General features: G+C 32.6%; 6 protein-coding genes and 2 long non-coding RNA genes across 14 annotated transcripts; 2 read left to right on the top strand and 6 right to left on the bottom strand.

Moving 5' to 3' along the window:
* Nucleotides 1-1468: 1468 nt before the first annotated feature.
* LOC145319289 (uncharacterized) lies at nucleotides 1469-24929 on the bottom strand. Of its 6 annotated transcripts, none has more exons than XM_080161336.1 (13): nucleotides 24838-24929; nucleotides 23889-23934; nucleotides 23453-23521; nucleotides 23089-23166; nucleotides 21519-21641; nucleotides 20804-21002; nucleotides 17505-17623; nucleotides 16608-16703; nucleotides 10156-10208; nucleotides 9542-9573; nucleotides 7402-7489; nucleotides 6861-7078; nucleotides 1469-1608 (listed from the first exon to the last, which is right to left on the bottom strand). In XM_080161336.1, the coding sequence occupies exons 1-12, from the start codon at nucleotides 24917-24919 to the stop codon at nucleotides 6969-6971; spliced, it is 1095 nt and encodes a 364-aa protein (XP_080017462.1). In that variant the 5' UTR covers nucleotides 24920-24929; the 3' UTR covers nucleotides 1469-1608; nucleotides 6861-6968. The 6 variants fall into 6 exon arrangements, with proteins under 6 accessions (XP_080017462.1, XP_080017460.1, XP_080017457.1 ...); XM_080161334.1 differs by lacking the exon at nucleotides 1469-1608 and adding an exon at nucleotides 2897-3053 and having other exon boundaries at nucleotides 6844-7078; XM_080161331.1 differs by lacking the exon at nucleotides 1469-1608 and adding an exon at nucleotides 5939-6125 and having other exon boundaries at nucleotides 6768-7078.
* Nucleotides 24930-30975: 6046 nt separating this feature from the next.
* On the top strand, nucleotides 30976-47964 carry LOC145319286 (neuropeptide F receptor-like). Its single transcript, XM_080161329.1, has 12 exons — nucleotides 30976-31062; nucleotides 31370-31494; nucleotides 35658-35788; nucleotides 37668-37764; nucleotides 38094-38129; nucleotides 40602-40707; nucleotides 41411-41484; nucleotides 42008-42079; nucleotides 44247-44273; nucleotides 44965-45090; nucleotides 47182-47295; nucleotides 47614-47964. The coding sequence occupies exons 1-12, from the start codon at nucleotides 30982-30984 to the stop codon at nucleotides 47714-47716; spliced, it is 1092 nt and encodes a 363-aa protein (XP_080017455.1). The 5' UTR covers nucleotides 30976-30981; the 3' UTR covers nucleotides 47717-47964.
* Nucleotides 47965-50029: 2065 nt separating this feature from the next.
* LOC145319287 (uncharacterized) lies at nucleotides 50030-78195 on the bottom strand. The gene is made up of 7 exons (XM_080161330.1): nucleotides 78123-78195; nucleotides 75562-75609; nucleotides 73584-73659; nucleotides 72453-72505; nucleotides 71255-71321; nucleotides 50675-50769; nucleotides 50030-50183 (listed from the first exon to the last, which is right to left on the bottom strand). The coding sequence occupies exons 5-7, from the start codon at nucleotides 71319-71321 to the stop codon at nucleotides 50079-50081; spliced, it is 267 nt and encodes an 88-aa protein (XP_080017456.1). The 5' UTR covers nucleotides 72453-72505; nucleotides 73584-73659; nucleotides 75562-75609; nucleotides 78123-78195; the 3' UTR covers nucleotides 50030-50078.
* On the top strand, nucleotides 55023-58910 carry LOC145319288 (uncharacterized). The gene is made up of 3 exons (XR_013879801.1): nucleotides 55023-55105; nucleotides 56449-56529; nucleotides 58774-58910. It is a non-coding gene; the product is annotated as an uncharacterized LOC145319288 (long non-coding RNA).
* Nucleotides 64295-65737, bottom strand: LOC145319275 (uncharacterized). Its single transcript, XR_013879800.1, has 2 exons — nucleotides 65664-65737; nucleotides 64295-64460 (listed from the first exon to the last, which is right to left on the bottom strand). It is a non-coding gene; the product is annotated as an uncharacterized LOC145319275 (long non-coding RNA).
* A 1606-nt stretch (nucleotides 78196-79801) lies between the features above and the next one.
* LOC145319285 (uncharacterized) lies at nucleotides 79802-90623 on the bottom strand. The gene is made up of 10 exons (XM_080161327.1): nucleotides 90520-90623; nucleotides 90055-90093; nucleotides 89695-89744; nucleotides 86142-86198; nucleotides 85564-85594; nucleotides 85102-85130; nucleotides 84841-84929; nucleotides 84256-84311; nucleotides 82931-82971; nucleotides 79802-80115 (listed from the first exon to the last, which is right to left on the bottom strand). Exons 1-10 carry the CDS (start codon nucleotides 90606-90608, stop codon nucleotides 79817-79819), a joined length of 780 nt encoding a protein of 259 aa, XP_080017453.1. The 5' UTR covers nucleotides 90609-90623; the 3' UTR covers nucleotides 79802-79816.
* Nucleotides 90624-106412: 15789 nt separating this feature from the next.
* LOC145319284 (A disintegrin and metalloproteinase with thrombospondin motifs like) lies at nucleotides 106413-147355 on the bottom strand. Its single transcript, XM_080161326.1, has 28 exons — nucleotides 147290-147355; nucleotides 146215-146321; nucleotides 138517-138595; nucleotides 137187-137273; nucleotides 130875-130918; nucleotides 129155-129184; nucleotides 127693-127738; nucleotides 126383-126509; nucleotides 125883-125930; nucleotides 125121-125170; nucleotides 124053-124116; nucleotides 122066-122115; nucleotides 121678-121723; nucleotides 120927-120984; nucleotides 120694-120780; nucleotides 119849-119922; nucleotides 119100-119220; nucleotides 118716-118802; nucleotides 118223-118301; nucleotides 117748-117814; nucleotides 117175-117244; nucleotides 115437-115486; nucleotides 114522-114612; nucleotides 113204-113289; nucleotides 112655-112729; nucleotides 111351-111405; nucleotides 110209-110264; nucleotides 106413-108636 (listed from the first exon to the last, which is right to left on the bottom strand). Exons 1-27 carry the CDS (start codon nucleotides 147350-147352, stop codon nucleotides 110255-110257), a joined length of 1851 nt encoding a protein of 616 aa, XP_080017452.1. The 5' UTR covers nucleotides 147353-147355; the 3' UTR covers nucleotides 106413-108636; nucleotides 110209-110254.
* Nucleotides 147356-187420: 40065 nt separating this feature from the next.
* LOC145320310 (uncharacterized) lies at nucleotides 187421-190762 on the bottom strand. 2 transcript variants are annotated; one of them, XM_080162724.1, is made up of 4 exons: nucleotides 189913-190762; nucleotides 189379-189463; nucleotides 188362-188501; nucleotides 187421-188031 (listed from the first exon to the last, which is right to left on the bottom strand). In XM_080162724.1, the coding sequence occupies exons 1-4, from the start codon at nucleotides 189981-189983 to the stop codon at nucleotides 187842-187844; spliced, it is 486 nt and encodes a 161-aa protein (XP_080018850.1). In that variant the 5' UTR covers nucleotides 189984-190762; the 3' UTR covers nucleotides 187421-187841. The 2 variants fall into 2 exon arrangements, with proteins under 2 accessions (XP_080018850.1, XP_080018851.1); XM_080162725.1 differs by having other exon boundaries at nucleotides 188371-188501; nucleotides 189913-190619.
* Nucleotides 190763-243793: the final 53031 nt, after the last annotated feature.

Below are 243793 nucleotides of genomic sequence, written 5' to 3'. Positions count from 1 at the left end.
ATTCATAATTATAGTGTTATAATCAATAATAAGATAATTTGGAGCATGCGGCTTAAAAAATTATTTCACCCAAACTTGTTACTTGTGGGGGATAAATACATTTCATGGGGTTGGTGTAATTAGCAATTGTTTTTCTTTTTTTAAAATTTCAACTGGAACAAAAACGGTTGGACGCACAAAAAAATTTACTTCACATGAAATGTAGCCAATTTAATTTGCAAATGAAAAATATTTAAGAGTTATATTGATTGGATGACTCCTTCCCCTCAAAAATGGTCGTTTAACCTCATGAACGGCAAAATCGCCAAAAATCGCGATTTCGGCAACGAATAACGGCCACACAGTCCGCCAGGGGTGAATGATACATTAGTAAAAAAATGTCCGCCTCAAAAAGTTAAACATTAATGAAGAAGTGTCCTAAGTCGCTAAATTGGCTCCATCATTCCCTAAAGAGGCAAAAAATCGTGCCTTTGGCGGCACATATCAGCCAAATGATTCACCCGTGGCAGATAATGCGTAAGTAAAGAAAAGTCTGCCCCAAAAAGTTGTACAAACTTGCTTTTGTGTGTCAACCCCAAAAAACAACTCCCTGCATGAGATTTGGCCAAACAATAGAAAATTGCTACTTTTTACGGTTGATAACTATCAAATCCGGCTTTTAATCAGCCACCTGTTAAAAGCTTTCTGGCCAGCCGTAAGGCCTTAATGATATATCCCTGGAACCGCCAGGGTATGTAGAATTTTGGCTCAGAAAAACATTTAGACCCTCTCATTGCAATTTTGTTGGATATAGCGTGTCTTAAAGACCATAGTCAACCTAAATTCTAACGTATGTATAAATCCGTCAAATTTTTTGGATTTACCAACATTTTTCAAATTGACATAAGTTTGTCAATTTTCAACCTTTTTTCACATTTTAAGTTGCTAAAATTATCTTCATTACCTAAGGTTTTTGGTTTTTGAAAAATTATTAATGAAAAATGTAATTTAAAGCATATTTTTTTAAATTTTAGATGAAATTTTGATTTTTAAAATTTTTTTGGGGGCCGGAAATGGCCGGAAACCGGTCAAAAGACCGGATTTTAACCATTTTTTCAACTGTAGGGGTCATATCCAGTGTTGAGGAATTCAGATCAGACCTTAAAGCAAAAATCATCATTGGGGCGTACCCAGGAGGGGGCTTGATTTACAGATACCCCCTAAAAACCGGAAAAAAAGTTTTTTTTATAAAAATCCCGGCCGGTTTTGGCCGGATCCAGCTCAAATTTTGCATGGAGTCATCCTTTGGTATTCCCCACAGTTGATACTTGATCTGGCAAGATCCCAGAAAAGTGTGGTATATCTAGGGGGGGGGGGGGGGGGGGTATGTTAGGATAGAAACATAAGTTAAATTATGTATACCATAATACAGCTAATATTTTATTACAACGAGGTTTTGTTAGAAAATTTCAATTATTTAAAAAACATCCACAAGAACAAAACTTTTATTTGAATAACATAAGCTATAGCATCAAGTTAATAATGGAAAACAATAAAACATCTATAATACAATATAATAACAAATATAAATATTTATGAATTAAACTGTTATTGTCAAGAAATCTTATTCTAGAATTAAAAATACAAATGATGGAAAAAATTATACACATGGCTATGGTGAAGGGGGGTTGCATGATCTATAACACAAGCCCGGAATCTAAGTGTATATAGCTTATTTAGAAACATCCTGCAATGCTAAAAATTGCTTCCTATAAACAAGTATTTGACAAGAATAAGGTATAGCCAACAAGCAAACAAATCTAAAATAATAATTCTTAATCTAATTAATAATAATTCAAAAATGTGTTGTCCCCCAACGACAGCCGAAAACCACGTATAGATTTCTTGTTTTTTTCCCCGAATTAATTTCGTTGTCGGTATAAGCGGACATTTTCATCTTTTATTAACATAAAAAATTAAGTAAAAATTGACACAAAACTACGGCCAAAATTGCTTGGAAGTCCTGTGTTAATTTCAACTGATCTTTCTAATACATTTGTGTAGCTGGGAAGCTAAAGCTAAATATTAAGCTTTCTTGGATGTTTCTTTAGTGCTAAACACTAATCTTATCTCTTCATGGATTCGTTTTTCTTTTTATAGGGTGATAGTTGCCTTGGATGGATCATCATTATATCGGATTAACAAGGTCTACTACAAGTACACAACTCAAAATTACTAAAGCACATGAAGCCCAAAGCACGTACACATAAATGCGCGAAAAATATGAATCTTAATCCAATTTTAAGTAGCTGTGCATGATTGTCACTTGGCTGATCCAGATTATTTGTACGGCAATTGTAAATAAATGTGATCTTAGGTTATGTTTATCCTGCCATTTTGATACTAGAAGCCCAGAATATTAATTTCTCGTATTCATTCGAATCCGGTGGACAGGAACCGGTTATCATCCATACGAAAAAACTATGTCTAGCATCGTATTATATCCAGTTTTCTACGAATATAGAAATGTACAATCATAAGATTAAAACCAGTTTTTTTAGCCGGTGCCTCCGGCACCTCGGGGCTAAAAAAACTAGATTTAATCTTATAATTGTACATTCTATATCCGCGGAAAGCCGTTTATAATACGATACGAGAAATAACTATTCTCGCATCGTATTCTAAACATCTTTCCGCGGATAAAATGTACATTTAAAATATTATAAACAGTTTTTTATCCCGTGCCTTCGGCATCTCGTTGAAAATCGTATTCGTAGAAAACTGGTTATAATACGATGCTAGACATAGTTTATGGATGAGAACCGGTTCTAATCCAATGGATTATTATCGGTTTCGAATGAATATTATTTTCCTTCGTATTACTTGTTAACAGAAAGATTTAAATATTATACACATCTATAGTAACAATATGTATTTTACATTTTTTCCATCATATAAAAAAATCATAATTTTGTGTTATTTAATTTAATTGTTTGGAATACATGATAATCTCTATAATAATTATTAATTAACTCACGTTTTATTTGATTTCAAAACATTTCTGATTTCATAATCTAAGAGAATAGTACTAAGGTTTCGTTAAAAACCTTAATATTAACTTATTAAGATTATTAAGAACCTTTCTGGAAAAAATCCAACCGGACCCGGTAGTCCAATAAAATAAATTTGATGATTTAAGATATTTTGATTAATTAATCGTCAAGTTTTAGGTTAGGTTAAGTTTAGTGTACTTAGAAATGAAAATGTTTCATTAAAGTGAATAGTCGATCACAGACCCCCCCCCCCTTGATTTTGAAATTAAGGGGGTAGAGGGGGTAGATTTACCGTTTGTTTGCATATTACTTAAGGTCAGGTTAATAAAATATAATTTATGGTCACCCTCAAAAGTGATGTATAGGAAAAAAACATTTTAATTTCATGAAAAAAACAAGATGGGTGGATGAACTTGCGACTAAAGAGGCCTTAAAATAGTTTTAATTTATACATTTTTATTGAAAATATTTTAGTAACCTAACCAAATAGATCAGTGTTAATTAATTAAATTTCCGCTTGAATAAAACCGGTTCACATCTCTACTGAAAAGACATGCATTAGAGCACGAAGAATGATTACACACTTTTTTCAGTGTAGTACGTTCCTTTGTTTATAATCTTTTTAAAAAAAGGTGGTCCATCATTAAGAGAAACCTTTAAATGTCAGAAAAAACATAGTATTATTCCATTTATACACGAAATATATACTGATAAAGGTTAACACAAAAATTAATAACCTTTTTGTTTGGTAATATGTAGTATATATACGATTTACGGATCATGGAAGGAAAACAAAGTAGCGGGTTACGTCGTATTTTCAAGCCCCTGCGATAAGAACCCTGCGGGACCAAATCCTATCCCTGCGAGACAATCATTAACATTACCTAACCTCGTCTAAAATAACCTATCAAAAGCTAGTGTGAAAATACGATGAAATCAGCTACATCGTTTTCTTTCCATGATCCAGATTTACATTTCAAATTAAAAAAAAGAAAATCTATAAAGTAGGGGAACGGGAAGACTTAAATAAAGATGGTTTTAAAGATATTTCACTACCTATGTACTTTTGAATCTTTTAATTACATTTTTAAACAAAAAGGTTAAAATTTTTTGTTTCAATTTACTTAGAGTAATTTAAAATTAAAATTGTTTGTTTCAAAGAGGGGGGGGGGGGGATATTTATCACAATATTAACCTACATCATGTAACTTAAACTTTAAGAAAATCATTCAGTAGATTTTAAAATTTATTTCTAAAAAAAATTTAATTTTGCAACGCAGAAAAGTTTTAATATCAAATTATTTTTAGCTTTTTAAAATTAATCTTTGGGATAAGACAGTGAACGATAGTAATTTGTTTCAACTATATATGACAAGTTAAATATCCCTAGAAAAACTATAATAAATAAAAATGTTCAGATTTTCCTTGTTTTCCCATTTTTCCCTCCAAAAATGCCGCAAAATCAAGGCATAAATCCTCAATATTTTTGTTAATAGGACGTTTTTGGTCGATTAGTATAGTGAAAGGTGCTTAGAAAATGTTAAGATTTGATAATCAGATGAAAAATTTTTACATTCACACTCCCTTTAAATAATTTTTAGTTTTTATGGATCTTTGGGATAAATAGAGGACTATAATTGATAAACTAAATTTTGTAGAATATTAGTTGAAATGTATTAACACTACTAGTTTGGAACCAACAAATCAAAATTTGATAAAGATATCCATAGTCTTTGAACTGACGAATGAGATAACTTTTAACTTTTGGGTACCATACAATTTAAAGTCCAATGTTTCCTCCTTGATTTAAACACATGTGTAAAATTGACAAGTATAATGAGAATTATTCCTCCCAGCCCCCTCTTCATACAGGGTGCGCCACATAAATCCGGACTTTTTTAAAACGACCATAGCGCCAAAACTACTTGACCAATCAGAACGTTTGACCCCACTATAAAAAGCTTTGGTAAAGACCTTTTTGCCTATGAAAATCTTTGGACGATGTAGGACGTGTACGCCGAGCTGGCCGCGCATATGTTCAACAAGGCAGATTCAAATTGCGCAGATAGTTTACCGTGGATTTATGACTTGGGCCTACTAAATCTGACCTCAGCCCATCTGTAGGTGAGATGGACTAATGAAACTTGCTGGAGATACTATCAGATACCTAGTGAAAACACTAGAAAAGACTAGAGCTCTCTATCTCAACAGACTTGGCTGAAGCACTCCGACAAAGTGGATCGTGGTAGATTTTAAGATGTCAAAAACGTCAAAATCTTTAAAATTTCTCGATTCTTGATTTCAGGGGCCCATATGGAACCTTGAAACTCGTTTTAGACTATGTATTGCGCTGGTAACCCAATCTTAATCTTCGTGCCATTTTTAAAAGGTATAAAACGTTGTTCTAGCCTAACTGTGGCCCAAATGAGAGCCGCCGTGTCAAAGGGTAGCTTTAAAGATGGGTTAATTTGGATCCTGCGGTTACTCACGTCCTTAAGGAGATGTGGCCTCCCAGCAGCCTCGATCTTAATCCAATGGACTTTTGGGCCTGGAGCGCCATTAAAGCATGAACCAATAGACGCGCCCATACCAAAAAGACCTCTCTCATTGCTCCTATCATGGAGAACTTCGCCTGCTTGAACAGGGATATGGTGACCAGGGTCGGCGGGCGGTTCAGGGGGTTGGGTAGAGGCGGTGATTGAGGCTGGCAGCGATTTTATTAAATAATCTAATAGTCATATACCTAGGTTGCTTCCCAGTTTTTAAAATTCAATAGATTTTTTAAAATTGACGATTTTATGTTTATTTGTTTAAAAATAAGAAAAAGTGCGGATTTATGTGGTGCACCCTGTATATTAAAGTACATAGACAATACTCTTTTATTATATCTTAAATTAAAAAATACATTAAAAGATTAACACCGTTTAATTAATTTTCCCAAATAAAATTAATAAACTTTTTATAAATTAAAATTGTGATTTTAATCCTTTATAAAAAATGATGATAAAAAGTACAAAAAAAATATTTGAAAAACTTTGGGTTTATGACAAATAGGACAAACAGCCATTACAGATTATAGTATTCAGATCTAATCTACAGTGTGTTTTTTTATGAGAACTTTTTTGAAAGCAATTTTACCCCACCTATTGTTATCAGAATTTAATGATTAACGGCTTTTTTTCTTCGTTTTCTATAACTATTTTTAGAACATCAAAAAAATATTTCAGTTTTTTTTATAAAAAGTACAGTTAAATCAAAAATTCAAAACTTAGGTGTCAACATCTAAAAAAGGTTTTAGCACATTTTTCTTAAGCTCAACTCTTCTACCCTTTGCAAGAAAAAAATTGGATTTTCAGTAGTCCACTTTGGGGGGCCCGTACTCCCTCCCTGGTTGAGATATGGCCTTCAAACTTTAATATGTTCTAGTACATGTCCCCAAAAGTATCTGTATCAATTTTTAACTCTGTATCTCAACTTTGAAGCGTTTTGCAGCCATTCTTGCAAAGGGTAGAAGATTTGAGCATGAGAAAAATGCGCTAAAACCATTTTTAGATGTTGACACCTAGGTTTTGATTTTTTATTTTACTCTACTTTTTTAATAAAAACTGAAATATTTTTTTGATGTTCTATAAATGGTTATAAAAAACGAAGAAAATAAGCCATTAATCATTAAATTCTGATAACTATAAGTGGGGTAAAATTGCTTTCAAAAAAGTTCTCATAAAAAAAACACACTGTAGATTTCTATGGTTTATAGATTGTTGTTCTCATATCCGTAAAGGAAAAAAAACTTATATTCTATTCAATATACCTATATTTCTTATTTACGTTTCCGTGGGCATTTTCTTTAAAATATTTGATTAAAAACTGTAAAATGGCTTTTAATTAAGTACTAAATTCAATGAATTAATTTTTTGATTTTTTTATATTTCTGTTTTAAAATCTTGAATCTTGAAGTTCACTCATAACCTTTCTATAATCGTCAGCTTTATAAGAATCAGAGAGGTCACTTGCTTCCCTGGAGTGGATAATCCTGTTCTTAGCACCTGGAACAATAAATATAGTACATATAAATACATACTCTCTAAATAACCCAATAGACATAGAGTGAAGGATCCGGCAATACTAGAAAGTATACAGATTTTGTTAGGAAAGGGTAGCTTTTTTCCATTTATTTGCAGAATGTGTTAGCTATAAATAGTTGCATTTCTTAGAATAATGCTTATCTTGAGAAAATTATATAGTGTACAAATTTTTTCCGCTTATGATATCTTGGGAAGGAACTACTAGGGTTCGTCTGTGGGAATTCCAATAAAAGTTTAACGGATTATGCTACCAGATAGGCCATCTACATCTTGTATATCTATACCTGGAGGTGGCTTGGTGGCCAGGTATGTTGGACCTGAGCCACCCAGACGGTCGCTAGACCCGCTCAGGAATGGTTGTCTGCTGTTATTCTGAAAATATTAAATAACAATTTTAGGCGCTATCATATATCCCATTGAGCACTAAGAACCCCTCACCCCCCAATCTTTATTATTATTGAAATGTTCATATGTCTGTCTGAAACGTTTTGGGGGAAACGTGATTTTTTTCGGCTCCTTTTGAAGATAGACGCCTGAAATTATTAGGGATTAAATAAGTTCTCATTCTTTATTAAGTTTTATTAAGATATGTCAATTAATTGGAGTGCTATATCGATTCCTAGATTTTTAAAGTTTTCATGGTTTCAACTCTAATTCAATATAGACTGCTAAAATTTTCAGGGATTAAATATGTTAAAATTCTGAATACTTCTGTAAAGTTTCATTGAGATTTGCTTATTGATTGGAGTACTAGATCGATTCCTAGTTTTGAGTGTTCAAGGTTTTATTCAACTCTTAGTCCAGATAGACGGCTGAAATTTTCAGGGATTCAATAAGTTCACATTTTACATATTTTCACAAAGTTTCTTTAAGATTTCCTTATTTGTTGTGTTGCTAGATCTATTCCTAGATTTTCACATAAATTATAAATCATAAAAGGTTTCGTGATTTATTTTATTTTAATGTCTAATTTGTATTACACTGCTCTATAGTTCATTTTTTCCGTATGTCAATTCATAATTTTTAAACTTCGCTACTTATGGATGTTGTCATCCTTGTTTTAAAATAAATTGAAAATAAGGGGTGAGGTTTTTTTCAATACTTTTTATATTGGGTACTGGCTAGGACCCCAAACAGATGTTCGACATTAGAAGAAAAACAAGGATGACAACATCCATAAGTAGCGAAGCACAAAAAGTCGTGGATGGGAATGTACAAGAAGATTTAAAGTGTATTTTTTAAAATCAAGAATAGATTTATAAACCTTGTTTTATTTTGTATGATGACGACATAAAAGATGCTCATAACAATGGGAAAAATCAATTCGATACTGATATTCCAAAAAAGTTTGAAAATTGGACCAAAAATACCAAAGATATGGGAAAATATGTAAACATATAAAAATAGCCCAAAACCTGCTAAAAGAGTGTCGACTGACTGCCTTGTTTATTTTCTTAAAACGACAGAAAATTTAATTTTGATGTCTATAACTAAAAAAATTTTGAAAATCGGACCATAAACACCAAAGATATGGAGAAAAATGTGAAAAATATAAAAATAGCCTAAAACCTGCAAAAAGGCAGTAGGACCGTCATGGTTGTTTTATTTAATCGACGGGAAATTTAATTTTGATATCTATAACTGAAAAAAAATTGAAAATCGGACCATAAACACCAAAGATATGGAGAAAAATTAGAAAAATATAAAATAGCCTAAAACCTGCTAAAAAGGGGTCCGACTGGCATCCATGTTTTATACTTAATTATGCTCCATATTAATGGGAATGTTGACAACAAATTTCAGCCTTCTATCTTAAACAGGAGCCGAGAAAATCACGTTTCCCCTATTCTGTCTCAGACAGTCGGACGGACATTTCGAATTATAGAGTAGCTTATAGAGTAGAATTGTATTTTTATTTTACATTAACTTTTTTTTTTACATAATTTTCATTTTACATATTAAGACACTATTAAGAAAAAAAAGTTTATAAGAACAAACGTAAAATAAAATGTGTGTGGATTTTGGGGGGGGGGGGGTGTTTGGGCAATGACATAAATTTTTAACATAATCTTTAATCCAAAGTCCAATATTTAAACCACTGTGATCGCGGTAAACGATTTAGATTTAGCAATATCAGTGAAGGATATAAAGGGATAAGACAATTGATATTCATCCCCCGAAGTATGATAAAGCAAACAAAACCTTCTGTAGGTTAAAACTATAGTCAATTTTGACACCAACCAATAAAAACAAAAAAACTTCAAAGCTTATGAATAAGATAGTGTCCCATCTCTCTTTAGATAAAGTGCAGTATGAGGCTTCTGATTTTTCACATACTACATGTTAAGTAATTAAACCCCATTAGGTGCTTATGTTATGTTAGGGTTAATAATCAATGGCCTACACCATGCATAACAAATTAACCTGTGGCGATTCTCTTCTAAGCTCATAGGCATCTGAAATAATTAAGGAGTTAATAACATGCATCTAAAAAATTATGTATAATAAATATATTTAAATACTACAACTAAAACTAAACAATAATAAACCAGATATTTTAACTATCCTTATGACATAAAGTAGTAAGGCTTTTTTCGTCTGGAAAGCTTCTTAAAGGGGGTGGGGGGGGGGGGGGCGAAAGTGACACTTTTTGAAACCAAAACTGAAAGTCAAAGGAACTCAACTAAAAAAAGAGTTACAGGTCTGACATTTTGCATGGCAGTTGCTTTGTAGGGGTACAATATGGAACTGTGAAGAAACGGCGGTGCAACCGCCGAAAACCGCCGAGAAAAGGCAAAAAAATTTCGGCGGGAAACGGCGGTTTTCGGCGGTTGCGCCGCCGTTTCTTCACAGTTCCATATTGTACCCCTATAAAGCAACTGCCATGCAAAATCTCAGACCTGTAACTCTTTTTTTAGTTGAGTTTCTTTGTTGACTTTTAGTTTTGGTTTCAAAAAGTGTCACTTTCGCCCCCCATGCATAATAAGACATTCTTTTAATTCTTAAAAAGCCTCGCTTGCAAATATTTTAATTCTTACCCATGCTCATGATTTGCTTGGTAGGATAGTTGGCCTGCATGGTTGGATAATCCCTAAAACAAAAAAAATCATCATTCACCTTTTTAGGGGGCAGGTGGGTAAAAAACAGTTTTGTTTTCATTGTATTATTCGTGGAAAATTGTCTGTATTACGATGCTATACATGGATGATGACCAGAATTAATCCAACGGATATTAATCGGTTTGAATGTAATACTGGAAGTGAAATTCTCCATATATTTGATAAAATTTCTCAGACGCAATACATTCACGCAACTTCCCCTTTGTTGTGGTAGAATGGTGATTAATATGTGGTTTAGATTCCAATTAGTCATGTGTCGTACATAATATCAGTACAATCTTTATTCAAAACTTGCTTATACTTATTTCCAGTATGGCCTCGAGACCATCTATATCCTCGGCCATACTGAAAAAAACATGTATAGCATCGCAATACAGACAATTTAGCATGACAATGAAAATAAAAAAATCAATACCAGTTTTGTTAGCTCAGGCCTTCGGCCCCTCGTTTTAACAAAACTGGTTTTATATATGATGCGAGAAATAACTATTATTTATCCCTGAAATGCTATAAGGATATTTTTCTTCTGACTTGTATGTTGTATAAAATATTATTTGGTTTTATAATGAAGAAAATATTGTGTTACACAATTGTAAACAGAAAGGGGAGGCACTCTCACTCATAGTACCTTGTTGATCACTGAAAACACACAATTTTGAAATAAATTTAAAAAAGGGGGGTGGGGGTTTTCTTTAGTTTTTTTTATTACTTTAGATAATGTGGGTTAGGTAACATTGTGTAATGAGTAGTTCCGGAGGGCTAGGGCACCGCATGTACAGGCCAAGCAGGGTTAAAGACCCCCCCCCCCCTCCCGCAAGTATTAGGAAAAATAATCCTTTTTTAAAAATAAGATGGGGGGGGGGGCTTGTCATTGCTCAACATGCGCTTAACGTGAAAGCGCCGACAAGGGAATATGATATTCTTTTTTTGTAACAAATAATAAGGTTACTATCATATTACTTCAATACTATGCACAATGGGCCGTTTTTGTATTAAATGAATTTTTTGGAGCGAAGCTACTCTATATTTTACTATGCCTGTATATCCGTCCGTAAATAAGACAGTCTTTTAGAAATTTTTTTTTTGAAGATTCCTTGTACCAAAGAGCAACCGGTATGTAAATTACTTTGTCCATTGGCCTATCAGTCATGTTTCAAAATGTGATTATTAGAAAATATAAAAAAAATGCGTAAGAAAGGTTTCGTTATTTTTTCTCCAATACATATATTCTTGATTTTAATAGATCTCCTCGTCCTTTTACAAGTCCATGATTTTTTTGTGCTATGCTACTTATAGATGTTGTCATCCTTGTTAAAATTTTATTCGATGCATCCATATTCACTTAAGGTATAAGATATTAGACGAGATATTGATATACATATATACATTCCCAATAATGATTAACACATACAGATATAAATTATTGGTTGAAAAGTTTGGACATATCTAATTTTGAACAAACTAAATGAAGTTTAATGAAAGTACCCAAAGCTTGTCAGGAAACGATTATGATATGGTTAAAACTTCTATGTACCAGTGTATTTTTTAGTATACTGTGTTTTTCCTCCCTGATTTTTAATAAATCAAATTTAAAGTTCCTAGCTGGGGCACATCAACGCAAGGATTTTTGTTCTATTAATGTCTCAGTGTGCAATAGTTACATTGTGAAACTAACAAACAATTAAAAAAATAATATTTTTTTATATTATTTAACAGCTTTTATTCTTCAAATTTGAAGGTAAACTTTAATACATTTAGGGTTTGTATGTCTTTCCGTAGCTCAGCAAAACTAATAGCCCTTGATACTTGTATTTGATATTAAATGGTGACATAAAAAAATCATATTCAAGATATTTTATTTTAATTATCGAGGATTAGGCAAGATGTTTTAATCTTAGTAATTCTATGAAATCTTGCGATTAAATATCTTGAAGCTATTTTTTACCCAAAACTAATCGAATGCTACTTGCTACTATAATGTTCGTTTGCTCTTATATCTGATTTCCTATGCCATAAAAAAACCATTAATTTTGGTAAATTACATCTTTTTAAAAGCGAGGCTTTTCTATAATTAGGGTCGGTTCGTCCGTACGTCTGTCCGTCCGTCCGTAGCGGATAGCTATTTTTGTTAATTTAGCATGTTAGAATTGTCCTATCGATTTCAAACTTTGCATGATGATTCCTATAGGAGTACGAGTTAGAAAGCGAAGCAACTCTATAATCATTACCAGAAAGTCCGTACGTCTACTTTAAACATGTTGCTTTTTAAACAACAATTATTTATGAGATAAAATTATCCGATTGGTCTAAGTTTTGGAATACTGATTCCTAAGACAACAAAGAAGTACATTGTTATAAGCGAAGCATCTCTATAATCATGTCTTAAAAATGTAAGTATGTCCTCAAACAATATCCTGTATTCAAGCAGTCTTTCAACATATCTACTTACAATTTGTTTCGTACGACTTTTATACATAAATATTTTGATTATTGAGTTCTGACACTCTACTCAAGTGTTAATGTTCATTTGTCCTACCGTTTCAGAGCTTCGCTTTTATGGATGTTGTCATCCTTGTTTATTCTTTACTTGCAGTCAATAAAGTTTCTATCTATATTTGTCAGTCTATATACAAAATAATCAAAAAGGTCGAAATCTTTAATGGCTATAAGCAGGTTTCGTGCTATTTTATGAGAATAGAAAAAAATATCTACCATCCAAACATGTAAAGTTACACAATACATATATATTTATACGTTATAAAATTCTGTCGTGTATGAAATAGGAAAATGCAAAAGATTTTCCATTAAGTTTCAAAATCCAATAATTTACTTATTTTAAAATCGAAGTTTTTCTATTCTTAGGGCATCTCCGTACGTCCGTTCGTAACGGATAGCTCTTATAATTAATTTAAGCATGTTAGAATTGTCCTTCCGAATTTAAACTTGGCATGATGATTCCTGTAACAGGGATGATTTATAAAGTCAAAACACTCTGTACTCGCTATCAGAAAGTCCGTAGGTCTATTTAAACATTTTAGTTTTTAACTTTTATTTGCCGTTGATATAGGAATGTTAAAATTGTCTCCTCGATTTCAAACATGACACGATTGTTTGTTTGTCCTGACCGTCTGATTTGATTTCTTCGCATATGTATCTTTATTTTGATTTTCTTTAAACATTTAAAAACTTTATTTAATTTCAAATTAAAAACTAAATTTAATCTGTTTTAAATCTGATTATAATTTTAATTTAGTTGTACAGCATTTTTTTCTGCAGAATAAAAGGAATGGCGTTAAACCTTTTTATTGAACTTTTATCTGGATTTACTGAAACCTCAACGAGAAGCGACTTTATGTTAGTCTATGTTTATGTATAATAAATGACACCCATAATTTCATTTAGGAAATGCTTTTGATAATAGTAGAAACATTAACAATTTTACAGTTTATATTTTTCAATATTTTTCCTAAATGTTAAAAAAGGAGGAAAAATCTTTAAATGTAACTAATGTTTTTGAAATATTAAGAAAAAATTTCATCAAGCTCAAAAACTATTATAAAAAAAACCTCCAATGAAAATATCCAATATTGTTATTCCTAATCTATTTAGTGATCCATATGAAAATGAATTTTCTATCATGTCCTATCTTTACGTTTGAATATGATATTTTGAAGAAATTTGAATCCAGTGTCTTAGCTTGCAAGTGTTATACATTTGCAAAACTATAGGGATAGGTGAAAGCGATATTTTTCTATAATTGATTTCGGGCTGTTCGTCCGTACATCTGTAGTTAATTTATTTAATTTCTTATCTTTTCAAAATTTGCAGACTTTATTTCAGTAACATACAATTCAAACATCATAATCATTACCAAAATGTCCATATGTACTTTTAAAAATGTCATTTATCAAACAATTAACCAATTAATTTGATTTTTAATAGGTGATTTAAGATTACTATGAAGATTAGCCAATATGTTATGTGTGAGGCATCTCTAAAATTTGGTATTAAAAGTAATTCCTAAATAGAATTTTTATGCAGACTTTTCAATTAAATAATGAATATTAAAAAGCGCTGAATCTCTATAATTTTTTTGTTCGTTTGTCGAAGTGTCTGGATTGTTAACCTTCACTTTATGTAGGTTTTTAAAAGCGAAGCTTTTCTATAATTAGGGTCGGTCCGTCCGTCCGTAACGGATAACTTTTTTCGTTAATTTAGGTATGTCCTATCGATTTCAAACTTTGCATGATGATTCCTGTAGTAGCTAGGTACGATTAGGAAAGCAACTCTATAATCGTTACCAGAATGTCCGTACGTCCATTTTAAACATGTTAATTTTGAACTTTTTACCAATTTATTTACATGATATAATAACCTGATTGACCAGATTTTTGGAGTACTGATTCCAATTACAATAAAGTACAATACTATAACCGATGCATCTCGATAATAAAGTCCTAAAATATCAGTTTGTCCTTAATCAGTATTCTGTATTTAAGAAGTTTTACAAAAAATTTACATGTAATTTTGTCAAAACTTTATTTATATATTGTATATTTAGTTCTGACACTCTAATGTTCTTCTGTCATACCGTTTCAGAGCTTCGTTTTTATGGATGTTGTCATCCTTGTTATAATAAGAATAATAAGAAATATGAAGCATGGAGAATTTTTCCAGATAATGAAATAATTGGATCTTACAAAATCCATATGTCTCCACTTTACAGAAATATGATACTAAGAAATAACATGTAGAGTAGGTTTTAAAAAGCGAAGCTTTTCTATAATTAGGGTCGGTCCGTACGTCCGTCCGTATATTATTGTTACAGAAATCACCTTGCTTTGATATTGATAGGATATTTCTAACATGCCTAAATAAATGATAATGTTAAGCCCTAAAGAAGTTGTATCAACTTTTTTTTTTATAGCTAGCCGGTTCTTTTAGTAAGTAGTAGATGTAAAATTTTTCATAGAATTCAGATATGCAATCGGTTTTTTTGTAGACCTCTTATTTTTTAAGTAATTTAAGTTTTTAAAAAAAATAATTAAGTCGGTTTTAAGGTACTAAAACGCAACAAAATAAAAGAAGAAAATGGTCAGTAAGAACAAAAATAGTAAGATCTTTAATTTGACACCTTACTTTTAAAATTCTGTTGAGTAATTATTGAAAAAATCTATTTTTTTAACCTCGGTATAATAAAAACTTTAGACCTAAATATTTTCTCAAACAGACATAAAAAACATGGGTTCATATATACCATTAGAATCAGAAAAATATTACGAATCCATTGTAAGCAAAATTGAAAAAAATTAAAAAATTAAAAAATTACAGAAATGGCCAATTATTTTTTTTGTTCAGACAACACTATTGTCTTACCTTTTTTACCCCCTCTTTACCCCCTTCCCATTTTTATACTCAATTGAAGAATTAAGACGTTGCCTGTACAACATGATATGATATTTTCATATAATTCCTTTTATTGTAGTTTATATACTATATTGTAAACTTTTTTTTTCAATTTTGCTTACAATGGATTCGTAATATTTTTCTGATTCTAATGGTATATATGAACCCATATTTTTTTATTTGTGAAATAATAAAATTAAGTTCAAAGTTTTTATTCTCGTGGGTTTAAAAAAATCGATTTTTTCAATAATTACCTGACAGAATTGAAAAAGTAAGGTGTCAAATTAAAGATCTTACTATTTTTGTTCATAATGACCATTTTCTTTCTTTTTTTTGTTGCATTTTAGTACCTTAAAATCGACTTAATTTTTTTTTTTTTAAACTTAAATTACTTAAAAAATAAGAGGTCTACAAAAAAACCGATTGCATATCTGAATTCTATGAAAAATTTTACATCTACTACTTACTAAAAGAACCGGCTAGCTATAAAAAAAATAGTTGATACACCTTCTTTAGAATAACTTCGCTTTCAAAATATGCCATTCTATCTATAAAATCCAGGATATTGAGGGATAAGACAGTGGACGATAAATTTATATAGCTCCCCAATTATATCACCCTTTCTAAAGATCAAAACTATGGGTTGAAAAGTTTTGACACTCCAAGTTTAGAACCAATTGATGAAAATTGAACTAAAGTACCAAATGTTCTTAAACCAACGAATAAAATAACTGTTATAAAACCTTGGGTACAATGTCCCTTCCCTCCCTGATAGAATGGTACCTGGGTGTAGGAGTGCCTTGGTCAGGAAAATATGCATGCGGGGCAAACATTCGTGACATCTGTAGTTTCATACCTGGTTGTAGTTTCATACCTGGGTGTAGTTTCATACCTGGGTGTAGGAGTGCCTTGGTCAGGAAAATATGCATGCTGTGCAAACATTCGCGACATCTGCAGTTTCATACCTGGGTGTAGGAGTGCCTTGGTCAGGAAAATATGCATGCTGTGCAAACATTCGCGACATCTGCAGTTTCATACGCAAACTATTGTCTACCCATTTCCTTAAAAAAAATTATTAAGGTTTCCCTCAAATATCTTAATCGAACACAGAACGATTGAAAAATTGAATATAAGTAAGAGGGGGGGGGGCGGGGGGACACCGTATTTTCAATTTATTTTACAAATTATTGGGGGGGGGGGGGGTCAATGCTTGATAGGCACTTTTGGGGAAAGACCAAAGTAATTAATATAACAATACATTTTTATAAGCCTAAAAATTACGCATTGGGAGTTATCCCTTTTTAATTATATTTCTAAATACGCATTAATATTGAGAAAACATTTCTATTTTTAATGATATAAATAATTTAAGCCTAAAAATTACGCATTGGGAGTTATCCCTTTTTAATTATATTTCTAAATACGCATTAATATTGAGAAAACATTTTCTTTTTTTGAATGGTATAAATAATCTTTGTTTTTAAATTTTAATTCCGTATCTCAAAACATATTTTTAATAATCAATCAACAATCAAATAATTTAATAATAATTTATCAGAAATCTATTCAGGGTTGTATATTACAAAAGGGACTGTGTACAAATGAGAGCAAGTAATCCTAGAACCTTCCACCATGAACTCAAGCTGTTTTGGTCAAAAATTTTATCAGAAAAACCATAATTACTCTAAATTAGTCTAGATCAAGGTTTAAAATATATCATATCAAAAAATTCTATAAAGATAAAAACTATTGTATTAATAAATCCCCCCCCCCCTATTGTAATATAATATATCACACGATACTTTTATTGTTAATAAAAATTACATAAAACAAAAAGTTAATAATTGAAATATATTATTTACCTTTTATGTGACCTTAGACAAATAGCGGACGAGGAAGTGAGTAAGCTAGCCACCAGTGTTAAACAAATTCCAGCCCAGCACAGGATATAACTCCATCCTGTTTCTACGGTGCTACTCTCCTGTAATTAGAAATGTATTTACAATGAAATACTGTGTCTCACTTTTAAACTTTTAGATGAAATTATAGTTGCCTCGTGTAGTATGATATGAAAAATTTAGACAACCTAACATAAAAAGTTATTATCTAGTATATATAAACTAACAAAAACTAGAAGAGCTTGGTCTCTAGGGGCGTTCTAAAACATTTATGTTATAAATTGGGTCAGTGAAGGAAGCTTGTACTTATAGAGATGCCAGCATCTAAAAAATTACGGTAATATTTATCAGTGGCGTGCGAAGCACTTTGTCTAGGGGGGGGCATTTTGAAGATTTTGTAAAATTTTGCCCCCCCCTAAATCAAAGTGCCCCGGGGGGGCACTTTGCTTTAGGGGGGGGCATTTTGATTATATATACTAATTTTAAATAAGGGCGTTTTAAGGGGTGGGATTATTTGATTATGGGCCTCCTAGTCCTTATCCCTTCTTCCCCATCCCTATTTCCCATTTATATCCCCCACTTCTTCCCCCCCCCCATCTCTTCTCTCCCATCCCTTCTCCCCACCCTGCAATGACCAAAGGGAAGGGAGTTAGAAAGCATCTTCGAAAAAATAGTACAGAAGATAAATTAACCTTTCCCCCTCCACCACAAAACATTTTTAATGGGTGGAAGGGGATGTTATAAAATCTCAGCAGGAAGGATGAATAACCCCATTAAAAAAAATTGGGGGGGGGGGTGATAAAAACACTCATTTTGGAAATAATTTACCAAAAATTAACCTAATATGAAAAAATGATATAAAATATTTCTTTATTGTATGACAACAAGGATGACAACATCTTTAAGAAGCAAAGCACAAAAAATCATTAATAAGAATACAGACAAGTAGATTTAAAGAGCATCTGTTGAAATAATAGAAAAAGTCACAAATCCCTTTTCCTGTATGTTGTGTAATGACAGTCAAAGTAAATTACATACTGGATGCTCGAAACAGCGAGAAATTTTATTTTTTTTATATTATAATCCAAAAAAAAATTTATCGTACCATAAAAACCAAAGATATAATGAACTATCTAAAAAATTACTTGTCCTTTCATTGTGATAAAAAGCAGAAACCATTTGGAAGGGCGCAAAGCGCAAATTATTTTTTTCAAATATGCAGGGAGGGAGGGGTTTTTGGGCTATTTATTACACTAGTCCCCAATATTTCATAGTAGAAACCATTTGGAAGGGCGCGAAGCGCAAATTTTTTTCTTCAAATATGCAGGTAGGGAGGGGTTTTTGGGCTATTTATTACACTAGTCCCCAATATTTCATAGCAGAAACCATTTGGAAGGGCGCGAAGAGCAAATTTTTTCTTCAAATATGCAGGGAGGGAGGGGTTTTTGGGCTATTTATTACACTAGTCCCCAATATTTCATAGCAGAAACCATTTGAAAGGGCGCGAAGCGCAAATTTTTTTCTTTAAATATGCAGGGAGGGAGGGGTTTTTGGGCTATTTATTACACTAGTCCCCAATATTTCATATAAAATTTTCTTATTCGTTGGCTCAACAACTTTGGGGACTTTAATGGAATTTTAATTGGTTGGTTAATTAAGTCCAGTTTCCATACATTTCATCCACTAATTGTAATCTATATAAGGGGTAATTTTGTGTATCATCATTGGGGATGTACAAAATTTCTTTGGTAAAAAGTTTATATTATACAAAAAAAATACTTCCTATAACCTGGTTTGTTATGTTCAGTGAAAAAAGATTTTAACCTAATTTCTACACTAACTTAACTAACACTGACTGTCTGTTTGGCGCGAAGCGCAAAAATTTTTTTTGGAAGTATTTCTTGATCTTTTTTTTTGAAACTGGGATAGTTTTGCTTTTTGTAGGGTAGGGGGCAAAAAGGGGCATTTTTGTTGACCAGGGGGGGGCAAAATGGGGCATTTTTTAACATTTAGGGGGGGGCAGGGGGGGGCGTTTTGGTCGCTAGGGGGGGGGGCGATTGCCCCAAATGCCCCCTTCGGTTCGCACGCCACTGATATTTATGTACATCCTTGGATTGATAATAAATGTCTTCTATACAGTTCACGACATGAACCTATGAAGACTGTAAAGGAGATCCTTTGCTACACAAGCATGAACACATTCTCTTACTTTTACATTGTTTATTATTGTGTAAATTAAAACTATGTTTCTGTTCTAATAAAATATATACATACTAGTTTCCTCCCATTATTAAAAATAGAGATAACCCAGGAACATACTGAATGCAACAGCCAGTAGACGAATAGTGAAGGTACATGAATTTTACAGATTTGGGCATGTAAGGGCATAATTTTTTCCTTTTGATCGTATTATGAGTCAGCTATAAACTGTTGCATATCTTTCGATAAAGCTTTTTTGTATAACTTATTTCGTCAAAAAATGTCTTCCTTCATATAAAATGTGAAGCTTATAACAAACCACATAATAAGCTAGGTATGAGTAGTTGAATTTCTGAGAATAAAGTTAGCTATCAAAAACTATATCGTCAAAAGATTTCGTCGCCCGTACATTATATTCAACCTCCTTCAAATGACAAAAAATGTATCCTATTATATAAAGTAGTAAGCTTTATTTGTCTGTAGCGAAGGACCTCAACAACCGCTTAACTGATAAGGTTCTCCTTTAAAGTAAAGCTTCTTATAGGTCTATTTTTGGAGAGGGTACCAAAAGCCTCAAAGAGAATTCGCCCTCGAAAAAAAACCCAACATTCCAATTTAAAAAAAAACAAACTATAATTGAAATTAGAAGGGATCGACTTCCCCCCAGCCTTAAGAGGTCCTAGAGGCCTCTAGGGGCGTATCTGCTTTTTTAAATATAAGAGGATTAAATCTCATGGAATTTATTAATTTTTCTTGATTTCGATACCACATTGATCTAGAGCAATACAAATTAAAATTGAATAAATGAAGATCATGTGTACAAAATGTGTTTATATTATTTTTTTATTCTAATAACATTATTTTATCTCATTACAAAAAAGTAATAAAAGGAATTATTACTAATTTTGTTTAGTATTTTCATTATTAAATCAATATTAAATATCTAACAATTAACTTCCAAAATGTTCTCATTCAATCTATAAAGTACCTAACTTTTAATACTATTTAGAATTATCGTTTTAAATCTTTTTTGGACATTTTTGTCAAAATTGAATGAATCATACCTGAAGCCAAATTGGCCAATCCAGGGGGAAACCTTCATCGTGAACCTTCTCCATTTCATAAAACAGCGCGGCATGCCAGGTGGCCATTGCACACGCGCCAATCAGTGCGCTCAGCAGTTGAAAAGCAGCTGTTGTGATAAGCTTGTTGGCTGACTGCTGCCAGCACCCGCACAGGCCCACTATGCCCACAAGACACATACTAAAACAAGATTTGCAGAACATAATTAAGCTAAAAATTAGATTACAGGGACAGTATAAAATAATTTGATGCTATGATTTCTTATCAATCTACTTTTACCTTCTAACTAAATTATATTTTTTGGTGCACTTAAGAACACATTCAAAGAGTAGCACCGAACCTTTAAACTGTAAGACCCCAACGAATTATATTCAATGAAGACATAGTTCCACAAAACGAACCCTGTTTGTACTTGTTAAAATATTACGTCAATCTAAACTAAAATATTTATTAAAAAAGACACTATCTATTAAATTCCTTTCATTTAAATAGAAATTGCTGAATCGTTCCTGAATGTAACTTATTCTAATTATTATATAAAAATAACTATAAGTTCTCATTTTGTGTGTTCAGCGCCAGTTTTTGAGCCAAAGCATCTCGTATCATAAATATCAAGCAACTTATTGAACAACTGTTAAAAGCTTAAACCAATTACTTTCCACAGGCAAAAGTTGAGTAGGTTAATTATATTTTTACCTGAACAAATACACAACCAGAAGTATGGGGGTCGTCCTGAGAAGCTGAATCTGGACATGGGCAGGATCTGATATGTTCGCAGGACGAAATCTTCCCTTCATAAGGTCACTCAAATAATAATCTCTGAAACAAAATTTTTAATTTTCTATTATAAAAAGTAGTAAGTTTTTTTTGTCTGAATCATAATATTTCTGGTGGAATTCTTATTTTTAGGAAATCTTTACATAGGTCCCATAGTTATTTTCGAATATTTTATTTGTAGAATTAGGGATTTGGGTGGTGTTAGGCTATTTTTCTGGATTAAGTAAGGATAAATTTATCTATGGACTTGGTATTTTAATGAAAATAATTAACCAATTAACCAATTACTTTCGGGTTAAAGTAATTTTTATTAGAAACCAAAACCAATATAAACAATAACAATTTCAAGCTATTATAAAAAATGGCCCTTCAATACCTTATTGATTGAAAACTGTATAAATTCTAAAATATTTATAAATATGATCATGTTCTTTGACGTTGAAAAGAAAACTACGCGGCTTTATATTTTTATTCACAGACAGTTATAAACAATAGATAAAAAGATTATACTGTAATTTTATTTCTAAATAAAATATATTTAATTCTAGGGGCTACGCACCTAGAAGCCATAAAGGGACACATGCGGTGAAGATGGGTGGGAGTCGACCCCCAATATTTTCAATTTTAATTTTAAGAAGAAAAAGTTAAAACTATTTTGGGGTAGTTTTTTTTCTAGGGACTATTTTGTAAAGCTACATTGTAAAGGTTAACATTTTCGGTTCAGCTGTTAGCGAGATTTTTCGGTACAGAGAGACATCCTAAAGAATTCTTATATTAACTTTCTTTAGAAGAAGAAAAAAATATACTGCCCACTGACATAAAATTCATAACATACATATTTTTTATGAAATACAAGTAAAGCTGTGAATTCTATTTATATTTTCTTCATATGAAGTTGAGTTAACCATATCAGGGGGTGTTGTTGAGTCTAGACCCGTGTCAAAGGGGATATAGGGGGAGGGGGGGGGGCCGTAAGGCTGTAAGACTCTTAAATTGCTGGGGGGGGGGGGGGCAACTTAAAGTGTCCAAACTTCTCAACAATACTTGCCGTTCTCTTAGAAATATTTTTTTTCCAATTTTGAAAATATTTATACCCTCCCCCCCCCCTCCCCCCCCCCCCTACGACAGAACAACTATTTTAGGGTCTGGGTAGGTTAAGTCTTAGGCTAAGGAGCCGAGAGCTGCGGCTAGGCAGGCAAGGGGGCCGAGCTCTGCGGCTAGGAAGGCTAGGGGGCCGAACGCTGCGGCTAGGCAGGCAATGTTACCGAGCGCCGCGGCCAGAGTTCATAGTTCTGTCGGGGGGAGGGGGGTTTGTATAAAAATTTTCAAAATTTTAAAAAAATATTTCTAAGAGGATATTACCCAATACTTCTTATAAATAGAGGGATAATTTTGAGTATTATCTATGGGGATGTATATTTTACCGTCTTTTGTCTTACCCCTGAATATTCCTAGTATAAAGTAGCTTTGCTACTCATAAAACTTGTACCTTGACATACACCAATCCTCTAGAACACTGAGGTAAAGTTCACTTTCTGGCGGGCGGTCTGTTTCTGGAAAACAGGTCCTGGTAATAAAAACAAGTTTACCTTCATTTATTCATAAATTTTTAACTTACCTAATAAAGAAATGTTGTGATGGAAAGTTTTTTATTCGAAAATAAACTAATTATGTATAAAAACGACAATAAATACTTTGCTAAGGTCAAATTATAAGCAAACATTTAGAGGGTCGTAAGAAGACTTAAGAAATTAAATAAGGCAACTAAATGAAACTAAACCAACTAAAAGGCGAAAATTTGATACCAAAAATATATAAAAAGAAACCAATTAGTTATGGTATAAAAAAATTACCTAAATAGGCCTCTATGCCTGGGAAAGTACATGTAACCAGTCATATTTTGAGCATTGTGTTCATATACACTGAAAAAATATAAATTACAGAAATATCAATAGTAGGGAGGTCATGCAGAGTCTTGCTTGCACAGAGGGGTGTATTTCATGGAAGGGAAAGGTCTTATAAATTTAAATTCTAAGAAAGTTGTTGATTCTTGAAATCCTCCTACACCTCCCCCTTCTGCACGTATAAGGTGCCAAGTTTTGTTTGAGTTTAGAATAGTTGTATGCATTATTAAAAAAATCTATACTTCTACCACAGTCGTTGGTTTTTGTCAGAAATGTATGAAACTAAATATTTATTTAAAGTTTGAATAAACATACACAATGAGAGATGGTAATTAAAAACTTAATGTCATCCATTCATAATTTACTAACCCTAAAATGATATTACCTTGTTCTATTAACTGTAGCAACTGTCCAATGATCTGTTGTGCTTCCTAAAATAAATAAAATATATTTTAAAAGAATCTTATGTACGTAAGGATATATTGAAGCCCTCAAAAAGCCCTTATAAAAGAGCTCGCCAGCCGGCCGCAACTTTTAGTTCGCCAGGCTACTTCTGAATTCTTAAAGGCAGCTGCGGCGGTACAAAATTTAACTAACAGCTGCGATTTAAAAATATTGCTTGATTGTGCAATAAAGCCGACTGATATGAGCGGCTGCGCCCCTAGTATCTGGGTGCTATTTGTTTCATTGAGTAAAGAGACGAAAAAATGGTCCAAAACCCAGGGGCGTCCAAGCTTTTTTTTTGGGAGAGGTAAAAATTTTTAGGGGGGGGGGGGTAATTCGTTTTTGGGGGGCCGAAAATTTTTTGTTAGATTTTTTATTTTAGGGGGGGGGGTAAATACCCCCTCATAAATGGTTGGGGATGCCTAAAGCACCCCCAGGGTAGGGGTAAATTTTAAATGGGGGGAGGGGTTAAAATGAAAAAAAAACTTGGGGGTGCCTAGTCCTACGGCACCCCCAAATTCGTTTGGGGAGGGTAATCCCCACTTTACCCCCCCCCCCCTTGGAAGTCTATGCCAAAACCATCCTATACCTAATTCTAAAAACAAAGTAGCCCAAAACAATTCCATGACCTATGTGAGGCTTTTATAAAATCTTATTTTTTGTGCATTGAAGAAAAAAGGCTATAAATAACTGATTTTTTTGTGTGTAGTAATTTCATAACCTTTTTATAATATCACAATCCTGGATTGGTCATCCAGGTTAAGCGAAAAATTATAAAAAATGGTTAAATTAATAAAAATGTACATAATTTTATATATGATTTTTTTAGCTTTACAGGAAGAAATGGGTTTAACTAAACAAAAGACGACATATTCATATTATTATTTTACCTATGGCTACCAAAGCAATAGCTGACATAGTAGCTACAGCACCAAAGCAAAGAACAACAATGGAACAACATTCTATACCCATATTTTATCTGAAAATTTATTATAATAAATTCACAATGTATGCAGTTAACATCTTTATTTATGTCTAATCAGTCACCTTTATTATGGAAATAGACAAAATTAATGAGGAGGAATCAATAACAGTGTGTTTGTATTTCAATTTTGGTCAGGTTCTGATAAGTGTTATAAGATTCCTCATACGATTAGGTAAAAAACTTGTCAATACGACTCTTATAGAAAATCACGGCATATTAAACATAGAGCTATATTTTACAATATAACAAAATATAGTCCGAGTAATCAATAAAATTTAAAAGAATACATGCAGCCATAATTAAAAGGCAATATATTATAAAAATATTCACTTTAAATCACTAAATTTTCATTGCATCATAAACAGATTTTATAAAAATCTTCCAAATCTAGTAGCGGTCAGATTATACAGTAAAAATTTACTAAATTCACAATTTACTATATGTAGCTTGACAACAAACGAACAGACAGACAAACGTACAGCTACATCACAACACAATCACATACAAAATTCAAATGAATGCGCCACTACTAAACAAACCTCAGCTGTGTGTCGCGCTGGTTTTTATAAATATTCCCGCATTTTTATCTTTTTTTTTATATAAAAATTAAACTATAAAATCAATTTCCCTATTGTGTCGATCCAATTGAACATAGCATATTCTAATTTTGCCTAATATTTGTAAAAGATAATTTGCTGTTTTTGCTTTATCTATATTAAGTGCTTTATTCAAATTATTGCTGCGCTTTAATGATCATATTTGTTCTTGTTTGGTTTGTAGCTGTGAATTTATCTTTTTAATGATATATTTTAACAATTTGACTACTTTGCAGAATTAGTTACTATTTTTAAATGTTATGGTTGAGATAGATTTATCACTGTTAAAAGTTGTATATAAAAGTATTAAAAATATAAAGAAATTAATCTAAAAAGTATTTCATGTAGTTCAATCAAAATTAAAGAAATAAATTTTTTCATTATAATTTAATCATTTAAGTTATAAAAAGTTAATTAAAAACGGGATAAATCTTTTTAAAAACTCATAATCGGTCATTTAACAAAGAATAGATAGGCCGGCGTTTTTTTTTAATATGTGGTCTGTAAAAAGGGGATGGGGCAAGTAGTTGAAAAGAAAAAGAGTTGTAATCAAAAGGGGTAACCGATAACTACTTTATGAAAAGGGGAAAGGTTAAAGGATTATAAATGCAGCTACACTAGGGTCAACCTAATACCTTTTATTAAGCCCCACCCCTCCTTTTCCCCTTCCAAATTCTATATCATGAAGTGTCAATACAATACTTATCTTATCTTTAAGTAGCGTAAAAAAAAGGAAAGTCTATATAATTTCAAATTTAGATCAATTTATTTTGTCAATAAATTATTAAATTTTGATAAGATAGATGAATAGTTGAAAAGTGGTTTTCCTCAAAGTGCATAGTTATTTTCAATAATTATATAATAAGAAGACTTCTTATAAAATACGGCGTACTTGTTACCAATAATAACACCGAAATTAATACAAACAACTTCAACACAATTAGGGCGGCACTGGATACCCTATCTGCAATTAATCGCCGTTTTAGTGAACCTGGCCTTATTGATAGGCATCTGCAGATCTTTGAAGACAACCTATATAAGTAATGTGTATTACTATTATAAGTTTTTTTTTGTGAAAACACCAAATTTTTCTAACAGTGTTTTATTATACCTTTCCCCAAATATTCATTTATTGCCTGCATTTAGCAACAGATTATATTATATTCACTATTCTATTTGTAAATCCAATTTGTTCTATAATAGCAATTCATTCAATCTAGATTAGTTAATTGCTTTGAAATTAAATTAAGATTGAAATTGATGAATAATAAGGATGACAGCATTCATAAGTAGCGAAATACAAAAAATAATGGATAGACAAACGGACAAAGTGAGTTATAGATGAGATGTTCAGGAATAGAAATTTTTAAAGTAAGAACATAGAAGGTGTGGGAGAGGAGTTATACAATCACTTTGTGTAAAAATATTACTTTTATATAAGGATAGAGATAGAGAATAGTTATTTATCACACCGAATTATTGACAGCTTTAAGCGGATATTTAAAACTTATAAATTTAAAAACAGCTGGTAATATCCTCTTTTGAATTTTGAAAATTTTTATACAGACAGAACTATGAACTCTGGCCTCGTCGCTCGGCACCCTTGCCCGCCTAGCCGCAGCGCTCGGCTCCCTAGCCTGCCTAGCCGCAGCGCTCGGCCCCCTAGCCTGCCTAGCCGCAGTGCTCTGCCCCCTAGCCTGCCTAGCCGCAGCGCTCGGCTCCCTAACCTAAAACCTAACCTAACCTAATAATAGTGGTTAGTTGGGGGGGGGGGGGGGGTAACAAATTTTCAAAATTCAAAAAATTCAAAAGAGGAGAACGCCAACCAGTTTTGTTAGCCCCGAGGGGATGAAGGCCCAGGCTAACAAAACTAAATTAAATTTTATGATTTTTATCTTGATATTTATGAATAATTGTCTGTAATACGATACTATACATGATTTTTTACTAAAGCTGACAGCTGCACCCATAAATACAGCTACTAAAGCTTTTAAGGGCTTATCAGAGTAGCTATTATGCAAATATATTATGTCTTAGAAGACTTACTCGTTAACCATTTAACTGATATGGTTAACATTTACAGTGAAGCTCCTCATAGGTTAAGGGAAGGGCTATAACAACTTAAGACATCGCCCTAAAAAAAATGCAAAACCCTCCATTTTTCACTTTTTCTTCTAATAACTTTAAAAGGTCGACTTTTCCTTCCATTAAGTGCCCCTAGAGGCCTTTTATAACCGCCATTGTATTGCATAAGATGCATGCATATGTTATTCATTCTATGATAGATCTTTTTTGTATGAACATCTACGTATCTTTGACCGTTTTCGGTCTGGTATAAGTTTTAACACCGGTATTACTTCGACAAAGTTTCTGTAGTCCGCTAGATCTTATAAGAGGTGGCTTTTTCGCCCACCATTCTCTCATTAAAAATAAATCTTTTCCCCTACCCCCTCTCTTTCTCACTCTCTCTCTGTTTCTCCCTAATACTATCTCCTAATGTAAAATTTCTCTCCCTTTTTCTCTTCTTTCACCTAATGTTCCTCTGCTACCGAAATGAAAAAAAATGGTTCAATTAGTTGCATCTGTACGGTGTTAGTGTATTGTCATTTATAGCATACTAGCGGCTTCGCCCTTAGAGGCCTCTAGGGTCACTTGTGGAGGGGGGGGGGGGTAGTTGATTCCTAAACCCATTTTTTAAATATTTTTTTTGGTGCAGGTGATTTTTTTCTAGGGACGATTTCTCTTGGGAGGCTGGTGGTACCCTCCCCCAAAATAGTTATAAACCTTCAAGGGACCTATGAGAAGCTACCCTGTTCAGGAAAACCCTGAGATCCTTTAATACAAACAAACAAACAGACATACAGAGAGATATCGTTCTACTTTGTATTATAGATGTATTATTCACAAATCTTCTGATTTAGCCAACCTTTTTTAAAGTATTAGTATATATTTGTGTCTGTCTGTGTGTATGTACCAAAGGATCTTGCTAACAGCTAGTTTCAATATAGTTCTTCTATTCAGTGATGATTCAGTTCCAGGGAAATTTTATAACTATTTTGGGGGAGGGTACCTGGCTCCACCCTCCCAAGAAAAAAAACTCCTAGCAAAAAATCTTTTTTTTTACTTTTTCTTTTAAAAACCTTGGATCTCTCAACCAAAGAGTTAAATTTGATTAATTTCATATAATAAGCTTTATATTTGTTCTGTTTTAGGAATATAATACAGGAATATAGGCCAACCCCTCACTTATTTCATTATGCCCAAATATCTAGTTACGGGGAGTCACCTAAACTACCTCCACACCACCAGCCTTAGAGCAAAGCCAAATGAGACAAAAAATGTAAAGGCTAGTTTTGGAAAAAGCTAAGCACAGTTAATATCACTGAAATTTTAAAATGAAAGCCTAAAACAATCCCAGGAATATTTAAAGCTTCCCTAAAAAGGAGACCTTATTATGTACAGTGTTGCCAATATCTTAAAGGAAAAACAAAAAAATAATTTTAATGCATACAATACTAAAATAAATAAAATTTGAATGAAAATTCTACCCTGTGGATTCCTTGGACCACATAACATACCTCCGATCCCCCTTATATATAAACATCTTTACAAAAGCTATTTTGTGGTCCAATTTAAGTTGAAGGTAAATTACCAGTAACATGTGTGCATAGCGTGATAAGAATTTAAGTAATGTTATTATCCTTTGTATTATATTATTATATGTTCAAACTATTCTATAACTAACTTATTTTTTAGCAAGAGGTTAGCTTGTAGGAGGTTTTTCTTCACGTACAAAAAATAGCCTAAAACCTAGCTAAAACAATATTTTTGAAAAGATATTTTCCTAGATCTCAGGATGAAGGGCTAGACCTTACCCTATGAATATCCTAAAACTCAGGGATCTAAAGGGATAAGACAAAAAACAATAATGTACATCCCTGATGTGATGTTCAACAAAATTACCATTTACAATTATCATTTGAAAAGTTTGGACACTTCTTATTGTTTGGAACCAACCAATTATAATTCAATAAAAGTACCAAAATCAATCTGCATCATGCAATTTGACTTGAACTTCTTAACCTTTATTTTTTGTTTTGGAGGCATTTTTTGCGTGAAAAGCACAAACTAATCGGTTGAAGAATTTGCAAGATATTAAGAAACTAATGAACATATGTAAGGACAGTCAGACGGACATCACTTGTGTAATAGATATTTGCCAAAAATAATTATAACTATCCTAGTTTTTCTTTCATGTTATAACTTTTAATTGAAAAAGATAATATCATTTATTTATAGGATGTATTTGTCCTACAGAAAGATAAATGGATAAATGTCTTGGTACGTTACTTCTCTATATTTTCGGTAAGTAAGTAAGTCCATGGAGCTTTGTTTTCATTTAATCTCTTAAGAACTTTTTAGCTCTAGTGTGCACAATGCGTATGAAGGTGCTTTGACTTTTGTGTCGGAACCTAAATTGGGACATAATGCATTTCATTGCCCTAGGTTAAGTAACTTTATTTCACTTTTCAATGAAATCTAAAATGCAGCGGTTTTTGAGAAAATTAGATTTGAAAATTTCAAGTTCAATTTTTATCCGCTAGGACTTACTGCATAATCATGACAAGGAAAGAAAATATTATTTGTTTAAAATTTTGAACAACTTTGCTTTTATAAAGTTCTTCATAAAACCACTCCTGAAGTGAGTTGATTCATGGCCATTTTTATCAGTTGCTTTGTTAAGGTCACGGAAATTCAGTCTTAAATAAATCATATATAGAGAGGTTTTATGAAAAACTTCATAATAGCATTTTAAATAAATATTCTTTGCTTTTCTTGTCATGATTCTGCGGCAACTTCTAGCGGATGAAAATTGAACTAAAAATTTTCAAATCTAATTTTCTCAAAAACCGCTGCATTTTAGATTTTATTGAAAAGTGAAATGAAGTTACCTAACCTAAAGTAATGAAATGCACTATGTCCCAATTTTGGTTCTGACACAAAAGTCAAAGCATCTTCGAACGCACTGTGTGTACCTTTAGATTTTTTCATAGCTTTAATTTAATACATATTCATTAATTTCAGTACAATTATCTAAAATATTATTTTATGAAAAATACCCAAAACGTTAATTTATATAATTCTCTTTATTAAATATATGTTCTAATTAAAACTTTTTAAAGCAAAAAGTTTACTTAAAATAATCTAATTAAATCATATTCAGTTATTGTCATAGGAAAAAATCAACCTCAATCTTTAAAAAAATGTACGAGGGAGGTGGGGGGTCATTACTCAGTTGGCTCTTTGAGGTAAAGAACCAAAAATTATAGCTGCCGATAACAGGTAGACATATAGCTTTAGCTAATGTTAATACTCTACGGCCAATTGAATCTTAACTAAAAAGCAGTCATCTAAATTAAATAGCAGCCGACTCATATGTTACATTTCAGAGAATGCCTGACAATGTAACAAAAATTCTCGACAAGCTGGCAAGTATTGCAGCTAACCAGGCCTTGGAAGACTATCAATTAAAGGTAGGAACAACATATTATGAAAGCTATAGAGCAGCTATGTTATTTAAGTTAATAATATTTTATAATCCAAATGCTCTGTTATGCATATATTGATATACATTTTTAAAATTACTAGAGGCTGCGGTCCTATGCACTTTTAATTCTTAAAAGAAAGAAAAAATAGAAAAAAGGGGGGGCATTATTTTTGCTTGGGGTTATTTATCTTCCCTCCCCAATATTAGTTTCCATATTCTGTGAGAATGTTGACCGTAAATGAGAACACAAGACAGACAATCACAATCCTGTTACCTTTATCAAATCTATTTAGGAGTTAACGTCAAGCCTGTCATTGGCTCTGCCTAGTGGGCTAGCCCTCTTCCTTGCCCTCATGTACATGTTGACCGCTATAGTCGGCCTAGTCGGTAACTGTATGGTCATCGTTGCAGTTGTCAGGTAATTTGAATCTGCTTTGAGGATAATGTGAGGATACTAGCGGTTACGTCATCAAGGGCCTCCCTTGGGGAAGGAGTCAGTCCAATATCCCATTTTAAATTTAGTTTTAAATAAACAGATTTTTTTGGAGGGGGGAAGGGGATCTAGGGGCGATTACTAATTGGGGGGGGGGGGGGGGGTGATTGCTACCTCTCCCAAATAACACTCAAGGATGCAGATGGCAACTGACAATAAAAAAGTTTAGTATCCACACATTCTTGTGTCATATACTTACATACAGGACTAAAAAATAGAAAAGCTTCATTCAAAATTTTAATCCCAAATACCAGTTAGTTCAAAACTATATAAATATTTTTTTAGATATATTTCAATATATTATTAATTTAGCAGACAACCTGAAAACCATATAAAATATCAGAGAAAAACTAAAAAAGTGTCCTTTTTAAAATATAAGACATAAAAGAACCTAGTAAAAGTGTCTGACTCAGATTATGACATAAAAAAAATAACCAATGAGAGGCCAGAATACACTTTAATTGACCAATGGTAAAATTTATAGTGGCCTCTCATTGGTTAATTTTTTTGACGTCATAATCTTAGTCAGACACTTTTACTACGTTCGACATAAAAGGTTGAATATTTTCTACTTTGCGTGATAAAAATGAAATAAAATTGCGTATGAATATCAAAGTAGGATAGAAACCTTTTCAGATTCAACTTAGATGTCAGATCAGAAGTTATAATTCTCTAAAACGTTGCTTGTCTTTCGAACGTTCAAAGATTTTTTGGGGGAAATATTGATTTCTATGATGATAAGGCGTAACCAACTAAAATGTGTAGATATTTTGTATTACCTAATTAAAAGCGTTTTCTTCCTTTCTATGTTTTCTATATATCACAATGTTTTTTGTTTTGTTTTCATGACTTTTTAGAATTTGACATTAAATATCTATTAATCTAAGGATATACATATAAATATATCATAATTGGATGTATTTTGACATTTGTATAAAAATGAGAATCTGTTTTGGCCAGCCATGGATTTACTATTGAATGTGAAATTTGCCAGTGAATGATAGTTGCAATATTTTTGCCAATTACAGAGATAAAATTGAATTTCCCATTAGTGCCCGAACAGAATTCTTGTTCTTTTAAATAAAAAGTCTAATGAACAATTAATATTTCAAAGTAAAATTAGACTTACAGTTTTTGTATAAGTATTAAGTAATAAAATATATTAGTTTTGCTAACTTTAGAGTGAAGTTGGTAATTTATCTTTTTTTTTTCTCCAAAATTTATTAATATTTAATGGTCAATTATTTTTCTGTTAGAAAATTTTGTCATGAAACAATTTTCACTAAATATGATATAATAAGTAAGAGTAAATAAATCAAAATTTTAATATTATAATTATACTGTTTTAAAAAATTTAATTGAAATTTAGTATTCTGCAATTTTTTTTCAGAATGATGGGACATTTAACTGTAAATTACAAATCTTTTTTTTTTCAATCTTATTCATTAGCTTAAAAACTTGGGCATAGCACTTTTAGTGAATTTTGATTGGTTGTTTCCAAACTAGTAATGTTAAACCAATGATTTTTATCCACAGAGGGAAATTTAGTTTATCATCATTGGAAATTTACATCAATTTATCGTCCATTGCCTGATTTTCGGAAACCTAAATATAAGACTCAGAAAAATGTGTGAAAAATGAATTAATTATTAACTATAGTCTAACCATAACTAAACTAGTTTTGACAACCTCAAATTTAAAACATTAAAAGGATATACTTGAAATACTTGAAAGAAAACTAAACTGTCAAACACATTCTGCTATACATTAAAAGATTTCAAGGATAAATGTGTTTTTCACCAAATTGTTCTCCTTGATTTTTCTACTTTTAAAACATTCAAATACAAGTTTAAGTTTTTTTTTATATTTCTTTTTATTAAAAATCATGTTTTATATGCCTTAGTTCTTTTTTTTATAATGTTTAGGTTAGATAGGTGGGATGGGGTTGATATTTGATCCTTTTTTAGTTCAAAACTAATTCTTTATGTTAGCAAAGAATTTTTCACATTTACTAATTAATCACATTAAACTAAAAATGGAACATGAATTGAAAGACCTTTTTAGAATAAAATAATTTAAAATTACAAATTGTTATTACGACTATCCCTTTGACTGCTTTTAAACGTAATACCAGAGAGAAAAAAATCAGGAATCTAAAGGAATAAGACATAGGACAATGGATGCATTTATATAAATCCACAATTATGTTAAACTAAATTACCCCTCCTGTATATTAAAATTATTGACAAAGGCATTTGGACACTCCACTTAGGTAATCAATCAATTAAAATTAAAAAGTGTACTCAAAGTTTTCAAACAAACAAAAAGAAAACTTAATCAAAATCGAGGGGAGAATGGGCAATTAATTCAATTTAAGAGTTTTTGCTGAAAGGCCATGAAATCCAGATTTACCCAGAAAATTTGAAGAAAATTGCAAAGGGTGTGTTAATCATATTTAAAAAAATACAAAATAAGAAAAAAGTTCTAAGAAAAAAAGCATTCTTTTAAAAATTTAATTTTCTGTACATCAGGCTGACGTAACCATTCTGTAATTGATTTCTAGAAAAATCTCCCTGGAACTCGTTCACCCCATATTCCTAGATTTTAAAATGCCACTATATACAAGAATTAAATTTAAGGGTTCTTAGATTGTTTATTACACAAATATCACAATAAAGTTTTTATCTATGCAATGATATTTTTTGAAGAAAAAAAAATTGCTAATCATAACAATTTTTCTGTCTGCTATATTCAAAACTAACTCAGCGAGTTAGCGGCAATGATACGCTAGTACCCAAAGTCAGTCAGAACATGCTCAATTCTTGCACATTCCCTTTAAGCCATTACCCAAAGTCCGAGACTCCTAAAAATTGAATATTCTATCCATTGTCCCCTCCCTTACTCCCTGGTAATTAACAGTCCAATGTACCCTCCCTTCCTGCAAAATTATAGAATAATATGTCAAAACCATTAATGACAAACAGATAATTACATGTGATACCTATTGTAACAGATAATTATTTTTATTCACTAAATTTATTAATAATCTTTTTGAGTAGCAAATCTACTCTATAGTTTCACCAAATGTCCATTAGTTTGTCTGTCAGCTGGGTTTAATTGGAAAAGTTGTTTCATCAGAGCAATTAGCTATAACTCACTGTAAAGCAGAACAATATCAGCAGAACTCTTGCTACTTTTTTCGTAAGGATATAGAAGATTTGCTAATTGTGGATGTTATAGTTCTTGTTATATTCATGAATGAGATTACTCCTTCTACGTAATATGTATTCTAACTTGGATGACAACATTCATAAATAGCAAAGCACAGCAAATCATAGATGGAAAGACGGACAAAGAGACTGAGAAAGCAGATGTCAACTATTCACAATTAAAGGATAAATTTATTGGAAAAATCACGCAACTTTCAGGTCTATCTTATTTGTGTTAATATTTATGCTTTTGTTGCATGACTGACAGACCGACGGATTAGGTAAATCATAAAATAGATGATCATAAACGGAATCATCACAAAAAAATTATTTTGAATTGCGGTACGGACTGACGGACAGAAAGACATACTAACAAAGTGAATTATCGAGTAGCTTTGTTGCAAAAAAACCCTGAAATTCTAAAAAAGCTATTATTGAATGGTTTTTGTTCTATAATTTTGTTACAGAAACAATTATTAAAAATTGCGGGAAATTTTTAGTAGTGTAACTTTTTTATTGCTAGGGTTATGTCCGATTGTCTGTCACTACTTAGTAGTTTAAGTAGATTTGCTACGCTTTCCTTGATTATGAAGTACAATGATCTATAATCATTCCTACGCACTCACTCATATTCACTATCATTTGCTTAGGTTTTAATCTTATAGTTGTACATTTTATATTCGCAGAAAGCTGTTTATAATACAATGCGAGAAATAACTATTAACAATGTATTAAATTTTAAAACTTTTATTTCTTTATAAATTTAATTAGCATTTGACAGTCATTATTAACAAAAAAGTAATTGCTTAAGAGAAGTATAAAAAAATAGTATATAAAGTGAAAAAATACCGATTTGAATTAAGACAAAAATGTTTTCAGAACCCCATCGCTGCGAACAGAAAGTAACGCGTACATTGCGGTTCTGGCGATATCCGACTGTCTGTTGGTCAGTCTGGCTTCACCAGCAACCTTGCTGCAGATCTCAACTTCTAGCTGGATACTGGGAAGAGGTACTGTATTTAGTTAGATAGAAAGGCAGACAAAGAAAGACAGACATATAAAAAGAAAGATATACAGTCGGATAGACAGCTGATAGACAATTAGATAGATAGTTATGTAGATTGACAGTGAGATAAGAAATGATATAGACAGTGAGATAGAAAGTCATGTTGACAATTAGATAGACAGTCAGATAGACAGTCAGATAGACAGTCAGATAGACAGTCAGATAGACAGTCAGATAGACAGTCAGATAGACAGTCAGATAGACAGTCAGATAGACAGTCATATAGACAGTCAGATAGACAGTCAGATAGACAGTCAGATAGACAGTCAGATAGACAGTCAGATAGACAGTCAGATAGACAGTCAGATAGACAGTCAGATAGACAGTCAGATAGACAGTCAGATAGACAGTCAGATAGACAGTCAGATAGACAGTCAGATAGACAGTCAGATAGACAGTCAGATAGACAGTCAGATAGACAGTCAGATAGACAGTCAGATAGACAGTCAGATAGACAGTCATATAGACAGTCAGATAGACAGTCAGATAGACAGTCAGAAAGACTTCTTTTAGACTATTAGATAAACAAAGATTGACATATGGAGTTAGGTAACCTCCCGCAAGTTCCTTTATTTCAAAATTGAATTTTATATGTATAAAAAAAAATGTTATAAATCATTTAAATATACGTTTTCATTTTAAAGATATAACATTCCTTAAGTAATACATTTTTATAACAAACTGCGCACAAATTTTACAATGCTTCTCATATTTATGTTAATTAAAATCATAATTATTAAATATCAAATTAACCTTGTACTAATTTTTATGAGCGAAGCTAATTTGTATGTCTATTCATTCATCTATTCCTAACAGAGAGATCACATTGCAAAGTTTAATAAGTAAGAATCGCCATACAAATTTAAAATTCATGAATAACTTTGCCTATGTAATCAAAGCTAAAAAATCTAAAAACTTTATATGTTAGAATAATCTTTAATTACTTAAAAGCTTCGCGTTTATTGGATGTTGTCATCCATTGCAATGTAATTATCATATTTTGCTGGCTAAATTTTAAGAAAGTAAAATTAATTAGTAAAATATGAGCAAATGGACCCATTTCTTAAATTCCTGAATAAAAGAGGATATCGCTGACATATTATTGATATAATATCTACCATAATATTGTGTATAATGTTGATGTAATAGTTTTTTTTTATCGAATCGTATTATAAACAGCTTTCCGTGGATATACAATGTACAACTATGAGATTAAAATCAGTTTTCTTTAGGCCTGAGATGCCGAAGGCACGGGCTAAAAAAAACTAGTTTTAATCCTATGATTGTACATTTTTATATTCGTTAAAACTGGATATAATACGATGCCAGATATATTTTTTTCGTATGGATGAGGACCGGTTCCAATCCGCTGGATATTATTTGGTTTTGAGATTAGTTATTTCTCGCATAGTATTAAGAACAGCTTTCCGCAGATATAAAAATGTACAATTATAAGCACCTTTGGGCTAAAAAACTGGTTTTAATCCTATGATTGTACATTTTTATATTCATAGAAAACTGGATATAATACGATGCCAGATATAATTTCTAATCCACTGGATGTTAATTGGTTTTGAATGAATATGAGAATAGTTATTTCTCGCATCGTATTATAAACAGCTTTGCGCGGATATAAGCGCGTACAATTATAAGCACCTTGGGGCTAAAAAACTGGTTTTGTTCTTATGATCGTACATTTTTATATTCGTTGAAAACTGGATATAATACGATGCTAGACATAGTTTTTTTTTCGTATGGATTAGAATCGGTTTCGAATGAATACGAGGAAAACTATTACAAATCTTTTAGAAAACTTATCCTAGGTGTGTTCGGACGGTTGATGTGTGTTATGACTGGATTTTCTCCAATCTTTCTCACCTTTATGTCAACCTTTCTTATCATCTGTATTTCGTTGGATAGGTAAGCTTCATTTATGTAGTAACTAGTCTCTAGGGACACTTGAGAGAAATGGGGGGTGGTGGGCACCATTCCCTTTCAATTTTATTTTTTAAAAGAGAGTAAAAAATATAATAAGACCTATATAAAGCTTCACTGTAAATCATAGGCAGATAGACATCCTGTTACTTTTATATCATGACAACTAGTGGCTTCGACCAAATGGGTGTGAGGGTAACCTTTCTGTTAAGAAGGCCCAATATAAATTCTAATTAAGCTGATTCAACCCAAAAATTTTTTATCTCAGTTTTTTCATTGTTATTTTAAACTTACTTGTATTATTTTCTATGTAGGCATCGCATCATTGTGCACAGTTCCAACAAAGCCAGGTAGTTATTTTAGTTTTAACATGACGTACAAAGTACAAACAACTATTGAAGAAATACTTTGCTCTAGATTATCTATAATACAAAGTAGCTTGATGTCTGTCCGTCCGTCCGTCTGAAGCTTAAGATCTCGGTAACCATTGAACCGATTGGATTCTACTCTTCAGATAATATATCTACTGGTCCTGTGGTGGTTTTAGGCTATTTTCTTGGGGGATGGAACACCTCCAACACCTCCAAAAACAAAAAAATCCACCCCATTTTTTTAGCTAGGTTATTTAAACTCCACTGTTTTTTTTTGAAGCAGGTAATTAAAAAATTGGTGCTGCAATACTACCACCACAGTTTTTATAATTACCTTTTTGGGCAAAGCCCACAGAGGCTAGGGGCGAAGCCGCTAGTATTTAATAAAGTAGTATAGTTTCTTGTATATTTCTGTAGCTTTAGATTTTGATAACTATTAAACTGATTGCGTTCTCACTTTAATTGAAACTTCAAATACGCAGGATGGTTTTAAGCTAATTGGGATTGTTTTAGGCTATCTCTCGGCTTACTCTATCCGTTTGAAATAGAGTTTTTGGAAGTTAGGGGTGCATCTGGTACTAAAGATAGATAATACAATGAAAAGAAATTTTTCGCATATTTATTTATTGGTAGGAAACTAAGATAGAGAGACAAGGACAATTATGTATATTCAAAAGTAGCGCAGCAAGAATAACATTAAGTTTTTAGGCTGTTTTTTTTTAAATAAAAAAGTCGTTGCCCTAACATATCACTTCGAATATTCCTATTAACTAGGGACGCAGTCGCTAGTGTACAAATAAAGTTTAAAAAAAAGACATAATAACAAATTTAAGGTGCCTTCCTTATATAGCAGCTGAGTAAATCTAAATGAAAAGCAAACGTAAACTAGGAGTAGCATCGCCACTTTCCAAACTGTTGATTCATATTGGTAAACGGAATTGATATACGATGCAAATTAAGAACTAATTTGGAGAAAAATGCTGAATAAAGAAGAAACCTATTAATTGTAAAGTTCGTCACAGTATACATTTGATTCCTTAATTGACAATTTTATTGTGCATATTAGTAGCGAAGCTACTCTATTATACACCTTGTATGTACGTTAGTTCGGAACGCTTTTGGATAAATTGTGGATAGACAGCTGATTTTTTTAAAAAAAGATCATCATTAAATTTATTTTTCCCTTCCGGTCGTGCTACAATGTTACGTTACAATGTTCCTGGTAACGATTATCTCCTAAAATAGTTGAACTCTAAAGACTGTTAGCGGCCTAACGACTAATCGACATGTTATGCCTGTACATCGTTATAAGCATCATAAGAAGGTCAATAGATAATCATGAATAGTTAAGTTTCATTGATGCACAGAAAAAGCTTATCTACAAAAAAAACACGCGTAGATTAAGTCTTTTCGAACATTTATATTCGCTGCGAGATAACTGTACACAACTGAGAAATGGCTATTTCAAACTATTTGTAAGCCTCTGTTTGTCGGTTAAAATTTTGTTCATGATCGTTACCAGGAACATTTAACCATGAACTGAACTAGATCCAACTTCAATATTTTTAATAAAATTTACGTAGGCTAGGAACTTTTAGGGATCATCTCCGTTCTTATAATTAGTTTATAAAGATAATTAGTTTATCTAAAAAAATGAAAGGACAATAAATTCTTAACCGGTGAAAATTTGCACATGTTATATGTTACTAAATGTTCCTATTTTTTTTGTAGAGTTTCATCATTTCTGCATATAATCAAATCTGCAAAGAGTTTATACCCTCAGCAAAAAATATAAGATAAATAAATTAAAGGATTTTGTTTCATTATTAAAATAGAATGGGGAAGTGTATGCTGTAGTAATAATTTGCGATCCTCTAGATTTATAATATCATGCATTTAGCAGAATTGATGGCACATCAGTTTTGTATGGGAAAGAAACAAATGTTTTGCCTCTCATTGCAAATTTAGTTTAACATTGTAAGCAAATATTAAGTAAAGGTGAAGTTTACATAAAGCATAGAAACTGTACTTTTTAAAATTAGATACTTACATATTGTACATTTTTTTGTTACTTGGAAAGAGTATGATATAATATTTATAAAAACACAGACTAAAGCAGTGTCGTACACAGGTTTTTTAAAACTTTCTGAAATGGATTGATGATATGGTGCGCGAAGCCCCAATTTTTTAAAACATACTACTTCTAATTCTAAAGGGGTTGGGGGACGGTTTACTATTTTGACTTGACCTTGGATGTTTCAATATAGTATAGTTTTTAGTTTTAGGCCGATATAGACAATTTTCAAGAACCAGGGGGGGGGGGGGGGGGGGTGCAATCCACAATTTACCCCTTCCCCCAACAACTTCCTTCTACAGCCAACTGAACTAAATGTGATCTACATGAACCTTTTCTTGTTGCCAACACAATTCATTAAAAGATCTATTTTTTAGTAAGAGCTTGCGAACTAAGCTGGCCGTTGTGTGTTGTGCTGCCATGGCCGGCCTCTGTGCTCTACCCATGACATTCACCATGAAGGTGGTCACTCATGATATACCAGTAAGTTTTTATTATAAATACTCAGAGATATAAAGGGATAAGACAATGGTCGATAAAGTGATGTACATCCCCAATGATGATTCACAAAATTAATCTCTCTGTATATTACAAATAGTGGTTTAAAATTTTAACATTAAACTGAACCAACCAATAAAAATTCATTTAAAGTCCTTAAAGGTTTTACGACGACGAATAAGAAAACATTGTTATAAAACATTGAGGACTAGTGTATAAACAGCCCAATGTCCCCTTTCTCTCTGATACTTACTATATAACAAGGATGACAACATCCATAAAAACGAATCTATTAAATCATACAGTATACTTTTCATTTTCAGGACTTTATTAATGTGATTCTTTAATTGCAACATTTTGGCAACTGTTGCAGGAATCATCATGCTAGGGTTGAAATCGACAGGACAATTTTAAAATACCGAAAATCTATCAAGTTACAGACGGCTTTGATATTAAATTTCAAATGGCTGCGATGTTTGGTTTATCGTATTTAAGACAGTAATCTATGCTGCATTTAAAAATAATTTTCTAATTCAAACATATGTATTGCCTTTTTGTAATATTGTACATACGGGAATAGATTATTCTACAACAAATATTTGGAATATCCATTACAGCATGATCAATATTTTGAAAATACGATTAAAAATATCTTTCTTCTCTATCTAAAATAAAATATCTTTTTAAGTTTGGAGGTCAAGTACTTGAGCGAAACTATTGTGGCGAACATTGGGATATTCCACATGGAAGATTGTGTTATAGGTAATTTTTATTTAAAAAAAATAAAGAAATTTTTATTTTATTTTACTAAAAGCTTATAGAAAAGAAATTCGTCACATAGGCATACCTATTACCTATAGCAAAAATACATAGGTTGAGGTTACATTGGAGTGTAAATCATGCTAATCCCTAAAGATTTAATTACAGGCTCAAAACTTTGTGTACTTGTGTATATAAAGTTTTCTTTGTTTATTAAGTGGATGAAAAATTTGAACTGAAAAAGCACAAAAAAAATCTTTTTCCTATCCCCCAAATACTTTGAGACAGTTATTATCACTTTATCGCCCCCCATGGTCGTATTTTGATGTATATCATTTTATGATTATCCGATGTCCTATCACTTCAGATCACTGCAAAATTTTTTTTAATTATCTAAGAAGGTTAGATTAATTTATATGCAATTCTGACAACTTTTTGTATATTTTCTCTTTCGTAGTTTTAAAAATTGAGTAAAAAATAACTGGTACATTGCATTCAATATAAAAATATTTTTATTCTGTTTCAGTATTGTTATTTTTGGTGTACAGTTAGTTCTACCATCCCTCATCATTTCCTTAGCTCATTGTTCAATTAACAGGTTCCATATTTTATTTCAAAAATATTTATCTTATAAGAGCAGATACTCTATAGTTAGAGTTATTCCGTATTTAATTGCGTCTGAGACAATTTACATGTTCTTAGCTTACTGTCAGATTTTAAACATATCCTTATCTTTTAAGGAAGTGGGGTGGGAGGGGAGGATAAAATTCAATACATTTTCAAATCAAATAGACCCTTTTACCCCCCCACCTTGAACGTCCCAGTACATTAGCATGGGAATATCTATAAAGTAGCTGCGTTACCCCCTAATTTCCCCCTCTAAAATTAAGACTTATTGTAAATGTAATATGAATATATGTGTCTCTTTTATAATGCATATAAAAGTCAAAATAATCGAGAATTATGACAGTACTTTTATAGTATTCTCAGATCAAGTCGGACATACAAAGATACATAGGCGTCCAAGGGGGGGGGTAATGGGCCATTTGGCACCCCCAAAATTTTGTGAACAATACCCCCCCCAAAAAAAAATTACCCCTACCTTGGGGGTGCCGTAGGCACCCCCAACGATTTTGGGGGGGGTATTTACCCCCCCTAACCATTTTGGGGGGGGTAATTACCCCCCCCAAAATAAATGTTCTTTAAAAAAAATTTTTTGGGGGGGGTATTTACCCACCCCAAATTGAATGTTCTTAAAAAAAAAATTTTACTGTCCAACCAGTTAAAACAGTTCTTAACCATGATAACAAAAAATTTAATAGTTTGATCATGTTTTATTTGCTTGGGCCTTTATAAGGGCTAAAACCATCCCGGGGATCTATGATGTAATTGTAAAGCACTAAAGATTCCATAAAATAGATACCTAACTAAATTAAATATTTCATTAAATAATGAAAAAGAATTTCTATAGGCGATTTCTTTTGGGAGGATGTCAGGGTGTCTCAAAACTAGTTATAAAACTTACCAGGACCTATAAGACGCTTCACTTTAAAGTAAAATCATATTGGTTCATTGGTTAGTGAGTTAATTATTGTATTTTTATGTTCTAAAGAATGAGATACTACTATACATTTGAATAGTAGTGGCGCCCTTAGCATCTAAGAACTCGTGTTTTCTAAAGGGTAAAAAGGGAGGAGAAAAATAGCCTAAAACCACTCAAAGGATTGACCTATAATAGTGTGGAACCATCATGGGATCTATGTGAAGCTTTCCTAAAAAGGAGAACTCAGTATTAAAAGTAATGAAATCTGAAGCTATAGTCAAATAAACCTTACTTACTACTTTATGTTATAAGATAGTACTTATTAACTTAATAGATTAGGTAGGTGCTTTTTTTACATAATTAAATTACCCCCCCCAAAAATTTTACCCCCGGGGTAAATTAGTTTGGGGGGGGGTAATTACCCCCCCCAACAGATTTGGGGGGAGTATTTACCCCCCCCAACAGACTTTAGGGGGGGTAATTACCCCCCCCAATCAAATTTTACCCCCGGGGTAAAAATTTTGGGGGGGGTAAAAAAAAATTTCGGCGCGCTTCGCGCGCCATTTTACCCCCCCCAAACACGAATTACCCCCCCCCCTAAAATTTTTTACCCCCCCCAAAAAAAAAAGCTTGGACGCCCCTGCAAAGATAGGCAATTTATTCGGCCACTTTAATGAGTGAATTCGACAAAACGGCTAGCCGCAGCGCCTTCTATAGAATTGGTTTAAGACGGCCTACAAATATTTAAAAATAGTAAAGATATTATACTGTACATTGATCGCGCAGCGAATGCAAACTTGCTAGAAAGTCTAATTTTACGCGTGTTATCTATAACTGCGCGCTTGCTGTGCTTGGCTATTCCATAACTAATGTAGGCCTTGTTTTATTGGCTCTTATGAAGGGCCAAATGCAAACTGTGCGACCAGCCGTTTGGCCGTTGCTGGCTGTAAAGTTGCCGAATTAATACTTTCTTTGTATTTCTGACTTGATTTCTTTAATATTCTCTGAATTGTGTATATTTAAATGTAATTAAGTTAAAAACAAGATTTAAAATTTACAAAAGTAGCGCATCTTTGACAAATATGTTTGAACGGCATATTTCATTTAAAGTTTTTAAAAGTGTTTATGGTTTAATGCTATATTCATTTTATGTAACTTTATACAACTGAATTACGTAAATAAAATAAAAATATGATTCATAATATTTCTTTATTTATTTCAGAAGGCTAAAAACTGCTAATATTCAAAGGTAAGATTTATTTATATTATTTTAGTAGTGAAGCTACTCTGTACGTAGTCGTTTCTGCTGGTTCTGATTTTCTGAAAACACAATTTACCTATTAATGTTTTTACTTTGTTCTTGCAAATAACAAACATGAGTAGTACATTTATGCAATAATTCTAATTTAGGTAAATTGTTTTTTTTTTCATTCTAGTATTCTATGCAACTTCGCATTATTTGTTTTTCTCTTCTCCCAAAAAAACCCAACTTTTTTGCACTCTCAGCATTTTTGCATGTGGCATCCAATTTATTAGGTGAATTTCATAAATATCTTCAATTTGTTTTTTTTTTATGAATTTCATTCGTTGGTTTTCAAGTGTCTATTAAAGTATCTGGAACTACTGAACCTAACTCGTAGATTGATGGAAACTTCGTATTTGTCTTTAAAAGGTTTAAGTCTAAGGGGTTTGTACAACCTAACCTATTTTTTCTACTTTAATTTACATATATTAATTATTTCTTTACACAAAGCGCGGCTGAACACTAATAACTCAACCCCTCTCCTTAAAAAATTTAAAATAAGAGGGGGGGGGGGGGGGGATAGTTTTTTCCCTATTTATAACCCCCAAGGAATGCTCTAAACATGCCATGCCTAAGCCATGCGGAGCCATACCCAGTATAACCTATCATCAAATCATAAAAAACTTATATTTATTAGATCAAAGTTGCGATTGTACAAGACTCAGAGGTTGTTGATAACTGTGATAATTGTCTTCACTCTGTCCTGGTTACCTTTGAATATCATTAATATTCTCTTGGACCTTCGGCTGGATCATCTTTTTGGGTAAGCGCTTTTAATACATACATATTATTTCTACCTTTTTATCTTAAAAGCAAGGATGAAAACATTTACAATAGCGCAGTTCAGCATATCAGACAGACAGAAATATGCAAAAACTTTTTATAAAAAAGCCCATAAATTATGTTAAAAATTTACATGCTTTCTGATAATGATTTTTACATTGGTGCGCTTTCTTAATTATACATAACTTTCAAAAAATCATAATGGGAAGTTTGAAATCGATCGGAAAAAAGTAACATGTCTAATTGACAAAAAGAGCTACCAGGTACGGACAATTAGACTGACCCTAAATGTAGAAAATATTCTCATTTAAAAGTTTTATTCTCCTTGGTTAGGTGTGGATTTGTAAGACTATAATGAGCCCTTAATGGCAAGCAATCTAACAAAAATCTTTTAAACAACTTATATTTTAACTGCGTATTTATTGTAAGTTAGTCTTCAGAAGAACGTTTAATGACAAATTTATATGTTATTTCAGTATTTTCTTTCATAAAACTTGTTTAAACATTTCAAAACTTTTATTTATGATAATATTATTATAAAAAATGCATCCTGTTAAAAATATTATCTCCGAGTTATGAAAGTTGAATATTTTCTTTCTTTACTTAATCTGTTATTTATTTGAAAAGTACAAAATCAAATATGCTTGTATAAGATGATAGTACCAAATACATTGTTGTTGTAATAAAAAAATATCAAAATTTTTGGTTTTTCTAGCAACCAAAATTTAAAAGCGAAGCTTTTCTACAGGGTGTTTCAAGAGAAATGCGTTTTTAAAAAACTTAATTAGGCATAGAAAATCAAACAATTATATAAAATGCTTTATATATTTGGGACATTTATGTTTCAAATATTTAAAAATGTTATTTTCTACAAATTATGCCTTAAAAACCGGTTTTTCCAAAGGCCTTATTTTTGAAGATTTACAGAATTAAAGGTTGTGGAAAAATGCCCTCATTTACAAATTCAAATTGCGCGGCTTGTATTAATAGTAGAAAAATGTTATGCATACCGTCAGAATTTTCAAAATCTCTAGTATTTGGATATATAAGAACCTTTTCTGTGCTATGTTTAGTTTAGGAGATACGTGGTAAAATGTTCCAACTTACAAACTTTTCACACATTTTTCAATGTAGCTCCTAAACTACAAATAGCACAAAAATGGCACTTATATTTCCAAAAACTAGAGTTTATGACAATTCTAACGTTAAGCATAACGTTATTCTGTTATTAATTCAAGCCGCGCAATTTAAATTTTAAAAATGTGCACATTTTTTCCACAACCTTTAAATTCATAAATCTTCAAAATTAGGGTCTTTGAAAACCGGTTTTTAAGGCATAATTTTTCAAAAAATATTTTTTAAATATTTGTAACATAAATGTCCCAAAATAGGTTTTCCAAATATATAATGTATTTTGTATAATCGTTTCATTTTCTATGCCTAATTAAGTTTTTAAAAAACGCATTTCTCTTAAAACACCCTGTACATTTAGATACGGAACGCAGGTTCGTAGCGTCTAGCTCTGTTCGTTAAGCATGCTAGAAAAGTCAAATTTATTAGTTTAATTTTGTGGCGATTTTGACTATTTTACGTTATTTAACATGGTGATTTGTTACACGATTTGCAGTTTTTTTTTAAGTAAAGAGTATGCTAGTATGTACTTATCCTTGGTAAATTAATTTCTAACGAATTCTAGTGCTGTTACTCTATATATAGTCAATGTTCGTTCGTCCAGTCTGAATTGGCAAGCTTTGTTTTTTTATAGATGTTGTCATCCTCCATGTTGTTTACTGTATTTATTGCAATAATATTCTTAAACATTAGATATTTACTTTAGTTTATTTTGAACAGAATGTACAATATTTTTGAACTTTATAGTCATTATATTAAATAAAACATCAGATAAAAATCAAACAATCGTAATTTTCTGTTCATAGTCCTAGAAATTGCTTAATTTATTATAGGAATAATTTAGCTATTACATACAGACAAAATATATGTAATATATGTTTCATCAGATGCAGAATGGTGTTTCGTTTTGTTCCATTTAAAAAGGTCGTCTATATTTTAGATTGGACATGCAGCACACATCAGGAAGAGTGGTGTTTGCTTTGTTCCATCTTATTGGAATGTCGTCCTCTGTTTCTAATCCCATCATCTATGGATACTTCAACAAAGGTTTCAGGTAAGATCTATCAATTTTTTTATTACACTGGGCATATTGGACTACCTCATTGTTGTAACAAAGAAATTTGTAGTTTCCCTGAAAATGCTTAGTCGAGCACAGAGCCTCGCATCCACCCTATTTTGAAATATATTTAAGTAAAAGGGGTTTAGATTTTATTGATTTTTTTATTAATTTTAGTCATGTTAGGTTATAATGGGTACTGAGTACAGCCGAAGGGTTAGTGCTCGACTTTGAGGGAAAGCACCGACAATCTTCAGCCTTGAGGATGTATCCTGACTGGCAATTAAAAAAACTTAATTTTTTTTATATTTTCAGGAAAGTTTTTCGCAGATATGTAACTGGTTCACGTACTCCTACAGCAAATATAAACTCCAATACAAACAAAGGAGTTGCATGCCTAGTGGAAACTAAGTTTTAATAATTTTTTTGAGAAAAACTGTAAATATGAAATTCATTCTGTATTCTAAAATGTTCAAAGTTTTAAAAAGTTTCTGTAAATAATATTTTATTTATTCGTGCCATCAATCTACCTCATATTTTTTTATTATATTATGGCTTCGAATATTAATGAACCTAGTAATAGTGTCTAACTTTTTATCTTTGTGACGTAACAAAAATCGAAGGATGAGAGGGGAGGTGGGAAAGGAAACCCCTAAAAAAGGAGATGGATTTTTGTTACGTCACAAAGATAAAAAGTTAGACACTATTACTTGGTTCATATTAATCAGTTTCGAAGCCATAATGAGAAAGCTTTAACGTGTTATATTTTTCTATGAAAATGGTAGATTTTGGCGGATAAATTACTTTTACTTTTGCTGAAAGGCTCATTAATATTATTGAATATTTTAAATTACTTTTGTTATAAAGTAGCTTCTGCAAAAATGATGCTTCGAATAATACTTTTATTGTGCCCTAAGAATGTATGAAACTGTCCCAAATCGAATAATTGTGAAAAGTTTACAAAAAATAAATTTTATTTTCATTCATGGCCAACAACGTGATAGGAAAGTAAAAATATACAAGGATGGACAATTCCATTTGTAGCAGGCAAAATTTACAAAACATTATTGAGAGATTTCTAATTTATATTTCATTTTTCCTTTTCAATGAACTTAACCCCCCCCCCCCCATAAATGATTATAATTTTGAAAGTTTTGAAATTCTTTTAGGCTATGTTATCTTATGTACAGCAAAACGTCCATATAAGGATAAATGTTGACATAATGAATGACAAAATAACTTATACAGTAGCTACTTAAAAAAACACTGTACCTGTTTTTGTCAAAAAAATGTAATAAAAATGTAATTTTTTTTCACAAAAATACAATTCTGAATAGAATTTCATATCTTTAAATTAAATTGTCAGAATTTATTCAGTCCTATTTTTATGATAAACACCGCGCTGGGTTAAAAAATATATGTAAGGAATAGTTTCACGAAGTGCATTTAACGAGAAATAGATAATAAATTCTTTTTAACCCCAGATACGAGTTTTTAATTCAAAAGATGAAGATACAAGGTCTTCCCCCCACCCACTCATTCCCCTTACCCCCACCCCCCTTCGGTTGTTGACAAAGGATTGCCAAACTAACCCACGCGGTAGGGGCGTGATTTAAATATATATAGTACACATTTATCTAAACTTAATTTAGGTGGTTACATATTATTACAACGTAGTTATAAGACTTGGGTAGCAATAAAATGAGACGTTGGGTATCCCTCTAACTGAACCGATTTTTGATTAGTCAACGGATCTAAATTTGTCTCAGCCAGGATATAATTAAAAGCCTAAATCAGCCAATGGTTAGCTGAGTACAATAGTTTTAAACTAAAAAAATTAAAAATAAAGAGCTGAATGAGTGATTGCGTTTTTCTCTTTTTATCGACAGACGCACTTGGATATATTATTTTCATAATGAATGATATGTATTTCGCATTTTAATGTCAGTTTATGTGTAAATTTGGTAAGCTACATTATTGAGTAGCGTTGTTAAGTTTGGATGGAAGAATTTTGTAATGAAAGCAAAAGTGGGGTAGAGGATAAGGGATGGGGTAGAAACCAGTTACAATAAATCCAAGAACTCTTGTCAGTGGATCAAATTCGACCCCCCCCCCCTTCTCCCTTGAAATGACAGGGAAAGGGAGAAGGGAGGTGGTGGTAAGGGGAATGAATGATTAGGCGGGGCGAAGACCTTGTATTCTTCATTTTTTGAATTAAAAACCCGTCTCAGGGGGTCAAAAAAACCTCCTGAACTCTTTGAAAGAGGGGGGAGGGGAGTGTGGACAGAAAAAAAATTTAGTTTACCCTTTCCTCTCTTGGACCGTCCCTGCAATTTTGCAATGTGCTTAATTATTTAAAATAAAAAAAAAGACTAATTACAAAGTTTCATACATTAGAGAAATTATATTATTATTTTTCAAAAGTACTTAGATTGTGAAATTCATAATTATAAATACATTTCTTGCAACTATTCTTAATAAGTTGTGTAAATTTTAAGATGTACAAATCTTAAATTGTGATAAAATTAATTGTAATGTTTTAAACAATGTTGTTTTAAATGTTAAATATTTTAATGTTAAACATTGTATTTTAAATATATGAATAATGAAAAATTAGTTTTTTTATTGTTGTTGTGTGGCTATTCTTTAAAATAATTGTTTGTTAACTATTAGATTTTGATACAATTTGCTTTGAAAACTAAAATTCTTTTTGTAAGATACACCTGTAAAGTTTTTCGGTGCTATGTATTCTTTATTCTTTATTTATTTAAGAATTGATTTTAATCGTATTTACAATCAAGAAATTTGGTTAATGATTCTGGATAATCAGTGAAATATCCGTCAATATTCTGGTTGTACAGCTCATCTAACTCCTCATACGGGTCCTGGATTATCAATTTTAATCAATTTGTCAAGAATTGGGAAAGATAGGAAAGCAAAAGTATTTATCTGACATCAAGGACCCCCCTCCCCCTTTCTTTTTAAAGAAGCGATGCATCCCTACAATTTATTTGATCCAAAAACAAAACAAATAAAAATTTAATTAAATTTTTTAAATAGACTTTTTATGTATAATTATCTGATTATTTCCCTTCCAGGACGACTGACAATGTAAACTATATTGAAAAATTTGGCCTGTAAAAAAATGTTAGTTTGATAAAGTAGCATTGGGTTGAGATGGATCAATAGCTTTTCAACCAAGGACATCCAAGCTTTCATTTTTTTGTTGAGGAGGGGAGGTACAAAATATTAACTGGGAGAGAGAAATGAAGAATTACCCCAAAAAACTGTTACCCCGGGGGTAAAATTTACATGGGGACAGACAGACCTAAGTCTTCTTTGTCTTATAGATATATGCTCAGCTATTTTTATATACCTGATTATACGTAACATGAAGGTCGTCGTTCCTTATGGTGTACACATGAACCTGGTACCCGTAGGAATGTAACAGATCAACTAAACCAGAAGGCTCTAAAACAGTGAATGTTATATCCATGAGTATCTAAGCGATAACATTTTAACTGTTGTTATGAATAATTGCACATTGGGGTGTAAATTATGCTTGTACTATGTACACACCATTTACGAAACAATTTAGAACATATTGACTAAATTATTTTCTTTTACTTTATAATATTAGATTCTACAAACTTTAAATACCGAAAGTTTGACATTAACATTTATTTTTATTTTAAAGAAATGACTAAAAAACCTACTTAGGACCTATGTTGGACCTGAAATGGTGTGCTCAATCGATTCAGTTTTTAACGATAACCTAACGGAAATAAAAAATTTCACTACTTTATTTGAGTACTAGTGGCTTCGCCCCTAGCCTCTAGGGGCTTTGCCCCAAGAGGTATAATTACATCTTCTATTACTTACCCAGCAGAACGAAACACAAATTTTCGCACCTACCCAGCAGGAAAACATTTTGCAAAATTTTCGCAAAATTCGTAAAATTCGTAAATTTCGTAAATTTCGTAAAATTCGTAAATTTCGTAAAATTCGTAAAATTCGTAAAATTCGTAAAAATTCGTAAAATTTGTAAAAAAAAAAAAATAAAAAAAAAATGGGGGGGGGGATTTTTTTGTTTTTGGGGGGGTTGGGGGTGTCCCACCCCCCAAGAAAATAGCTTAAAACCACCGCAGGACCAATAGGTATATACCCTGAAGAGAAGAATCCAATTGGTTCAGTGGTTACCGAGATCTTAAGCTTCAGACAGACGGACAGACGGACGGACAGACATCAAGCTACTTTGTATTATAGATTTATATTATTTTAATTCCTTATTTTTTCTCTCTCATTCCTTTCATTATATGTTTAACGGAACTAATTAAATCTGTTATTCCTTCAAAGAAAATATTTTACTTATTTTCTTCATAATAACAAGTAAAATTATAGCCATAGATAAATAATGGTAAACTGACAAACGTCCTACTGTGACAAACCTCCTAAACGTCAAACGTCCTAATGCGATATCTCTTAGGTAAAACCTCCAAATTTTTTTTTAAAAACTCAATCTTCCAAATTTGTTTTTAAAAAGATCTAAAATAAGAGGTTTATATGTTTTTTTTTTAATTAAAAAAAATTAAAGGTCTATTTTTGTAATGCACGGTTGTATCGGATCGAAACCATTCCGTTTGATAGCCAACACAGACTTTGAGAAAACTGTCGGACAGATTTTTAAAAGAAGGTGTATCAACTTTTTCACTTTTTATTTAAGATAGCTAGCCGGTTCTTTTAGTAAGTAGTAGATGTAAAATTTTTCATAGAATTCAGATATGCAATCGTTTTTTTTGTAGACCTCTTATTTTTTAAGTAATTTAAGTTTTTTTAAAAAATAATTAAGTCGGTTTTAAGGTACTAAAACGCAACAAAATAAAAGAAGAAAATGGCCAGTATGAACAAAAATAGTAAGATCTTTAATTTGACACCTTACTTTTAAAATTATGTTGAGTAATTATTGAAAAAATCAATTTTTTTAACCTCGGTTTAATCAAAACTTTGAAGTAAAATATAATCTCCCACAGGCATAAAAAATATGGGTTCATATATAACTTTAGAATCAGAAAAATATTATGAATCCATTGTAAGCTAAATTGAAAAAGTTTTATAAAACTATAATAAAAAATATAAGTTTATTTTAAGAATCATAATTTTCGGCTTTAAAGGGTTGAACAACTTGAAAACTTGAAACTTGAAATAAACCTAAATAAATATACATACAATGTAACAGATATTTTTTAAACACAAGAAACAATAAAGCATTTTTAACTGCATTGTTTTGAAGTTTATAAACAGATTGAAGCATATTTGTTCATAATTTTTTGTTTTTTACATGTTATGTAAGTATCACTATTTTCATTGTAGTATCTATTGTATATATTCTATGAACATTATCCTTTTTTTTTGTCAATTCTATTGGTTGAGGTTTTGAGGTTAAGCTTCCCGATTAGTCAATTTTTGAGACTTGTGATTGGCTAGTTTAATAGTTACAATTAAGTGTTACCTGTAAAAAATAATATGTTAGGCCATTTTTATTATTTTTATTTTTTTACTTTTTTCAATTTTGCTTACAATGAATTCGTAATATTTTTCTGATTCTAAAGGTATATATGAACCCATATTTTTTATGCCTGTGGGAGATTATATTTTACTTCAAAGTTTTGATCAAACCAAAGTTAAAAAAATTGATTTCTTCAATAATTACTCAACAGAATTTTAAAAGTAAGGTGTCAAATTAAAGATCTTACTATTTTTGTTCATACTGGCCATTTTCTCCTTTTATTTTGTTGCGTTTTAGTACCTTAAAACCGACTTAATTATTTTTTTTAAAAATTTAAATTACTTAAAAAATAAGAGGTCTACAAAAAAAACGATTGCATATTAGGGTGGGTCGATTTTGGAATTTCACATTAGTAGACATTTGCAAGGGTTTCTGGGCCAATATAAAACCCTGTAATCTTGAAAGAGGTTTTTTAATCCAAAAACAACGGGCGCGCGGGGGGTATAAAATTTGCCCGCCCCCTTATAAAACCAAAAATTGAAATTCCTTCAAACACAGGCATGTTGCATATCAAAATGACCGCATTGAAATGCTGATTACAGATCTGAAATTTGTTTTGAAAAATATTGATTCAGTCTGAAATGATTTTCAAATAACCTACTAAAATGAACAATTTTGACAAAATCAGCTGTTTTTAGGTACTTAATGAGATCTTATTCAAACTAGGAGCAATATTTTTCAAAACGGTTTTCAGATTCGTAATCAGTACGGTCATTTTGATATGCAACATGCCTGTGTTTGAAGGAATTTAAATTTTTGGTTTTATAAGGGGGTGGGTACTATTTATACCCCCCGCGCGCCGTCAGCCATAAGAGCCAAGTCACTTTTGAAACTTGAATGGGGCTTATCATACATATATATGACTTCCACAACTTATGATAACAGTAAAATCTAAAAAAAGGGTGAAATGGGCCCACCCTATTGCATATCTGAATTCTATAAAAATTTTTACATCTACTACTTACCTAAAGAGCCGGCTAGCTATCTTAAATAAAAAGTGAAAAAGTTGATACGCCTTCTTTAGCCTATAGTTAAAGTTATTTAAAAACTAAATTTCAGTTAAAAAATAATTTCCCTGTGTTTTATCGCCATTTTGAATTTTATATTGTTAAATATTTTTACAATTAGAGGATTTTGTCCTTAAAATTGGAAGATTTTTTAATTTCATAATTTTAAAACTTTTTAGGACGTTTTACTAAAGAGATGTCGCTTTAGGACGTTTGTCCCTTTAGGAGGTTTGTCGCATTAGGATGTTTGTCGCATTATGAGGGTTAGGACGTGTGTCGCAGTAGGAGGTTTGTCGGTGTACCTCAATAATTTGTGGTTTTTTTAAATCAACATTAAAGGGACTGTGAACGAGAATTTTTCTCATCTTAATATAAAATCTTAACATAATCTCATTCATAATATCTCACAGATAGAGCAAAACGCGCTTTTGTTTGCTTAAAAAACGGCTTTTTCCGCCGATTTTTATAAGGTACGGGGAAAGGAAGAAATTTTCCGTATTATATAAAATGTGCATTAAATTGCTTTTTTCTCTCATTATAGCTAAAATTAAACTTTTTCACATAGTTCTTGACTTTTCCTAACCGTTAAGCTATCTGTAGATGTAAATTATTCATTAAAATATGAACCAGGCACAGAGAAATTGATGAAATAAGTCATGTTCTTTTTGGAAATTCAAATCAGCCATTAAAATTACATAACAAAATTGACACCACAATTCTACTGTGACACATATATTAACTCTTTTCTAGGTTCGGAATAGGTTAGTCTAGTATTTACACTCTTCCCTTTTTTCATTACTTCCCCTCCATTATTTTGAAGCAGAAAATATAAACAGCTGATTGGAAAATTACATAAATTTAAATAAACATCACGTTTGTTTATGAAAGATTTTCAATGTAGGCAAAACTAGTAATATAGTAGAACGTTCAACGTACATAGTTATTATATTAATTGCGCCGTGATTTTTACGTCTATGCCATTCCCGAGGTTTTAATTGGCACAAATTTAGGCATTCAAATTTACTTAATATCATGTGGGGTAAAATTTTATGCATATCCAACTGGTTTTTATCCAGATGAATTTCAGTTGGACGTGGTTTTTATATTGTTAGTACACTAATGCTACCAGCGCCGACGATGGGTTACATAATACATATTACATAATTTTCAGACAAAATGCAGAAATTACTCGGATATGTTGACTATTTCAGCTTCTTCGCTAGTTAAGCTTTAAGTAAGGAATAGTTTTTTCTTTCATCGTATTATAAACCGCTTTCCGCGGATATAGAATGTACAATTATAATATTAAAACCAGTTTTTTTGCCCCGAGGTGCCGAAGGCACCGACTAAAAAATTGTTTTAATCTTATGGTTGTACATTTTTATATTCGTAGAAAGCTGGATATAATTGATGCTAGACATAGTTTTCTCGTATGGATGAGAACCGGTTCCTATCCGCCGGATTCGAATAAATATGAGAAATAATATTATTTTGTTAACTGCTCTAGGGATGGCGGCCGCGGGGGAGGGGGGGGGGGGGGGGTAAAGCAACCATCTTGTAATCAATGTGTAAATGGCACTTAGAATTCGAATTTCGATCTGAAATTTTGCATGAGTAGTCCTTGTTAGGTCTATTTTCCCTAAATTGAACAAAAAGTTGGAAAAGTAACAACTGACGGCTGGCAGCTTAGCCGTTTAGCAATTTTTGGCTATTTTCAAGGCAAATTTATCACGAAACCTATCTCCATATAATACTCTTTGCCGCTCCAAAACGTTTTCAAACGGTTAGGGCCGGTAGTTGCTGGTACTTGAAATCTAAAAATAGTTGTTTTGTATCATTTCACATGATTTAACGTAAAAATATGTTTCAAAAAGTTGATTCCTATGTAATTTATGACAGATTTGCCCCAAAAATAGCCAAAAAACGGCTGAACGGCAGGGCCGTTAGCCGTTACTTTTTCAACTTTTTGTTCAATTTAAGGAAAATTACCTACCAAGGATTACTCATGCAGAATTTCAGATAGAAATTCGAATTCTATGTGCCATTTATACATTGATTACGAGATGGCTGCATAACCCCCCCCCCCTTAAATAACACTAAAAGATAGGGCATTTGACGAGTTCTTAATACTTATTTTTTTTTAATCATGGAAAGAAAATGAAGTTTCGGGTTTCGTCGTATATTCATAGTAGCCGTCCTCTTATTTCTAGCCCCAGCGGGGCATATTTTCTAACCCTGTGGGACAATCATTATCACATATTTAACCTAACCTAAAATAACCTTTCAAAAGCTATTGTGAAAATACGATGAAACTTCGTTTTCTTTCCATGATCCATTTTTTGAGGGGGGGAAGAGATTACCTCCTTTCCTATCCCCTATTTCAGCAACTTTAATGATGGGGGCGTTCTCCTCCCCCCCCCCCCCACCCTTACCTCACGTGATTGATTAATTTAAGAAATACTTTTGTTTTAAAAAAAAACTCTTTAAGGGCTGGGGAGGGGGGGGGATAGGGACTCATTAGGGAGTAAGTAAAGAAATTCATCCTTTAACCATCAATTAAATTTTCTAAATATTTAGAACTGTGAATAGAAGGTGCCAGGCAAGAATTATAATTGTTTCCCCGAAATTTGCTTCATGGCAGCTTCGTAACTCTTACAGGTAATTTTGTTTTAACAGAGAGAATTAAATAGGGATGATCTTCGAGTAACACATTTTATTGGCTGGTAAGAAAATTGAAAATTAGTTAGGTTATATGCTGTTTAAACTGACATTATCTAACTATAAGTTTGGCTCAAAATGTTTTTTATCTTACTCAAAATGGAGATTTTAATCAGTTCTGTTGTTAGTAAAAGGAAGATCGAAAAAATTGTTGTCTGTGTGTTCAGCAAAGAATCTTGCTAACCAATGAACCAATATGGTTCTTCTTTATAGTGGAGCTTTTGTATCAAAGTTCCATTGAAGGTAAATAACTATTTTGAGAGAGGGCACTTCCACCCTTACAAGTGAAACATAATAAACGACCTCACCCAACCTAAATATTTTTATGAAAAAAAGTATGGCTTCGAAACCAAATAATCTCCACTAGATTAGAAATTATGTATAGCAACGTATTATTATAGACAATTTTCCACAAATATTACAATAAAAATCATAAGATTACTTTTAGTATTATTAACTCAACAAAACTAACTAAGTTTTTATTTTAATATCGACGGAAAACTATATATAATACGATGCAGTAAATAAATATTCTTTTTTAAATTTTGGACTTCTCCTTTCCTTCCTCAAATGCACTTAGAGGCCTCTAGATGAAAAAAATATTCAAATCAATAATTTTTTTTGTTTAAATGCTGATTTCTTGGGACTTCCCCTTATCCTAATCAAATAATTGTTTTTGCATTTTATTTTTTACTAGCGGCTTTGCCCCTAGCCTATAGGGGCTTTGCCCCAAGAGGTATAATTACATCTTTTATTACCTAGAGAGCCCCCACTCCACCACTATTTTAAATAATTAAAAGAAAAAATTGGTGGGGGGATTTTTTGTTTTGGGGGGTTAGGGGTGTCCCACTTCCTAAGAAAATAGCCTAAAACCACCCCAGGACCAGTAGGTATATTCCCTGAAGAGTAGAATCCGATCGATTAAGTAGTTATGGAGATCTTAAGGGACAGACAGACAGACGGACGGACAGACATCATTCTACTTTGTATTATAGATATTGAGTTCTAAACTTTTATTAGACTTTTACACGACCATGGCTCAACAAGCAGCGCATCCGCCCGTCGTACGGAAGGTGATAGGTTCGAATCTCTGCCCGACACCGCGACATGACAAGATGCTAAAAATGTTTCCTACTGCTACTATGTCAGATGCACAACATTAATAGTTAGAGTAGGGGGATTGCCTTGGCCCAAAAACAGCAAAGCCTATTACCATGCACAGTTAGGTTGTGCAATCAAAGGGTTTTGTCTGATGTATGTTACTAAACCTAATATCCTTGGGTGTTAGTATTAGGGTTGGGCCGGATATCCGGCCATTTTCAATATCCGGCCAGATACCGGATATTGAAACTATCCGGCCGGATATCCGGCTCTATAATTTTTTATACTTTACACCAAAAATCTCTGCTTTTTAAAATCTTAAATGGCTATAATGTTCTTATTATTGAAGCTAGAAGAACATTTTTTCTGAATAAGTTTAACTTTATGTAAATTTATATAAGATTTCTGAAGAAATTTTTTTTACTACTTTAATATCTGGTAATTTGGCCGGTTATCCGGCCGAATATCCGGTAATTTGGCGGGATAACCGGATATTTGCCGGATATCCGGCCGGTTACCGGATATCCGGCATTTGAAATCAGCCAAATATCCGGTATCCGGCCAAAAAAGTATCCGGCCCAACCCTAGTTAGTATTGCATCCCATTAACGGAGATGATACTCTGGATTCTCTAAATGATCACTTATACATCGAAGGATAATCCCGCCCTTACGAAGTAAGTAGTAGACATATAAGTAGCTTCACTAGAGGGGTGGATAATTATTTCTAAGGGCGATTTCTCTAAGGATGGTTGTAGTAAAAAAGTTATCTAAGCAAGATTCTTCAGTACATAGACACAGACATACAGCCTGTTACTTTTTTAATGGAATTTACATAAACATGACAAAAATATTTTCTTTGAATCAAAACTATCGGCAGTTAACCATTTTTTTTTTTGGGGGGGGGGGGTTTGGGGGGAGGCGATTTTTGGCGGGAGTGGCGGTCACCGATATTCTTAAAAGTAACTTTGTCCCTACAGAAGCTTTAATCCGAAATTAGCTCACTCAAGCTATAAGGGTTCTCGAGTAAAATATAAACTACAGATACAAAAATGTTCTTTATTAATTTTTATTTTATTTTTCAGGTGTTAAAGAAATTCGTCGAGAATGCAAGAAAACCTGAATATCAAATAAACAAAGATTTCTTGATCTGTTTGTATTTTTAAAAATGTGAATGTATTAACTAGTTCTAGTTAAATTTTAAATATAAACATTCTCAAAGGATAGACTTTTTTAATAGCGAAGCTTTTCTATAATTAGGGTTGGTCCGCACGTCCATCCCGAACGGATAACTTTTTTGTTAATTTAGACATGTTAGAATTCCTATCGATTTCAAACTTTGCATTGTGATTCCTGTAGTAGTCAGGTACGATTTTGAAAGCGTAGCAACTCTATAATTATTATCAGAATGTCTGTAGGTCTATTTTAAACATGTTGATTTTTTTACTTATTTAATAACAATTTTTTATCTGTTTTAATTATCCGATTGATCTGATTTTTTTTGTATAGTGATTCCTGGTATAACAAAGTACAATATTATAAGCTAAGCAACTCTATAATCAAGTCGTAAAAATGTAAGTATGTCCACAAACATTATCCTGTATCAAGCAGTTATTCAACAAATTTACTTACAATTTTACATTTCTATTCTGAATATCCAGTTCTGACACTATACAGGTGTTAATTTCCATTTGTCCTACCGTTTCAGTGCTTCGCTTTTATGGATGTTGTCATCCTTGTTTTCATAATATTTACTAGTACAAGGGTTAGCTTTTTAGTAGCGATGCTACTATAAACTATAATAAAAAAATATGTCAGAGGAAAATTAAAAATGGAGATTAAAATTTGGCTAGAATTGTTTTTCTCAGCTTCTATTAAATATCAGGGACAGATAGAAATGTGTTTTGGTTAGTTGTTAAAAGCGAAGCTTTTTCTTTTTTAGGGTCAGTTCGCCCGTCCGTCTGTAATGGTTAGCTCGTTAATTTAAACAGGTTATAATTGTCCTATCGATTTCAAACTTTGCAGGATGATTCTTAAAACAGTCAGATAAAACTTTGAAAGCACATCAACTCTAATCGTTGCCAGAAAAAACCGTAGGTCCATTTGAAACGTGCTGATTTTTTACTTTTTTGATAACAAATTTTTCAAAGTTAAAATTATATAATTTTAAAATACTGATTTCTATTACAACAAAGTACAATGATAAAAGCGAATCATAACAATTACTTACATTTTAGTTATACTTATGCATGAATATAATGCTTATTCAGTTCTGACACTGTTATTGTGTTATTGATGGTCTGTTCTACATTTCAGAGCTTCACCTTATAGATTTTATCATCCTTGTTTATATATTAACCTAGAGGTCATTTTAGGGTGCAAGGTTGCTTTATATTGATACTAGCGGCTACGCCCCTAAAAGCTTCTAGGGGCACTTAAGGTAAAAGGGGGAAAAGTCGACCTCATCCCATTTAAAATTTAAGTTTCAAAAGAGTAAAAAAATATTTTTATTTTGGGGGGGGGGGTAGGAAAAACTTCCGAAGAATAGTTTAAAACCTTCCCAGGACCTATAAGAAGCTTCACTGTAAAGGAGAACAATATCGGTTCAGCGGTTAGCAAGATCCTTCGGGACAGACAAAAAACGCTTACTACTTTATATAAAAGGATTAAACTTGTTTAGACCTTAAGTTTTAGAATATTTTCCAAGCTTTTATAATAAATAAGAGCTCATTTCGTTAATTTTAACATGATAGAATTACTCTATTAATTTCAAATTATGAGTCCTAAAATAGTAAGGTACGATTTAAAAAGCGTAGCAACTCGAAATTCGTCACCTGAATGTATGTACGTCCATTAAAACATATTAATTATTAACCTTTTTTGACAAAACTTATGTATGTCACAAGAAGGTATAATGTTATAAGCGAAGCATCTCTATAAATAAGTCCTAAAAATGTAAGTATGTCCTTTACTTAAGCAATTTTTAAACAATTTTTTGGTGGCGGCGGAAAACACCAGTAGATGGCAGAAGCGGTACTGCCGCCATTTTCTATTCAAATATTTTTTACTGACTATACTAACCTAAAAACTCAAAAGATTTTGTTTCTATATCTTTAAAAGCACAGGAGAAGCACTGAATTTAAGATATTCCTTGATAACAGAGAATTTGAAAAAAATAACATGGTCTCATATGTTTCCAAATTGCCTAATTCGGCGAGAAATGCAATAACAAATTTTTTAACGACGGCAGAAGATGGCAGTGAACGGCATTTTTTTAAGTTAGATACCAAAACTTGGGGTAATTGGAGACACAACCAAAAAGATTTTACCCAATTATCTCTAAAACTAAGGGAGTAGCACCCAAAATAAAATTGCTGGTATGTTGTGGCACGAGTCACTAATTCTACCCCCCCTCCCTCAACTTAAAATTTTGATTAGACATTAATTATTTATATTCTGTTCTGACACTCTGTTAATGTTAATCCTACCAATTCAGAGCTTGGCTTTTATGGATGTTGTCATCCTTGTTTCATTTCAAACGGGCGCTAGTTTTCATAAAAACTAGGTAGTCATTTTAGTTACTTTTTTTTACCTTTTTGAAGCATTTTGTGGTTACGTGTCGGGTTATTATTAGTATTTGATTTTATTTGTAGCGAAGCTACTCTATAATTCTCTGTTAGTCAGTCCATATTGCTATGGGGTATTTGTGTTCATCTTGGCTGCTACTGGAGATAGACAGGTGACATTTTCAGTAAAGATTCCAATGGCACAAGTTTTGTCATGCTCATAAAGATGTTATTACATTTTTTATTTTTTTACTTTGCTACTTATAGATGGTGTCATCCTTATTTTCAACATCTAATAATTTCGAAGTTAGATATGTTAAATCTTATCTAACAAATTAAACTCGATGGATTTATAGAATGTATGGATCAAGAAATTCTTTTCTAAAATATACTTTATTAATAGATATAAATAAATTGATGTATATTATTAATAGTCGCTTCGCCCCTAGCCTCTAGGGGGCTTTGCCCCAAGAGATTTGATCAAACCAATTTTACGTAATTTAGATTTTAAAAATTAAATCTAAAAATAAAATTTTCTTTGTGGGGGGGGAGGGAAGTCGACCTTACTATTTTAATTTTAGTTTTAAAAAGAAATTTTTTTTTATTTTGGGGGGAGGGGTATTTTTAACTTTTTGGGGGGGTTGGGGGTGTCCCACCTCCCAAGAAAATAGTTTTAAACCTTACCAGGACCTATAAGACGTTACCCTGTAAAGGAGAACCCGATCGGTTCAGCGGTTAGCGAGTTCCTTCGCTACAAACAGACAAACGAACAAACAGACAGACTTCGTTCTACTTTGTATTATACAGTTAGGGAGTTGAATCCATTTTTATAGAAGCAGAAATATAATCTATGATTATGGTTTGGACCCTCTAAAACTGTAATCTACCCTTCCACTTTCCCCTCTCTTGGTAAAGATATCTTCAACGCCGATACAATTTTTGAAATATAAGATTCCACTTTTGTCTCTCTTGTTGAAGATATCTTCACCAAGAGAGGCAAAAGTGGAATCTTAAATTTCAAAAATCGTATCGGCGTTGAGGATATCTTTACCAAGAGAGGGGAAAGTAGAATCTTACATTTCAAAAATCGTATCGGCGTTGAAGATATCTTCACCAAGAGAAGGGAAAGTAGAATCTTACATTTCAAAAATCGTATCGACGTTGAAGATATCTTCACCAAGAGAGGGGAAAGTGGAAAGGTAGATTACAGTTTTAGAGGGTCCAAACCATAATCATAGATTATATTTCTGCTTCTATAAAAATGGATTCAACTCCCTAACTGTTATAGACTACTTTGTATTATAGTTATCTATAATACAAAGTAGAACGATGTCTGTCTGTTTGTCTGTTTGTTTGTAGCGAAGGATCTCGCTAACCGCTGAACCGATCGGGTTCTCCTTAACAGGGTAGATTCTCATGGTTCCCGGGAAGGTTTATAACTATTTTGGGGGAGGGTACCACCACCCTCCCAAGAGAAATGACAAAAAAATCGAAAATTTTTGTTAAATACGGGAGACTTCAACGTAAAATAAAGAGGTATCGTACTAAAGAATTATCATAGCAAACAAAAACATTTAAAGTGCCACTAGAGGCCTCTAGGGGCGTAGCCGCTAGTCTATAATACAAAGTCTGTCTGTTTGTTTGTAGCGAAGGATCTTGCTAACTGCTGAACCAATCGGGTTCTCCTTTACAGGGTAGCTTCTCATAGGACCCGGGAATGGGGGGTGGGACACTCCCAACCCCACCAAAAAAAAATTTCTTTTTAAAACTAAAACTAAAATAGTGGGGTCGACCACCCCCCCCCCCCCCCCCCCCCCGACAAAGAATTTTTTTATTAAATTTTTCTTTTAAATCTAAAATACAAAAAAATTGGTTTGATCAAACGTCTTGGGGCAAAGCCCCTAGAGGCTAGGAATGAAGCCGCTAGTACATACATATATAACAGTTTTACAAAAAATAAAATGCAAACAAGGTCCATAATTACAGCTGTCTTTCATAATATTTAAAGGAGTCATTCCATGATATTCTAGGTAAAATTAAAAGAAAGATATAATCCATGGAAATTTTATGAAATTATATCTTTTCATAAAGTGTATTTAACAAATATTTAGATTGGAAATATTTCTATTGTTTCTAGACTTTAATAAATTTTATTATCGAAATATTTACTAGAAAGAGGACTGTACTTATATACCTGTACAAATACATTGCAAGAAGCAAACAAAGTGATGTTAGTTAAATGAATGAAAAAAAAATGTGGACTGGACTAATGTTTTATGAAAATAATATAAACGAATATAAATACAAAAACATCACAAAATATAGGCTTGTATTAGTAACTGTAGTTTCAAATTATTTTTAAAAACGAAACTCTTCTACAATAATGGTAAGTCCGATTGTTTATTTAGGCATGTTAAAATAGTCATAAAATTGTCATAATAATATCTGTTTATGACCTCAAGGGGTCTTGGTGTCGCTTCGGTTTCTATACCTCTCATGCACCTTTAATACTCTGCGTCATAACTGAGGTGTGAAGGCTAGTAAAACCTAACTGTGCATGGTAATGAGTTGCGCCTGTTTTGGGCCAAGGCATTCCCCCTACTCTAACTATTTATTTCGCGCACCTGACATAGCAGCAGTAGGAACCATTTTTAACGTCTTTAACTATGAAGGGATGTTAAGCTGAGAATATAACCTTTTACCTCTCTGACGATGAGTGTATGTGTTAAGTATTGCGCCACGGTCACGGGTAATTAAATATCTGTTACTGTTAGGTATGTTTTAGAATGCGTAGCAACTCTATAATCATCACCAGCAGCTTTATAGGTCTATTAGCTTTTATGATTGTTGTCATGCTTTTTTCATAAATGTAACTAAATGTATATATTAAAAAGAAGCTTTAAAATTACTGCCTCTTGTTCGTGAAAAGTCCACTTTTAGTCATATATGTGGATTTAATGACAACAGAAAAAAAAACTTTCCAATAGCGGAGGCGTGCAATCGTATTTGATACCAAGAATGTAAGCTGAATAAGTTTGTGTTTCAGAAGTAACACTAATAACTTCCCCCTCGAGTTGTCATCATTGAACAGAAAAAAGTACTAATATAAAATTGAGATTGTTATAATTGAACCATTGAACATGTTTCTTATTAACTGATTTTGAATCATCAGCTTCAGTTTGTCTAGATATCACTGTCCACGTCGTCTAAACAAAAAAATATTATTTTATTAGATAAATGTTTGAAGACAATGTAAATGTAAAGTTTGGGCTGATTTAATTTTGAAGGCCAACATGTATTTAATTCAAAAGTTTATCTACTCCTTAATTATTCTTTTTTAAAGCGAAGCTTTTCTATAATTAGGGTCGGTCAGTCCGTCCGTCCATCTGTCAGTCAGTCAGTCTGTCCGGAACGGATAGCTTTTTTCGTTAATTTAGGCATGTTAGAATTTTCTATTAATTTCAAACTTTGCATGATGATTCCTGTAGTAGATAGGTACGATTTAGTAAGCGTAGCAACTCTATAGTCGTTACCAGAATGTCCGTACGTCCATTTAAACATGTTGATTTTTTACTTTTTCATAAAATTTTTTTTATGTAATAAAATCATCCGATTGATCTGATTTTTGGATTACTGATTCCTATTACAATAAGGTACAATATTTTGATATCTATAATCAAGTCTTAAAAATGTCAGTATGTCCTTAAATAAACAGAATTCTGTACTTAAAAAGTTATGTGACATATTTTAGTATAATTTTGTCAAAACTTATATATTAAAATTTGTGTATATTCAGTTCTTACACTCTACAAGAGATAATGTTTGTCTGCCATACCGTTTCATAGCTTCGCTTTTATGGATGTTGTCATCCTTGTTTCAATAAAATCACAGGCTTGCAAAACGGGGTTGTTTCCCACCTGGCAAAATTAAGTGGTGTGGATACACCCCACGAAATGTAAAAAAATTGCGCAATTCGCAATTTTTCAATTCAAGGACACTTTTGAGGATTTTTGAGTGGGTGGATGGACATATTGGGGGGGGGGGCCTGGGCCACCCCCTTGACACTAAAAATACACCAGTTTGTTGTCTGTTATACAGCCTCATCAATTTATGTATGAGACGGAGTCAAATTTTCAATTGCGCTTCACGAACCCCTTGGTAAAACCCTGTGCACGCCAATAATTAAAAGGTGATGTTAATTCATTTTAAACATGATCCTTTTATAATAAACTAACATGATGATTGTTTGTTTGTCTGCGCCAAAGGAGCTCGCTAACCGCTGAACCGATCAGTTTCTCCTTAACAGGGTAGCCTCTTATAGGTTCCGGGAAGGTTTATAAGTATTTTTGGGGAGAGTACCACTAGCGGACGTGCTTTTACTTTCAGCTAAATCTGTATCAAATATTTACCTTTCACAAATTGAAGAAATACGGAGGTGGTTCAACTTAGATGTTATCATATTTTTAATTTCTGAAAATTTAATAAATAAAATTAAACAAATTATAGCACATTTGATAGGCAAAAGTAAGGGGCATACCTTTAATAATAAAAAGGTGAAACCAAATATCACGAATAGATAAGTATGATTTACGACAAATATTGTGTAAATAGGTGTAAAATTATCAAAATGATTAATGTGTACAGTACATATTTACATTTTAAGACTTAATTTCAGAGATGATTCGCTTATACCCTTATGTCTAATTATCCAAGAAATCAAAATTCAAAGTGAAAAGAATAAATATATTATCCTTACATGAAATTAGTAGGATGTCTTATCTGTTTGACTAAGGATCTCGTTAACCTCTAAACCGATATGGTTATACTTTACAATGTAGCTTTGATCTTATATATCCTGGTAAGGTTTATAACTAATGGTACGTTAGGAGGTTACAAACACCCTCTGAAGATAAACTGCCCTGAGGAAAATTATTATTTCTTTTGAAAATCAAAATTATAGATTGGGGGAAGGTTGATTTCCCCATCCCACCTCATGTGCCTATCGAGGCTCCAGGGGCGTAGCTGCTAGTCTGTAATGTAAAGTATTAAGTTTATTTTGGTTTAAGCAAAAGTTATTGCTGGTCTGTGTGGGTTATGCTTTATTTCGCCTATGCAGACTAGGCACACAGCTATAAGTACGTACAACATAATCTCATCATAAAACATAAAAAATCATCATAATTTAAGTGGACTTAACTTAATTCAAGGAATGATCATATTAGAAATGCTACGCTTAATCAATTAAAAATATGAAACAAACTCGGAAATATATGAAAATATTTTTTTCCAATCTTAGATTTGACTGATACAAAATAATAACAAAAAACAGCTGTTGTAAATTCTTCCTTAGAGGAAGATGGACAAAATATTAGTCGTAATTTTTAACCCATACCCAAATGAGTATTTGTAAAAAACATATATAATTATTAATTTTTTTCAAACTATTTTGCGATAAATATAATTACAACATTATAAGACTATCAAAAAAGACTTTTTTTGTTTTAAACTATGATAAGTAACTAAAATGAAAAACGGAAAAAAATACCCAGGAGTCATTTGTCCAATCATTAAATTCATGTAAGGAACGAGATGGCAGTGCTATCCTAAACCAGACATTATACAGATAATTTCCATTTTAAAATACTTCATTTTTTGACAATTACACAGTAACACAATAGTAAAATAAAAATTCAATATAACCTAACTAATTAGACACTGTTAGGAAAACTTTTAAACTATATTTTACATCCAAAATGTTATTGAAAATAGATTTAAACAGTAAAAATGTAGTCTCAGCTGCTCAAAAAAATTTTCTTCCCTTCCCCAACAAGGTTTTTCCGGGTTTAAAAAGTCAATATTTTCTTATACAAGGAACTTTCAGATAATTTTTTTATCTAATGTTGTTTCAAAAACACTCTTCTATACATATATTAACAGAAAATTTCTGGTTCACACTCCCTTTAAAAAAGAAAGATATAGGGAATTAAAAAAATTTTGTGGTTATTATGCAAAAACGGCAATTTTTATTGGGGGGGGGGGGGAGAGGGGGTTATAGTTCTCCTTTATTATGAAGCTTCTCTTAGAAGCAGAGATTTTGAAATTATTTGGAGAAAGACACCTCCAACCTCCCATCGACTCTGAAAATCATCCCCCACACCCAATTTTAGCCCTTTTTTTCCAAAACTAAAATGGAATTGAAGGATTGACTTGCTCCTACCTGTCCTTCATCAAGTGCCATTAGTAGCCTCTAGGGGCGTACCTGCTGGTTCTAAATATTGTATGTTGATATAATGCCAGCCACGAATGTTTATCTATCATAACTACAGTCAAATAGATAATTACAAATCGATAGCACAGTGTTTACATGATATTGAATTATATTTATAACTACTTACCCTAACTGTATAAAGTTGCGCAACTTACTTATTAATACAACACAATTTAATATTCAATAAACAAGAATTTCTTAAGAACAGAGGCGTGCGGAAGATGTCTACCACCGTACACCCCCCCCCCCCTTGACATGGGTTCAAACCCCTCTGATACACCCCTCTGCAACGGCCAAGGGGCTTTAAGGAAACAAGAATTAAGTTTAAGCTGGATTTTTGAAAAATTTGCTCGTTTTGCTCAATTTATTAGGCAAAGAATACTTTGACTTCGTGAATAAAATCTAGCGTGTATATTCTACCTCCTAACTTAAAAATAACACCTCTCCTATTGTCTGTATTACATCCCTCTAAATTTTGGTTTTAGGGGAGTGTAAAAATCCACCCCCCAACTCACCCTCAAACCATAATTTTTAGATTAACTATTTCTTCAAGGAAGGAACAGGGCATTAGACCTTCTCTCCTTTAATGGCTTAAAATATATAGGACAAATTTCGAAACATTCAGAGGAAACTTTTCCTAAAAGAATTTTAATCGGGGTTCGACGGCCGCATCTTCAGCCTCATGGATGTTGCTGAATACAGATTTGCACGATTGTTGCCAAGGTTGCAGGTTGATTTAAAATTCAGTAGCTGCAGCTAATTGGTTGGTTTAGAAAGCTGCGCGACTGCTTTGAAAGGCTTTTATAAGGCACGCAGCTTATGGCGATTGTGGCTCCGGCTGCCATTGAGGGGAAGGGGGTTACACCCCTTTAGATCTATGATTTATTGATCTCAAAAAAAGAAATAATGAGTGTCAACCAATGTTCCATAAAACATATTTTTAAACTTAAATAATTGTTCAAAAACTTTTTTGACATTTTTAAATGGAAAACAGGTAAATTTCCTCAATTTACTTTTTACTTTCCAATAAATCTTAAATTACTTCTAGTATCTAATTTTGTAGAAGGTCATATTTTCTAGAATTTTCTACTAGTTATTTGGGTTTGTTCTTTTAATTATGTATAAAAGTTACGATATAAAAATGTTTTCTACAGAGTCATATATCATAATTACTTCAGCTTTTGAGTTCTTTTTTTTTCAGGGAAGTTTTATATCAGCCATGGTCAGGTTTTTTTCTGAAATAGTAAGCTGTAAAATACGCTGGTCTTTGTGTATAAGATCATTACCATTATCTCGTAAGGTCGGGATTCTCCTTCGATTTAAGTGATCATCTAGAGAATCCACAGCATCATCCACGTGTAATGGGATGGGATACTCTAACACCTAAGGATATTTGGTACATCCATCAGACAACCAACCCTTTGATTGCACGACCTTTGTCTGAGAAGTTCTAACTGTGTATGGTAATGAGTTGCGCCTGTTTATATGGCAAGACATTCTCCCTACTCTTACTATTTATGTCGCGCACGTGACATAGTAGCAGTAGGAATTATATTTAACGTCTTTAGTTATGACGTGGTGTCGACCCGGGATCGAACCTATCACCTTCCCAGCGACGAGCTGATGCGCTACATGCTTGTCCACGATTGCGGGTTGTATAATAAGAGATATAAGTTTTCCGGAATTTTAATGTAGGGAGTAGATTTGAAATCTGCATCAAATTTTAAGGATTTTTTATAAAATTCGTTTTTTGTATAATTCTTTATCTAAAAGCGGAAATACATTTTAAGTTAATAAATTTTGACCAATAGGATAGTTGGATTTTAAACTACCTGCGCTCTAATTGGTTGAATGATGTACGACATCCAATCAGAGCGCAGATTTTTTAAATCCACCAATTATGGATGCCAAAATTAATTAACTTAATTTGCATTTCCGCTTTTAGATAAAGAATTATACAAAAAATGAATTTTATAAAAAATCCTTAAAATTTAATGCTAATTTCAAATCTACTCCCTACATTAAAATTCCGGAAAACTTATATCTCTTATAATGTATAAGATGAAATGTTGAAATATAAAAATTATATAATTTAAAATGTGACAGGTTTGATGATATTTAATGAACTGTCTTCTTTTGTTTATGTCCCTATCTTTGTTTAATTGAAATAACACGTCAAAATTACTATTTCTTAGATAGAAAGAGAAAAAATTCAGGGAACCAAGGGGATAAGGCAATGGATGATAAAATGATGTATATCACCAATGAAGACACATAAAATTATCCCTGCTATAATTTACAATTAGTGGTTGCAACGTTTGGACACTCAACTCAATGATCCAACCAATAAAAATTCAATAAAGGTCCTTTAAGTTGTTAAGCCAACGAATAAGAAAACGTTAATATAAAATTAGGGGCTAGTATAATAAACAGCTTAATGTTTCCTCCCTGCCAGGAAAAAAATAATTTTGTTGCTCATTCAACTCCGCACTTTGTATCACAATAACAAACACAAGTTCGCTTTTTTGTTATGCATTCGATCATTTCATCATTGCCTTTTTAGTTTTTATTAGAACATAGGCCACAAACAATGGTTCTCAAATCTTTCTTGTATTGGGCACCATTTGAGGCATTTTCTTATCTTTCATTTCGATCATGTATTTGTTCAAAACTTTGTCAAATAAAGGGTGAGGGAAAAAAATGCGTACCTTTTTAAAATTTAAATTGTGCCGCTTGTGTTAATAGTAGAAAAACGTTATGCATACCGTTAGAACCAGTATGAAGTCTATTTTCTGAATATATAAAAACAATTCCTGTGCTACGCTTAGTTTATGAGCTACGTGGTAAAATATCCCAACTGACTTAAAACTTGACTTGCAAGTCCAGTATTAAGTCAGTTGGGACATTCTACCACGTAGCTCTTAGACTATACGTAGCACATGAAACGTTTGTATATTTCCAGAAAATAGACTTCATACCGGTTCTAACGGTATGCATAACGTTTTTCTACTATTAACATAAGCCGCACAATTTGAATTTTAAAAAGGTACGTATTTTTTTGTATACTTTAATCATTAATGATTTACTCGCAAGTCAGGTTCTAAGCCAGTTAGGACATTTTAAACCGTAGCTCCTAAACTATGCGTAGCACAGAATTCGTTTTTAAATTTCCATAATATAGAGTTCATAGCGGTTCTAACGGTATGCATAACATTTTTCTACTATTAACACAAGCCGCGCAAATTTAAAAAGGTACGCATTTTATTTTGCTCACCCTTTATAAACATATCTTTTCGGTATGAGATGCACTTATAGTGTCTTAAAAAGCCAAAGTTATAATCAGTTTTGAAATTTCTTCCTATTTCATGGAAAATTGATGAAAATTTAGAAAAAAATTTGCAAATTAAGGTACTTGAATACAATGCCATAAAATGAACAAAAATAATATTTTATTTATTTTGATTATGTTGAATTTACTAATTTTAAAGAAATTATGCATTGATATAAAAAGATATGCTTTATTAGCATTTTGAATTAGAGTTATATGATCGAATAAATATCAAATCAACGTTTTAATCATAATAGCAAACTACAACAACATATATCTGGCTCATTTTGATCACATTTACAATCATACTTCTTATAAAATAGCTTTATTGCCCTTTGCAAAAAGGTACCCCCAATGGCGGATGTGATAATTTACGGAATTGAGGGTACACTCTATTATTTTACCTCCTATATGTGTTTCATTGTAACTTGTAAAGAGAAGATTTTTCCATACTCCAATACCATAGAACATCTAGGAGATAGAAAGATAGATTTTTAAATAGATACAAAATATATATTAATAAATGGTTTGTAAAATCGATGTGATGATTTAAAAAATTAGATCCTTATAGAACAGTAACAGGATGTCTGTCCGTCTGTATGTATCTGTACCTAATTTATCACTTGACCGATATGGTTCTCCTCTACAGCGAAGCTTCTTAGAGGTAAAGGAAAGCTTTAACACTTTTTTTGTGGGAGGTCCTCTACCCTCTTTTTTACTTTTTATAACTTGAATTGAAACTTCCCTCAGGTGCTCCTAGAGGCATCTAGGGGGCGTAGCCGCTATCTTTACATTTTGATAGATAGATAGATACGCGTATAGCAAAAAGATTTTTCATGAAATCCAATTTATAAAAAAATTTCAATTAATTTAAAAGCTTCCAACCAATAAAAACATGTAGTACATTAACAAATGGAAAAAAAGATACAGGTTTAGGACAATAAAGGATAAATTTTTTTCGTCGTAGTTTATTGGGTGTAATAAAGGGTTGTAAATTTTCAACTTTTGTAATAAGTCCAAGGATTTCCACTTTTTATAGTAGTACAGGCTGCAGCTACTCTATGATTAGGGTATATCTGTACTTCCGTCCGTCTGTCAAAGTATTTTAATATTGTAGGTTCAACGCAATGACAAGCATATTGCGTCTGTAACGGCTAGCTCTCATCGGAAATTTAGGAAATTAATTATCCTTTCAATATTCAAACTGGGCATGATGATTCCTGTAACAAAGATTTAGAAAGTGTAAAAACCAGAAAATCCGTAGGTAAATTTAAAGCATGTTGATTTTAACAAATTTTTGAAAACATACATATAATTGTCCAATTTTTTGAATAATGATTCCTAGGACAACAAGGTACAATGTTACGAGCAAAGAATCTATATAATTAAGTCCTAAAAATAAAGGCATGTTTCTAAACAGTAAGATGTATTTAAGCAATTTTGCAACAAATTTATATACAATCTTTATATTCTGCTTCTTTATGGTCTGACAGAATGTTCGTTTGTCCTATTGTCTGATTTTATAGAGCATCGCTTTTTTTATGCTGTCATCCTTGATAGGCTAGACAATTTTATAATACTGCGCTAATATTAAAATATTACCTGAGAAAAACATTCCAATTTCTCCAACTTGGACTCTTCCCAAATCAAATATACTTGAAAATAAAATCAAATATATACTATTATCTAATATTATCAGCGATTTCAAGGGATGGGATACTGGGAGATAAATTAAAGTTATGCTGTTCAATTCAATTATCAGGGGAAATGTTACTTTGTGTAAACCAATTAGGAATCAATCAGTTACAGAAAGGGGGAAGAAAAAAGATTACATCTTAAATTTTAAAAAAAGATACTAAAATTATCTCGCAAACTATATAAAGCTTGCAAGAACTACATCATGTTAGTTGTTAGAGGGAGATCTTTAGAAAAAATACTTTTATATAATAGGATATTATTATATAGAGGCATTTTAGAGAAAGGTAAGTAGAAGAATCAACCCTCCACTTTACAGTATAATTTTAGAAACATGTAGCTTTATTTTATAAACCATCACAGTTGGCGAGAAACTTGGCGGTACAAACAGACAGACACATCCTGTTACTTTTTATATACAGATAGTAGGATATGTATATGTGTGTCTTGGTACTTTGTTACCTTTATGTGTGTGTGACGTCCTGTGGCTTTATTCCTGCAAAACCTTATCCCAAGATGCCCAGAGGACGACATTTTGCTGGTTATGTGTTGAAAATATATGCGGCATTCCCTAGGGGCGCTGCGCGTTGTAAATACAAGCGACCCTTTTGTTTGTTTTGGTAGCACGGTTTGATGTGAGAAAATGAAAAATAATGTTTTGTATGATTGTATGGTCTGCCGTTGCTAAATTTCACATCCATGTTTTTATGATAATTTGATCTATGAACCATTTATTTATATTCTGTTTTAATATGTTTATTTTGAATGTTAAGATATTTTTTAAAAATACTTATAATACTTTGTTTAATATGAATCACGAAACCTCGTATATTAATATGCACAAAATCCAAAATTAAAATTATTAATTTTTATATTTTGTTTTGGGCCATTCGTTTTTATAGTATAGTTCAGTAAACTTACTATTTGTAAACTGCTTTGTTTCTCCATGGGGAGTAGATGTTGTTTTGCTTTGTAGCAAAAGATCTCGGAAACAGTTTTGGTTTTTACTGTCTTCCTCGACAATGTGTAAATAATTACCTAGTTTATACTCTGAAATTCTGAAAAGCTTGAGGAGGGAGGCTGGGTCAAAACTTTGGAGCAACACGTCATCAACCTAGACAAAACAATTATGACCATAAGAAGCGCAGCAACCACAAGCTTACAACAGATTTTTTAATCAAAAAAAAATTTATATTGCAGTTATGCAGAAAGATAAAGATAAGCTAACTGAAATTTCTTACTCTGAGTTTTATCTAAATATATTTTATCATATACCACTGTTTTTTTTATCTACGTTTTTTATCACCTTTTTATTTTTTACAGCTATGGTACTCTATAGGTGTCTGTCTGTCCTTCTGTCTATAATGAATGGGTGGCCCTACAATAAATGTATTAGCTGTTTTCAAAGACTCGATACAAAACCGGTCTCCGCTATGTGGACAGATATATAGTTCATTCCCCTTCTTTTACTTTTCTCTAACAACCCTACTTTGGGGGCGTATTTATATATGTTGATACGTCATATGTCATTGGACCAGAAAATAATTTTTCCTGTTTTTCTTTCTTATTCTCTCTTTCTATCTTAACCTATAATTTCTATGTCTTATTTCTTTTACTCTCAAAACTCTTCAAATAGCTTCAATTCTATTAGAAGTAATCGCCCTTGTATCATCCTCTTAGAAAGAAATTTGCACCTTATTTTATTAATAAAATGTGTGTCTAATTCTACGAAATGTATTGAAATGTAAATACTCAGTAGACTATAAAAGTTTTAAAGATTTTTAATCAATATAATAGATTTGAAATCTGCATAAAATTTTAAGGATTTTTTATAAAATTAGTTTTTTTATATAATTCTTTATTTAAAGGCGCAAATACAAATTAAGTTAAATAATTTTGAGATCTGTGATTGTTGGATTGAAAACTATCTGCGCTCTGATTGGAGAAGCTTAAGTGACGTACATCATTCAACCAATTAGAGCGTAGGTAGTTTCCAATCCAGCTATCCTATTGGTCAAAATTTATTAACTTAAATCGTATTTGCGCCTTTAAATAAAGAATTATATAAAAAACGAATTTTATAAAAAATCCTTAAAATTTTATGCAGATTTCAAATCTATTATATTGATTAAAATCTTTAAAACTTTTATAGTCTAATACTCAGATCTCAAACAATCAAACGATTTTTTCTAATTCTATGAAATGTATTGAAATGTAAATACTCAGATCCCAAACGCTCAAACGATTTTAAACTTCTTAAATTTTGAGTTCTGTACAATTAAATTTCATTAAATTTGTCTGTTGAAATAATCAAATAGCGCATTTTTGCACGCCACATCTTTCTTGAAGTGTAAATGGAAAACAAAAAATGTCTTCCCAGTAAGAAGAAAACAAAAGTTTTAGCCATTTATATCAAGATTAAATCCTGAAATTTTCAAAATTTTCTAACGAGGGTTTTTTGAGAAAATTACATTTGAAAATTTTAAGTTCAATTTTCATCCTCTAGGAGTTACCGCATAATCATGACAAGAAAAGCAAAGATTATTTATTTAAAATTTTGAACAAGTTTGCTTTTATAAAGTCTTTCATAAAACTACTCCTGAAGGGAGTTAATAATGGCCATTTTTATCAGTTGCTTTGCTATAGTCACGGAAATTCAGCCTTATATAAATCATATAGAGAACGGTTTTATGAAAGACTTCATAAAAGCAAAGTATTTTAGTATTTAGAAATATTTAATAGAACTTTTGGATCATGGAAAGAGAACGAAGTAGCGGGTTTCGCCTAATTTTGACAGTAGCTTTCGATATGTAATTTTAGGTTAGGTTAGGTAAATGTTGATTTCCCCGCAGGATCAGAAAATTGAACTCGTAGCATTAAAGCCCCCGGCAAGGCTACTTCGTTTACTTTCCATGATTACGATTTTTTTTTTCTATCTAAAATCATGTGTTTTGTTTAAGCCCTTGCAAGAAATTGATTTGAATCGGTTTAAACCAGCAGAGAAAAAAACCTTCACCTGTATATTTTTATCTTCTAATGCCTGCACCAAGATCTCCTCAACTGTCTAAACATAAACAAACAAACAAGAATGGCAACATCTATAAGTAGCGAAGCACAATAAATCATAATATAAACAATCAGACAAAGCAAGGTTTAGAAGATATGTTTTATAGATAGATAGATAGATAGATAGATAGATAGATAGATAGATAGATAGATAGATAGATAGATAGGTAGATAGATAGATAGATAGATAGATAGATAGATAGATAGATAGATAGATAGATAGATAGATAGATAGATAGATAGATAGATAGATAGATAGATAGATAGATAGATAGATAGATAGATAGATAGATAGATAGATAGATAGATAGATAGATAGATAGATAGATAGATAGATAGATAGATATATAGATAGATAGATAGATAGATAGATAGATAGATAGATAGATAGATAGATAGATAGATAGATAGATAGATAGATAGATAGATAGATAGATAGATAGATAGATAGATAGATAGATAGATAGATAGATAGATAGATAGATAGATAGATAGATAGATAGATAGATGGATAGATAGATAGATAGATAGATAGATAGATAGATAGATAGATAGATAGAAAGATAGATAGATAGATAGATAGATAGATAGATAGATAGATAGATAGATAGATAGATAGATAGATAGATAGATAGATAGATAGATAGATAGATAGATAGATAGATAGATAGAGAGAGAGAGAGAGAGATAGAGATAGATAGAGAGAGAGAGAGAGAGACAGAGAGATAGAGAGAAGAGACAGAGAGAGAGACAGAGAGAGACAGAGAGACAGACAGAGAGAGAGAGAGAGAGAGAGAGAGAGAGAGAGAGAGACAGAGAGACAGAGAGACAGAGAGACAGAGAGACAGAGAGACAGAGAGACAGAGAGAGACAGAGAGAGAAAAAAATAAAGATAAAAGAACAAGGACAAATAATAGAAAATCAGGAAAACTTAACGCACGTCGGACAGACCGACGGACCATGTGAGTTGTATATATTCTCGTTGCTCTTGCATAACAATGGACACAGACTGACAAAATTGAATTATAGAGTAGCTTTGCTTACTATAATTGACGACGCAATGCTCTTTAAAATAGGGTATCTTCACACAAAAAATCTGATAAGGTTAATTTAAATATTATTAATGATTTACGATCGGACGGAGTAACAGATAAACCAAATGATGATGTAGCTTCGCTATTAATAAATTTTACATAGAAGAAAATAAATTGAAATCTTATTTTTAGGATAGGGTATTCATTCGAAACCGATTTATATCAGGTGGATTAGAACCGGTTCTCATTCATACGAAAAAACTATATATCAAGCATCGTATTATATCCAGTTTTCCTCGGCATTTCGGCGCTAAAAAAAGTGGTTTTAATCTGTATTGTACATCTTTTTTATCCGCGGAAAGCTGTTCATAATACGATGCGAGAAATAACTATTATGTCAATATAAATCACAGAAAAAAATATTTTTATTTTGATCTGCCAATCAATGTGTAGATATTTTTAGATTTCTATTCAATTTTACTTTATTACGTCTTTTTGAGTACTTTAGCGTATTTTTATTTTTTAATAAGCATTTTTATGTATATTTTGTTTCGTTTTATTAAAAGGCCAAAGGACACTTACTTTTTTGGATTTGTTACATTCTTTTACGATATGACTTAGCCTACGGTTATTTCTTAAACATACGTACGTAGCGAATGCGCCTCTATATGAGCTATGTAATTGGCGAGATATTTGTTAGATTAATAACGAGAATAAGGTGTAAACTCTGTGGTGTACAATCCTTAAAATAAAGTAGCAGGATGTTTGTTTTTTCTGTACCGAAGGATCTTGCTAACCGCCGAACCGATATGGTTCTCCTTTACAGTGTACCTTCTCTGGGAAGGTTTATAGCTATTTTGAGGAAGGGCACCAGAGCCAAGAGAAATCACAAAAAACAAAAAAAAACATAATTAACCCCATTTAACGGCAAAAAATATAATAGATTGAAAGGAAAACATGTCTGCAGAAGCCTCTAGAAACACTGAATCAAACGCGTTGTTGAAATTTAAAGTGTTTGAAATTGTTCTAAAATGTATAAAACAAATGATTTTTACAACTAAATATTAGTTAAACATAATGAAGAATTATTTTAGAGGTTATTTTCGAGTCACTTTATCACCTTGCATATATTCTCAGTCTACTGAGTATCTGTCACCCAATCATTTACTTCGTGTACTGGTTCGTACCGGGGAGGGAGGGGACATTGGGTGTGTATTACACTCAAAGTTTTAGAATAACGTTTCTCATTCGTTGGCTTAACAACTTTGGGGACCTTTATTGAATTTTGGTTGGTTAGCTCACTTAGTTGATGTGTCGATGTGTCTAAACGTTTCAGCCACTAATTGTGATCTACAGAAGGAGAAATTGTGTGTTATCACCATTGGGGATGTATATCATTTTATCGGCCATTGTCTCATGCTCATCTCTTTAGATTCCTGGGTTTGTACTCAGTTGAATTATTGAAAAACTACCTTACCTGAGAATAGTTATTTCTGTAACTTCCACAAAATAAATACTCTAACGTCAAAATTAAAAAAAAAATTTTTTTAGGACAGAAATATTAATAAAATTTTCACTATGAAAATGTTTTATTGCGTAAATAAACTTATTAAAGACCCTTTTTATAAGTAATGATAATGTTCTTTTTTACTCAAAATTTATTATCATTTGTATTTTTGCATTGGGCTGGATGAATGTTTAATTTTCATGAAATAAGGCCTTGAATAAATTTTAATAAAGAAGTTGTATCAACTTTTTTGCTTTTTATTTAAGATAGCTAGCCGGTTCTTTCAGTAAGTAGTAGATGTAAAATTTTTCATAGAATTCAGATATGCAATCGGTTTTTTTGTAGACCTCTTAATTTAAGTTTTTTAAAAAAATAATTAAGTCGGTTTTAAGGTACTAAAACGCAACAAAATAAAAGAAGAAAATAGCCAGTATGAACAAAAATAGTAAGATCTTTAATTTGACACCTTACTTTTAAAATTCTGTTGAGTAATTGTTGAAAAAATCTATTTTTTTAACCTCGGTTTAATCAAAACATTAAACCTAAATATTTTCTCATACAGACATAAAAAATATGGGTTCATATATACCATTAGAATGAGAAAAATAATATGAATCCATTCTAAGCGAAATTGAAAAAGTTTAAAAAAATTATAATAAAAAATTGAAAAAATAAAAAGTTTATTTTAAGAATTGTAACTACTAAACTAGCCAATCACAAATCGCAAAAATTTACGAATCGGGAAGCTTAATCTATAAAATTAACCTATAGAATTGCCAGAAAAAAAGGAGAACGTTCTTACAATATATACAATAGATACTACAATAAATATAGTGATATTAAAGAACATGTAAAGAATGAAAAATTATGAACAAATATGCATCAGTCTGTTTATAAACTTCAAAACAATGCAGTTAAAAATACATTATTGTTTCTTGTGTTTAAAAATATCTGCTACATTGCATTGTCTTTTGTTTAGGTTTTGTTCAGGTTTGGTTCAAGCTAACCCTTTAAAGCCGAAAATTATGATTCTTAAAATAAACTTATTTTTTTTATAATAGTTTTATAAAACTTTTTCAATTTTGCTTAGAATAGATTCGTAATATTTTTCTGATTCTAAAGGTATATATGAACCCATGTTTTTTATGTCTGTTTGAGAAAATATTTAGGTCTAAAGTTTTTATTAAACCGAGGTTAAAAAAATAGATTTTTTCAATAATTACTCAACAGAATTTTAAAAGTAAGGTGTCAAATTAAAGATCTTACTATTTTTGTTCATACTGGCCATTTTCTTCTTTTATTTTGTTGCGTTTTAGTACCTTAAAACCGACTTAATTATTTTTTTAAAAAACTTAAATTAAGAGGTCTACAAAAAAACCGATTGCATATCTGAATTCTATGAAAAATTTTACATCTACTACTTACTGAAAGAACCGGCTAGCTATCTTAAATAAAAAGCAAAAAAGTTGATACAACTTCTTTTCAATTAATATAAAAAATGTAAAAAAAATATAAGCCTGATTTAAAAAAAGTAATAATTATCAGTTGAAAGGGTGCGTGATTTTTATTATAGAAAATTGTGAATTTAACAACAATTCAACATAAAAGTAACAGAATGTCTCTCTGTGTATCTGTCTGTAGCTTAAGATCTTACATACCACCCTTTAGTTAAGTTTCTTTTTCGGGTATGTTAATAAGTAAGGGGAGGGAACCTCAACCCTCCAAAGAATGATCGTTCCTGAAATAAAAATCCCCCACTCAGAAAATATTTTTCTTTTTCTTTTTAAAAATAGAATTAAAAGTGTAAGTAGACAACCCCCCCCCCACACCTTACCCCTCGAGGCCTCAAGGGGCGTAGTAGCTATTAGTGATATATTTTTGCATTTATTTTTCCTTTTTGCCAGCATGTTATAATGAGCGGGATGCTTTAGTTCAATATACATCTTCACACTCTCGTTCACAGCTAAAACAGAATTTTCAGCATTTTCTACGAGTAATAAAATAAAATTGATAATATTAATAACAGTTTTGTTAGTCTGGGTGTCCTTCGGCTCCGCGGGGCCAACAAAACTGGAATTAACCTTGAAATTTTAAATTTTACGATCCTCGGAAATTTGTCTAATATCAAATTAAAGAATCCTCCGATTTTAAAAATTGTATGACGATTCCTGTAATGGTTAGGAATAATTAAAGATTAATTCAGCGAAATTCTCATACTTTATGAATATTCATTTTTATCCTATTATATAAAGTAGTAAGATATTGTTTGTCTGAAGCTTAGGATATCGACAACTACTAAACTTTTTGGCTTCTCTTTTTCAGGAAAGCTTCACCAAAGTCATGGAATGGTTTAAAGCTATCTCTTTTTTTAAAGTATTGGCTATTTTCTGCCGATCTAATGATCTTCGATTAGATGCTAAGGGAGCAGCCACTAATATTTTATATTTGATTTGTTAAGCTTCGCTTTGTTTGTAGTTATCATCCTTGTCAATGTGCATTGCTAAAAATAGAATAGACAACAACAAGAGTGATTATTCACATATCAAGATATACAACAGTAATTTACAGTTCAAATTCCCCTTCTTTGGCTATTCAAGATCTATTAAAGAAGCTGTCTTAACTTTATTGCTTTTTATTTAGAATAGCTAGCCGGTGCTTTTAGTACGTAGTAGATGTAAAATTTTTCCTAGAATTAAGATATGCAATCGTTTTTTTTGCAGACCTCTTATTTTTGAAGTAATTTAAGAAAATTGCCAGTATGAACAAAAATAGTAAGATCTTTAATTTGACACCTTACTTTTAAAGTTCTGTTGAGTAATTATTGAAATAATCTATTTTTTTAACCTTGGTTTAATAAAAACTTTAAACTTAAATATTTTCTCACACATACATAAAAATATGGGTTCATATATACCTTTAGAATCAGAAAAATATTACGAATCCATTCTAAGCAAAATTGAAAAAAGTAAAAACTTTAAAAAATAAAAATGGCCTAAAATATTATATTTTTACAGGCAACACTTAATTGTAACTATTAAACTAGCCAATCAAAAATCTCAAAAATTGACAAATCAAGAAGCTTCAACTCAAAACTTAACCAATAGAATTGACAAAAAAAAGGATAATGTTCATACAATATATAAATAGATACTACAATAAAAATAGTGATACTTACATAACATGTAAAGAATGAAAAATTATGAACAAATATGCTTCAATCTGTTTATAAACTTCAAAACAATGCAGTTAAAAATGCATTATTGTTTCATGTGTTTAAAAAATATCTGTTACAGTGTATGTACATTTGTTTAGGTTTTGTTCAGGTTTTGTTCAAGTCAACCCTTTAAACCCGAAAATTATGATTCTTAAAATAAACTTATTTTTTTTTTATAATTTTATAAAACTTTTTAAATTTTGCTTAGAATGGATTCGTAATATTTTTCTCATTCTAAGTCATATATAAACACATATTTTTATGCCTGTGAGAAAAAATATTTAGGTTTTACGTTTTGATTAAAACAAGGTTAAAAAAATAGATTTTTTCAATAATTACTCAACAGAATTTAAAAAGTAAGGTGTCAAATTAAAGATCTTACTATTTTTGTTCATACTGGCAATTTTCTTCTTTTATTTTGTTGCATTTTCGTACCTTAAAACCGACTTAATTATTTTTTTAAAAAACTTAAATTACTTAAAAAATAAGAGGTCTACAAAAAAAACCGATTGCATTCTATGGAAAATTTTACATCTACTACGTACTAAACGCACCGGCTAGCTATTCTAAATAAAAAGCAATAAAGTTAAGATAGCTTCTTTAGGATATAATAGCCTCATGCAGTGAACATGTTCCCGCAGGGAGCAAATACTTGTTTGGTTAAAATAAAACGTAGACAGAGAAATAAAGTTGCGGAATACATAAGAAAGAGCAGACAAACTTAATCAAGAAATCAAGATCTAATCAACCTACTTTAGAACATACTATTAGTTGCGCCTTTAGCATCTATGGTGTACAGAATAATAGCCTAAAACTAAAACCAAGATATAAATTTAGCAGGGATCTAAAGGGATAAAACAATGACAAATAAATCGATGTACATCTCCAATGATGATAACTTGAACTTTGTGAAGATTTCTAAAATGAAGAACTTAAAATCCGCAAATTAAATTAAAAGGTAACCTAACTACATAGAAGCTGTATTGAAAAATTAAACCAAATTAATAACAAGGATGACAACATCAAGAAAAAACGAAGCTCTGTAACGTAAGGATAACCGAACATTAACACTTGAAGAATGTCAGAACTGAATAATAATGCATAAGTCTAAACAAAATTGTAGGTAAATTTGCTCAAAATTTCTTAAATACATGATTCTGTTTAAGGACATACTTAAATTTTTAGGACTTGATTACAGGGACGCTTTACATTTAACATTGTACCTTGTTGTTACATGAATTAGTATTCCAAAAATTAGATGAATAGGATGATTATAATATACAAAAATTTGCTGTCAAAAAGTAAAAAAATAGCATATTTCAAATAGACGTACAGACTTTCTAGTAGTGAATATAGGTTTGCTTCGCTTCTTAAAGCATACCTTGTTGTTACAGGAATCGCCATACAAAGTTTGAAATTAATAATACAATTCTAACCTGTTTAAACAAACGAAAAGCGACTTAAGTACGGAACCCTAATTACAGGAAAGCTTTGCTTTCAATTTTTGATATCCTCTAAAATAAAGGTAGTTAGATTCTAAGCTTTTAGTTTAAAATTTTCCTACCTATTTCAATGAATTCTTCTAAAGTAACCATTGGATACAATCTAGAATAAAAATCAAAACCTTAAACTTACAAAAGATGTTGAATTTTACAATTTATGTAAAATTTTTTACCAGTATAGCGTCGAAACCGTTAAATCCGGTGGATTAGAAATCATAAAAAATCATATTTTGTATTGTACTAGCGGCTTCGCCCCTAGCCTCTAGGGGCTTTGCCCCAAGAGATGACAACAAAAAAAATAAAAAAAAAAAATAAGAAGAACTAAAGAAATTTTCTACAAAAGAAATTTTCTACAAAAGAAATCTTCTACAAAAGAATTCTTCTACAAAAGAATTCTTCACAAAAGAATATTTCTACAAAAGAATTCTACAAAAAAAAAAAAAAAAAAAAAAAAAAAAAAAAAAAATGGGGGGGGATTTTTTTTGTTTTTGGGGGGGTTGGGGGTGTCCCACCCCCCAAGAAAATAGCTTAAAACCACCACAGGACCAATAGGTATATACCCTGAAGAGTAGAATCCGATCGGTTCAGTGGTTACCAAGATCTTAAGGGACGGACGGACAGACAGACGGACAGACGGTCAGACGGACAGACGGACAGACGGACAGACGGACAGACATCGTTCTAATTTGTATTATAGATTATATCCAGGTTTCTACGGACATAAAATGTACAATCATAAGATTAAAACCAGTTTTTTTCTTATAATTGTACATTTTTATATACACTATATAAGGCTTATATTATAAATTATAAACCTTCCCAGAACCTATCAAAAGCTTCACTTTAAAGGAGAACCACATTGGTTCAGTGGTTAGCGAGATCCCTCACTACAGAAAAAAACTTACTGCTTAATAAAATATAATTGTCCTTGGTATAAATAATGTTTGTTTATCTCAAGAGAATTTCTCTGTATTCTCCCCAAGGCACTTCTACTTAAATTTTGGTGCTTTAACACAAAGTGCCAGTTGAGCACTGTTTCCCCACTCCACCCTCTTATTTGAATTAAAATGAAAGTTTTTTTCCCCATACTTAGTACATGCGGGGTTACCCCCTACCCAATATATCCTTACCTGACCTTAAATTAAAAACATTGAAAAACTACCTACCTCCATTTATTTCAATTTAAGGGGGGATAGGGGCGTTATTAGTGGCCAACAAAATACTTTAAGTGAAAGCGCCAACTTAAACATAAATTTTAAATTTAATAAAATTTCTCCTGCAGGTCATAGAAAACATTTTTGCGGTATACATCCGCTGGATTAGAACCGGTTATGTCAGACAGTCAAACATCCTTTTATATAAGATTAAGGATGAACAAAATTATTACCCATCGTAAGCTTTGCTTCTACCCTCGCGGGGTTGATAAAGCCTCAACATTTCTATCTAAAATAAAAATATTAGATGGTTTAATTTTGATCAAGTAATATCTTGTAATATACAGAATATTTAAGTTAAGGCGTTGAAACCTAACAAAGAAAATCGTCTAAACCCACCCAAAACTTTAATTTGGAAAGGGAATTTCGGTTGGGGAAATTTTTTTTCTAGTGGCGATTTTTCTTTGGAGGGCGGTGATACCCTCCGACAAAATAATTATGAACCTTCCCTGGATCTATGAGAAAATACTTTGCAGAGGAGAACCATATCGGTTTAATGGTTAAAAAGATCCTTTGGTACAGAAAAACATAAAAACAGACACATGCACACTGTAAAACATTCTGTTAGTTTTGTATAAGGAGAGATGAAAAATGAAAGTATCATACAGTATTAAATAAATCTTTTGTAAAAGTTTAAGCAATCTTTTAGTAAATTTGAAAATCATTAGATCAAATAAAAGTACCCAGAACATACTTTGGCGGTCAGTCAGACTTATTCCTTTTATATAGCAGCCGTGCACCTCTGGTGATTATGTTACCTCGTCAAATTCAAAGTCCCAAATGCTCCAATCCTCCTCAAAACCTTCTTCATCAAAATTTAGCTTTGCCGAAGTTCTGTTTTCAAATTCTAAACAATTTTAATCACGTAGCTACTCATTCGGTATTTATGCCTGTCTGTCTTTCTGTCTCCTAATTCTTTTGTCAATAATGCTACGGTGCCTGAATTGAGCAATTTAAACATTAGTTTAAAAAAAGAAACTTTTTAGGGTGATGACAGATTAGAGTAGATTTGCTATTACCTATAAAATCTTCTATATCTGTTGTTCCACTGAAATATAATAACGTATTAATTTTATTTTTTCTTAATATAAGTTTTAAAGATAAATTTTGAATTATTATAATATCCTATTATAAAAAGTAATAAGGTTTTTTTTGTCTGTAGCTTAAGATTTCAATGTCTAATAAACTTGGAGTCCATTATTTTTGGGAAGCTTTACACAGGTTTATAGATGGTTTTAGGGTATTTTAATTTTAGATGTATGTCAAAAGATGTTTTTAGACTATTTTTCTGTATTTCCCACACCTTCCAATACAGAGCACCTAGATGCTAGTATTTATTTAAAGTAAAAAGCACATAAATTTGAACGGTTCATTATCATTTTAAAAGAACTAGAATTTAATTAATCTTAAAGACGAAATGAATATCTTAGTTGCTGAATAGTTGCGCTACACTTAGATATTATTATGAAATTCATATTTACCTTAGAAAATAATCATGATTACAAATCGCAACTAAAAAAATAATGTAATTTTATAAGTTTTTACATAGTAAATTTCTTTTATTTTCATATAATATCTCGCTTTACTTCCAATTTTAGAGAGGCTTCAAATAGGTTTTTTTTTTAAATTCAAGTCTTTGGTAACAGAATAATTTTTTAAAATTGTTTCTTAAATACAGATTATCAAATGATTGCGAGTAGCTGAGGGTTGATTCTAAAAAAGAATGCAGAGCATCATCCACTTGTAAAGGGATGCAATACTCAAACACCTTAGGATATTAGGTTAAGTATCCTCCAACAGACAACCAAGCCTTTGATTGCATGACCTTTGTTTGAGAAGTCCTAATCAGGCATGGTAATAATTTTACCTGTTTTAGGGACAAGGCATTCTCCCCTTCTAACTATTTATGACGCGCACCTGACATAGCAGCAGTAGTCACGATTTTAACGTCTTTAGTTATGATGCAGCGTCGGGCCCTGATTCAAACCTATTACCTCCCCAATGATGAGCGGATGCGCTACGGGTTAGTGCACGGTCGCTTATATAAATACGATGATACCTTGATCTTTGGTAAATTGCAGATCACACTCGATATAATTTGCTCCAGCTTCTACAGCTAAAAAAACACAATCATTTATAGGATATACACACGGTTTTGTCAAGGGGGGGGGGGGTTCTAATACGAACAATAAAAGGGGCCCGGGAGGGGGTAAATTTATTGTCCAGCCCCCTACACAATCAACTTACTCAGAAGTCAAACAAGCGTCCTACGAATTGTTAATTTTTTCACACCCCTCTTAATACTAATGGGGTTGCAACTTGCTTTACTTGACATCCCCCTTTGACATATTTGACACTTCAAAGACTAAATTAAATTTAGAATACTGGTTTTACTTAGAATCCACAATCTTCAAACAAACACGAATTGATAAAAGCAAAGTTTTTCCTTATTTAGAGTTAGTCCGTTCGTTCGTTTATTGGATAGCTCTCATAGTTAATTTAGCCATGTTAGAATCATTCGATCGCTTTCAAACTTTTCATTATAATTTCAGTAATGTCTATATAAAATTTATATAAAAATAGGTCTGTATGTTTATTTTAAACAAAACATTTCTATCTTATGATATATTTAAATTTTTTGCCATCTTGATTCCTATAACGATAAGACACATTATTGCAAGCAATGAAACTCTAGTCTTAAAATGTCTACATTAAGCATCCTTCGTGCTAGGATGAATTAATTTAGAATTTCTGTTTCGGTTTCTGACTAATAAATGCGTTGTTCTTTTTGTTTGTTAATGTCTGTTTGTTTGTTTTGTTGAGATTTGCTTTTATGGATGTTGTCATCCTTCTTTTATACATTCTGAATCTGACAGAAAGGCTAAATACTAAAAATAGAAAGTCTAGATTAACAATGTTTAAAATAAATTGAATGAATAGGAACAATCCCACTACATAATTGTTGAGTATTTGCACACATTTTGATATGAAGGAGTTATCTTTGAATTTCATTGATATAATAATTAAGTTGAATTTCTAACTAAATATCTTCAATGGCTAGAAATTGCTTTATCACATTTAATGAAAGAATGTTGCTATTATCATATTCAAAATAAATGCTGTAATAAGCTTTAAAATATTTAAACACTAGTCTCTCATTGGACACAAAATGACGTCCAATAAGAAAAAGGAATAAAAATATTGGAAAGAAAATTATTTTATTTCAAAATTAATTCTTGGCATTTTGGAATAAAAATATAGGGGAAAGAAAATTATTTATTTCAAATTTATTTCTGGTCTTGAAATAATATTCATTATTTTATTTTAATTCAAGTGACAACCAATAAGAAATAGGCATGCTGTTTTAAAAGTTTGGAATAAAAATTATTATTTTTTGTCAATTCCTTTTTTCAGAGTATAAAATGAGAATAAATTTTCCAACATCATTATTGATTTCTAATTTAACATTTCATTCAGTGGGTAATATTAATTTCAACATTTTTTGTCATTCAAAATTAAGTGTCACAAAAATAATAATATTTAACATAAAAAAGAAATTTTTAAAATAATTTTGTTTTCTTTATTTGTTGAAGATTTAAGCCCAAGCTTTTTCTGAGGGGGGAGACCCCCCTCAACCCCCCCCTCTCCTGAGGGGGGAAACCCCCCTCGACCCCCCCCCTGACGCTCTCTTCTTTAAAACTTTCATTATTTCTGTAATTTATTTTAACTATCTTATAAATTTCAAAACATGAGATAAAAAGGAAATGATTTGCTGTACATTATTAAAAAATTAAAAAATTGTAAAAAAAAATTCCAACATGATTTTTAATTTTAAATACAAGAATATTTTTTCCTATATGATATGTTACATTTAAATACAGGAATAATTTTGTACTGTGGAATTGAAGAAATAAATGCTGTACATTAGAGTGGCTTGATTTTCAATGATTTTCTAATTTTAAATGTGCTACATACACTTTCTGTCTGAACATCATATAAGAGACCAAAAAATGAAAAGAAAATATTTTGGATAATGGGGAGGCTCACTGATGCATGTAAACTTTTAGAAAGACACTTGTGGGGAGAATTTTTTTTTTTTTGGGGGGGGTAGGGGCAATTATTTTTCTTTCAAAGTATAGCTTTATGCACCTTCCCAATTTTGTCTTGAAGAGTAGAATAAGAATAAAAAATCTGTTTTTAAAACTATTGATCCTAGCAAGAAAAATCCATAAATAAATTTAAAAACCAAGAGATTTTACATTTAATTTAAGATTTTTCATGCTTGGATGAATATTTTTTAAAACCAATTTGATATTCTTATATTAATCAACAAGACAAATTCAAAAAGATACATAAAGCAATACTTTGAAAGAAAAAAAGTTGCACCTCCAGAATAAACTTCTAAAATTTTTAATGCATGGAAACACCTTCCCCCCATTTCCCCTCAAGGACAAAATCAATTTTTTATATTTAGGTTTCTTATATGACATTTAAACTGTAGATGTTGATTACAAATTCAATGTCCAAAATTGATCCACTCTACTGTACATTGTTATAATTTAATATTTGATGTGGGTATAAACATTAGACATAGATGGTCAATCTGACCCCATTTTTTTCTTAAAAAGAAACCTTTGTTCACTTTTTGTTGTATAAGAAATACAGCCCTATAGGCAACATTATTTGCAACTAAATTTTGCAATGATATAATTTTTAGAAAGCTAACTTTATTATAAGAAATTAAATTATTTATAACTAACTTATTATATGTTGTGTCATACGCTTCACATTATATGATGGAAGAAATATTTTCTTCAAATATTTCACCCAAGGAAAGCTTTAACCTAAGATATTCAACAATTTATAGCCGATACATAATGTAAACAAAATTCCCTTGTGCTGTCTCTAGGTTATCTCTATTGTATAAATGAACGTACAAAAGAGGAGGAGAGAAAGAAGGAAATAGACAGAAAAGTGAGGGAGGGGGGAGGGGGAAGAAATATAGAGAAAAATAGACAGAGATATTTATTGTTCACCCTTAGATGATGTAAATTTTTTGATAGACTTTTTTGAATTTAAGAAAAAGATAGAGAATGAGACAAAACCAAGTATCATATTTTATTAATATTGCTTATACAAGAAAGGTCATTCAAAATTATTTCACCAATATTAAGGTCAAGTGACAAAAATTTAAATTTCCACCTACTTCGCCCCCAGAGGGGGCAATAGTAGAAGGAAAATTCAAATTTTGATCACATGACCAAAATTGTTGAAATAATTTTAATATCCTTTCTAGCATTCACAATATTACGAAAATATGATAAATAACTATTAAAGTATTGTGGATTATTGTGTCTAATTGAACGTCTAGTGTAATCCTATTATATAAAGTAGTAAGCTTTTTTTGTCTGTAGTGAAGGAACTCGCTAAGTGCTGAATCGTTATGGTTCTCCTTTACATTAAAGCTTCCTATAGGTCCTAAGATGGTTTTAAACTTTTATGAATAAGACTGGGGTTATTGTTTTAGGCTATTTTTCTGCCCTTCCTTAAGCCTGCGAATATAGAACCCCTATATAGGCCAGGAACAGCCGCTAGTATATCTATATAATGACCTGCTCTGTAACCAATAGCGGAGTGCTCTGGGAATAGACCTGAATATCCCCTGAAGAAAAAAACAGTTAGGAAAGATTCAGATAATTTAGTAATTATTAAATAAATAAATAATGATTTCAATTGAAGATTGTTTTAACTTATAAATAGCAGTAATGCAACTAGAGGCCTCTAAAATAACTTTACAGATGAGTTAGAGGTTAAACTTAGGCTCATTAATTTAGATTTTTCATTAATTGATTAATATTAAAATAACTTTTAAAAAATTTTTCTGTTTAGTGCTGTATTATTTTTCCTCGCCGAAATGTTGGTTTAGCTGCGGCTAATTTTGCTTATTTTGAAATAAAGAAATGGTTACACACCTGTGCGCAATGTTTATTGGTCGTGCCATCTGAATATCCCTAAAATTAAGTGTTTTTTTTTGTAGAGAAGTTATTGTCTGTCTGTCCGTCCGTCTGACAGATATTGTCTTGACTGCATTTATATCTATAAGCATTCCTTAACTACTATAGTCTGTCTAATTGTCTGTAGTGCTCTGACAGACATTATCATAATAGAGTATATTTAAGATTTTCTCGGCTGCTATCACAGAAAGCTGCCTTATTTAAAAAATGTTCTCCTGAACAATGTGCATATATTCTTCACCCGACTAGTCTGTTTTGCTACAGAGATACTTAACTGTTACGAAAGTTATACTTAAGTGTTATTTTGCTATGTTGATAGAATGTCTCTAACAAGCCTAAATTAATCATAAAATCTATCCGATACTGACGTACTGACGAACGGCTTGAACCTAAATATTGAAAATATTCACTCTAAAAAATTACTTAGTTACAGGTGTCCCGTGAACAGTAACATTGTTTATGATTATGAATAATGCCAGACAAATCTGGATATGGAAACTTCGCAGTAACATATTTACTAAATTAGTTCTGAAAATATCCAGTTTTTAAAAATACTCTGACTACTTTGCTGGCTTAAAAACTTTTATCAAATCTTATTTGTTTGATTGCGAACTATTAGTGTCTGATTTTATCAACTAATACTTTGCTTTGTTTAGAATCATCAGGTATATTTATCAATTATGTCCCTTTTCTTATCCATTAAGATCCCTAAAAAATATTTCTGTCAAACTTTACAGCTGCTGGTATCATTTCAGCATATGACGTGGACAAAAATATCACTGAGCGGTGTGAAACCATTATGGGATGAAAAATGGGGAAGGCTTTCCGATTTCCTTTTAAGTGGGTGTTTACACCCCTCTACACCTCCCTACCGAACGCCACTGATTAAAAAAACTGTGCTACCTATGAAATAAATATTCTTGGGTTCCTCAAGGTTTCTTAGTAAAACCTGCGTTTTATTTTACATACTGTTACATAAATGTATGTTTATTAGTATATTTGGTATAATCCCACCATATTTGAGTGAACCTCGCCTACCAACCCTTTCCCATTACTTTCACCATAATTTATATATGTTTTACAAAGTTCTGTCCAGAGTCACAACACTACTTAACCCAACCTTAACTAAAGAAAAAAATACATTGAAGTCATTTTTTTTAAACCTAAAATTTTCCATTTTCTGATTTTGCCGCTAAAAGGAACCAATAATGATTCAAATCACCATTGTATAATTGGACGCCATGCTAGTGGAAAATTATAATCTCAGAAATTCAATAATTTTCTATTGCAGAAGGTTCATATCAAATAGACAGGATACTCCAGCTGTCTGGCTATTAGGAATAATTTGATTAGTTAATTTATCAGTTGGACATTCACTTCCGCATATATATCACATTATTCATTTCTACACGGAGCACTGTAAAGATTATCGTAAATATTATTGAATGTTTTCATCGGAGGATGTTCTTATCAATGTTTTCAGTTGGAAACATTATCAGGATAACAGATCATTTGAATAATAATTAACTAAACTAGAATATTTTAATAATAGATTCGTAGTTTTTTAAAAATTTTGTTTGAAGATCTCAAAAAATGTTGAAATTTAAAAGATTATCAGGATATCAAAACATTTGAAAAGAACTGACTTAACTCGAAGTTTTAAAAATTAAATTGGAAGTTTTTTTTTAACATTAAAATCTCAAAACATAGAAAACCTAATCTTCATGGTAATTTCTAAATCTTTCTAGATCTTCTAAAAATGTTAATGTTTCAACTATTTTGTAGTGGGCACATAACCTCAATCTTCAGAGCTGCATATTATTACACTAAGAAGATAAAGTATAGAATTGAAAACCTCAAATCATTATTGGAAAATTGAAGAAAAGTCGCACATGCGCAATAAAAAAATTATAACCAACTTGAATTGTACGATTGTCTTGTTTGGACAAAACTGAAATAGTACTTTTTTAGAAAGAACATATATCTAATTTGCCAATATCATAATTTTTGACCAAATATATAAAATTTAATACATTGTTAATGGTCGAATGCCAGTCGGTATGGCATTCAGTGAATTATAAAAAAAGGCATTAATTTTAATAATATATCTGAATAATTTCTGAAATCAGGCAATTTTACTAAAAGCCATATTGACTTTTGGGAATTTCAAAAGTTCCAATTTTATTTCAGCCTAGCCAGGCAGGTCGTCTACCTGGATTCTAATCTATACTTTATCTTCTTTGATTATTACAACAACACAAGCTTTGTTTTTATCTTACACTCAAAACTAGGGAGAGAGCAGACATTGGGATGTTTATTAAATTGGTCCACAAATTTTAATATTTTCTTATTTGTTGGCTTAAAGCTTTGAGGACTTAATTGATTGGTTTGTTCTTTAAATTGTGTGTCCGAACGTTTCAACCACCAATTGTAATCTACAGAAGGGATAATTTTGTGAAAATACATAATGGATGTCCATGAATTTATCAACAATTGTCTCATCCCTTTAGATTCCTGATAAAAAAAACTATAGAAGGGAAGCTCCACAAATGAGACAGACAGACCAACGAACATTTACGATAGATAAATACATTTATTTAAAAGTTTGAATTAAAGTGAAATAACTGCAATTTGATTTTTGAAGCACTGAAAAATGTCATGTTTGAGGTTATAAAAATACGTCAATTATCCATATATTTTTTAGGGGTTTCCTTTCCCACTTCTCCTCACATCCCTCTGTCGAAGACATATCTTTATGACGTCACACATGACACTTTCCAGCACTTCTAATTTTTTAAATTCAGGATTCTTAATGAATGTACCATGGACCAAAAGTCTAATGGACTATTTTTAAACTATTAGGTCTTTTTGCGAATAAGTAACACAATTTGCAAATATGATAATATGCGAAAATGATTGCACAGATATTTCTTATTATATTATACATATGCGTAATACAAATAATATAAAAATAATAGGATAAGAATTTTTGCTTTCACAAATAATTACAATAAAATATTTTGTAGTCCAGCTTTTCTGATTGATTTTAAAAAGAAATATTTCAGTACGAATACAAATAATGCTTCAAAAAAACTATAACAATTTTTGGATTTTTTTTATAATATAAATACAGTAAAATATTCCACATTGATAAAATATTAAATATGATATTTTGTTTGAGTTTGATAGTTTAAAAAGAAAAATTCGCTTCATCTGGAATAAACTATTTTTAGGTTTAAAGTAAGTAATATCTAACCCTTGATCGTGACCCAACATGATGCGCATCCTCTCGTCGTCGGGGAGGTGATAGGTTGGAATCTCTTGTCGACATCACGTCAAAACTATAGACGTTAAAATTTGTTCCTATTGCTGCTATGTCAGGTGCGCTACATCAATAGTAAGAGTAGGGGGAATGCCTTAGCCCAACAGGCACAACTCATTACCATGCACAGTTATGACTTCTCAGAAAAAGGTCGTGCAATAAAAGGGTTGGTTGTAAGGTAAGGTAAGTAATATTATCTTTGTATTGTAAAATGAAATTAAGAAATTTAGAAGCGTTCTACGAATCTACATTTCATTAACAAAATCTTAAAAAAGTACATCCTTGTTAAGAAACCTGTATTCAAGCATTTTGCTTGATCTTAAGCTACAGAAACGGACATCCACTTTTATAAAAAGATAGGATATATATATATATATATATACATATATTTTATATAAAATTTAGATACGAACTTTAAAATAAATGAAGCATTCAATTACATATTCTTTTAAACTTAACGAATATTTTATCCAAGAATCAAGTAAAATATAGATTAGCATTGCTCCCCTTTATTTTTATCACTTCTGTAATTAGATAAGAACTGACTCAAACTGACTTTTAAATTTGTTGTAGGCCCATTGTTTATTAGAAGCACAGTTACTCTAGAGTTATAGTATGTTAGTACGTTCGTCCATCTGTCTCTATATACATCACTATTTTGTTCTCTAAATGGACATTAAAAAAATTCTTTTTTTATCTAACTTTTACCCAACCAATTATACAATGTTACCATAGTTCATGGGTTCAAATTCCTACCGTAACTGCACCAAAAATAAAGACATTGAAAAGGTCGTACAATCAATAGGTTGTCAGAAAGTTATTGATACATATACAACACTTTAGAAGAATGGTTATTATGATTCCTTTTTTCTGTCACTTTATTCTTGACTTTTAAAATTAATGCTGTGCTACTTATGGATACAATTGTACTTTTTCTGAAACAAAGCATTTCTGTAATTAGGGTAGGTCAGTCAGTCAGTCAACTTTACGATAAGATGTGATTCTCTCGTCTGCTATTCAAGATAGATACCCAGTATTTATTTCCAGTGAAGATTTCAATATTCTGTGTGCATTAAGTAATTACATTGTTTTGTACGTCTGTAAATAGTTCATGCATTAAAGAACTTTTTTTGCAAATACTCTTTATTTTTTATGACAGCTGAACATCTCCTTTATCACTCATAATGTTTGTCTGTTGTCATCCTTGTTACCCAATATTTAGCCAAGCAGAACGTGACAAGTAATTATCAATCAAAACAAGTACAAATATTTTGACAAGTAGCTCAACCATAAAAACTAATAATAGTCAGATAAAGAGAGGGGAAAATGAGTTGTTTAATATACTAGTATCCAAAGTTTATGATAACATTTTCTTTTTTGTTGAATCAACAACTTCTGGGACTTTGGTGAATTTTGATTGGTTGGTTAATTAGCTTAAGTGTTCAAATGTTTCAAGAACTAACAAAAAAACAGAAGTGGTAACTCTGTCTATCATCATTAGTAATTTACATCAATTTCAAGCCATTGTCTTATCCATTTTGTTCCCTGAATAATAGTTTACATAGAAAAGGACATAAATGTCTTTAAGGAAATTAATTTTTTTTTATCATTATTATACATAGACTTATGGCATACCTTATCTATAGAAACCTTATCTATAGATACCTTATCTATAGATACCTTATCAAATTCAAAGCAATCCATGTTTAAATTATTATATATAAGTCATTATACAATAGAAAAATATTAGCTTACTCGGACGGAAAGACGTTCGGACTAACCGTAGATATAGAGTAGCTACGTTATTAAAATGCAGTATGGCATTTGATTTGACTGCAGGCTACTTATGCGAATAATTTTATTTTTTAGTTTTATCGATTTCAACAAAATTGTAATCCCAAGAGTTAAATATAAGAGTTAAATATTATTCATCTTTTTCATAATTGGTAATATTTTGTTGGCAGCTAGTTTCTTTAAGAGATGAAAAACACTCTCTGGCAATTGCTGCTTAAAAAAACAAGTATTATGTGGGTTTATCAGATGAAACTAACATTAGGATATTTATATTTTCATTGTTTTATAGTTTCTGTTTTTTAGCCTGAAATTTAGCTTCATGCTTATGATAAGCATTAGATAAATAAAACCTGAGTTCTAAAGGGATAAGACAATGTATGATAAATTCATGTATACATCCCCAATAATGATAAACAAATTAACCCCTTCTTTATATTACAACTAGTGGTTAAAACGTTTTGACACTCAACATTATTAACCAACCAATCAAAATTCAATAAAAATCCCAATAGTTGCTAAGCCAACCAATATATTATTATAAAACTTTGGGGACTATAGTAATATAAACCCCAATGTCCCCTCCCTCCCTGAATAAGACGTTATTTGATTTAAAGATACTTGACCTTACATTTTAAATCAATGCTAAATGACAAAATTTCTGAATATTTGGTCTTGAAATGATATTTTATCTGCTTAATCAAACAAATCCTAAAGTGATAAATTGTGGTATGCGGCAGCTCTGGACCATGCAGAAACCAAGACATTATAGTGATGCTACGCACCTAGTTAAATCCTGTTATTCTACAATTATGAAGCCACCTGAAAAGATGTCAGATAACGGTACTGATTTTATCCCTCAGTTGTCCTGCAAATGGAGGGAGGGGTGTTAACCCTCCCTCTCCCATCTTAAGCACCGGGACCTTCCCCTTCAACCACCAAGTTATCAGCACCACCTCAACCCTGAGGATAAAGGATCTAAACCTGCCCCCACACAGACTGTTGTTGTCACAAGTAATCATCAAACCTTCCCTCTTTAGTACCCAGACCTACCACTCAACCCCTCTATGCTTATCTACCTATTGTGCTGCTCCATGGGCTATCCTGCCTGCCCCAGACAGGGATAGCCATCTACCTAACCATTGCAATTATCTATGTTTTACTGTATGATTTATCTTTAACCATCCTTATTCCTAATCCATATGTATTTATATTATGGTTAACTGTATTCTTAATCCCCCCCACCCTTTCCAGGGATGGGGAATCATGATTGCCCAAACTGACTATTGTATATGTATTATAATGCTTTTATGTTATGATCATTTATTCCTATCCATGTAGTTATTGTTTGTTGTATATAACTTTAGTATCCTTCACACCTTCAATAAAGTGACAACTGAAATAGATGTTGATTCTTGTCTAGTGAATGCTAGAGAAGCATAGCTTCTCTATAGTAAGGTGTCCACGTCTGTTCACACTGCCGTAGTCTTTATTCGAACTCTGGTGTCTGCCATTTACCCTAGGCGGATACCACAACTTTGGTGACAGCTGTGTGAGATTACGGCGAACCACAAGTGTAGAGCAGACGCGTATCTGAGGCTAAGGTACTCCCAGCAGTGAATCTGGCAAAACTGACGCAAGCAACCTGAATTACCCACCCTGGACAGCAAAGTTTAACTCTGCATCCGGCAGTTGTGGAAGCGAGACAGCGAAATTTGACGAATAACCGCGAGCAGCGCTGATATCTAACGGAGAATTGAGCGCCAAAAGGGCTGAAACAGGCCTGCGGACCGGCTGAAACAAGCCAAATAAGTGTAAACGGCTGGAAATAGGCCAATTTTACTGCAAGAGATAGCAGGATCCGAACCAGTGGCGCTAGCAGGACGGGACATTCCCTGCCACCATCAGCTGGATTTGGATAAGCGGCGCTAGCAGGACGGGACATTCCCTGCCGCCGATAGGCTGAAACACGCCACATAGCTGCAAGCGGCGCTAGCAGGACGGGACATTCCCTGCCGCCGATAGGCTGAAACACGCCACATAGCTGCAAGCTGCGAGCCAACATACGAGTGTAGTGCACCAGAACAGAGAAAAACTACGTCAACTCCAAGTATCCTGAGAAGCTACAACGCAGCCACCCATCTAGAAAAACAGATATTATGTTACATTGCAGGGATTACCACCCTGATGTGATGGCCAAACAATAGATTTATGAGCAAAGCTTGGCAAACAAATTGTTGTGTTGTGATAAATCTAAGAATAGAACAGGCTTGGATTATTGTGTATTGTGATAACAGCTAAAAATAGAACAGAGTTGGTAAACAAATCTGTTATGCAATTGTGATAAGGACAAAAATAGAATCTAGATGTAATATAATAAAGATCCTGATATACAATCAAAACATCTCAAGCCCACAGCACAATAACAATACACCCCTTATTCCAAGGGAAAGGGAGAAGCCCCTCTCCATTGAAGGCAAATACAATCAGGGTGATATAATAGATAAACCTAGGATTAAGAAGAAAAGGCACTATTATACCAGCACCCAGTTACCTCCCTCCCTCACAGGGGAAACGGACGGAGTTACCCCCGTCCCCTCACGCGCTTCCCCCTTCCTACCCACACAAGACTCAGTCCGTCTGTAGTGTGGGGCTAGCGATCGGACACACAGAGCATCATTCACGGGTAGCGCAACAGAGTGCGGAAAATATCATAAATCCAACGGACGAAGCAGACCAATGAGAGAGCGAGTTGAGGGGTGAGAGCGCGTTTTCCCCGTGTGCGCGGATTTGACGGTGCGGACGCGCGTTGCAAGGACAGGAGATTTCACACACACACACACACACACACACACCCACACAGGAGAAGGGCCATTCTATAGCATACCTCAGAGATATTTTTTTAGGAGAAAAAAACTTGTAAGCTCCTCCCTCCCTGTCTACAGTGTGATAAGGAAAACTAAACCAGTTCCTTAAACCTGCTCAGACCCTCAACATCTTCCTAGCCTGCCAACCCTACTTCAAAGCTGAATGGTTAGTGAAACAAATATATGTATATATAAATACCCAAGTGATAAATGAGGTTGTTTTTTTTGTATCATGGGTACAAGTAAGTGAATACTAACCTCACCAAACAACACTGGAAACTGATATGGTAACTGAACAAAAGTACGCCCACCCTGTGGACATAGCCTGACTTGCTGCCCCACACTGGGCAGTGGTGGTGTGTACCTGGACCATCGACCTTCATAGTTGTGAACTATATACAGAGGAAGCGTGATTTTTTTGAAGCAAGGAGGAAAAGCTAGCTAGCTCTGGGGATATTCCTATACACGTATATATATATATATGGGCGTGTAGCCATGTATATATATAGGTAACCTACCTATCCATATATCCACTAGCGGATACGCTCCTAGAGACATCTGTGATACCTAACATATTCCCTGTTACCTTTAAGCTAAGATCCGCTGGTTACCACAGAAATCAAGAGCTATACTGGAAAGGAGAACAACTCAGGCTCAACAGTTAAACAAGACGCTGGCACCAACAAACCAACCCCCTACTACTTATCATGGGGGCGCGCCAGCCACAGAAACTCTTGAGCCAGGAGGACCGAGCCTACGGCTACATGGACTACCACCCTAATTACACAGCTATAGTATTTATACTAGGGGTGAGCCGGCTCGAACCTCCTTGCGGTGCGGCTACTCTACTCTGCTCCTATATCTACAAGATACTGCTTCTGTTATTACTTTGGCCTACTGTGTTGAGTACAGTGAACATCAAACACATGCCAGGTCACAGACCCCTGGTCCCTGAGATGCCCTTGTCTGGAAGGGCGACTGAATGTCCGCTGCACAGCTCCTGTTCAGTTGGTGCTCAACGTCCGAGAAATAGCAATACTGGACTGGGGGTTGCTGAACCTGTAGGTGTCCTCCTGGGGGTGTTGAACGATGCAACTGAGCCTAATGAGAAGGTGACAAGCTTCAGAGACTTAGTGGCCAGCCCCAAGATGGACACTACTCCCAGAACTGAGATTTCAAAGGGGCCCAGCCCTAGGGCCAGTACCACCTGTTTCTGGGGTGGAAAGGTCCTCCCTGGCACTGGCCTCACCAATCTGGAGGATGGGGAGCTGTCCCAGGGGAATAGGCTCTTCACCCAGATGCCCGACGCGTACCTGGGGGTGGGGGAGCCGCCACCCAAGCCTCCCTGGGAGCCCCCAGGCATGGAACGACTGGGGACCGGCCTAAGGATGGGGACTGGTGACCTGCTGCAGTGGAAGACTTTACCCAGCACGGAGGGAGCAGGGTTGACCAGCAGCAGTGAGGCTGTTCCCCCACACTCCAAGACCAGATGCCGCTACTCTGTTGAACCACTGCACATGTCCCAGCCAAGTTCCCCCATGCTGCTGAAGATGGAGGCCCACCAGGATGCAGAGCTCCAACTAGGAAAGTCAATAAGAAGGCCACCCCTTGCCAAGACCAGAACCACCGCAGGGGCTCCCCACCAGCAGCTGACGGAGCCTGGCAGGGACGCAATACTAGCTGGCAACTCTGGCCCAACTCAGGTGGCTACCAACAGTCTGCTGACAGTCCGGAATACAGTTCAGGCTACCATCAGTATGGCATCTTCTGGGCCTTGCTGGTCCACCTGTGGGTACCTGTCCACACACTGGCCACAGGTACCCCCCAGAGATCATAGCCCCCTTTCCGACTGGCACCATCAACAGCCTTTGCTACCAACCACCTGGCATACCCAGAGGCAGGATCCCTCGTGTGGAGAAGCACCTGCAGAAGCTAAGGCCGAGGCTGGCCTCGCCACCCAGGGGAGGAGAGCCGCTGTTGGATGGAAGGAACCTGTGTGTATGGGGAGGAGGCTGAATGTAACCAAGGAGCCACCACAAGCAGCCCAGCACCGCCTGACCCCTAGTAGGGGAGACCCTGTTTGTCAGCTGGTGCCCCAACTGGAGGAGGAGAGACCTGGCAGGTTGATACACCCTGGGGAAGCCGGCCTGATGGGACCCAGCTGGACGAAGGGGCGCTGCCGCTTCAACGGCCACACAGCCGCCAAGTGTAGAACCGGTTGGGACCGGGCAATGAAGAAACACCAGGCCGCCCAACAACCTGCAGGCAACCAGTCTGCCACCCAGGTCCACCTGGAGGGAGATGCCCAGCCGTCACCCCAACTAGCTGCCGCCGCTGGGGCCGCGGCTACCCAGGAGTCTGTGTCTCAGATTGGGACCATGGTGGCCAGGATCAACGTGCTGGGAGGAGCGGCTGAACCCAACCGGGTTGGCCTGGACCTCCGCCGCAACCACAGGGGACCGGTGTCCGTAACCCCTGTCACCCCCAGCAAGAGCCGAGGGGCGCTACCCAGCGCCACCGGGACGGTGTACGGGGAGGCCCTGGCGGCCACCGAGTGGGAGAGGCAAGAGGCGCTAGCCAGCGAGTCTGAGTCGATGTATGGGACGCCAACCGGCGTCGCCACCTGGAAGGAACGAGAGGTGCTTCCCTGCACCACCAAGCTGATGTCTGGGGCGACAACCGTCGCCGCCACCTGTGAAGACTGGGGGGTGCTATCCAGCGCCCCACGCTGGTGCCTGGGGCGACAACCGTCGCCGCCACCGAGAGACCTGGACCCCTGTGAAGACTGGGGGGTGCTATCCAGCGCCCCCACACTGGTGCCTGGGGCGACAACCGTCGCCGCCACCGAGATACCTGGACCCCGGAATGAACCCGCAGCCCCAGAGGAAGGGGTGACACCCGTCACCCCCAGCCAGCCAGAGCCCCCAGCCAGCAGGGAGAGTCCAGCTGTCCCTCACCCTCAACTGCATCCAGCTGTCTACCTCCCTCAACCAAGCCAGGGTAATTGTATTGCACTGGTGTACCAGGACGTTTGGGCTGGGCCAAACTTGCCTGCGCCCCCTGCATCTGCCCCAGGAGCCAGGGTATCAGCCATTACCAGCCAAACTGAAGAAGCTTTGACCGCTGCCTGGGGAGTAACACAACTAGATGCGCCAAGTGCCGAGCCTAACCATAGAAGTAGAGGATCCCCAACAATTATGTCTACCCAAGATGGAGACAATGTGCCTGGACCCCTTCAGGCTAGGGGAGGAAATCCGGAGCCTTCTGCCTCCAGTCCACTAGCAGTAGTGTCCGTGGATGGGCCTGTCTCCCAGCCAACTAGAGCGGAGCCACCCTTGCAGATCCAAGACAGCCTCCGGCATCAAGGGTGGACTGTTACCTTTCCCTACCCCGCAGGTCGGATTGCCATGCACCACCCTGCCAATGTCCAAGAATGAGCCTGAAGGAGGCAACGCTCCTACAGTATGGCAACCACCACCTGCCCGCATTGACAGAGACCCTGGAAGCCAAATGAACCTGACCAGCCCCGAGGGCGAAGAAACTGCGCCTGCATCCAGTAGCCAGCCTGCCAGCAGCAAGGTGACCAACACGATGGAGACCACCAGCCCAGTGGAGAAACCTGCAGAGGTGTCTACCAGGCGGCTGTTGGTCCAAGCCCCCTCAGGTGCTGTGCCACCCCTGGAGGTTGCCAGGGTGGCCTCAGAGGTACACATCCAACGGCCAGAAGATCCAACAGGACCAGCTACTCCAGCAGATATAGCCGATTCCGTTAGACCTGGGGAGGGCTGGAGTCCACCACCGTCCAGCAACTGGTATCCTGGCGGACCCATTCCACAAGGACAACAAACTTAAGGCCGCAACCACTGTCGGAAGTCTGGCGGTGCAGACAACCCCTCCAGCCTTCCGAGGGGAGAGTTGTGGTATGCGGCAGCTCTGGACCATGCAGAAACCAAGACATTATAGTGATGCTACGCACCTAGTTAAATCCTGTTATTCTACAATTATGAAGCCACCTGAAAAGATGTCAGATAACGGTACTGATTTTATCCCTCAGTTGTCCTGCAAATGGAGGGAGGGGTGTTAACCCTCCCTCTCCCATCTTAAGCACCGGGACCTTCCCCTTCAACCACCAAGTTATCAGCACCACCTCAACCCTGAGGATAAAGGATCTAAACCTGCCCCCACACAGACTGTTGTTGTCACAAGTAATCATCAAACCTTCCCTCTTTAGTACCCAGACCTACCACTCAACCCCTCTATGCTTATCTACCTATTGTGCTGCTCCATGGGCTATCCTGCCTGCCCCAGACAGGGATAGCCATCTACCTAACCATTGCAATTATCTATGTTTTACTGTATGATTTATCTTTAACCATCCTTATTCCTAATCCATATGTATTTATATTATGGTTAACTGTATTCTTAATCCCCCCCACCCTTTCCAGGGATGGGGAATCATGATTGCCCAAACTGACTATTGTATATGTATTATAATGCTTTTATGTTATGATCATTTATTCCTATCCATGTAGTTATTGTTTGTTGTATATAACTTTAGTATCCTTCACACCTTCAATAAAGTGACAACTGAAATAGATGTTGATTCTTGTCTAGTGAATGCTAGAGAAGCATAGCTTCTCTATAGTAAGGTGTCCACGTCTGTTCACACTGCCGTAGTCTTTATTCGAACTCTGGTGTCTGCCATTTACCCTAGGCGGATACCACAAAATAACAAACAGTTTGTTTTTCATTTTTTTTGAAGTTTAAAATCAAAGTTATAATTAATTGATTGTAGAATTTAAGTTTAAAAGAAAAAGTATAATCAAGTTTTATATGTAAATACGTTCATATTAGGCATTCTGTATTCTAAATTCAAAACATATTTACGGTTATATCTAACTGACAATGGTTCTTTATCGCATCGTATTATAGACAGCTTTACACAGATTTCAAAAATTTAATATCCGTGGAAAATTGTCTGTAATGCTATACATGATTTTATTTTATTATGGATGAGAACTGGTTCTTATCCAGCAGATATTAATTGGTTTCGAAGCCATACTGGAAAAATATTCTGTTTCAATACAATTTCACTGAGTTCATGATTTTGAATAATTATATTGGAATAATTTAGACTGAATATTAATAAATTAAAACATAAGTGCTTTGGCAACAATGCTGGTTTGAAGGACATCAGAAGCGAATCTACACTATAATTTGATATTTTGTGCTAAACTTTTAAGAAACAGCTTATAAAAAATGACTTCATACAATACAAATGACCAATGATAGGCCAGTATATATTTTACCATTGGTCAATTACAATGTAAACAGTCCTATCATTGATCATATGTATTGTAGGATTTTTTTTTTATTAGTTTCTATAATCTGCTTCATTTTTGGCTTTAACAAACCTTAGTGCTCATTGTGATTATCATTAGTGATTATCATGTTTTTTTTTTTTATTTGTAACCATTCGTTAAAATTAAACAATGGAACACTGTGAATTGGAATTATCAAAAAAACATATTTAAATAATGATCAACACAGTTTATGACTTTAACAAACCATTGAGAAGTAAAAAAATACGTGTCCCATAACAGTAAAAGATAATATAATAAAGTGTCCAAGATGATTTTGGGTTCAAGGTAAGCTCCTGTAGATATAGTTTTTCCAGGTCTCTAAGAAACTTCTACATGCCTGCAATCTATATTTTAACTTATTTTGAAAATGGAGGAGGGTAGTTCAGTGCGCTAAAACAAAAAAACTTTTAAATGAATGGTCTTTTTAAAATTTCCATTACGTCACTAAAAAATTGAAAGCCTACGCTTTCCCAGACATTAAAATCCTTGTTATTGTTTAATTTTTTTGACATAAAATTCATTTTTAACGTAAATTTATATTTTAAAACAACTATATTCTTAGTCAAATTAAAGTATATTAGACAGGGGTCCCCTGATAGGTAACTGCATATTTTAAATTGATTCTATAGGAGTGCATCTGACCTGATTTAAACTTACATTTTAAAACATTTACTCTGTTTAATCTCTTAAAATAGAAGCTTTTCACGACATCCCTCCATAAGGAGCGTTTCTTCCTATTTTTAAACTGGCTTTTTATAGGTTATTTTAGGTTAGGTTAGGTTATATTGTGTTAGGTGATTGCCCCACAGGGTTAGGTAATTGGCCCCGCAGGGTTAGAGCCCCCCGCAGGGGCTAGAAATAGGAGAAAAGCTACTGTGAAAAATACAAAGAATCGCTCCTTATGGAGGGATGTCGTGAAAAGGACTATACCCAATTAATGTTTTTTGCTTTCTAAAACTCAAACGGCGTCCAGCGGCAAAACCTCTACAGAAAGCGCTGGAAAGTGTCATAAGTGACGTCATAATAGGAGGAAGGGAAACTTCTAAAATAGATATGGATAATAGACGTAGTGCTTCCTCTATATCTTTAGATAAAGCATTTATATAGATAAGAACTAAATTAATTAGACCTACAAAAATATAAATAGATTGCTTCGCTAGTTCAAATATGCGCACAATTATAGCAATTGTTGGGTTTACATCTTGATACAAAGTTTTTTTTAATAAAAAAAGTTTTCAAGATAACAATAATAAAGATAAAGTTTGTACTCTACCTGAAGATGATAATTTGTGAAAATAAACATAAAAAGATTAGTTTTCATAAAAACAGATATGCCTTTCAGGGGCGTCCAAGCTTTTTTATTTGGGGGGGGGGGGGGGGTAAAATTTTGAAAATAAAAATTTTGGGGGTGCTCCCCCAAATTCATTTGGGGGGATAATTACCCCATTACCCCCCCCCCCCTTGGACGTCTATGATGCCTTTTTAAAATAATAAAATACTATTTTCCTTCGCACAAAGACATACAAACGCCTAATATCGTCTAAATTTTTTATATAATTTAAACTACGATTAGCAAAATTTCTTCAAACAGACACAAACATCCTTCCACCTGAGAGGATAGACATTAGGGTTGGGCCGGATATCCGGTGTGGCCGGATATCCGTCCATTTTCAATATCCGGCCGGATACCGGATATTGAAACTATCCGGCCGGATATCCGGCTATAACTTTTTTTATATTTTACACCAAAAATCTCTGCTTTTTAAAATTTTAAATGGCTATAATTTTCTTATTATTGAAGCTAGAAGAACATTTTTTGAATATGTTTATCTTTATGTAAATTTTATTTATGAAATCTCAAAAGTTTATTAATACATTTTTTTTGCTACTTTAATATCTGGTAATTTAGCCGGTTATCCGTCCGGATATCCGGCAATTTGGCCGGATAACCGGATATTTGCCGGATATCTGGCGTTGGCCGAATATCCGGCCGGATATCCGGCATTTGAAATCAGCCGGATATCCGGTATCCGGTATCCGGCCAAAAAAGTATCCGGCCCAACCCTAATAGACATCCTATTACTGCACAAAACAATTGGAAATTATTTCACTGAAAAATCATGTATTGTATCGTATTATATCCAGTTTTCTACGAATATATGAAACACAATATAACAATGAAAGACAATATGTGACACACAGACAAACATTATGGAAACCGTTGTTTTGGAGATACATGGGTCTGGCCATAAAATTGGCAAGAAACATGGGAAGAAGTAAAAACTAGATATCAAAAATAGCTACTAAAATTCTGAGAAAAAAACAAGGATAAACATCTATGATTAGTAGCACGGAAGATATCAAATAATTACCAGTAGCACTATGAACAAGGATTATAACATCCATCAGTAGTGAAGCATAAAAATTCATTTAATGGACCAGTGGACAAAGTGAGTTATACAGAAGATATTTAAATGAGAAAGAAAAGAATAAGAGAGAAAATATCCAAAACTCAAGAAAACACGAAACCTTTTCCAATAAGGTTGACAGACAGACAAAATAATGCGCATATATCATAGGAATCTTTACTTTTAATAAGCAGCCGAGAAAATTACATTTATACAATAGCGTTGGCCATCTTACGTACAGGCAAAGTGAATTTTAGAGTAGCTTTGCTTATAAAAGTAACAAGTCTAAAATAGGTGGGATAAAGGATTTATTTTTATAAAAATGAGAATAGGCAATTAGGATAAAACAAAAAACTTAACAAATAAATAACAAATTTCGGCATTTTTCTTTTTAAGGTATGAAAAATTTGAATTATTATTTTTTCAATAAAAAATGGGGTATTCCTGTCCAGTTTTTTGTTTAGGAATGAATATTTCTTACCCGAGGGAATAAATGATGGACCGATAGGTCATCATTTATTCACGAGGATAAGAAATATTCATTCCTAAACAAAAAACTGGACAGGAATATCATTCTCATTTAAACATAAAACTCATTTTTTTATGCTAAAATGTGGTTTAATTTTGGTTTTTAATTTTCATTTATTTCCCGGCTATGATCATTTATATTATTATTTTCTTTCTTTTAGTAATTAATAAAAATTATAAAATCTTCCAAAAAAAATTAAAAATCTTCTAAAATCATACCAGGGATATAAATGAGATACCAGGGAAATAAATGAATATTTACATCCACTATTTAAGGGGTTGTTTATATGGGAATGAAGATTTAACGATTTATAACAGCATGAACAGCAAAATACAAAAATAGTATTTTATTAATTTAAATACATTTTTGAGGGAAAAAACATAAAAATTGAAAAGGAAAAAAAACAGGAAACTAATAAATAAAAAAAATGAATTCATAAATTGTTTGGTGGTTTATAATTTAGACAATTAAATAAAAAAATTTATTTTGGTGCTTTCAGTTAAATGTAAATGGCATTTATGGCAGTGAATTTAATTCATCTACAAATGTTAATAAAATAAACTAATGGTAAAATCATAGTATTTTCAATTTAAAAAAAAACAACTATAGCAAAAACTTGCTTTTGTTATTCATTTGTATTTTACAAATATTATGTTAAAAAGATTTTAATGAATTAATACATTCTTGAAATACATAACCTAATTTTGATAAATAAAATATTACTGAAAATATGTAACTATGTTATTTAGAGTTTTGTAAAGAAATTGACAGAATATTTTTTGGTTCCTTAGAAATTGGTGGCAACTTTAATCTACACTGGACCAAAAAACAAACTAAATCAACAATTTCTTTTTTAAGCTTATGTTAGGTAAAGCCCCGACGGGATATAGCCCCATAGGGGATGCAGCTCCCTGTGGGTGCTTTAAACATGTTTGATTTTAAAAAAAATGAGGTGGTGTAGAATCCGCAGAGATTTTGAGGGATATGTCAATGGACGATTAATTTAAGTACAACTTCAAGGAAGATAAACAAAATTATTCTTTCCATAGGATAAAACTATTGGTTTAATCGTTTGGACACTCTTCTTAATAAACCAACTAATCAAAATCAAATAAAAGTACCCAAAGTTATTAACTTTGGGTACTAGTGAATGAACAGTCCAATGTTCCCTCTCCTCGGCCCTGGGGTTCTATTTTTCACTCGTCAGTTCAAGGGTTAATAACAAATTATTGAAATACTTGAAGTTGAATATTTCTTAAGAAACAATATAAGTCAAGTGGAGAGAAACACAAATAATAAAGGCTAAAAAAATAAAAGCAATAGTAATGCCATTGAAATAAACAATTAGAACAGCACTTTTACATCTTTTACAATACATCAAATTATTATATCACAAAATAAGTTTTAATTATTAGAAGAATTTTTTAAAAAATTGAGCCATGAATTAATTTTATACCTTAATGTTAAATAGTAGTATTATATATCCTTACATAATAAAATGATATTTCATCCTTGAAAGCCCTTAAGTATATTATTTTCACCTTTTAATTAGCTATAACAAAATTAGCTAAATAAAATAAGCTAAATAAAATAAGCTAAATAAAATAAGACAGACAACAAAAAGCTTTTGATATTTTTTTACATTTAGTTTTGTTGAGGTTCTAAACCAAATGAAAAATAGTTTTCTTTATTCTATAGAAAAAGCTGATTAAACAAAAACCGTAAAATAAAAAAAATCATATTTGTAATATCCTTGATTAAAAGTAAACCATAAGTTTTTAGATGAAACATGAATACCAAACTTTTTCTCTCTCGGGAAATCTTGAAATAAAATAAGTAAGAAAAACTTATTTTGTGATTGATAGAATATTGACACCAGACGAAATAAATATAACCTACAAGATAAAAATATATAATATTATATATACTATAATAATTATTATGGTCATCATACAAAGACTTTACAATTATGTACCGTTAATAAATAATCTATGAATCAAAATTTCCATACTGAGTGGGGGGTGTGTCTACACCCCTCTGTCAAATTTCCTTTAGCACATCCCTCTTTGAACCAACTTTAAATCTTGAGAAAATGCAGCCAGATAAATATTGATTTTAATGTAGAAAAATGTAAAGTTTTGTGGGATGACCAAGCTGATAAAATATAATAATAATATGATCAGGTTTTTTGTTGACTGAGATTGACTAGCTGTTGCAGTACTTGTTGTACGACACACAGCATTCTTTCCGCGCTAATAAACTAAAATAAAACAAGCAATTAGACAAAAACAAGGATGAAAACATCTTTTATATAGGAAAGCAAAGGACTAGACAAACGGACAAAGTGAATTTAAGATGAGCAGTCATAAAAATATTGAGAATAACATATAAATAATGAAAACTTTATTTATGTCTTTTGAAGCATGACAGAGAGACCGACGGACCAAGTAAATTATAAAAATAAATGCTTATTAGTACAGGAAACCCTCATCAATTTTTTTGGACTTTATATCTTATATAGCAGCTGAGAAAAGCATGCTGACGAAAGTTTTTAATTGCATAAGCTTCTTTAACAAGGTGAATAATCAACCAATCTATGATACCTATTTTGACTTCTATATTTTCAGTAAAATTTTAGTTGTATTGTAGGATGTTATAGATGGCACAGTTCACTCGAAGCGACAGTAAGAGAAAAAAAAATTCCCAGACATAAGGCCAACTGTTTCTAAAATGTCCCAATGAACATATAAATTTTGTGGAAAAACGAAAATCTTAAAATGAGGCCTTTTTGAGAAAATTATATCTGAAAAAGTCAATTTTCATCCCCTAGAAGTTACCGCATAATTATGACAAGAAAAACAAAGATTATTTATTCAAAATTTTGAACAGGTTTGCTTTTATAAAGTTCTTCATAAAACCACTTCTTAAAGGAGTTAATTAATGGCTATTTTTATCAGTTGCTTTGCTTAGGTCACGGAAATTCAGCCTTAAATAAATCATACATATATAGAGAGGTTTTTATGAAAGACTTCATAAAAGCAAAGTTGTTCAAAATTTTAAATAAATAATGTTTGCTTTTTAAGATTTTTGTTTTTCCACTAAATTTATATGTTTATTGGGACATTTTAGAAACAGTTGGCCTTGTCTGGGAAATTGTTTTCTCTTACTGTCGCTTCGAGTAAACTGTGATGGGTTTCCAAATAACTATAACTTTTTATAACCAATCAATATCAATCAGTATTTGATTTATCATCAAACTTTTCATAAAATTCTTATTGGCGTATCAAAAGCCAAATATGAAAAAATTAATCCTTCCATAGATATATTTCTATTCTTATGATATAAGTTGCACTGTGTTAAGTAACCTAAAAATTTATATAAAAATCTACGAAGTTTTATATATACGAAAATTCCAGATATTCTAATACAAAATTATTTCAATGAAAAATTTAATAAACTTTTAATGAATTTATTGATTCTTAGTTACTTTTTCTAATTTTTAAAAGCGCAGCTACTCTAAGTAATATATAAGACGCAGGGTGTTTGTCTAAAGCTCTTTCTAGTGCCTATAAAAAGGGACTAATTTAAAACTTTTGGTCAAAGTATCCCGAATTATGAGAGTAATGGAAATGACGTCATTCAAGACCCTTAGGCCAAATTTTTTTTTTATTTTTCCCCTTTTATAGGCACTTCTGCTTATCTCACTGTAAATACCGAAATAACACACTAAACACTGAACTAAAATAGATTGTAATCAGGGACAAGTGAAAGCAAATCTAACACACATAAAAAAACTTGTAGAATAGTTCCGCTAGTAAAATTGTACACTAACCTTGAGCAATAATGAAAAGCGTATCGTTTGAATAAATCAGGACAACTTAACCCAGTCTGGAATACAAAATAAAATTAGATACGGTTCCAAAGGATATGGATTAAAATAATATCACAATGCTTTTCTTCCATAATAAGAACCAGGATATTTTATAACACAGCATCATGCAAAAACAGCGCATTCAAAGATGTAAGAGATGCATTTTTTAAAAATCGCATGCAGTGAAGTTGAAATGATCAAGCATCTATTGATTTCTTTTTTGATGAATAAAGAGGCAGGATGGTTTTAGACTGTATATAAAGATGTTGGTAACTGTAGATTGTTTGGATTCTATTAACATTAAAATCTTCTATTAGATCAGGAATGATTGTTAATTATTTTGTTAGGAACAATAACACTCCTAAGGGTCAATGCATTTACAAATGTGAGTGGGGAGTAATGGCTCCTTCTTTAAATCAGCCCCGTAAGTAAACTCCTGCCAGGCTAATCACTGTGTACTGTATGCTGTAATAATATATTTCCAATATTCAAACCTGCAAATTCCATAACAACAAGTAGACATATGTACTGAAAAAATTGCAGGTACCTAATGACCCACCATGCACTTTGTTAAAAAATTATTGAACCTGTTTATAATTATCTGTGCATTTTGAATCTGAGGTTGATTTCCTAACAGTGGTACTAGTTGTTCTAGTTGTTACCACTGCAGACTTGTTCTTCGTAAACCTTGATGAAGATTTTTTTCTTGAGTTGAATTTGGATTTTCTGTTTTCAAAATTGAATCAGAAACTTTAAATAATTGACCTTAGCTTAAGATTATTATTAAAAATCAAGATTATTCAAAATTAATCTTTTTTATATTTGCATAAAAAGATATATGATGCATTATATATCTGCACCGTTTTTATTTCTGTTGTTGACCTTATTAGATTTGACTAACTACACTATATCTTGCTAGTTAGACTCTAGTGTTTACCCCACTCACAATCTGAATCCATTCATCTACTCCTTTGACCTTATGGAGTTGCAAAACAGATTTACGCAACTTCTTACTGTGATACGGATAAACATTTACTTAACGCGAGTCTAGCTAACAAGTGTAACTACAGTTCTAGAATACTTATTTCTGAAACCGTTCTTGCCTTCGATTTGTGAAACTCGACTGGGAATTTGTGTTGAACGACCTTCGAACTGTTTCTGAAAATAAAAATCGATCGTATTGAATAGCTGTGGTGCATTCACTCAATCCTAATTTGTGCCACCATAACCCTCTGAATTCCTTTTAAAAAGATAATATTTCTAAACAAACCTATAATGAGTATAAAAATAATAAAAATTGGTTGATCTGAGATACCTGGGAAACCTATATTTTTTTCTGAGAATATGTACGTGCTAAAATTACTTTAATATATTGAATATATTTTTAACAAATATTCCAAATGATTTGTGTACGATTTTGTCCTTTAGATAAGCAAACTAAAATACATGACATAAAAGCTCAAAAATCTAAGTATATAAACATACTTTATTTCATAATTTTACTAGTATTCATAAGTTTTATAGAATGTGCTTGTCTTTGTTTTTAAGCAACTTTGGCAAATTCTTTCTTCAAAATTACAATAATAGTTATTTCTCCCATGGTATTACAAACAGCTTTCCGCGGATATAAAATGCACAAGCCTAAGATTAAAACCATTTTTTTGCCCTGAGATGCCGAAATCACGGGCTAAAAACTGTTTTCAATCATATGATAGTTTATCATTTTATTCGTAGAAAATTGGATATGATACGATGCTAGACATACTTTTATCGAATGTATGAGAACCGGTTCTAATCCGCAGGATGTTGATGGGTTTCGAATGAATACTAGAAATGAAGTTGGAGACTTTTTTCAATTTAAAGACTTATCGTCAAACCTTCCAATTATTTTTGGCGCGTCAAATGTTTTGTTAAAGTCCAGAAGACGTAAATTCAAAAGAAATTATCTGTAACCTTGAGAATTGTTTTTCCAGTATAACCTCTAAATCGATTTATATCCACTGGATTAGAACCGGTTCTAAGCCAAATTGAAAAATATTATTTTTTGTATATATATGTATTATTGAATTTGTTTTTTAAATTAATAAAATAGAAATTTGAAAATTAAAATTACCGCGGAAAGATGTCTAAAATACAGAATTCAGAAGTAATAAACGTAAAAAATGAGATAATGTTTTAATTGAAATTTTAGTCATTGCCTTCGAATTTGCTCATAAACTTCATATAGCTACTCTTACCCTTGAAGTCACTCACCTGAAGAAGTACGACGCAAAGTTGTTTACCCGATACACCTCTCCGACAGAAAATGCCTTGGGTCTTGTATTGACTTATTCATATAAATATCAAAGTGACGAACAGACAAAATGAGCCTAAATATAGAGTAGCTGTGCTTCTACCAATAACCTACCTGGCGTTGTGATGCTGTTAACATTAGTGTTGGGTGGATAATAATATGTTGTCACGTCATTATTGATTATTGTCTGGTGCAAAATTATTTTCAAATTTCAATTTAATTTTAGCATAATTAAAATTCATTTAAACATCATTTGATTTTACAAATTATTTTCAGTAAAATTTCAATGTAAAATCACATTAAAATTAGATATATCCTATTATATAAATTAATAAGGATTTTTTTGTCTTAGGATATCAATAACTATTTAATCAATTAAGTTTTCCTTCTTAGTGATGATTTTCATAGGTCCTCAAATGGATTTAAGCCATGTATACTTTTTAGATTTAAGCCTTGGGATGGCTTTAGGCTCTTTTTCTGCAAATTAGTAGCCGTTTTAATACAAAGCCTCTAGATGCTAAGAGATGCAGCAGTTAGTCTGATATAAAACTTAAAAACCGAAAAGAATTGTAAGAGAAATATTCTTTATTTTATGTGACGAACCATTAAAATAAAACAAGTTATTTTCTCGTCACAAATTCATTTGAAACTTGACAATTTCCTTGGTTGGTTGAATTTTGTTGTTATTATTATTAAAAGTTGGATTCGAGCTTGTGAATGTTCTTGTACTTGTAAATGTACTGGTTGGTCTGAAAAATAATAAATTTATTATAGGAATAAGAAATGGTGATCTTTTAATAAATATTTCCAGTATCGCTCCGAAACCGATAAATATTCGGTGGATTAGAACAGTACTGAAAAATTATGTATAGCATATTTTTATATCCAGCTTTCTACGAATATAAAAATTGTATAATCTCGGGGCAAAAAAAACTGTTTTAATCTTATAATTGTGTATATCTTTATATCTGCGGAAAACTATTATCGTATCGTATCATAAACAACTCCACGGAGAGTACAATTATAACTTAATTCTAGTTTTGTTAGTCCCCGAAAGTCCGGGATATCAAAACTGGTATTTATCTAATGACTTTTATTTTATCATTCGTGAAAAATGTATAATACATTACGTTACATGATTTTTCAGTATGGTTGAAAACTGGTTCTAATCCAAATATTAATCTGTTTGAAGCTTTACCGGATAAATATTTATCACTAAATATTTTTGTAATAAAATTATTTTACGATTTAAACTGTTGCCATAAAAGATCAAGAATATTTTTTATTCGCGTAGCATCTCTATAAATGTTTCTCAAATTGTACATGCATCCATAATCAGCGACTTGATCTTATATATAATGTCAAGACGTTACAAATCTTCAATTAATTTTGTCCGACTGTATGTATAATTTAATTAGCTGTGCTGCACTTTCACACAAAGTACCAGGTTGATCACTGATAAACCTCTCCTCTTATTTTTAAATCAGTTAAAAATAGAGGGGAGGGAAAGCGTTTTATTTTTAGATCTCTGGCTCCAGAGGTTAATGCCCAGCAATGGTTAGATATCGGAACTACCCCCCCCCCCTCAATTTAATTTTTCTATTTAAATAAGGGGAAGAGGGTATCATTGCTTTACCAGGACTTTGTGTGAAATCACCAGCTGTACTTTGATTGATTTCAATATCTCCCTAATAATACAGTAACAGGATGTCTGTCTGTCTGTTTGATTGTACCGAAGGATTTCGCTAACCGCTGAACCGATAAGGTTCTTCTGCACAGGGTAGCTTCATCTAATTCTTGGGAACTGTTTTGGGGAAAGGGAACTACCCTACCAAAGAAATAGAAAAAAATTTCTCTCCCCAATATTTTTCTATTTAAATCTAAAAAAAATGGGTTATCAAATTCAACTCCTCTCTCCTCAAGTGCCCCCAGAGACCTCTACGTGGCGTATCCGCTAGTTAAAAATAAAATGAGCAATTACCTGTTAAAATTGTTTGAAAATGTATTTCCACTTCTGATAGGAATATCAAACCTTGTGTCAAAACCAGTGTCAACTGTTAAGCTCTTCTTTACTAAAACAGGGATAATTATGCAGGGATCTAAAGGGATATAACAATGGCCGATTATTGTACATCCAATGATTATACACAAAATTAAACCTTCTGCATATTAAAATTTGTGGTTGAAATGCTTAAACACACAACTATATTAATTAACCGATCTAAATTCACTAAAGTCCTCAAAGTTGTTGGGCCAACGAATAAGAAAACGTAATTATAAAATTTTGGGGACTAGTGTAATAATCAGCCCGTTGTCCCTTTTATCTCTCTGATAATTATATCCATAAGAAGCGAAACAATAACAAGCCAGCAATATTATTAAGACAAAAGTTTAGTAATATGTAACATGTCATAAGAGAAAATTAAGTGGGCATTGATAAATCTAAATAAAAAAAGTAACCGGACGTCTATATCTGTGTGTCTATCTATGTGTTTGTACCCAGATTTATCGTTAACCTCTAGACTGTTATGGTTCTTCTTTATAGTGAAGCTTCTCATAGGTCCATATAAGGTTTATGACTATTTTGGTTTAGGGTTTCTTTACCCTCCCAAAAGAAATTGCTCCAGATATCCCCCACCAATTTTTTTTTTAAATCTTCTTTTAAATTAATAAATTATAGAATAATCACTGAGAAGTTATATTTTCCTCAGTAAATAGGTATACCTATTAAGAACATTTGTTTACCTATAATGTTACATCATTTCAACTTGTATTTTCGATTAAAGTAGAATTTAATAATAAAATTGTTTAATTTTAAGATCAGCACTTTCAATTAAATCTAAAGTGCAGTTATAAAATACAAAGTACATTGATTTTGCATTACTTAAATACTTACCTAATGAGTTTGTAGTAAAGGGATTGTTTGAGGGTTTCGTTACACACTGATGATTCAAAAACAATATTAGTTTTCTGCTTTATCTTGAAACTAGCGGCTGCGCCTCAGGGGGCTTTGTATTTAAGTGATAAGAATGAGAAGAAAAATAGCCAAAAACCATCACTAGAGTTAAATTTAAAAATGAAATTACCTAAAACCATTCCTGATCATATGCAAATCTTCCTTAAAATAAAGAACTTAGGTAGTCAGTCAATGAAATCTTAAGCCTCAAACAAAAAAAAACCTGACTTTGGACTGTTCTTTTAAGAAATCTAGGCCTGGTCCTTTTCTTAGGTAAATGCATAACACATTCTTGAAATATTACCTTATTTTACGGAAAAGATTTAGAACGAAGAATCGAACCCATGACATTTTGGATAACTATGTTTCGGCACTTTTCCTCAAAGTACCATGAAGAGCCCCCCCCCCCCCCCGCGGGGATAGGGCACAACACAGGGGTTAGGCATAGTAAAAAAAATCCCTCCCCCTTAAAATTATTTCTGTATAAAAAATGTCAACAAAATTTACATAGGCTTCTAAAAAAATATGTTTTTTATTTTATAAAGGGTAAGGGAAGAAACAAATAGATCCGAAGGGGGTTTTAGGCTACTTTATCAATCCTCGGATACAGAGCTCCTAGATGCTAGGGCTGCACAACAAGTAAGGAAAAAAGTATAGCCAACAAGCGTAATAAATCTAAAATAATAATTGATAAAAAACCCTGCAAAGGTTTCGTGATACAACATTACTAAAAAGAAACGTGATCGGTCTCTTTAATTTTTTTTACAAATATCATATTAGGAAAGTTTTATATAACACAAATTTGATATTAGGAAAATGGTCACAAATTTTAAAATAAATCAAAAGAAAAATGTATTTTTCTGCTAAAAATTTTATGATTGTATCTGTAACTAGCGGCTACGTCCCTAGAGGCCTCAAAGGGCACTTGAGGAATGGGGGAGTTAAATTTGATAACCAATTTTCTAAATTCTTTTTCTAGGGGAGATTTCCCTTGGAAGGTTGGTGGTACCCTTCCTCAAAATAGTTATAAACCTTCCAAGTACCTATTAGAAGCTGCTTTGTAAAGGAGAACCATATCGGTTCAGCGGTTAGCAAGATCTTTGGGCACATTCAGAGAGACAAAAATACAAATAAACATCCTGTTACTTTAATATAAACTAGCGGCTTCGCCCCTAGCCTCTAGGGGCTTTGCCCTAAGAGGTATAATTACATCTTCTATTACTTACCCAGCAGAACGGATCGCAAATTTTCGCACCTACCCAGCAGGAAAACATTTTCTCGATTAAATAACGAATTCGCAAAATTCGTAAAAAAAAATAGTCTAATGTGTTCTCAAGAAAATTACTACTGGTGCTGCTCATAGTCTAATGTGTTCTCAAGAAAATTATTTTTTTTCGGGGGGGGGGGGAATTTTCATTTTTTGGGGGGTTAGGTGTGTCCCACTCCCCAAGAAAATAGCTTAAAACCACCACAGGACCAATAGGTAGATACCCTGAAGAATAGAATCCGATCAGTTCAGTGGTTACCGAGATCTTAAGGGACGGACAGACAGACAGACAGACAGACGGACAGACGGTCAGACGGACAGACAGACATCAAGCTACTTTGTATTATAGATATTTAAATTTTCCGCTAGATAAAATATTTAAAATTTAGACGAAATGTATTGTTTTCCTGAGCATTAATGCACCATTTACCATCTCCGCATTCTGACCCTTCGGCTGCTGGCCTGTAGGATAGGCAGCTCCCTATAACAAATTACTTTTCATTCAGATGTTAGCCTCATAAAAATAAGTTAAATGTCTTTTGAAACATATAATCAAGGCTCGGCAGCCGCTTGTAATTGTCAAATTATAACTTTAAATTCAGCTGGATGTCTAAACATGCAAGTTGGTTTAAATTTGAGGCTTATGAGCGGCCGCGGCTGAGGCTAGGTTGCCGAGTTTTGCATATTTTTGGACCAGTGCTTTATCTTTTAACTTATGTAAGAACTTAAGGGGGTTGATGACACCTCTCTTCTCCACGCTTATGAACTCATCAAATAGACTTTAAAATGTTTGGACATTTCAAACAGAGATAGTTATTACCTATCCCAAATAAAAAACCTACTGAGGAACAATTGAAAGGAGAATTCAAATAATACGACAGTATGTAACTTTAAAAAATCTTTATATCTTGTATTCTATCTTCTAATTATCTTAATTTCTGGTAAATATTTTCTTTCTTCATCAAATTTTGTATCCACACTTACTTGAATTAGGTTGATAGCAGAAGAGCTGTGTACAGACTCCTGGTCCCTTGAAGCAGGCTCGCGTTCCCTGATAACAAATTTACATTATATCTTGTATTGTTCTAAAGATAAATGTCAATCCATGAAAAAGAGAATATCAAAGTTCTGTTTTTTTTCGGTTGACCATTTTAAAAGCGAAGCTTTTCTATAATAAGGGTTGGTCCTTGACTCTTTACGCCCTTGACAGAAAGCTCTAAAGGATCGTTAATACAGGCATGCTATTGAATTCAACCTTAACGATGATTCCTGTAACATTCTTTTCAGAAATTCTTAGTACAGGTATCTATAACTAATTTGCTTTATTTGTTTATTACTTTTGTTAGGTAAGATACGGTTTTATCATAAACTGGGAGCCCCACAGGGTTTAGGGAGCGCAGGTATAGGTCTCCCCCTCTTATTTTTTTTTTAATAAATTTTTTTTAAATTACTTAATTACCTTGTCTTTAAAGCACTGCTCGTCTAGAGATATAATAGATCCAGGAGGAGTGGTATCGTCCAGATAATAACGTTGTGATCTAAAATAACATTATTTACAGATTATGATGTGACAAATAGATGTAATTATCCTACCAAAAAGCAAGGATCCTTTAGCTAGCAGACGAAAAAGATTTAATCAAACTTTGCTTTCTCAATTATGCTGTTAAAAGTTTTTTTTGTGTCATTTTCTTTGTCTTGGTTAGCAGTTCATTGAAATTATATATGTCTTATTGGGTTACCGTCAGTTTTATAAAATCAATAATAATTTTCAATACATTTTGCCTGTCGTCTTATATGGACCTGGCAATGTTATGATTCCAGAAACTTTTACTTTAACTGTTAATAGCTGATTTTCAAAGACCCAATATAAATCGGGACAGGGTCTTTGCCTTGTAGGGAAAGTTACGTATAGCTCTTGCCCCCTCCATTCTTTTACTTTGTTTTCTATGTACCTTGGTTTATTTTGTAGACATTCAGCAGCACTTGTGCTTAGAAAATATCTTATGGACTTCTGAGAACATCTAGACCACTGCACTCCCCTGAGAAATAAATACATACATCATCTATTCTACATATATTAAAGGTTACCTCACAAAGTTGCAAGTTGCATGTTTAATAAGGCATTACATGTTACAAAATTATTTTGAGTATGTTTGCTTTTAAGACGTATTAAAGTGTCAAAAAGAAAAGAGAAGAATAAAAGTGGCCAAAATGGGAAGACAAAAGGGAGAAAAAAAGTGTGAAAGAGAGAAAAATAAAAAAAGAAAACTAGCATTTCGGGATAAATAGAAAGACAGACAGAAACTTCTCTACTAATAATCTAAATACTGTTGTACCTTGTGGAAGAACGTTTATCTGACATAATGTATCCATCCGTCCAAGGACAGTTTCTGGCTCCAGGTCCTCCCAGGTACGAGGGGGCGTAGTCTCCATCATGAACAGCTCCTAGCAGGTGACCTAGAAATATATAATGTAACACACAGGAACGAGGGGGCGGAAAAAGATAGAATGTAAAAACATGTACTAATGAAAGGGAGCTATAGGGTGTCTGCATGTATGAGTTTCCGACCTAAACATCTGTATACTTATTTCATGTGCAGCAACTATGATACCAGAATATCCACCACTATCCTCCACAATACTCTTTTTTGTATCCATCTATATGTATACCTATCTCATAAGCAGCAACTATGATACCAGAATATCCACCACTGTCCTCCTCAATACTCTTTTTTGTATCCATCTATATGTATACCTATCTCATAAGCAGCAACTATGATACCAGAATATCCACCACTATCCTCCACAATACTCTTATTTGTATCCATCTATATGTATACCTATCTCATAAGCAGCAACTATGATACCAGAATATCCACCACTATCCTCCACAATACTCTTATTTGTATCTATCTATATGTATACCTATCTCATAAGCAGCAACTATGATACCAGAATATCCACCACTATCCTCCTCAATACTCTTATTTGTATCTATCTATATGTATACCTATCTCATGAGCAGCAACTATGATACCAGAATATCCTCCACAATACCCTTATTTGTATCTATCTATATTTATACCTATCTCATGTGCAGCAACTATAATACCAGAATATCCACCGCTATCCTCCACGATACCAACACTGGATATCTTCCTGCAAAATATTTTGTTCATTAGTAATAAGATTTTAATTTTTTTTTATAGTATCCTTATATGAAAGTAACAGGATCTCTATGTGTCTGTTTGTCTATGTTTCCCGAAGAATCTCACTAACCAATAAACCGTTATGGTTCTCCTTTACAGTGTAACTCTCTTAGGTCCTGGGAAGTTTTTAAGCTATTTTGGGGACGGTACCACAACACCCAAGAGAACTCGCCAAAAAATAAAATACAAGGCGGTGCCACTGTATACGTACTTGACTCACGGGGCTTAAAGGAGCATAGCTGCTTGTTATTAAGAAAGTAATATAAAACTTTAATTTGTCAGTCCTTCTGTTCAAATAAGTTTAATACAACATTGCTAGGTAAGATATGTGTATGAGATATTCTGGGAGGATTCCTGAAACAATGTGACAAAAGCAGAAAAATCACTAATCAACTAATATCCCTGAGATGGGTTTTTGAAAGAATAATGCCGCGTTTTATTATGAAATTATTATGAAAATGCCTTGTAGGATTTTAAAAAAGTATACAACTTAGGAATTCAAAATTTTAAAATTATTATTTCAGCCATTTGTATAATGTCAAATAAAGCTCTAAACAGATGCATTAATTAATATACAGCAAAAATGGATTTAAGATTATTTATTTTTCTTTTATAAAAGCCGTACCAACAAAAGCGAAATAATTAAATAAATAATTGTATACCTACTCTGTTTTGTTACTTTTGAAAAGTAATGTAATGTCCTTGTTATATTGCAAATTACCTAAGGTGAGCATTTTTAACACAGGCTCCGCCAACATAAGCATATCCAGAGGTGGAGCTACTCAATATATTTGATCCTGCTCGCTTCCTAGAAGAAATAAAAGAGATTAAGGTCAATTAAACATGGTAATATTGTATAAAAAATAAGGGCACTTATACATACAGGCTTTACAGTTTCTAGGATGTGGGCTAAAGAGTAAAGACTGCATTTTTAAAAAAATTCTAATACTTTACCTTGCCATGTCGAGACCAGTAAGAAGTAGGACAATATCATACTGAGGATACTGGCTATCTAAATATTAAACAGAGTTAGAAGTAAGATAATATCATACTGAGGATACTGGCTATCTAAATATTAAACAGAGTTAGAAGTAGGACAATATCATACTGAGGATACTGGCTATCTAAATATTAATCAGAGTTAGAAGTAAGATAATATCATACTGAGGATACTGGCTATCTAAATATTAAACAGAGTTAGAAGTAAGATAATATCATACTGAGGATACTGGCTATCTAAATATTAAACAGAGTTAGAAGTGAGATAATATCATACTGAGGATACTGGCTATCTAAATATTAAACAGAGTGAGAATTAAGATAATATCATACTGAGGATACTGGCTATCTAAATATTAATCAGAGTTAGAAGTAAGATAATATCATACTGAGGATACTGCCTATCTAAATATTAAACAGAGTGAGTAGTAAGATAATATCATACTGAGGATACTGGCTATCTAAATATTAAACAGAGTGAGAATTAAGATAATATCATACTGAGGATACTGCCAATCTAAATATTAAACAGAGTGAGTAGTAAGATAATATCATACTGAGGATACTGGCTAGCTAAATATTAAACAGAGTTAGAAATAAGACAATATCATACTGAGGATACTGGCTATCTAAATATTAAACAGAGTTAGAAGTAAGATAATAAGATATTAATGGGTTTCAAATATAAAAATGATAAAATATGTACCTGTAGAATAAAAGTGAACTCCCATATTGTGCAAGGCTCCTGGGGCCTAAAAAGAGTTTTAAAAATATTATAAGGTAGAAATAAAAAAAAAATTGGGAATTTGGATCCCTGGGATAATTAGGCATAACACTGTAAGCAAAGTATCTAAAAATTAAAGTAATAACATAAAATATAAAGTAAAATTAAATAAACAAGCTTTGCACACCCCCTTGACAAAACCCTGTGCACGCCACTGATTGAATATGAAATGCATTGTTGCTTAATATTTGTTAATGTTCGTTTGTCTTACCACTTAATTTGTTAAACATCGCTTTTAAGGGAGATGACATCCTTATTTAAATGAAAGGTTTCGTGATTTGTATATTAAAGAATGGAGAGCAAAAAATACCTCTAGCCCATTTCCAGATAGTTTGTTTCTGTTCATCCAGTTGAAACTTCCTAAAAAAGTTAAATGTTAGAAAGTGATCTTGACTAACATATCTTATACATATAATGTTATTGTAATGACATAATTAAAATCAAGTTTGTCACTAAGGCATTATATTATCTATGCAACACATGCAAATTGTTATAATTTAATAAATACAAGGATGACAATATCCATAAATCGAAGCTCTGAAACGGTAGGACGAACGGACATTAACACTTGTATAGTGTCATAACTGAATAATCAGAATATAAATGAAAATTGTGAGTAAATTTCTTGAAAAACTTCTTGATACAAGATAATTTTTATGGACATACTTACATTTTTAGGACTTGATTATAGAGTTGCTTTGCTTATAATATAATACTTTGTTGTCCCAGGAATCAGTATACCAAAAATCATAACATTCGGATAATTAGATGACATAAAAATTTTGTTGAAAAAGTAAAAAATCAACATGTTTAAAATGGACGTACGGACATTCTTGTAATGATTATAGAGTTGCTACGCTTTCTAAATCGTACCTTACTACTACAGGAATCACCATGCAAAGTTTGAAATCGATAGGACAATTCTAACATGCCTAAATTAACGAAAAAGCTATCCGTCTCGGACGTACGGATGGACGGACGGACCAACCCTAATTATAGAATAGCTTTGCTTTTGAAAACCATTATAGCAATTAGATTACGATGTTGCATAACCCCCTCAATAATGACAGATCACCCCAAGAGATTTTCAAGAGCCTTCTAGAATTGGGTTCACATGAGAGTAAGGGAGAAAAGATAAATTGAGATCAAGTAACAATTCGTGAGTATGTTGGTTTGATAACAAGATATACTTTAAGGAAGTGATATCCAGAGGTGGATACTTAAAACATTGTCGACGTCTTGAAGTCTTGCAGTCTTCAAGTATTTTGGCAAAAAGTAATTCTTAAAAACTTTTTCTTGAAGAGCTACTCTTTGAAGACAAGTCTTCAAGTAGGTAGTTGAAGACGTCTTCGAAGTGTTCTCAATTTACATCGAACAGTGTGTGTATGTTAGTCTGCAAAATAGGCTCTTTCCTTTAGTGGGGGGGAATATATTCCTATAGGGTGACAAACAAGTATTTTCACAATCTTTTTTATTTAAATATTTATTTAATATTTCCACGGATAGTAAAATTAAATATCATAAGTTTATTATCAATTTCTATTTTCCGAGGGCCCGAAGCTTTATTTTATTATTCGGTGAGAATTGTTTATTATACAATACAAAATCCTATTATAAATGGTTTTATGCTATTTTCTACCTTTTGAATATATAGTTCCTAAATGCTAGGTGCGAAATCGCTTGTGATTTTCAGTTTGAAAAAATGTAAATAAAACTTGAGAAAAAAAGTTGTTAACTCATATTAATGACATAATATTAGGAGGGAAAGCGAGAGGATTTTTTAACGCAAAATTACGCAAAGCTACACAAAACTTGACGTCTCTTCAAAAGTGTCTTGAAGTGTTTTTAAGAAGAGGAAAAAATTTAACCTCGAGTCTCGGAAGACTGAGTCGTCGAACGTGTCTTCAAGTGTTTTTAATGTTTATAAGTATCCACCTCAGGGATCGGCAGCCGCGCCTCTACCGGACATGAGCCTCAAATTTAAACCTGCCTGTGTGCAAAAAAAGATTGATTGTCAGCTGAATTTTAAAGTTATAAAGTGACGATTTTATTGAGGCTCAGACGCTGCTGCCGAGCCCTGGTGATAGTATACCTTATAATTTAGTAACATCATTCCAGGAATGGAGGGGACATTGGACTGTAAATTACACAAGTATCAAAAGTTTTATAACCAAGTTGTCCAAAATTTTACAGCTAAACATTTTAATTTATATTAGGGGTAGTTTTAAGGTGTATAAAATTATCTTTAATTGTCTTATCCCTTAATATATCTGCATAAAAATAAACTTAAAATTTACCTGAATATGTTTCAATAATAATTCCAGCAATGTTTAGGTTTATCGCAGGAGAGCCAAAAGATCTACGCAAAAAATCAGGTTAAACTAAATTTTCAGTATTTGGATCATAAGGCGATTTCCCTCAATTAGCATTGCACCACATAGACCCAGAGAGAGAGGAGACAATGGGCTGTTTATTACACTAGTCCCAAAGTTTTATTATAAAATTTCTTATATATTGGCATAACATCTTTGGGGATTTTAAAAGAATTATTATTTGTTGGTTTATTAAGTTGAGTGTCAAAATATTTCAACCACTAATTGTTATCTTCAAAAGTAGTTATTTTGTGTATCATCATTGGAAATGTACATTAATTTATCGGCCGTTGTTTTAACCCTTTAGATCCCTGAGAGGAGATTGACATGAATAGCATCTTAAATTGATAATAAGTGTTGATGGGGAGGGAGGAGAGGGTGTCAATGGTTTAATTAGGTAATTACCCAAAAGTTAATTTTTTAGTAATTAAAACAAAAGAACAATTGCAAAAAGTGAATCAGAACATTACATATAATATTTGGCTCAACTAGAAATTCTTAAAATAAGACATATATACAACCAGGCTTAATTATTTCTCCTTTGAAGGTTTGTTTGCTACACTATAGGTCTATAGGACATAATTGTTATATATGTACTATATCTAGATAATCCATCTGAACCCATTTTTCGTCAAACTCAAAAAGGTATATTTATCAGACAAAAACCATTGTTTATTTTTTGTTATATACTAGATCTATTCAAGAAATAACGCGATGCATTTTTTTGACAATATAACTTTTAAAAAGCTAACTTTATCCTACGAAAATCAACTATTCAAACTAACTTTACACACAATTTTACACAATATGATTTACCCAAGAAACCTTAAAAATGCGACAATTTATAGCTGACTAAAATTATGCCCTTACTTAATCAAATCTGTAAAATGTTTGAACCAATGATAGGTCTGGAATGTACCGTCACTATTCTCCTATTGGCTAATTTAGACAATATGTCTCTTGAGTATCTCTATTTTGTTTAACTATTTTCCTGAATCTAAGATTAACTCCATTCATAAAGGAAGCCACATAGTTTTTTGTCTATCATCGTACATTTCATTTTTAATATTTTGTATATTAAAAAATGCATTTTTTAGTATAATATTAAATCAATCAATATCAATTATTTGAAATTGATTTGAAAAATACTAGGTATGAATTTTAATATTTAGTAAATATGTATTTTTAGCTTAAACTTAAATAAATAGAACTATGTCCATAATTAGCTGAACTTAAGAAACAGCTAATACCCTTTTTTATTATTAATGAAAAAAAATTAGTTGTATAGTAACCACAAAGAAAATATCAAAAAGATAAATAAGTGCTTTCCCTAAAGGTAAAATGCGACTACAGAGGTGAATTCTTAAAAAAATTGCCTTACTAAAATTAGTTTGCCCCACTAAAATCAGTGAGGCTCACTAAAAATTTAGAGGGGATAATTTTGCCCCACTAAAATTTTAGTGATACAAACTGATTTTAGTGAGGCAAAATTTCTTTAAGAATTCACCTCAGTTTTATTTGTATATGCCTAACCCTAACCCTACGGGTCATATGCATGCTGTATCCTAAACCAGTTGGTCTAGCTTGTACCCAATATAACCTAAAGTATGCAACAAACGACCACCCAACTTATTCTCAATTTTTTTTAAATTATATTCGGGGAGGGGGAGGTTCTGAGCTAAAATAGGCTGAAACTCGGACATATGTAATTTAGTTGTAGACTAGCTTCGATATTAAAATATGAAATGAATTCCTTTTGTAAGTCAAAATTGTTCTTCCTGTACAGCTCATAATCAACCAGAACTAAAATTAAAATTTTGTGTAGATTACCTCCAACTACCAATACAGATTTAGATTCGTAAAGCCTAGCTTTTCCTTTTTTTTCTCCCCTGGTAAAAATCTGTGTACGCCACTGGTTGTCGGTTTTGGGCAGGATTGGGGAAGAAATTGGTATTGTTCACAGTTACGAAAATGCATTATAAAATAAGAAAATTCTTGTTGAAGAATGTGCTTTTTCTCCTGCTTAAATAAAACTGGAGCAATCAAAAACAGTAAAACAAAAATTATATTAATATACTAGAAAATTTGAAAAACTTTAACTTCAACATTTGTTTTTTTTATAATGCCTATAAAACATGACGTCCTACAATACAGATGACAAATGATAGGCCAATACAAAGACTAAATTTCCAATGGCAGACTAGTATACATTTCAATTGACCAATGGTTGGCCAGTCATTTTTTAAAGACATTACCTAAAATTTCTGGGTAGACAGCATAGGGAAGGGATTTGCCCTGCCTGGTCTTGATGAACCTGGTGGCGTCCACGTGATTCTCATCCAGCAACTCGTAATCATCTCCGTCAACAAGGTTGGATGGGGACTGAACAAATATTTGAATGAGGACTTGTTAATTAACTTTGAAAACTTTAAATTTCCTACCTAGAAACCACTGGTTTTTTTAGTTTTCATAAAATATATGTTAAAAATTTTTGAGAATTTTTCATCAAAGAGACAGAATGTTTTTGTTTTCCAAATTATTTTCAAATTAACTCGCGCCTCAATAATAGCTTTTATCTATGACTTTTCAATCAATTAAAAAAGACTATATTTATATAAAAATGTAAAATCGGTCCACCGTAATAATCATATTAAATCCAGGGAGTAAGGGAGGGGACAATGGATCGAATATTCAATCTTTAGGAGTCTCAGACTTTGGGTACTGGCTTAAAGGGAATGTGCAAGAATTTAGCAGTTTCTGACTGAGTTTGGGTACTTGCGCAAGAAATGCCGCTACTCACTGTGTTAGTTTTGAATATATATAGTTTTGCAGACAAATAAAAATACACGGCCCCCCTCCCATACTCTATTTCACTCCCTTCTCCCCCACCTCCTTTTTTAAAGTAGACGAGAAAGGGAAATGGAGAAGGGAGGTGGAGAAATAAACAGGATAAAAAGGGGCAGGAAGGCGTGTGGGTCATATTCTTGCCCAACCAGCTAGCAGTTACCCTACACGCCTGCCTGCCCCTTTTTTCCGTGTTCACATCACTTGCCCCCAAATCTCTTTTCTCTTTCCCTCTTTCCAGGGAGATTTCTCTGGTAATTAATTACAGAATGGTTATGTCAGTCTGTAATACTGTTCATCTAATTTTCAAATGATTGCTTTTTTTCTTGGAACTTTTTTCTTAGTTTATGGTTTTCTAGATTTAATTAACAATCACTTTACAATTTCCACCAAATTTTCTGGATTATTCTGGATTTCATGGCCTTTCTTCAAAAACTCTTAAATTGAATTAATTGCCCATTGTCCCCTCCCTTAATCCCTGTATTAAATCGCTTCCATTTTACAATTTTATAGGCTCCCATTCACTCATTTGTTTTGTTTACAAAATAAAAATAAAAATTGAGTGTCCTGCCTACCCCAAAAATAGGTTAAAACCACCACAGAACCAGTAGTTATATTCACTGAAGATGAGAGCCGAAACGGTTCAGCGGTTTCTGAGATCTTAAGCTTTAGACAGACAAACAAACAGACGGGAATAATTCTACTTTGTATTAAAGATTACCTGAGGATGCACAGTGTGATGAGACAGAGGTAGGCAGGTTATGCAACTAAATAGAATACAATTCAAAATGTCCTTGAATTGAATTAACTTAAAAGATTCAAAATGCAAAGACATAATTGTTTAATTCTTATTTTTTATCATCTTATTTGGAACTGATGATCTTTTAATTAATAAAACAATTGTATTCTATAAAAATAATATAAAAAATATATTTATTTTCTAATTTTCTATCTATTGGTATATCAAATTAACAGGATCTGTGTGTCTCTCTGTCTTTGTGTGTGTGCGTGTGTAGCGAAGGATCTCGCTAACTTCTGAACCGATAAGGTTCTACATTAAAATGAAGCTTGTCAAAGGTCCAGGGAAGGTTTATAATAAAAACTATTTTGCAGTATTAAAATTGAAGGGGGGTATACTCCCCCCCCCCCCCCCCCCCAATTGTCTCAAATGCCCTTAGAGGCCTTAAGGGACGTATCCCCTAGTACGTAAATTGAATTTGCTATGCCATTTTTAGATTTAATTGTTTTACAACCTTTCAAGAGAATTATTTTTGCTTCCAAAAGGATGTTTTTCTTTGACTGTTCCTTTGTATAAATTTTTATTATCTAATTAACTTTAAAGTACAAACATTTCATCCAAAATAACAAGGACAATTATGTCCATAAAGTCTAGTAATATAAGCTGTAAAATGAAAATGATAAATATTTTCTGTACTAAGAATTGATTAGACGGACTGTGGACAGACACACACCCTTTATTTCAGAGTTGCTGCGCTTTAAAAAATGAAAAGAATATTATAAGTTTTTTATTCTAAAGATTTTATCAAATTTCAGACCAGTTATTTCCGACAAAATCTTAATCAAAATTCTAATATAATTATAATTTATCTTCTAATTGAATTTTTAGGTTATTAAATGATCCATTCAACAAATACATATTTATATAATTCATGTTAATAAAAAAGACCCTACTTCCAAGCCTATTCTGTATTTCTTTTGTTTTTTTTTTAATACAAAGACATACATACAAATGAGTGTTTTAATGGAGATGATAATTAGTCAAGTGAAAATAATTCAGAAGAATCTTTTCAAGAAAATTCAGCTGTCAATCCTTAATGGATTAAAAGTAAATATTTTTGCTAGTGTCGTGCACATGGTTTTACTAGGGGGATGTTTCCTATAGGAATGAAAAAAGGGAAATGCAGTACTTACTAATAAAAATTTTATGGTTGGTGTCTCTCCTTTCCCCTTCCGTTCGGACAGACAGAAACATAAGATGCAGCTAAGTGCCTAATAAAAAAATGACGATACGCCAGTAAATATTTTACCATTGGTCAATTTCAATATAAACTGGCCTATCAAAGGTCATTTATATTGCAAGACGTCATTTTTGTTAGGTACTATACACTGCTTCAAAAATAAAAGTTATAGAGAAACTTTGCTAATAAAAATTTTATGATTACCTGGAATTTGTTGATGGAAATATTGGCGCTAAAAATTATTTTTTTAATTTATCTTTTTTCATTCTATAATATTTTAATTCCCATAAACTCCATAAAAAAAATCACATTTAAAGATTCATGGGATACATTACTTCGAAATGCTAAAATATTCTTTTTTTCTATTAACACCACTTATAGCTAAGAGAACAACAAACAAAATTTTGAAAGTAGTTTAGATAATAAATAATAAAATCTAGGATATTTGGTGTTGAATTCAATAAAACAAGTTTTTTTCCTATAACATATAACTATTATTGAGAATTTCCAAGTTGCCCATTCACCTCCGCATAGTGTTTTATAATTGAAAACAAATAAGGATGACAACGTTCATAATAACGAAGCTCTAAAAAAGGACGATAGGTCAAACGAACATTAACACTTGTAGATTGTCAAAACTTGATGTGCAGAATATAGATTATTAATTCAAAACAAAATTGTACATAAATTTGTTACAACTTCAGGATTTTTTTAAATTACATTTTTTGGACCTGATTATAGATATGGTTTACTTTTGATATTGTACCTTGTTGTCCTAGGAACCTATATTCCAAAAATCAGATTAAAAGAAAAATTTTATCATACGAAAAAATCGTTGTCAAAGTGCGTAAGTGAAGGCACTCCGATTTCTAAAAGCGTCCGTTGGATAGTTCATTATTATCTTTTCTGTCCTTTCTATTCTTTATCTGGGAATAATTTGTCAGATGTCTTATTGTTTGGATGGCTGATGGGTGGGGGTGGGGAGGGTGCTAATCGTCTTACTCATGCACTATCCCAGGGAAGGAGAGAACATTGGAGTGTAAATTACACTGACACCCAAAGTTTTATAAGCAAGTTATTTTATTTTAGGTATTTAAATGTGCAAATTTTTAAAACTTTAGTTTTAATCTATATAAAGATTTAATTTGTTTATCATCATTAGAAAATATTTTACTCTTCCCTTCTATTCTTATATTTTTATTTCAATGAATATAATGATGAAGAAAGGACTGTTGATTAATTTTAATCATTATCCGCTTAGATATTCCCTGTGTTTCACACCAGATATTAGCAGATTTTAATAGATTAAAAAGGACAGTTGAAGTTAATAATGAAACTATTCTATAATTCTACTTGGATGTATGTATTTTTTTTAATATGTATTATATTTAAAGATTTTAGTTATTTTAATTATGGATGTCCATTTTATTAATTTCAGCCACTCTGTATGTAAAAAGGACAATATTAGATTTATTTAATTCTTACAACTATTACATTTTTCAAGCAATTTTTTAATGATGCGTTTTTTTTACGATTGTTTTCATCCTTGTTTGTTGATGAAAACAAAATTAATTTGAAAAGTTAAAAACGTGTCTCAAACATGTTTTAGTTTATAACTGATAATAAGTTTTATAACTACAAATTATAAGTTCAGATAAAGAAACCTTTAAAATGTTCATTTGTTTTAAAATCTTTCAATATGAATTTCAAACTAAACCAAATTGGACTAAAACCTTTTTTTATGACAAATTGTTTGTTATGGTTTCTTTTTAAGTCTTATTATTTGTAACGGTTTCCTTTTGGTAAAACATTTTTGCTTCTTTTGTCCAGACTAATCAAGAAAAATTATGTCCATAAGTTAAAAAAGAAAATATTACGATTTAGCAAAAAATGTTAAAAGATATTGATAAAATAAAAAATTCCTGTGTTTGATGGAGTTACATAGAGACTGTCACCGAGCGTACCCTGATTTTTTTTACAGTATTTTACCCAGCAAGATATTTCGCCATAGAGTCGCCTTCGAGCTCGTGCAATATATGAATCGATTCCTATGCTACCTCGAATCCCATTGCCATGAATTAACACCTAATTTTTTGGCGATAAACGTTGGAAGATCGGCCTTTCAAGCAAAAGGTAGCATGCGAGTTCGCCATCGATATTGTAGCAGAGTAGCATAAATTAAAAGAGCGAGAGAAAGAGAGAGATACCATTCCCGGCTTAATTTAATAAAAAGTAAGATTTGTTTCTCTCTCTCTCTCTCTCTCTTTTGATTTATGCTACTCTGCTACGATATCGATGGCGAACTCGCATGCTACCTTTTTCCAACGATTATCGCCAAAACATATATGAATTTAAAAGGGAGATTTTTATTGCCATTTCAAGGTATTTTATAAAAATAGATTATTAAAAATTATTAAAATTATTCATCACGAAACCTTTTATGTGATATGTATTAATATTTGTATTTATGTAGCATGACTAATAGACAGACGGACCAAGTACTGGTTGCTCGTTAGTTAAGAGAATCTTCACGAAAAAATCAACCGTCTATCTTGAAATCAGCAAAAATAATAACATTCCTACCACGGCGTCACGGACTAGCATTGAAACAGACAGACAAATTGACTTATAGAGTAGATCCTAAAAACAAGAACAATAAAATTTACTCCATTATTAGTCAAACATAAAAATATTAATTAGGGGAATACGCCAAAGGATAATACATACTGAAGATTAAATACTGTATGATATATAGTTGCTTCACATTTTGTCTTGATAAAGTGAAAATCAAAATATTAAATTTACTGTCTTATCCCTAGATCCCTGCTCTAAGTAACCTACATTTATTTTTAAGAAGACATTACACATGGTCTTTCCCTATGAGCGGCGGGGGTTGATACACGTAACAAGAAAGTACCACAGAGTTGAGACAAGATGAAGTATACGGGAAGATAAATTCTTTCAAGCACAACGGATAGTAGAAGAAAAGGATAATCCAACTAAAGTTTGTCAAAAAAGGCCTCAAAATTTCTATCAAGCACAGAAACCCCCTCCCTTATTGTTAAAATAAATTGAAAATAAGTTGGGGTAAATTTTTAGTATACCTAACTCTGTGGGACAACCTGTACATACTATAACCTAACCTAACTTGAGTTACAGCAATATTCAAACAAAAAGGTAACCACAACCTCCCCAATAAGCTTAAAAAAGGGGGAGGTTCTGTGCTCATCTTTGCAAACCACCAAAAGGTCCTGCACTGGTTGGAATAATAAATGAAATTGAACACAGTAATAGTGTCTGACTGATTATGACGTAACAAAAAAAATTAGCCAATGAGAGGCCACTTTAAATTTTACCATTGGTCAATAACGGCCTCTCATTGGCTAATTTTTTTTGTTACGTCATAATCAGTCAGACACTATTACTGTGTTCATGAAATTTACTATTTACAAATTTTTTAATAGTTTTATTATGGAAAAAAAAATTATCAGATTTTTAAAAGTTTGATTAAACTTATATTTTTCATGTTTTTAAAAAGCCAATGTGAATATACAACTAAAAAAATAGGTAGAGAATTATTGAGTCAAGTAGGTGTACTTTGCAGTTCAATCCCCTCTCTTTTTACATTTAAATAGCTTTATTTATTATTGGCTGCCAAGAACCATTTTCAAGATTTATACTTTCTCCAAGCTAGGGTACTTTTCAAGTACTTTATATATACAATGATCTTTTTAATAGTTATCTATCGCATCTTATTATAGGCAGCATTTCGCGGATATCAAAATGCAAAATTTTAAGATAAAAACCTATTTTGTTAGCCAAGAGGGTCTGAAGGCCCGAGCTAACAAAACTGATATTAATATTATTTTTACTTAATACTCTTAGACAACTGGCTTTAATACGAAACGATACACGAGTTTTCATTGTGAATTAGAACCGGTGCTTATCCAGAGGATATTAATTAGTTTCGAAGCTATACTGGAGAAAGAAATATATCCATTATAAAGCGAAGGGTTCTAGAAATCTTAAAAATAAATTTAATTGTTATACATGGCATGTCAATTTTGGTTATCCGATTTTTGGGAAATACTTTGTTATATAGTAGCTACTTTACTAAAATTATGAACAATTATTTCAAATTATTCTTATCGTCCATCTAGGTAAAAAAAATGTAGAATGTACTGTTATCTTTTTAGGGACAGGTCGGGCCAATACTTTTTAGACGAGGGAAAGAAAAATGTACTTTCTTACGAGTGACCAACCACCATCACATTGGGTGATTTCCCTCAAAGTGCCTATGGAGCACTGACATCCCCATCTTATCTTTTTTGAAATTAGAAATAAGAGGGGGGGATGCAGATTTTTTTCCTTTGCCCATGGCTAACCTAACCTAAACTTTTAATGTAATGATCAAATAAACGAGTTCATAATTTAATTCAAAAAAAGAATGGGGGGGGTTATGTGTTCAACTAGGCACTTTGAAGGAAATCACTAACACAATGCTAGACAAAAAATCTAAGGGGTAAAAACAAATTGTTACCAGCTAGAAACAACAATGCATTTTAAAAATGTCCTACAGTTATTGTCATTTGAAAGATTTTAGCCCAAACTTAAAATTCTCTAGAGAAAGTTGATAGTAGTAGAAAATGAAATAACAAGGACAACATTAAAAAAAGAAAGCTCAATAAATTGATAAAAATACACAAATGAAGGAATAGAATATCCAAAATATATTTGATTTTTATTAAAATAAAATTCTAGGGTGTTTCACATGTACATATTTACCTTCAAGATTTAAATATAGGGATGTAGCGCTTACAAGCCATGGAAAACCATTTAACAATTCAATAGGATGATATTATCATATCAGAATGAAAAAATAGTCTTGTTTTAGATAGACATACGGACTTGATAGGATTTATAGTGTAGCTGCGCTTTCAATAATGTACTTTTGATTTTCATTTAAGGAGGACAATCAACAGAACTATTTATAGAAAAGCTTCGCTCTAAAAAAAGGTACAAAAATCACATAAATTTAAATAAGAACAAACCTAAAATCTCCTTAAAAAATGTTCAAATTTTGAACATAATTACTTTTTCTACCGCTCCCCTACACTACTTAAACTATTTTCAAAGTTCGTCATTAATATCCCTTTTTTAAGGCATGGATAAGACAATTTTAATTTATTCATTTTATGTTTTTTTCCCAAAGTTTTTCCCCCTTAAAATTTGTGTTTTAATATTAACAATTTAAATAAGTTTTGAAACGAAATTTTAACAGATAATAATTAAATTTTTGATTGTTTAATAAGCTACAAAAGCAATTTTCTATGTAATAAAAAGAGGTATGTACAAGTGTCTTTTAGGATCTCGGAAACTTTTTGCCAATGTAAGTATTTATTCATCCTTGTTATCTTACCCCATAATTACATCTAGATAATAGATAGATAGACCAAGGTAGGTCAAGTTGATTTAGTTTCCAAAGCCATAAATTATCCTTTAATTCATTCCATTAGGGTGCTGAATCTTTTTTTACAGTTTACTTTAAATATTGTTTTTAACAGAGTGTTATAAGATAAAATATCTATTATTAGAAGCAACTTTTCATAAAGGTTTGTATTTCATCTTTATCAGGGAGGGAGGGGATATTGAATCGCAATTTACATTGGTTCCAAACTAGAAGTGTCTACACTATTTAACTAATAATTCTGATATACAGCAGAAGTGATTTTGTTGAGCACATTGGGTATGTATATTAATTTATTGTCAATTGTCGAATGTCTCATCCCCTAAGAATGTCTCTTATCTCTTTTTTATTTTTCGGGCCCTAAAGCTAATTTAAAAGATGAATTTTTATTGTAAAATAAACCTTAATTCTTAGCTTAAAAGTTGAAAATTGTGAATGATGACATTTTTCTGGGATCTATTTTATATTTTTAGTATAATAAATAAAATTTGAGGCAACCTATATTACTTTTTCCACCCTTATTTAAGGGGGTGAAATTTAAGTACACTTCGTATATGTAATATTTATTATATGTGTACCTGAAGTAGGAAAAAAAACGCCCTCAATATAGATAATTTTAGCCCCCAGAAGGAAAATAAAGACATTAAAGGACGCCAGGGAGGGAAAGAAAGATGCAGTTTAAATGTTAAGGAACATTTTAATACCTTAAACATTAGATTATATAAAATAACTTAAGAATTAATGGTGAGGTAGAAGATAAATTTATTTCCGATTGTCCTATCTCCTTGTCTCTGAGATCACGCATATAATCAGTGATTACCAGGGAGAAAGAGCACATTGGACTGTAAATCACACTGGTACCCAAAGTTTTATAAATACATTATCTTATTCCTTAGTTCAAAAAGTTTAGGCATTTTTATTTAATTTCACTTTTTCCAACGCTTCAACCAATACCTAATTTAAATATACAGAAGGGGTAATCTTGTTTAATCTCAATGGGGATGTATATAAATTTATCGTCTATTGTCTTATCCCTGAAGATCCCTGTAACCTATTACAAATACCTGAATATAAATTTTCCTTTAATAAGGAAGTAGTTAAATAATACCCTACTACTAAATGTAGTAAAAAACTTAATATAAATTATTCTGAAAAGGTTAGTTTATATACTTTAGAGAATTAGGGTGTACATAATTTAGGTGGTGCTTATCAGGGAATATATCTACGGGTCCTGTGGTTTTAAGATATTTCGGGGTTTGGAGTATTCTTAACACAACCCTCAAAACCTGCTTGCTATATGTATATCAATAAACACATTTTAGATATGGGACCATCCTATCGTCTGAAGTCAATAAATTTAAATATTTGTCTCATAAGTATTCAACAAATCAACATGGAATATAAAGACTTTGATTGATACGGTCTAAACTTCCGTTTTCATGTAATGCTGTCAAAAATATATGCTAGTTTCTAAATTGTATTTTTGTCTCCATAATTGGCTTAGAAACCAGTTTATGTCCTCTGGTTAAGAACCGGATCTGAGCCATACCGAAAAATCGTGTATTGTATAGTATTATAGAAATTTTCTATGAGTAATGAAATGAAACTTATAACCAGTACCAATAACAAACTTATAACAATACCAGTTTGGTTATCCCGGGTATAAATTTTGTTTATAATATTAGTTTTATACCAACTTATCAAAAATTTTATTAATATTTTTTTTGTCTTTTTTAAAGAAACGGAAATGTATCTAAAAGTCTGAAAAATGCAGGGAATGAAAATTGGCCTGTTTATCATACTAGTCCTCATCGTTATATATCCACGTTTTCTTATTCGTTGGCTTAACAACTTTGGGTACTTGAATTGAATTTTGATTAGTTAGTTTATTAAGATTAGTGTCCAAACGTTTACACCACTTATGGTTATTTACAGAAGGGGTAACTTTGTGTACAATCATTGGGGATGTACATCAACTTATCGGCCATTGTCTTATCCCTTTGGATCCCTGGAAAAATGAGACTGTAGAAAAAGAAAGGGAGGGATAGGGCAATATGTATTAAATTACTATAATCATAATTATACAGTCCTTCCCTTTCACAATAATTCAGTTAAATCTCATTTTAAATTTTACAATGGAAAATTAATTTATCATGCAATGAAATATCCCTGTATCCTTGGTGAAAGGGTCAAAGATCTTTCAAATTCTGTGAAATAAATTAAAAAGTCTTAAATGAAATCGTTTTATTAAAGAATTCTCTCTTTAAATATAATTAACAAACATAATCTTATGAAATATTTAAAAAAAAAATAGTTTATAGTTTTATCTTAAAAAGTTAATTTTTAATAACTTCTTTTACTTTTAAATGCCAACAAAATGGCTATATTAAAATTTTTAAGCTTTATAGCAATCGAGTAGATCCGTTTCTGTCGGCTGAAGCAGCTGCAGATTATTAGGCCTGCTTCCAGCAAAATCACTTAGAAGCAAATTTTTATATTTTGTCACTTTGCATCAATGTGCCTATCGAACATTTAAACCTTTGGAATAAATTTAAAATTAGTGTTTTTTTCCTGCGGTGCTACATAGTACCAAAATCAACAAACCTGACCTAAACAAATAAACAGACAAATAATAGAGAGGTGATGTAAATTCTGTGATAAACAAGGCACTTTATGAAAGCATGTTGATAATCTTATCACATCTATAAGAATAATTTTTAATTAGCTTTGTAACCGGAAAAAATCTGCCAAAATACTGTAAATTTCCTGTATAGAAAATGTTCCAAATATTTGTTTTTGTATGATGATACTCGTACCAGAATTCTCATCCTCAAATAATTCTCCACCGGACAAAATCTAAAATATAAATATTAGAGTAAAACAATAGAGGGGGGTTAAATAACTGTATATCACCTTTCCCGAGGACCATGTCCCGACTTTCAATTGGGTCCTTGAAAATTAACTAATAGTCGCTACAAAAGAGCAGATAACAATTTGTTAGCAAACCAAAAAGGATCCAGGTAGTTATCTGGTCATACATCTATACTATAGATGTATTATATAAATCAATACACGACATAAACTTTCTATCCATTCTGAAAACTTATAGTGAAAATTTTTAACTACTTTTATTTTAAAATGGGAGGGGGGAGGATAATTGAACTTTGTAGGTTGGAGGAACCCTTCCCCAAAATAGTTAATTAATTTTTGAGGACTTACTTTTCTGTAAAAAATCATTTCATACCAGACAGACACACATCCTATTAAATAGGAGGCGAACAGATCAGCTGATGAAAATGTGTTTAAATTTTCCCACTTATGAGGGGAGAAAACTTAATAGAAGACAAAAAAGACAAACAGACGGACATTCAGATGTGTATTTGTAAATATATCTGATTATCCAATCTATTCCAAGTATTCTATGTATTTGTAAATATACCTGATTATCCACTCTATTCCAAGTATTCTATGTATTTGTATATACACCTAATTATCCACTCTATTCAAAGTATTATATGTATTTGTAAATATACCTGATTATCCACTCTATTCAAAGTATTCTATGTATATGTAAATATACCTGATTTTCCACTCTATTCCAAGTATTCTATGTATTTGTATATACACCTAATTATCCACTCTATTCAAAGTATTATATGTATTTGTAAATATACCTGATTATCCACTCTATTCAAAGTATTCTATGTATATGTAAATATACCTGATTATCCACTCTATTCCAAGTATTCTATGTATTTGTATATACACCTAATTATCCACTCTATTCCAAGTATTCTATGTATTTGTAAATATACCTGATTATCCACTCTATTCCAAGTATTCTATGTATTTGTATATACACCTAATTATCCACTCTATTCAAAGTATTATATGTATTTGTAAATATACCTGATTATCCACTCTATTCAAAGTATTCTATGTATATGTAAATATACCTGATTATCCACTCTATTCAAAGTATTCTATGTATTTGTAAATATACCTGATTATCCACTCTATTAAAAGTATTCTATGTAAAATGTAAATATACCTGATTATCCACTCTATTCAAAGTATTTTATGTAAAATGTAAATTTACCTGATTATCCACTCTATTCAAAGTATTCTGTGTCGACTGTTCCCAAACGCCAAAGTTATTGTTCTCAACTTCAGTAACCCTAGAAAGTAAAATGTTTGGATAAATTAACTAGTTGCTGCGCTTAATTTTTGATAAATTATTAGTATTTTTCCTCCTTTTCATTTAAAAACAAAGCTCATAGATGCTAGGGCCTCAGCGCAGCTATCAGTTATTTACAATTGCAAGTTTTTTTTTGTCTCTCTCATACCCCACATCCCCCAAAAATATTTAAGAAGTCAAAATCTTTATAGGGGGAGGGTTAGAATCTTGTTATTTCCAACAAAAAATTTGGATGGCTGAAGCTTTAGTAAATTATTTTTAGTTGGGTTTATCACTTCAATGTTATTGCCGCGCCGTTATAATATCTTTGAGTTTAAATTTTCTTCCAATTTTTTTAGCTCTTTAGAATAAGTTACACAAAATTACTATGATTCTAAGAATTTATGCATAAAAACCAAGGGCAACAAAGTCCATAAGTAGGGAAGCAGTGAAGAGGGAAAGAAAACCATAGTCATAAGAAAAAAGGAGGATAAAAAGGAGAAAATGGAATGAGAAAAATTTGCGATAATATAATAGCTATCCATAACGGACGTACGGACGGGCACACCCAAATTGTTTAGATTTTAATATTTTTAAATTTCAATCAATTAAACAGTTGCGTTCTTTTCTTTTATAATTAAACAAAAATATGTCTCATTGAAAAAAAAACAAGGACAACTATGATTATAAGTAGCACAGCAATATCGAGCGACTAATATTTTACCTGAATAAAGAACAGTAAACTGTAAAACATAAATAGTTTTGAAATTTCGTGCTTTCACACAAAATGCTTGTTGAGCACTGATACCCAAGACAAACACCAAATTGCATCAAAATTGTGTCAAAAATCATCCATGTGACGTCATAAAAATGAGGGATAATCCATGTCTTTTTTAGGGGTTTTTCTTTCCTACTTCTCCTATCATCTCTCTTATTTTTTGACGTCACATGGAAATTTTTTTGTTTGTGTTGAAAATGACGGGGAGGGTTTTTTATGCCTAACCCCAATCCCTGCTGTCTTTTATATATCATAATTTTGGAGTAGCTACGGAAAAAAATATAAAAAATTTATAAAAAGTGTATTAATTGTATCTATCTACGCATTAATGAAGGATTTCTTCAAATTCATGAATAACTAAATAATAAGGGACATTTATACGGATTTTTTAATTATATGAACCATTTCTATCAATAAAATATCTCATTACACTAGGTTTACTCAGGAATCTTAAAGGATAAGACAATAGATGATAAATTGATGTACATCTCCAATAATAATATACCATTACCCATTCTGTAGATTAAAATTATTGAATAAAAAGTTTGGAGGATAATAGTTTAGAACCAACTAATCTCAATTCAATAAAGTGGTAAAAGTTTTTCCCATAATATTTAAATCGACGCGATGGTACAGTTTTATATATTCAAATTCTAAATAACCCGCTAAAATAAACCAATAAAGTGTTTCTTTCACAAATTATCATCATTTTATTGGATTTTTATTACAAAGAAATAAAGGTACTAAGAAAGAGAGGGAATGTCTGATTGAGCCAATAGGAGAATCGCATCGGTACATACATTTAATTTCATTGGTTGAAATTTTGTACACATCTTGTTACGAATGCATGTTTTTTTCATTTCATACATAGTTAAAAGTCAGCTGTAAACAGTATATTTTCTTAGTAGAAAGCTTTGCGGAATCAGAATTAATTGCCCAAAAATTTCGTGTAAATTTGAAAGCTTAGTAACAAGGTGGATTCTTAAAAAAAAGTTAGGCTGGCTACTCGCTGATGAGGCAAAATTATTTTTGTGAAAAAACCTCCAAAATCGAATAAACAATTTTAAAAAAATTAAATAAAATCTTAAAAGGGTTATTAACATATGATTTTCTTTAATTTTTGTAGATTTTTAATGTGCTTTTGGATGATTTTTCATAAAAATAATTTTGCCTCACTATCGAGTAGCGAGTCTATAATTTCTTAAGAATCCACATCAGCTTGAGTCGAAAGTAAACAATACTTTTGTCTGCTAGAAATGTTCCTTCTTAGATTTGACGAAAAAAGGGTTCAGAATATGCTTCTATTCTTCTATTTCTATTTACAAAGATGACCTTTGATTGTTAAATTTTAGCGGTAAATTCAATATTAGAACTTTTAAAGCTGTTAAATTAAATTTGCGAATCCAAGTCCCTTTGAATACATAATGGATGTATAACTGTTAAATGAATGTTTTCAATTTTCATGGGTTTCCACTCTAAAAAAATAATAATTTAAATATGCACAATTGTATTAAATTTTCTCGTATTCATTCGAATCCGGTGGATAGGAACCGGTTCTCATCCATATGAAAAAACTATGTCTAGCATCGTATTATATCCAGCTTTCTACGAATATAAAAATGTACAAACATAAGATTAAAACTAGTTTTTTAGCCCCGAGGTGCCGATATTGTACATTCTATATTCGCGGAAAGCCGTTTATAATACGATGCGAGAAATAACTATTAAACAGTTTTTGTCATATCCACATACATACTTTAAGATACTAAATTAAAGTTTGATGTATTAACATGTAAAAAGATTCACATATTTTGAAAATAATTTTACATTTAGAATGAAAATGAAAACGAAAACTAATATTTCCTATTTATTAAGCAAAATTAATTTATCTAACTAAATCAACAATAAAAAAACGGTAAAAGTAATACAAATATGACTCTTTTTATAAATAAATATCGTCAAATAATTAAACCGACTTTAAATTTAGCCTTGTCTTTTTTTTATCCCTTGGACCCTTGCCTCTTTTTCCGCCCTCATTCATTTTTTATCTTTAAGCATTAAATGTTGATTTGGGTGTGATATAAAATCTACAAAATTGTTTAACTGCAGATTTTTTTATTAGCCAAAGACACATGATGTATGCCTGTCAGTGTGTCTATGGTCCTCCTTCATAGTGAAGCTTCCTATTGGTCCAGGGACTGACGACAGAATAGTGAATTATAGAGGATCTCCGCTAGTAACAAAGTGAGTTAAAGAGTGGGTTCGCTACTAAAAATAAGACTATTAGCGGTAGTGATGGCACACGGGTTGATTTATGCTACGTAAAATTCATCTAATTTTATTCATATTTTTCTAATAAATCATAATTAGCATTATTGAAAACATTTTGGTAGGAATTTTTTTTTTTCGTGTACTGTTATATAATGTCATTTTAGACACAGAGAGGACAATTCATGATATATTTATGTTCACCAAAAGCTAGTCAAGACTCAAAGTCATAAGTAGAATAAGATTAAATAGAAGAAAAGAGACAAATTGAAAATGAAGGCATCTATCCTTAACGACACGTTGAAACCCTTTTTTTGGTATTGAACATTTTCTACCTCTCAAATATTTTTACCCTAGGTTACACTTTACATTGAAGGGAAACTAACCCTAGGGCGATGATTTCTAAATCTTGTGGGAATTGCCAAGGGTAGCCTCAAAATAATTACAATTGCGGACAGTCTGAAGAAAGACAGTAGAAGAGTAGCTTCACTACTAAAAATTTGCATAGATATAGCTTTGTTGTTATTTAATTTCTTATTCAAAAGAAAAAGGGATGTATGTCTAGAATTTTATATTCATTTTCAAGAACCCCTCGAATTTCAAGGAATATATCAAAACTTTTTACTGCCAGAAAAGATTGTAATAAATTAAAAAGTTATATAAGAAAGCTACACGTTTGTTTAGACTTTTCTAGTGGCGAGGCTACTATATAATTATAAATGTCCACTTATCTATCTATTAGTTTATCTATTTTAATTTTCTTTAAAGAAGTTTTAGTGACCATTTAGTCTCTAATCAGTAAATCACTTGACTTTCGTACTATCTGTCGGTTTTCTCAAATTAAGGCGAAAATGGTTAATTTTTGCGAGATAACATTTACATATGTCATTTCTTGAACAATTCCCTGATCAATGAATAAACAATGATTTCGTTCATTTGTTTGTCTGTCTGTCAGTCCATCCTTTATGTAGTTGGGCCGGTTATGTTATTTCTGTGGCTGGAAGAAATGTACTTTGTTTCATTTCCAAATAAGATAGGCTTCTAATTTTGGAATTCTGTGATCCGCTGTATGTGAATGTTGCATCCTTGTTTGTTTGTGACTGTGTGTGTGTGTGTAAAATAATATTTCTTTCTGTCGAATTTTAGGTTTTCTTGCTTTCAAATGACAAAAATGATTGATTTGTCCAGGATATATTTAGATGTAAAGCTTATCAACAATATTAAAACGTTATTTGGTCAATATGACGTATTTAATAATTTAATATAATCTCGGCCAGACACTCATAACTAAAGAAGTAAAAATGCTTTCTACTGCTGCTATGTCTTTTGCGTGACATAAATAGAGTTGAGGGAAAGTCTTGGCCTATAAACAGTCGCAACTCATTACCATAAACAGTTATGACTGTGTAATAGTAATGATAATTGAAATCTTGAAAAGCACAAGTAATATATCTTTTTGAAAATGAGTATCCTTGTTTTTTTTGTTCTTTCTAAACTTTTAACTTATTGTCTTACGAAAATTTTTTATATTTAACTTGGACAATTATGGATATATTGCAATATATTGCAGCAAAAATATATTTTTAGAAAATAACACCAATCTATAATAAAGGATTTGGGTTGCTAACATGGAACTCAATTATTGGTCAGTTTGTTCATCCTGTATGAAAGGAGAGGATGGGGTAAAGGGGGTATCGTTATTTTTGCCCACTGCGAGTTTAACTTTATGAAGAGAAAATGAAAATCTTGTGTAACGTACAATTAATAATACATCGATTTTTATAATAGAAAACAATGATGTTTGTACATAGTATCTTAGGTTGTGTTTCTCTTGGGTATATATATTAGTCCTGTTGTGTTTTAAGAAACTTCCTTTTTGGGTTGAGGGTATAGACAGATAGATCTACGGACTTACGTTTTCTAAAAGTAGCATCGCAATTAAAAAAGATTTCCATAAAACTATTTTGTATATTTAATTCTAAAGTTTACAAGAATTTGAATTGATTGTTATCCAACTATAAAATCATTTCAATTTGCATTTTTGAAGCTGTAAACTTAATCAAAACCTTTATTCATCAATTTATACTTTTCATTCATGTTTTTTTAGATTGTTAACTATTATAATTTGGGTACAGGATAGGTTTGTAATCAAGATAACTTTCCATTTACGTGTTTATTAAGGTAAAGTAAAGGAAAAATGTCAAAACTAATAAAATTAAATAGTTTACTTAATTAAAAGTATTAAGGTTTTTATCTGAAGCACAAGATATTTGAAATTGCTTATTCCTATGTGTTATACTTTTCAGGGAAGCTTGAAATGTTTTGGGTTAGTTTAAAAACAGTTTAATCACAATCAAAATAATAAAATATCTAAAGAAACAAAGCATTCAATCGTTTTTACATCTATACCATGAGTAAAAAATAAAAGTTGGCTCTTTTAAAGGGTCTAATGTCAAGACATTTACGAAGATAAGATTTATACATTATTATCAAGCCCCCACCAGACACTCATATGCTACAGCTTGGAATATGCTTTGGCTATTTTGTACTTGAGTATCAAAATCAGTACTCCGCAGCCTCGTGTAACATTTAGTGAAATCGCCATATTATAATTTTTAAAATCAGCTAGATGTCTAAACCTGTTCCTGAACAAAAAATCAATCTTTCTGGATATTTTTTTTACACTCAATCGGGTTTAAATTTTAGGCTTCTGCGCGGAAACCCTGATAAAAATCTCTATCTAATTTGTTTTTCTATATTATTGAACAACGAATCTATTAATTCTATGTAGATATTAAATGTACAAAAATATATATCTGTATATTCAGTAAGATCTCATAAACGGTAGGACTGAACAATCCTGGAAGTAAGTGTTTAAAATAGTAAGGGTTTTGATTAATATCTCGCAAACTACTGTACTGTAAAGATTGAGAGAAGCTTCACATGCAGATGTATTAAGGATTATCTTAATATTATATTAACAGCTTAAACAAACAGAAATTCTCTCAAGTACCCAATTGTACTATCACACATATAGCACCCCAAAGGTGAACTGAAATTAGTTTCCGAATGTGAACACATTTTCCTAGGTGTTTCCCAATCCTATCTCAATATTTGCTACTAGCTAAAAAACCTTCAAACTTCCAAAAAAAAAAAATCAAAATTTGAAAAATTAAAACTTTGAATGTATAATGTATAAATCGTTAATACATTCAAATTTTGATTTTTTTTTGAAGTTTGAAGGTTTTTTAGCTAGCAGCAAATATTGAGATAGAATTGGGAAACGCCTAGGAAAATGTGTTCACATTCGGAAACTAATTTCAGTTCATCACCCCAAAGTACAAATCCTAGAGATGCTATTTATAGAGAGAAAATAAAACTTTAGCGATCTCTTGAAATAATTTTATTACTCATGAGTTCAGACAAGGACGGCCAATTAGATATTTTAAATCCATATTTATTTTGTGTATTATTTACATATATTACAATATAGAGCAGTTTCATGAAAAAAAACATTAAACTAAAAAAATAACCAAACCTTGTAAGATTTATAACGTGAAAATCTAGGAATCGATCTAGCACCTCAACCAATAAGGAAATCTTAATGAATATTTGACTCTCTATTTTGTATGTTTATTATATAGACAAAGCAAATTGAGATATTCTACCCCTCTCAATCTCTCTCACTGCATGGTTGCAGACAATATATGTGATTGATTAATGGCGCGCCATTTGTTTTTTATATGCCGCGTTTAATTATGCGATGAGCTGCACGTGTTTATTCTGTGTGTAAGGTTGTTAACAAAGCCTTGAGGAAATGTTAGCTTTTATTGTTGAAGTGCAAGCATTATTAATAAAATTTAATTACATATCATTATCATCCTATTATATAATTTTCTGAAGCTTAAGATTTCAATTGTGGTGGTTTTAGGCTATTTTATTTAATTTTTTTATTCAAAATTAGGTCTTTGTGTGGTTTGAACATTTTGTCTAGCCTCTATCAGACCCTTCAGATAATTAAGATCCCTATATGCGTGGGACGTGGCTGCTAGTGTTACTTTCTTAAAGTACTTTTGAAAGGGTTAGTGGGTTCATCATTAAATAGATTAAATTTTTTCTATACCAATACAAAGCTTTCTTGATTATTATGAGATCTTATTGAACACACTTACATACATACATCCTTCTAGTTTAGTTGACTGCTTTAAATACATCAAATTATTCATTATAAGTACTTATAGAAACAATTTGATAAATACATTTTTGTTCTCAAAAAAGCATATCACATGGACCCATACACTTATATAATTAAAGAATAGAGGGGACAAGGGTTAAATAATTATATGTTCATGAGGATTGAGGATGGTACCCTGTGCCGACTTTCTATTGGATCTTGAATATCAGCCAATAGCGGCGGAAATAATAACACAGACATGTTGCTACAAAAAAAGCTGAAAGACATTTGCGAGCAGACGAAAAAGGTCCCAACACTGGAACCAGGTATTTGTCTGGGTTTATACTCACATTTACTTATATCCTCTACGGAAGAGAAAATTCACAAAAAATTGAGTTACCTGTGTACGGGAAACTGTAACCTAAGTCCATAATAGTGTACAGTAACTTTGTAACCATCCTGTCCGTAATTCTCAAGCTGGATCTCCTCTGTACATAGTGCGGGAACCTAATCACAAATAACAACCGATAATTTTTAATAGTTTAAACAAGAAATAACTGGTTTTGATTAAAGGATAATTATCAATTTATACAAGCTATTAAACAGGGAGTAAGGGAGGGGACAATGGATTGAATTATTAATTTTTAGGAGTCTCAGACTTTGGGTACTGGCTTAAAGGGAATGTGCAAGAATTTAGCAGTTTCTGACTGACTTTGGGTACTAGCGCACAGAATGCCACTAACTCGTTTGGTAGTTTTGAATATTGCAGACAAGTATCAATAAACTTAATTTGTTTTGATGTGGCTGGTTTTAACATTTTTTTCTCTCCAGAAAATATCATTTCATAGTTAAAAAACTTTATTGTGATATTTGTTTAATAAACAACCTAAGAATCCAATTAAATTTTGGGATATGGGGCTATGGGTTGAATGGGTTCCAGGGAGATTTTTCTAGTCATTAATTACATAATGGTTACGTCAGTCTGATATGCTGGTAATATAATTTTCAAATGAATGCTTTTTTCTTGGAACTTTCTTCTTTTTTTATTGTATTTTATTTTTATTTTTATTTCTGTATTGTATTAACTCTCCCTTTAAAATCTCCTCCATATTTTCTGGATTAATCTGGATTTCAAGGTCTTTCAGCAAATACTCTTAATTTGTCCCCTACCTTACTCCCTGGCTATTAAATGAAAATAAACTAATTATAATAATAAGGATATGATTATTATGATAATGAAGGAAAATTATGAAAAAATTGCGAGTAAGGCTTAACTATTCCCAAGTTTGAATAGTCTGTTAGTTTGTTAAGCTGTATTTTTTGAGCAATTTCTAATTGCAAAGCTTTCTAGAATATTCCGTAGCTTTTCAAGAAGAAAGACCTGGCAAACACAGAGAACTAACCATAGACAAAGATGTTTCATCTCAATGTTTGATGGGTCTCCCTGGCCCGAGGAAAAGCTACAAAGAACTTACCCAAAAAGATGTGAGTATGAAAACCAAGCAAGGAACCCGCAGGATAATATTGCAAAAATTCATTTCTTCTCTGAAAAAAAATTATTTAAAATTAAAAAGATTACAGTACCTTTCCCTTTTCAGTTTTCAAATAAATAAGGGGGAAAGGGAAGTGTTTAGTTTGTTTGTTTATTACTTAAGGTCAGGTTAGGTTAGGTTATATTGTGTAATGGGTAGCCCCGCAGGGTTAGGTTCCCTACATATGTTAGGCATAGGATAAAAAATACTCCCCACCCCCTTATTTTTCTTTTCTTTGTTTAATCTACAACCATTTGGGCCCCCCAAAAATAATCAGGCTAAATAAGTAGGAATCTGAGTATGACTACAAAAGTGGCCTTAACATTTTAAAAAGGAAACGTTTGATGATATAAAGTGACAATATTTTTGTTGATTATTTGTATAATCTTTATCTGCTAAAAGAATAACTTTAAAAAAGAATCCTGCATCCTGAAAATGAAATCTTAAAAATTAACTAAGAAAATTTTTCTTGTTTCTAGTACCCTAAGTCAAGACAATTAATTACATACATTGTTCCATCCCTATTTCCCTGCAGACTATGATGCAAAGATTTCTTAACCCTAGAGATATTTCTCATTAGTTTTACCTTTAGAAAACTTTGATTGCAACTTTTTAATTTAGTAAGTCAAGCAAATATATAGTTACAATGTTTAAGGTATTAGTTTTCCAGAGCTGGATTTTTAAATCACAGTGGTGCCACTGACCGATGCCTCTATGGAGCGGATTTTGAAAGCGGCTCACCTGATAGAGATCTTTAAATCAAATGGCAGTGGGGAGCTGGGAAACACTTTAGAAACTCCAACTGCCATTTTGATTTAAAGATCCATGTTTTATTGGCAGCACTGGCAGTGGCAGATCTAGCTTAAGTATTTTTTTACATACAAACAACACAAAATTAAAATGATTTTAAGAGATTTTACTAACATTTAACTTTTGATATTATAGAGCTGGCTTGGTATGGTGTGCCAACACTTTTGCTTAATTTCTTTTATAAAATTGCACAAACGTTACTAAAGACTATTTTTTTGGAGTGCAGAAGGAAAGTGTATAGGGGCCCAAACTTATCGCATCCCCTGGTTATACAAAGTGCCTTTTGAGCACTGATAACCCCATCCCCTCTCGGCTTAATTTTAAAATATTTTTAATGAAAAGAAAGATTTCCTAAACCTGCGAGAGCTATAACTGCGATCACCTAACCCTAAAGGACCACTCAGTACTAAATATAATATTATCTCTCCTGGCCTAAAGTTATAAACAAATTAACTAAAAAATAGGGGGAGCTCAACAAGATCATTTGCGTAAAAATTGCGGTTTTATCTCTAAAAAATAATCGTGTTTGCAAAAAAAACTTTTTGTAACTTGCACTCATATTAAATTCTGTTTGAGCTGTAAATATTTACGCGGCAATGATGACACAAAGCTTGGTTTAGGACAAAGAAATTCTTTACTGTAGATTTTATCGTTATGTTCCGTCACTTCCACCAAATATATCAGGATTACAAAAAAAACAATCCGTCTTATTTATTCTCTACAAGCAATACGCCCCTAAAAGCCTTTAGGAGAACCGGAGTGATGGGGAGGGGGGGAATATCGACCCTCCACATGAATTTAAAAAAAGTGGAAATCGAGTTTTGGGGTATTTTATCCAGGAACGGTGTCTTTTGGGAGGGTGGGGGTACCCTCCCCTAAATAATCATGTAAATTCCTAGTCCATCAGAAGCTTCACTGTAAAGGAGAACCCTATAAAAACTTCGATACAAACCAATAGACACAGAGGAAGACATCCAGATTTTATCGCAAATATGAAATACTTTGCCAACATGATAATATGCGTCATTAATGACACACCGTTGTCATCTTGGTTACAAATCTTCACAAACATTAAGATAGCAAGGGGGAAAAAGAAAATCAACGCTCTCTTTATCAAAACAACAAAAATTATTTGCAACAAACAAATTTAAACAAATCTAAACAAATTTTCCAATTTACTAACGTACATATGTTTGTATGTGTGTCCTGAGTCAAAACTCAAAGTCTATTTAGATCTTGTAAACGGCTGAATCTAACTATTCATAATTTTCTGGCAAGCTTATTTTTCCTCAGTATTCTTCGCTATAGACTATTTTTTCGGCGTGAAAAGGGTAAGAGGAGTTGGATTAAATAGCTTCCATTATTATCAACAAAAAAAAATCAAATGTGGAAATACCCCCTTATAAGTCACATATTAGACAAAGCCACAAGTAATAATAAAAATAACAAAAAATGAAAAAAGCTTTTTAAAGTATTTTTTTCTTGTGTTCAGGGATACATGGATATATTACTAGACCACAACTAAAGTTTTCCGCCAATTTTTCCGCCTACATTTGGAGAAGTTGGGCTTATATATCGGTTACGAAACCGATTAATATCAGGTGGATAAGAACTAATTCTCAGCCACACTGAAAAATCATGTTTCGTCTGAAATTATATCTAGTTTTCTACGAATTTAAAAATGTACAATCATGATATTACAACCAGTTTTGATAGTCCGTGTCTTTGGAATCTCTGGGCTAACAAATCTGGTTTTGATCTTATAATTGCACATTTTTATATCCGCGGAAAGCTGTTTATAATACGATGCGATAAATAAATACTCTACACTCCCCCCCCCTCCCCCCCTCCTGATTATATCTTATACAACGGTCAAGGGTTTGCAAATGAATTGATTTAATGGTTTCTTACAGGCTAGCAACATTCAAGGAGAAAATACTTAAAATTTAATACAAAGATCTTTTTATGTATTTTTCTGCAGCTATTAAAGATAGATGTAAATTTATTTTTAAAAAATAATTTGGCCATATTTTTGCGTCCATTGCTACAAGAAGGAAATTCTATGGGAAAAATGAGACTTTCTCGGCTCCTATTAAAGATATGTGCCTAATTTTTCTCAATTAGGTCTTAAAGTTTGTTGTCAAGCCGGCCATAAATATTCATTTACCCTAACACAAGAGATGGGGGGGGGGGGGAGGGCATTGGACTGTAAATTGAACTAATAATTAAAGTTTTGTAAACGAGATATCTCTTTGTTCGCCTAAAAACTTTGGGTACTTTTATTAAATCTTGACTAATATGTATAAACCAATACTGTCAAAACATAATTTGACATTTTTTGGGTTTTGCAGTTGAGGATGTACAACAGTTTATCCTTTAAAATCCATACTTACTGAAATTCTTTAATTTACTGTTTATTTGACACCTTAGGTAAATGAACCAAATATGTTAGACTGTTAGTATCTAGTTTTACAGTAGTTTTCCTTCTCTAAGGACCACAATATTTTTAAAAGCGAGACTTTTCTATAATTTTGGTCGGTCCGTCCGTTCTTCCTATTGATTAAAAGTATGGCTATTACTGTAACACTTAGGCACTTTTCGGAATGATTAGCATCTAACAATGATTCCTAGTACTACAATGTAAAATGTTACAATTGAAGCATTTAGTATTGAATGTATGTCCTTAATCAGTATTCAATATTTTAAAAACTTTCGACAAAATTCGCACAACTTTATATAAACTTACAAATCTATGTTCAGCTTTAAAAATCCTGACACTCGACAAGTGTTTATTTCGTTTGTCCTACCGATTTTCAACCTTCTCTTTTATGGATGTTGTAATTCTTGTTTTATAAAATTATAGTTTCCCGCAAGATTGCAGTGATATTTAGGAAAAGAATATCAATCCTTTAATATCCCATCTCTGGTTCCTTAGAATTTAGGCAGGGAGGGAGATGACATTGGGTTGTAAATCATAATTGTCACCAAAGATTGGCTTGTATAAAATACTAGTTTTCTTGTCACGACTTCCATAAATGATAAATTTGTTAGAAGATGTGAATGTCTTATCCCTTGAGATCCCTGGATTATGGTTAAAATACTCTTGTCCGTTCACGTTTTATATTTTGTTGTAATTTATCTTGGAAAATTGGACAATCTTGTCAAATAAACAAGTTTTTACAATCGTTAAAGCAGATATTCAGTTTAGTTTGGAACATTATTATATATAAATTCAGTGATATAAACAAAACTAGAGTTGGGCTCGATATAATTATCTCGCTATTGGCTAGGTTTATTCAATGTTTTATTTACTTTCTTTTGGTTATCTGAATTCTGACTATTAACCCTATTCTTCCATTATCTTCTCCCTGACGATTTCTTTCTTTAAACTATTTTAGGATCTTAATATTTTTTATTTGAAATTATCGTCCTGAAAGAGTTAAAATGTTTAGTTAACTGTTAAATTTTAGTTCAATATCTGACCACATTACGCATGTATCGCTAGTATCAAATTATTTTAAAACTAAGTTTTCTTTTATTTTCTATATTGTAAATTCAAATTTTCTGTTTTATGGATAGAAATTTAATACTTCAATATAATTCAAATAGCAACATGAAATAAAAAAATGAATTTATTCTTCATATACATAGTAAAATAATGGGTCTTATCTTTCTGGTCAATGAAAGTTTATTACGGATTATTGGAGCACTATGAGTTTTAAACATTTATCGATTGGAAAACTTGAGCTCATATATAGACATTTATTTCCTTTATAGATATGTCATGAATCTTGATGCATTAAAGTAGGCTGTTTTGTAAATGTTAAAAATTGGAAGATTTCATTAAACAAAAATTCCCGCAAATATAAGTATTAAATAATAGAAAGACAATGGATGGCATATTGATGTACGTACATCTCTAATAACTAATTTATCCCTTCCCTAGATACAAATTTTCTGTAAAAAGGTTTTTATTAGTTTTATTGTTTTTATTTACTTTTTATAGATATTGTTATTCTGTTTTAAGTTTAAAAAATAATAATTTTATAACAAATCATATCAAAATTTTAAAGAAATGTTCTACATTGAAACTCGTAATATGTAATGACACCACTTGAAAAAAAAATCTATTAGAAATATAAGTGACAGGGATGAACATCTACAAATTTCGTAGAACAAAAATAAAAAAACTAACTTGATTTGATAAACACATGGAATGACGTAGAGTAATTGTCCCAATTTTCATAGACCCTATATTAGAAATATTGTTAGGCTATGATATTTAGGCCCTGAGTCAATATTTTCCTCCAAAATAATCTTAATTTATCATCAACTTTATAAGCAGAGAGACAGTGTGACGTACATAGTAAATTGTACGGCCGATTTACACTTTACAAATCTTTAAAAAATAAAAAGCCTAATGAGTCACAGTAGCCATGGATGGTCCTGATAATTGATTGACGGACAACGTAAATTATAAAGTAACCACTAGCAATTCTTTAATAGCATACGAGTAAATCGCGATTCCCTTATACGGATAGAAAGATATTTGGAATTATAGAGAAGCTTTGCAACTTCATTGATCTGAAGGATAGTTTCATTTTACTCAACCTTTATTAATTCTATCAAACTTTAATGTACTATTAATTTTCAGGGAGGGAGGAGACACTGTGCTGTTTTACACTTGTCCCCAAACTTTTATAATAACTTTTTCTTATTTGTAGGTTTAACAACTTCGGGGACCTTGTTGAATTTTATATAATTTAATTATTATATTTATCTGATTTTTGGAATAATGATTTCTAGGTTAACATTAATGTACAATATTATTATTTAAAGCATCTCTATAATCAAGTCCTTTTTTGACAGTGCCGTTGAAAAAATTATTTCCTTTATTTGTTGGCATGCAATTATTGATGTTTAGTGTAATCCATTTCTTTGTTTTCAATGCCTTGATTAACTAAGTTGTAAGTTTTACTTTAAAAGAAATATCATAAATAGACAGAATTTTTCGATTTTTTTATAGACAAATTACATTACATGTTAATTAATGACAACAGCACTGGCTCTTCATTAAATTTCTTTCGCCCCAAGAGAGTATAGATGTGCTTGTTTTACTTAGAATTTTGAATGTTGATATTGTTATCTTAATTACTTCACATTTTTAGGATGAAAGTAAAATTGCTCTTGAAAAAGGGTTCCTTAGTTTAATACTTAAAAAAAACTATTACAAAGCTGCTTTTATTGTGATCGTGTCTGTCCGTCTGTCATACCTTTCAGTTTCTGTACGGATTGAAATATTTTTTTTATGTGTTTAATATCCAATCAATGTTGATTCTATGTTCTATATGGTTGAAATATGATTAAGATTTATTTGTGATTATCATTTTTTTAAGAATTGGACTCTGTACAGTTCAAATTGTAGTGCTTACTCCAATTAGATATTTATTTGACGTTCACCCACGGATGGAGGGGACATTGGAGATTGTAAATTACATTGGTACCCAAAGTTTTATAATTACTTTATTTCAGTCATTAGCTGATAAACGTTTGGAACTTTTTTAGTTTTTATTTGTTTGTTAAAAACTAGTAGTATCATCAGCTTTCTACAAATAATTTTAATCTAAAAAAGGGTGATTTTGTTTATCATCATTGGTGACGAATAAAAACATCCTTTTTCTTACCCCTTAAAATCCCTGTTTTAAACCCTTTCTTAGATTTTAGATAAAGAATGAATATTTGACACACGAATAACTATTTTACCTCAACTTTCTATCAAAAGTTTATTTGTCTGGATATATGGTTTCTTGCTTTTATCAATAAGGACATTAAAGCAAACTTGAAAAATTATAGGAATCTACAAATTTGGATGGCAGAAAAGTTTCAGGAAAGATAGATCAATCAAAAAAAATATCCATTACTTGTTACTTTATAAAAATTAATACCATAAAGAACCCAAAAATTTATTTTGTATTTTTTTTTAAAAATCACTCTTTTTTCACTACAAAATTTAGTATGTGATTTTTTTCATCACTATCTGACAATTTATTAGTATTTTTCTTTATAAAAGAACACACAAATCACTATCAATTTTTGTGAGAAACGAAAAGCATTGAAATGTCAAAAAAGTACATTTAAAATTTAGTCATTTTTTGTTGTAAACTGTCGTATGGGATAAAAGGCTTGAAGTTGACATGCACGTGTGTAGTGAACCAAAACTAAAAATAGAATGACCAAAAAGGGTCCCAAAATATTGTGAATGAATTGGTTGAAGGGGGTTTCATGCGCGGCGTAAACAGGAATGGTTCTTTTACACACACACACACACACATAAACACATACACACGCACACACCCACTCACATGTATAGTAAAATCTAAGATGTTCTTTCAAAATCGGTATTCAAATCTTAAGGAAAAGATTCATACTGAAATTATTACCTAACATTAAGGTACACTAATTGACATTATAATTGACTTATAGCCATCTATACTGTTATACTGGTAGCCAAGGTTTTTATGAAAAAAAACATTCTCTCATAGGTGGCTTAAATCTTAAAGGCTTACTAAAATTAGAAGAGTCCAAATTTTTTTTGTTTAACTTGTTAATGGGGATTTAATAGTTATTTATCGCATCGTATTATAGACTGCTCTCATCGGATATTAAAATGAAAAATTATAAGACCATAACTTAAAAACTGGAATTAATTTCATGATTAATATTCTAATAATTGTGAAAATTGTCTGTAATATGATTCTACCTTTTGTTTAGTATGGCTGAGTTATTTAATAAATTGGACTTTCCTTGATTTTTACCATTATTATGTATGCTCTATTTAGGCTGGCTATTTTTGTAAAATTTACTGTTTTTCTACATATCCACTTGTTCATTGATGATTTTTTACCACTTTTAGAGTAGTATATGTAGTATAGTAATGGTTAATAGTAGAATAAAATAGACAAAGGGGAAGCAGATATTTGGGATAAGGGGGAGGGGGCACCTTATAAAGGAAGGAAGGTTCAGAGACTCGACGGACAATTTAAAATCTTTTGCTCCTTCTTCTTATTTTGGGTCAAGTCTGCTTCTAGTTATTGGGCAGGGTGTTGATAGGGGGAACCTCAAGGGCCAAAACAAGATCTTTGCGCGGATTTAAGTTACAACAGAGATTTAGGCGCTTAGAACGGTTGAAAAATAGAAAGGATTTTCGCACTATGTCCCCCATTCCCCTTTTGATTACTACCCCATGGCAAATTTTTTTCGTAACTTGAAAATTTTCGTCATTTCAATTTATGTTTTGAATCCTTCCTGATTCTATATCTATACGAAACAAAAAGTAATATAATTGTAGCTAAATGTTCTAATTATATTAAAAGTAATTCTATTTTGTCTGTAGCTTAATATTTGAAAACTACTAAACCGATTCTGTTCTCCGTTTTAGGGAAGATTCATATAAGTCTTGACTCTTGAACATACGTCCATTTTAAACATGTTGATTTTTTTTAACTTTTTGACAACAATTTTTTATGTGATATAATCATCCGATTGATCTGATTTTTGGAGTACTAATTCCTATTACAATAAGATACAATATTATAAGCGAAGCATCTCTATAATCTAGTCCTAAGAATGACAGTATGTCCTTAAACAGAATTTCGTATTTAAGAAGTTTTGCATCAAATTTACATATAATTTTGTCAAAAATGATATATTTATATTTTTATATTCAGTTCTGACACTCTACAAAAGTTAATGTTCGTCTTTCATACCGTTTCAGAGCTTCGCTACTAAGGATGTTGTCATCCTTGTTATTAAACATTCACTACTGCGGACTGTTGGACAATTAATAATTAGATACCTAGTTGTCAGACGGACAGACATTGTAAGGCATATAGTAGATTCGTTATTCACAATTTATTTTTGGGAAACTGTGAGGATAGAAAGACGTTCTTGCCAGCTTATACCCAAAATGAATTTAATTAGAGAAAAAAATCACGAAACCTCTACGCGTTTTTCAGCTGTCGTTGGGGGGCAACACGTCGTAAAATTGACGACCTCTCTTTATTCCTGCGTTCTTACCCTTGAAAGGTTTTTATTTCACCTCCATGTTTAATTTATGCACTAATGTTCCTTGACCCTTGGATTTTAAAGCTTTTCTTCCTTGTCCCATTAGAGCTAAAAATTTTAGATCAATCATATTCAGAAACTAGTATTTCAGCAATTGTGTGATAGATTTTTGTTCAGACTTCCAAAAAAATCAAATGGAACATTTACTCCTAGGACTATAAAGTACAATGATATAAGCGAGGCATCTCTACAATAAAGTCCTAACGTGAAATATTGCCCATATTAAGAAACTAGTATTTCAGCTATTGTTTCGTAGATTTTTGTTCAGATATCTTAATAATGTTGAATATCAAATTGTTTGTTAATGTTCGTTTGTCCACCCTTCTGATTTGTTAAACTTTGCTTTCATTCGGTCTTGTTTAAATGACAATTAAATATAGGCGGGTATTAACGTTGGTCCAATGGTAGCATCTGGGATGTTGTATATACATCAGATGACACAATTCAAACACCTCTGGTCTTAAATTTAAATATTGTGTTTCTCATGTTTTGGAACAAAGTAGAAGAAAAATATAGCAATGAAAATTACAATGAGATTTTACCCATATCCGTGATTATCTTTAGAAAGCTTAAGTTTTTCCCCATGCTTTACCCCTAAGGCCAGAGGGACTATTTAATATTTAATATAACCTAATCTAACTTGACATAATTAAAGCAAAATGCAAACAAGCAAAAAACTATACCTCAAACTAAATTTTAATTTATTTAAAATAATTAGACAAACAAATCTTTAACAATACTACTTATAATTCAAGAATTATTGATAATTTCCTTTACACGAATTAAATAATCGATAATTTGCCCCTTTAAGAAAAATAAAATAGAGGGATGGTTAGTTTTTTTATTGCCCTAGGGAAGGGTAGGTTAGGTTATATTTGGTAATGGGTAGTCCAGCAGGGTTATCACCCACAGGGTTAGGGCCCGCACACTTTGATGAAATTTTACTTAAAGTACAGGGTGGGGCAAATAAGACCGGACAAACTTTAAACGGCCATAGCGCCAAAACTACTTGACCAATCAGCACGTTTTACCACACTATAAAAAGCTTAGGTAATGACCTTTAAGCATAAACAAATCTTTGGACGAAGATGGACGTGTACAACGAGCTAGCCGCGCATATGTTCAACAAGGCAGATTCCAAATGCGCCGGTGGTTTAATATGGATTCTCGACAAGGGCCCACTAAATCTGACCTCAGCCCATCTGTATGCGAGGTAGAGTTATGCAACCTTCTGGGGATACTGTTAGTTACATAGATAAGACACTAGAAAAGACTAGAGCTCTCTATCTGAAATGGCTTGGCTGTAGTACTCCAGCAAAGTGAAACGGGGCAGATTTTGAGATGTAAAAAACGTCAAAAACCGTGAAAATTCGTGCAAAATATCTCGGTTCTTGACTTCAGGGACCTATATTGAACTTTAAAACTCATTTTAGACTATGGGTTGCGCTGACAACCCTAGATAAAACTTCATGCCATTTCCGAAAAGGTAAAGAACGCCGTTCTAGCTCAACTGTGGTCCAAATAAGAGTTTCCGTGTCTAAGGGTAGCTTGAAAGTTGGGCGAATTTGGATCCTGCGGTTACTCACGTTCCTAAGGAAATATGGCCTCCCAGCAGCCTGATCTTAATTCAATGGACTTTTGGGCCTGTGGCTACTTTGAAGCATGCCCCAATAGACGTGCCCATACCACAAAGACCTCCCTCATTGCCACAATCAAGGAGAACTACGCCAGCTTGGACAGGTACATTTTGACCTGGACCTGTCGGCGGTTGAGGAGGCGGGTAGTGGCGGTGATTAAGGCTGGTGGCGATTTTATTGAATAATCTTATAGTCAAATACCTATTTTGCTTGCCAGTTTTCAAAATTCAATAAAATCTTTAAAATTGACGATTTTATCTTCATTTGTTAAGAAGTTAGAATTTGTCCGGTCTTATTTGCCCCACCCTGTATACAACCTAATTATTATACTTTTAGATAATTTTCAAGTTGTTGTTAACAAACACCAAAATTTGACTTTTTATACAGCTTCCACAACTGTGCAAGACATGGGATGCTTCTAGATTCTTTACAACAGGGCTCGGCCACCGCACATTTTTAATGCACTGTGCCTTATTTAAGCTATGGATTCTAATTATAGAGTATTTTGACCAACAGGACGCAAGTGCCGAGCCATGGGTGAAATGAAATAAGTTGAAAATGGAAGACTTAATGGAGCAAGAATTTTCTAAAGTTACAATACATACATGTCTGCCTTTTCTTTAAGTCATCGTAGACTCATCATAAGGTTTGAAACCTTATTAGAAAATATATGTGCAAGGGCCTAGTTTTTGAGTTTTCAAACTTTTAAAATAATTTATTCACAGAAAACTAATATCTCTAACAAAAGACGGTTTAGTTCTTGTCAAAAATGTTGATATACAATTTCAAGGGTTTATGTCGACTATATGTGACTTTCAAGGACATCTAAGCTTTTTATTTAAGGAGGGGAGGGGTGAAACATTATTCATTTTTTGAGGGGGGGGAGGGTAAAAATAAAAAATTAACAATTTTGAGGTTGCCGTAGAGGGAGGGGGGGGGGGTTATTAATCACCCATTCCCCCCCCCCCTTGGACGTCCCTGGTGACTTTGATAAAAATGGCTGACATAAAAATGATATATCGACACTATGAATACACACTTGCGATGACATATTAACGTTTTTTTTACCTGATAGCACAGCTACTCTATAACTAGGGTCACTCCGCAAGTTTGTCCGTATTTTGTCAGTCTTACTTAGCGTCTAAATCTAGGCCTTTTGTGTATTGACTAATTTAAAATTGTTTTGTTTAGTGTAACTTATTGGCAATACTTGCGATACCCCCTTTAAGATTTAATTTGGAAAATGCCTGCTCCCCTTTTTTTCAACCTCCTATGAAATTCTCTCTCGTGGTAAAACCCTGTGCACGCAACTGCTTGTAAACCATGAAAATTTTGTTCAACTTTATATTGTTTTCATTTTATTTTTTCTTTATTCTTTTAAGCTAATGAGGTACAATAATTTGTAGGAAAAAATATATGTTTAGAAATACATTTTTATAAACAAAACTCTGTTCAGTCAAAATAACAAAACTAATTTGTTAAACATTTGTAAAAACTATAAAATTTCCAAAATCAAATCAAATAATATAGTTTTATAATAAGAAAAAAGTTTGATTTTTATTACTACGCGCGCTATTCATATAAATAATTGTTCTTGTTTCATAATAGTTGAAGACAAAAATGAAACATCTTAATCTAAAAATGTAATTTTTATGCAAAAAAAAGTATGTGAAAATCATCAAGCCATGAAAATGAATGAAATTATAATAATAATGAATACAGAAAGGATTGCAAATTAAGAACATAAAAAATATGATTATGAAACAGTTTTGATAGAATTTTAACAAATTGGTGAGAAAAGTTCTGATAAGAAAATTAATTTTCAATTTGATGACTTTTTCAAATAAATTTTTATAAAATTCATTTCAGACACACAGTTTAAATAAAAATCTTTTTTTTTATAATGTTTTACGTATGTGTGTGTGTGTGCGTGTGTGCGTGTGTGCGTTTGTGTGTGTGTGTTTGTGTGTATTGATGCATAGAGTGACAGATCTTCATGGATAAGACATTGAACTAATTATTGCTCTATATCCTTAATGATGATAATAGAATAATCCCTTCTGTAAATCAAAATTATTCCTTTTATGTTTTAAAATGATATATTTCAACTTTTGGAAAAAATATCATACATATTAAAATAAAAATCATGAACATTCTACATAAACATAAAATTACTGTGCAATAATTAATAGCTATTTAATACAACACCAAATATTAAATAGCTAAGGGGTTAGTAACGCCGAGAAGTTATACATACATGTTAAAAGTTAATGATATATGTCAATTAATAACGTTCTCATTGTCTATATATAGATACTCACAGTGGACAAAACTGTGGACACAATGTTATAATATAGTTAAAAACATGATAGCACATATAATGCAAATAGTTAGAAACAGGTGAATTATATAAACACAACAATAATGATAAAACATTAATAATATTCAACTGTTAGGAGTGTTACATAGATTGATAATAATTAGAAACACAGATATCTCTATACTTTGCAGTTTGTTACAGTTTCTACTCAATATCTTAGATAAATTGTCACTAAATTGAAACATTGATTGAAGATGTATAAACCATTGCTTTGCTATTGTTTCTATTTACAGTTTGTACAATGCTGTTTTCATCTGTCATACTATTTAGGCGGAAAATTTAAATTAAAGATGCCAGAAACGATAACATGTCGTCTGCAGCCCGACGCAATACATCCAATAAAGGATGCCTTTTACTCATTTTAATTAATGGCAGACACCAATAGCCTGAGTAGTAGCCAGAGGATAAATAATGAGTCGCATCCAACAAATCTGTATCCTCAGCATAATTTGTTTAGTTCCTAGAAATTCCCATTGTGAATGTTTGGGGTGTTGTACAGTGCAGCGGTTAGCTTGGGTCACCTTGTATCTTGGGGATGAAAGGAGGCAGGGGGTTGATAATATCATCTTACAAACAAGCTTTATTTGAAGGAATTTTTTTTGCAGGCCAAAAAAAGGTGGCTTCACTGTTTTTGTTGTATATTGCAGATTTTTTTTGTTTGATGGTAAATGTTCACAACACACAAATTGGTTTGGGTACCCATACATTTTCAACCCATGTTTGCACTAAGCTGACTGTAAGGGTAAGATTGAAAAAAAAATCAATCTTCACAGGAAACACATGAAAACGTCTGCTCGCCTCCATTGTCTGTGTGCTACTGATTATTCCTTTTAAAGTTTTGTCACAAGCGTTTGGAACAAACAAATTGCAATTGAACTATGCAAATTTTTTAAGCCCAAGCATAAGATAACGTGGTTATAAAACTTTGGGTACCAGTGTGACTTAAAGGGTCCTCTCCCTTCCTGATGTTATTGTATATTTGTGGGTAATGTAATATCTCCTGAATGAGTGATGACATATTTATCATTTCTGTGAGCTAGAAAATGTATTTTACATAAAAATAAAAAGAAGGAAGACAATATTCATAAAAGCAAAGCTCTAAAACGGTAGGACAAACGAACATTAACACTTGTAGAGTGTCAGAACTGAATAAGCAGAATAAAAATGTATAAATTCTGAACAAAATTGTAAGTAAATTTGTTTAAAAACTGCGTAAAGGGAGGATACTGTTAAAAGACAAACTTTGCTTTGCTAATCGTAATGTACATTGTTGTAATAGGAATCAGTATTCCAAAAATCAGCTTACCAGGATAAATAAAACATACAAATATTTGTTGACAAAAAAGTTAAAATTCAGCATTTTTATATTGACAAACAGAATTTTTGGTAACAAAAAGAGCTAACCTTATATTATAGAAAAGTCGATTTAAAAAATAAAAATCAGCTAAAAACTAGACGTACAATGTATATTTATGATAGAGACTTTTTCTATTTAAAGATTTTAAATTGTTTCTAACATGCACTATACAATAAGAGATTAGTTTCTACTTTTTTAAAATGCCAGGGAGGGAGGGGACTTTGGACTGTAAATTACACTGGTGACCTAAGATTTACAAAAAGTTCTCTCATTTGTTGGCTTAAAAACTTTGGGTACGTTTATTGAATCTCGTTTGGTTGGATCATTAAAATTTTCTAACCAATAATCCAATTTACAAATAAAGCATTTGTGGTTATCTATGGGTCTGTACATCTATTGATCGTCCAGTGTCTTATCCCTTAAGATCCCTAAAAAAAACATAGAAAATGAAGTAAATAGTACAAATACAAGACAATAGAAGAAATATTGAGTTTATAGAGGCAATTGTCAGGGATATAAAGAATGATAAATACTTTATTGTACTCCGAAACATTAAATGAAATTGACCTAATAATGCATATATTAGATATATATTACTTAGACCTTACACCAGATTTGCATATTCTCTATTAAAGTGAAACTCGTAGCTAGCTAAAATAGCGATACCACCCATCCACCCCCTTTACCCCATCCCCTTCCCTCCTATGAAGTAAACAAACTACCCAATAAATAATGTCCATGTTAGCAAATTGACAAAAAAAATTAAATTTTATAATAAAAAGGGGTATTCCTGTCCAGTTTTTTGTTTAGGAATAAAAAACTGGACAGGAATATCATTCTCATTTAAACAAAAACTCATTTTTATGCTAAATTATATATATTGAAAATAAGTGTTCTTTTCAAAAAATATTATAAATATGAAAAAAAGAGATTATTTTCTTTCTTTCAGTAATTAATAAAAATTCTAAAATCTTTCAAAAAAAATTAAAAATCATCTAAACATGATACCCGGGATATAAATGATCATACCCGGGAAATAAATGAATATTTACATCCACTATTTAAGGGGTTGTTTAAATGGGAATGAATATTGCCAGCAAAACCCTGAAGTTTTAAGTCCTTACTGTACATGGTTTAAAGTTTACGAGAAGTGGTATTTCATCTATTTTTATACGCGCAATTTATATTGCAGCAGTAGATAGACTTTTTTTACTTTCTCTGTTATGACTCTGTCTGGTTTACACTCATTCCTAATAACTCCTACACTAATGGATACAGAATACGTAGATACTGTGTGAAATTCTCGCATACCATGATAAAATGTTTATTCCAGTTGAAGAAATATAACAATACCCCCTATCCATCCCATCCCCTCTCCTTCTACTGGAGGAACGTACTGACCAATAAATGAGGAATATATTAGTAACCTAATATTACGGCAAAATTTCGCCCGATATAATATCATGTATTCTATATCCATTTCTACACTACACGCATTCATGTTATTGTTGCTGGTTTCAAGATAATTATGTATCCCTTCTTCCCTGTGAAAGTAAGAAAACCTTATCAGGGAAGAAGGGATAATTGGGATGTTTATTACACTAGTCCAAAAAGTCTTGGTGACTTTTATTTAATTTGAATTGGTTGGTTCTATGATTTGAGTGTTCAAACGTTTCCACCACAAATTGTAATCTACAGAAGGGTTAATTTAGTGTATCATCATTAGGGATGTACATGAATTTATCAGCCATTGTCTTATCCCTTTATATCCCTGAGACCTCATAGATTAATTGCATCCTGTCAACAGGGAATTCCGGAATAGAGGGATAGGAAAATTTTTCCTCACTTTTTTCCGGCAATAACTTTATATCAGCACAAGTGTATTTTGTTGTAATATGCTTTTTTTCTCAATGAATAGAAATAGAAATGGGTAGTATTATTTTAACCCTACTTTGGAAGAAAAATAATGTAAATATAAAATTATATTTATTTTCGTTAGGTCAAGTAAGGTTTAGTAGGGTCCTGCAGGATCTAGAAAAAAGTTATTGTGAAATTAATGTTAAAATTCATCTGAGTGAGTCGACCCTACAAGTGATCTAACTTTCAAGAAACAAAATTCATATTTTTTTTTACAAATATTGAATGTCTTAAATCCTTGTTAAAATCCAGGGATCATTGGGGATAAGACAATAGGCGATAAATGAATGAAAATCTCCAATAATAAAGAACAATATCAATACTTTTGCAGATTACAATTATTGGTTGCAAAGTTGAAATATTTTAGTTGGAACCTACCAATCAAGATTACGTAAAAGTACCCAAAGTTGTTGAATCAACCAATGAGACAGCATGTTTACAAAATTCTAGGTACCGGTGTAATTTTAAGACCAAATTGCCTTCCCTCCCTGCTGAAATTAGAATTTGGTTCCTCTTCCATTTTCAGGCCATCTTCTTGTGATGTATTATCACGTCCGCATTTTTTCATAAATTCAAAATGTTTTGTAATCACAGGCTACAGCTTTAGGAAACAAATCAAAGTTGGTGTTTAATAAAAAAGGTGAAGCCAAATGGAAGTTTGTAATGTAATAACAGTTTGCTGTTTTTGTACTATTATGATTTGACATTTGTCGGAAATAATGTCACATATTTCTTGTACAGATGTAAATTCTTAAAAAAACTTTTTTTTCACTAAAATCAGTTTGCCTCACTAAATTATCCTCTCTATATTTTTAGATGATTTTAGTGGGGCAAACTGATTTTAGTGAGTCAAATTTCTTTTTAAGAATTCACCTCAGTTGTCTCTCTTGAATCCGTCCAAATTTTACCAACATTATTCAAACTTTTCGACCTATAAATTAAATCTACTGAATTAAAGTGGTACATTTTTTCATAAAATCAGTGACATATTTTAGTCAGGAGAGTGTCAGCCTTGAGCTGAAAAATCTACATGTTTTAACAAGCTTTAGGGACATACGGATTTTCTTGTTATGCTAATAGAGTTGCTACGCTTTCCCAATTGTACTTTACTGTCACAGGAAGCATCATCAGGTTTTAAATCTTTATAATACAATTTTTAAGCAAATAATTCCTAAAGAATATCTACATTCTACATATATTTTTCTGAGAGTACTATACAACCTTTTTAAAAATGCTACTCGTTAGAAATGGAATAAGCACGTGTACACAGGTTAGGGATAGACTTCTAAACCGATTATTATCCGCTGGACTAGAACTGGTTCAGGGCCATAATGAAAAGTTAAATTAAAGGTAAGAATAGTTATTTAGCCAGTGCCTTCGGCACCTCGGGGCTAAAAAAACTAGTTTTAATCTTAATTGTACATTCTATATCCGCGGAAAGCTGGATATAATACGATGCTAGACATAGTTTTTTCGTATGGATGAGAACCGGTCCCTATCCACCGGATTCGAATGAATACGAGAAAAGCTTTTATTTTAATCTTAATACTAGATATCTAATATAGAAGTGAGGGGTCGACCACCCTTTTTTATTCTTTGTAATACCCATAGAGGCCTCTAGAGGCGTAGCCGCTAGTAAATTAAGTATATAAAAGACTAATATTTAATAAATTTAAACTAATTAACTAATTTTAACTAATAATTTGATAAATTTAAAGTTAGGTTAAAACTAGAGGGATAATTTTGTTGAGAGGGAGAATGTGTGATTTATTTGTGATGAGATATGCTTCTGAAATTAGCTTGTGGAGATTATCACATCTTCTTACAATTTCAAATAATAGCATTACCTGTCCTAACAAACGTGTACCTAGAGACAACAAATTCATTGGAAAGAAAAAGTTTTGGTAAAAAAATGTATTAGTCAGGAACCAGTTATACACAGAAGGAATTCCAAATCCTGTAGGAATTTTTTTATACAGTTCTCATAGATTTCTTTAGGTCCATAGATACAAAAAATAATATTAAAGTATAAGACAAGCAATACTTAAATACTACGCTTTTTTGTCTGTAGCGTAGGATCTCGCTAACTACTGAACCTATATGGTACTCCTTTACAGTGAAGCTTCTTATAGGTCCAGGGAAGGTTTATAACTATTTTGGGAGAGGGTATCTCCATCCTTAAAAGAAAAGGTTTGTGAGGGGGGGTCGATCCCCCCCCCCTCCCACCTTTAGTGACCCTAGACGCTTCTAAGGGCTTATCCGCTACCTATAAATAAAAGAGTCACAGAAAAAATTAATTGTGATTTAAATTTATGTTTTGAAAATTAAAAATTAAAAAGAGAAAAATAAGTCTTTGTTAAATTGAAAGGTTAAATCTATATATTTCAGAAAATTTTAAGAAAAATAAATGGATTTTTATTGCAAATTTATGTTTTATAATGTTTTGATGTATAATGGCTTTTGTCCTACCTATTCTATTGACGTCATAGTAGAGGGAAAGATTAAGGGAAGCACTTTCTGATGTCAATAGAATAGGTAGGCCAAAAGCAGTGACATCTATCCCCATTTTGCTAGTGTACTATAGACAGCTACCTTATTGGTGTGAGGCCCCTAAATGCTAGGGGCGAAGCAACTCTATTTAAATCTATATATAAATTCTACAAAATAATCATCATTTAAGAAAAATCTAAAACCACTTGTTCTACCCTGATAGTTTAATTGTTTTGGTATTTTTGTACTCAAATTTAGATTTTGGGCCAAGTTTTTGGTCATTTTAGGGCAAAATTGATTTAATTTCTCCAGTATAGTTTCTCCTGAAAAAATCCCCACATTTTTTCATGTCAAAATTCTAGTTTTTTGGTCGTTAAAAAGTCTTAAATTCCAATCTAAGTCAAAGAAAGACTTAACTTTAAGGTATTTCTATAAAAATACTGAAAATCTATTTTTTTTTTCAAAACTTATCTATATTTTAGCATGACCGTTTGTCCGTTATGCTAAATGGAAAATTATCTAAGCCAGGGATAAATTTGTTTAACATAATTGAAGGTTGCATTAATTTACTTCTATTGTCTCATCCCTGAAGATCCATGTGGCATTAGCTCATCATTTTTTTGGTTTTGCTTGTTTTTTTTTATATTTTATTAATTTTGAATGTTGTGTTATTAAATTAGACTTTTCTTAAAAGTTAACATTATTATGTTTTTTTCTCTAAAGGTTGCGTGATTTGTAAACATCACTTCTGACTGCAATCAAAGTTTTAGAAATCCGCAAAATCAAATGAAAATTGCTTTTCCAGTATGGTTTCGAAACCTAATAATTTTTGCTGGATTAGTACTGGTTCTAAGCCATAATAAAATATTATTTATATTTTCGTATTATAGACAATTTTCTACGAATAGTTAAATAAATGCTCTGGTACAATAAACCTGGAATTGATCTTAGATATTTCCATTTCACTTGCAGCATAAAACATTGGATGTTTTCACGAATCAAATAAAATAATACGTAAAAATGTTTTGTTTCTGATTTTTAAAATTCTACAAAATTGAAAAAATGCTCCCAATATTTTTAATATTTTCAACACAGTTAAATGGTCTTTAACTTTTGAAGAGTAATAAGTTAATAAACTTTTTTATTATTAATTTAACTTTTTTTACATTTTCAAGCTAAGAACATTGGTGCTATAAAGTTATAAAGGTATTAATTTCTTATATAGACTAGGTTTCTTGTTAGTCGCTTAAAATTTTTATAACTACTGAACCGATTTAGTTCATTTTTAAAAAAACTTTACATGGAATCTGGGCTGGTTTTATGCTATTCAATTTTCAAATTCAAGTCTTGTGATGGTTTTGCTTTGATACCCTTTCATTCAGCTAAACATGCTCTTTCATCCGTTCACTTAAAACCAAAAAAAAAATAACCAAATAATTTTATTTATGAATAAAAACACTCGAAATAAACAAAAAAATGTATAAATGCTTCGAAATAAGGTAGTAACAACAAGAAATCAGGAATCCAAAGGGATAAGGCAATTGCCATTAAATTGAATTACATCCCCAATGTTAATACACAAAATTACCCCTTCTGTAGTTTACAATCAGTAGTTAAAACGTTTGGACACTCAACTTAATGATCCAACTAATCAAAATTAATCATAAGTCAATAAAGTTGTTAAGCCAACGAATAAGAAAACGTTATTATGAAACTTTCTAGACTAGTGTAATAAACAGCCTAATGTCCACTTTCTCTCTGACAAGAAATGCTTATTCTAAAATAAAACCATCAATTATACTTTTTAAATACGTTTTTCCTCTTACCTCACTTTTTTCTTTAGATTTGATTATAAATCAAAGACTTTTATACTAACAACAAATGATTGAAAAGTTGATAAGAAATGATAAAAAATGTAAAAAGATCTCCCATCACTCCTTATAAGAAGCCAGGAATCTTCAACTAAAATACTTTGATCTAAAATGATAAAATAGAAAAAGTTAAGACAGTAAATAATTATCTATAATATATATCTTATCAATTTAAATATAGGCAATATACTAGGTTTATTTTTTTCTTGAAAGCTTATAAACCATAACTACAAAAATTCAATTGAAGCTACTTAAAGGTCAAGGGAAGGATTTTAACTATTTTTTTGGGAGGGAACCTCCACCCGCTAAAGAGAAATCGCCCCGAGAAAAAAATGATTTGCTCAAAAAATGAGAGGCGGTGTCCACTCCCACAAGTTCCCCCTAGAGTCCTCTATGGGCGTAGCTGCTAGTTCTAAATAATCTACCATATTTTATATGTTATCATAATTAGGTAAATAGATAGGTATAAATACAAATATACATATAAAAATGGAGAAAAAAAGAAATTTAAATATAAAGATAGATAGAAAAATGGGTAGAAGAATAGGAGACATTTGGCTACCATTAGTTATCCTTGGTTGTTGGACCTGGCGTATGAGTGCAAGGACGTCCAACAGATAGAGTAGAATAGTGAGAAGGTTTATTTAGATTATATATGAAGTTCTAAAGCAAGCTGACATAAAAAGTTTTCCATTGTTACTAAGCGCTGGTCAATATTTTCTTGCTTCTGATTAAAAATATTTTTTTTTCAAAGCAAAGCTTTTCTATAATTATGGTTGGTCTTTACGCGAAGACGAAGAAAGTCGGCCAAAACAAATCTGACGTCAGAAAAATAAGGAATGAGGAGAGGAGGAGCGAGAAAGAAAACCTCTAAAAAAGATATGGATAATCCCCCTTTTTATGACGTCATATGTTGATTTTTTGAGCGACTTTCTTCGTCTTCATTTACACCCGTCCATAACGGATCGTTTTTATTGCTAATTTAGGCATCTTTATTTTGTCCTAACAGCTACAAACTTGGCATGTGGATTCCTTTTACAATTAGGTACGATCTAGAATGTTGCAATACTTTATATATATTACAAGAAAGTAATTTTAACGTTTAAAAGCAATATTTTATACGAGATAATCATTCCATTCACCTCACTTGATTTCTGTAATATTGACTTCTAGGAACATTAGGCATAATGTTTTAATTTAATGCATTGTTACTTTAATTTTACCAATGTTCGTTTGTATGTCTGTCTGCCTTTTTAAGCCTCGCCTTTGTGGATGTTGTCATCCTTGTTATATTTTGTATAGGTGTAGTTTCATAACCGCAAATCGCCCTTTTATATTAGCGAAATTATTCTGCAAAAAAATCGTTTTAGTTTGTACTGGTAATTCCCTCAAAGGGTCTAGTCATGAATAGAATCCCCTTACTTTGAAAAACATTGAAAATAAGGCTACTCGGCCTTTGGGTCAGTTTAGGAACACAGTAATAGTGTCTGACTGATTATGACGTAACAAAAAAAATAGCCAATGAGAGGCCGTTATTGACCAATGGTAAAATTTATAGTGGCCTCTCATTGGCTATTTTTTTTTGTTACGTCATAATCAATCAGACACTATTACTGTGTTCTCAGTTTAGTTTTTTTTTAATATTTGGTACTGGGTAGCCCGTAGGATTAAATCCCAGTGCAAATGGGGTTAGACCTCTTTTTACTCTTTTTAAAAGCGAAGCTTTTCTATAATTAGGGTCGGTCCGTCCGTCCGTCCGTCCGTCCGTACGTCCGTAACGGATAGCTTATTCCGTTAATTTAGGCATGTTAGAATTGTCCTATCGATTTCATGGTGATTCCTTAAGTAGTTAGGTACGATTTAGAAAGCGTAGCAACTCTATAATCATTACCAAAATGTCCGTACGTCCATTTTAAACATGTTGATTTTTTTTACTTTTTTAACAACAAATTTTTATTGATCTGATTTTTGGTATATTGATTCCTGGGACAACAAAGTATAATGTAATAAGCGAAGCAACTCTATAATGAAGTCCTAAAAATGTAAGTATGTCCATAAAAATTATCCTGTATCAAGCAGTTTTTTAACAAATTTACTTACAATTTTGCTTTGACTCTTATAAATTTATATTATGATAATTAAGTTCTAACACTATACAAGTGTTAATGTCCGTTTGTCCTACCGTTTCAGTGCTTCGCTTTTATGGATGTTGTCATCCTTGTTTTTTTTTTTTAAATAGGGTAAGAGGATCAGTGGATGATAGGCACTTAGAGGTAGATTTCTGTTTTTCATTAGTAAGTATTTTTTCTGTCCGTTAAGATCTTGTTGGCCGATAACTGATTAAGTTCTCCGTTTTAAGAAAGTTTCGAATGTGATGATTTTAGGCTATTTTCTGATTCCTACCTTCAACGTTGAATCCTAATATAAAAGTAACAGGATGTCTTATGAAAGATTGTATTTAACAAAGGATCTCGATAACCACTGAACCGATATGATTCTTCTGTACAATAAAGCTTTTCATAGTCACACGGAAGGTTTATAGTTGTTTTAGGGGAGGGTAACACCAAAGAGAAATTGAATCTAGAATTTAAACTTTTTCTTTTTTAAAAGTTGAGGGTCATTTTCCTTCTTATTCTATAAAGTGCCACTAGAGACACTTATTCGCTCAGTTGCTGAGCAATGCCCAATCTTTTTGATATGGTTGATGAAATTTTATCCTTTACTTGTATACTTAGGAAAATATATATGACTGAAAGCATAATAAATTCACAAGTAACTTTAGGAGGGAAGGTGGTATAATATCAGTTACTAAGGTTGAAACAAAGATGACAACATCTATAACAAGCGAAGCACAAAAATATGAATTATCGTTCTAGCTTAATTAACGTGTGACTTCTAGATAATATACAACTTTCTTCAATATTAAAATCTTTGTCATTCTATACATATAATGGTCGTTTGTCAGACTGTCTGCTTTGTCAATCTTCGCTTTGTATGATGTCATCAAATACAGTAAGGGGGGTGGGTAAAGTGGTGATTTCCCCTTCCACAGAAAATAAACAAAATAGGCTCCCATAAAAATCTTTGAAAATACTTTATAATCTCTCCCTACCCTAATCTATTGAAACCCCTCATTTTACAACCCCCGCCCCCCCCCCGAAATTTTGTTTTTATAAAAAACTTGGACATACTTAGTCGACATGATGTCATCCTTGTTTGTAAAAAAAAGATTTGATCTTGCATAAATGTCACACACAAAAGTACAAACAATATACAGAGATTATATGTTATACACAAATGTAAAGTCGCTTTCTCACAAAGTGCAGGTTGTGCACTGATACCCCCCCCCCCCCCACCATCCTTACCTTTAGAATGTATTGAAAATAAGGGAGATTTAAGTTTCTAACTCATGCGGGGAGTTCCTAACATGCGAGGCCCATATATATGTTGCCCTAACCCTGCGGGGCTAACCAATGTAACCTAACATAATCTGTCTTTAGGTAATATACAAACAAGTTCAATTGATTTCAAAAGAAAGTAAATGGGGGGGGGGGGTTATTAATGCTCACCAGGGTACTTAGTGTGTAAGCGCCAATGTAAATTGTTCATGTATTGCCGGAAGAGTGTAAAAAAAAGTGTCACCAAAGCTTAAAAGTACGATATGCTGATTGCTTAGTACAAAACAGAAAGAATATATCCTCTATTGAGGTTTATTTGACTGTAGTGTAAGAATTTGATAAATGCTGTACCCATTGGATTCGCCATTTTAGGGAAGCCTTACATTGGTCCTGGGATAGTTTAAGATTTAGGTCTTTCGATGGTTTTGTCTTTTTTGTTGCTATTTCCTGTCCCTTCAAAAACAACAAGGCCCCTGAAGCTGGAGGCGCAGCCGCTTAAATAGACTATGTAGTTCGATGTTTATCTGTATGTGTGAATTTTAAGATTTCAAAATTTTAGAGAAGCTTTTAGGTAATAATAGGTTTTGTATTTTAAATCTAATTCAAACATTCAAAAATTTAGGGAAGCAGCACCCCTTAATTTTTTTTCTTGGAGGAAAGGTCCAGATGCTAGGGAATCAGCAGCTAGTATAATAAAAAAGGGCTAGGGCATATGTATTATATGTTGGTTCGTATGTTTCAAGATTCTAAAAGTAAATAAACAAGAGTAGAAATTCAAACAAATTCATTCAAGTTGCTTATTAAAAATATAAACAACATTTCTATGCAGGGAGTAAGGGAGGGGACAATGGATCGAATATTCAATCTTCAGGAGTCTCAGACTTTGGGTACTGGCTTAAAGGGATTGTGCAAGAATTTAGCAGTTTCTGAAATGCCGCAACTCGCTGTAATATTTTAGAATATATATAGTTTTGCAAACATAGATTAGTTTAAATATAAATACACGACCCCCCCTCCCATACCATATTTCACTCCCTTCTCCCCCACCTCCTTTTTTAAAGCAGATGAGAAAGGGAAATGGAGAAGGGAGGTGAGTACAAGGAAAATAAACAGGATAAAAAGGGGCAGGAAGGCGTGCGGGTCATATTCTTGCCCAACCAGCTAGCACTTACCCTACACGCCTTCCTGCCCCTTTTTTCCCTGTTCACATCACTTGCCCCCAAATCTCTTTTCTCTTTCCCTTTCATCTGTAGAGTTCCAAGGAGATTTTTTCTAGTAATTAATTACAGAATGGTTATGTCAGTCTGTAATACTGGTAATCTAATTTTCAAATGATTGCTTTTTTTCTTGGAACTTTTTTCTTAGTTTATGGTTTTCTAGATTTAATTAACAATCACTTTACAATTTCCACCAAATTTTCTGGATCATTCTCAAAGGACTAAACAATCTCGTGAGACTGGATTTCATGGCCTTTCTTCGCAAACTCTTAAATTGAATTAATTGCCCATTGTCCCCTCCCTTACTCCCTGATTACTATGTCAGGTATTCTGTTTTCATTTTAAAAGGTTTTTTTAAAATAAGGCAAGGTAGGCATATTTTAAAAGGTTTACATATTTAACAATTCAAAGTTATTAAAGTACGTAAGTTAAGTATTTTATTTTCATTTTTTTAGCTTAAACCCGGACTCAGCTGCGTGAATTTGGCTTAATTAGAAATTTTTCGGCTGCAGCTGAGGGTGGCTTATGCTTGCAGAGAGTAGCTGAAACTTTATTAAAGCTGCGCAGGTTTTTTTTTTAGCTGCAGCTAATTACATGTACCTGAGGGTTGCTTAAGCTTTCATGGGCTTATAGTTTTGAATTATTAGCTGTAGCTGATGGTGGCTGAGCTTAATATGTAGTTTGTATATGCCGCAGGGCTTAGGCTTAGGCTACGACTGTGGCTGTGTGGCCTTATGTTTTCTGACTTACAATTATTTTAATAAAGTACACATCCATCTAACAAACAGAAGGGTATTTTTTACAGGTTTTAAGGATAACGGTCCAAAGACTACATAAATCTCTTTTCTACAACTTTAAGATTGGGTTATTTTCAAAGTAAAGATGTTTGAAATCGATTACATAAAGGTTTTGACTAGCAAGGACTGAAATCTTTCTGTGATACATTTGTTCATAATGACTTTGCTAGTCTTTGCTCAGATAAGACAACGGGTTGAAAAATCTATGAATGCCATGTTATCAAAATCACGTTTTCAAATTGTAGCCAGGAAAAAGGGATTAGGATTATTTTCAAATTGTTAGCTTTTGTATTAGTATTTTGATCAAACAACTTCCTGTGTTACGTATCTCTTACTGCTATGTCAGATGTATGAATAAAAAGTTTTATTAGTAGGAACGCCATGGCCCATTAACAGGCGAAATTTTATACAGTTCAGTACAGTTAAGCTTCCAGAAAAAGGTTGTACAATAAAAGAGCTAATTATAATTATAAGAGACCAAAAGCAATGCCTATAAAATAATTTTCATCAGTTTTATGATTTTTATTTTATTATTTATTTAAAATTGTCTATAATACGATACGTTTTTTTTAGCGAGACTCAGAACCGGTTTTAATACATTGGATATTAATCGGTGAAGAATGCATACTGAAGTAGGTATTAATTCCTATATCACTGAATCGTAGTATAGAAGTAGAAGGCTAGTTACTACTATAAACAAGTGCCGAGCTTTTTGTTTAAAAATCGCAAAGCAAATTCCTGTTATTTTTTTACTCCTTAATCACAACAATTAGTAAATACTTAGAAAAACTTCAATGACAAATACCAAAGAATTTAAAAATAAAAGAATAATAAGTTTATTACTTTGGTCTCTTTGGTTTCTATCCCTTCCACCCTCTCTAAAGTAGACTAAAGAAAATAATATTCTTAGGTATATTTTATGAAAATGTTTGAACTTTAAATGCAACTAGCCGGCATTGTTACTTCTTTCCTTACAATCATATGTTTATATTCGATTCAGTAACAGCTATCTATTTTATACTCATTACTATCAGGTGCGTGTGCATAATTCTTTGTTTTGGAGATGTGCAAAGCTCATTTAAAATTTGACTCTTCCTAAAGATCCCCCCCTCTCTTCCCACTATTAAATATAAACTTATATTTTTCAAAAGAACACTGTAGTTGTTACCCAGCCAAATAAAACAAGTTAGTCGACCAGAGCCTCCCACATGACAGTTGCTACCCAGCCGAATACAACAATTTAGTTACCTAGTCCTTACTACCACATGAGAGTTGTTACCCAGCCAAATAAAACAAGTTAATCTCCTAGTCCTTGCTACCACAGAAGAAATGTTACCCAGTCGAATAAAACAAGTTAGTCTCCTAGTCCTTGCTACCACATGAGAGTTGTTACCCAGTCGAATAAAACAAGTTAGTCTCCTAGTCCTTGCTACCACATGATAGTTGTTACCCAGCCGAATAAAACAAGTTAGTCTCCTAGTCCTTGCTACCACATGAGAGTTGTTACCCAGCCAAATAAAACAAGTTAGTCTCCTAGTCCTTGCTACCACATGAGAGTTGTTACCCAGTCGAATAAAACAAGTTAGTCTCCTAGTCCTTACTACCACATGAGAGTTGTTACCCAGCCGAATAAAACAAGTTAGTCTCCTAGTCCTTGCTACCACATGAGAGTTGTTACCCAGCCAAATAAAACAAGTTAGTCTCCTAGTCCTTGCTACCACATGAGAGTTGTTACTCAGTCGAATAAAACAAGTTAGTCTCCTAGTCCTTGTTACAACATGAGAGTTGTTACCCAGCCGAATAAAACAAGTTAGTCTCCTAGTCCTTGCCACCACATGAGAGTTGTTACCCAGTCTAATAAAACAAAGAAAGTCTCCCAGTCCTTACTACCACATGAGAGTTGTTACCCAGTAGAAAAAAACAAGTTAGACTTCTAGTCCTTGCTACCACATGAGAGTTGTTACCCAGCCGAATAAAACAAGTTAGTCTCCTAGTCCTTGCTACCACATGAGAGTTGTTACCCAGTCAAATAAAACAAGTTAGTAGTCTCCTAGTCCTTGCTACCACATATGAGTTGTTACCCAGTCGAATAAAACAAGTTAGTCTCCTAGTCCTTACGACCACATGAGAGTTGTTACCCAGCCGAATAATACAAGTTAGTCTCCTAGTCCTTACTACCACATGAGAGTTGTTACCCAGCCAAATAAAACAAGTTAGTCTCCTAGTCCTTGCTACCACATGAGAGTTGTTACCCAGCCAAATAAAACAAGTTAGTCTCCTAGTCCTTGCTACCACATGAGAGTTGTTACCCAGTCGAATAAAACAAGTTAGTCTCCTAGTCCTTACTACCACATGAGAGTTGTTACCAAGTCGAATAAAACAAGTTAGTCTCCTAGTCCTTGCTACCACATGAGAGTTGTTACCCAGCCGAATAAAACAAGTTAGTCTCCTAGTCCTTGCTACCACATGAGAGTTGTTACCCAGTCGAATAAAACAAGTTAGTCTCCTAGTCCTTGCTACCACATGAGAGTTGTTACACAGTTGAATAAAACAAGTTAGTCTCCTAGTCCTTACTACCACATGAGAGTTGTTACCCAGCCGAATAAAACAAGTTAGTCTCCTAGTCCTTGCTACCACATGAGAGTTGTTACCCAGTCGAATAAAACAAGTTAGTCTCCTAGTCCTTACTACCACATGAGAGTTGTTACCCAGTCGAATAAAACAAGTTAGTCTCCCACCACTTCCTCAAAATCTGTCATCTTATCTGATCTCTGTCTGATATTGTCATTCACCAATGGTCACAGAATAAATATATATACATAGGTAAATATAAAAAACACAAAAATAATCAAATGAGACCATAGGCATAAACTTTTTACTATTCAAATAAAGATTGTCTATTTTAACAAATAATGAATATATTTGGAAATGTAACAATTTTATGTCTAAAACGGCCTATATTTGTAAAATTGCCTATCTTGTAAACTGTGACTTTTAAAATCCATTCATGAGTTTCAAAAACTTGTATACCTATATGTGCAATCTTAAGGGATAAGACATTAAATGTTAAATCTCTATACATCTCCAAATTCTTCTTCTGTAGATTAAAATTGTTGGTTAAAAGGTTTGGACACTTCTAGCTTAGAATTAACCACACAAAATAAAAGAACCTAATTTTTTTGGCCATCAAATAAGATAACGCAGTCATAAAACTTTGGGTACCAGTTTAATTTACAGTCCAATGTCCCCTTCCCCCAAGATATTTAATGGTAAATTATTTATACTAGCGGTTGCGTCCCTAGAGGAATCTTAAAAGATAAAACTAATTTTGTGAAAAGACTGATTTATCATTTCAGAGAAAAACTTACTGGATTTAACAAAAACTTCCATAAAAGACAAACAAACAGAAAAATTTCATAACTCATTTATACATATTTATATAAAAAAAAAATTTTGCAAGAATAAAATTTCAATTTCTGAGATAAAAAATTCAGAAAATGATTCATATTTTCTAAATTTTATGAATGTGGTGCTGTGCTTGAAGTTCATTACTAAACCGGTTGGACTTTCTTAAATAGTGAGTGAAAACTAGAGCAGTTTCCAAACTTTTCCACAAACAATTATAATCAACAGAATAATCAAGAGTGCCCATAAAATATCCTCTATTATATCTTAAGTTTAATTAATACTAATTTAGGGTATAGTCCCTTTTGTGGCAACGCTCCTTAAGGAGCGTATCTTAGTTTTTTCACAGTAGCTTTTCACCTGCAGGGCCAATTGCCTAACTATGTGGGGCAATCACCTAACCCAATATAACCAAAAACCTAACCAAATCAAAAGCCGTTTAAAAAATACGACGAATCGCCCCTTAAGGGGCGTTGTCACGAAAGGGACAATACCAATTACTATAAATCAAGGAAAATCTGCGAAATTTTAGTTGTGTAAATGTACTGTGTACTGTGTAGTACAGTATCCAGGTATCTAGGAGATATCAAGTACAAATTGTCATACAAAGATTTATTATTTTTTACCCATTAAAATAAAGATCTGGAATATATGGAAAAGGGAACTAAATAAAGACCATGCATTTACTAAAGATGTAGATCTATAGCTGAAACGGTAAGCTACTAAGTCAGGCGCTCCAAAAAGGTAGAGAATGATTTAATCGCAAAGGCCTTTAAACATGTATTAATCACAATCCGTTGTCAAGGTCTTTCAAACTAAGTTATTGGTGGTTTGTTACTTTAGGAAATGTGAAAACTCTTTTTTTACCCAATTATTGACATGCTTTCATTATCAGAATTTCACAAATAAGAACTAAGATAAAGATTAGCTAGAAGTTTCCCCCAAACATCCTAGTTGAGCACAAAAACCCACCAACCAATTTTGAACTAATATTAAAAATTAAGGAGTGAGGAGAAAGGATTCCTTTTTTTCAGGTTAGGTTACATTGGGTGCAAGGTAGCAAAGCCATACAGTGTTACGGCACTCCAGGTATAGACTTTATAGGGCTAGGAATTGTTAGGGTCAGGCATGGGTAAAGAAAACTAACCCCGCCTTATTTTAAATTTGTTTTTAAAAACAAGGGGAGGTATGGTTCTGTGCTTGCTAGGCACTTTGAGGGAAGGAACCGACTAATTTATCATTTGTAGTCCAATTCCTTTATCCGTATATTTGTCAGATTTAAAAAGTTAATGGATTTATAATATGTTGACAATGGGGGCAACTGTCGCCAACTAACTTTAAAGGGAAATTCCATATATTTGTTGGCTCAGAGCTGTTATCTTCATTATTAGCCTCTAACAGAAAAATGTTAAGCTTTACACACAGATATAACCATCTTATTAGCAAGAGAGCACTAAAAATCATCTCACTTTATCATTTTAAAGAAATTTTTTGTTATTTCTCATGTGAGTTCAGTTAAGTTGACCCTTCCAGTTTCCCTTCCTTAATCAGGTGACATAAATTTTTCCTCCCCGCCCCCCCCCCCCAAAAAAAAAAAATATTGTACAGCGATTAAGCGAAGATGTTGGCCCAAAAGCTTTAGGTACTTATATTAAAGATTTATTATCGCAGGTATCTAAAGGGATAAGACAATAGCCGTTAAATTATTATACATCCATATTGATGGTAAACATAATTACCCCTTCTGTAGATTTCAATTAGGGTTGGAAACGTTTGAACACTTAAGATAATAATGATAAATTATTGAATTTTGATTAGTTAAGTCCTCAAAGTTGTTTGTAAATAGGAAATTTTCATCAATTCATCGTCCATTGTCTTATTCTTTAAGATTCCTTGTAAAAACGAAAATTTAGTTTAAAGTAAAAACAAGAAAAATTAATCCATAAATGGGATGCTATAAAATAAAATATTTACACTTTCACTCGAAGTACCTTGATGAGCACTGAAACCTTTAATTTTGGGTCAGGTTGTCAGGATAGGTTGTATAAGGAGAAGGGGGGTGGCATTTTACTTAAGACGTTTTTTATTTGAGGCATATCTTTGAGCAAATAAAATGAAGTTTTTTTAATAATTATTTTTAAAATATTTTTACTCTTACAATGGTACATTTTAAAATCCACGGAAAGCTGTTTAATGTTTATAATACGATACTATAAATAACTGTTTTAGTGTGGCTACGAATCTAAGTTTTCCCTCTTGATAGGTTATGAGTCATACTGAAAAAACATGTATTATATTGTAGAAAAACATTGATTGCGCGATAACTGTTTACAATATGCACAGCACAATTACAATTATAAAAATGGGACCCCTTTTTTTAGATTAAAATAATCGGTGGAAAAGTTTGGACACTGTCTTTTTGTAGACACATCATACCCAGGGATATAGGGATCATTGAGCAGTAAATTACATTTTTACCTAAGGAGGGAGAGTACACTGGACTGTATTTACACAGGTATCCAAAGCTTCATTACTATCCTTGCTCTATGGTTAGCTTAAAAACTTTGGGTACTTTTGTCTAATTTTGATTGGTTGGTTCTGAACAAGTATTGCCCAATCAATAATTTTAATCTACAACAGGGGTAATTTTATTTTCAGTATGGCTTTGAAATTAATATACGCGGGATTAATACCGGTTCAAAGCCATACTGGAAAAATGTTAGACAATGTTATATGAATATTAAAATGAAAATAAAAACATAATATCAATGCCAGATTTGTAAGCCCAGGACTTCAGCCCCTCAGGGTTAACAAAACTGTAATTAATCTTTTAATTTTTAAATTTACTATCCGCGGAATGCTGTCTATAATACGATGCAATAGATAACTATTATCATCATTGGGGATGTATTTCAATTAAAAATTAATTTTTTTTATCCCAATTAAAATTGGCGCTTTCACTCAGGGTACCTTGTTGAGCACTAAAACTCTGAAACCTTTAAAAAATTTAAAGAACAACTCTAACATGCCTAAATTAACGAAAAGGTATTGACAGACATACAGACATAAACAGATGGACAGTCACAGACCGACAAACTGACGGACAGACAGACGGACATATACATTAAAAAATATTTTGAGTGTTAATTTAAATATGCATTAAATTAAATTAAAATAGGCATGTCCGAATTTTTCTATCAATTTCAAAATAGACTTAGGTAGATAGGTAGACTTTAGAAATCATAAGAACTCTATGATTGTTACCTGAATGACCGTACGTCCATTTAAACAGCAAATTTTTGTGTTATATAATTATTTGATTGATCTGATTTTTGGAATACTGATTCCTAGGACAACAAAGTACAATTTTGTAAGCGTAGCATCTATAAAAATGTAAGTATGTCCTTAAACATTATTCTGTATTTAAGCAGTTTTTCAACAAATTTACTTAAAATTTTGTTTCAACTTTTAAACATTTATATTCTGATTAATTAGTTCTGACACTCTAAAAGTGTTAATGTTCATTCATCACACCTTTTCAGAGCTTAGCTTTTATGGATGTTGTCATCCTTGTTTACCTATTTTGACCCCACCCTTTTTATTTTTTTTATGAGCAAATCATTTTGTTATTCAAATTTACTTTTTTAAATTAGTCAATGGGTTAATGTTTGGCTTTATTTCTTAAACGTTTTTATGATGCATTTGTTTGAGCAAACAAGGAGGGAAGTGCCATTGGACCGTAAATTACACTTGTACCCAAAGTTTTATAACCAGTTCAACTTGGTGAATTGGTATAGGGTAGGGCTTTACATTATATGATTCAATATTAATATTAATTTAGTTGGAACGCTGTTGATAATACGATGCAATAAATAACTATTCCATTATGGCATTGTATACTTTTAATTTCTGCTGGTTCTGAGCCATACTTAAAAATAATGTGTATTGTCGTTTTATAGACAACTTTCAAAAGATATTTAATTATAAAGTAAAACATTTTACTTGTTTTGATAGCCTAAGATTTCGGACCTTAAAGCCAACTATACTGGAATTAATCTCATAATAATTTTTTTATTTTAATATCCATAAAAAGATGGTATTAACACGATATGTTTTATTTTAACTGGATTAAAAGGATCATTTAGATATATACCCAGGGAAGGAGGGGACATTTTATAAAAAAAACTTTGGATAATTTTAGAGATTTTGAATTTTTGGTTTCTAACTAGTTGTGCCCAAACTTCAATCAATTAAATTAAAAATTTAAATCCACAATAGGGGTAACTTTATTTATCACCATTATCTAATCCCTTAGTTGTGCCTGATTATGGGTAAAAACATTCCCCATACTCAAACTTTTTTTGTCGCGCCACTGACCTAACCCAACTTAACCTAGCTAATGTAACCTATCAAAATCTAATATAACAAGAATGACAATATTCATAAAAGCAAAGCACTAAAATGGTAGGACAAACGGACATTAACACTTGTATATGGTCAAAACTGGATAATCAGAAAATATATGTATAAATTTGTTGAAAAAATGCTTGATACAGGATAATGTTTATAGACATACTTACGTTTTTAGGACTTCATTATAGTTACTTCGCTTATTATATTGTACTTTATTTTACTATTGTCCCAGGAATCAATATACAAAAACCAAATCAATCGGATAATTAGATCACATAAAAATTTGTTGTTAAAAAAGTAAAAAAATCAACAATTTTAAAATGAACGTACGGACGTTCTGGTAATGATTACAGAGTTGCTGCGCTTTCTAAATCGTACCTAACTACTACAGGAATCCCCATCTAATATTTGAAATCGATAGGACAATTCTCACATGCCCCAATTAACAAAAAAGCTATCCATATGGGACCATACCCAAATTTAATTATCGCAGAAATCTAAAGGGATAAGACAATGGGAGATTGATTGATGTACATACTCAATGATGGTAAACAAAATTACCCCTTCTATAGATTACGATTAGGGGTGAACGTTTGGACACTATCCATGCAACGTAGAACGATGTCTGTTTGTTTGTAACGAAGGATCTCGCTAACCGCTGAACCGATCGGGTTCTCCTTAACAGGGTAGCTTCTCATAGTTCCCGGGAAGGTTTATAACTATTTTCTTGAGGGGTGGGACACCTAGGGGATTGGGGCAAAGCCACTTGTAGTTAATAAACCAACCAATCAAAATTCAATAAAAGTCCTCAAAAAATATGAACGTTATCATAAAACTAGTAAGTAGTAAAGAGGAGGGAGGGGACTCGAGTATTATTATTATAAAGTCTCCTGTATTTATTTAAATGTATGATTTATGGGGATTAACCCTCGGAATATGGGGGGGGGGGTGGTGGTAAGTAACTGGTAACATGATATTACGGTCAGCCAAGGTGTTCGTACAGAAATGTTGTAAGAATTATTCTTTAGAAAATTCAAGCTATATTTTAAATTTGAGAACTTAAGTAACTGATATAGATATTATATTAATTATTATAAAAAAAAATTTTGTTTGGTATATTAGATAAATAAATAGCTATTTCTGATCATTGATACACCAAAGTCAAGCAATATTTTGAAAAATTAAGTATCACATATAGATATTATAAAAAAACCTTTGGTTGGTATATTAGCTACTTCTGAATCTGATGCATCATTGTAACCCCCCCCCCCCACGCCAGAATTCATTAACAATATATGTGCACCTGTTTCTCTACTTTGTGTGTGACTCACGTATAAGATATTTTAAAAAAAAAGATGGGGGGGGGGGGTTACATAACATTTTTAAAAAATAATACATACGGACAAACTAATAGATAGATATACAGACGAACTACAAGATAGATATACGGACAAACTAATAGATAGATATACAGACAAACTAATAGATAGATATACGGACAAACTAAAAGATAGATATACGGACAAACTAATAGATAGATATACGGACAAACTAATAGATAGATATACAGACGAACTACAAGATAGATATACGGACAAACTAATAGATAGATATACAGACAAACTAATAGATAGATATACGGACAAACTAAAAGATAGATATACGGACAAACTAATAGATAGATATACGGACAAACTAATAGATAGATATACAGACAATCTAATAGATAGATATACAGACAATCTAATAGATAGATATACGGACAAACTAATAGATAGATATACGGACAAACTAATAGATAGATATACGGACAAACTAATAGATAGATATATGGACAAACTAATGGATAGATAATTAGATTAAGGTTTAATAAAACATTAATTCACAAAAAATATGTAAGAAAATGTCTTCTTAATGGTAAAAATCCTATTTCTTTATTTGAACTGACAAACACAACAGAACATAAAGTAACTGGAAAAGTCAAAAGATAAATTAGCAATAACAACTTTGGAGACTTTTTTTCTTTAATTGTGATTGGTTGGTTTATTAAGCATGAAATGCTGCCAAAATGGAAATAAAAAAACAAGCGAAATTAGCAATAAGAACTAAGATTAACTATCTTGATAATCTGGCTACGAGATTGCGTGATGCTATAAAAAAAAAACTATTCACCAAACCTCTATTATTCAAGTCATAAAATTCTAGTGAGGTCGTAAACCTTATTCGTATGTTAATATTTTCCGGAATTTTTATGATTTTCTGACAATGTTTGACCGTAAAGATATGTGAACATATGTAGTATTTTACAAATACATCCCAAATCTAGCATAAGTTGACCCCTTCTCTCCGTATGAAAATGTTAGCAGAGGTGTGAAGTCTCAATTTCCGGTCGTTTGAATATATCGGGGAATTTGTATATTTTTAGGGTTATTTTAGTATTTTGAAAATATTGAAAACAGTAACATTTCTCTACGAAATCACCCATCGTTTACGATTTTGAGTATGTTTTGAAAAATACTATAAACTAAAACTATCATTGGAACAAAGTTGGGCCTATCATTGGTCTCATAGTGCGTGAACGACCCTAGTATACCAGGGGCTTGAAACCATAAGAACTTCAGGTAGAATTTGTTAATTTTATTTAAATGGAATGGTGTATAGGACGATTATATTTAGTTTAAAAGGCTTTAGCCAGCTAAGCATGAAACTTTATTATGATTAATTATTATGTTTTAGTAATTTTTTATGTGCTTTTATTTTTGCATTTAACAATGATTTATTAAACCAAATAATTTTCCTTTAAAGCCAAAGTTTCCAAAGATTCTTAACCGTAGAGAAAAATGATTTTAAAAAGCAATTAAGATTACGTGGTTATAAAAACTGGAATTTTGTATTAATTGATTTTGTAATTTCAGGACTTTAAAATAGTTGCCTCAATAAATCTATAATCAAACCTGCTGTTGAAACTTGATGGTTCCTGGTATTGGGGGTTTGTGTGTACGTCAACAAGATCTCTAGAACTTCCCGCTAATTCGGAAGTCACACTCAACGAAAGTGTCATGGTTGAAACAGAGGGGAAGGGTAGAGCAGGGAGATGGGGGATATAGTTATTTTAGCCAGCTACAGCGTTTTATTATAAAACATGAAAATCTGGCGTAAGATCCAAGTATTAATAATTCATTATCCTACATAACATGAATGAAATATTCATCCGTTACGAAACAACAAAAAGATTATGTTTAATTTTGACAAACCGACAAAGTGACTTATAAAGCATAAGTTTAGTGTTCATATATAATAAAATAAATTGAAAGCATAAAATAGAGAAATCCTTATACTAAAGTAACAGGATGTTTGTCTGTCTGTCTGTCTGTCTGTGTGTACAGAAAGGATCTCGCTAACCGCTGAACCGATCGGGTTCTCCTTAACAGGGTAGCTTCTCATAAGTCCCGGGAAGGTTTATAACTATTTTGGGGGAGGGTACCACCACCCTCCCAAGAGAAATGACAAAAAAATCGAAATTTTTCAAAATTTAGGGGAGACTTCAACGTCAAATAAGGTGGTATCGTACATGAAAAATTAACTTTAACAAACAAAAACATTTAAAGTGCCACTAGAGGCCTCTAGGGGCGTAGCCGCTAGTATGAAATATAATGCTTAAATTTTTTTAGCATGACTGACAGACCGACAGACCATGTTATACTCTGCAAGCTCACTGGCAAAGAAATCTTTACAAAAAATTTGGTCTTCTATCTTGAATAACACCAGAGAAAATCCCATTTCTCCAATAGCATTACGGATTGACGAACTGACCAACTGCAAAATTAGAATATGTGTTACGTTCCCTAAATTTGGTCCGAACAACCATGTTGTGACAATTTATATGTAGATTATTGACACTTTGTTGCATGGTGGTGGTATACAGATATTTTTGCCCGTAAATGATTCCTAGATTTGTTAAACCTACAAAAGATTTGATTTTAATGGAAATAATTTAATTCTTGAAGAAAGTACATTTCCTGTATATCTTTTCTTCCTATTAGGGTGTTTCCCACATAATAAATTTGAGCCCTGACCCCCCCCCCCCCCTTATTTTATTTTTTTGGGTTGTTGTTTTCTTAAGCATAGCTTAGTCAAGGGGAGCTACCAGGACCTAGCCTAGGGTAATAAACAAGCTACATCTAAACTACCCATTCTAATTTTTCAATTCATTTTAAAAATTAGGGGGGGGGGGGAAGGATGTGGTTTAAAAAAGTTCGTCTAAGGTATATCACCGCCCCCTCCAAAAATATAATTTTGCGGCTGTGGTTTTTTGAGAGACGACGGGCAGCAGCTGCAGCCCAGCTGCCTTATTACATCTTCGCCTGGCTTCTGCACGACTAATAAGTTTTAGATGAATAATTAATCCTAGTTAACACCTATAAAAATTTGTAGCATTTAGGAGAATGAATGTCTGGGATTTTTGGCTTACATACAAGTCTACCAAAATTTTAAAACCACTTTTATAATAGTAACAGGGTGGATGTCTGTAACTTCAGATCTCGATAACCTCTGTACCGATATGGCTCTCCTTTGTAGTGAAGCTTTTGAAGGTCTAGGTAATGCTTAAAACTATTTTTGAGGAGGGTAACTGCACCCTCCTGCCAAGAGAAATTTGTTTTTACTTTTCTTTTAAAACTAAAGTTAAAGGGTCTACTTATTGGCCTCTAGGTGACTAGCCCATACAAATAAAGTCTTACATTATGATTTAGTTGTATTGAATTGGGCTATTTTGCTTGCTATAATGATGCTTAGCTTCTTTGATTTCTTCGTTTGTAATAAAGATTTTTTTCTGCGGAAATGGGGGCACACCCGTGGTATTAACTGTCCTGAGATAGATTTATTGATCCTTAAAATGGGTTAGCACTTCCCTATATGTATATTCAAAACTGCCAAAAAAATTTTAAAATAAAGTAGAACAAGGATGAAAATAAAGTAGCCCAGCAACATTAAAAAAATATGGACTTATATAGTTAAGTCAATAAATTAAGTTATGTGAGTTTTAATAAAAAAAAATATTAAAATCCGTCAACAAATAATGATGATCCTAAATCAGGTCTCAGTAGCCGCGGTGAGCTGCTAATCCTCAAGTTTAAACCCATTTGTATGCTTGCGAAATTTTTTAAAAAGAGGGATTGTCATAATTGGGTTAGGTTTTTCATCCCCAGATGGTTTCACATCCTCCTGGTGAATCGCTGTGTGTATTCATCTGCCTGCTGGCTGTGATTCATGACCCAATTCTAAATAAGGAAAAGAAACAAGTGTTTTTATGGAAAGTAAAATTTGTTCAAAACTAGCAGATTTTTATCATCTTTGTCAGACTATTCTGCTGTTATTATATCAACATAATACTATATTCATGTCTAATAGCTTCACTTTAGGGCCTCCAGGGACACTTGAGAGAGAAAGGAGGAGGGGGGGGGGGGTGGTTTAGTCAACCAATTATAGTTTTTTTTTTTATAGGGTTGGGGTACCTCCCACTAAAATAGATATTCCTTCATTCATTTCCTTGACCTATAAAAGCTTTACTGTGGAGGATCCATATCGTTTCCGCGATTAGCAAGATCTTTAGGTACAGAGAGACAGATAGACATGCTGTAACTTGTATTAAATTATTTGTTGTAAATGTATTGTTATAAGGTATAATTACAGTATACCAAATAAAAAATCCATTAATAGGTAAAAACCGTCTAAAATCTAAATTAAGTGTAAAACTAAGATTTTACAACAAAAAAAAGCATAACGGACGAACAGGTTGATTGAGAATTATGTATTAAAATTACAACAGCTAAAAAGAATATCAAATATAAATTAAACAAGCATTTCATTATGGAATCAATTTATTTAAATGCAATTTTAGATTGGCATAACTTTTATATTAAACTTTACTACCATAAATTAAATGGCATATTCACACAAAGTACCCTCTTTAGTCTCCCCACCCCCTTTATTATGAAAAAATGAAAATAAAATAGGGGGAATTTATTGTTTGTTTGATTATTACTTTAGGTATTGTTAGGTTAGGTTAGGGAGGGCATTGCAGGTTCAGGCCCCACAGGGTTAGAGCTCTCTACATAAGTTAGGCATTCCAAAAATCTAATCTTATATATCATTCTTACTTCAATTTCAGATGTTTTATATTTTTTGAAAATTGTAATTTTGTGCTTTGATACTTATGGATGTTGTCATCTTTGTTCTATAATAAATAGAATAACTTGCTAGATATAAATCTTTCTTTTATTTGAGTTTATTGTACTTCCATATAACTTTGTACTCAAAATTAATTTTTTTTATTCATTAGATGTAATATATAACTATCAATAACAAAACAATCATTAAATTATAAAGTATAAATAATGAATATTTTTTTCATTTTTGGCCATTTTAAATCATTTTTGTTTCAATTGACAGATTTTTTTACTTTAATTTGACTTCAAATATAACAAATTTTCTTATTTTTGAAATATAAAACGAAAATCAATAAAAGGGGTGGGGTACTAGTTAACCCCACAGGGGTTAAGGCCCCTCGCAGAGGTTAGACATTGACAAATCTACCCTGCACCATATTTAATCAATTTAAAAGATAAGGAGATGGGGCTCATTGTTCGATAGACTCATAGAAAGCATCAATATGACTTTATTAAGGTTTTTCATTAACAGCAACAGAGTAAGGAGGCGGGGCATCCTCTGGGTAGGGCGATTCCATCATAGCTCCAGGTCCTGTGGATCTGAGCGTATCATAGCCAGGTCCAATATTTTCATATCTGACCGGCCCACTCTGCCGTGTCATTCCAGGTCCTGCAGGCAGGTTCTGGTAAACTGGATCATACCTGGTATATATAAATGATTTATAGTAATATGAGATTAAAAAATCATAAATAACTTAAATATTTATTTTGACCTAATTGTTACATTACGGAGGGAGGGGAGATTGTACTAAAAATTACACTTGCAAATTTTATCTGATCATTTTCAATAACTTTGCGTAATTTTATATAATTTTGGTTTTAAACTTTTTATTCGTATTTTTATGACATCACACATAACACTTTCCTTCATGGCTATCTTTGAAAAGAAAATGGACTTTGTAAAAAAACATTTTCAACAAAAATTACTCAAGTAGCAATCCCAAAAACAAATATTTTCTATCTGAAAGTTACCTTGGGTACCTATTAAGATGTTCAGGTAGAATTGAGTATTTGCTATCCTGTCTGTGTACCCCTAGAACTGGGGCTGAAGGCGCCACCCTACTCTCTGCATCTGACTGTATTATATAGTTGGACAGATTCCCAATAGTTTCCTAAAACAGATGCAACCGGTATTTTAAACAAGGATGACAAAACTGAAATATAGAGCAGCTTCATAAAAAATGAACATTAAATTTAATGAAATAAATCACGAAACTTTTAAAAAATATAATATAAAGTGAAAATCTAGGAATCAATCTAGCACCCCAAACAATCAGCAAATCTAAAAAACACTTGATGGAAATAAGTAGAATGAGAACTTATACATTCCCTAAAAATTACAGCCGTCTATCTTAAATATGAGTAGAGAAAATCACAAAAACCTAAAAATCTAATAATCTAAGAATTGATGTAGCACCGCAATTAATAGTCAAACCTTAATGAAACTTCGTGATAATATATAGAATGAGAACTTATTCAATCACTGAAAAATGTCTATCTTGAATATGAGCCGAGAAAATCACGTTTTCCCTATAGCGTTACGGACTGACGGACGAACAGACAATAATAGAGTAGCTTCGCTACTAAAAAACAACGCTTTATGAAATGATTTGAAAACAAGGTGATTAGGTTAGGTTATGTTAAATTTCGGAAATGGGCAACCTCGCATGATTAGGGCCTCCGACAGGTTTTGACATGAGTGAAAAAAAACTATAAAGCCCTCCCCCTTATTTTCAATTTATTTGAAAAAAAGGGTGAGTTGGTTCAGTGCTCAACAGATCAGAGAAAGAGAGGGGACAATGGGCTGTTTATTACACTAGTCTCAAAAGTTTTATAATAACGTTTTCATATTCGTTCTCTTAACAACTTTGGGGACTTTAGTTGATTTTGATTGGTTGACTCATTAAGTTGAGTTTTCAAACATTTCAACAACTAATAGTATAGAAGGGGCAATTTTGAGTATTATCACTGGGGATGTTATTCATAAACCTGTTGTTGTTGAACTTGTAGTGCTTGCTCATAGCGCTCCTCGTTTTCTCTGGAGGCTCTCTCTAACTTTATTCTTCTGTGTAACCTTAGAAAAGCGAAGCTGCTTATAGTGCCTAATAAAAAATGACATCATACAATAATAATGACCAATGATAGGCTAGTATTCATGTTAAATTGGTCAATAACAATTTTTAGTATCCTATCATTGGTCATTTGTTTTGTATGGTGTCATTTTTTATTTGGCACTATAAGCTGTTTCTAGAAAGCAAGCATACAAACAAAAAAGTGTAACTCTCAGAGAAACAGATAGAAACATTTTAAGAAAACCATTGTTTTAGAGGTCCTGTGGACCTTATAAATGAAATGAATTTTTTTTGCATTTTAGTACAATAACTTATCAAATAAGACAAAATACTGTGGCTTTAAAATTTTATAGAAGCAGTTGAGAAAATCACATTTCCGCCTTAGCGTTCCGAACGGATGGACAGACAAAATTATTAACATAGTAGCTTCGAAACTAAAAAGTGTGATTACCTGTAAATATAAATAGCAAACAATATTAAAGCAACCAGGACTAAAACAATGGCTACATATTTTATAATCATTTTCACAAGTTTTAGGTATTTAATTTACAATTTATTTTATTGTAAAGCAACTTGTTCAAAAATGTTTTGGGAGATTTTTTTATCACAATTTAACTATTTGTGCACATTTTTGTTTATAACTTTAAGCATGTTTACTATTAAGTTTGTTTATACTGAACTAAGGAATAAAAATGTTTTTATCAGTTAAAGTAAATACTGCCTTTTATGCTTTATATTTGAGTATTACTATTTTATCAGTATTTATCAACAAATAACACGATGAAAAGGCATGAAAATAAATGTTCATACCTTTTAGCATAAATGGAATATAGCTATGATCCGTATGTAAGAAATAACAGGATGTTTGTCTGTATGATTAGCATTAGAACTGCTTGACTGATATGGTTCTTTTTTACAGTGAAGCTTTTCATAGTTTAATAAACGGTTTATAACTACTTTTGGGGAGGATACCTTCACCCTCCCAAGATAAAACTACCTAGTAAAAAATATTTTAAAAACTAATATTGAAAGTAGATAGTCGATCTACCCCCTATCCACGTTCTTTTAGTGACTCCAGAGGACTCTAGGGGCGTAGCTAAAACAGCTATTAACCTGGACCTTTAAGAAGCTTCCCTGTTTAGGAGAACCATATCGTTTTAGCTAAAGACAGACACACATATTTTTCCTTTATATACTTTCGAAGTCATAGATTTTTTTTTGTAATATTAAAGATACTCCCAAAAATAATCACCAAAGTAACAATGACTAATTTCATGCATACGAGTGTGTGTGTGTGCTTTGGGGCATGAGTGTGTGTGTGTGTGTGTGTGTATATGTGTGTGTAATGATTGGGTAAAGGCTTTCTTCAAATAAAGTCAGAGGTCCCCATAGAAAAATCTAATCGTAAATTAACAAGGTAAAAGACATTAGCGTTAAAGTGTTGTACATCACCAATGATGATAAACAAAATTAACCCTTTGTAGAATAAACTTATAGATTAAAAAGTTTGGAAATAACTTGTCACAATTTAGTTCCCAAAATTTTTGAGTTAAATAAAAACCAAATATGGTTATAAAATATAAAACTGAGACTATATTATTTTACAGTCCATTGTCTCGTCCCTCCCTGTTATTTAACCTTTTTTTAAAAGTTATATATTTATCAATCTAATTATTTATAAAGATTGGATGCACAAATTTTAGATTTTATTATACTTTTTAAATAAAAAACTGAAATATTATTTTGCTGTTTTATTAATTGTCTTAAAAAACGAAGAAAATAAGCCATTAATCATTAAATTCTAATAACTATAAATGGGGTGAAATTGCTTTTAAAACGTTCTCATTAAAAAACCCGCACTGTATATTCCCTAAAATAATACCTAGAAACTGTAATTGATTGATTCATCAGTATGTAAGATCTTTTGCTACAAACAAATAGACATCCTGTTACTTTTATATAAAGTTCATGAATCAAATGCTTTATTTACATGAATTTTAATATGACTTTAATGAAAATGGTGTTTTAATAAGGCACTATAGTGCGTATATGAAACATAAAACCAATTTAAACTTTTCTTTCTCTTTCTATATGAATCATGCAAAAATAAACGTAAAGGAAAGCTTAATTTTGATTACGATAATAAAAATAAATCTATTTTTGAAATCAATTACTAGGTTTTCTATTTTTTGTGTCCCCATGTCTATGGAATTGACATCATATTGTTTTAATTGTTCTTTCGGGCTTGTACTATGCATAACCTCTGTTTGAGGCAATTATTAACCCTTTCTGGGGCCTTACCTATGGCATCCCTACACTATAAGACTAGCAGTACCCAATATAACCTAACCTAACCTGACTTAAAGCAAACAAACAAATCAAAAACTAACCCTACCCCCCTCCGAAAATGAGGGGTGTTAGGAAGCTATCAATGTTCAACAAGGTACTTTGAGTGAAAGTGCCATACACTAGGGCGCAAAGTTTTCTGATAACGTTATCTTATTCGTTGGCTTAACAATTTAGGGGACTTTAGTGAATTTTGAATGGTTGGTTTATTAAATTGAGTGTTCAAACGTTTCTACCACTTCTCTTACGCTAGAGAAGTAGTGTATAATCATTGGAGATGTACATTAATTCGAAGATGATTAAAGTACCTCAACAGATTATGACGTCATACGGTAAAATAACCAATAACGTCATAATCTGTTGAGGCACTTTAATCATCTTCATTAATTCAGCGGCAATTGTCTAATCCCTTTAGATCCCTGGGTCCAACCTCCACCATGTGATTGTGCACGCTTAAGCATAGACTATGCTAAAGTGTGCATTGGTCTGGATATCTTTATCCCCAAATATATTTCTCAATTCCCAAATTTGCCCTACCTTTTTGCAATTTGCGTAGTGCTACAAAAAAGTATTTCCTTTTTTGAAATAATTTAATTTTTAAAGCTTGTACTGCGCTCCGTCTGTCTGGAAGAAAAAGTAATGGTGAAACGTGATTTTCTCGTCTGCTATTCAAGATAGGCAGCTGAAATTTCCTATTCTCTTAAGCATCAGTAGGTCGGTCATTCTACAAAAGACAAATACATGAAGGTTTCGTGATTTTTCAAACTTTCAAGGAATATTTTTTTCACAATTGATATCACTCTGTCTGTTGGTCCATCAACAATTTTAGTGCTTCGCTTCTTATGGATTTTATCCTCCTTGTTTCTTCTGGAAATCTTAACTTTGAGATCGTGCTACCAAATTTAGTTTCATTTATTGTATTACAGTTCCCTGTATTTCTTTCATATTGTTATTGGTGCGCTAATTCTACTATATAATCTTTGTAAGACTAACTTATAAAAGTGTCACGTGTAGCAAAGCATGTTTATTTTTATTTTTAACAGCAAATATTGCTAAATAGCAGAAAAGTTTCAATTAAAATTATAATATTGATTATTGTAAATAGTTTTCAGTTTTTTACACAACGTGTCTGTTGATCACTGTTGATCTATTATTCAAGAAAACTTTCTTTTTTTCGCTCCTGTGCAAATAAATTTTATTGCAGTTTTAAAAAGTTTTGTTGTTGTATGGTTGATCACCTTGGCGAAGTAAGATTCCGAGGTGCTCTATAATTTCTGCAGAAAAATCCACAGCATAATTGGTATTACACATAAATATTATAACTATGAGATTTTATGGCGATTTTATTCAAACTACCTTGACCACTTATCCTCCCCCCCCTCCACCTTGTTTTTTTTAAAATGAATTACAAAGAGGTTGTGTGCTTTGTATTTTAACTTATTTAAAATCAAAAATATTTTGATAGTTGGACGTCAAGGTCTTCACGTGTATGCACTAATTTGCTTTTTGGAGTTCAGCTGTTACCGCGGAAGGGATGGCACACAAAGATTCCATTTTACTCATTTTCTCAACAATCAAATGGACAAAAATTGTCAATAAAAGAGAGAAAAAATGAATGCCTTAAATTTTTCAGCCACATTTAGGGTTTAACAAGATTATAGACTAACAAAGTTAGACTGAGTAGTACCAGGTTGACATAGAACTTCTTTTTTTTGTTATTAGCATTCAATTATTGTAGATGGACAAATTTTCTAAAAAAAATCCGCCTTGTGACGTCACGAAAATGAGGAATTATCCATCTCTTTTTTAGGGGTTTTCTTTCCCACTTCTCCTCTCATATCCCACATTTTCATGATGTCACATGGCTGATTTTTGAGACACTTTGCCTAGCTACTTAATCAGTTATTACAATACCAAGAAAGTGAAACTTAAATCCTCTTTTCTTACTTATATTTAAAAATGTTTAAATAGTAACAACCTAAAAGTCTAACAGACTAAAAACAAAATAAAAAGGGAAAGTTTTCTTTAAAGCCCCGTGTATTTAGGGACTAAGTGTTTGAAAGGGGTAGAAACGATAAAGAAAAAAACTAACCCAAAATTTAAATCTATAAATAAAATAGCCTAAACCCAGCCGGACATATGTAAAGTTTCTGTAAAATATTTTCTTTTCAAATTCTAAATTCCCTGAAGATCTTAAGCTTCAGACAAACGTACGGACATCGTTCTACTTTTTAAAAGCGAAGCTTTTCTATAATTAGGGTCGGTCCGTACGTCCGTCCATAACGGATAGCTTTTTTCGTTAATTTAGGCATGTTAGAATTGTCCTATCGATTTTAAATTTTGTATGATGATTCCTGTAGTAGTGAGGTAAGATTTAGAAGGCGTAGAAACTCTATAATTGTTACCAAAATGTCCGTACGTCCATTTTAAACATGTTGATTTTTTACTTTTTAACAACAATTTCTTTTGTGATAGAATCATCCGATTGATCTAATTTTTGGAGTATTGATTCCTATTACAATAAGGTACAATAAAGTAAAATATAGCAACTCTATAACCAAGTCCTAAAAATGTCAATATGTTTTTAAACAGTATTTTGTATTTAAGAAGTTTTGCAACAAATTTACGTATAATTTGTTCAAAACTTATATATTTATATTTTGTATATTCAGTTCTGACACTCTATAGGAGAAAATGTTCGTCTGACATACCGTTTCAGAGCTTCTTGTTATATATATAGAATTCATAGTTTTGCTAATAACTAAAGAAACTATTGACCAACTCCTTGGGGTAATGTTCCAAAAAATGGCAAAATTATGAAAGTTGAATTTTTGAAAACGGCATGGCAACCGCAACTTTATTTAATCTGTAGCCTTGAATAAAAATTTAAAATGCAGTCCAAGTATTCTACAATTTGATAAGCTGCTGTTTTAGTCGCCCCTGCCACTAAAAAATTTGCGGCTGCCGATCCTGGGGAATGATACTATTAAGTGACCATCTATCCCAGGGCTGACAGAATACTAATTAGGGATAACCATGGATAGAGGCAAAAGCTAAGCAATTTTAATCCATTTAAATCTTATGATATTGTGTGTATTATTGATTTAATATTCAATTATATTATACCTTGGATGTCGTATTAGAATTTATGTACTCTGATAAAGTAATGCTCGCAGGTGGATGAAAAAATGATGCCAACCATCCACCCCCTTTACCCCCTACCTCTCTTCCCACTTGATGCACGAACTGACCAATAAATGAGGTACATGTCAGCAAGCTAAATGGTCGACAAACTTTCCCCTGTCAAGTTATCCTCTTATAGGCAATCAAAACTTTGAAAAGTAAAATTGAATATTAAAAGAGGTAAGCTATTAAAATTTGAGAATAACTATCCTAATTCATGTGGGTCAACACAAATGAGGGGGGGGGGGTAGATTAGAGGAGTTTTGGCAGATAAAAGGATATTTAAGGGATTTTTATTTGTTGAACTGCACCTACACATGAGACCACCAAGATCGTATTTGTAGTGATGTGCTGAAGTTGGATGTTCCTTTTCTTAGTATTAGCGGTTACAACCCTAGTGGTCTCAAGGGGCACTTGAACGAGGTGGTGTTTGGGTAAGTGGATCTTCAACTTCTTTCTTTAATTTAAAAAGAAGTGTCTTTTGGGAGGATGAAAAGGGACTATTTTACATGGGCGTTAAACTTCCCCTGTTTCGGAAGGCGGCCAAAATGGAGATCTTATTGTACCAACAATGAATTGGCGACTGAAAAGCACCTTAGCACTGTCCGACAGAAATAATGACTCGGTGTTTACAAATTCTTTTATTCAAAGAATGAAAACTTTTTTACTAAAATAAAAAATAACTTGAGATGATATAATACATATAAATGCAACAAGAAAAATTTGTTTAAGAGTAATAAATCATAAATTGCTTAGACATATACCAAAAGATTATTGAGCATAATACAAATAATTAAACATATTACATAAGTATGATTGGTCTTTGTTAATCAAAATAGAAGAAAATAATTTGCTCTTTTCTTTACTGGAATTAAAATATTTTGTGATTGAAGCCCTATATTTATCATGCATGAATTAATCATTACCTGGTCAATTATCCGTGCAAGCAGGACAGTCTTACAGGTGAATTTTAGCATACAAGCACGATTCTTTCATAACAATCAACATACATCTCACATTGCGCGCATTTTCTGAACAACAACAGAAAAAGGTGCTAACAGAGCCACACGCGCATTTCGCTAGCAATGCGGCACTTAGGATTTTCTCCGATTGTTAGGAGAAGTCGTCGTCACCACCGCCAGAATAAGGAATAATAGGAATAAGACTTTTCACAATAGTACACGACACAAAAGACACAAGAACAGCGTCCCTGTCAATACATCCTCAAAATACTTATATAAGCAAACCCTAAACCCATGAGAAGCTTCTTTGTTAATGAGAACCTTGTTAATTTATCTCTTAGCAAGATTCCTAGGTACACATACAGACAGAGAGACAGAAAAACATTCTGTTATTTTTATATAAGTTTGTAAAATCAAGAAACATCCCTATTTAGCAGCGAAGCTATTTTATAATCAAGTTGCGTTATTTCAAAAGATAGTTTTCTGGCGTGATTATCATATAAATTCCAGCATAAGCCTATTTTCTTGCCTATCTATGTTTTGATATTTTGGTAGTATGTTAAAGAATTAGCATTCAACGACCGATTCGATCCCATATCTTTCTTTCCTGTTTCACCTTTCTCTCTCTCTCTCTCTCTCTCTCTCTCTCTCTTTCTCTCTCTCTCTCTCTCTCTCTCTCTCTCTCTCTCTCTCTCTCTCTCTCTCTCTCTCTCTCTCTCTCTCTCTCTCTCTCTCTCTCTCTCTCTCTCTCTTCCTCTCTCCTTCTTTATTTCCTTCTCTATTTTGTTGTCCCTTAAAACTCGTCTTTTTAGAATAAATTTTGAGTTTGACCCTCACCTTTTTATTGTTCTCCCTACCCCAAGCTATCCTTTCCATTGCATTGCTTGCCTATTTTAGGTTCTGCCTGTTTTTTTTTATGTTTCTTCAATACAGATAATAATTGATTTTATTTCCTTATAGCAAAGTAAGTTGCATTTCAGATGTTAGTAAGGTAATCTCTTTTTCTGGGGGCCACGCCCTGTATTCAAAGAGAGAAATACAGCCTAAAACCATTCCATTAGCTAAAATAAAATAAAAAAAACTAATGTCTACAACTATCCTGGGACCTATTGAAAGTGGTGAACTCAACCTGTTCAGTGAATATCAAGACCTAAACGGACAAACATAAATACATAAAGTAGTTGAGAAAATATCTAAATATTAATAATCAGCCTCTTTTAGAATATCGACAGGCAATAACATAAAACATTAATAGGACTTACAAGCTTTTCTGAAATGGCCGTTTCGAGAGCTTGTTGTAATAAGCGCATTACTCTCAGAGAAAATTATGTATAATAAAATGTAGCCAGTTTTAGTGTCTTTCTTCTCATAGCAGGTTCTCTGTTGTGGGACTTGACACCGGAACTATTGTATTTTATCAAAGTTATCAAAGTGTAATATCTATTCATTAATATTATATATTCAATTGTGCATTTAATCAATATATATCTTAGTAAATCAGAATTGTGTTAATACTCGGATTCGCGACAAGCTTATGAAACACATCTAACACCATTGAATTAAAAATATAATTTACAGTTTTGTATGCACGTTGCTGGGCTCCTAAATGTCTAGGAAGACCAAGACTAAACAAAACACCAGATAAATCTTCGAATTAGGGACAGACAAACATGCAAAAAATGCTTCAAATAGAATAAAATAAACAACAAATGATAACAACATCCAAAAGTAGCGAAGCAAAGAATAAGTATGAATTTTCAATCAGATAAATTGAATTATAAATCAATTGTTCAGTAAAGGGTATCTTTTAACAATAAAATTGGCATTCTATCTTAAATAGCGTCAGAGAAAATTAAGTACTGACGGGCGGACAGACATGCATAGTAGATTGATTTTATAGGAGCTTTGCTATTAAAAAGATATATTGGTTAGATAAGCTCACAGAGCTTTATAACATAGGTATGTTCGTATGTCGTTTCGTCCGAATAATTCAGGAAAATTGTGTATATCCTCCTTTTTGACGGATTTCAAAATTTAAGAAAACATTAAATAAATTTTGGGAATGTATGTCTCAATTGATTAAAGATAGGAAGTATAAGTCTATGATATATTGTTTCTATATTACAATATTTCATATCTAAAAGGACAATATAAAATCTACGTTTTTGGGGTTAATCTTTGTTTAAAATTTAAAAATCATTTACTCATGTTGTATGTGGTTATTTCCCCTTAAATTGCTGATTGAGTATGCACCCCCCCCCCTTATCCCTTAATTTTAAAATGAATTGAAAATAAGTGTGGGGTCCTATGCCTGACCCAAGTGGTCATAAATTAGTTTTACCCACTTCCTTTTAGTTACAGTAAAAAAAACAAGTTTTATGCCATGTGGTGTACACCTAATTATCAAAATTTTCATCAATTCCAAATGGAATTAATTTGATTAATCACAGTAATTAAGTGAAAGAAACTCCAACTGCTAATCAGCAGAGCGTCCTTTTAATATATTGGTTTATACTGGTAGCCTTAACACTCCTATAATATTTCAGGCCTGGGCCTTGTAGCAAATTAATCAAAAAAAGGTAAAAGTTGTACTTTTCATTAAAAACTTTGTATACAACCACTTTCTCTTTTTGAAACGTTTTGCTTTATTTATAAATCTCATTTGTACCTCATTATGTCAACTGGTGGCTTTGTCCTCAGACTTTAAGGGCGTCGTGCAATCTTTTCCGGGTCCAATATTACCCTGAGAAGATTTACATTTCTTCATTCTCAAAAAAGACCAAAACCTGATATGAATCATATTAAGTTTTTCTCTTGATTTTGAACTCTTCTTTTCAATATCTACATTTTCTGGCATCTTTATTGTAGAAAAAAATAAAAGAAAACCTGCCCAAAATCTATCTAGGGATTCAATAAAAAAATAACTCGGTGAAGTGCTTATAGGAAGGCTGACAAAAAAATTTGTAATAGGATAAGTATGACTTTTTCTTTTGTCTTGAAAAATTCATACTAAAATTCTACAAAGCAATCATAGAGAAAAAAATAAAAGAGAAGCAACTAGAAGACGAAAATAGGCAGTGGGCCTAGAGGCCTACTCAGCGCTGTTGCCGCGCTAAAATTTATTGCTACTCAACTACTTTTCAAATGGGAGGATTAAAAATTATTAAAAAAAAACATTTTTTCACTTTTTACTATTTCCATATTTAGGGCAAGAATATTAGATTAGATATTTTTGTTTTAATGTTTTAATTAAAAATTACATAGAATTTTATTTTTATTTAAAAAAATTTGTTCATGAAAGATGAATCCTTCTATTTCTAAAAAGGGGTAAATTTTTTTCATAATGAACATTCAGCTGATTCTGACCGCCCACGGCTGTTTGCTAAATATCGCTTTTCTTTTTATTCACATTATTATTTATGATTGACTTACAAAAAGCCCTGGGCGGTTTTTGATTTTCGTCTGCTTCTAAATTTAGGGATGGGGAAGTAGTATTTTACCATGAAAAAGGGGTGAGTATTCATCCTCTTATCCTTTTTCCTTATGAAAGCAATCCTAATCTTTAACAGTAAAATTAGAGCTGAGCTAAATATGATATTTTCAATGCTTTTAAAAGAGATTTTAATGAAAAATATTCGAAGATTTTTTCTTTTTTGTTCGAATATTTTTAAGTAAACATTAAAATCTTTAAAAATTGGAAATTATTGGAATCGTTAACTTTTAGTCTGGTAATATTTTCAGTAATAAAAAAAACATTGTTAATGTCTTAATATATTTTTTAACATACATTAGAAATTAAAAATAAAATAAATTTTTACCAATCATTGATTATATACAGCCAAAAGCTTAAAGAATAATATCACTTGGATGTTGCAACAGATTTGCATGTACTCTGATAAAGTAATACTCGTAGCTAGCTAAAATAACGATACCTTCATCCTCCTTTACCCAATACCCTCCCATCCTACGAAATGAACGAACTGATCAATGAACGAGGTCCGTCTTAGCAAGCTATAATGATGACAAATTTTCTCCTGTCAATGTATCCACATATATACTAAATTCATTATTAGAGTCTGATGAAAAAATGTAATTTAAGGAGTGCCTACCCAAGCAAGCTACTAATATTGACCGAGACAGAAAAATTAGACAAATGGACGCCTGATAAAAAATCCATCAAAAACAGTTAAGTATAAATTCTGTTTGAAATAATTTGACGCTTTCACACAAATTACCTTGTTGAGCACTGATTACCTTTCCCATTTACTTTTAAACAATAAAATGTCCAAACAAAGTTTTCTCAACCAGTACGTTTATGTTCCATCTGCGATGGAGCAAAACCGCCAAATTATAAATTTTCAGAAACAATATTTAGCCGGAAGTCAATTTACACCATCAACAACACCAAACATACATCTTCTAGATTAAAAATGAAGGATTAAAAGTACAGAAACTGAAAATTCTAAATATGGAAAATTTATAAAGTGGGGTTTGGACACTTTAGGAAAAACGCCCGAAAACGAAGAAAGGTTGTTGTGCCTATTTAGTGGTGTCAAAATAGTATTTATACCATTTATTTGGTACCGAATATTATCTATACTTCCACCCATCCGTCCGTCTGTCTGTTTGTCTGTAAAGAATATGCATTGAAGCAACTACTTTATAACTTTCTTTGTCCACATTTCTGACGAAAACGCTATTAGAGAAAAGGTTCAACTCTTTTAAGAAATGCACTTTGGAAATTCATAGCTTAATTTGTTCTTCTGCTTTTCCTAACAGGCATAATAGCATGCTATATTTATTTTTAAAATAAATAAAAATACGGGGGGAGTGGGTTATTGCTTTTTCCACTGCCAAATCCCTGCAGAGAACCCTAAACTTGCGGGGCCTAATCATACAGTGCCCTTACCCAATATAACTTTCCTGAATAACCCCCCCAGTTTCAAAATAAAAGTGGGGGGGGGGGAGGATGTTTTCGACTAGGTACTTTATTTTATCCTTGGATATTGTCATTCTTGGTTTTATTTAATAATTTTCTTTTAGTTATGTATAAGGAAATTTGAAAGTAAAACCTTTTAGTAAAAAGTATAATCAATCAATTTAATTTAGGAAGTTATTAAAACAAGGATGACAACATTCGTGAGCTAGAACTAACAAACATTAGCCTAACATTGTGCCTAATTGACTATGGAATCACGTACACTTAAATGATAATGCTTAAAAAAATGCGACGCTTTTATTATTATAACTTGTCAAATGAATTTTCATCAAAGGTTTAAAACTTATAGAACAAGTCTTTAATATTTGGGTTAGCGATTAGAGCTCTTCGTTCATACAAAAGAATGGATGGACCGACCATTATTAAAAAATAAATTGACGTATAAAAGTTTATATTATTGATTTTATATTTATGGTATAAAGTTGCTAAAAGCTTTATATTGTTTTTCATAAAATGCAAATTTGATACGGACAAAACTTTTATCAACATAAGATGTAAGACTATGTACAATCAAAGAGATATTTATTACACTAGTCCCCAAAGTTTTATAATACCGTTTTCTTATTCATTATCTTTACAACTTTGGGGACTTTGGTAAATTTTGATTGGTTGGTTCATTAAAAAGAGTGTTCAAACGTTTCAACCGCTAATTTTTATCTACAGAAGGAGTAATTTTGTGCTTCATTTTCGGCCATTGTCAAATCCCTTAGATTCCTGATGTACAATACATAACAATAATTGCAAAAATGACTTTATTTATGCTAAATATATTTTAATGTCATCTATGACCATTTTTTATAGATATATTCTTGTTTATTAAGATCTCAAATAGACTAGACTGTCCGCAATTATCTAGGAAGTTTAGTTTTGATCTATGACAGGTTTAAGTATTTTCTGCGGGGGTAAGGGGTTGAATGGTCCTCCACGCAAGTTATAGTCCCACCCCCCAATTTTTAAAATTAAATCAAAAATAAAGATTTAATAATAAGGGTTGTAACCCCCCCCCCCCCCTCCACACACACACAAACTTTTGTACAATTTGTATTTTAACACAAATTACATAAGATTAGTGGACAAAATTGATCATAATGTTTTTATATGCATGGCATTGAGGGCTTTTTGTTTGTTTAGTCAAACTTTTTGGGTTCAATCATAATAATAGGGTTGGAAGATATACAAAACATATACAAATTGACGCCTAAAATGACGCAAAATGACGTTTTTGTAAGAAAGCAGAAAATAATGATCTACAACTAAAATTAAACTTCGAGTATTTTGTATAAATAAAATTCAGGGATCTAAAGGGATAAGATAATAGCCGATAAATTCATGTACATTCCCAATGATGATACACAAAATCACAATTTCTTATGAATAAAATTAGTGGTTAAAACGTTTAAACCCTTAATTTAATGAACCAACCAACCAAACAAAATTCACTAAAGTCCCCAAAGTTGTTTAGCCAACGAACATAAAACAAGAATTATATAACTTTCGGGACTAGTGTACTAAACAGACCATTGTCCCCTCTCTGTCTGATAATATTTGTGTTAATATATGATGTATGTTTCCATGTTTATCTGTAATTTATCAATTTTAATTTAATTAGTTATCAATTGTATTGCTGTATAGTTCTCTTTCCCAAAATATATATACTAGATCTTTTCATGAAAATACCCTTTCTCGAATTTCATTCTTCTGCTAACCTAACAAGTTACTTTAGGGGCCTAGAAATACATGTACAAAATTTCAGCTCTTTATCTCTACTGGTGACCTAGCGCCAGGCATGTAAAATATCAACAGATAACGGTAGCACGGCGGTTTTAACAATATCTCAGTAATGTGCAGGTTTTAAGCTCTTCTGCATATTTCAATTTAAACACATATGGCCAAAGATATTATATCCAAAAAATCTTTTGTCAAAGTCTACTCTACACCTAGCGCCAGTCAGTTTTCTAAAATCATGCATTTTATACCTGTGAAAAATGAAATCGCCAGCGCTAGGTGTAGAGTAGACTTTGACAAAAGATTTTTGGGATATCATATCTTAGGCCTTATGTGTTTAAGTTGAAATATGCAGAACACCTAAATTCACCTTCCAAGCCATTCTCTATGCATTTTAAATTTTTTAATGAAATAACGGGATTTCAAAACTGCCTTTTGAAAAGGCCTAAAAAGTATCTTTTTTTGTCCCTTTTTTCACTGTTTATAGTTACAACTTATTAAGATATTATTCTCAGTTAAAAAAAAATTGGCGCTTCCAGCACCAAAACCGGCAAGAACAGGCAGTTAAACTTCTGTACCCCTACTTAACCCCCTAACAGACCCCCCCTCTATCTCGGCTCCTGTTACAGCTAGAGACGTAAAACTTTTTTCTGGTGGTTATGTGTATTTTTAGAGAAAATTACTTTTCTAGTCATAGCGGTCAGACCGCTCCTTATCCGCATTTTAGTGGCCAGCCGCTAAATATTAAAACTGCTGTAGAGCAGCCAATTTTAAAGCTAAGAAAACCAAATTTTATGACGAACTATTATTTTTTATAACAAACAAATACCTTTTCTGACCATTGCTGAAAAACGACAAATATCGGAAACCGCCAATTTTGGTGGTAAAATGGCAGTTGGCGGCGCTAAATAATATTTTTTTTCTGTTTATAGTTACAATTTATTAAGGTATTATTCTCAGTTAAAAAAAAATTGGTGCTTCCAGCACCAAGACCGGCAAAAACAGGCAGTTAAACTTCTGTACCCCTACTTAACCCCCTAACAGACCCCCCCCTCTATCTCGGCTCCTGTTACAGATAGAGACGTAATACTTTTTTCTGGTGGTTCATGTTTATTTTTAGAGAAAATTACTTTTTCTAGTCATAGCGGTCAGACCGCTTCTTATCCGCTTTTTAGCAGCCAGCCGCTAAATATTAAAACTGCTGTAGAGCAGCCAATTTTAAAGCTAAGAAAACCAAATTTTACAACGAACTCTTATTTTTTATAACAAAAAAATACCTTTTCTGACCATCGGCAAAAAAACGACAAATAACAGAAACCGCCAATTTTGGCAGTAAATTGGCGGTTGGCGGCGCTAATTAATATTTTTATCTGTTTATGATCACAATAAAAGACTTCATACAAAAATTGGCTGATTAAGACCCGGAAAGGGGCAACACAGTTAATTGTTGAAACTAATGTAATAGATTTTTATTTTAGTCAGATGCCAGACGCAGGCAATTAAATAAATTAACATTTAGAAATAGGAAAGAAAACAAAGTCATTCCTAATTAGGACAAAAGTAACTGGAAATTGATCTGATCGATCTCAGAAAGGCTACTTATGTCCTTCATCTAACAAAATCTAACTTAAGGGAGATGACTTATGTCCTTTGTCTGACAAATTCTTACATTAGGAAGGCTGCTTATGTCCTTCATCTTGCAAAGCTTAGCTTTTCTGTCCTTCACATAGCAAAACCTCACAAAACATAGCTTTTCTGTCCTTCACATAGCAAATTCTAGCAACACATAGCAAATTCTTGCAAAACATAGCAAATTCTTGCAAAACTTAGCAAATTCTTGCAAAACATTGCAAATTCTTGGAAAACTTAGCTTTTCTGTCCTTCACATAGCAAATTCTTGCAAAATATAGCAAATTCTTTCAAAACATAGCAAATTCTTACAAAACATAGCAAGTTCTTGCAAAACATAGCAAATTCTTGCAAAACATAGCAAATTCTTGGAAAACTTAGCTTTTCTGTCCTTCACATAGCAAATTCTTGCAAAACGTAGCAAAATCTTGCAAAACATAGCAAATTCTGGCAAAACATAGCAAATTCTGGCAAAACGTAGCAAATTCTTGCAAAACATAGCAAATTCTTGCAAAACATAGCAAATTCTTGCAAAACATAGCAAATTCTTGCAAAACATAGCAAATTCTTGGAAAACTTAGCTTTTCTGTCCTTAAAATAGCTAATTCTTGCAAAACATAGCAAATTCTGGCAAAACATAGCAAATTCTGGCAAAACATAGCAAATTCTTGCAAAACATAGCAAATTCTTACAAAACATAGCAAATTCTTAGAAAACTTAGCTTTTCTGTCCTTCACATAGCAAATTCTTGCAAAACATAGCAAATTCTTACAAAACATAGCAAATTCTTGCAAAACATAGCAAATTCTTGCAAAACATAGCAAATTCTTGGAAAACTTAGCTTTTCTGTCCTTCACATAGCAAATTCTTGCAAAACATAGCAAATTCTTACAAAACATAGCAAATTCTTGCAAAACATAGCAAATTCTTGCAAAACATAGCAAATTCTTGGAAAACTTAGCTTTACTATCCTTTACATAGCTAATTCTTGCAAAACATAGCAAGTTCTTACAAAACATAGCAAATTCTTGCAAAACATATCTAATTCTTACAAAACATAGCAAATTCTTGCAAAACAAAGCGAATTCTTACAAAACATAGCAAATTCTTGCAAAACATAGCAAATTCTTACAAAACAGAGCAAATTCTTGGAAAACTTAGCTTTTCTGTCCTTCACATAGCTAATTCTTGCAAAACATAGCAAACTCTTACAAAACATAGCAAATTCTTACAAAACATAGCAAATTCTTACAAAACATAGCAAATTCTTACAAAACATAGCAAATTCTTACAAAACATAGCAATATCTTGCAAAATATAGCAAATTCTTGCAATAAGGGTCCTAAACACAAAAACGAAGTTTCAGCGCGATCCGACCACCGGTTCTTGAGATATGGTGACCTGGTGTCCTTGGTTCTAATCCTTAGTAAATTTGGCTAAGTCCAAAAATATTTTGACACTTAGTCAAATTTTTGAAGAAAAAATACCCAGGTGACACCAAGCGTACCTACTGAGAGGACACCAGGTCGAAAATATTCTAAGTGTCAAAAAATTTTTGGACTTTTGCAAGAATTTGCTATGTGAAGGACAGAAAAGCTAAGTTTTGTAAGAATTTGATATGTTTTGTAAGAATTTGCTATGTTTTGCAAGAATTTGCTATGTTTTGTAAAAATTTGCTATGTTTTGCAAGTATTTGCTATGTTTTGTAAGAATTTGCTATGTTTTGCAAAAATTTGCTATGTTTTGCAAGAATTAGCTATGTGAAGGACAAAAAAGCAAAGTTTTCCAAGAATTTGCTATGTTTTGCAAGAATTTGCTATTTGTAAGAATTTGCTATGTTTTGCAAGAATTTGCTATGTTTTGTAAGAATTTGCTATGTTTTGCAAGAATTAGCTATGTGAAGGACAGAAAAGCTAAGTTTTCCAATATTTTGCTATGTGATTGACCAAAAACCAATTTTATGCAAGATTTTGCTATGTGAAGGATCAAAAAGCTAGGTTTTGTGAGGTGAAGGGAGGCTACTTATGTCCTCAATCTTGCAAAATCTTTGTTAAGGGAGGCATGTTATGCCCTTCATCTAACAAATTCTCGCATAAGGAAGGCTACTTATGTCCTTCCTAGGAAGGTGACTTCTGTCCTAATTTAGGAATGACTTTGTTTTCTTTCCATGATCCTAGAAATATTATCAATTTGTTTACAAAGGGTTAAAAACAAAATCAAAATATACAAATCTAATTATTAAAAACATCAAGATGATCTTTTCCATCCTATTACATATTATCTTTCTTATTTTCCTTTTCAAATGCAAGATGTATTTTCAAAATTTAACTGTTGATAGAAAGATTCTGGATCATGGACAGAAAATGAAGTTGCCGGTGATTCTTATGTGCTAGTATGCATAAAATGACTTTAGAAATGTCTTCTGATTTTAGTTGAAAGGTGGATACAATAAGTGAAGGACCTATTCTTATAGTATCTAACCATAGAGAAAAAAATAAAAGAGAGGAATCGAAGCAACTAGAAGACGAAAATAGGCAGTGGGCCTAGAGGCCTACTTAGCGCTGTTGCCGCGCTAAAATTTATTGCTATTCCACTACTTTTCAAATGGGAGGATTAAAAATTATTTAAAAAAATATTTTTTTACTTTTTACTATTTCCATATTTAGGGCAAGAATATTAGATTAGATATTTTCGTTTTAATGTTTATTAAAAATTACATAGAATTTTTTTTTTTATTTAAAAAAATTTGTTCATGAAAGATGAATCCTTCTATTTCTAAAAAGGGGGAAATTTTTTTCATAATGAACATTCAGCTGATTCTGACCGCCCACGGCTGTTTGCTAAATATCGCTTTTCTTTTTATTCACATTATTATTTATGATTGACTTACAAAAAGCCCTGGGCGGTTTTTGATTTTCGTCTGCTTCTAAATTTATGGATGGGGAAGTAGTATTTTACCATGAAAAAGGGGTGAGTATTCATCCTCTTATCCTTTTTCCTTATGTATCTAACAAAAAAAAGTTTATAATCAGTGATAGTGAGAAAAATTGTGTCTATGGTTGTCTTTATATAAACTTTTGTAAAATATTTAATATTAAGTGTAAAAAATAATTGTAGTAATATTACCATTCTCCCCTTCAAGGACGTCCAATGTGGGGGGGGGGAAGGATATTTTATTTAGTGGGAATAACAGGATGTCTGTTTTTATGTCTCTCTGTACTGAAGGATCTCACTAACTGCTGAACTGATATGGTTCCCCATAACAGGGTAGCTTCTCTTAGGTCCTGGGAAGGTTTATAACTAATTTGGGGGAGGGTAACACCACCTTCCCAAGAACTTGAAAATCTAGGAATCAATCTGATTTGACACACAAAAAGTGTAGAAAAGTATGAATAATTATATATAATTGATCACATGGTACCTTCTGAATAAATTTTGACAAATAATATAAAAATGAGGGACAACAAAACTTATGTAGTTATAAAAAATAATAGTTCGTCATAAAATTTGGTTTTCTTAGATAAAAATATTAATTAGCGCCGCCAACTGCCAGTTTACTGCCAAAATTGGTGGTTTCCGTTATTTGTCGTTTTTTGGTGATGGTCAGAAAAGTAATTTTCTCTAAAAATAAACATGAACCACCAGAAAAAAGTATTACGTCTCTATCTGTAACAGGAGCCGAGATAGAGGGGGGGGTCTGTTAGGGGGTTAAGTAGGGGTACAGAAGTTTAACTGCCTGTTTTTGCCAGTCTTGGTGCTGGAAGCGCCAATTTTTTTTAACTGAGAATAATACCTTAATAAATTGTAACTATAAACAGAAAAAAAATATTATTTAGCGCCGCCAACTGCCATTTTACTGCAAAAATTGGCGGTTTCCGATATTTGTCGTTTTTCAGCAATGGTCAGAAAAGGTATTTGTTTGTTATAAAAAATAATAGTTTGTCATAAAATTTGGTTTTCTTAGCTTTAAAATTGGCTGCTCTACAGCAGTTTTAATATTTAGCGGCTGGCCGCTAAAAAGCGGATAAGGAGCGGTCTGACCGCTATGACTAGAAAAGTAATTTTCTCTAAAAATACACATAACCACCAGAAAAAAGTTTTACGTCTCTAGCTGTAACAGGAGCCGAGATAGAGGGGGGGTCTGTTAGGGGGTTAAGTAGGGGTACAGAAGTTTAACTGCCTGTTTTTGCCGGTTTTGGTGCTGGAAGCGCCAATTTTTTTTTAACTGAGAATAATATCTTAATAGGTTGTAACTATAAACAGTGAAAAAAGGGACAAAAATAGATACTTTTTAGGCCTTTTCAAAAGGCAGTTTTGAAATCCCGTTATTTCATTAAAAAATTTAAAATGCATAGAGAATGGCTTGGAAGGTGAATTTAGGTGTTCTGCATATTTCAACTTAAACACATAAGGCCTAAGATATGATATCCCAAAAATCTTTTGTCAAAGTCTACTCTACACCTAGCGCTGGCGATATCATTTTTCACAGGTATAAAATGCATGATTTTAGAAAACTGACTGGCGCTAGGTGTAGAGTAGACTTTGACAAATGATTTTTTGGATATAATATCTTTGGCCTTATATGTTTAAATTGAAATATGCAGAAGAGCTTAAAACCTGCACATTACTGAGATATTGTTAAAACCGCCGTGCTACCGTTATCTGTTGATATTTTACATGCCTGGCGCTAGGTCGCCAGTAGAGATAAAGAGCTGAAATTTTGTACATGTATTTCTAGGCCCCTAGAGTAACTTTTTAGGTTAGCAGAAGAATGAAATTCGAGAATGGGTATTTTCATGAAAAGATCTAATATATACACACAGGACAGTGGAACGCGACCCTACTTTACCAAACCTAAATATAGACTGGGTCAGTTTTGTAGAATTAATTCTCTTTTGTACATTTTTTCCTTTATTGCAATACAGGAAACTATCCTAACACAGTGTTTGTGATTAGGATTCTTAGATCGAAGCTTATCTATATAACTAGCAAGTTCGTCTGTATGTCAATCGTGTACCGCACGAGGATCCCCGGCCGTTTCACTTTCAATCAGGACACTCAACAGACAACTAACCCTTTTATTGCACAACATTTGTTGGCAATGGCTGTTTTCGTGACATCTTCTCTTAAATGGCGTTTCGTCGGTTTTCACAGTTGCTTTTCTCCCCTTTTCTCCCCTTTTCTCCCCTATTTCTATCCCCTGCGGGGCCAAATGCCTAACCCTGCGGGACAATCATTAACATTTACCTAACCTATCCTAAGATAATATATCAAATACGAAAATACGACGGAACGCCCTTTAAGAGGCAATGTTACGAAACAGATAATACCCACAAAAATCTGTTGTTATGTACAACCACCAATTGAATAAGAAAACGCATTAATAAAAAGTTGAAATTTCTTATGCGTAAAATTTCACGTAATATGGAGAAGTAAATTTTTTTTGCTTGCATTGGTTATAATTTCAGGGATCTAAAGGGATAAGACAATGGCCTATGAATAAATGCGCATCCCCAATGATGATACACAATATTACCCCTTTTGTAGATTACAATTAGTGGTTGAAACATTTAGACACCCAACTTAATGAACAAACCAATGAAAATTTATTTAATACCCCAAACTTGTTAAGCAAACGAATAAGAAACCGTAATTAAATTACTTTGGGGACTAGTGTAATAAACAGCCCATTGTCCCCTTCCTTCCTGTTTTAATTTAGCCAAGGATATCTTCAATTATATTTCTTACATTCATTATTCTGCTACAGGTTTTACACAAACTACGTTTCTCTAATATGAATACAAAATTTTAGAATTGTTTTAGGCTATTTTACTGACTTATACACCCTAGATGCTTGTATTGTTAACTAGCTACTACGCCCCTAGAGGCCTTGAGGTTTGGAGGGGGGGGGGGGGGGGAGGGTAAATTTTTAATTGAATTTTTTTTTAAATAAAGGTAAATATCTTTTTGTTTGGATGTCGTTTGCTTGGGAGGGGGGTCGACCCTGTTTTATTTTTTTCGCTTTTTCCAGGGGCAGTTAAGATTTTTCTTGGAAGAGTGGTGGTACCCTAACCCGAAATAATTTTGATCCTTCCCAGAACCTATGAGAAACTAGATTGAAAAGGAGAACCATACCGGTTCAGTAGTTAGCGAGAGCCTTCAGTACAGACAGATATCCACAGGTCATATTGCTTTTATATAAAAATAATATACTTAGAACCTAGCAATAGTGTCTAACTTTTTATCTTTGTGACGTAACAAATATCCATCTCTTTTTTAGGGGTTTCCTTTCCCACCTCCCCTCTCATCCTTCGATTTTTGTTACGTCACAAAGATAAAAAGTTAGACACTATTACTAGGTTCATATACTTAATATATAATATCTAACTTAATTCATTTCGGTGCAGTGGTCATAACTATAACGTCACTACGTCCAAACCAGCTTAAGATAATTGGCTATAACAGTTTATACAGTGCAGTGGTGTGTTTTTTTTATGAGAACTTTTTTGAAAGCAATTTTACCCCACCTATAGTTATCAGAATTTAATGATTAATGGCTTATTTTCTTCGTTTTTTTAAGGCAATTAATAGAACATTAAGAAAATATTTCAGTTTTTAATTAAAAAGTACAGTAAAATCTAAAATTCAAAACTTAGGTGACAACATCAAAATGGTTTTAGCGCATTTTTCTTATGCTCAAATCTTTGCAAGAAAAAAATTGGATTTTCAGTAATCGACTTTGGGGGGCCAATACTCCCTCCCTGATTGAGATATGACCGGCAAACTTTGATATGTTCTAGTACATGTCCCCAATAGTTTTTGTATCAATTTTTAGCTCTAGATCTCAACTTTGAAGCGTTTTGCAGCCATTCTTGCAAAAGGTAGAAGATTTGAATATAAGAAAAATGCGCTAAAACCATTTTTAGATGTTGACACCCAAGTTTTGAATTTTACATTTTATTGTACTTTTTAAACAAAAACTGTAATATTTTTTTAATGTTCTATTAATTGCCTTAAAAAACAAAGAAAATAAGCCATTTATCATTAAATTCTGATAACTATAAGTGGGGTAAAATTGCTTTCAAAAAAGTTCTCATAAACAAAAAAACACTGTATATACATACGATCCTTGTTTAGCGACGGATTAAAATATTTATAGAGATAGATTGCTTCGGATTTATTATGGTATAAACATAATATAAGACATTTGGTGCATTTTAAATAACACACTCATCCATTTAAAAATCTCAAAACATTTTTAAACAATAAAAACATTTATAAGTTGTGATTCGTGAAGCTCAAAAATATTTCAAATAAGGTATAACTAGCAGACAAAGGTATAAAGTGAGTTGTTGAGTAGATAATTATTGGTTAGCAGATACACACGACAAAATTAAGCCATCTAACTTTCATAACAGCCGACATTTTGCTGTGCTACTACTGAATATTTTGTTGTAATTAAAAAAAAACACCACTACACAAAAAATAAGGAAAAGTTCGAGCAAATTATTACACTGCACTGGTAAAAAGGGTTGAGTAAGTTAGTAGAAATTTGTCTTTATTATTAGATAAGCTACTCAATATTTCGAATTGCCTGTCTGTAATGTAATATTTTGTCTTCTTAGACTTTTGTGATGATTCCTTTGGTTATGGACATTTTCTTTATAACTTATAACCTGTAATACTCTTGTATTATGGACGTATAGCAGACAATAGCTAATTATAGAGAATACTCGCTATTCTTACCATCAAATATTTACTTCACTTTATTTTTAGTTGATCAACTTTATTGAATACACAAGTGATAAAATAAGCAATATTGTATAACTGATAAATGTATATTTATCCTGGGTTGGATTTATAAAGTAACTGCGGCGTCCTCACCTAGGGACTCAAGCCTACAGCTACAGGGGGCGAACCTCGCTATGCAAGATTCAAATACCAACTAGCCCCTTTAGCTTTGCATATATTTATTTGCAAGCCGCAGCTTGCAATATCATGACAGCTCCCCTTTCCAGTCCTTTTAGCTGTCTGTTTATAATAATATTAGAGAGGAGTAAAGCTCCTCTATAATCCATACTAAACTCTTAACGCCATTTTATTTTGAAATATATTTTTCTGACCTAATATTAAAAAAAGTATCAATTTGTCTGACTATCTGTGTTTAAAATAAGATCTCTCTAACTGATGTACCGATATGGTTCTTATTTTCAGTGTACCTTCTTACAGGTCCAGGGAAGGTTCATAGCCATTTTGGTGAGGGGTGCAACCACCATCCCGAAAGAAATTGACCCTGGAAAAAAAAGCCCCACAAATTTAAACTAAAATTGAAAGAAAAGGTCGATATAACCCCGTCTTAAGTGCCTCAAGTTCCCAGAATTCTTGTGTCAAATGCCACCTCTGTAAGCTGGAGGAGGGAATATTCATATGTAGATTTATATATTTGCCATTGTCCTTTCCTTTTTTGCACGAATGAATGAAAACAAGTTTATTAAAGTACATGTGGATAGATTTAGATTATTCAACATATATAATTTACAAGATTCATACTGCAATATTATTTAGTCAATCTGCGTTAGACAACCTACCCTTTTCTAATGTCACTTTATTGGTTTTTATATGATTGCAAGCATTAAATTTAGACTTTCTCTAGCGAAGCTTTGCTAGTATTTGATATAACCGTCCGTTCATATGTCTGACTGCCATACGTCCATACTCTATACATGTTTTAAAAACAGGGACAACTCTCAGCTCTTTTCAAGACATATAACTAAAAGCATACATTTACACACATATATAAAGGTTTCGCGAATTTCTATATATTTATCATTTCTCTTTCTCTCTCTCCCTCACTCTCTCTCTCTCTCTCTCTCTCTCTCTCTCTCTCTCTCTCTCTCTCTCTCTCTCCTCTCTCTCTCTCTCTCTCTCTCTCTCTCTCTCTCTCTCTCTTTATGATCACTAAACATCTACTACATAGATTTTACTTAGTCCGTTTGTCTTTGGCTTTGGCTTTGGTACTAATTGGTACTTTTTATCATTGTCTAAAATTAAAACTTCTAAATGTGTTCTTCAAATTTCACATTTACAAATTTTATAAATGAATCTCCACTTCTTGTTAAATGTAGCGGACATTTGTTTTTATGTGATGACATTCAGATCAAGTATATGCTAGTCAGGGATCTTTAGGGATAAGACAATCAACAATAAATTGATTACAGCCCCAATGATAGTAAACAAAATACCCGTTTTTGTGGATTAAAATTATTGATTAAAAAGTTTGGACACAACTAGTTTTGAACCAATTATTCAAAATTCAATAAAAGTTCCCAAATTTTTTTAACGAACGTAATTATAAAAAAACAGGGTACCCTTCCTCTCTGATTTAAGTAGCACAGCTGCTCTGTTACTTCAGTGTGTCATTGTCCGTATGTCTGACATTGACCGACACTTCCTTATTTTTGTCAGAATTAAAATGAATTATAATCTAGTTGTTTATCTCTAATAGAATCCGATTGAATCCCAACGGAATGGCGGACAAAGCTACAACTCAGATTGATATCCACATTAAATAATGATCGAAAGGTTTCTCTCTTAGTTCCAAGTCTAGCACAGAAGATCCCCTGTTAGTTGATGATATATGTGTAAAGGGTAGCCCCGAATGGTTAGGACACCACAGGTATTTACAAGGAAAAAACACCTTTCTTATTTTTAAATTATTTTCTTTATATTATGGTGGGGGGGGAGGGTGGGGTTTCTATGCTCGTGAGCCCAAAGAAGGAAGTGGGTTGTGGATAAATGTTAGTCAGAATACTTGTCCCTTGTCCATGGTTGTAGTATTACCTATTACTATGTACTAATACTAGCGGCTTCGCCCCTAGCCTCTGATGGCTTTGCCCCAAGAGGTTTCATCAAACTAATTTTTCGTGTTTTAGATTTTAAAGAAAATTTTTTTTTTTTTGGGGGGGGGGATTTTTCATTTTTGGGGGGTTAGGGGTGTCCCACCCCCCAAGAAAATAGTTATAAACCTTCACTGGACCTATGAGAAGCTACCCTGTAAAGGAGAACCCGATCGGTTCAGCGGTTAGCGAGATCCTTTGCTACAAACAGACAAACAGACAGACACCGTTCTACTTTGTATTATAGATTTCTAAATATTGAATTGCTTATACTTTAAACAAACTAAATATTAGAATTTGTGTTCTTCTTCAATACGAATACATTTGAATACTTCGACGTTTAGGTCAGGTTAGGTTAGGTCATATTGGGTTCTGGTTAACTCCAGAGGGTTAGGGGTGCCCGAAGAGTTGGTATTATCAAAAATACTATCTCCTTTATGTAAAATTTTTGAAATATTTAGCAGCAAGAATCGTATCGTATCGTATTGTAGACATCTTTCCGCGAATAATAAAATGTAAATCAAAAGATAGTTTTGTTAGCCCTGAGGGGCTTAATGCCTGGTCTAACAAAACTGGTATTGATTTTATTTTTTTATCTTATTATTCTGTAATACAATGTTCTAATACTGTATACTGCGGATATTAATATCGGTTTCGAAGCCATACTGGAAAGTATAGGATTATTTATAATATTTTGAAATAAAAAAATGAAAGAAAAGCACATGTATAAAAACTGGGAGACATGAAGTCTGCAGAAACTCACGAGTGGTACAACGTGTAAACAGGGATGCAGGGATAGAACAATGAATATGAAATTTATTTTAACCCCCATTTGTGTACGGAAGATGAGTCCTGTTTGTCTTTAGGGTTGTATATAAATTAAACCGCTGATGCACTCTCCATCCTTACACTTTGTTCCAGATCATATCAGTCCAACCTTCCATTCTAACCACATTAGTTTCCCCTTTCTCCTGTCAATTTATCCCCCAATTTGATTGTCTTTTTTCTTCCAAAGGAAAAGTTGGCATTTTTCTTTTGGTATTTGCATGGTTGTAGGAGTAGGTAGGTGTAAATATACCCGCGACAGTGGCTCAACACGCTCGTCGTCGGGGAGGTGATAAGTTCGAACCTCAGCCGTTCTTAAGTAAAGACGTTAAAAATGGTTCCTACTGCTGCTATGTCAGGTTATAGTAGGGGGAATGCATTGTTCTATAAACAGTTAGGACTTCTCAGATAAAGGTCGTGCAATCAAAGGATTGGTTGTCTATTGCGTGTTACTTAATCAACCTAAAATCCTTACATTACATTACAAGGGGATGATGCTAGGGATTCTTAAAATTCGACGGAAAATTTACCGGTAAGTAAAGGTAAATTTAAAAATTAATATTTCTATGTATTAGATATTTCATGATAATGTTTATTTGGCGTTTTTAATGGATTATAAACAACGCTCTAATGCTTCCTTCGGGGGAATTTAACAATTGGGGGACAGATTGGCAGAAACAATTATTTATCTCCCATAAACCTATTCCTAAGTTTCATGGTTGTTGTTAAAGGGGACAAGGTAAAGAATTTTTTGTGGGACCTAGTGGATTTTTTGATGATGCTGTTTATATAGTATTTACAATAGATTTAATATAAAAGAGTTTTGTAAAGAGAATTTTGGAGCGAATATGGTTAGTCCATCCGTCAATCCATCCGTACGTCAGTCCGTCTGTAACAAATAGCTCTGAACGTTAATCAAGGTATTATATAAGTGTCTGCCCTTTCGATTTCTGATGATTCCTGTAATAGTTAGGTACGTTTTAGAAGCGTAGCAACTTTATAACCGTTACCAGAAACATGCTGATTTTTTACTTTTTGAGAATTTTTTTGAATGATTTAATTATCCTATGAGTCTGATTTTTTGGAATATTAATTCCTTGGAAAACAATGTAATCAGAAAATCTCTTTAAGCAAGTCCTAAAAATGTGAGTATGTTCTTTCCCAACTTTTGCAACACATTTATGTACAATTTTGTTTAGACTTACAAATCAGTATTTTGTGATTGTCTAACTTTATGGTTGTTATCATCTTTGTTTTTAGTCATTATGATATAAACTTTTTACAGTAGGTAGTTGTCCTTTTACTAAATTTTTTCAAAGCGAAACAGTAAAAAAAACGCTCTAAAATTCCAATATCTATTGTCAGTTTAGTGATTAAGGTCAGAGAGGAAGTTGACGTTAAACTTTATACTGGTCTCAAAAATTCTATAAACCATTCTCTTATTCGTTGGCTTCAAAACTTTCCCACCAATTGTTTTAATCCACAAAATTTCTCATATTTGGGGTAAACATAAATTTATTGACACTTCTCTTATCACTTAAATTCCCTGCAGTTAAAATATAATGGTTTATACATTATATGGGGTTATTTTGATTGTATTTGTGTGTGTGTATGTGTGTGTAGGGTTTGGTGTGAGAGTGTGTGTGATCAGACCAGAAACTGGATCTGAAATGTTTGGACTGTTGTATGTCACGTATTTCCAGATAGAAAGATAGGCTTCCATCCAGGGAGGAAGGGGACATTGGGCTATTAATTACACCTGTACCCAAAGTTTTATAATCCATATATATTATTCTTATAACTTTTTATTTCTTTGTACAAACCTTATAAAGTCTTAACATTTCAACCAATAATTTTAATTTAAAGAAGGGGTAATCTTGTTAATGGGAATGTAAAATTTTGAAAAGGTTTTTATCATAACAAAAATATACAATTTAAAAAATAACTAAAAATTATCTGGAAAACACTTTATTAGGTTTTAATGTATTATCAATATTAAAATACTTAGTCCTGCAAAATTATTTAAATTTTTTTGCAAACTAAAAACTGAATTAGTTTAAGACGTAAGTCTGAACCATGATGAATTATTTTCTATTTTGTATGAACTCCTATTTGAGTTAAATTGGAAAACCATGTCAAACCATTAATTAGCATTTTCTTCAAACTGTCTTTTTTTAGTAGCGCAGCTTCCCTTGCGTTTCCATACGTTATATTGTATTTATATTTAACTTGCTTGTTCTTTGATAGAGCACAAACCATACTTAATCCTTACATATAGTAACAGGATGTCTGTCTGTCTGTGTGAGCCGAAGGATCTTGCTAACAGCTGGACCAATTTGTTTCCATTTACAATGAAGCTTCCCATGGGTCCAGGAAGGTTTATAATTGTTTTGGGAGAGGGGAACTCCACCGTAACAGGATAAAACCTAACTGGCAAAAAAGTGCTAACCCCAAAAACATTTTTTACCTTTTTAAATTTTTAAAAACTAAAATGTAAGTTGAAAATAGACCCCCCTTCTACCTTCCCTCAAGTGCTCTTAGAGCCCTCTAGTTACAATACTAAGGTTGTTTTTACCTGGTTCTTTACTAATATGGGAAAGCTTTATATAGGTTCAGGGATGGTTTAGTGCTATTTAATTTACCTGCAGCTTCGCCCCCTAGAGGCCTCTAGGGGCACTTGAGAAAGGGAGAGTTGAATCCAAAAAAGCATTTTTTTATAAGGTAAAAGAAAATTTTTATTTTAGTTTAATTTTTTTTTGGAGGGGGAATAATTTTTTTTCTTGGGCCGATTTCTTTTGGGGTGATGTTGATACCCTCCCCAAAAATAGTTATAAACCTTCCAGGTACCTATATTAAGTTACCCTGTCAAGGAGAACCCGATCGGTTCAGCGGTTAGCGAGATCCTTCGGTACAAACAAACAAACAAACATACAAAGAAAGAAAGAAAGAAACAAACAGACAGATAGACATCGTTCAACTTTGTATTAAAGATAGACTTATGCATTAGATGGGTTTGACTATTTTTCTACCAATCTTATCCCCTTTAATTAAATATGCTGTCTCTTAGGGAAGTTTTTAACAATTTTAATCATTCCACCCTCCGAAAAGAAACAATAATAAAAATTTAGGATAGTCTTACTGTCTGATTTTTATCAAACTGTAGTTGACTTGTTTTAGCTGCACTTTTACAGGCTATGAGAGATGTTTGTTCTTGTCTTTAGTTACATAATATCTCAGGGTTCTTAAGGGATAAGACAATGGACGATATACATACATCCCCAATGTTACGTTACGTTATTTAGATAAAAATTATCAGAGGAAATGTTGGAAAACGTGATTATATAACTTTGGGTACTAGTTTAATTATCCTTCCAATGTTCCCACCCCTCCCTGGTAATATCTACACACGTGATAGGTTCCATCCTTATACTAAAGTAACAGGATGTTTGTCTGTGTGTCTGTCTGTGTGTCTGTCTGTGTGTACCGAAGGATCTCGCTAACCGCTGAACCGATCGGGTTCTCCTTAACAGGGTAGCTTCTCATAAGTCCCGGGAAGGTTTATAACTATTTTGGGGGAGGGTACCACCACCCTCCCAAGAGAAATGACAAAAAATAAAAAAAAAATTATTTAGGGGAGACTTCAACGTCAAATAAGGTGGTATCGTACATAAAAAAATTAACTTTAACAAACAACAACATTTAAAGTGCCACTAGAGGCCTCTAGGGGCGTAGCCGCTAGTATATATATATAGCGTTAAGCTTATCTAGTGTAAAGATTTTAGTAATTAATTTAGACTTAAGAAAGCATAATTTATATCTCCAACAACAAAAATTGGTTTTCAATTTTATAAATTGTCTTTCTTGCAGAAGAGAAAATTGGCCAAAAAAAAACGAAGAAGCAGGAATCAGCTTATAGTGCCTAATAAAAAATGACGTCATACAATATAAATGACCAATATATATTTTACCATATTGGTCAATTACAATGTATACTCGCCTATCATTGGTCATTTGCATTGCATGGCGTCATTTTTCTTCAGAAACAGAGAGGAAATGGAGAAAAGGAAGATTGAAAAAAGAGGAAGATAGATAAATACGAACAAAAATAGTGGTTCACAGAGTAGACTCGCTTTTTATGTCAATTAAGCCCTGATTCTCTATAGTTTGCATTTCAGATCTACATATATCCCTACATTTTTTATTGAAGCTGTTTTTAGTGCCTACAAATAAGATGTCATAAAATACAAATGACAAATGATATGCCAATACATTTACACAGACTAATCTACAATTGGCAGGCAAGTATACATTTTAATTGACCAATGGTAGGCCAGTATCACGTCATTTTTTTGCACTATAATTAGATTCCTTTTTATTAGCATAATCGTCCTTTTTATTTATAGATATTCAACACTTTCATAAATTTAATTTGATGTTGTCCTTATATCAAAGTATTTGGATGTTTTTCTATCTTGTGTTTTAGTGTATTGCAAAGGATCTCGCTAACAAAAGACCCGATATGGTTCTCATAGGTCCAGAAAGAAAAAGGTACTAGAATTTTTGTATAACTTTTATTTTAACAAGGATGAGAACATCCATAAAAGCGAAGCACTGAAACGGTAGGACAAACGGACATTAACACTTGTATTGTATCTGAACTGAAAAATCGGAACATAAATGTATAAATGTCGAATCAAATTTGTTGAAAAACTGCTTAAAAACAGGATAATGTTTATGGACATACTTACATTTTTGGACTTGATTATAGAGTTACTTCGCTTATGATATTGTTTTTTGTTGTCCCAGGAATCAATATACCAAAAATCAGATCAAACGGATAATTAAAACACTTAAAAATTTGTTGTTAAAAAAGTAGAAAAAATCAACATGTTTAAAATGGACATACGGACATTCTGGTAATGATTATAGAGTTGCTACGCTTTCTAAATCGTACCCAACTACTACAGGAATCATCATGCAAAGTTTGAAATCGATAGGACAATTCTTACATGCCTAAATTAACGAATAAAAGCTATCTATCTCGCTTCGCTTTTAAAAATTGAAACTTGAGGGTCAACATGTCCCCCTTCTTACTCTCAAGTTTCCCTAGAGGCTTCTAGGGGCGAAGCCGCAATTGTATAGAACAGAATACTATCAAATTGGTGTCCTCTTTCTTGATATTAAAAAAAACTTGTATAAAATTATTGAGAATTTGAAAGTCCAAACAAATATTGGAGCATAGTTATTTATCGCATCGTATTATAGACAACTCTCCGCGGATATTAGAATGAAAAAAATAAAAGGTTGAAAACAGTTTTGTCAGACCCGAGTGGCCGAATACCCGGGATAATAAAACTGGTATTAATTTTAATATTCGTGGGAAATTGTCTGTAATACAATACTAATACATGCTTTTTGTGTGGCTGAGAACCGGTTCTAATCCACCGGATATTAATCGGTTTCAAAGCTTTACTGGAAAACATTTATCTTTAGTTTTCATCTTGCTGGACAATTTTTGGTAAAAATCCAGGGAGGAAGGGGACATTACACTATAAATTACGCTGGTACCCAAAGTTTTATACTTAAGTTATCATCTTATTTGTTAGCCCAAAAACTTAATGTACTTTCATAGAATTTGATTGGTTGGTTCAAAACTTATCAACCAAAAATTTTGCTATACAGAATAGGTAATTTTGTTTTTTTGATCTTCAATTTTCTTATTCCTTCAGATCCTTGAAAAAGTGAGGGGTCGATAACCGTGGTTGCCAAGCAGAATATAATTAACAATATAGTCTCTAAATAAAACAAGGATGACAACATCTACAAGCAGCAAGCACAACAAATTTAGATAAAAATGTAGACACAAATTTTAAAGAATCCAGATATTATGTAGTTTTTTTAACAAAAAAATGGCATTTAATTAATCAAAACCAATTTTTTTTAAATATTTGCCCTACTGTCAGATATCTAAAGAGATAATAAGACAATGGCCGATCAACCAATGTGCATCATCAAATTACCCCTTCTGTAACTTAACATTAGTGGTTGTACGTTTGAACACTCAACTTGATAAACAAAGCAATCAAAATCACCTAAATTCCCCAAGGATGTTAAGCCAACAAATAAGAAACCGTTATTATAAAACTTTAGGGACAAGTGCAATAAATAGCCCATTGTCCCCTCTATCCCTGCCCTACTGTGCACAGCAAAATTCGCAAACTGTTTTCTAAATTGCGGTTGAGACTATCCATCGAAAAAAGCATTTCTTTATGATATAATGTTGTGTCACAGTAATATAACTGTCAAATATTTCTATGATTTACTTTTATTTCTTGCAAACATTTTTTTACTAGTGTAGCTACTCTATAATTAAATCTTCTGTGGTTTATAAGTCTGCTGTTTGTTTGTAATCTTATTGGAGGATATTCTGAGAGGAAGAGGATTTCTGTCTGAAATTTATACTAGTACCATAAGATTTATCAATAAGTTCTATTATTCGTAGACTGAAAGCTTTTGTTATTTAAAAAAATCTTGACTGGTTACAACAAAGTAGCAATGTACAACCTTTTTAAAAGCGAAGCTTTTCTAAAATTAGGGTCGGTCCGTTCGTACGTCCGTACGTCACAGACAGTTAGCTCTTTATGTTAATTTAAACAGCTTAGAATTGTCCTATCGATTCCAAACTTTGCATGGTGATTTCTATAACAGATAGGTACGATTTAGAAAGCGTGGCAACTATATAATCTCTACCAGAATGTCCGTACGTCCATTTTAAACATGTTGATTTTTAACTTTTTTAACAACAAATTTTAATGGGATAAAATCATCCGATTTATCTGATTCCTAGGACTACAAAGTACAATGTCATGAGCGAAGCATCTCTCATAATATCACAATGTCATTTATTTACGCAGTTTTTAAACAAATTTACTTAAATTTTTTTCTACTTTTATACATTTATATTCTGATTATTCTGTTTTGACACTCTACAATTGTTATTGTTTGTTAGTCCTACCGTTTCAGAACTTCGCTTTTATGGATGTTGTCGTCCTTGTTTAATAATTATCTTTAATCTATAGAAGGCGTAAATAAATGGACAAAAATCGGGTGTCTAAACAAGGACGTCCAAGTTTTTTTTATATTTTTGGGGGGTGGGGGAGGGTAATTTTTTTTTAAAGGGGGAGGGATTAATTTCTATTTTGAGGTGGTAAAATATTGTCCCTATATCTCCTGGAAAAAAGATTCTACTTTAAGATTTTGTCATCCTTGTTTTATTTGAAAGAATATCTTGATCAAATTTGACAAATATTTTTATTGGTGTAATAGTTTTGTCCTGACAATAAGACATTTTATATACTAGCGGTTTCCTTTCTAGGGGCTTTACTTCTGCAAAAAATAGTCTAAAACCATAATAATGATTAGCATAATTAGCATCTGATATTTAGATTTTCCAATTTTCTTTTTGGGGGAGTGTTTTATACCTTCCTTTCGTGAAAATAGCCTAAAACCATAATATGGCCAGTAAACCTATTCCTTGCTAAATAGGGCTTAAAGAGATCTTAAGTCTCATACAGACAAACGGACGTATGCAAGATAGAAAATATATGAAGTTGAACATTAAACATTTAAAAAATCCCCCCAAATTTCATTTTTGCTTTTACTTTTTAAATCTAAAATAAAAAAATTGGGTTATGGAATTCAAGTGCCCCTAGAGACATCTATAGTCCTATATAAAGTAGCAAGATTTTTGTCTGAAGCTAAATATCTTAGAAATTACTGGTTCGAATTGATTGTACTTTTCAGAAAAGCTTTATAAATATCTTTTGGTGGTTTTAGGTTATTTTTACTGAGTGTCTCCGCCTTTCCCTAAAAGGGAGTGGGGGAAAGCAAAAGGTTCCATAATATAAGATAGTAATTTATTTGTCTGAAGCTATATATCTCGGAAATTGCTGGTCTGAATAGGTTGTGCTTTTTAGGAAAGATTTTTTTTATTTTTTTTGTGTAGTTTTAGGCTATTTTCCTGGTCTACCCAACTCCTAGTGGTAAGGAGCGAAGTAACTAGTGTTTATTAAAGAAGATTAATTTAGACATTCATTACTATTGCTTATTCAATGCCTAAGGTGGTAAATGATCAATAGTATTTACTATTCATTTGTATATTCTGTTTTTATAATTCGACAAAGTAATAATAGCAAACAAAATTCAGTATATAACAACAGACTTAGGCTTGATAATCAGAACTAATATTAAACCCATTAACAAGTATGGCAACATTTATAAGAGCGAAGCGCTGAAACCAGACGGCAGAATCTAACTTTTACAGGACTCATCATACAAAGTTTGAAATCTATAGATCCATTCTAACATGCCTAAATTAACGAAAAGAGCTAACCTACACATGCGAAAAAAACAACGTATAATAAAAAACATAACTTCAAAAATCTGATTTTTAAATGTTTTAGAAACTAACCAAATTTTTCTCAGTGAACTGTTGTCATATAGACAAAAAAAAGATAAGACACTCATTGGTCATTCTGAAGTTAAACTTTTAAAGCCTTGATAAAGATTATTTTACAATACTACCAAAACAATATATGATATGATATTAATGTTAAAATGATATATATTTATAAAATTTATAGTTTTTGACAAAAAATATATTTTAAATGATTTTTTTTAACAACGATAACAAAAGCAATAAAGACAAAGGAATAAGGTATAGCTAACAAGCGAAAATTTATCTAAAATATTATTTGGGGGGCAGATTGAGAGGTCAGCAACTCTACTATGTGTTGCACCCCTAGACAGCTGAATAACGTATAGGTTTCGTGATTTTTTCCCGAATGAATTTCGTTGTTGGTATAAACTGAAAATTTTCAATATATATACCTTACGCGATTACGCTCCCAGAAGAAAATAAAAGAAAATTAAACTCTTTTTGGAAGAGTCATTTTTCTAGGAGCTATTACTCTTGAGAGGGTGGAGATACCCTCCCCCCAAAAAGTTATAAACCTTCCCTGAACCCATAAGAAGCTTCTTTGTAAAGGGGAACCCTATCGGTTCAGGGATCAGCGAGATCCTTCGCTACAGACAAAAAAACTTACTATTTTATATAATAGGATTATAGAGGATCTACGCTATCAATTATTCAATTTTTGTTTGTTGACTAGAGTGAATACCAGTATTTTAAATGAATGAAACATATCTGCAAATAGTAGGGTTCAAGTGCATATCTTATCTGAAAATGTAAACAAATCAACATGTTCATTAATTGTTTTCAGGGGGTGTGCGAAAGAGAAGTTTGGATATAACCAGGTCCTTGGAAGGTTTTGGAGGAGGGTACCCCTCCCCCCTCAAAAAAGTTAGTTTTCCTTTTCTTCTACCTCCCTTCCCTCAAGTGCCCCTAGAGGCATCGTGGGAGCACACCCGCAATTTTAACTAAAGCAGTAAAAAGCATATAGTACTTTTTTTATTATGTAAATATTCTCCAAAACCCTAATAATCTTCTTCATTATTGTTTTTATAATGAGGAACGGTCAGTAGATTTGAGGAAAAAACATACCATTAATGATTTATCATTTAGATAATTCATTAGTGGTTGCTTTAAGACAGGGATGGAGGGGAAATTGTGAGTTAATTTTTAGCCCTCTTCTCCCTGAAACATTCATAAGCAAAAAATGTAGAAAAAAAATAGTACAAATAGCAAAATCATAGACTTATAATATAAAAGTACTTATCAACTACAAATTTAGTGGCTCTAGGGGCACTTTGGGGGAAGACGGGAGGGGGGGGGGGGTGTAGTCGATCCAACAATTTTATTGATTGTTTTAAATAGAAAGTATTTCGGGGGGGGGGGGGCAGGTTTTTCTCTTGGTAAGTTGATGGTACCCTCTATTTTCGTTTATGGTACCCTCCTCCATATGGTTACAAACCTTCTTTCATGCAAGTATTTTATATGCGCCCCCAAGCACCAAGAAGCTTTTCATAAAATAATAGAGAAAATGAAAAATAGCTTAAATTGAAAATTAAATAGTTCAAACATTCCCGGGATACATATGAAGGTTCTGTAAAATTAAGAACTCAATCGGTTCAGTAGTTAATAAATCTTGAAACAGAAACCAAAAAGAAACTAAATTATGGTATCTGCAGAGTCAAAATCGCTATGAGGAATGGTAAAAGTAAACCGCCCATTACGTTAAAAAAAAAACAAGGATGACAAAAAAACGTAGCTCTGAAACTGTAGGACAAACGATTCTCTGAAGTTAGGATTCAGATACACTTTGAGATTGCTGGTGAGAATCATATGGACTGTCACAGATTGGTAAACTTCACGCACAACTGAGTGTATTCTATGTTACATCATAAGCTGACCCGCAATTCTCATGGAAGCTTATAACATTTTACTTTGTTGTCCTAGAAATCAGTTTTTCAAAAATCAGATCATTCGAATAGTTTTATCACATGAATATTAGCTACTAAATAATTTGAAAATCAACATGTTTAAATTGGACATTTGGACATTTACGTACAGAGTTGCTACGCTTTCTAAATCTTACCTAACTACTACAGGTATCACCATGCAAAGTTTGAAATCGATAGGACAATTTTAACCTGTCAAAATTAATGAAAAAAAGCTATCCGTTTCAGACGTACGGTCCAACCCTAATTATAGAAAAGCTTCGCTATTTAAAATAAATAAAACTTCAGACGAATTAATTAAACGTACGATCATAGATCTTTTATTTCTATTCATAATTAAAAATCTAAGTACTAACAATTCATAAATCAAATAATTTCTGATTTTTGTTTGTTTATCAATAATAAATAAAGAAAATATGGAATTTTAATATTCATTCATTCATTCAATGTTTTTTTTGTTATTTTAAAATGAAAATGTGATACTATTTTATAGAAAATTCATGAATCAAATAATTTCTGATTTTTTTATCAATAATAAATAAGGTAAAAAACTATAGCAATACTTTATACAAATCCAATATTATTTAGCTATTGTAACCACCTTATTTTTCCACTCTTCATTAATTTTCAGGCCATTTTCTCGTTTCTAGTCATTTGTATGTCCCTTGGGACATTTAAAACGATGATCCCCAAAAAGTTTTCTGTCTCTAAATAAAAGTTTGATGCAACCAATCAAGATTTAATAATTGTTCCAAGTTTTTAAGTCATTGAATGAGAGGACATGATTTGAAAACTTTGGGTACTAGTTTATTTAAAAGTCCATTGTCTCCACTCAAATTTTTTGTATGACAACATGACTACTGCATCGTTATTTCGCTATTATGTTAGACATGGCCCCTTTTTTCCATCCCTCATAGTAATAGGATGTGTTTTTTTGCCAAAAGGTCTTGTTGACTACTGAACCGATATTGTTCTCATTTCCAGTAAAGTCTCTTGTAGATTAGGGTAGATTTTAAAACTATTTTCAGGAAGGGTACCTTCGCCCTTCCAAAAGAAATCACCCCAAGAAAAAAATGCCCCCCTCTACTATTTTTAAAAAGTAGAGGACGACTTCCCCCATCTCCTAAGTGCCCCGAAAGACCTCTAGGGGGCTAGTTTACCTCATATTTACGTCGACATAAATCAACATTGAAACATTACTTTAAAAGATGATATTTCAAAGTATGGCTCTGTATAAAGACAAAATTCAAAATAATAAATTTCCAATAAAATTGAAAAATAGAGGGTAAGGTTGTGAAAATAACGTTACTCTGTATTTTTCTAAACATATTGAAAAGAAAAATGCCAAGGATAAGTAATTCTTGTATTTTTCAATATATTTAAAACATTGCAATTCATATTTTAAAATTCAAACTTCATGATTTCAATTTAAGTGTTAAAAAGATATAATTCAACATTAAGCTATGAGGATCATAGGTTATAATTCTTAAAAAGAATAATAAATTTTTAATAACTGATTAACAAGAATATCAACAACCATAAATAATGCAGCATAGAAAACTAATAAATGGACAAATTTACAAAATAAGTTTTAGAGTTGGAATTACCGAATTGGGGCGCCGATTTCACGTGAGGTTCCACCTGTTTATGGGCCATGGTATTTCCCCTAATCTAACTATTTATGTTGCGCACCTGTCATAGAAGCTGTAGTAACCATTTTTAGCGTCTTTAGTTATAACACGGGGTCAGGATGCGATTAGAACCTATCACCTCTCCCGACGAAGAGCGGATGCGCTAATTGAGAAAAGACTGACGAATCAAATGAGTTATAGAGTAGATGCTTATTGGTTAACAGATTTATCACAAAAAATAACAGAAAATAACCACATTGCCCACTTGACGAACTGACGCCAGACAGACGGATATGCATAGTGAGTTATAGTGTAGCTTCGCTAATATAAAAGGTAGGCTTAAAATATACAGAACTATTTTCTGATGAATATTGTAATTGCGACTTCTGGATTAGAGTTAATGATTGTCTAATATCTCTATATTTATAGAGAGAGAGATAGATAAGATTTTTTCATTTTAACCCTAAACAGTCGGTCGGGGGGAGGGGGCGTTCAACGCCCCCTCCCCCCCTATGATCTTGGTTCCTATTAGAGCTAGAGGGCTAAAAAAATTTGTGCAAGTCCCCTGTTTGAATTTCTGACCTTAAGTAGGTCAAAGTCAATTTCTGCTTCCTTCACCCTTTTATTTAACAACCTTTGTTTTTAGGTCCTTTTTTACTTTAAATTTTCAAACGGCTGTAATTTTCTTATTTTTGAAGCTAGAAGAAATTTTTTTTGCAGAAAATGTTTATCTTTATGTAAATTTTATATTAGAAATATCAAAAAATAAATTTCAGCGGCCGCAGCTGTACTTGGCAGCTACCAGCTGCCGCAGTCGGCGGGAAAACGGCGGCGGCTTAAGTTTAAAATTTAAAGTCTCTAAGTCAAAAATTGCGGCCACAGGAGCCTTTTAAAGATTTCTGGAGACCTGGAGGATCAGGACCTTTAGGATCATACATGGAACCTGAAATTGACTTGAACACCTGTATTTAATATAAGGAGGTACTACTAGAGAATATTTTAATATTTTGGTAAGATAAAATGCTTTGTTTAAGTCAAAAAATTATTTTTGCTCTTTACCTGGATGACCCTGCCAGGTTTGCTGGCATCCTGTGTCCGCCAAGATGGAGGTATTTAGAAAAAAATCCAGCTCTCAGTTATGTGTCATACCAATATTTAAAAAGTCACGCAGTTTGGGCTCCATGCTGTGCACGCACCTGTTTCTGAGCGTTGGAAACCTGCCTCCATGTTTAAATAAATTGAAATCAAGGGGATGATATAGGATATATGTGGATATTGATAGGGGAAAAATTGTAGTCAATTTAGATTGCTAATATTTTCGTTTATCGGTTAGTTTGTTCATACAGTAGGAAAACTGAAAATTTGTGAAGGATAACATACAAGTTTAGTTCTTTTTAAAAGCGAAGCTTTTGTATAATTAGGGTGCTGATGATTCCTATGATAGTAAAGTAAAATTTAGAAAACGTAGCAACTCTATAATCGTTACCAAAATGTCCGTACGCTCATTTAAAACATGTTGATTTTTAACCTTTTTGACAACAATTTATATGTGTTATAATAATTTATATTCATCTGATTTTTTAATACTGATTCCTTTTACAATATTACAAGCAAAGCATCTTTATAATCGAGTCATAGAAAAGTAAGTATGTCCTTAAACAGATTCCTCCATTTAAGAAGTTATTAAACAAATTACAAATGATATACATACTAAATTACCAATTACAGACCAGTATAATTTTAATTGATCACCAATGGTAGGCCAGTATGACGTAATAATTTATAGGCACTATAAAAGACATCATCCATCCAAATTGCTATAAGGGAGATTTTCTCAGCTGCTGTATGAGATATGCCTTTAGAATCAAAGTATATTCATGACTAATGACTATCTTCTCTTTTACTTACTTTACCCAACTGTCTGTTTAGGATATCTTTATATTACAAATTCTTAATTTTATTTTTGTTATTTATTTGTCCAGCTACTTATACAATGTAGATTTGTTCATCCTTGTTAGATTTTAAGAATGAGGCTATGACATAGTTACAGACATGTAAAGGAAACCTTACTCAATAGTTTAAGAATGAGGCTATGACGTAGTTACAGGCATGTAAAATAAACCTTACTCAATAGTTTAATTAAGTGATCAAAATATGTTTTTAAAGTTCTTCTAGAAAAATAAAAATCCACATGTGAAAGATTTTTTTAGGTGAAAACAAGTTTCATCAGTAAGCTTTCTTTGTGTTTGGAGCAAAATGTTCTTAAGTATTTTTTAATCAACCTCTTTTTTACCGGATTTTAGATAGCTGCTACGGCCGTTTGGATGAATGGGTCAAATTCCAAATTTAATTTTCAACTTAAGTTTCCATTACAAAAATTAGTTTTAAAAACCTTAAAAAGTCATTGAGTTTGGGGTCTGTCTGTATGTTGAATTTCATTTTACTCTTATAATAAAAGTAATCATATTGGGTTGATTTTTGAAACAAACAAACATTTTTTGGAGGTGCACATGATGCACAAATAAAAGATCGATGTGGAAATTCAAACTTTAAAAAGTACTCAACCTACTACACATAAAACAGAATTATAATTGATAGTGGTTATTTATCGCATCATATTATAGACAACTTTTTGCGGATAGTAAACTGGAAAATTATTAGATTGATTCCAGTTTTATTGTTCCCGTGTGGCCAAACTTCACGGCCAACAAACCTGATATTATCTTTATGATTTCTATTTTATCATTTGCGGAAAATTGTCTATAACTCAATATGATTTAAAAATTTTCAGTATGGCTCAGAACTTAATAATAATCGGAAGCTTAACTACTTTAACATTTTTTATCATAAGTGTTTGCAAGAACTGTAAGTACATAACTATTTGAACTATTTAGCAAATATAATGTTGTTGTCAAGTCTAGTGACAGTAAACATATGTGATGCACAAAACTTTGTACGCATTGACGCATGTATTGTGTTACAAACTTACCTAGTTATTTCTGTGTACACATTGACGCATGTATTGTGTTACAAACTTACCTAGTTATTTCTGTGTACACATTGACGCATGTATAGTGTTACAAACTTACCTAGTTATTTCTGTGTACACATTGACGCATGTATTGTGTTACAAACTTACCTAGTTATTTCTGTGTACACATTGACGCATGTATTGTGTTACAAAATTGCCTCGTTCTTTCCAGACATCCACCAGATAATATCCACCCCGTGGTGTGCAAAGAGTTTTGCCAAAGGATACTGCGAAGTGCACTCGAAAAATTTTAAAAAGAAAATCACAAAACCTTTCACATCTATTTCTATTTTGTATAATATTAGACCAATGGAACTAGTAAATTAAACAGTGGATGCTTTTAGGAAATTCCAAATCAAAGGTCGCGGTATAAATAGCTGTTCTATGCATAAATATAAGCTTATGTTTGCAATTTCAGCTTTCTAGAAGCATTCTTAGATGTAGAAGATGATATTGCACTTTTTGCAAATACACGAATTATCTGAAAACATTGAGGTTCACGGTTACCTGTCTTTTAGCTGCCTAAAAATGTAAGTATGTCCTTAAAGCATCCTGTATTAAAGCAGCTTTGCAAAAATTTTACTTGCAATTTTGTTTTGTCTTGTACATGTATATTCTGAAGTGGTTTTGGACACCTAAACTTAATTCTATGGCCAATATACTAACCCAATAATTACCAAAATCCTCAACTTTAATGTTACATTTGATGTCGTTTTAGGATATATGTTTAAATGGTTACAACTTAGTATAAGCTAAAGAACACTATTCTTATATCAGAGCTACCCTCTGAAAACCAAGCTTAAAAGGTGGATATTGAGTTCTCGATACATGATTTAAGGGTACCAAGGATGTCTCTGTTGGACAATTTTTTTAGATCTCAACCCACAGAAGGGCTAGAAAGACGTTATTTAGGTTTATTGAAATGGCAAGGCAAATGAAAGGCAGTTATCACTTGAACTAATAGTCTAAAACAACTTAAGAGCGCTCTTAGGACAGCCTATAGATGGGTAACTGATTGATTGATCTTGATTTCACCTTCTACCACTTAGAATCAAGATAGAACAAAAAAATCATGTTATTGCTTTTTTTATGTATAGAACAGGTATTTGAACCGCGATCAAATTTTTTTTTCTGAAAATACCTAATGCTTATTGTTTTCAATAATATTCACAACAAAAATTTTGGCGTTTATATAACTTGACCCAAGAAAATTACATTTACTCCATAGCGTTACGAACTGACATAGAGCCAATTAGAATTATAGAGAAGCTTTGCTACTAAAATTGCTACTAAAAAGCTGGATATAATACGATGCTAGACATAGTTTATTCGTATGGATGAGAACCAGTTCCTATCCACCGGATTCGAATGAATACGAGAATAGTTATTTCTCGTATCGTATTATAAACGGCTTTCCGCGGATATAGAATGTACAATCATAAGGTTAAAACTAGTTTTTTTAGCCCTAAGGTGCCGAAGGCACCGGCAAAAAAAACTAGTTTTAATCTTATGATTGTACATTTTTATATTCGTAGAAAACTGGATATAATACGATGCTAGACATAGTTTTTTCGTATGGATGAGAACCGGTTCCTATCGACCGGATTCGAATGAATACGAGAAATAAAATTATTTTTACTTTATTTTTAATTAAGCAAGAAATATGCATTAATGCATTATCATTTTCTTCCGCCTGTACCAATTTTGTTAATATTGTAGTCCATCCTATATAGCATGTAGTAAACTGAATGACCATTCAAAAAGATAAAACGTATGTTCAGCAATGAGAAAAATAGATTATCAACTATTAGTTGTTTAATTTTAAATAAAATTGTTATATTTTTTTGATTTGTATTGTAATGTGTTATAAAATTGCTTTTTAAGAGGGTGTTTTAAATAGACGTTGCGAATCTTTTGTTAGTGATTATGCTAAATTGTACCTAACTGTTACAATATTATCATATCAAGTTTAAAATCGATAGGACAGTTCAAACATTCCTTTACTAACGAAAAGAACTATTCGTTATGGACGTACAGACGTACATGCCGACACTTATTGCAGAAAAGCTTCACTTTCTTAATTACCTCGTACGGGCGGGATTGCAGTCAAGGACCTTATTGACTTGATGTACTGTCCAGGTCCTGGTCCAGCAATCCAGGAGAACTAAGGATGACTGTTACGCACCCTTCTCTGTCCAAACACCCTAGGATATTAGGTTAAGTAACATCCAACAGACAACCAACTCTCTGTGATGCACGACCTTTGTCTGAGAAGTCCCAACCATGCATGTTAACGAGTTGCGCCTGTTTTGGGCCAAGGCATTCCCCCTACTCTAACTATTTATGTCGCGCATCTGACATAGCAGCAGTAGGAACCATTTTTAACGTCTTTAGTTATGACGCGGTATCGGACCGAGATTCGAACCTATCACCTTCCCGACGACGAGCGGATGCGCTACGTGTTGAGCGACGGTCGCGGGTTTTCACTTCACTTTCTTAATACTTTACTTAATCTCTAATATTTGTGGTTACTGTGAAGTTACACGTGATGAAGACATGTGCAAATAGTTGCAAAATATTTCGCATAAATATGGCCATTGTAAAGCTGTACACAGGGTAGGGTAGCTGGTTAGACAGGGATCTAAAAAGGGAAAAGACAATTGCCGATAAATTGATGGTATATCCCCAATGATGATACACAATATTACATGTTTTGTAGACTAAAATTGATGGTTGAAACGTTTGAACAATAAACTTAATAAACCAAATAATTTAAAATACGGATGTATATGTTGTTTGTGTATGTTTGTGTTATTAAGATCTTGAGAACAGCAGGAAATGAGTAGATGAGGTTGAGGATAACTTATTTTCAATAGGAGAGGGGGTGAGTTTAAAATCTTGAGAGGGTGACCATATGGGTAAAAGACTCCCCAAAGTTTTAGAGTTTCAATAATTTTTCACTTTCAAATCATGCAATATTTTAAAACTAGCGGATACGCACCTAGAGGCCTCTAGTGGCACTTTGTTTTCTTTTCAAATATCTAATGTAAGAAGAAATAATTGTCTATCCTGCTTTCAAATCTCAATGAAAAAAAAATAGTTATATACCTTCCCTGGACCTATGAGAAGTTACCCTGTTAGGGATATATCCTTCGGTACAAACAGACAAACATCCTGTTACTTTATTAAAAGGATAATTCAAAATTACAAGAAAAGCCTTTGATAAGGTCCTAGATATTAATTGTATTATATATCTTTATTCCCTGAAGAGTAGAGCCCAATCGGTTTAGCATTTACCGAGATCTTAAGCTTCAGACAGAAGGACAGACATTGCTATCCTTCGTATTAAACTAGCGGCTGCGCCCCTAGCATCTAGGGTCTATATATTCGAAGGAAATGGAAGGGCAGAAAAATAGCCTTAAACCATACTTATCCGGAATTTTTATAAAAATAGAATAGCCTAAAACCATGCCAAGACATATAAGTAGCTTCGCTGAAAAGGAGGACAAAATCGGTTCAGTGGTTAGCAAGATCCTTCGCTACAGACAAAAAAAGCTTACTACTTTATATATTAGAATATCAATATGCTACAGGGAAATTGTGATTTTCCCGGCTAATATTTAAGATAGTATAAATGTTCAATTATAAGATAAAAACTAGTTTATAGCCCCGAGATGCCGAAGACACGGGCTAAAATAACTGGTTTGAATCTTACAATTGTATAATTTTATATTCGTAGAAAACTGGATAGAATACGATGTTATAAATAATTTTTCAGTATGGCTGAGAACCGGTTCTAATCAACCGGATATTAATCGGTTTCGAAACGATACTGGAATGGCTATTATAGCAGAATACAATGTGAGACTATATATCTTAAAACAAGGATGATAGTATATAATAAGTGTGGAAGCACAAATATTATGGATGGACCAACGGATAAAATGAGTTATAGAGCAGATATTCAGTGTCATCAACTCACTGGCGGAGATAGTAGTATTATATACCGCATTCTCATCAGAAGAGAGTGAATCTTCACAAAAAAAATTTCAGTCGTCTATCTTAATTGGCAGCCAATAAAATCCCTTTTCCCCTAAAGGTTTGTTTTACAGACAAAAAAAAGGACAGACATTTCAAATGATTGAGTAGCCTCGCTACAAAATTTTTTTTTTTACATAAAACATGAGAAAGTTCAATGAAATCTAATAGCACTGTACCAGATAGATGGACAAACAAAGTCATATATAGAGTTGCCTTCTATAAACAATCTTAATTTTAATTTGTTCACCTTAAACATATATTTTTCTTTTTTATGATTCTTAGGGATAATACAATTTTATATCCAGAAATTGTCCCTGTCAAAAATGGTATACTAATAGATATATTATTACTTGGATGTTGCACCTCACTTTATGTTCTGTGATAAAGTAATGCTCGCAGCTGGATAACATAACGATACTCCCTATAAAACCCCTGTAACCCGTCCCCTTCCACTTGATGAACGGATTAATCAATAAATGAGGTACATTTTATTAGCAATTATAATTTTAAATAATATCTTAGGTCGTCATTACTACTAAGCCCTTTGTTACAAAATCACGAAACCTTCACTTAATTTTGTTTTGAATTAATTTAGTTGTATCCCATTCTCATCTTTAATTTTCTTTTGCCAATTCAATATCAATACCCAAGGAATTTACGGCTATCAAAAATGCCCAAGGAATACACACGGCCATGGTAAACGCACATAAGAGAATTAATGCTTTTGTAAAAAAAAAGTTGAAATGCATAGGTACAATTTGGTAGAAAAATAATATGTTTAAGAACTCTACAATAAAGTAAGGTGTAATTCTATATCTAAAGATGTAGCTTTTACAGGCTATGATTTTAGGATTCAGGCTAATTACTGGTAAAGTAGATAAGCATGTTCATATAGTGTTTTCTTAATGTATGAAACCTATTTAAATTTTTAACATATCCTTATAATAAATTAACTAGATGTTTGTTTGTACCAAAGGATCTCACTAACCGCTGAACCGATACCTTTCTCCTTTAAAGGGTAGCTTATCCCGAAAAAGTTTATATCTATTTTGGGGGAATTGGTGGTCAAATTAAATTCACCACCACCTAAAGTGCCCCTAGAGGCCTCTGGGGGAGTAGCCGATAGTATTTCAATATTGTATCAGTTAGCAGATGAATAAAGTCCCTTCACAGATTATGACGTCATACGATAGAATAGCTCATAATCTGTGGAGGGACTTCTAATAATCATCTTCCATTAGTTAATGTCTTATACATCCATGTTTTAATTTGTCGATTCTTTTGTAATATAACCTCTCTGAATGGATATAAAATACGTGGATATTGTGCCACGGGAATTTTGTCGTTGATTTAGGTTGCTAATAAGTCCTCGGATATTGGTCAATACGAGGAGTGGCCGGGATAAAGTGATAAGTGGGGGGAGGGATTAAGGGGTATCGTTATTTTAGCCAGCTTAGAAATATATTTATCATCAGGCTATGTGAGAATCTTTCACATTACCCAGCATATACTTTTATCGCATTATTTTAAGAAACATGTCACATTAATACGTCCTTAATGACGTAACTTTTTTATTACTATACAAATGACGTTTCATATTTTTAAAATTTTTTTAAAGGACGTGTTGTGTACCAAAAACACGTCGTTATCTTTAAAAAAACGTCACCAAAAAATATAAATAATAACAATATTTTGAATTTAATTAATGACATTTTATCTTAAATAACGGTGCATTAAAACGTCAATTTTTCCTTTAAAACGTCCAGAAAAACAAGATGGCCGCCAAACTTTCAAAATTGTATTATAATTTTTTATTATTTGTGGTAAATAAAATGAATAAATTTAATTCAATTTAAATCATTTAAGGCTGTATTAAGACGTCAAATTTTTATAAAACGTCAAAAAAAACAATATGGCTACCAAATTTGGTAATGTATTATTTACTTACAAACAAAATAGTAGAAATAATTCAGGGTTAAAATTAATCTAACAATTTGAATCAAACACATAATATGTTTCTAATATTTCATTGCTTACTGAAAAGTTTCATGACCTATATATATGGTTCTATTCTTTGTAGAAGGTCTCACCAAAAAAATTAGTTTTCATAATATACATGCATAAAGGAAATAAAATATAAATTCATAGTGGTGTCTGTAGTACTAATATCCTTCATTTCATTACAAAATAATAATTGTCAAACTAAAAATAAGGTCAAAAATTGAGAAAACAAAGCTAAACAATGAGTTATTTCAACTGCCATCTAGTGTCAAAATCAGTAACTATTTGATCCATTTCCTTTTTAAATTTATTTAAGATCATTTTAATGCGTCCTTATTTATCAATACGTCATTTAAATTATTTAATTAATAAAGATGACTTATTACAAATAAAGGATATAAATATGTGGAAAAAATAGAATATGACGTATTGAAACAACCTTAAATTTTATATTTAATCAGGCATTAATTTGTAATTTCTTTTTTTAAGAAAAATAATGGCAAATAAAAAACAATTAAGAACAATTAAGGCCATATTAATAAGTCATTTTCTTTAAATACGTCACAATAAAGACGTATTGAAAATTAACGACATGTCAATGCAACATTTCTAAAGAAACAAAGCCACTTTAGTAGATGCTGGGTATCCACGTATTGTACAACCATTCCTCTCTGACATAAATTATATTTTTTGTCTTTGAAAGCCACGAAACCTCACGCATCAAAAAGTTAATATTGAATCTGGCAAATGTTAACTTGATTTTCGTTAATTTTATAATTTCAATTCAATTAAAGTACTAGAATTTGTACTCTGTAAATATCTTTAATTATAAAATTATAGGAAGGAGGAAAATGCATTGAATTAACAGCTCGAAAAGTACTATTTAATAGCAAAACTTCTCTACAGTTTTTTTCAAGCTTTTGTATGGTTATTTTCAAATCCTTAAGTTATTGTCTTAATTAAAAGCTGTATCATATATTTTGTCAGAATTTTTACTTGCGGAAATTAACTATGCTACCGTCGAGGTATAAAAAGGATAAAAATTGAAATGTAATGAAAAAGAGAGCAATAAAAAAGCCATTATAGACCTTAAAAATGAACTTCTGTATAGTGCCTATAAAAAGGTGGATAAATTTGATAACTTCTGGCCAAATGACGTTATACTATAGTAATAAGTTATTCTAATATGACGTCATTCGGTACATTTCTGCCAGAAGTTTTCAAATTTATCCCCTTTTTTATAGGCACTATAAAGAGCTTCCGAATAAATGTTTAATTGAAAAGAAGGTTATAGTTGTTTTATAGAATTTAAAAGTTTACAATTTAAAAAATGAAACACAAACGTTCTTGTTATATCATGTAAAGCATAATTAAATTTGATTTATGTTGTATGATATTAATATCATAATCTTGTCACTTTTTAATTTAAACAGAGGATAATCCATACAAATTTTTATCAATGAAAACTTTAAATCATCACAGTGTCTATATGAATAGTGGCTTTGCACCTAGAGGTTGGGGGAGATTATCCCATTAAATATTTTGTTCTTAATGGTGAGGATTTTTTTGTGGGGAGCTTTGCCCAATGGATATTTTACGCAGAAGGAAGGACAAGCATCTATAAAAACTTGCCTAGAACCTAGATGGAGCTTACAGCCTTACATGCCTTAATCTAGTGGATGTTTTTTACCAGGGCGCGGCAGCCGCGCATCAGCCGGGTGTAAGCCTCACCGAAATAGTTATATTATAACTTAAGGATACAGCTGGATGCCTAAACCTGTTCCTATTACCTAAACAGACAATCCATCTTTTCGAGAGAAAAAATTTTTCACACTAGTGGGTTTTATTTTGAGGCTTGTGCTTGACTGATGCGCGGGTATACCGAGATCTGGTTCTTATTCCTGTTTATATGTTTTACAATACTAAAGATGTTTTAATTTATGACATTAATAAATCATAATTTAAGCCATAGCAATCATATTTTATCAATTAAAAAGTTATATTTCATCATACACAATTCTAATTAAATTTACAATTTTTTATTTATGAAACAACGTAAAAATATGCTGTTTTTGAGACCCAAAAATATATTAATCAGTTAAAAAGGTAAAAAGTTTTTGTGAAATAAAACATAAGTCATTCACCATTTGATCGTCATTTTTGTGGTATATATCTTTATATATTTAGAATTATTCAGGGAAATTAGGATAAAAACTAAGATTAAAACTAAAACATAAAAGATTTTTTAACAAAAAAATGGCAATTGTCAAAGTTACAGTTTTTATCATAGAGAAGTGACGCTTGTAAAATTATATGAATTAATATGAAAAATAGGATGATTACGTTCATCAGTAGCGAAGCACGCTTGTAAAATTATATGAATTAATATGAAAAATAGGATGATTACGTTCATCAGTAGCGAAGCACGCTTGTAAAATTATATGAATTAATATGAAAAATAGGATGATTACGTTCATCAGTAGCGAAGCACGCTTGTAAAATTATATGAATTAATATGAAAAATAGGATGATTACGTTCATCAGTAGCAAAGCACGCTTGTAAAATTATATGAATTAATATGAAAAATAGGATGATTACGTTCATCAGTAGCGAAGCACGCTTGTAAAATTATATGAATTAATATGAAAAATAGGATGATTACGTTCATCAGTAGCGAAGCACGCTTGAAAAATTATATGAATTAATATGAAAAATAGGATGATTACGTTCATCAGTAGCGAAGCACGCTTGTAAAATTATATGAATTAATATGAAAAATAGGATGATTACGTTCATCAGTAGCGAAGCACGCTTGTAAAATTATATGAATTAATATGAAAAATAGGATGATTACGTTTGTAGTGGGTCTTACTTGAGATACTTGTAAAATAAGCAGAATGGCATTTTCGTGATCCTAAACGAGTGGACAGATTTTTATGAAATTAGTACCATTTTAAAGCGTTAATTTTTCTCTATTGATTTTTCTTTTATTTGAATTTTTAAGCCCACAAATGACGGATCCCGAGTTTTTATTATGAAACATTTGTACTTATTATATTCTGTTAAAATCTTGTGATATCTCATATGAGGCCATATTTTTCCAAGAAATCAATATACATATAATGCTCCGCATTTATATGTATATTTGACCTTTCTATCATCTACGCGTGTAGGTTTTAGGCGATATTTAACTTATGTACTTTTGTAGAAGAGAGCTCCAGTTATCCAGGGATTTGGCATCCTCAATGCATCACGGAGATTTCCCCTACACAACTGAACGTGACTAAACGGGAAACTCAACATACACTCCGGCCTGCTGATATATCCTACGCAGACCTACGTGTATCCCTTGCCATCCCTGTATGATCAGAAACGCCCCCTCAATACTTCAATACTCTCTGTAATTTTCCTATATGTATATTGATATAATATGTATTCATTAATTTTGTGTAAACTATACTTGTCTATTGAAAATACATCAGTTCCGCACAAACAGTTGTTAGTAGAGTATCAACTCCAATTTGTGGGCAGCTAATCATAGCTGCAATTAATTATCCAGAAACATATAAAATCCCCTGTGGGTGCTTGCGTGTAGTATTCGTTATTTAACTTAGCGGAGACGTACAAACGAAGGGAACGAGTTGCTTCGCTCTTGGATCGCTTCAGCCACAACGTTACCAATTCCAACGTGAAGTGCCGCCACACCGCTCGAGGCGGGCTTTAGTAGTTTTTAAAAAGCTATCTATTACGTCCGATCTGCTACAGTCAAACTGGTGACAGCTGTGCTTGGATAAACCGCAGTGCTCAACAGGAGATTTACGAGGAAATTACCCAGAGGAACTACGGTAATTTCGGACGATTGTGTACATCCAGACGAGTTTTATGAGAACTGAGATCAGAAAGGACGAAAACCCCTGTGTTTGGAGACCAGTGTGGAACCATTCTGACGTCTGGGACATCAACTTGGTAAAATTTTCCTTAAACTTTGAAGAAATTTCGTTAAGTTTCGAAGATGGCGCAAGCTCAACAGGCCGCTGATCTAGAGCAGTTGAATTTGCAGCGTGCTATTCAAGAGGCACAGGCAGAAGGAGCGCCGAATGAGAACGCTCAGCTCATTGCGCTAGGCAATACCTGGTTGGAGAACCAGCGCCGGAAGCTTAACAAGCAGAATTTTCCCCGGTTTTGCAACCGTGCCGGAGAAGATTGGGATGGCCACAAGACAAAGATGGCCAATGCGTTTAGAATTGCCCGTCATCACCCATCGGATCAAGAGGGCAGGAAAGGCCAATACATCATGAGTCTCGACGGAGAAGCGTTCCAGATGGCCCGAGAAGTCGCTGACAACCAAGATGCGCTCACCCTTGAGCAGGTAATGGATAGGCTGGATGCCATATTCCTAGCACCATCAGATTCAGACATCAACAAGGACGCGTATAAGCAGTTGTCGCAGGGCAAGAACGAGATTCCGCAGACGTACCTTGCCAAGAAAGAGCAGATGTGGTTGAAGGCCTACTCCCCAGACAACCGTGATCCAGGCCAATTCCGGAAAGAGGTAACCCTTGGTTTACGCCATCGAGAGGTACGGAAAAGAGTTTTCTGTCAGCTACCTAGTATTACCAGCATGGGTGTCCTACGGAATGTTATTATGAACGAGATTGCCACACAGCGCCAACTTATTCACCATGGAGATGCTGAGGATACCTCCATGGATGGCCTCGCCACGTCCAACCGTGTCATCTATCGCAACGACGGCACCGAGGATATGGAGGTCAACGCTGTCGGAGATGGAACTAGTAGCGTCAAGTGCTACAATTGTAACCAGACAGGCCATTATTTGCGTAATTGCCCTAAGAAGAAACAGCAAGCGAGTAAGGGTACGGGCGGTGCCACCAAAGACAAACCGAAAGGCAACTGTCGGAGGTGTGGCACGCCTGGCCATTGGCAGAAGACGTGTACTATTCCTGAGGACAAGCTGGCGAACGTGCGCAAGAGGAACCAGGAGAAGAACGCCAACAGCGGCGGACGCGGCCGACAATATCAAGATCGTGGCCGGCACGCCGTGCGAGAGATGCGTACCAACGAACCTGGAGACGCCGACAGTGGCGTAGGAGACGATGACCAGGCGCAGTTCTACGGAGATGTCAACTGTCTGGAAGCAGTTGGCCACAGGAGCAAGACTTCAAAAAATGTGAGAGAGGGCTCCCGTCGGTAGGTCGGAGTCCCTCAGCAGCTGTAGATCCTACCACCCTCAATCAGATGCAAGGACGGAGAGGCGCCCGGGCCATGGTTAAGATCAGCCTGCGTGCGAATGGACCGACTGTGCGGACCTATGGTCTCATCGATACCGGTAACAAGTTGCACGAAGGAGTCGCCGTAAATGAGGAGTTAGCCCGGAAACTACAGTTGCCGATCGTTCCTTGCGAGTTATCAGTGGGAACAGCGGCAAATGGCGGCGATATGGACGTCATCGGCCGTGTGTACAACATCAGCGTCATCTTGGGAGATGACTGTCCTAGCTACATTCGAGAGGCCTTGGTTATACCTGAGCTTCGCACCCCCATCAATCTTGGGTGCAAGTGGGTCGAGGAGATTCGTGGAGTTCTAGATTACTCATCACCGGTGCAGGCGGCGTTGGTCGTGAAGCAGACGAGAGTCCCGCTTGTGCAGTCCATCGACTACGAGGTTCCAAGTACCTCAGAAGACGAAGAGCGGTCTGGAAAACCGCCGGGGGAGCACTCGCCCCCCAACCCTCAGATAAGTGTTTCATTACGAGCCTTCGAGGAGTTGAATGCAGAAATAAGTAGCTATAGTAATGCTGTAAATGTTTGTACGCCCACTTTTAAAGATTTATGTAAAGCAGAAGATAATTTTGCGAATGGTAATGTGCACCATTCACGTGAGTTTTTAGCACTTAAACCGGATTCCGTCGAATCATATGTTGCGCAACTTTCTTTTAAGCACAAAGCAAAAGCAGATTTTGAGCGCAAAAACGTTTGGACACGTAATGTCAAGGGACCGCTTCGTAATTCCCAAGGGCCGGCCGTTCGTTTGAAAACCGTCGCAGTAGGTAAGCGGCCGCGTCCTGTCCGTTTGTCCGTCCAAGCGACTAGGATTCTCGCGCCAGAGTCAGTGTCTGTCGTGAATTTTCTTCCTAGCCGAGAACTCCGACCGCAAGCGATTGTCATGGTAGAAGAGACCGTTTTAGATGATAGTCCAGTGCGTGTGTTGGAAGGAGTATACAGAGCCCAGCAAAATGGGATAGTCCGCATCCCTGTCGTCAACTTGCAGGAGGCGCCGTGCATTGCATCGGCCGGGTGTGTGTTCACCGCCGAGATTTGTGAGGACAGCAGTATGGTGATCAACACCGAAAGTTTAGTGTTGAGAGAGCCCCACGAAGTTATTCAGTCAATGTCCGAGAACAAGACGAGCGACGCCACCAAGCCCATGACGAAGGAGCAGATGGAGAACCCCACGTTCAAGGAAGTTTGGGAGGATCTGGAGATGGAGGACAACGAGCTACTGAACGAGCACCCCGATGTCAAGAAGCAAGTCAAGGAGCTCATTTACGAATACAGAGACATATTCAGTCGAGAGGCCCCTGGGCACACAGACCTGGTAACCATGAAGTTGAAGCTCAAGCCAGGGACGGAGCCCATCAGGCAGAGATACAGGGAACTGAACCCTAAGATGTTGAAGGATCTGGAGGCACAGATGGCCGACTGGCTCAACCAAGGAGTGATCGAGCCGAGTTCATCGCCATGGGCGAGCCCCCTTGTTCCCGTGCGCAAGAAGGATGGAAAGATCAGATGGGCAGTGGACTTCCGCAGGTTAAACAGTTGCTTAGAGCAAGATAGTTACCCGCTGCCGAGGATACAGACGCTATTGGACCGCGCAGGAGGACATCGTGTTTATTCAACGTTAGATGCCACAGCCGCCTACTTCAACATCTCCATCGATCCAGCATCCAGGGAGCTGACGGCTTTTGCCACGCCAACGGGTTTGTGGCAATTCCGCCGCATGCCCTTCGGCATCAGCACAGCACCAGCGGTATACAGCAGATTCATCAGCACCGCCATGAACCCGCTGGGGAGCGAGGTAGCGCAATGCTACCTCGATGACGTAATATCATACAACCTGAGAGTTGCGGATCATGTACCACAGATGCGACAGGTTTTTGAGGCCCACCGCAAGGCTGGAATCAAGCTGAAGGCAAAGAAGAGCAAGCTGTTCCAGAAGAAGATCCAGTATCTTGGCCACATGCTAAGTCACGAGGGTATCGGTATGGTGCCAGAGTATGTGGAGCGTATCAAGAACTGGCCGCCGCCCTCAACTGTCGCCGAGTTGAATAGTGTCCTTGGTTTTTACGGGTACTACCGGACCTTCATACCGGAGTACGCCGACTTGACGTGTGAGATGAATGCACAGAAGAAAGCCACGAAGCTAGAGTGGACCCCAGGGATGGATGAGCAGTTCCAGCAGTTGAAGGACAAGTTCCAAAATGCCCCCATCCGCGCTGTGCCTGATTTTGAAGCGGATACCCCATTTCAACTGACCACCGACTACTCAGGAAGAGCAATCAGTGCGATCCTGAGTCAGGTTCAGAATGGCGCCGAGAGGTTGATCGCCGCCATGGGACGTAAGAC

This window comes from Acartia tonsa, chromosome 5 (genome assembly GCF_053477335.1).
Source record: "Acartia tonsa isolate MP-2025a chromosome 5, ASM5347733v1, whole genome shotgun sequence".
NCBI lineage: Eukaryota > Metazoa > Arthropoda > Copepoda > Calanoida > Acartiidae > Acartia > Acartia tonsa.
The sequence above is the reverse complement of the archived record's forward strand: the minus strand, read 5'-3'. Positions and strand labels throughout refer to the sequence as shown.

Coding starts and splice junctions, on each gene's coding strand:
- LOC145319289 (XM_080161336.1), bottom strand. CDS start 24,919: ATGGGTATAGAATGTTGTTCCATTGTTGTTCTTTGCTTTGGTGCTGTA. Junction 10,209..16,607: donor CAAGGCACTCCTACACCCAG/GTATGAAACTGC, acceptor TTTTTGTTTTAG/GGATTATCCAACCATGCAGG. Junction 9,574..10,155: donor CAAGCAAATCATGAGCATGG/GTAAGAATTAAA, acceptor TAATTATTTCAG/ATGCCTATGAGCTTAGAAGA.
- LOC145319286 (XM_080161329.1), top strand. CDS start 30,982: ATGCCTGACAATGTAACAAAAATTCTCGACAAGCTGGCAAGTATTGCA. Junction 35,789..37,667: donor TAGCTGGATACTGGGAAGAG/GTACTGTATTTA, acceptor AACTTATCCTAG/GTGTGTTCGGACGGTTGATG. Junction 42,080..44,246: donor GCTCATTGTTCAATTAACAG/GTTCCATATTTT, acceptor TATTTATTTCAG/AAGGCTAAAAACTGCTAATA.
- LOC145319287 (XM_080161330.1), bottom strand. CDS start 71,321: ATGTTCTATGGTATTGGAGTATGGAAAAATCTTCTCTTTACAAGTTAC. Junction 50,770..71,254: donor CAATGAAACACATATAGGAG/GTAAAATAATAG, acceptor TCACTGTTTTAG/AGCCTTCTGGTTTAGTTGAT. Junction 50,184..50,674: donor TTCATGTTACGTATAATCAG/GTATATAAAAAT, acceptor TTGATAATCCAG/GACCCGTATGAGGAGTTAGA.
- LOC145319285 (XM_080161327.1), bottom strand. CDS start 90,608: ATGTTACTGCGAAGTTTCCATATCCAGATTTGTCTGGCATTATTCATA. Junction 89,745..90,054: donor CCAATAAACATTGCGCACAG/GTGTGTAACCAT, acceptor TTTTTTCTTCAG/GGGATATTCAGGTCTATTCC. Junction 80,116..82,930: donor AGAAGAATTCATTGAAATAG/GTAGGAAAATTT, acceptor ATTCTGTTTTAG/CTGTGAACGAGAGTGTGAAG.
- LOC145319284 (XM_080161326.1), bottom strand. CDS start 147,352: ATGAATTTTTGCAATATTATCCTGCGGGTTCCTTGCTTGGTTTTCATA. Junction 125,171..125,882: donor GAACAATTTTGACTTACAAA/AGGAATTCATTT, acceptor ATGTACGATGAT/AGACAAAAAACTATGTGGCT. Junction 112,730..113,203: donor CAACAAAATTCAACCAACCA/AGGAAATTGTCA, acceptor TAATTTTGCACC/AGACAATAATCAATAATGAC.
- LOC145320310 (XM_080162724.1), bottom strand. CDS start 189,983: ATGATTATAAAATATGTAGCCATTGTTTTAGTCCTGGTTGCTTTAATA. Junction 188,502..189,378: donor TACAAGTTCAACAACAACAG/GTTTATGAATAA, acceptor CATCTGTTTTAG/GAAACTATTGGGAATCTGTC. Junction 188,032..188,361: donor CATCTTAATAGGTACCCAAG/GTAACTTTCAGA, acceptor TATATATACCAG/GTATGATCCAGTTTACCAGA.